General features: G+C 34.9%; 7 protein-coding genes across 9 annotated transcripts; 4 read left to right on the top strand and 3 right to left on the bottom strand.

Moving 5' to 3' along the window:
• The first annotated feature begins 4265 nt into the window (after positions 1–4265).
• LOC141537166 (uncharacterized) lies at positions 4266–7234 on the top strand. Its single transcript, XM_074258011.1, has 2 exons — positions 4266–4719; positions 4911–7234. The coding sequence occupies exons 1-2, from the start codon at positions 4266–4268 to the stop codon at positions 7232–7234; spliced, it is 2778 nt and encodes a 925-aa protein (XP_074114112.1).
• A 38761-nt stretch (positions 7235–45995) lies between these two features.
• LOC141537283 (endochitinase-like) lies at positions 45996–281372 on the bottom strand. Its single transcript, XM_074258174.1, has 9 exons — positions 280593–281372; positions 245117–245191; positions 214358–214696; positions 160835–161057; positions 47295–47418; positions 47024–47221; positions 46677–46967; positions 46391–46615; positions 45996–46318 (listed from the first exon to the last, which is right to left on the bottom strand). Exons 1-9 carry the CDS (start codon positions 280729–280731, stop codon positions 46196–46198), a joined length of 1737 nt encoding a protein of 578 aa, XP_074114275.1. The 5' UTR covers positions 280732–281372; the 3' UTR covers positions 45996–46195.
• LOC141537287 (uncharacterized) lies at positions 78493–112110 on the top strand. The gene is made up of 3 exons (XM_074258179.1): positions 78493–78831; positions 78971–79135; positions 111675–112110. Exon 3 carries the CDS (start codon positions 111675–111677, stop codon positions 111975–111977), a length of 303 nt encoding a protein of 100 aa, XP_074114280.1. The 5' UTR covers positions 78493–78831; positions 78971–79135; the 3' UTR covers positions 111978–112110.
• Positions 94039–95600, bottom strand: LOC141537285 (uncharacterized). 2 transcript variants are annotated; one of them, XR_012480901.1, is made up of 3 exons: positions 95413–95600; positions 94594–95178; positions 94039–94396 (listed from the first exon to the last, which is right to left on the bottom strand). XR_012480901.1 is itself a non-coding variant. In XM_074258177.1 (2 exons), exons 1-2 carry the CDS (start codon positions 95438–95440, stop codon positions 94658–94660), a joined length of 549 nt encoding a protein of 182 aa, XP_074114278.1. In that variant the 5' UTR covers positions 95441–95600; the 3' UTR covers positions 94039–94657. The 2 variants fall into 2 exon arrangements, 1 of the variants encoding a protein (XP_074114278.1); XM_074258177.1 differs by having other exon boundaries at positions 94039–95178.
• On the top strand, positions 126716–129322 carry LOC141537286 (uncharacterized). 2 transcript variants are annotated; one of them, XM_074258178.1, is made up of 2 exons: positions 126716–128865; positions 129218–129322. In XM_074258178.1, exon 1 carries the CDS (start codon positions 128435–128437, stop codon positions 128861–128863), a length of 429 nt encoding a protein of 142 aa, XP_074114279.1. In that variant the 5' UTR covers positions 126716–128434; the 3' UTR covers positions 128864–128865; positions 129218–129322. Both variants share the same exon structure in this region; 1 of them encodes a protein (XP_074114279.1).
• LOC141537284 (uncharacterized) lies at positions 240530–242350 on the bottom strand. Its single transcript, XM_074258176.1, has 2 exons — positions 241368–242350; positions 240530–241017 (listed from the first exon to the last, which is right to left on the bottom strand). Exon 1 carries the CDS (start codon positions 242132–242134, stop codon positions 241370–241372), a length of 765 nt encoding a protein of 254 aa, XP_074114277.1. The 5' UTR covers positions 242135–242350; the 3' UTR covers positions 240530–241017; positions 241368–241369.
• LOC141537280 (zinc finger BED domain-containing protein 4-like) lies at positions 251139–253133 on the top strand. Its single transcript, XM_074258171.1, has 2 exons — positions 251139–251851; positions 252209–253133. The coding sequence occupies exons 1-2, from the start codon at positions 251139–251141 to the stop codon at positions 253131–253133; spliced, it is 1638 nt and encodes a 545-aa protein (XP_074114272.1).
• Positions 281373–288358: the final 6986 nt, after the last annotated feature.

Raw genomic sequence — 288358 nt, 5'->3', positions numbered from 1 at the left:
CAAAAATTAAAAAATTCAGTTATTTTTTGAATAATTTTAAACAATTTCAATAGAAAATTTTAAATAATTAAAGTTTTCAATGACTATCATCTAAAAAGAGGTACATATATAACAACAAATTTTGACTCATTTTGTGAATTTAATAATTTTCTGTGTTACTTAAATGTTACATCTTTGTTAATTTGATGCTAAGTCTTACATTGCATTTCATTGCTAAATATGTGGCATGCAATAAACTGTTAAATAAATTGTACAGTACTTACCAATTTTTTTTTTTTATTTTTTTTAGCAAAGTCTACTACACAGAAAGAAAAATTTCTGGACCGGAGAAAAAAATTCTTGGCTCAAGAAAATTTTCAGGTGCCTGAAGGAAGACCGAAGTTGTGTTGGCCGAAATAAAAATTTTTCGAGTAATTTTATTCTTGATGGAAATAAATTTTTCTTAATTCAAATTATCATAAATACTTGATACAATAAATTTTTATATTTTATCAAGATTTATAAATACTTTAGAGAAGCAACGCCACCTACTTCAGCTGAGAAAAAAATTTTTTTACATTGAGAAAAAATTTTTTTTTCATTATTTGATATCCACTTTATATTATTTTAGCGTGCAATTATACATATTGAATAAAAAAAAATGATTCGATATTATTTCATCTTCCTATTTGACATATTAATCAATAAAAATATTAATGAAAATTTACTTCTATTGAGATATTTAATTTTTTGGAGCAAGAGAAAAATTTTCTCAAGACAAGAAAATTTACTTCTTGAATTATCTCAATACAACAAGATTTTCTTAATTTAAATAAATTTTCTTGGATCAAGATACGTATTTCTTAAAGCAAGAGAATTAATTTTGTTGAAATTTCTTGTGTCAAAAATAAATTTTTCTTGGCCCAAAAAAATTATTAGGAAGAAAAATATTTTCTTGGCTCAAGTGAAGCTTTTTTTCTGTGTAAATTTGTCACATTTATCGAGTCGATGGATCGAAGAATTTGGAAGTTATCTCAAAAAAAAAATTATTTAGAAATTTTTAAATAACTATCATTTTATAACACGGACGCCATTGTAGCATCTGATGAAAAAAATAATTATGAGACGAAAAGTCCTTAGCCATTTTTTAATTAACCGCGTGGATAATTAATTATGAATTAAAATAACATCCTTTTATGCGTTAGAGTGAGAGCATTAGTGTCCAGTCAAGGGCGTTCCGACGAAGAGGCTTGCACGTGTGAATGTGTAAGTAAATGTGTGTGACTACGTTAGCTATAGAAGCTAGTTAGTCATATAGTTAGTTGTGTCTTTGTTTGGCACATATTTTACTGGGCACTGGCGCTCTCTCTCTAACAAATAAAGAGACGTTATTTTTTAATAATAATTAATTATCTATGCGGTTAATTAAAAAATGGCTAAGGACTTTTCGTCTCAGAATTATTTTTTTCATCAGATGTTACAATGGCGTCCGTTACTTTTGGGACACTGTTTAAAAAAAAAAAAAATATATATATATATATATATATATATATATATATATATATATATATATATATATATATATATATATCCTACTACTATTATAAAGGCGAAAGTTTGTAAGTATGGATGTATGGATGTTTGTTACTCTTTCACGTAAAAACTACTGAATGGATTTGAATGAAACTTTACCACAATATAGCTTATACATCAGAATAACACATAGGCTACAATTTTTGAGGTTTCTAATGTGAGGTCGTAAAAAAACACATTTTTTGCGCTTACATTGCAAACGCTGACTGAATCCTACAAGATAGATCAAAACAATGTACTACAGTATTGTACAACTTAAAAAGGTCTACAAAAAAGTCCGTGATGGTATATGTTTATCTCTTACGAATAACCCACAATAACCATTTTTTATCCTTTACTTTGTACGAGAAATAATGGCTTATTTACGAAGCGATTTTAAGCAATGCAGTATTAATCCTTATCCAATTAAGTATCTAAAATACATTGTGCATTTAATAAAGATCAATATGGCTTTTTACAGCATGTAAATTAAATAAATATTTTCGAAGATATCACAGATTTAAAATGCAGAGTCATAGCAATTTCGGCGATAAATACCGTTTCGGTGATAAATACCGGCAGCGGTGCCAGGCGAACGGGGCGTGGGTGGAGCGGGGTAGGTGCGGTGCGGAAGAAGTGGTTCATCGCTGCGTGCGCGACCCGAACGCGGGCAGACGCGTGAGGGCAGACGTCGTTGACGGTTGTGTCCGTTTTGCGAATTTTCAAGGCACTAGCGATTTGATAAAAACGTATGGTCGCCTACTTTAAGTAATATAGGCCTAAGGTTAGTTATTGCCAGGTTTCTTTTAGGTTAGGAGTTACACGTACAAAAAGATACTTCATTTTTACGAATTACTTCATTGATAATTCAATTACTATATAGATAGGTTACTTACAGTTAATTATAACAAATTATATAAATAGGTTAATTATAACGAATTACTTCATTGATAATTCAATTACTATATAGATAGGTTAATTAAATAGGCAAGGATTGCATTAAAGTACAATCATAACAATAACTACCGTACTGTATTTTTTGGAAGTATAGAAATAACACGTACTTAAGAATTATGCCGCGAAAGCGTAAGTCTAATCTTTCCCAAAGCTCTAATAAAGCTCGAACTATGAAAGCAGCTAGACTTAACGAGACGTTTCCACAAGCCGAACTGCGAAGGCTTAAACAAGCAGAGCGTGAGGCAGCTCAAAGAGCTGCTGAGACACCAGAGCAGTCCCAAGATAGACGTCGACAACATGTTGAGTATCTAGCATCTCAACGGGCTGCATAGACACCCGAACAGTCTCAAGCTCGACGTCAACAGAACGCTGAATATCCGGCATCTCAACGGGCTTCTGAGACACCCGAACAGTCTCAAGCTCGGCGTCTTCAGCAAGCGACTTACATAGGGTCCCAAAGAGCTACTGAAACTGTTGAAGCTGCTGAAGCTCGCAGACGCGCTGTTGCTGAAAGGGCACAACAGCGACGATTAATATTTACAAGAAACGCGTGGGGAGTATTCGATAAAGCTGAATTTGAGTACGATGAAACTCTTGATTACAAAAGCCACAAGCTTATAAAAATAGAAGCGATGAATAAAGAATGCAGATTTTGCGGTGCTCTTAAATGGAAAGAGGAAGCTGCAGGCATGTGTTGTTCGGGAGGAAAAGTAGTTCTTCCTTCAATAGACGAGCCTGTTGAACCTCTTAAAGAACTTTTTTCAAATGAAACAGATGAGTCTCGCCGTTTTTTAAAAAACATAAGAAAATACAATACATGCTTCCATATGACATCTTTTGGAGCTGATAACATTGTGTCGATGCCAGGATTTTGCCCGACTTTTACAATCCAAGGGCAAATATACCACACAATTGGCTCTTTGCTTCCTGCTACTAATACGCAACCAAAATTTTTGCAAGTTTATTTCATGGGTGATGAGGAAGCACAAGTTGATAGGCGTTCTGAGTACGTACCAGGTGTGGAAAGAAACACAGTTCAAAAAATACAAAAAGTTCTACATGATCACAACGTTTTAGTGCATGAATTTAAAATGGCTAAAGATAGAGTGACTAGCGATAATTACAAGGTCGTGATACACCCAGATCGTGTACCACGTGGTGAACACGAAAGACGATTCAATGCCCCGACCACAAACGAAATAGCTGCCGTAGTAGTTAGTACTGAACAAACTGCGTCTCGGGACATTGTTATTCAGGCGCACGATGGCCGGCTTACTAGAGTTCCGGACACTCATAGATTTTATGATGCTCTCGAGTACCCGATAATTTTTTGGAAAGGACAAGAGGGGTACAGTTTTGATATTCCTCAGACAAACCCAGTTACAAAACAGCCTATACCGAACAAAAAAGTGTCGTGCAAAGACTTTTATGCGTATCATATGATGGTACGTCGCAACAATTTTAATTTATTGCTTCGATGTAGGCTTCTCTTTCTTCAGTTTTTGGTGGACATGTATGTCAAAGTGGAGAGTGAGCGCTTAAGGTTTATTGCTTTAAACCAAACAAAACTGCGAGCAGAAAACTATATACATTTACAAGACGCGGTCAGGAATGATGCGGATTTAGATCCAAACAATTTGGGTCAATTGGTAATACTCCCATCGTCATTTGTAAATAGCCCGAGATATCTTCATGAGTACACGTAGGATGCGTTCACATACGTGCGTAACTACGGGAGGCCTGATCTGTTTATTACAATGACATGTAATCCCGCTTGGCCAGAAATTACTAAAGAGCTCATTCCAGGTCAAAATGCAACAGACAGACATGACTTAACAGCCAGGTTATTTAAAATAAAAGTACAAAAATTGGTTGCTCTACTTACAAAAGGTAAAATATTTGGAGATATGAAGTGTTTCATGTACTCGATCGAGTGGCAAAAAAGAGGTCTGCCTTACGTGCACTTACTGCTGTGGTTGACGGAAAAATTACGCCCCAACCAAATTGATGAAGTCATAAGTGCGGAGATACCAAATCCAGAAAGTGATCGAAAACTCTACGATACTGTAACCAAAAATATGATTCACGGTCCCTGTGGTGCACTAAATCCGTCATCACCATGCATGAAAGAAGGAAAATGCACCAAAAAGTATCCAAGGGCGCTTTTAAAAGATACTCAAACTAACGACAAAGGCTATCCTTTGTACAGGCGTAGAGCACTGAAGATGACGGCCGTACGATAACTCTAAAAACCCGAGGTGGAACACAGGAAGTATTGGTTGACAATAGCTGGATTGTCCCATATTCTCCTCTTCTGTCTAAAATTTATAACTGTCACATAAATGTAGAATTCTGCAATACGGTACAGGTGATAAAATATATTTGTAAATATATAAACAAAGGCAGCGACCAGGCTATTTTTAACATTCGACAGCAAGGGAATGTTAATATTGACCCGAGAGATGAGGTGCAAACGTATCGAGCCGGTAGATATGTTAGTAGTAACGAAGCAGCGTGGCGGATCTTGGGTCTGCCTCTGCATGAAAGACACCCAACAGTCACTCACCTTGCGGTTCATCTGCCTAATGGTCAGCGGATTTACTTCACTGAAAACAATTTTAGAGAGAGAATGGCCGCACCACCTAAGACGACACTAACTGCATTTTTCCTGCTTTGCCAAAATGACGCATTTGCAAAAACATTACTTTATGTTGACGTACCCCGCTACTATACATGGAACGTGTCGTCGAAAGAATGGAAACGTCGTTTACAAGGTACACCTGTCGACGGCTGGCCAGGTGTGAAGGCAGGAGATGCTCTTGGGCGCATTTACACAGTGCATGTTAGTAACTTCGAATGTTACTGTTTGCGAATGCTGCTGAATGTAGTACAGGGCCCCACTAGCTTCTTGGATCTAAAAACAGTTGACGGCCAAGAACTTGAAACTTTTCGACAAGCGTGTGAGAAGTTGGGGTTGTTGGAAGATGACAACCACTGGGATGCCACAATGGAAGAGGCAGTGCTGTGTCGCTCTCCTTCGCAAATAAGAGAACTATTTGCAATATTGATATGCACTTGCGGTTTATCCAATCCTCTTCAACTATGGGATAAGTATAAATCTGCATTATCGGAGGATATCTTGCACAGATTTGAAAAGATGGATCAAGTCAACAATGATCTATGTTTCAATGAAGCACTGAGACATATAGAGGACAAAATAATAACGATTTCCGGTAAGAAATTGTCCGACTTCGGTATGCCTACACCAGAGCGTCGAGGAGAGTTGTCGACCGATTTGATCAAAGAGCTAAGCTACGATATTGCTTTATTAGACGCTCAGGTCAGCGAAACTGAACCACGCCTGCTACCCGAACAAAAAAACATTTATAACAAAATATTACAACGAGTTGAGCTTGACAAAGGCGGTCTTTTCTTTCTTGACGCCCCGGGCGGTACAGGTAAAATATTTTTGCTTAATTTGCTTCTAGCAAAAATTCGTAAGGACCGTAAAGTTGCATTAGCGGTGGCTTCCTCTGGGATCACTGCAACATTGCTGAGCGGTGGACGAACGGCACATTCGGTTTTTAAATTACCTCTTAATCTGGCGAGCGAAGAAACTCCAACGTGCAACATCAGTAAGAGCAGTGCCCGTGGCGCCCTCTTGCAACAATGTATGCTGATCGTGTGGGACGAGTGCACTATGTCACACAAACGCACCATTGAGGCGCTTGATCGCTGTCTACAAGATATTCACAGCAATCGAAAGTTGATGGGTGGTGTGGTAGTGTTATTGGCAGGGGATTTTAGACAGACTTTACCTGTTATCGAGAGAGGCACTGCAGCAGATGAAATTAACGCATGTCTAAAAGCCTCATATCTGTGGTCTAAAGTTGAAAAGCTTTATCTTACCACTAACATGCGAGTCCAGTTATTCAGCGATGTCGAATCAGGAGCATATGCTCAAAAACTGCTAGAAATTGGTGAAGGCCACCTAAACACCGACCAAGAAGGTATGGTTCTTTTCACACAGCAATTTTGTCATGCTGTGGAGACAGAAAACGAACTTATTGAACAAGTTTTTCCGAATCTGCAACAAAATATTCTTGACGAAAATTGGTTGTGTGAAAGAACCATATTGGCACCAAAAAATGAGACTGTTGCGAAAATAAATAAAAAAATCTTGGCCGAAATAAACAGCGAAACATCAGTGTATAATTCCATTGACACAGTTATGTCAACCGATGACACTACAAGTTATCCCGTAGAGTTCCTAAACTCTTTAGAGTTGTCCGGGGTGCCATCACACAAGTTGGAATTAAAGGTAGATGTACCCGTTTTGTTAATGCGTAACCTGGATGCGCCAAGATTATGCAACGGTACTCGGTTGCGAGTTACCGAATTAGGAAGGCATATAGTGAAGGCTACAATTTTAACTGGAGAAGCCAAGGGAGACAATGTTCTTATACCGCGCATCCCAATCATACCCAACAACTTGCCATTCAATTTTAAACGCCTGCAGTTCCCATTAAAAGTCGCATTTTCAATGACGATCAACAAATCGCAGGGTCAAACCTTGAAGGTAGCAGGCCTACATTTGGGCACGCCATGTTTTTCTCACGGTCAGCTCTATGTGGCTTGCTCACGTATTTCCAAAGCGAAGAATCTGCATGTTTATGCTGAAGGAAAAAGATCGTTAAATGTAGTTTATAGGAGCATACTGCAGTAGCTACCTATAGACCTATGATTAGGGCGCTGCAGTGCTTAGTTACCGTATTTCTTACTTATTACTAGACTAGACGGGACGAACCTGAAGTCCACGCGAACGAAGTCGCGGGCAAAAGCTAGTATATATATATATATATATATATATATATATATATATATATATATATATATATATATGGACATCCTCGTAAAAATACTCAAAATAACGTTAAATGACCTTAAAACGTAACGACCTATCGAGAATTCAATTTTTTTAAATGAGAGTGAAACCAATAACTTTTTAATTTTTAAATATAATAAAGTTTCATATCGGTACATTAAAAAAAAAAATTTAAGAAAAACTTTATCAGTAAATAGCCGTTAAAAAAACAACAAATATTATTTTTCAATTTCTCGAATTGTTTAAAATATTCGAATTTATAGAAAAATTTATCAAGCTATTAAAAATCTCAGGGTACACATTTTATTATTTTTAAACGAGTATTGATAATTTTTTTATACTCCATAAAAAAAATAAATAATTTAATCTGCAGAGAAATTTTATTAGTAATATAAATCAAATCTGTTTTGGAGTACATTTTGTTCCTTGAGGGAATAAATCAATTGGAAATGGTTGACTCCGCAAATTTTTTATAGTGTATGAATGTCACAAAGGAGGTTAATGAATGAAATAAAAATAACGCAAATTTTTTGCAAAGATATTTTATAAATACCTTGTAGTAATTTCACCATTTTCATCTGGTATCTTTTTATTCGAATGATACCTATATCCTTTATATGTGAATGGCATAATTAATTGCACATAAAAATAAAATAAAATAAAACGACACAATAAAATTAAAATTAATGAAATAAACAAGCGTTGCTAAGAGAATGGATAAGACAATTAAAAATAAAATAATATTAATCTGATGTTAGAAGCTAAAAAAAAAGACGAGCGGACAAGCGGACAAGCGGCTATATGTATATAGGTATAAATATTATTTAACATTAAATAATTTGCTAGATTTATATAATAAAGAAGATTTAACTGTCACTAAAAAAAAATTAGAAAACTTAATAGAAGGTAAGAAAATAATAAATAACATTTGAAAAAAAATTTTATTAAAAAAAATATAATGTTCACTGATAACTTAATAACTATAGTTATTTATTGAATGTGTATTATAATGCTCATTCAATAAATTGTATTGTTTCATACCGTAATTTTAATTGAATTTCGATATAATCGGTTTTATTTTGTTAAATAATCAAATAACATGGGACAAACTATAAAACATGTCGACATAAAATTTTGCATCCAATGGTACCTCGATAATAATCTTACGTGAAGTCATTGGCTGTGGTGTATTTTTTGCTCTAATTGACTAAACTACACTGATAGAAGGATTTGTTAATATTTAATAAGCTATATTAACTGTTAATAAATGATTTTTTAACATCATGGGATTTAATAAATATTTATTAACAGTTAATAAATTATTTATTGAATACAATTCATTAAATATTAATATATATTTGTTAACAGTTAACAAATATTCATGAACAGTTAATAAGTATTTATTAAGTAGAATTTATTAACTGTTAATAAATATTTATTAATAGTTAATAAATATTTGTTAACTGTTAACATATATTTATTTAGGATAAAAAGCAAAAATAGCAATTTTCTTTTGACACTTTTTATAACCCTATAACTGGAATACATGATAACAATTTAATTCACTTAATAAATTAACGTTTTTAATATTCAAAAATATAAAAGATAATTATGAGCTGCGATGGAATTTGGTAGATGAAATTATTATCTTCAAATAAATCAAATTAGTAATGGTTAATAAATCCTTTTATCAGTGTATAATAAAATAAAATACATCAATTCACTTGAACGGTTTTCCGTGATGTCAGCAACAACATAAACGAAATCAATAAATACATAAAATTAAAATAATTATAAACTTAGTTTAAAATTCAATTTTTAATACTTACTTTGAAATAATATACGTTGCTTGTATAGAAATATAATAATTGTAGTTTATATTTTTTACACATAATGAGATCATTTTTTAGATACGAAAAATAAATATCAAAATCACAATACTTTTCAGATTTTTCAAGGATGGCAGAAATGTTTGCAGTAGGCAAAAAATATAAAAGTAAATTAGAGTTGTACAAAGATTTAGACAAGTACGAGCAAAACTCGAAATTCGAATTGTTTGGATATGAGGTGAGAGAGCTGGGAGTTGTTGAAAAACGAAGAAATAAGAGATTTTTAAATGAAGGCATTATAATTTACGAAGGTCGATACCGGTGTGTCAAAGGCAAAAAAAAATAACAAAGAAAATGCATCGGACAAGTAAGTACGATATATTGCTGTATACTTACCATCTTTTCTATTTAATTTTTGAAATCTGATATCTCGAAGTTAGGTTAAACAAAAAACAATTTTAGAATTTAAAGGAAGGTTGTTTTTGTAGGCAAACCATAAAACTTTTCACTATTTACAAACTTAAAACTATCGTAAAAATATGTAGCTATACAATATTGAAGTCTTCGAGCTTGATAATCTAGTAACTTTATTGATTGAAAATTTTTTTTTGCTCGATGGGCAGAAAGCGTCAAATTTCGGCCCGCTGCGCTAAACTAAATTGCCACTTTCTGCCTTCGTCGAGCAAAAAAATAGCATACACTCCTCGGGAAGTAAATAAGAAAGCCTCAGATCACATGCTTATTGACCTCGGCTTCGTCTCAGCCAACAATTACATGTGATCTGAGACATTTCTTACTTTACTTCCCTCGGTATGTAATATACCTACTGTTTCAATTCAGAACTGTAATAGTTTAGAGAAGAATTAATTGATTATGATGTAGTGTACGACGATGTAATTACACGGAAAAAAAATTTGGGGCTGCCACATGATCTTTTCATGTGACAGCAACATGATTTTCATGTGGCAGGCAATAATAGTTAAAACAACAATAGTAATTAGATAATAATAATAATACTCTATTATTATTAAGAGAATAAGAAAAATTTTGTAGCCAGTGGATTTATATGATAAAAAAAAATGGGTTTCTATGATTAAATTTGGTATCATGAAAAAGGTGACCAGAGGGCAAAAAAAATATTAGATTGTACATAAAATTAATTTTTATCTAATAGTTAAAGTCCTTATTTATCTTCTCGTGAAGTTTAATTTATTCTTCACCGTGCAAATTTTTGAAAAAAAAATTAGAAAAACGGTAAACCCTAAAGGCCATCCGTGCAACTTCCCGCTAATTTTATATCAGGAGCTTAAAACTGCACTAATGATGTTTTTGAGCTCTCCGAGCTCAAAAATACAATTTATGTGTTGATTTAAGCTCCCTGAGCTTAGAGGGACAACTTTTCTATGCTTTTGAGCTCTTCGAACTCAAGTCTGATAAAACTTCGATAAAACACAATTTTTCAAATTTTTAAACTGCAGTAACTTTTGAATAAATGAATTGATTTTCACGCGGTTGGCAGCATTCAGCGCAATTTTTTAAGCTCTATAAAGAATCTTTAAGTTTAGTTTGATCGAACCAAGAATTTCGGAGTAATTCTGGAAAAACACTTTTTTTGGTTTTCTTTCGTCAACGATAACTCACGAATGAATGAACCGACTTTGACCGGACCGACGGCGATCGACGTGATTTTTTTATGTTAAGAGTTGATTAGTTTTTAAAATCGATCGGTCGAGCTGTTTAAAAGTTATTCAAAAAAATATCGGAGTAATGTTGAAAAAATCCTTGTATCCAAATATTTCGTCGAGGATATCTCTCGAACCAATCAACTGATTTTTACGTTCTTGGCGGCGATAGACGCAGTTTTTTAAGTTCTAAAAATTGATCTATTTCACTAAAAACGATCCTAAAAGAAATATCGAAGTTATGTGAAAAAAACACTTTTTTCGGTTTTTTTTCGTTCACGATATCTCTTGAACGAATCAACCGATTTTGACCGGATACATACATACATACAGACATAGTGACACCCTCGCGGGAATAGTCAGGGAAGCTTTCTAGGACCTCAAAACATCGAGATTTGATGAAAACTCGATTTTCGAAAAACGGGGTAAAACCAATAACTTCCCGATTTTTGAAAATTTTCAATTTTCTTAGCGGGAAGTTAAAAATTTACAAAAATGTTAGTATTTTTTCCGAGTCTTACGAGAAAGTCAGACCTTAACAACTTTCTCGAATTGTGGCATTAACCACCGATTAGATGGGGTAAAAAAGAAACTCAAAATAAAGTTTTCGAAATATTCAGGTTTCATTTTTTGTAATAAAATATATAGGTTGCCGTGGAATTTATAGAGAAATTAAAATTATAAAATCACAGAAAATTTTTAAGTAATCTACATTTAAATGACGTCAAAACATTTGGCAACGTTGCGTAGCGCGCGACTTCGGACCATTCAATAAATTCAAACTAAACTTTAATGCACTTATGTTTTTCATACATACTTATTAGTTAATTTATTGTTAACAAATTTTTATATTTCATAATTGAAAAATAAAACAATAATTAAAAAATACTAGCGTTCCTGCTATGAGACATTAGAATGTTATGGTTTTGTGATTCAACATTTTTAATTTATTTATTTATTTTTTGCCCTCTGGACGAAAAGTGGCAACTTAGGTCCTAGGAAGCTTCTCAGACTGTTTCCGCTATGATGTCCGCATATGTGTGTGTGTGTGTGTGTGTGTGCGGCCTATGTAAACCTCATAACTTTTTAACGGCTTGACCGATTACATCGTGGTTAACGGCATTTGAAAAGGCTTGACCAAATTTAGATTTTGAATACAATTTGTACCGATTGGAACCAGTAGATTCTGAGAAATCTAAAAAAAGTACGAAAAAAAATTTTTGTAAGTGGTTTTTTTTTTAATAACTTTTAAACGGCTATACCGATCAATTTTAAAGAATAATCAGCTTTTAAAATCAAAAAACCACGTCGATCGTCGCCAAGCTGGTCAAAATCAATTAATTCGTTTGAGAGATATCGTGAACAAAAGAAAACCGAAAAAAGTGTTTTATCGGAATTTCTCCGAAATTCCTAATTCTAAGCTTTTTTATAAATTTTATTTTTGTGATTTCTTAAAATCTACCGATCCCAATCGCTTATAATGACATTGATAATTTATGTGTGATAATACACTTTCGAAAAATTATGAAAGGCTCACACACACACACACACACACACACACACACACACACACACACACACACACACACACACACACACATATTTAGTACCTCCAAAATTTTTAAAAATCATTGATTGATATCTTGGTTGACTAATATTATCTTATTTTGAAATTTTTGAGAAATTTGAAACGGCCCGATTGCTAAACTAAAATCTAATTACATCTAAACATTTATGAACGCTTTTAAACACTATACCATTTGTTTCAATCAATTGATCTGGTCATGAAATTTTATAGAACGAAATTAAATTTACACATTTAAAAATAATCGTCATAGCTTCCTAAGACCTAAAACAGGATTTTAAAAATTTAGTTTTATACTTAACCATTTTTTAAAATCTTTGATTTCCACTGAGATAAGTTATAATTTTCAACAGGGATTACTGTGAAATGGAGTTAAAAGTGCGATTTGACTCGGAATCGAAAGCATTGGTCGTTAGAGAATGGAACCACAAGCATAATCACAAGCCACCAAAGGTATTATAAAAAAAAATTTGTTACATAAAAAATTATATAATCACATTAATTTTCCTAATCCTGGCCGGAAAAAAAAATTTGTTAAATAGCCTGATATGCTCATTAGTAGACATAAAAATTTCTGATAGTTCTATATACGGCCTCATGCAAACTGATATGCCTATATATAATTTAGAGATAAGACCATATGTATCCTGATAGTCACATAATTGTATCGAAACATCAACTGTAATTTTTTTTGAAATATACTTAAAATATTGTTCAGGATACCGAATAAATGAACATGTGGAAATGACAGCTCTAACTGCAATAAAACAACTTGTAACAGTTTTACCTGCTCAGGCTGGCCCCTAATCAATTTTAAATTTAACTAACAAAACTAACAACAATAAAAATTACCAGGGCGCCACCAGGATTATTAATCACGGTTCCTGGAACTGGTCCAGAGCTGAGAAATCTTAATCTTAGAGTAGAGAGAGTGGAGGAAGGTGCCGCTAAATAATAAAAATTTGATTAACAATTTGTACAGTTTTATTAACAATAAAAAAATAACAAACTTAACAAATTTAAGCGCTCACACACACACTTTAATTAACTTATAATCTAACGAAGCGGAGAACAACTGCGAACTAAACGATATTTACAAACGAACCTTCCAATTGACGATACGATGACTAGACGGGCTTTTTCGAACAAACGGTCTCCCACACCTGTCTTAAAACTAATTGGGCTTTTTCGAACAAACGGTCTCCCACACCTGTCTTAAAACTAATTGGGCTTTTTCGAACAAACGGTCTCCCACACCTGTCTTAGAACTAATTGAGCTTTTTCGAACAAACGGTCTCCCACACCTGTCTTAGAACTAAACTTAAAACTATAAGTCCACCGGACTAACACAACTAACTCCACACTTAAAATTAAGTCCACAGGACTACCGAACTTAACACTATTAACACTCTCTATCACGCATAACCCGCTCAATTCTTCACACACATAACCCACACTTCGCTTAAATAGTTTAATTAATTTTAAATGATTTTAATTTAATTACAATTTTCAAATTTATTTTACTCAATCATTGGCTATCGGTGAAACGAAAATTCTTATTTAACGATTTAATTCTGACTAACCTTTTATTCGCATTGACCTTGACGCAATATCACTGATTACTTGGGCTTAATATCCACGCCGACAATTATCAAGTGTCATTAATTTTAATTTAATTACTTTACGGACTTAATCCCCAAAATTATTTAATTTACACGTGACAAAAAAATAATTTTATAATAAAATAATTTCAATAAAATTTCTCAATATAATTTTCTTATCAATTTTCCGATCGGTATTGTTTTTAATAATAAATTTTTAATAAAATATTCTTAATAATTAATTTTCAACAAAATAATCTTAATAATTTCCCGAGCTATCTTGTTTTCAATAATAAATTCTAAATATCACAATCTTAATAATTAATTCTCAATAAAATAATCTTAATAATAATCTCTCGGTTGTCAGTTACAAAAATTCGACACGAGTCGAAACAGTCAATTTTTTATTTGCTAGAACATTCGCTGGATAAGTCTTGTTTGACCTTGGGTATTGGAATTTATGCGACACACAAAATTGACGCTTGACGGAAATTCCACGAATAAAAACCCGTCGATTATTTTCAATGACAAAAATCAATCAATTTTTCAAGTTAAATATTGTGAAAATAAATTTAACAAACCTTCAGATGTCAATTAATTAACTGAAAACTTTCAGATATTAAAACTTTCCCCCGCAAGGTCGATTAAGTGATCCTCGGGTATAAACCCCCATAAAAATCACTCAATCTAAAAACTAGCAAATGTTCCACAATTAATTTATTAAATTTTAATAAAGAAAAGAAGAGGAATGATAGACCGAGTATGAACCGCGGTCTATCTTCCACCCACGGAATGAATAATGTACCTGGGTAATCGTTTTACTCCTTTCACGAATTTATTGTGCCGTGGTGAGTCTTCCAGGTGCAGGTTGTAAATTCCCTTTTCCTTATCCTTCACTCCGGGTATGTCTTGAAATTCGGTATATTCCTGTAACAGTGCAACAATTAGAACTCCCGTCTAATAGATTGAAACGACAATCAAAAAAAACCATCGCAGCGTTCCGAAAATACGCTTGCGAAAAAATAATTACCTGTTAATTCCGTAGTGGTGACCGGTGCGGCTGACTATCAAACCTCTTCTGATTCTGTCACCCTCCAACTACCGAATACTTACCCATTCCACTCCCCTCTTAATTACTACACGGGAGACCCGGAAGATCGGGGCGCGCCAGTGCTGAGTCGACTAATTATCGATCTCAGGTGATTTATCGATTTAGGGTAATTTACCCTGTTACAAACTCTTCAGTAAGAACAATTCGATTGAAATAGATAAAAATTAATTTTAGATGTAATAAAATGAAAATGATAGATAAAAAACGGCTATATTGACGGATAATTTCACTTCAATCTTGAATAACTTTTAACCAAGCTAAATTACCGATAAATGACTAGGGACCCTTTTGTAGAACGGTCAATTCTGAACAAAAAAAAAAATTAAAAAAACGGTTGACCCTAAAGACCATCACTACAACTTCCCGATCATTCCATACCTAGGCGCTTATAATTGCACTTATGATGTTTTTGAGATCTCTGAACTCAGACATATAATTTATATGTTGTTTTGAGCTCTCCAAGCTCAAAAAGATAGCTTTTATATGCTTTTAAGCTCTTCGAGCTCAAAAGTCTGATAGAAGTTTCATAGAACACTATTTTTTGAATTTTAAAACTCCAATAACTTTCGAATGAATCAACCTACTTTCACGCGGTTGGCAGCATTCAACGCAATTTTTTCAGCCTCATTGAGAATCATCAGATATAAATTGATCAAACTAGGAATTTCGGAGTACTTTCGAAAAAACACTTTTTTCCGTTTCCTTTCATTCACGATATCAGTCGAACGAATCAACCGGGTTGGAGCTGATTGGCATGATTTATTGATGTTAAGAGCTGATTCGTTTTTGGAATCGATCGGTACAGCCATTTGAAAGTTATTCTAAAAAAAACCACATTAAAATTTTTTTTCTTAGTTTTTTTGAGATTTCTCAAAATCTACTGGTCCGAATCGGTCCAAATTGTATTCAAAATCTAGGTTTTGCCGAGCCCTTCCGAATGACACCAACTGCGATAAAATTGGTCAAATCGTTCAAAAATTATAAAGCAAGAAGTTAACAGTTATTTTTTAAATTACCGTAGACTTAGAGAAGGAGAGAAGGACTTAGAGAAGGAGAGAAAAAGAAATCAGGAATCAAAAAGATCGCGGAAAGAAGAAGATAAAGAAGAAGAAGAATATCAAAAAACTCTCGGAGAGCGATTAGTTGAAGACTATGTTGGTATAATCCGAGAAAACATACTACGAAACCCAAACACCCTTCAAGAAAAACTACGACTTCTCAGAAGTTGTAAGAATGAAATGGAAAAATTGGACGGTGAAATCCAAAAACAAGAATTTCTTCCGATAGCTTCGGAAGAAAAAAAAATAGATGAAATGGAATTAGCTGATATTGATTGTAACGGGTAATTTTTGAGGGTTTATTCTTTGGAAAAAAAGGGATAAACGCTGAACGATTATGAATGATACTGCGACATAAAACGCCCCCTTGCTCGAATCTGAAGCTCGCCGGAGTCCAGGGTAAAAGGGGGGTTGAACAACAAAATATATTTCAGAAGAAAACAAATCTCAGTTACTTAAAAATAAATAATACATAACTACGTCTTACTAAATAACTCCAAATGTCAAACAGGGTATGATAGAGAAATAAATAATCATTTATTTATCAAAATCGACTCACAAAGAGTTACGAAACAAAATAACAAATTCTCGTAATACAAAAAGGTTGAGGTTATATCCAACCTCAACAACTAAATCTACGATAATAATACAAACAAAATGTCTTCATGACGTTGGTCGCGCACGCGTATCAGGACCCGATCAAAACTGGTCTGTACAAGACAAACTCGCACACATTCTGGCTCCCGTGAGCGTCCAAATCGCGAACTACAACTCCACCAACTGGTTACCCACTCCCCAGGAGACTAGCCGTCACCCTGGGCCTAAAACTCTACCCTGAGAGCGGATGGAGAGTATCCTCTCCGCTCCCACCTACACGGTTTGTGATTACCTACCGGATTTTCGACAGAGGGTCGAAGATCCGGGGAAGTCAAATCTTGTTGAGAGTTCAAAAGGTACTTACCAGTGTTCTAGGCGAACCAAGGTAATGTCCCTCCAGCTGTTATTGGTAGAAGAATATTCCCTCAATAACACTCTGTCACAAGACTTGCTTTCCGATCGCCAATTTTCGCTTTTAACAGTTTTTCAAAAAGTCACTTGCAACGAACCAGAATAATCGTTTTTGCCCTCTACACGTTGTTTACAAACTACTAATTTAATTGGCAATTCCCTCATTCTATATCCATTCGGTTCGTCAAATTCTGAGTTTTGAAAATCAAATATCAACAGATTACATACAAATTCAACAGAATACATTCCCATACTAAAATTTGCTCGGGACTTAGAATAATTTCGTTTATAAAGATTTTTCTTTTAAATAATAATCGCCATTTCTTTCATTATATAACCATTCGCCGCTTTTCCATACTAACTCGGCTTAGGACTTAGAATAATTTATAAATTGGAAATTTACAATAATTCGTTTCCAAAATTAATTACATTAATTTTCTTTCAATAAATTTTAAAACAACAAAAAAATATAATCACCAATAATAATCATTGTAGACAAACTAATACTTTTATGATTAACTAATTATTAACTCATCTAGTTATTCAACATTGGTAACTAAACTATTAAACATTAATTGTTTTGAACAACGATATTAACTAACAACAAAAAAAATATATTTCTGAATATTTATAATCAAAACTAAATTAAATAAATAATATTTCCACACGTCGTTAGTGAATAATACTTTTCAATTAGTAATAATAATTAATATAATAATAACACGCTCGTAACAACAACTTAAATAAATAAAGATGAAATTATAATAAAGTTAAATAATAATTTAGCAGGAAAATACGCCCGTCGAAGTATCAGGAGAACATGAGAAAAGGAGAGTAGGTAGCTGTCGTTGGTCCACTCCTGGTCCCTTCTTCCGCGCCCTACTCCTCAGCTGTCTCGTACTAGCCATCGGCCCTCTCTCTCCGGCTCAGTCCCTCTTCTCTAGTCTAGACCCTTTTTCCGACATCTGGGTCACATGATGAAGAAAATAAAAACCAACAAAATAAGAATAACGAAGAAAATACTTACGAAAAAGAGGAAAATCAAGATGAAAAGGAAAAGACCAACAACAAAGGACACAAAAACAAAAAAAAAGTAAAACAACTAAAAAAAAGAGGAAAGACAAAAGAAAAACTAAAAATTGACACAAGAAACAATAGAGAAGAGATAAAAAAAAAGAAACTGAAAAAAAGAACGAAAGAAAGCTCGTACGAATCAATGGAAAACTTATAAACATGTACGATTCAGAAGATACTGATAGTTTGTACGAATCAGAATCAGAATTAGATTTGAGTAAAACTCCTTGTGCAGTTATTGATATAATTAGAAAACTGACTGGAAAAAACGTGAGTGACAAGTACGAAGAAGGTTATATAATACAAAAGGAAGATTTGCAGGAAATTACAGAGCCGTTACAGAATTATATGAAAGAAAACGCTGTATTAATTGGAGAAATGATGAAATACGTTTCAGAAGAGGTCAAAGAGATTTAAAACAATAAATTAATAGAAGGAATTATATAGATCAGTGGAAAATAGTAAACAAAATAATGATTGTAATAAAACGAAAAACTTGACTATGATTTATTTTATTAAAATACAGCATCACTAAAGAGAATTTATAGGCATTAAATCTTCTTCTTTTCATAGGCAGCAACAATATTTGACTACTCCGAAAAAGAAATATCTTGCGACAAAACCAGTCTTTACACTGAAAAAAAAGTTTTTTTCTATCAAGGAAATGTTTCCTTATGGATAAAAATTGGTATTCTTATAATTTAAATACGAAAGTTTTTTAATTATAAAGAAACAGTTTCCTCACTGTCAAAAAACTAGCCTTATAATAAAACGTGGTATTTTAAGATTAAGAATACCAGTTTTTTTAAATCAAGGAAACTCGAGTAAAAAATTTAGTATTCTAGAAGGAGAAAAAATTTTTTTTTCAGTGTAGCATTAGACATGGCTTGTTTATTCGAAGAAACAGACACTTATAATACACTAGTCACAAAAATTAAGAAATATAAAAAAAATTTCAAATTTTAGGGTAATTTTAAACAAGCTGTAACTCCGAGGAAAATGATCGTACAGCAAAAAAAAAAGTAAATTGTAACTCCAAGTGTCTAGTTTGAAGATATGACCATGAAAATTTTTTATATCACGTTTGAGTTGGAAGTAATCCTAAGAAAAGTACCGAAAAAAAAAAATTTCCAAATTTTTTCTCATCTAAAAAAAGGTCTAGGGGCTACAAAAAAATAATTTTTTTATTGTTTCTTTCAAAAACTCTTCTAGAAAATTTAATGCCCTTCAATTTGACCTAATCAAAATGCCTGTAAGATGATTTGCCGCGGAGTTCTCGTCAATCAAAGCAAAAAGGTCTTTTTGACTTAAATAATCAATAACTCTGGGAATAATGAACGTATAGGAAATCGAAAGAGGGTTTTGAAAACTATAAAATATTCTCTTTGAGATAACGTAAATGGCTTTTAACGAAAAATTTTTTTTTGAATTGAAAACTTTGACTGAAAAAAAGACAAAAATTCGTACAATTAAATATAGTTGGATAACTTGGTATAACTTTGGATACAATGGATGAACAAAGAATGTCATCGGTAATTTTCGAACCTTATAGTGTCCCCTAAAATCCCTAAAAAAATTCGAAGCACTGTGATTTTTTTTTTATAGCGCCCCGATGCTTTAAATTCTATATTTTCGTAAAAATCACCGTTATGAGCAATTTTTCGATGTTTATTCATTTTTTTAGTATAAAAAATTTTTTAACTTTTCGCTAAGAAAATCGAATATTTTAAAAATCGAGAAGTTATTGTTTTTTCTCAAAAATCTTAAATTTTTTGGTCAAAGAGATCAATTTTTTATAAAATTAAAAAAAAATTTCAATTTTCTTTAACAGTAAAGACCATACTTTTCTCGCTTTGCTCGCACGGAGTTCAACGAAGCTATCTCTGTCGCACTCCCAATAGCAGAGCAGTTGTAGTTTCGATTCGTTTCACGAAACGAATGTAAATTAAAAAAAAAAAAACGTTTTGTGGTGAAATGGTTTATTAAATTATCTATTATCTCCAAAAACGTTTTTTCAAAATTTCTATTTGTTTCGCTAAACCGATTGAAACTGCAATCACTGGGCTCGCCTATTAAGAATTTTCTCGATTTTTTTCGACGGCTGTCTTACCGAAGGAATTAACGTCACCTATAGTGTATCATGTAGAGGTTGCTCGGTTCCAATTACGCTTCTTACACGCGCGCGCGCGTGTGTGTGTATGTGTGTGTGTGTGCGTTTCTGCACACAAGTGTGTAAGAAGTATAAATTGGAACAAGCAACCTCTGCGTAATAAGCTTTGGGAAACGCTAATGCCTTTGACAAGAAAGCCGTTGAAAAAAATCGAGAAAATTTTAAAAGATTGAAATTTTTTTTTCAAATTACTTTTTTTGTTTATCACAATAGTAATTTTTGGGAAAACAAAGAATTTGAAGCTTCGAGGTGCTATGAAAAAAACATCGCAGCGCTTTGAATTTTTCAGGAATTTTAGGAGGGTAATTAAGAATTACTGACGAGATCCTTCGTTCATCTATTCTATCCAAAGTTATGCTAAGTTATCCAAATATCCTTAATTATGTGAACTTTTGTCTTTTTTTTCAGTCAATGTTTTCAATTAAAAAAAAAAATATTTCGTTAAAATCCATTCACGTTATCTCATAGAGAATATTGTATACACAGAAAAAAAAAATTAACTTGACTCAAGAGAAAAATTCTTGAACCAAGAATATAATTTTGAAGAGGGTAATTGTCTTAAATCAAGACGAAAAATTCTTGAATTAAGTAAAATTTCCTTAAATCAAGAAAAATTTTCTTAAATCAAGAACTTTTCTACTCAAACCAAGAATATTAAGCTCTTCAAAAATATATACTTGATTCAAGAACATTTTTTTTTCTGTGTAGTTTTGAGAATCCTCTTTCGATTTCCTATACAATCATTATTCCCAGAGTTATTGATTATCATATTAAAAATAATTTTTTTGCTTTGATGGACGATAATTCCGCGTCAAATTAAATGGCATTGAATTTTATGAAAAAGATTTTGAAGGAAACAATAAAAATTTTTTTTTCTTTTGGTAGTGTTCTTAGGATTACTCCACACCCAAATATGATAAAAAATTTTCATGGTCACATCTTACCACTAGACACTTGGAGCTACAATTTACTTTTTTTTTTTTTGGTGTACGATCATTTTCTTCAGAGTTAAAATTCGTTGAAGATTACCCTAAAATTTGAGATTTTTTTTTATATTCCTTGATTTTTGTGACTAGTGTAAATACCCATCTTACTCCAAGAAAAGATTTGACTATTCTGAAGGCATAAGATTCTCTCACCAAGTCAGTTAAATAATAGATTTATTTATTAGTCCAGGTTAATCTAGGTTGAGGTTAATTACAATAATAATATTTGTTTTTTGATTTAGTAGTTCAATTTAGACATTGCCCGATTTTTCGAAAAAAACGGAAACTTGTAATTAGTTCTCACCCTACCCTAAGAAAAACATTTGACTGCTTCAGAGAAAAAAAATCCTCCCATCGATCCCGGTCAATTTAGATATGCCCGTTTGTTCGGAAAGACGAACACTTATAATAGATGCCCGACCTACCCCTAAGGAAGCATTTGACCACTCTAGAGGTGTAAGACTTTATTACTACCCCAGTTGTACGCTTAGACATGGCCCGTTTTTTTTTTTGGAAAAACGGGCACGTATATTAGATGTCATGATACCCCTAGAAAAACATTTGACTAATATGAAGGTGTACGACCCTCCTACGAACGGAGTAGTATAACTGAGACATGGCCGGTTTTTTTTTTGGAAAAACGGGCACTTAAAAAAACTGCCCAAGTTACCCCTAAGAAAACATTTGACTTCTCTGGCGGTGTAAGACCCTCGTACGAACCCAGTAGTATAACTTAGACATGGCCCGTTTGTTTTCTGGAGAAACGGGCACTTATAATAGACGCCCAACCTACCCCTAGGGAAACATTTGACTACTCTCGAGGTGTAGGACCCTACTACGAACCCAGTAGTATAACTCAGACATGGCCCGTTTTTTTTTTGGAAAAACGAGAACTTAAAAAAAATGCCGAAGATACCCCTAGGACAACATTTTACTTCTCAGGCGGTGTAAGACCCTCCTGTGAACCCAGTAGTATAACTTAGACATGGCCCGTTTTTTTTTTTTTTTTGGAAAAACGCGCACTTATAAAAAATTCCCAAGATACTCTAGGGAAACATTTGACTACTCTCGAGGTATCGGACCCTACTACGAACCCAGTAGTATGACTCAGACATGGCCCGTTTTTTTGGAAAAACGGGCACTTGTAATAGACGCCCTATCTACCCCTAGGGACACATTTGACTACTCTCGAGGTGTAGGACCCTACTACGAACCCTGTAGTATGACTCAGAGATGGCCCGTTTTTTTTTTTTTGGAAAAACGAGTACTTAAAAAAATGTCCAAAATACCCCTAGGACAGCATTTGACTTCTCTGGCGGTGTAAGACCCTCGTACGAACCCAGTAGTATAACTTAGACATGACCCGTTTGTTTTCTGGAGAAACGGGCACTTATAATAGACGCCCAACCTACCCTTAGGGAAACATTTGAGTACCCTCGAGGTGTAGGACCCTACTACGAACCCAGTAGTAAAACTTAGCCATGGTCCGTTTTTTTTTTGGAAAAACGGGCAATAAAACAATGCCCAATTTGACCCTAAGAAAACATTTGACTACTCTGGAGGTGTAAGACCCTCCTACGAACCCAGCAGTATAACTGAGACATGGCCCGTTTTTTTTTTTTTAAACGGGCATTTATAAAAAATGCTCAATGTACCCTGACGAAAACATTTGACTACTTTAGCGGTGTAAGACCCTCCCATGAACCCAGTTGTTTAATTTAGACATGGCCTGTTATTTTTTGGAAAAACGGATACTTATAATAGATGCCCAACCTACCCCGATAAAAAGTTTCGGTTCCTCTAGTGAAGAAATATCCTCACTCCCTCCCAGTTGTTCAATTTACACATGACCCGTTTTTTGGGAAAAACGGGCACTCTTAATTAGTGCCTATTCTACCCCGAGAAAAAAAAATTGGCTACACTGGAGGAGACATATTCTCTTACCAACCTGTTTTTTCAATTTAAACACGGTCCGTTCACCCGTGTGAACGAACACTCATAATAGATGCCCAACCTACCCCGAGAAAAATATTCGGTTCCTCTGGTGGAGAAATATCCTCTTACCCACCTAGTTGTTCAATTTAGACATGGCCCGTTTTTGGGAAAAACGGGTACTTATAATAGTTGTCTATTCTACCCCGAGAAAGAAATTTGACTCCTTCGGTGGAGAAATATCCCCCAACTTATCTGGCTTTCCATTGTAGACATGGCCCGTTTTTCCGACAGAACGGACACATGATAATTGCCCATCCTACTTTGAGAAAAAAAATTTATTGCAACGGAGAAGAATTATCTTCCTAGCAATCTGGTCTTTCAAGTACCCGGATGTCTCCCTTAGCTGATCAATAGTCACTTACATCTTCGAGGTAATCTTAATTGGGTCTCTGACATGTTAATGTATTAAAAACATACATTTGTACCTGTAGAATTTCATCCATAGCACCTGGTTCTATTGAGGTACGATGGTTTAGGTTAAAATCAATTCGGCACCGCCCAAGGTATGATTCTAGTACACTGTGGATTATTTTGATCTTTTTTATTCCTGTAGAATAGGTGATATTTGACCTGGACATCCTGCCAGGGTGACCCGTACCTGCTGACCTTGACCCTAACTATCAGGTTAGTTTGGTCTCAATCATAGGGACATAATTTCATGTTTTATTCCTGTGGAATTTAATGTTATATACCTGGTGCGTCGAACCTGGTTGGAATCGGGGCATATACCTTAGTCCGAGACTCAGACTGGATCTCGTAGCTTAAAATCTGATTTTTCTCATTTGCAATACTCGTCACGCCATCTCTGAGAATTTTTCGAAACTGTTTTATCATTACCGACAAATAATATAACTTCTATCGGATTTTTTACAATGAGGCAGATTTATAGATGCCCCGAAAGATGAATTAATATCTAGGAGTTAATTTTGATGAACATGAAAAGTGTATATACTGTTAAAGATAAAATGTTATACATAAAAATGAAAAAAAAATTTCTTCAAACTTTCAGATTCGATCTTTGAATTTTGATATAGCCTCCAATAAAATATAGCCACTACCTTAAAGTTTCTACGTTACTTGATGTTGAGAAAAAAAAAACATGAACTGAGAAGACAATATATAAATTTCATACAAAAATGTAAAATGTGCATTTTAAATAGATAAAATTTTGAAAAGAAAAATAACAGTCATTAATTAAAGTATAATCCGCCAAAATAAATTGATTAATACAAAAGATAACAATGATAAATAAGAGTGAAATATTTTCGATTCAACAAATGGAGAATTTACGAAATGAAAAATTAATGTTGACGGAAGATATATAATGAATATTTAGTTGTTACTATTTTATTAAATAATGAGTATGCTTTTAAAGGTGAATGAAAAATTTTATTATTTTAATCACGTTCAAAGTATAACAAAAACATTTATAAATAACTTTGACATAGATTTTTAATTTGTTTTACTAAATACTAAAATAGAAATTTGATATAATGCTGTATATATTGAAATTTCATTTAAAAAAAAATAGTTAATGAAAGTATAATAATTTTAAAAAATTTAATTGCTTTCAGTTATATATCTTATCCCTGAAGTTACGCAACGATAAGACCAATATTATACTGATAAGAAAGAAAATCTTTCGCTGTAATTTATATCATTTACGTTTATTCAGAAAATCATGACGACCCTTATTAAAAAAAAAGAGATTTGAAATTATAAAAAACTATTTGGAAAAATTAAAAAATATTTTATGTGAATACTATATAGGTATACTTTTTCCATGGGGTTAATCTTTTCAAATCTCTTTTTTTAATAAGGGGAGTGCTGATCGGCAAACAACATATTCCAGTACTTGTACGACTCTACTTTACTACTAGTTTTTTACTCGTGTGCTGAAGAGATATAGAATTACAAATTTGTCGAAAATTTATTTTAATAAAATAAAAATTCTTAAATTGCAACTATCAACACATATAACAGAGATTTATTTTCCATAAGATTTTTATTTCAATGCTTTAAGAAGACAATAAAAAATAATATAAGAAAATTATCATATTTTTTTCAATATTGTTGATTTATTATATTTAAACACATATTTAGATTAAGTATTGTTATACTGAAATGATATATTTTTTACATTGATGAGTACTGTACTGTTAATGTTAAAAGTGTTTTATGAATGAATATATATTACAGTACGTGCAATTTATAGTTCAGAACACCGTTACAGGGATAGAAGTTTATCACACACTAATAAAAATCTGAATGTTACCTGGGACGGTAAAGCGGTATCATCACTTGATCTCGGTCGTACTCCTTTAAGTTAAACGCATGCACATGGTGAACAAACATTTGCGTGTGTGGAGGAAATGATCTGCCTGTGAATTTTTTGACATTAATATCCATGTCCAATCGACGCCTCTTCTTGGGAAGAGTAACATCTGATCTTATTTTTCTCATTTTTGTAAATTTCTGTATCAGAAAAAAAAAATTTCGCTCAACTATAACAAAAAAAGATATTAATTTAATGCTGAAAAGGAATACATAAAAAATTTTTCGCATAATTCGATATCGATGAATGCTTTTTCAGTTTTCATAAGTTTTAAAACAAAAATATAAAGATTATCGAAATTTGTTGGCAACTGATTAATAAATCTATAGACAATGAAAATATAATTGAAAAGCATTTTTATTTAAAAAATCTATAAAAGAGTTCAAATTATAACCGTTAGGGAAAATGAAAATTATTTAAACGTTCGGGAAGTAACAAAGAGAAATAATTAGAAAAGACGGTTGATCTTGCAGGCCATCCCTGTAATTCCCGCTAATCTCATTTCTAAGCGCTCGAAATATCGCTCATTACACTGTTTTAGAGCTCGTCAAGCTCTTAAATAGACATTTTTTATGGTTATGAGCTCTCCGAGCTCAAAATGATAGCTGTTCTGTGCTTTTGAGCTGTTCGAGTTCAAAAGTCCGATAGAAATTTAATAAAGCACTATTTATGTAGGCATTATCGAAATTTAATAAAGCACTATTTAATACAGCACTATCTAAATTCCCATTTGTTAATTTAAAAAGTAAAACATAAAATCGCAATAGCTTCAATCCCACGGGTGCAACAAGGATAGCACCGGATTCTGCATTGAGATAGGCGCGAGAAAAAATAAGGGGATCGGCTGTTCAGAAAACTTTAAATATTTCCATTGCTGGCCTGGGCTAAAAAAAGTTTCAAGGGATAAAAAAAACGAATCGAACAGTCCGAGAAAGATTTATTTAAAACTTCTATGTAGATATACTATACAGCTTATTACATCTCTAAAATCTTCACTGAGAGTATCTTACCTAACGTGTTTTTTACTAGCGTAGTAAAGCTTAAAATCCCGAGAGACAATTTAATCATTATTAGAAACAAATTTTTTTTTTTTACATACCGTTCAATCTTGTAGAATAAAGAACCAAGAAAAATAATAAAATTGATAAATAATTAATAAAATTTCCGAAGTTAAAAACGAATAAAATAAAATATGTACTTTATAAAAAGATTAATTAATACTAGATGGCCAAAAATTAAATTATTATCAAATTTTTTATAATTAATCCCGGTAAATATAGAACAAAAGAAAAAACTCGAAAAAACTTAGGACTCTCTTAATCGATTTTGCTTATTTATTATGCAATGATGAGTCAATTAAAAACGTTTCATTTACTAAGTTAAAAAGTATAGAAATCTAATATATGTAAGTACTTACCAAATTAGCAGCATTCAAAATCTATTAGTCTTTTTGATAATAAAAAAAAAAAACAGTCTAAATAAAATACTAATAAAATAGTTTAATTAACGCTAACACATATAGAATCACTTAGAAATATTAAAGCACAATTCCCGTTCTGAAGAATCCATGAAATTGAAAAATAAATATTAACACAAGCACTACACTTTTTACAGTTTTTTCCACTTCAAACAGAAGGTAATACTATATAAAAAAAATACATTAAAAAAACAAACGGCACTAATAGGTAACTAATAATAAAAAATAATGATATCGATGGATCATAAATTAAATGCTGGAGACTTCAAAAAACAATTAACGAAATAGTGCTACATACACTTGCTTGAGAGTAGACGTGAAATAAAAATCATTCGTAACAGTAGCAGTTGACAGTGACGTCCAGAACGGTTTCAGTAAAAGTGGAGAGAGAATTATCAACCGGGTGTTGTTATATTAGCAAATAATTAACGTGGAAGATGGAATATGTGACACGAGGTATATTAAATATAAGACGATAGTGTTTAACGTGAACTAGCACGTCTGCTCTATAAGGTTTATTGAGAACAACTGACGAGTAAGAAATTATAACTAAAGAATAATATACATAGTATATAGGTAGGATTAAATATAATTATAAACGTGTAAGTATATGTGTAAATAAGTAAGGGATATATATTGGATTATCGTTGTATATTCAATATTTCCCCTCAACGATAATCATCGTTTACTGATTGCCAACATCTCAATCCAATGCTATCGGTTTGTCTTTTAAGCTTTACTGATCCGAGAGGTTTTGTTAATAAATCTGCTTGATTATCTTCACTTGGACAATATTTTATTGATACTTCTTGTTTTGCTTCCAGGTCTCTTCCATAGAAATACTTTATGTCGATGTGTTTGGTGCGATTAGAAAAACCCATTTTCTTGTAGCTATTAATACAGCTCTGGTTATCCTCGAAAATTATTGTAGCTTTGTCCTGTTTTTCATCAAGGAATTTTAATATTTTCTTAATCCATACTGCTTCTCTGCATGCTTCTGATAATGCTATAATTTCAGCTTCAGTTGAGGATCCTGACACACAATCTTGTTTTCTACAAGTCCAGCTCACAGTCCCTCCAAATAATTTGAAGATGTACCCACCATTTGATTTCCTAGATGATCTGCATTCTCCCCAGCTAGCATCAGCATATCCAAAGAACGTAGGCTGTGATGTTTTCGTATCATTCAATCGTAGTTCGTAGTTTGCTGTCCCTTTCAGATATCGGCAAACTCTTTTTAACTCATTCCAGTCTACCATTTTAAGATCCTTAATATGTTGGCTCAATAGGCAAACTGGTGTAGAAATATCTGGAGGAGTATTGATGCAAATATACAATAGACTTCCAATCAGTTTTTGATAATTTGTGTTATCAATTCTTGGTGATGTGACTCTTAGTTTCTCGTATCCGGGGTCCATGGGAAAACTAGAGTTTTTAGCGTCTAATAACTCTGCATCATTTAGTACCTTCATGATGTAATCTGGTTGGCTGATATAATAAGTTCCATTTTCATCTTGTCGAACTTTTATACCCAAATAACGTTTAAGATCACCTAAATCTTTGATACAGAACTTGTTATTTAGTGCTTTCCTCACGTTTTCAATTATTTTTCTTGATTTACTGGCTACAATTATATCATCAACATATACAGCTAAATAAATTTCCATATTTTTATCAATTTTCTTATACAAACATGGGTCTGGAGTGCATTGTTCAAAGCCACATAGCAATAATGTTTCATTTAATGCCTCAAACCATGACCTTGCAGACTGTTTTAATCCGTAGATGCTTTTATTTAACTTACATGCGTAATTTTTCTTTTCTTTATTCATGTAGCCAGGAGGTTGTTTCATGTATATGTCTTTTGTTAAGGCGCCGTTTAGAAATGCTGTCTTCACATCAAAATGCCTAACAACCAATTTTCGTTTGCTAGCAATAGATAGCAAGATTCTAAACGTACTATGTCGCACGACAGGTGCAAATGTTTCATCGAAATCCGTTCCATATATTTGATAAAAACCTTGAGCGACAAGCCTGGCTTTATAGCGATCTGGTCTCCCATCTCCATGCTTCTTTATCTTGAAAACCCATCGGCACCCAATTGGAGTTTTATCAACTGGAACTGGTTGTAAACTCCAGGTTTTATTTTCATTAAGTGACTCTATCTCATCATTCATAGCTTCTCTCCAATGCTCAGCATCTGGTCCGGATAATGCTTCTTGTATGTTCATAGGTTCTCGTGTAGCTGTCAAAATTTCGGCATTTACTGCACACGCTATGATTCCTGGATCATCTTTACCTGCGTTTTTATGATTATTAGCATTAAATCTTGCTAATCTTTCAGCTAATGGCATACTATGTAATTTAGGAGATTTATTATGAGTATTTTGTGCTTCATTGTCAAAATCTCTTATAGTGTGTTATGTCGGACTCAACGTCCGACATTTTTATTTTATAACAAATAGAATTTAATTATTCATAAATAATTTTATGTTCTTACAACTAATTACATACATTTATTTTATTTTTAAAATTTTGTTATCTTCAAATTTATCAATAGCATTTTCAAAAGAAACTTATTTGAAAAATTTAGTTCTAGTTGGGCCTGACCATACTAAGGGATTTGAGCCTGAACAAATACCCTAATAGAATTTTAAACTTTGTCGAGATCCGAAATAGAAGTTTTCGATAACAAAATAAATGTATATATAAACAATAGTTTAAATGAAATAAAAGTAAATAATGATAAAAGAAAAAAATAAAAAGGAATGTTATGATAATTCTAGTATCAACAGAAAAAAATAATATATATATATATATATATATATATATATATATATATATATATATATATATATATATATATATATATATATATATATATATACATATATATATAATTTAAGGAACAAAATTTAATAACTATAATTTAAGTTTAAACAAAAAAAAATAAATAAATGTTTTCTTTTATTTTCGAATAAAATAACGACTTAAATAAAAAGAAAAATTTAGATCTAAAAAAACTAATGATAGTTTGTAATCTATGCATAAATTAATTTTTATCTAACTAATTTAATATAAAAATTTGGTCACAGTAAATAATTTAATGTAAAATAGTACACATGTATGTCTTTGTCTATGCATAAATGCGCTTACGTATACACAAACACATAGATGTATAATAGAGCATAAGAGTAAAGGAGAAGCGATATTGTACTCTGACCCAAGTAGAGGGGACTCATGCAACATTATAGAAAAATCTAAGAGAGAGGGCAAGGGCTCAAGGAAATAGAAAAATAATTGGACATTATTTCTCCCATCTAGTAAAAATAAGTAACGCCCTAAAATTCGACACCTTTACGATTTTTCAACAAAAATATCTCTCGTTGTCCTGACGTCCTAGTGTTAACATCGAAAAAGTTTTTATAAGTTTTAATGAAACCACGCGTCAGATTAAAAAAAAAAATTGTTAGTAAAGTAAATTTCAATTATGTAAAGAAACGGTAACAATGACATTTAAGTAAGTTCTTAATTGAGATTTTTATGTTTGTTTTAATAATTCAAATCTTTGTATGATAATTTTATAATATATTTATTAAATTGAATTCATTTTCTTATATTATAACTTCAACCCCTTCCCATAAAGCTTCAGATCCTTATCTATTAGCCTAACGGCTAGGATAAAAATAATTAAATTTTAGTTGCGTTTTCGACGTAACAAGTGCTTATTTTATCGTAATTATTTTCATCAATGATTGGAAAACTAACCACATCATCGTTTAACATTTCCTTTGGCAACTCTTTAACGGTGGGTTTATCTTCATCAATGCCAAAATTTACGGGCACTCTTTCTGAATCACGTTCATCTTCAACAAACTGCACATTTCTGCTGATCAATATTTTTCCAGTGCTTTTATCCAATAATCTAAATGCTTTAGATTCTGGAGAATATCCGACAAAAATGTAAGGTATGGCCTTTTTATCGAGTTTCTTACGGCATTCCTTGGGTACATAGGCAAATGTTCTGCATCCAAAAGGTCGTAAATGAACTTCATCGGGCTTGGTGCCATAGAACAGTTCATATGGAGTTAAATTTTTAGCTCTTGTTGGTAACCTGTTTTGAACATATCCAGCCATAATTGCCGCTTCACCCCAATATTTGTCCGGTAACTTCGCATCTATGAGCATTGTTCTAATAGCTTCCATTAAGTACCTGTTCTTTCTCTCGGCAACACCATTTTGTTGTGGTGAGTATGGTGCTGTCCATTGTGCTTCAATCCCTTCTTTCCTTAAAAATTCTCCCAAATCATGAGACATATATTCCCCTCCACGATCAGATCTAATAATTTTTGGCTTTTTATTAAATTGGGTTTCAGAATGTTTAATAAAATCTTTAATTACCTGACTCGCCTGGGACTTTGATTTGAGGAGAAAAACCTTTGTATGCCGACTATAATCATCAATTATTGTCATCATGTATCTTCGACCACCTGGTGTCATTGTAGGGATTGGCCCACATAAGTCCGTATGAATTAACTGAAGAGGTGCTGTAGTTTTAGATTACTTAGTCAGATTTCTTCGGAAAGGGCGTCCTTGATAACTTCCCCTGAATGCAACTCTGGCAATAAGTCTTAATATTACAACTCTCCAATTTAATTCCTGATGCTAATCCCTCGTTGGCTAGCTTCTTAATTGCTTCTGGATCACGATGACAAAATCTCTGATGCCATGTATGAATACAGTTCGTAGAATGTCCATTGCTTACAATGAGAGCACGTTGAGCTTGTCTCAACTCATACATCTCGCCATGTACGTCACCAACAGCAAGCTCAGTTTTATCTTTCAATACTAAAAGCTTTCCATTTTCGACCAGAACACTATAACCATCTTTGTCTAACATTCTAACTGATATTAATCCCGTGTCAAAATCTGGGACGTATAGGACATTCTCTAATTTTAGAATTTTTATTTCACCATTCTTATTAATACATTTTATTTCACCTGAGCCTATTCCATACACCTTGCTATACTGTTTATTTGCAACTCGTACCTGTGACACATACTTAGTATTAAGTGACTTATAAAACTTAATATCATTAGTCATATGCTTCGTTGCTGCTGAATCGAAAAGCCATACATGATTATCTTTCTTTTGTCCTACACAATATGCTGAATCCTGATAATCTACTGTCATTTTAGTTGATACTTTATTTGCAGTGTTGTTACCTCGATGTGATTTCGAATTTTTGTATTTATAACACTGAGCGATTTTATGGCCCTTCTTATGACAATAAAGACAAACTATTTGCTTCTTTTCTATTCTTTCTCTATTTACTTTTAAAGCAGCTTCGGATGACTTATTTAATTGGCCTTGACTTTGACGTCTTTGAAATTCGGCAATAAGTTTGCCTTTGACTAGATTAAGGGTGAGTTCATTACTTGGCCTTGCTTCTAGTCCTGAAATTAATCCATCATACGTATGAGGTACACTACACAACATCATGGCTAGCCGTAATTTTTCAGGTAATTCCAATCCCAGTGAAACTATCTTGGCCATTGTATCCTGCATCTTAGCCAAATGCGCCATGTCACCATGTTCACTTAACTTTATTGAGCACAATTGTTTTAACAAAAGAACAACATTAGTGAGGGTTTCTTTCTCATGATAAGCTTGAAGCGCCTGCCAAGCGTCACTGGCTGAGTTAGCATCCCTTATCAGGTTCACTTGACTAGCATCTACTAATAAGTTAATCGTGGCCCACGCTTTCGAATTTAATCTGTCCCAATGTTCTTGGTGTTGTTGATCCGTTGGCCTTGACGTACAGATAGCTTCATATATGCCATCTCGAACCAGTAATGACTTCACTTGAAATTTCCACAACTGATAATTTTCGTTATTGAGCTTCGCGATGCCAAAATTTGCGTTACCTTCCGCCATTATGAGGTGTACGAATAGTAACGTCTGTTCATCAATAAAAAAAATTTTACCAATAAAATTCAAACTTTTACTACAAAATTATTATCTCTAATTCCTCTGATACTTCACATATCTGGGCCCATAACCTGTTGTTATATTAGCAAATAATTAACGTGGAAGATGGAATATGTGACACGAGGTATATTAAATATAAGACGATAGTGTTTAACGTGAACTAGCACGTCTGCTCTATAAGGTTTATTGAGAACAACTGACGAGTAAGAAATTATAACTAAAGAATAATGTACATAGTATATAGGTAGGATTAAATATAATTATAAACGTGTAAGTATATATGTAAATAAGTAAGGGATATATATTGGATTATCGTTGTATATTCAATACCGGGTACCGAAGTAAAGCAAAGCTCCTTGTAACAGTTTTACCTGCTCAGGTTAGCCCCTAACCAATTTTATGAATAACTAAACAAAACTAACAACAATAAAAATTATCAGGGCGCCACCAGGATTATTAATCACGGTTCCTGGAACCGGTCCAGAGCTGAGAAAACTTATCTTAGGGTAGAGAGAGTGGAGAAAGGTGCTGTTGAATAATAAAAATCTAATTAACAAAATTGATCAATATTTATTAACAATAAAAAGGAAAAAAAACTTAACAGAGTTGGCTTAAAATTAGTTAACAAATTTCACTCACTCGCACACTTATAATCTAACGAAGCGGAGAATAACTGCGAACTAAACGATATTTACAAACGAACCTCCCAACGACGATACGATGACTAGACGGGCTTTTTTGAACGAACGGTCTCCGACACCTGCGTAAAACTAAATGGGCTTTTCTTAACGAACGGTCTCCCACACCTGCGTAAAACTAATGGGCTTTTTTGAACGAACGGTCTCCCACACCTGACCTAAAACTAAGCTTAAAATTACAAGTCCACCGGACTACCAAAACGAACTCACTTTACACACTTATAACTTAAAATTAAGTCCACAGGACTACCGCACTTAACACTATTAACACTCTCTATCACGCATAACCCATACAATTCTTCACACACATGACCCACACTTCGCTTAATTGAATTTTACAATTTTAATTTGAAGCTATTGATTTTAATTTAATTACAATATTATTAGTTTACATTATTCAATCATTAGTAATTAATAAAACGACAATTTTCAATTAACAATCAATTTCCAAATAGCTATTACAATTCTCACATTCCAATTGTTAATCTTCTTTGGGTTAAAATATTGAACAGCTTAAAATTCCTAAGTCATTATTTCGAACGAGAGGCTCAATACCTTGAATTAACTTTTGTTAAATAAATTAATCACAATATAAATTTTTATAATCAAGTTCAAAATTATTAACACAAGTTCAATTAACTAATTCTAACTAAGTTTTTACTGTGACAATTTTGACTCAATAACTGATTCCTTAGACTTAATGTCTACGCCGATAATTATCAAATTCAGTAATTTTAATTTAACTACTTCACGGACTTAATCCTCAAAATTACTAAATTTCCACGTGACAATATAAATTAATTTTACAATATAAAATATTCTCGTTAAATAATTCTGAATAAAATATTCTTAATAATTAATTCTTAATAAAATATTATTAATAATTTTCTACTAGTTTTACCAATTATAAAAAATTCGACACAAGTCGAAATAGTCAATTTTATTTGCTAGAACATTCGCTAGTCAAGTCTTGCTTGACCTTGGGTATTGGAATTTATGCGACACAAAACTGACGCTTGACGAAAATTCCACGAATAAAAATTTATCTATTTTTCTCAATGACAAAAGTTAATCAATTTTACTCAGTTAATTATCGAAAAATTAATTTAATGAAATTTCTTAGATGTTAGTTAATTGATTGAAAACTTTTAGATATTAAAATTTTCCCCCGCAAGGTCGATCGAGCGATCCCCGGGTATAAACCCCCATGAAAATCACTAAATCCAAAAAACTAGCAAATGTTCTACGATTTATTTATTGAATTAAATTTTCGTCGATTAACGATCCAATTGATAAATAATTAGGAGAAGTAACTGGGCATTTGATAAACCGCGGTCCACTTCCTTCCCACAGAGCAATAATTGACACCTTGACGAACAAAACGATGATCTAACTCACTCGTTGAGGATGAAGTCCTAGTTGTAGTTGGCTTCCTTCGTCTCGTCACTACTCCGGGGATCGGTCCATCTTAATTTTCGTGGCACTCAGTCTGGCGGTCACACTACTTCTCCCTTTTCCACTGCACGGCTCACCTATTTTAACCCAAACTCACTCCCTCCTATTCTCCCTTTAGGCCCGAAGATCGAGACGCGCCATTGCTATGTCGAATAATTATCGATATCCGGTGACTTATCGATTAAGGGTAATTTTACCCTGTTACATCCTATTGGTACACAAAAAGAAATTCGGCTAGCGAAGGCGTGACAGTTTATTCAGATAAAAGGAATATTTTTCGAGTGTTTTGTTTTCATAAAATCTACAAGAGTGAAAAATAATAAAGTGAGTTTAGTAAAAAATGAACAATAGAAATTATTTTTACAAAGAAATAATATTTGTGTAAAGACAATTTTTTTAAAAACCAATAAAGTAAGAGCCCCAGTACTCGCTCATGTACGAGTACCCGCTCACTCCATGTATTTGTATATCTATATTCACCAATATAGATATACAAATACATGGAGTGCGCGGGTACTGGGGCTCTTACCTTATATTAAACAATACTAATCTACTAAGTTTCAACGTCAACACAGTTACTTATAAAAATTATTATTGAAAAATACTCGGTAAGTTTTTTTTTTTATTTTTTAATAACTATGATTATTATCAATAATATTTTTACCATAATTATTATTATTATCACTGTTCTTGAATGCAATAGTCGGATGTAAAGCATATAAAAAATCGTAATAATAAATGGTTGCAATATTATGCAAAAATTCAGTAAAGAAAATCGATATTATTGAATCGATATTGTTGAATTGTAAAAAAGTTCGGTGGTGGGGGTTGGAAAACGGCAGACGCGAAGAGCGAAGACAGAGCGATCATTGCGTAGCGATCATCAGTCCGTCGAGAGAAGCGACAGTCTTCGGTTTTTGTCACGTATTCGCTTATACATAGCTGTGTGGAAATAAAAGAAAAGTTTATTTATTTAATTTGTTTCAAGATATACAAGTAAGTACATAAACAACGTAAACAAAGTGAATAAATTTTATGAAGAATATTAATTGAAATAATTATAGGAATATATTAAAGAATTCATCAAAATTTTCATAAGTTAACGAGAATAAAATAAAAATTTTTTATTTTCTGAAAATTAATAAATGCTGACCATAGATTTTGTAATTTGAATTGACAATATTTTTTTTTAATTGATTTTTTAAATTTGATATTTTTTATTAATTAAAATTTCTCGCGAGATTGTAATTTCAGACATTTTAATAATGATAAAACTGATTAAAATAATTTTTGTTAACATTAAATTTCCTATAGTAAGAGTTAAAAATTTTTCAGTGTTGCATGGCAAGAAATACTATTTTTGTTTTTTGAAATACTTCACTTCACCATATTCGTGTCGTTGAAAAGTCCTTGATAAACTATTCTTTCTTTAACCTCGTGCAGACTTGACATCGTAAATATATAAATATATGTAAGTGTCTGTGAGTGGGGGAAGGGGATGTTCAGTACTTATAAGCCGGATTGTAATAAAAAAAAAAAGACAAAAATTTATGATAACATTTTTTTTTAATTTCGTTAAAAACCGTCTACAAATAGTCTGGAAGTTATAAAAACAAAAAAAAATATTTCTGAATGTTTTCGATATTTTTAAACGTATCAGCAGATTTGTACACACATACATACGCACAAATCCGGTGAAGTACTCGGGAAAATGATCGAAATAGCTTCTTATGACTTTTAAATGTGGAGATCTGACGAAAATCCAAAGCTTACTTACCTTTAATCTGACCTATATATAAACATTAATGTTGACAACATATTTATAAATATTTCAGATATTTTGAAAATTACGCAAATCTTCAAAGTTGGGAAAGAATATCCAGCTGATCAGATTCTGTTCCATAAAGATTTGGATGTTTATGAACAGCAGTCAAATCATGAGCTCGTCTCATATGACACAACAACCGTGGCTGCTATTCAAAAAAGGAGAAAGAAAAAAATTGTGAACCCGAGCTCTGAATTGTATGAAGTAATTTACCATTGCGTGAAGGGCAAAAAAAAACATTTGCCTTGGAAAGATAATGGGTGAGTTAAACTATTGAAAATCAAAATACTTGAATACTAACTGAAATAATCATTTATTAGTTATTTAAAAAATGAAATTTTTTTCAATTTTTAAATATGAAAATATTAAATTTTAACGATTATTTCAAAATTTTAAAATTAAATATTTCTCTTCAATTTCATGTTATCGTTTGGAGTTCGAACAATTTCTGCAACTACATTTAATAATAATAACTCTTGAGATTAAATGAATACATATGTATTGTTACATCAAATTACAGCAAAAAAAATATAAGTAATATATTTTCTTTATTGCAGAGAATATTGTCCATTCAAATTAACAATTAGAATGAACCGCGAGAGAAATAAGTTCGTCGTTAAGGAGTGGAATGATGAACACAACCATCGTCCTTTACAGGTACAGTACAATTAACTTCAAAAAAATATGTACATCTTTATTTATACTTTTCTTAAAATGCAAATCATAATTCAGTCAAAACACACACACACACACACGCGCGCGCGTGCGCGTATGGATATAATATAATATACGTGCGAAAATAGATATGAGAAAGATCACGTCAAGTGGACCCCCTATTTTTCATTTCATCATGAAAATTACGTTTATGACTTGATTTCTTAAGTACTCACTGGAAAAAATTAATCTTCTTGTTGTAAAATTAAAATTAAAAAAAATCGTTAAAGGGATAAATAATTTGTAGTGAGTACTTAATAAAAAATTACACAGAACTAATTTTCATAATCAAGTTAAAAATGAGAAGTCCATTGGATGTCATCTTGCTCAAACAAGGATAATACGATATTTTCTCAAACGTATACTTATTCACACCCATATATTTCACAAAAGGTTCTGCAAAACTTACATATACATGAAAACACCGACACAGCTTTGATCAAGAGAAAGAATCACACGGAAAGAAAATTATACTAAAAATTACAATATGAGTATCGTAATTCAGGACCTGTCTTTTAATATCTTAACTTTTACAAGTTTACATTTTATAACTTACTATATCTATATATATATATATAAGAGATTCTCACGTATGTAGTCACTCATCACGATATCTCTGGAACCATGAGACCTAGAGACTTCAAATTTGGTATGCATATTCCTTTCCCCGAGTCTAGGTCAGCTAAGGACGGATTTTTCGAAATTCCACCCACAAGGGGGGTTGCGGGGGTGTTAACCTAAAAAAATTAAATTTTTCAAATATTGCTCCTACGGTCTTGAAATTTGGTATGCATATTCCTTTCCCGAAGTCCAGGTCAGCTAAGAATGGATTTTTCGAAATTCCACCCAGAAGGAGGGTTGCGGGGGTGTTAACCTAAAGAAATTAAATACACTGACATAACACGAGATCTCTGAAACTATAAGACCTAGAGACTTGAAATTTGGTATACATATTCTTTTCCCCGAGTCCAAGTCAGCTAAGAACGGATTTTTCGAAATTCGACCCACAAGCGGGGTTGCGGGGGTGTTAACCTAAAAATATTAAATTTTTCAAATATTACTCCTATGGTCTTGAAATTTGGAATGCATATTTGTTTCCTACAGTAGAGGTCAGCTAAGAACGGATTTTTCGAAATTCGACCCACAAGAGAGGTTGCGGGGGTATTTATGGAAGTGATCAGTTACGTCATCTTGGAGTTATTTTGAAAAAACAACTTTTGAAAATTTTTCTTTTCTTAGTTTTTTTAAATTTCTCAAATTCTACCGATCCAAATCGATCCAAATTTTTAGGAAATCTTATTTTGTTGAAGCTCTTTCGAATGCCACCTACTATAATCGGATCGGTAAATCCGTTCGGAAGTGATGAAAGGTTTACATACTTGCGAACACACATGTTGAATTTTTTAATTGCAATAACTTTTGAATGGATGAACCGATTTATACGTTTTTAAAGGCAATCGACGCGATGGGTGGTAACATTAAAAATTTTTAATTTCCAAGCTATAGCTTCTATAGACTCCAAATTCTCATTTCAAATTTTTTTCTTCGTGTCAATTACACTAGTCACAAAAATTAAGGGATATAAAAAAAATTCCAAATTTTTTGGTGATTTTCAGCGAGCTGTAACTCCGAGGAAAATGATCGCACAGAAAAAAAAAAAAAATTTGTAGCTCCAAGTGTCTAGTTTTTAGATATGACCATGAAAATTTTTGTCATCGTCAGGTCTGAAGAAATCCTAAGAAAACTACTGAAAAAAATTTTTCGAAATTTTTTTCGTCTTAAAAAGGTCTACGGGCTTCAAAAAATTTTTCGATTGTTTCGTTTAAAAGCTCTTTTAGTAAATTTAATACCCTTTAATTTGACGTAATCAAAAAGCCTGTACGATAATTTGCCGCGGAGTTATCGTCAATCAAAGCAAAAAAGTTTTTTTGACTTTGGAAATCAATAACTCTGGAAATAATGACCGTATAGGAAATCGAAGGAGGGTTTTGAAAACTACACAATATTCTCTATAAGAAAACGTAAACCGCTTTTGAAGAAAAAATTTTTTTGAATTGAAAACTCGGACTGAAAAAACAACAAAAATTCGCATAATTAAGGATATTTGGATAACTTGGTATAACTTTGGATAAAATGGATGAACGAAGGATATCGTTGGTAATTTTTAACTTCAAAGTGTCCCCTAAAATCCCTAAGAAATTCAAAGCGCTGCGATTTTTTGTTCATAGTGCCCAGAAGCTTCAAATTCTGTGTTTTCGCAAAAATCACCATTATGAGCAATTTTGTGATTTTTATTCATTTTTCCATTGAAAAAAATTTTTTTTTTCAAAATTCTTTATTTTTTCGATCAAAGAGATTGATTTTTCAAGAAATTTGAAAAAAAAAAAAAATTTGTTTTTTTGCATGTTTGGAACATGCTTGGGCGTCGATTGCGGCGAGACTATCCGCAACTGCACAATCATCATCAGTTGACTCAAGCGTTGTTACGTTGTTGGCAAGGAATTTCGCAACGTGATATTCGACGATGCATCAACATGCAAGAGCGTTTACGAGCTGTGATTCGGAACAGAGGTGGCAATACACGGTACTGAGCAGTTACTGCCGTGCGTACAGAGGTCATTCGGCAGCTGCAAACAGAAAACACGCAGACAAAGACACACACACACACACACACACGCGCGTGTGTGTGAGAAGCGTAAATCCGACCGAGCAACCTCCACGTGGTACGCTTTGGGTAACGCTAATGCCGGCGGTAAAACAACAGTCGAAAAAAATTGAGAAAATTTCGAAAAAAATTTTCGAAAAAAATTGAAATTTTTTTTTTTCAAATTTCTTGAAAAATCAATCTCTTTGATCGAAAAAATAAAGAATTTTGAATAAAAAAATTTTTTTCAATGGAAAAATGAATAAAAATCACAAAATTGCTCATAATGGTGATTTTTGCGAAAACACAGAATTTGAAGCTTCTGGGCACTATGAACAAAAAATCGCAGTGCTTTGAATTTCTTAGGGATTTTAGGGGACACTTTGAAGTTAAAAAATTACCAACGATATCCTTCGTTCATCCATTTTATCCAAAGTTATACCAAGTTATCCAAATATCCTTAATTATGCGAATTTTTGTCTTTTTTTCAGTCCGAGTTTTCAATTCAAAAAAAATTTTCTCTTCAAAAGCGGTTTACGTTCTCTTATAGAGAATATTGTGTCGTTTTCAAAACCCTCCTTCGATTTCCTATACGGTCATTATTTCCAGAGTTATTGATTTCCAAAGTCAAAAAAACTTTTTGCTTTGATTGACGATAACTCCGCGGCAAATTATCGTACAGGCTTTTTGATTACGTCAAATTAAAGGGTATTAAATTTACTAAAAGAGCTTTTAAACGAAACAATCGAAAAAATTTTTTTGAAGCCCGTAGACCTTTTTTATGACGAAAAAAAATTTCGAAAAATTTTTTTTCAGTAGTTTTCTTAGGATTTCTCCAGACCTGACGATGACAAAAAATTTTCATGGTCATATCTAAAAACTAGACACTTGGAGCTACAATTTGCTTTTTTTTTTTTTCTGTGCGATCATTTTCCTCGGAGTTACAGCTCGCTGAAAATCACCAAAAAATTTGGAATTTTTTTTATATCCCTTAATTTTTGTGACTAGTGTATTATTAATTTTTTAAAAAAAGCCTCGCAAACATTATAATGATTACACATTGAGAGTTACAATGAATATTAGCTGGAATAATTACATGGATAAAAGGTATATGCTAATTCGATAAAATTTGGAATTTCTGAAAGTCAAAACAATACTCTAATTAAATTTCAAATTTAGATCTAAAAATACAATTCTATAAAATGCCCAGCGAAGCGGGCGGGTAACTGCTAGTATATATATATATATATATATATATATATATATATATATATATATATATATATATATATATATACGAGACAGTATCGTAAAAATTCATATTTATATAGTAAGTTTTGAAGTGTAATCTTGTAGAAATTAAGATATTGAAAGACGTCCTAGATTAAAATACTCATATTGTAATTTTTAGTATAATTTTCTTTCCGTGTAGGAAATATTACCGTCGTGCTACATGTATACCTATAATGTGTACGGCATTCAAATCGAATTATCTCCAATCTTTTCAAAACCTTTCAAACTCCTTCTCTAAATTAATGAAACACACACAACCATAAGACACAATTTAATACACGTTATTTAAAGCTCCTAGAAAAATAAAACAATTATTAAACGGTTTCCAGGAAAGACAGAACAAGGTTTCGTGGGAAGAAAAGCGTTTGGCCAGAATAAGTGGAGAAAAGATAGTAAGAGAAGAAAACAGAAATGAAATGAAAACAGAAAAGACGATGGAGGAAAGTTCTATAGATGGTTATTTAGAAATTTTGAGAAAATATTTGATTAAAAATCCGAAAAATCTTCAAGATAAATTAAACATAATGATAGATTGTGGCAAATAAATCGCGAAATTAGATGGAAAAGAGGATGAAATAAAATTCCCGAGGATTCCTTCCTGTGAAGATGAAGAAAATAAGAAAAATAATGAGAACCATGAAAAAGATGACGACGAAAAACGAGTGAAAAAGAGGAAGCTAGATATAATAACAGCTAGGGAAAAAAACGAAAGGATGGCGAAAAGTATTAAGAGCAAAAAAATTGAACAGAACGGAGAAAAAAAAAGGAAATCCAAGAATAGGAGAAGAGGAAAAGGAACTATCGAACACGGAAATAGTTTATATGCAAAAGGCTAAGAGCGACATGAGCACATTAGAAAATCCGGTAACGGTAGAGGATATCGTACAAGAATTAGTAAAAGAAGAAGTTTGGAAAAAATATGCAGAAGGATACGAAATTAAGTTGAATGATATAAGGAGCATGCATAACTAATTGAAGGAATTTTTAAGAGAGAATGCGATAGTAGCAAGAGATTTGGAAAAAAAAAAGCGGAAGTAGAAGTAGTAGAGTTACTTAATAAGATTATCGGTAATGGCGTATTATGAAAGTGAAAACTATAATATAAACGTAAATGGAACTATGACATAAATAAATAAAAATTTAACCACAAAATTGAATTTTTATTTTATAACGGATATCTTTAATAAATTGAATAATTTATTTTATCTCGAAAAAAAAAATTGCTTTTAACAAATAATTAACTGACATTATTCGACCAATCGCCGATTTAATATTTTTTACAACACAACAGCTACAGCAGCTGGACATAAACGGGTACAAGTAAACGGGTGAATTTGATTTTGTATAAGCAGACCGCTTTAATTATTTAAATAATTTTTTTTGTAATCGAATTCTTGTCAAGATCAAATTAACTTATGATGTCTAAGCAGTCGCTAATTAAATATTTGTGTAACAAACAGAAACAGCAACTAAACGTAAACGAACGCGAGTAAACGGGTGCAAGTAAACGGGTGTATTATTATTTATTGCTGGAGTTTTAATTAATAGAAAATTTTTCTTAATTTTAAAATTGGAATTTCTTTCAGAATCAAGTATATTTATAGTACCTAAGCAATAGCTGATTTTTTTTTAGTACATGAGAGGGAAGAGCGGCTGGACATAAACGGGTGCGAGTAAACGGGTGAATTATTTTTTATTACTGGACAGCTTTGATTAATTGATAAATTTTCTTAATTTTAAAATTAGAATTTCTTCCATGATCGAATATATGTATACAATTTTAGAATTAGCTGATGTTTGTTTTAATACTTGAGAGGTAGAGCGGCTTGACATAAACGGGTGAATTATTGTTTTTTAATTGGTGGGCACTGCTAATTGATTGAATATTTCTCTTCATAGTAGAACTATTTTCGGGATTAAATATCTTTTTTTTATGCGAGCAGTCGACAATTTTTTTTTTTTTTTTTAATATAAACAGGTAAATTGGCTGACATAAACGGGTGCGACTAAACGGGTGAATTTCTTTTTATTGCTGGACAGTTTTGAAGAATGAAAAAATTTTCTTCATTGTAAAATTAAAATTCCTTCCAGGATAAACCATACTTATACTATCTGAGCATCCGCTGATTTTGTTTTAACACATGAAAGTGTAGAGCGGCTGGACATAAACGGGTGCGAGTAAACGGGTGAATTATTTTTTATTACTGGACAGCTTTGATTAATTGATAAATTTTCTTAATTTTAAAATTAGAATTTCTTCCATGATCGAATATATGTATACAATTTTAGAATTAACTGATGTTTGTTTTAATACTTGAGAGGTAGAGCGGCTTGACATAAACTGGTGAATTATTGTTTTTTAATTGGTGGGCACTGCTAATTGATTGAATATTTCTCTTCATAGTAGAACTATTTTCAGGATTGAATATTTTTTTTTATCTGAGCAGTCGACAATTTTTTTTTTTTTTTTTTTAATATAAACAGGTAAATTGGCTGACATAAACGGGTGCGACTAAACGGGTGAATTTCTTTTTATTGCTGGACAGTTTTGAAGAATTAAAAAATTTTATTCATTGTGAAATTGAAATTCCTTCCAGGATAAACCATACTTATACTATCTGAGCATCCACTGATTCTGTTTTAACACATGAAAATGTAGAGCGGCTGGACATGAACGGATGCGAGTAAACGGGCGAATTATTTTTTTTTTAATTGGTGGACTCTGCTATTCGATTGAATATTTCTCTTCATAGTAGAACTATTTTCAGGATTGAATATCTTTTTTCTATCGATGCAGTCAACCATGCTTTTTTTTTTTATTATAAACGGGTAAATTGGCTGACATAAACGGGCGCGACTAAACGGCTGAATTATTTTTTATCGCCGGACAGTTTTGATTAATTGATAAATTTTCTTAATTTTGAAATAGAAATTTCTTCCAGGATCGAATATTCTTATACTATCTACGGATTCGCTGATCTTTTTCTTAATACATGAGAGGGTAGAGGGAATGAACATAAACGGGCGCGAGTAAACGGGCGAATATTTTTGTTTCATTGCTTGACAGCTTGAAGTAACTAAAAAATTTTGAAATTCAAATTCCTCCTAGGATCCAATTTACTGATATTTCCTCAGCATTCATCGATTTTTATTTTCGGAGTGTCACGGCTGGAGATGCTTAAATAGATTTAAACAGATAAGGACCAATTGGTGTGTTTATCTCCTACAAATGATGTTACTTTGTCATCGATTCGTCATTAGACTGATTTCGGAATATCATTATCCTTAGCATTTTATTCCTGTTATTGTTGTATTTCTAATAATACTCTAGTCATATCGCATTATTTGTTATTTCAATTGGCCTTCTGGCGCCCTCTGATGTTTCATTTACTCTCAACTGTTTTATTGTGCGACTGCATCGGTAACTTGATTTCCGGGATATTATTTACCCTTCGAGAAAAAACGCCTTACGTTTCGCTGTCACTCTTTTTTACCAACAGTTTGGCCGTGATATTAGACGTAGCTCATCGGTTACCTCATTTTTCATGGAATGAGGGGAAAATCTGCGGAGTGGGAGAAAAAAACCGAACATTTCCGACGGCGACTTTCTGTCCGGGACAACTTTACATGATATGCCAAGCGATAATATTTAAATTATAGCGCCGTATATGATTGAATTATAAATAATATTCTCCTGATAATCGGAATAGTATTGAATTAATTAAGTGTCAGTCCGCACATAGTGAGTATAGAAATCTTAACTTCATTCTAGTATTGACGTTACACTAATATTATTAAATTAGTTCCTTTCAAGCATTCATTTTATATTTAACAACCTCTAAGAGCTGGAATCCATTCAAGAGTCGTCCGATACCAGCAGGTCATTTTATGAACGTGATTAATGTTCAGATGTGTTCGTTATAAGTCGGTAATGACATACCCTGAATCAATAAAATTTATGAAAAATCCAAAGATTACATGATAAAAAATATGATTTGCATTAGGGGATACTAATTTTCGTTACTTCAGTTATCAAGTGACATGCATGTGCATGTTCCATCGAGATAATCCAATAAACATGCTTAAACTTTATTCTGGAGAAAGTCGTTACAGTATGAAAGTAATTTTATGCATATTCTTTATCTCATCCCATTGTAATTTTTTATAGCGGCAATATCAAAATTTTCATTTATTCCTAATGAAATTAACTGTTTATATTAAGTGAGCAGTGGTTGTTTGACAGGCATAAAAAGTTAACCCAGACATCTTATTAATCTCTGCAGTCTACGGGGTTGACATTCATTGATTGCACGCACCTGAACGTTTTTGGATTGTAAATCAACTTATCGTGACATCGAAACTTGAGAGGTTTTCCGTAAATGCAACGATAGTACTAAAATAAAAAGCAAATGAGACAGTACAGAGCAACGTCAACTCAAAGTATAAAAAACTTAGTAGTTCTTACCGAATTACAATTTTCAGATGGTAAGTAATCATGAAAACTGTTACATTGTACATTATTTTTTTCAGACTGAGAACTTCCAATCGTTGATTCATGAATTCCATTGGGCAAGGACGTTAATTTATTATTAAAATTAGTTGGGCTTGTTAATTTATTTTCTACCGGAGATACAGGGGAAGTATTGTCTCCAATCGTAGAGGATGTACTGGGAGGTTTATCCCACTCAGGCTGGTATCAACTGTCATTTAGTCTCCATTCTTAGTAATAATAAAAAATTATAATTACTTACTCTTGGTGTAGTGTGTATGACAGGCTCGGGAACTTGAAAATTTCTTATGATAGATGAAATTTTTCTTAGTAATGCATCTTTTTCCCCACAAATTCCATGAAAATCATCCATATCAATAGCCCAAACCATAGCACCAGCATATCCTTTAGATTTGATCCAATTTACTTTTATTTCAACACTTTCGGGATCTTCATACCCCACCCATTGTGTACCTTTATGAGCATATGGTACTTTTCCATCATCATCCCATTTTTTCACCCATTTTTCTGAACCTTGAATCATGGAACAAATCTACGGAAAGAAATTAGAAATGTAATCTGACACTTGGGACTCAAATGAAAAATTACCTCATAATATGCTAAAAAACCTCTCGCCCCTGTATATTTCCCAGCAATTCCACCTCCTGCTTCTTTGTTAACATAGGTTCCCAGATCGTAATTAGTGTTACTGACACTCAGGGTATAACTACGACCATAAAAAGGAATACCAACGACCAGTTTGTTCGGAGGACATCCTGAATCAACCCATAGTTGTAAACCATCATTCTACAATATCAATATTTGTCATAAATATATATTAAATGAGATTAACAATTTAAGATCAGCATGGTTTACATACAACATTCAGCTTTTCGTAAGCATATTGATCGTGTCGACGCTTATATAATGGACTATGGACATCTGCAAATCCAACCCAATTTCCTCGTAAATCATACGTCATAGCATGAATTGCATCTAAATAACTGAAATGAATAACAGAGAAATATCAATTAATAACAAATAAACTCTTATATTACAGAAAAAAAAAATTAGGGAAACGGTTGACCCTGAAGGCCATCCTTGCAACTTCCCGCTACATTCGTAATTAAGCGCTCGAAATTGCACTCAATATGTTTATCAGCTCTTCGAACTCAAAAATCTATTTTTCGTTTAGTTTTGAGCTCTCCGACGCCAAATATCCGCTAGCTTGTAAGTTTTGACCCTGGGTCTACAGATTAACTACGACGTGAAATATCCGCTGACGCTCGATCAAGAATTAGTGAAAAGACACTTGTCAGTTTTTCTCAAGTGGAAAATAAATCAATAGTTTGTAACGGGTATTTTTCCGGTTTTTATCCAAAAATAGACTTTATTACTGTTGTGTTAAAGTCAAGGCTTACCTCTATATCTATATCCCCTAGCTCGAATGAAATCTCGCCGGAGTCCAGGATTTTTTTCAGGGATAGCTTATATTACTTATAAATGAAATTTGAGCCTGATTATAATTAGTACTCTATTTATTTAAAACAACAAACAACGAATATCGATACTTAAGTTATAAAATTTACAAACTTTATGTCAAACTTTACTATATCGCACATAACCCGTACACACCGTTTGTTTTTCTGTTTGTCGGTGCCACCTGGTGGCCAAACTCTGTCTACTACCTTTACGCAGTAGTATTCCTATTTTACCGACAGTTGCGCACGGCCCTACCTGCCCTTAATCCCGTCTGGGTGCTTGAAAAGCATCCCTTTCCGGCCCTACTTGCCCCTAGTTCCCTCTGGGTGCTTGGAAAGCAACCCTTCCCGGCCCTACTTGCCCCTAGTTCCCTCTGGGTGCTTGGAAAGCAACCCTTCCTGGCCCTACTTGCCCCTAGTTCCCTCTGGGTGCTTGGAAAGCAACCCTTCCCGGCCCTACTTGCCCCTAGTCCAATCTGGGTCCTTGGAAAGTAACCCTTCCCGTTGGCCAAATTTTCCCCCAATGGACAAGTCAGCACTTACCTGGTTCCTGGTCGGAGACAAGGTACGAGTTCCTTGGGTACTTCCTGGTGAAGGGTCTTCTACCGGAAGATTATAACCACTGGGAAACTTGGTTACTTTTTCCGTCAGTCAAAATCGCTTTTGTCATTTCCTAGACCTTTCTCCAAGAGTGAAAGATCTTGGAAAATTATCGCCATCTATCGCTCGTCATCAAACTTCAGATTTTTCCATTATTTAAATCTGATCAAATATCAAATTCAATAAATTTCAATAAATTTCATACAAAATCAATTCCATACAAATTTCATTTCTGGGACTTAGTACAAACAAGTTAATTCACAATGAAAGTAATTAATTAAATAATTATTCAGATATTTTGAATCTGTTCGAGAATTCAATTAATTCTTTCTTTCAGGTAAAATAAATTTTTGTTCTTTAAAAGAACAAAAATTATCGCCACGCAGTTTCGCTTATATTAGCTCGTCGGTTTTTACTGCAAACGAACGAGCGGCGAAATTCTTCGCCATCTTTCGCCGCGGCGGCGTACTCAAAAAAAATTTGCGCGTATTTCCAAATAATAATAAATCGCAGTCAAAATATTTAAAATTTAAATAAACTTTTCCATTAAACAAAGAAATGTAAATGAACAATTATATATAAAAAAAAACATCTTTAGTATATTAAATACACTCCGGTATTAATAATGACAAGAACGATAATAATAGTAATGATAATAATAATAGTAATAATAGTGATAATAATAATAGTAATAATAACGATAATAACAATAGTAATAATAACGATAATAACAATAGTAATAATAATGATGATACATCAAAAATAAATTCTGCTGCTCTGCCGTCTCGCTCGCACTCACTTTTTACCATCACACCCCTCCTTCCTGGGAAAGAAAAGTGGTGAACTACGTTTGCCACTTTTCTTCTTGTTTATTCTTTTCCATCAACTGCTGGACCGTCTTTCCCAGCGGCTTGATCCATGGGATTGGGGTCTTCGCTGTACGGGTAACGCGGTAGATTTTCATATCCCGGTCGTATGCGGTGAACTGTCGGCGCTTCGTTACATGTTCTTCCCGAACCTCTTCTAGCCGGGTGAGGGTGGCTAGAATCTTCTCCAGGGGTGTCTGGACCTTGGCAGGTGCCGAAAAGAGTTCTCCGGCTTGCCGTTCAAATGCGGTCGGGTACTCTTCTAGTAACGGCGCGTCGTCGTAGGTTAACCACGCTGCGTCGTCGTTAATTGGTACATCCTTCAGTTGGAGACTGTCCTTGGAGATTTCTTCAGGTGTGACTTTCAGCTGGGGACCGCTCTTTGTGAGTGGGCCCGGGTTGGAGGTCCGCTCAGGTGTGACTTCCAGCTGGGGACCGCTCTTTGTGAGTGGGCCCGGGTTGATGATCGTTTCGGCTCCTCTCCATCTTCCAATCCTTCTTTTCTTTTTGACGAAACTTGCGGCTGCTTCAGTGGGGAAGGATGGCTCGTCGGTGAGCGTGTGGGACGCTTCGGCGTCGCTAGGTCCTCTGGTGACGGTTGGATTCGGGCTTTTGTGGGCCTTAGCTGCCAAACGGGGACCACTGGTGGTAGGTGGGCCCGGTCTGGTGGCTTTTCTTATCCCCATAAGATTTTTTTTCGTAACCTCGTTTTTACTATACATATATTTTTTTCTTTTAGATAGCAGACAGAGTTTGAAGGAAAAAAAAACATATAGTGGCGGGTTACTGCCCAGATTCAAGTTCTTTGTACTAAAAAAAAAAATTTCTATAGCCCGGTTTGTTTCACCGGTTTTCAAAGAGTTTCAGGTTCAATTTTCGGGTTACTTTAAGGTAAACTTCCGGTTTTTCTCCGTTTCCGTGCCCCCTGCCCGAGACCCTACTCTTAGTTAAAAAAAAACACTCAGAATATTCCTTCTTAGACATCAAGAAAGGATTATTTGGTCATCATCGTGGCTTTCTTTTGGCCTGGGCCCGGGTTAGGTAGTGCGGTTCGGGAGGTTCGTCCGGTTTTAGATTCTCCGTATCTAGGTTTTTGGATATTAGGTTCTCAGGATCAAGGTTTTCATGGTAAGGTTTCAGGTCTTTCAGGTGCACGATAAACGTTTTCCCTCTCTTGGAGACTTCATAAACCGAGGGCCCTATGATTTTAGTGATTGTATACCCTGTGCTAAACTTCTCCGCTAATTTTGCTGCAAAATTGTCGACCGCGGACGATAAATGGTGTTCTCGCTTACATACAAGATCCCCAACGGCCGGTTGCCAAGAACCTCGCTTTTTATCGTAGTGTTTGGCTTGCTGGCCATATGCTTTGGCTAGATTTACGTTTACGCGTTCGATAGTCTCGTTCAAGGTTTGTACTGCGCGTGGCACGTCGTAGTGTTCGCGGTTTTCTGGTTCTCGCTGTGATTTTACAGATACAGGTGGTTGGATTTCGCGACCGTAGTTCAAATATGCTGGAGAGAACTCGGTGGAGTCATGCTTCGCGGTATTATAAGCAAACATTAATTCGGGTATGAGTTTGTCCCAGTGTCTCTGATTGGCACCCACGAATTGGGCAATCATTGTCCCGATGACGCGATTTGTTCGTTCGACCGGGTTACATTGTGGAGAGTATGGGGGGGGGGGGTTCGTACATGTTTAATATGGAAGTCTTCCAGCAGCGACGTGAATTCTTTACTAATGAATGGGGTTCCATTGTCAGTGATGACTGTCTCTACCCTTCCAAACCGTAACACTATATGTTCCTTAAAGACCCGAGCGATCACCGACGCTTTTTGTTGCCGGAGTGGGTGAACTTCAGTCCATTTGGTGAACTTGTCTTGGAAAACAACGAGGTAAGACATTCCATTCGACGATCGCGGCTTTGGTCCGATTATATCTGCTGAGACGACGGCCCATGGACGAGTGGCTGGAATTGTACCCATCGGCGCAGATGGCGGTTGTTGCGAGGGCTTGTAGGCTTGACACTTTATGCATCGTCGTACATATCCAGTTATTTCCGCTCTCATTCGCGGCCAATAGTAGCTTCGGGATATTCTAGCAATCGTTTTTGCTATGCCGCGGGGCCCGGCCGAAGGGGTGTCATGATTCTCTCTCATAATTTTATCAACGCCTGCCGCAGGAATACATAATTTCCACGTGTCCCCTGGGTCGGTATAGTCTAAGCTATGATACGCGTGTCGATATAATAACCCGTGTTTTATGCAATACTCTGCGTATCTCTGTGGATCATTTTCTACGCCCTTTTTTATACATTCATACCATGCGTCACCAAGCTCTAATGATTCTATCACGAGTTGACTCCTGGAACTATCAGCTTTGTCGTCGTTATTCGGGTGGCTGCGTGATAGCGCGTCTGCCACTTTATTCCATTTTCCTTTTCGGTATACTAGTCTGTAAGAACAGACTCCATCTCGCTACGCGCCCACTCGGGCTTTCCATGGTTCTGAGCCACTTCAGCGACTGGTGATCCGTAATGACTGTGAACGCATACCCTTCGAGGTATGGTCTCATTTTTTGGATCGCCTAGACCACTGCGAGGCATTCTTTCTCGGTCACGGTGTAGTTTTTCTCGGCTTTGTTCAACGATCGGCTCGCGTAAGCAATTACTTTTTCGTCACCGTCCTGTTCCTGTGTCAAGACCGCACCTATTCCCACTTTTTCAATTCCTCGAACGCGGTTTGCTCGGTCACTTCCCATTTCCATTTCTTTCTTTTCTGGAGCAGAGAAGCGAGTGGTTTGGTCCGGTCGGCACAGTTTGGAATGAATCTCCTATACCAGGAGATCATTCCGAGGAACTGGCGCAATTCTTTCAGGTTTCGCGGTGGTGCAATCTCGGTGATTGCCTTAACTTTTTCTGGGTCTGTCCTGATGCCTTGTCCATCGATGACATGGCCCAAATACACAGTGCTACTTTTTAAGAAGTGGCTTTTTTCTCGGTTTATTTTCAGGTTCGCGGCGTGGATGCGTTTCATAACCTCTCTCAGTGTTTTCATGTGCTGTTCCAGCGTTTCGCTAATGATAAGGATATCATCGAGATAAACGACCACGTATGGTTCGAGGTCAGCGCCGATTACTTCATACATCACGCGTTGGAACGTTGCTGGAGCAGAATGTAACCCAAAAGGCATGACACGGAACTGGAAAAGTCCACGACCAGGGATAGTGAACGCAGTGATTGCTTTGCTGTTCGCTTCCAGTGGTATTTGCCAGTAACCGCTCTTCAAGTCAATCGTACTAATTACTTTTGCTTTTCGCAGTTTGTCCAGTGACGCGTTTACATGGGGAATCTGAAACGCATCTTTTTCGGATACGTCGTTTACTTTTCGAAAATCAACACAGAACCGGTATTTTCTATCCTTTTTTCGAACTAACACGACAGGAGAATTTCAGGGGCTGTTAGAGGGTTCTATGATCCCATCCTCCAACATTTTGTCGACTTCGGCATTCATAATTTCTTGCATCTTCGGATTTTTCGGAAAGTAACGAGTTTTGATCGGTTCTGTTCCGGGTTTGATCTTAATCCGGTGTTCCGCGCATGTAATCGGTCCGTGAATATCTTGGTCACGTTGGAGAAGTTCGTCGATCTCCCTTAGTGCCGTTGCTTCGTCGTATTTGGTTTCTAGTTCGTAGCAAGTAAAAGATGGGTGGCATTTTAGAAGTTGGTACCCTAATACGGTGAGATTATCCACTCCTAACAGCATGTCATTCCCGTACGTGGGAATAATGTGAAACGGCAGGGCGAGAATCCGGTTGTCTTCATGGATTTTAACCCACGCAGTGCCCGTAGTGCACACTACATGCTGGCCGAGTGTTGATCTCCTCACTGGTACCGAATTGTATTTTTCGTACAAGTTGTTTTGGCGGATGAAATCCCATACTTTTTGCGATATTACCGACGCCGTGGCCCCGGTGTCCATTAATGCGTGAATTGTCACCTGGCCAACCTCTATTTTTGCAAATGGACGCTTGTCCGTTGGTTTTACGCCTTTAGGTTTGAACTGCTCGGTTGTGGTGTTGATTGGTTGGTTGGTTGGTTGAATGTCGCAGGATTGGAGGCTGCCTGAGCTTGAACCGGTCCTCACTTCGTTTCCCTATCGTGGGCACGGACAATCTCGCGATAATGTATCCATTTTCCCGCATCGCATGCAGAATTTTACCCATCGGTTTGTGCATTCAAGTTTCCGGTGCCCCTTTTGACGGCATCGCCTGCAATTCTCCCGCCAATTGTATTCGAAGAGTCCGAGAGGTGTGTTTGGTTTCGAGGAGGCCGAAGTTTTCGCGGAGGTAGTTTTATTTTCGCGGCACGAAGATGCTTTTTCCTGAACAGTGAGTTGTTCGAGCTCGCCTGCGAGTCGTAGCAATTCTGGGACGCTGGAAAACTCAGTCCGCTTCATGTGTCGTCGGTATTCCGGTCTTAGATTCTGGTAGAGACGAGTGAGACGAGCTGAGGGTGACATTTGTCCATGCCTCCTCATTAGAGTCTGGATCCGGGTGGCGTATTCGGCTGCAGTCTCTATTGGGCCTTGGACCCGATTCCGGATCTGCTCCTCCAACTCCAGTTCGAGACCTGGTGGCAGATAAAACGCTTTCAAGTCCAGTAAGAAGTCTTCCCATGAGTCCCAAACTCTCTTGTTATTACGATACCAGAGGAGAGCCTTTTCGCGGAGCAATATCGGTATGTAAGGAAGCAAGTCGTCCATCTCGTACCCGTAACTTTCAGCCAATTCTTCGAGTCGTTCCAAAAAATCTAGGACATCGCGTTCCCCTTTGAACACGACGCCCCATTTTCTCACCATGTCCCTTCTGTGGAGTTCGACGGAGTCATCCATACACCTCGATTGGTGATGATGGTCAAACCTGGGTATCCCTGGATTTGAGCCGACTGCCCTGGGTAAGTTCACAGGGTCGGTCGCTCGTCCTGATCGCCGTGTCCCATCCTCTCGTCCTGATCGCCGAATCCCATTTCCTCGTTTTGACTGTCCATTGTCTTCGCTCAACCAATGCCTTCGGTTGTCGCCACGGGAGGGTGTGCGGCCATCTCGCTCCTTCTTTCTTCGTTGCTCGGCTTCGTACCTCATTCGGGCCTCTCTTGCGTCGAGTTGGAGCTCGTACGCTCGTTGTTCCTCTCTTTCCTGCAAAAGCCGCACCCGTATTTCATGTCGTAGACGTCCGCGTAGCTCTTGTTCGGCCCGTTCGGCGGTTTCCCGGGCTAACCTTTCTTCTTGGTCCCTTTCCGCCTGATCCCTAGCTTCTCGGATTCGGCGTTCGCGTTCCTCCCGTTCTTCCGCCTCGAGTCGCTCCCGGTCTTCCGCTTCGATCTCGGCCCGCAATTTTCTTTCGTGTTGGTCCCCCCCCCTGACGTTTCGATTGCCTGATTATCATTTGTATCTTCATCTGAGAGTTGCCCGTCGTCGTGGTCGGATTCATCCTCCTCCACTACATCGTCAAGGGTTTCGAGGTTGTCTAGTTCGGCTTCTGATTGATCGAGGTCGATCAAAAGTTGGTCGTATCGACCAGCGCGACCCGCATTCGCCGCTCGTGTCTTATTCAACTCGGTTTTTAATAAAAATCGCAACTCCGCGAATGTCGCCTTCGGCTCGATGGCCACCCGGTATTTCTCTAATTCGCTAATGACCGCGTCCTTTCTTAGCGACCAAAGCCACGTGTGTGTTCCCGGTTTTTTACTCGCCATGATTTGCTAGACCGAAGAAAAAGCAAAGAGGAAAAAGAAAACTACCTTTCCATCAATCGAAAATATCCAAAAATTCCCGTTACCATGAAAACAAGAAAAATCACGGTCCGTGTTCGAGCGCCATCTTTTGTAACGGGTATTTTTCCGGTTTTTACTTAAAAAAAAAAGACTTTATTACTGTTGTGTTACAGTCAAGGCTTACCTCTATATCTATATCTCCTAGCTCGCCGGAGTCCAGGATTTTTTTCAGGGATAGCTTATATTACTTATAAATGAAATTTGAGCCTGATTATAAATAGTACTCTATTTATTTAAGACAACAAACAACGAATATCGAAACTTAAGTTATAAAATTTACAAACTTTATGTCAAACTTTACTATATCGCACATAACCCGTACACACCGTTTGTTTTTCTGTTTGTCCGTGCCACCTGGTGGCCAAACTCTGTCTACTACCTTTACGCAGTATTATTCCTATTTTACCGACAGTTGCGCACGGCCCTACCTGCCCTTAATCCCGTCTGGGTGCTTGAAACGCATCCCTTTCCGGCCCTACTTGCCCCTAATTCCCTCTGGGTGCTTGGAAAGCAACCCTTCCCGGCCCTACTTGCCCCTAGTCCAATCTGGGTCCTTGGAAAGTAACCCTTCCCGTTGGCCAAATTTTCCCCCAATGGACAAGTCAGCACTTACCTGGTTCCTGGTCGGAGACAAGGTACGAGTTCCTTGGGTACTTCCTGGTGAAGGGTCTTCTACCGGAAGATTATAACCACTGGGAAACTTGGTTACTTTTTCCGTCAGTCAAAATCGCTTTTGTCATTTCCTAGACCTTTCTCCAAGAGTGAAAGATCTTGGAAAATTATCGCCATCTATCGCTCGTCATCAAACTTCAGATTTTTCCATTATTTAAATCTGATCAAATATCAAATTCAATAAATTTCAATAAATTTCATACAAAATCAATTCCATACAAATTTCATTTCTGGGACTTAGTACAAACAAGTTAATTCACAATGAAAGTAATTAATTAAATAATTATTCAGATATTTTGAATCTGTTCGAGAATTCAATTAATTCTTTCTTTCAGGTAAAATAAATTTTTGTTCTTTAAAAGAACAAAAATTATCGCCACGCAGTTTCGCTTATATTAGCTCGTCGGTTTTTAAACAGGCTGTGCAACAATGTATGATGGCGCTCTTTACACAGCTTGCAAGTTTGAGTGTTAATAAACTTCTACAAGTTGTGTCTACCTAAGCAGTTGTAACAACCGCTCGTTCTGGACTAACTGAAGTTTTTCAGCATCAGGCTTCGCTGAGAAGTCTGGACAGAAAGCAAGGTAATGATTCTTGCCACAGTACTTGTTTACAAAACCCAAGGAAAAGCCAGCACCTCTTGCAGCCTTTTCTGAAAAGTTAACATCGCTGTCTCAGCATTCACAGACAGAAGACAAATCAACTCCACAATGACGGTGGCAGCCGTCTTCTCAGAACCCACGCCGTTATCTCAAGCCAGGAAGTCATCTCAGATCAAGAGCATCTCAAACTGATACAAGTCATCTCAAAGAGCATCTCAAACTGATACAAGTGGAATTATTTAGTGGTCTTGAAAAAGACCGTTTTGATTAAGACTAAGTGGTAGTCTTGAGATGACTTGTTAGTCACACACTCTTTAAAAAGAGGTTTGAATAGTGAGCCCTGAAAAGAGCTATTTAGATTTTAGCTCTTAAAAGAGCTGTTAGGATAGCAAAAAAACGTAGCTGCCGTTGAAACTGACTCAGTGTGTCTGATATGATCCGAGGTGACTGAATAAAGACCTTGAGTTGAGGATAGACAAGCTTTCCACGCTTGCTATCCGAAACACTGCACTGTAGATGGTAAGCCTTGCTCGCTGACTGTAGATCTTGTAGTTCTTTCTTCTTCTTCTTCGCTCGATGGTTTAAAGTGGACTGTGAGGTAGCTCTCCACGCTGCCTCTTTTAAACTGTCTGGTGATTTGAGAGGGGATTGAATTGTATGAATGTATTGGCTCGCTAGCTCCGATGGACTGAGTGGGGATATCGAAGGTAGCGGGCCAATTACAACTTAGAATACTTTCCCACTATGACTGGCTCTCTCGTCATGGTCCGTGCGTTTGTTAATACCTGATAAAGATCTTAGCTAGGATTGGCTTTCTAGTCATGATCAGTACGATTATTAGACTTAATGAAGACTTTGACTATGGCTAGCTCCTTAGTCATGATTCTTGCGATTGTTAGTACTTCATGAAGATCTTGACCATGACTAGCTCTCTAGTCATGGTCCGCGCGATTGTTGGTACCATGACTAGCTCTCTAGTCATGGTCCGTGCGATTGTTAATGCCGAATGATAGGTTAGATGGTTTTTTCAACACCTAAGGTCATAACAACCAACCTAGCGAATGTTGTAGCGTCTATTTTAAGATCGACAATTTTAGTCGATTCTTTTATTTCGATATTCTTACACGGAATTTATTGAATTAATTTTTATCATAGATAATTGTATTGCGAATTCATTTTTACGACGTGCATTGTTTCATTCATTGATTTAATTAACTGCGAATCATTTATGATAATTAACTTAGCAACTTAAAATTTACATTCTTAGAATTGATTAATAAGATTAAAATAGTTCTGCGGGATTAATTCATGGTGTCGAACTTCAAGTTCATGAAATTATTAGGTAAATTAATTTGCTATATTTAATGAGAGGTATTTATTAATTATCAGCGTTGATAGTAAGTCCAAGAATTTATAGTCAATTTCATGTCGATAAAAATTTATTAAGAATTTATTTGTAATTAGTTTTTTATTATTATATAGTTTATTGCGTGTTAAAGAATGCAATTCTCGTAGCAATTGGCTGCGGGTACAATCTGGTGTTAAATGAGTTTTTTACATTTGTCGTGATCGTCTCGAGATGACCTTGACTGGATTTCTCAAAACTTTAATCGAGCTCTTACGTGACTTGAAAGTTTTGTGGTTTTGAAAAAGACCGTTTAGTGGAGGCCTTGAAAAAGACTGATATTTTTGGTTGCATGTTTGAGTCAGCAAACTACTGAGAAGGGCCTTGAATGGCTGGTGATGACGTACAGTCACTTGCTCTCAAAGGAGATCTAGTTGGTTTGCTCTGAGAAGAACAGTAGTAAATTAGCGCTTAGAAGGGCTGTTTTGTACTTGAACTCTCAAAAGAGCTGTGTTTTAGAGACTGAGATGGTGTAGTCAGATGGAAGGCAGAACAAGCCTTGCGCGCTTGTTGCCGAGCGAGACTGATGCCGGTAAGCCTTGCGCGCTTACTGAAGACTTAACCGATGTTGAGATGACCCGTATAGTGGTCAAGGTGATGTTGAGATGATCCATATAAGCGTTGAGAAATAACAAGCTTTGCGCGCTTGTTACTTAAGGAGACAGTGTGCAAGCCTTGCGCGCTTGCTGAAGGTCGAGGAGAGCTGGTTGTAATGCTGACTTGTCACAAAAACTAATGGCTCAAGCCCAGTTGCGTTGCTCCTTATATACTGTAGTTGCAGCTCAGTGTCTTGAAAGTGGGGGAATTAAACCCCATCCAATGAGATGACTCGATCCGTGGTGGAAGTGGGAGGCGAGTCAGAGCCTACGAGATTGGTCTATCCGAAGTGGAGAGGAAACTATGGCTGGGCTGGCAAGCAAGGCGCTCTCGTCAGGGTCCGCACTTTTCCGAGTACCTAATTTTGGCTTGTTGGCCTTCAGAATAGATGTTTTTTCAACAACATTAGTATTAATAATAGTTTAAAATTTGGCTAAGTTGAGATTTATTTTAAAACATTCCCGGAAATATCCATGGATTTTCTTCAGGGTGTCTAAGTTGGAGGATTCAAGGAGTGATAAAATAACCACTTGAGGGTGCTCATGTGAGAGCCAATCTTTCAGGTACTTGTGTCTGAAGTCAGACAGTGCAGGGCAATCGTAGATGAAATGTTCAGCAGATTCAGAGTCCGGAAGGTGGCAGAATGAGCAAGTATTCGTTGGAGATAGTCTGTGTGTGTAGCCATCGATTGTTATGTGACAGGCGTATTTGCTGGCTAGTCTCAGTTGGAGCAAGATTCTCATGAAATGTAGAGGTTGGACTGTTATACGTTCAGGCGCTATCTGGGTGGTGGAATTGAACTGGCAGGCCGAAGACACCCGGTAACGGTTCAGGTCCAAGCTGCGCATGTAGATTTGAAATTTGGATAAAATGGTGTCTTTCTTTTTCTTCCAGTAGTCAGCCTTAAGTCTATTGAGCATAATGCCTTCCTGGATACGAGCTAATAAGTTCCTTAGTTGTTGAGCCTAATTCAGTTTAGATGAGTTGAAAGATGTAGCATTCAAGGCTACCAGTTTTCGAAGGCAGAGTAGAGGTAGTCTATGCGGAGGCATGCTATTTACTTTAATCACCTAGTTGATGGCTGCCTTAAATATATAGACAGCTATATGGTCGAGGCTGAGCTCGAGTCTGATGGCGTAACCAGGGGTGCACATAGGTAGTGAAAATAGACGCTTGAAAAAGTAAAGTTGTGACGTTTCCAGCTGTTCTATCCAGTCTAAGCTAAGGCAGCTAAGGTGTGCTAGGTATGTGACAGTTGACCGGGCTAGACTATTATGAAGCTTGACTGCACGTAGCCAAGAGTCCTCCGTGAGATTTTTAGTGATGTTTAGCACGGTTCCAATGGCTGTCTTTCCTTTTTTTGTTGCATGGTTTCCCTTGAGTGAAGTGCAGAACTTTATGTCTAGGTATTCGTAGTTCGGGACTACTAATAATTCTTTGCCGTTGAACATGAATTTTCTACGTTTCTTCGAGATTCTACCAGTGGATTTATAGGCTAGTACTTGGGTCTTATCAGTATTTACGGTTAAGCTGTTTGTTCGGTAGTATTCTTTGAGTATCACCAGGCTTTTGCGAAGCTTGACTTCGGTGGATGCCAGTAGGACAATGTCATCAGCATATAACAGTAGCAGCACCTCCTTCGCATCAACAAAGAGTCCCTCGGCGCCCCTTTCTTTAAAAAATTGTATTATGTCGCTGATGTAAAAAAAAAAACACGAGAGGGCTTAAAACTTCACCCTGTAGTACACTTTGAATCATGTTGATAGGCTCTGAAAGACTACCATTGCTTTTCACCCGCATCTTTAGATGCTTGTATAGTTTTATCAACAGGTTCACAGTCTTAGGGCTGAGTCCAAGGCCAATAAGTTTTTTCCAGAGCTTTAGATGCGGTACTGAGTCAAACGTTCGTTTGAAATCTATACAAAGTGCATAAGTAGTAACGTCTTTGAAACGAAGTTACATTTGAAGAAGAGCTAAAAGCGTGAAAACATAGTCTTCATAGCCTCGGCCAGGTTGGAATCCGGCTTATTCTTCGGGGATGATGTTGCAAGAATGAGCCCAAACACGGATTCTTTCATGGATAATCTGGGTGAATATTTTTTCGAGACTGTTTACGAGGGCAATGTCCCGGTAGTTGCTGGGACTCAACGGATGGCCTTTTTTGTGGAGCATGCACATCAAAATATGAGACCATTCTGTGGGCGTTGTGCCAGTGCTTAAAATTTTGTAAAAGATAGTTACTCAATATAGTTTCCAGTTGTTTGGAAGTGCTTTGTAAAACTCATTGCGTATGCCGTCAGTACCAGGCAATTAACCCATTTTCGACTTAGCTAGGTTGAGGTTTAGTTCCTCGAGTGTGATGTCCTTGTCAAGCAGAGGGTCCGAAGGGCCTTGATATAAGTAGCCAGGGGCTGGATTATGAGCGTATATGTCGCGATAGAAAGATTCCCATTGTCCGAGGGTTATTTGAGGTGGCTTCAAAACAGTTTTACGGACAGAATTCACCACAGACCAGAACTTAGTTGCGTTGCGAACATCCTTAAATTTCTTGCGTATCTGTAGATCAAAATCAGAGCGATGATCCTTTGTAACAGGGTAAAATTACCCTAAATCGATAAGTCACCGGATATCGATAACTATTCGACATAGCACTGGCGCGTCTTGATCTTCGGGCCTAAAGGGAGAATAGGAGGGGGTAGTTTTGGGTTAAAATAGATGAGCCGTGCAATAAGAGAGTTAGATCATCATTTTATTCGTTAAGGTATTGTAACAGTTTTACCTGTTCAGGTTAGCCCCTAATCAATTTTATAAATAACTAAACAAAACTAACAACAATAAAAATTATCAGGGCGCCACCAGGATTATTTATCACGGTTCCTGGAACCGGTCCAGAGCTGAGAAAACTTATCTTAGGGTAGAGAGAGTGGAGGAAGGTGCTGTTGAATAATAAAAATTTAATTAACAAAATTGATCAATATTTATTAACAATTAGAATTTAACAAACTTAACAAATTTAAGCGCTCACTCACACACTTATAATCTAACTTATTAACTAACGAAGCGGAGAATAACTGCGAAATAAACGATATTTACAAACGAACCTCCCAACGACGATACGATGACTAGACGGGCTTTTTTGAACGAACGGTCTCCCACACCTGCGTAAAACTAATGGGCTTTTTCTAACGAACGGTCTCCCACACCTGACCTAAAACTAAGCTTAAAATTACAAGTCCACCGGACTACCAAAACGAACTGACTTTACACACTTATAACTTAAAATTAAGTCCACAGGACTACCGCACTCAACACTATTAACACTCTCTATCACGCATAACCCATACAATTCTTCACACACATGACCCACACTTTGCTTAATTAATTTTTATAATCTTAAAAAAAATGATTTTAATTTAATTACAAATTATTTGAATTATTCAATCATTGGCTATTGGTAAAACGAAAATTCCAATTTAACAATTAATTTCCAAATAGCTTTGAACTAATCTCTATAGAACCAGAGGCTTAATGCCTTGAATTAACTTAGTCACAATATCAACCTTTACAATCACTTCAAATTATTAACAAAAGTTGAATTCACTAATTCTGATTAAATTTTTACTGTGACGATTTTTTAACTCGATTAACTGATTACTTGGACTTAATATCCACGCCGACAATTATCAAGTGTCATTAAGTTTAATTTAATTCCTTCACGGACCTAATCCCCAAAATTTACTTAATTCACACGTGTCAAAAAATAATTTTATAATATAATAATTTCGATAAAAATTCCTAATATAACCTTCTTAATAAATTTTTCGATCGGTATTGTTTTTCAATAATAAATTCTTACTATAATGTTCTTAACAATTAAAACGTAATAATTTTCCGATCTATCTTATTTTCAATAATAAATTCTAAATATAACAATCTTAATAATTTTCTACTCTATAATATTCTCAATTAATAATTTTCTTAATATAAAACATTCTTAGTAATTAATTCTTAATATAAAATATTATCAACAATTTTCTGATCGTTTTATCAATTATAAAAATTCGACACGAGTCGAAATAGTCAAATTTTATTTGCTAGAACATTCGCCAGTCGAGGCTTGCTTGACCTTGGGTATTGGAATTTATGCGACACAAAAACTGACGCTTGACGAAAATTCCACGAATAAAAATTTGTCTATTTTTCTCAATGACAAAAGTTAATCAATTTTACTCAGTTAATTATTGAAAAATTAATTTAATGAATATTCTTAGATGTTAGTTAATTGATTGAAAACTTTGAGATATTAAAAATTTCCCCGCAAGGTCGATCGAGCGATCCCCGGGTATAAACCCCCATGAAAATCACTCAATCCAAAAACTAGCAAATGTTCTACGATTTATTTATTGAATTAAAAAAAGGAAAAGAAGAGGAATGATAGACCGAGTACAAACCGCGGTCTATCTTTCACCCACGGAATGAATAATGTACCTGGGTAATTATTTTACTCCGTTCACGATGTCTGTCTACCGTGGTGAGTCCTCCAGGTACCGGTTGTTAGATTCTTTTTTTTCACTCCGGGGAATTGTCCTCACTCTAAATTCAGTTTTTCCTGTAACAGAACCAATGTTAGAAATTTTGTCTAAAAGATTGGAAAGACAATCTTAAAAAAATCATCGCAGCGTTCCATAAATTCACGTGCGAAAAAATAATTACCTGCTGCTCCGTTGAGTAGTGACCGGTGCGGTTGACTATCAAACCTCTTCTAATTTTGTCACTCTCCGATTCCCGAACACTTACCCATTCCACCCCCCTCTTAATTACTACATGGAAGACCCCGAAGATCGGGGCGCGCCAGTGCTGAGTCGACTAATTATCGATCTCTGGCGACTTATCGATTTAGGGTAATTTACCCTGTTACAGTATCAATTACACGACTCTACAAAAAAATTTTTCGTTCTTTGTCCTAAACTTTATACACTGATAGAAAAACAATCTTGATTCAAGAAACTTTTTTTCTTCAAAATTTGAACTCTTGAAACTAGATATAGATATATTTCTTTCAAGAATTTTTGTCTCTTGGTTCAAGATAGACGATAACATTGATTCAAGATGTTACCGACTTGTGTTAAGAATGGGTTTTCTTTGAGTCATTAATTTACTTATTTCCAAGAAATAATTTTTTTTTGGTATAACAATTAAAGCCTATTTATTTTTTGAAATATACTTTGATGAATTATTTTAAGTTTTTTTAAAGGATAATGTTATTTTGGTTGAAAAATTAAATGTATCGATAGAAGATAATATAGCTCTTAAGCCAAGAAAATCTAAATCAAGACAAGAAATTCTTAAAGCAAAATAATTATTTGTCTTCCAAAATAAATTCTTAGATCAAGAAAATATTTCTTGAGTCAACATAAATTTTCTATCAGTGTACTATTATTTTCCAGTTAGTTATGCACAAAATCGAAAAGAAAATATCTTTTTTCGGTATAAAGTTTGCTTTTGTGATAGTTATAATAATAATACACATTTTTCAATTTTTTCATAAATTTTAATTGATTTTAATATTTTTAAAAAGACCGCGGGGTGAGAGTGGGGTATTAACGTTTACACTGTGCCGCTAGATGGCACCCGAGTGATAAACAACCATCAGGTGTTATTTACAAGCCCAGAATAACTTAAAATGTCGTCACGAAAGTGCAAATACGATGCTGATGCATTTTGTTTTATATGTGGTCAATTTATTAAAGTTCGAGACGTGAAATATGAACTAAAGACATCTCACGTTCTCTGTGAAGCCTATGAAGCATATTTTGACTGTCCTGTACGGAATCAAGATAAGCCATGGTTTCCACATGTTGCTTGTAGTTATTGTAAAAGGTGTTTAGAAGGTAAGCAATTTTTATTTAATTAAGCGATGAATCCAAAATAATAGACATATTACTTTTTATTTTTATATTTTTAGGTTGGTATCGAGGTGAGAAAAGGTCTATGAAATTTGCAATACCAAGGATTTGGCGAGAACCAAAAGACCATATTACTGACTGCTACTTTTGTATGGTGAATCCGAGTAAAAGACGTAGAGGTAAAAATGCAAAACCTATTGAATATCCTGACCTCGAATCTTCTTCTGCTCCAATTGCTCACGACCTGACACGACCAGTACCTGAGCCACCAAAAAAATTATCGCAGAAAAGTAGCTCATCTTTTAGTTCTTATAAAAGTAATTCCAATAAGGAGTTTTTGCCTACACCTGAACAACCAAAACACTATCTCATTACTTCAGAAGATTTTAACGATCTAATTAGAGATTTAAATTTGCCAAAAAATAAAGCAGAGCTTCTAGGCTCTCGGTTAAAACAGTGGAATTTGCTTGATGATGTTAAGATCACGGATCAGCGGACTAGGCATGAAATGTTTGCAACGTTTTTCACGAAGGAAGATGGACTTTGTTTTTGTAATGACATTAAAGGTATGTTTGAAGCAATTGGCATACCCTGTGTCCCTAGCGAATGGCGTTTATTCATTGACAGCGCTACAAAAAGTTTAAAAGCAGTTCTATTGCACAACGGAAATAAATTTCCGTCTCTTCCAATTGCTCACTCAGTACATCTTAAAGAAAATTATGAAAGTATCAAAATTTTGCTTGAATCTGTAAAGTATTGTGAGTATAACTGGGAGCTGATTGGAGATTTTAAAATGGTGGGATTTTTAATGGGACTACAGGGTGGATATACAAAGGATCCGTGTTATTTGTGCTTGTGGGATAGCAGAGCGGATTCTAAACACTATATTCAACGGTCATGGCCTGTAAGAACAGAATTGTGTGTCGGAAAACAGAACGGCTCAAATTTGAGCCGATTGTTGTAGCGAAAAAGGTGTTAATGCCGCCTTTGCACATTAAGTTAGGGTTGATGAAACAATTTGTTAAAAAACTGGATGAAACTTCAGAAGCTTTTGGAAACGTAAAAAAATTCTTTCCGAAGTTATCGGAAGCAAAGGTTAAAGCTGGGGTTTTTGTTGGTCTGCAAATAAGACAGATTTCCACCGATGAAAAATTTCCATCGTTGCTGAATCGTACTCAAAAAGCAAGTTGGAACAGTTTCAAAGCAGTAGTTTCTGAATTTTTAGGAAATAATAAAGCTGAAAACTACGAAAAGTTGGTTGAGGATATGCTTACAAATTTTAAGGCCATGGGCTGCAGGATGTCATTAAAAGTACATATGCTGCATGCTCATTTGGATAAATTTAAAAACAATATGGGAGCCTATTCCGAAGAGAAAGGAGAACGTTTCCACCAGGACATCGTGAATTTTGAACAACGCTATCAAGGCCAATACAATGAAAACATGATGGGCGACTATATTTGGGGTTTATTGAGAGAAAGTAGCTATGAACATAAAAGAAAAAGTAAAAGTGTGCACTTTTAAGTTATTTTCCACTTTTCTGTAAGCTAATTTGATAGTAAAACTTAATAAAAATAATAAACATTTTTATTTCAATAGTTTTATTTTCAATCAAAAATTAAAATCCGAGATTTTTAAAAATTTCGTTCAATCAGTCTTCTAAGCATAAAAGCAAAGTTTTTCATGCCATATATTTTTTTTCCGTCTTATTACGACCTAAACTACCAAAATTTAATGCTTTGCAATCAAAGTCAAATTTCATGTTGACCCGTGTTATTACTCTGTGGGAAAGAAGTGGACCGCGGTTTACCTAATACCCAGTTACTTCTTCTAATTAATTATTAATTGGATCGTTTAATCGACGATTATTTCATTAATCAGAGTTAAACATTTGCTAGTTTGGATCGAGTGATTTTCCTGGGGGCTTATACCCGAGAATCACTCAATCGACCTTGCGGGAAAACATTGACAACTAGAAATTTATCAATTAATTAATTACCATCCGAAAAATTCGTTAATAAATTGTTATAATTTTTATAACAATTAACTTAAGTAAAATTGAGTAATTTTTATTACTTGAAAATAATCGATAAGATTTTACTCGTGGAATTTTTGGTCGAGCGTCAGTATATTTTGTGTCGCAGTAAATTCCAACACCTAAGGTCAAAGGCAACTAAGCTAGCGAATGTTCGAGTTAATAGAATTGAATGCTTCGACTTGTGTCGATTTTTTATAATTGTGTTATGTCGGACTCAACGTCCGACATTTTTATTTTATAACAAATAGAATTTAATTATTTATAAATAATTTTATGTTTTTACAACTAGTTATATACATTTATTTTATTTATAAAATTTTTTTCTTTAGAATCTTGGATACATTTTTTTTTTAAATAGAAATTATTTTAAAAATATTTATCGGTTTATCTGGGTCGAATAGTAAATAATAATTTTATGACCCTAGCAGATAAAAAAAAACAAAGAAAAATAGTTTTCTTATCTAACTACAACTCGGAAAATTTCCACGTTTAGTTGGGCCCGACTTTATCTAGACCCGAAACAGAAATTTTTTTTTTTTAATAAAATAAAATGCATAGAAAAAAAATAAATGACGAAAATTTAAATAATGAAACAAATAAACAAATAGAACTTGATAATTGAACAATTTAAGATAAACAAATATTGAACAATAAAATTCTAAAACGATACAACAAAATAATAAACTTACAAATGATCGAAGCAAAAATATTTCTACAATTAAATCATTGAATTCAAAATAATTAAGATATGTTTTATTGAAATACCTATTTTATTCATACGTTTAAATAAATAATTTAATATAAACATTTGGTCACAGTAAATAATTTAATGTAAAATAGTGCACATGTATGTCTTTGTCTATGCATAAATGCGCTTACGTATACACAAACACATAGATGTATAATAGAGCATAAGAGTAAAGGAGAAGCGATCTTGTACTGTGACCCAAGTAGAGGGGACTCATGCAACATTATAGAACAATCGAAGAGAGAGGGCAAGGGCTCAAGGAAATAGAAAAATAATTGGACATTATTTCTCCCACCTAGTAAAAATAAGTAACGCCCTAAAATTCGACACCTTTACGATTTTCAACAAAAATATCTCTCGTTGTCCTGACGTCCTAGTGTTAACATCGAAAAAGTTTTTATAAGTTTGTGATGGTATAGAGTGTGAGTGCGAGCGAGACAAAAACGCAGCGACTGCAGTTAATTTTATTATCATTATTATTACTGTAATTATTGTCATTATTATTACTATTATTATTATCATTATTATTACTATTATTATTGTCATTATTAATACCGGAGCGTATTTAATTTACTAAAAATGTTTTTTTTTTGTTCATTTACATTTCTTTTGTATTTTGTTTAAAAATAATTATCATTTAACTATAATGTTTATCCAACATCACGAATTATTTTTGTTTAATGAAAAAATTTATTTAGTTTTAAATACTTGACTGAGATTTATTTGAAAATGCGCGCGAATAGTTGAGTACGCCACCGCGGCAAGAGATGGCGAAGAATTTCGCCGCTCGTTCGTTTGCAGTAAAAACCGACGAGCTAATATAAGCGAAACTGCGTGGCGATAATTTTTGTTCTTTTAAAGAACAAAAATTTATTTACCTGAAAGAAAGAATTAATTGAATTCTCGAACAGATTCAAAATATCTGAATAATTAGTTAATTAATTATTTTCTTTGTGAATTAACTTGTTTGTACTAAATCCCAGAAATGAAATTAGTATGGGAAATTATTTTGGTGAAAATTATTATTTGGCAAATGTTATTTTTTCTAAGTCCCAAACGACTTTTGTATGGAATTGATTTTGTATGAAATTTATTGAAATTTATTGAAATTGATGGATGAATTTGATATTTGATCAGATTTAAATAATTGAAAAATCTGAAGTTTGACGACGAGCGATAGATGGCGATAATTTTCCAAGATCTTTCACTCTTGGAGAAAGGTCTAGGAAATGACAAAAGCGATTTTGATTGACGGAAAAAGTAACCAAGTTTCCCAGTGGTTATAATCTTCCGGTAGAAGACCCTTCACCAGGAAGTACCCAAGGAACTCGTACCTTGTCTCCGACTAGGAACCAGGTAAGTGCTGACTTGTCCATTGGGGGAAATTTGGCCACCGGGAAGGGTTGCTTTCCAAGCACCCAGAGGGAACTAGGGGCAAGTAGGGCCGGAAAGGGGTTGCTTTCCAAGCACCCAGAGGGAAGTAGGGCCGGGAAGGGTTGCTTTTCAAGCACCCAGACGGGATTAAGGGCAAGTAGGGCCGTGCGCAACTGTCGGTAAAATAGGAATACTACTGCGTAAAGGTAGTAGACAGAGTTTGGCCACCAGGTGGCACCGACAAACAGAAAAACAAACGGTGTGTACGGGTTATGTGCGATATAGTAAAGTTTGACATAAAGTTTGTAAATTTTATAACAAGTTTCGATATTTGTTGTTTGTTGTCTTAAATAAATAGAGTACTAATTATAATCAGGCTCAAATTTCATTTATAAGTAATATAAGCTATCCCTGAAAAGATCCTGGACTCCGGCGAGATTTCATTCGAGCTCGGGGATATAGATATTAGAGGTAAGCCTTGACTGTAACACAACAGTAATAAAGTCTATTTTTTTGAAGTAAAAACCGGAAAAATACCCGTTACAAGTTTCAATGAAACCACGCGTCTGATTAAAAAAAAAACAATTGTTAGTAAAGTAAATTTCAATTATGTAAAGAAACGGTAACAATGACATTTAAGTAAGTTCTTAATTGAGATTTTTATGTTTGTTTTAATAATTCAAATCTTTGTGTGATAATTTTATAATATATTTATTAAATTGAATTCATTTTCTTATATTATAACTTCAACCCCTTCCCATATAGCTTCAGATCCTTATCTATTAGCCTAACGGCTAGGATAAAAATAATTAAATTGTAGTTGCGTTTTCGACGTAACAATTGATAAAACTATTAGAAAATTATTAATAATATTCTATTAGGAATTAATTATTGAAGATAATTTATATTGTAAAATTATTTTATCACGTAGAAATTAATTTTTGGGATTAAGTCCGTAAATTAATTAAATTAAATTTTGTTCCAAATTGATAATTAATAGCGTGGACATTAAATCCAAGAAATTAGTTACTTTGAGTCAAAAAGGTCACAGGAAAAATTGGTCAGAATTAATTAACTTACAACATTAAACTTGTGTTAATAATTTTGAACTTGATTGTAAAAATTTATATCGTGCTTAAATTAATTAGCAAAAGTTAATTCAGGGTATTAATCTCTCTCGCATTAAATAGTTATTGTTATATTATTAAGACCGTGACTATAAGTTACTTAGGAATTTTAATCCAAATAATCCTTTAATTCAAAGAAAATTAACAATCGGAATTTGAAAATTGTAATAGTTAGTTTAAGGCTATTTTGGAAATAGGTTGTTCATTGAAAGTTATCGTTTTATTAAATTCTAATGATTGAATGTTTAATGGCTCAATTTTTAAGTTATAAACAAAATTAAACTATTCTTGATTATTAACTTATAAATAAAGTCAAATCAGTAGTGTTAGTGTGAGACAAGTGTGGATTATGTGTGAGCTGCAGAGTATCTAGGTCTACGTTTCGTCACTGGGCTGTTACTGCTGTAGCTGGAGCGGATTATGAGTGTGCTGCAGAACATCTAGGTCTACGTTTCGTCACTGGAATGTTGTTCTGTAGCAAAGTGTAAATAAGCTGCAGGAGTATCTAGGTCTACGTTTCGTCACTAGGCTGTTACTCCTGTGAGCCGAGTCAACGACCCCTGCATACGATTCGTCTCTGTGCGGGTGATTAAAAGTTAGTTGGGGTAGTTAAAATCTTAAACGGGTAGACGCCGAAAAGGGCCCGTCACGTGTAGACGCCGAAATGGGCACGTGTTAGAAATCGACGGGTAGACGCCGAAAGGGTCTCATCGGGAATAAGTTAGAAATCGACGAGTAGACGCCGAAAGGAGCTCGTCGAGAATAAGTTTAGAAATCGACGGGTAGACGCCGAAAGGGGCTCGTCGAGAATAAGAATATTGTTAAGTGTGGATAGTGTGTGAGTGATAGAATTTTGTTAACTTGTTTTAAGTCAAGATACTGTTAAGTTTTCCTTTTTTATTGTTAATAAATATTGGCCAATCTTGTTAATTAATTATTTATTATTCAGCAGCACCTTCCTCCACTCTCTATACCCTAAGAATAAGATTTCTCAGCTCTGGATCGGTTCCAGGAACCGTGATTAAAAATCCTGGTGGCGCGCTGATAATTATATTGTTGTTAATTTAGTTCGTTTATTTATAAAATTAATTAAGGGCCAACCTGAGCAGGTAGAACTGTTACACCTTTAATAAAGAGTAGTATTTGGCTTTGATGTCGTGATAACTTGACCAAGGTTGAAGTGCTGGTTTGCATTGAGCCAGAGAGGATTTGATAGCAGCCTTGGCAGCTGCACATTCGTTATTGTATCTGGGTTTGTGATAGACTCGCTTGGTAGTAGTAGAGACAGTATGCAGTAGTTGACATTCACTGGCAGTATCTAAAATGGCGGAGTAGAGGTTATCACACAGTATATGAGCGAGCAAAGTCACAAGTGATCAGTGGAGAACAGGCCATTTGGTGCTTGTAGTTGTTCTTCTTGTCCATCTTCCAGCAGAGTTTGTAATGTATAGTCTTGGATGTACCGTGGGCAAAACTTGACGCATCTGTATTTGTATTATACTTGGATTAAATTTCAATAGTAGTCGGAAAGTGGTCTGATTTAGAAACTAGTTCGTTAACCCACATGTCTTTGACTAGGTGAATGCTATCGTTAATTATCCAGGTCAAGTCGACCACACTTTGTCCATTTTTGTTTGAAAACGTGAAGTATCCTGGCGTGTCGCTAGGCGTACGACCATTAAGAAGAGTGAAACCGTTTGCTTCGAAAAACTCCAGAACTGTTTTGTCTCTTTGGTTGTGTATGAGGTCAAGCGAGGAGCGGTCCTTATTAAGCGGCAAGCTGGTTGGTTAGTTATTATTTATCCTCGGTGCGCCAGATTTCCATCCTGCAGAGGAGTTCGTCAAGCGATTCACAGGGTTTGGTGTGATCACCCATGTTGCTTGCTGTGTTGTGAGGTATTCGGTGTTCGGCTTCGTTCAGGGCTGCGGCTGCGGGACCCAGAGATATCACGGTCACGTCCCCTCTTATTATTGGTGTTGAGGAATAGTTCAGGAAGAGATGCTACCGAGCCTGAGTTGTATCTACTGAGCGATTCACAGTCGTTGAGTCGGCCTTTGCGAGGTTTGCTTACTGCGTCCTTGCAATTGTTAGGAGAATAAAGTTTAGTTTGTGTTTTGAAGTTAAAGACTGGCGCTATACGATTCGAATTTCCCACCAGGGTTATAGTGGGGAGCTCACGCGGTAGTAGGTGCGTTCCACTAAGCGCTCAAAATGATCGCGCTACGTGTATTTAGATAGGATTATGGTCGTTTTTAGCACTTAGTGGAACGCACCCAGTGTATTATAATTTGTGTCGCAGCCAGTACCAACTATCTCTATACGTTTGGGACTAGCTGCGGGAGATAACGCGTCAGTTTTTATAACCGTTAAGGTTAGACATAACCACAAACCGCTTGTTCACACAGAAAATTAAATAATTGCTCGAGTTAAAGACAATGAATAAAGTTTAAATTGCACTATGGGTATAAAGGACGTTTAATTTCGCGGAGGTGATACGTTGCACAATTGTTCGTAAGCACTATAATGATAAAGTGACACAATTGAAAGCACTCTTTTCAGACACGTCTTTCAATAATGGCATACCAACATGTACTCACCTATTTGTAATTAATTAGTTACTAGAGTTGAATTTCAGTTCGGAATTTTTATGGAATTGATTTGTTAATTTGAATTATTGTTGTGCAACTTAATTACTGCTTAATGACTGAATATTTTAATTGAAGTTTTTAATGTAAATTAATTCGTCAAAAATTGTTATGAAATTTTGAAACAAAAACAAAGTCAATTTAGTCATTTGTGTGAAGATTGTAAGGATCACGTATGATAGAGAGTGTTGATTGTATTAAGTATTAGTAGTCCGGTGGACTTAAGAATCAAGTTACATGTGTGTGGAAAGTTGTAGTGTTGGTAGTCCGGTGGACTTGTAGTTTTAAGATTAGTTTTAGGATAGGTGTGGGAGACCGTTTGTTAGAAAAAGCCCATCTAGTTTTAGTTAGGTTGTGGGAGACCGTCAGTTAGAACATCCCAACTAGTCATCGCATTGTCGTTAGAAAGGTATCGTTTCAAATATTGTTTGTCTTGCAGTTAATTTCTCCGGGTCGCTAGATAATAAGTTAATTGTAGTGTGAAAGAGTGAGTGATTAAATTTATGATTTTTATTGTTAATAAATATCGATAAATTGTTAATTATTTATTTATTTATTTCAACAGCACATTCATCCACTCTCTCTAACCCGAAGATAAGGTCTCTGCTCTAGACCGGTTCCAGGAACCGTGATTTCAAACCTGGTGGTGCCCTTTTATTAAATTTTGTTGTTGTTCATTTTTGTATTTTTGCAGTTTATTAATTAATTAATTAGGGGCCAACTGTGCAACATAAAAAACTGTTACAACATAGTCAAATATTTTATAAACATTTAGAAATTCCAAGTATGTACTTCTTAATTAATTTAGCTAATTCTTTACTTATTAATTTTTGTAATAATTTAAGAACAAAGGAAATTATTACACTACTTTCACTTTAAATGACGCTCGTGACTGACCAATTTGATATGAGCTAAATCACGTCAAGCTCGGAAAGCTCAAAAACATCATTAGTGCAGTTTTAAGCACTTGATATAAAATTAGCGGGAAGTTGCACGGGTGGCCTTTAGGGTCTACCGTTTTTCTAATTTTTTTAAATTCAAATTCAGCCATTTTTGGTACAACGTTTGTTAATGCTCTATTGTGACCATCTCTGTTTCAAGTCAATAGTAGTATAAGTCGGGCGAACGTTAAAAATTTTCTCGCCTAAAATACCTAATACGCCTTCACGGTGTTCAGTTCTACAGGGTGTCTCTGAAGTGGCGGGAGTAATTGTTGGGGTCGATAGAGAAAAAAATACTGAATCGAAAGTTCCTGAGCCAAAAATTTTTTTGGGCCATAGAATTTGAGTTATGAATTAAAAACGATAGCCAATCAGAAGCGCGTTATTCGAGAAATGAAAATGAGCGGGGAAGTAGAGGAGACGCGAGAGTGAGATGCTGCAATAGCAGCTTACTCGCTCACACAAAGCCGAGCATGAGAGGGGATTGTGACGCTATGAGCCGAGTACGTAAGTGTGAATGAGTGGATGTATGAGGTCGCAAGCGGACGGCTTAATGTATGAGTGTGTGTCCGTGTATCGCAGCATTATTGGAGGCGTTGTAACGCTGAATTAAAGCTAACCGGGTACTCTAAGACAGAGGAAAAATTTTAATTTTTATTTTTATTCGAAAAAATTTAATAAAAAAAAATAAAAAGGCCCAAGATTTAACCAGACCCACAGAAACGGAGAGTAAATTTTTAATTCTCATTTATTTTGCTGGGGATTATTTTCAAATACAAAAAAAAAAAAAAGCTAAGATTCAACTGGAATCCAAAAAGAGATGGATGAAAAAATTTTATTTTTTATTTTTAATCAGCAAAATTATTTTTCTTTAAAAAAGAGCCCAATCTCGACTGGAGCAAGAAAAAATGATTGAAAAATTTTATTATTAATTTTCAATCAACAAAATTATTATAAAAAAATAAATGGGCCCAAGTCTCAACCGGACCCAAACAAACGGATAAAAATTTTTATTACTTACTTAATTTGCTGGAAATTATCTTTAAAAACGAAAAAATGCCCAAGACTCGATCGGATCCAAAAAATAACAGTACAAAAATTTTTCCTTATTTTCAATCAGCAAAATTGTTTCTTTTAAAAAAGGCCCAATCTCGACTGGAGCAAAAAAATGATTAAAAAATTTTATTATTAATTTTCAATCAACAAAATTATTTAAAAAAAAATAGTCCGCAGACTCAACCGGACCCAAACAAACAGATAGATAGTTTTAATTACTTATTTATTTTGATGGGAATTATTTTAAAAACGAAGAAAATCGCCCAAGACTCGACCGGACCCAAAAAAAAAATAAATTGAAAAATTTTGTTTTCATTTTCAATCAGCCAAATTAATTTCTTTTCGAAACAAGGCCCAATCTCAAACAGACTAAGAGAAACTAATTAAAAAATTTTATTTTTATTATTAATCAAATATTATTTAAAAAAGAAAATAAGCCACAGACTTAACCGGACTTAAACAAACGGATAGAAAATTTTTATTACTTACTTAATTTGCTGGAAATTATCTTTAAAAACGAAAAAATGCCCAAGACTCCATCAGACCGAAAGGGAGATGAATAAAAAAATTTTACTATTCATTTTTAATCATCATAATTAACTTTTTTATAATAAAAGGCTCAATTTCGACCGGACCCAGAAAAAATGATCCAAAAATTTTATTTTTATTGTTGATCATCAAAACTAATTAAAAAAAAAAATGAGGCCCTAGACTCAACTGGACCCAAACAAACGGATAAATAATTTTTATTACTTATTTATTTTGCAGGAAATTATTTTTGAAAACGATAAAAATGCCCTAGACTCGACCAGACCCGAAATAAAATAAATTGAAAATCTTTGTTTTTCTATTTTTAATCAGCAAAATTATTTTCCTTTGAAAAAGGGCCTGATCTCGACTGGAGCAAGAAAAAATAATTGAAAAGTTTTATAATGAATTTTTAATCAACAAAATTTTTTAAAAAAGAAAATAGGCCCCAGACTTAACTGGACCCAAACAAACGGAAAGAAAACTTTTATTCCTGTTTTTTTGTTGGGAATTATTTTTCGAAACAAAAAAATTGCCCAAGACTCGACCGGACCCGAAAAAGATAAATCGAAAAATTTTATTTCTAAATATTAATTAACTAAATTATTAAGAAAAAAAAAAATAGACCCAAGACGCAGCAGGACCCAAATAAACGGATAGAAATTTTTATTACTTGATCACCAAGATTAATTTTCCTTGAAAAGAAAGGCCCAATCTCAAACAGACTTCGAATAACTGATTGAAAAATTTTATTATCAATTATTAATTAACAACATTATTCTTAAAAAAATTAATAGGCCCCAGACTCAATCGGACCCAAACAAACGGATCGAAAACTTTTATTTCCCATTCATTTTGCTAGGAATTATTTTTAAAAACGAAAAAATGCCCAAGACTCGACCAGAGCCAAGAATAGAAGAATGCAAAAAAATTTATTTTCTCTTTTCAATAACAAACAAAAATTTATTGAACAAAAATCAGCCTAATCTTGACAAGACGATAAAAAACTGATTGAAAAAATTTATTATCAATTATTAATTGACAAAATTATTTCAAAAAGAAAATAGGCCCCAGACTCAACCGGACCAAAACGAACAGATAGAAAATTTTTATTACTTATTTCTTATGCTCGGAATAATTTTTGAAAACAGAAGGAATTGCCCAAGACTCAACCGGACCCAACCAAACGGATGGAAAACTTTCATTTCTCATTTATTTTGCTGGGAATTATTCTGTAAAATAATTTTTCAATTAATCGTCAGGTAAAATGTCAAAAAATAAATTAAAACAAACATTGAACTCAAGTTCCAATAATTTTGATATTTTAATTAAAATTATTTTTTAATTAATTGACAGGTAAAATGTCAAATAAGGAATTGAAAAAAAAAATCGCTCTCGAGTCCTGATAATTTTGATATTTTTATTAAAATTATTTATCAGTTAATTAACAGGTAAAATGTCAACTAATAAATTAAAAAAAAAAATTGAACTCAAGTCCGAATAATTTTGATATTTTAATTGAAATTATTTATCAGTTAATTGACAGGTAAAATGTAAAAAAATATACTAAAAAAATCGCTCTCGAGTCCTGATAATTTTGATATTATTATTAAAATTATTAATCACTTAATCAACAAGCGAAATGTCAAATGATAAATTAAAAAAATTGAACTCAAGTCCGAATAATTTTGATATTTTTAATAGAATTATCTATCAGTGAATTAACAGGTAGAATGTCAAATTATAAATTAAGAAAAAAATTGAACTCAAGTCCGAATAATTTTGATATTTTTATTAGAATTATCTATCAGTGAATTAACAGGTAGAGTGTCAAATTATAAATTAAGAAAAAAATTGAACTCAAGTCCGAATAATTTTGATATTTTTATTAGAATTATCTATCGGTGAATTAACAGGTAGAATGTCAAATTATAAATTAAGAAAAAATTGAACTCAAGTCCGAACAATTTTGATATTTTTATAAAAATTATTTTTTAATTAATTGACAGGTAAATAAATAATAAATTAAAAAAAAAAATTGAACTCAGGTCCTGATAATTTTGATATTTTAATTAAAGTTGTTTATCAATCAATTGACTGTTAAAATCCTGAATAATAAATTAAAAATAAATCGCACTCATGTTCTCATAATTTTGATCTTATAATTGAAATAAATTTCTAATGAATTGACGGGTAAAATCCCAAGTATCAAATTAAGTAGTAATCGCACCCAAGCCCTGATAATTTTGATATTTTAATTTAAATTATTTATCACTTAATTGATAGGTAAAATGTCAAATGATAAATTAACAAAACATTGAATTCAAGTCCTTATAATTTTGATATTTCAATTTAAATATTCTTTTTATTCACTGACAGGTAAAATGTCGAAGAAAATATGAAAAAGAAATGGCATTCACGTTTTAGTAATTTTGATATTTTAGTTTCCCTTTTTCTTAGCAAAGAAATCATTTCAAAAACTCTACAGGTGTTTCGGCAGTTCAAGGATAACTTTACTTTAATGTTATTAGTTTGCATTCACATCATTACACTTTACTCCTTTTATTAAGCAATTAAGATTCCAGTTGAATCTTAGCCTTTTTTTTTTTTTTGTATTTGAAAATAATCCCCAGCAAAATAAATGAGAATTAAAAATTTACTCTCCGTTTCTGTGGGTCTGGTTAAATCTTGGGCCTTTTTATTTTTTTTTATTAAATTTTTTCGAATAAAAATAAAAATTAAAATTTTTTCCTCTGTCTTAGAGTACCCGGTTAGCTTTAATTCAGCGTTACAACGCCTCCAATAATGCTGCGATACACGGACACACACTCATACATTAAGCCGTCCGCTTGCGACCTCATACATCCACTCATTCACACTTACGTACTCGGCTCATAGCGTCACAATCCCCTCTCATGCTCGGCTTTGTGTGAGCGAGTAAGCTGCTATTGCAGCATCTCACTCTCGCGTCTCCTCTACTTCCCCGCTCATTTTCATTTCTCGAATAGCGCGCTTCTGATTGGCTATCGTTTTTAATTCATAACTCAAATTCTATGGCCCAAAAAAATTTTTGGCTCAGGAACTTTCGATTCAGTATTTTTTTCTCTATCGACCCCAACAATTACTCCCGCCACTTCAGAGACACCCTGTATAGGTAACTCTATACTTAGTGTGATGTTTTTGCCACCTTTCCTGTCAACGGGTATTAAATAGTTAAATATACGGATCTTTCGATAAAATGCAATTGTATCTTATTACTTATTGATGAGTCGTGCTCGTTGATAACATACTTTTTTAAAAATTTTTATTACCATATCTTCCGATCAAATTGATTATTTTTGATGGACCTTGCAGCATTCGAGCTATTTTTTTTTTTTAAACAAAAAGATTATTTATAACCTACCGAACAATTCAAAGTAAGATTTTGAAGTTAAGTCATTAAACACTTTTCTAGAATTGTTTAGAAATTAATTATCTCACGAAGGAATTGACCGATTATGAAGGAATTGGCTTCGATCAATGCAGTTTCTTAAGCATTTATAGTTATTTCATTGCATTCAACATGATTTAAAAGGTAATATAGAAGTTATTTTTCATAGATTTTCGGAAACTACAGTGAAACTCATTATTTTCTGATTTTTGAAAATCACTGATTTTATTAAATAATTCTATAGTTTAAAAACTCGAGAGTTTATCATTACATAGTTTTTCAAAAAAGTTTTTGCTTCTGTTAAGTGTCGAGATATGTTCTTTGTCACGAGGCTCCTTTATTACCTATTGAAGGCCCTTACCCTGACGATGGTTGATTATCGACGGCGCTGTGATCTGAGATGCTCGCGGAGTGAAAATTGGACAAAATAAGTTCTGGGCCCTAGAGTGGAAGTGCTCCGAGGGTGGGGATAGTTCGACACCGGGTGAGAGTGAAGCGGTTGCAACGAAAGAAAAACATTGTGAAGCCGGAGCCCGAGTACACCAGCACGAGATTTTGGAATTCCAGGTAACTATTTATTTTCCTCTGAGTTTCCTGTGGAACCTTCAGAGCGATTGTTTTAATATTTATGATAGATATTTAGTGCAAGGCATTTAGCCACCCTAAATATCCGTCAATAGTTATTCTAATTATCCTGAAATTCCAGATTTATTGTACCGCTGATCAAATCCCGACCCGCCACGCAATTAAGCAGATCCGAGTACCTGACAGAGCTGTGGAATTAGCAGAGAAAATTTGCCTTGACAGAAGGCCACAAGGACGACAACGAGAAGTGAAATAAAAGTAAAAGAAATCACCGAAAATTTCTCAGGTACAGAAAAATTTAACCTCAGTAAAATATTGCGTAGCTCCCGGAAATTCTAGGCACAGGCTAGGTTCCGTCTTCCAATCACCCCACTTGATAAATTAATTAATTACCCCGACTTAGGAAAGTAAAACAAGGAAGTCACGCCCAGGTTTTTCCGAGAGGACCTAACAGAGTCAAAGAAATAAAAAAGCCAGTCGTTTTTTGAACATTGGAAGTAAGTGTTCTACCCTCCCAGTAATAGTAGTTTCCTCTTTGTCTTCTTCTGGGAAAGTAACCTCTCGGGGAAACCATGGCGTTCAACCTCAAGTAAGTTAATTATATTCTAAAATTTTCTTTATTATTTGATCGACCTTAAATTTTTGTTTGTTCATTGTAATTGTTTTATTCAAATTAAAAAAACTGATTTTACTTAAAATGAATTCATTTTTCTTTCATTCATTTCATTGGAATACCTTTCTCCACAGTTAAGGTCCCAAACCTATTGGTTATAACTAGGGTTTAAAAATATATAATTAAATAAATAATCAGTTACTTTCGACAAAACAATTGTAAACCGGTGATGTTAGCCGAGTGGTCTAAGGCGCAAGGCCTATAGAGCACTCAAGACTGGCTCACCGACCAGGCGTGGGTTCGAATTCCAAGCTGGTCTTAGAAACCATCTTGGTTGATATTCGACCTTCACCGCTTAGATTTAAGATTTTCACAACCCAAAAAGACACCAACGTACCACTCACAAAAGTCGGCGATATGACCACAGCAGTTAAAACCGACTCTAAATAATAACCAAGTAAAAAAAAAAAAATTAATGTAAATTAGAGTCTCTAAAGTGTGTAACGTAGAATTTTAACGTGGCTTTCACGCACTATTTAAAATTAATCAAAATCTGCCCATCGACTGCCCCCTTTGTTCGGATCTAAAGTTCGCCGAAGTCCAGGGTTGAAAGGGGGGTTGACACTAACAAAACAAAATAATTACCAACCAAAACTTTAACCAAATGTAAATGGAATGGGTAATAATCGAATAAATTAATCGGATCAAATAGGTTATATTTGTAACGGGTAATTTTTGAGTGTTTCTCCTTTTTGATCGAATAAACGCTGAACGATATGAACGATACTGCGACACAAAACGCCCCCTTGCTCGAATCTGAAGCTCGCCGGAGTTCAGGGTAAAAGGGGGTCAAACCACAATATTCAATCCGAAATAAAGCCGACAGGACTCAAAATAATCATTTAATTATCAAAATCAATTCATTAGGTTAATGAAAAAGATTACAAAAAAAATAACAACACTCTCGTAGTACAATTTTAGGTTATATCAAACCTCAAAAACTAAATCTAACGACAATAATACAAAAAAATGACTTCATAACGTCGGTCAACGCACGCGTATCAAGGCCCGATCAAAACTGGTCTGTACAAGACAACCTCTCACACACTCTCACTCTCGTGAGCGTCAAAATCGCGAACTAAAACTCCAAAACTGGTTACCCGCTTCCCCAGGAGACTAGCCGTCACCCTGGGCCTAAATCTCTACTCCGTCAGCGGATGGAGAATATCCTCTCCGCTCCCACCTGCACGGCGTGTGATTACCTACCGGATTTTTGACAGAAGGTCAAAAATCCAGGGAAGTCAAATCTTGCTGAGGGTTCAAAAGGTACTTACCAGTGTTCAAGACGAACCAAGGTAATGTCCCTCCAGTTGTGATTGGTAGAAGAATATTCCCTCAATAACACTCTGTCACCAGACTCACTCTTTCGTGAAAAGTTTTTGGGCTTTATCATTTTCCCAAAAACTCACTTACAACGAACCGGAATGATCGTTTTTGCCATCTATACGGTGTTTACAAACTATCAATTTAATTGGTATTCCTTCATTCTCTATCCATTCGGTTCGTCAAATTCCGAGTTTTAATTTTCACTTTGAAAATTAAATATCAAATACATTCGATCATTTTCAATATTTCAAATATTTTCAAATATTTTTCTCTTAAATAATAATCGTCATTTTTTTCATTTTATACCCATTCGCCGCCTTCCCATACTAAATCGGCTTGGGACTTAGAATAATTTCTTTTATAAATTGGAAATTTACAATAATTTGTTTCCAAAATAATTAAATTAATTTTCTTTTAATAAATTTTAACTAAAGAAATATAATCACAATTAATAGTCGTCATAGACAAAATAATACTTTTATAACTAAACTAATTATTATTCCTTCTAGATATTCCACATTGGTAACTAAAATATTAAACATTAATTGTTTTAAACAAGCGATATTAACTAACAAAAGAATAGTTTTCGATCTTTATAATCAAATCTAAATTAAATAATAATATTTTCATAAGTTTTTAGTGAATAATACTCTCAATATCGTAAATTATCATTATTAATAATTAGAATAATAATACTGCACTCGTAAACAACAACTTAAATAAAGAAAAACGGGTTATTTACAATGTTAAATAATAATTTCTCGAGAAAATACGCCCGTCGAAGTATCAGGCGAACATGAATGACGAAGAGTAGGTAACTGCCGTCGTTTCCCTCCTCGTCCCTTCTTCGCTCCCTACTCTTCAGCTGTCCTGTACTAGCCATCGGCCCTCTCTCTCCGACTCAGTCCCTCTTCCCTACTATAGACCCTTTTTCCGATATCTGGGTCATATATTAGAATCAAAACAATTTATTCATAAATCAGTTAATTAGATAGAAATATACAGTAGAACAAAATGCACGTGGTACAATTTTAGGTTATGTTCGAAACGAAATTTAAACCCTTTTATATCAGATGTTGTCAATCAAACCAAAAATATTTAGGAAAACTAAACGATTATCCAGATAACTGATCTGGTGTCGGTAACGGCGCACGCGTACTTTCGAAGGTAAAGAGAACCCGGTCAAAACTGGTCTGTACAAAAAAAAATCACACATACTCTCTCATCCGAGTTTCTCAGAAATCGCGAACTACTTCGCAAAAACTAGTTTCCCAACTCACCGGGTAACTAGACGTCAGCCCAGGTCTTACCAATCTACCCCGAGAGCAAGTGGAGAATATCCTCCTTGCCCTCACCTATACGGCTTAAATTCGCCTACTGGATTCTGACAGAAGGCCAAAATCCAAGGAGTCCAGTCTTAGGAGTGTCAAAAGGTACTTACCGATGTTCTAGACGAACCAGGGTAATGTTCCTTCTGTTGTTGTTTTTAGAAGAGTGTTCCCTGAACAACTACACTGTCGGAAGACTTGCTTTTTTCTGATCGCAAATTTTGAATTTAACAGTTCTGAAACTGGTCACTTAAAGCGATCAAAACTGGCTAGTTCCCGCCACCTGTCGCGTGCACTCAAAACAACATTATTTTATTATTTTAATTGTCGATTTTCCATTCTCTATCCATTTTTTCGCTCAAATTCTAAGTTTTATTTTGCAAAATACTTTCTCGCAAAATAATAATCGTTATTTTCTCCATTATCTATCCATTCGTTACTTTCCCATACTAAATTTTTCTCGGGATTTAGAATATTTTTGCTCGCTAAAATTATTTTTACAAAATAATAATTGTCGTTCTTTCATTTGAAACGAGATGTCGTTTGCTCGTTGGTCACCCCTTTTATTTATTTAAGGGCGCCACTGGATTTTTGGACTCAGTATCTAGAACTGGACTAGCACATGGAGTATTGGTCAGGGTCGTGAGAGATTTGCTGAAAGGAATTAAAACTTAAGCACAGAAATTCGTTTTACAAAATTATTTATTAATCCATTTCTTTCTACAATTGAAATAAAGGCCAATATAACAATGTGTAAAAATTCACAGGATAAACACATTCACACACAACTCTCACGTCGCTGTAGTGTCCGCTGTCCACTAGACCCTCACGCTACTCTATCTACTTCGCGCTGTCCATCAAACCCTCACGCTACTCTCTATCTACTTCGCGCTGTCCATCAAACCCTCACGCTACTCTATCTTAGTTCACGCTGTCCCACGGACCCTTACGTTACCCTAAGTGATCTACTCCGAAGCCAGAGGAGTATACCATGAAACCGAGGTAGACTCTTTACGCACACACAACCACACTATTAACAATTTCCATAATAATGACAAGACAATAAATTTTCCAATTAATAAAACAATTTCATTCTTATTGTAAAGAAGACACGATTTACCCAAGTCCGCTTAGACTTGTTACTCTTATATATCTATATTATTATTATTATTATTGCTAGTGAGTTGGCGTCGGTCTACGCGCCGCTTGACGGCGCATACGACTCCTCTCCCCTTCGCTCACTATACTTTCACTTTTTATCTTGTACACTTGGCGGTACTACGTGCTACTACGTTATAATTATTCTTTTGCGTTCTATTTTGTATTATTTCAATATTATCAATTATTCAGATTACTTATTATTATTTATTAATAATTTAGAAGTTAAATAGAGATTCGTTCTGATTATTTAATATAAATATTGTGTTAAATTAATTCACTTCCTCACACTTATTTCTTAATTCCTATTTATCATTTTTCCTATTTCCTAATTACTGTTTTCCTTATTACTAAATTAATGCCGTATTCTTAACATTACAACAATAATTATTTAATTCCAAGAGTTCTTCGTATCTTGAATTATTCCTATTTTGTCGGATCCGAGATTTTATTAAATAGATTGGAATCTATTTATTTTCAGTCCAAGTTAATTTAATTTCGATAATTGAGTAACCTTAATTATTGTCTAAATTATTTTCATTTAATTCGACTATTTTATTTAATCTATTTGAACGATAAAATTTTACTAAAATTATTTCCCTTGTAAGTGTAAAATTATGACAAACGTTTATTTCCTTGTAAGCCGAGAAATTTTATTTTATTTTTGATCTTGAGAAGGTTTTATACTCAGTTTTAGCGTGTAACAAAATTTTGCGTCCTTGGCGCACAACTTTTGATGATTTCTTTTCTAATAAACGAAATTTTACAAATATTTCATTCTTCACTTTTAACTAATTAATTTAAACAAACATTTTAACAATCATTATCTGATCCTTATTGTTACTGTTTCATTTTATGCACTTCAATATTGTTCCAAATTATGTATTGATTTATTTTCTGCTTTTAATTTAATTTAAATTCTGCTGAATTTTGTTAAAACTTATTACTGGGATATTTTAATAGATTAATTTTAATGTTAATTAAATTTTGTTTTAAATAATTTTAATTTCGGTTAACTTAATTTCAATTTTTCCTGGCTTAAGCCAAATCATTAATTTAACGATTACTAACAATTATTATTTTACATACGACATAAAGATCTGAAATTAATAACCCGAAATATGTTCCTAGTATTATTAACCCAGATAGGCCTATGTGTAAAACAATTAACCTGACTAAGACAATTTATTCTTCCTAAACAAATTAATTAATAACCCGAAATAGATCCTGGTATTACTAATTAATTGTTTTATCATTTTTCTAATCTTAATTCTAAATTTAATTTTTAATTTGTAAAATTCGTGATTCCGACCGAACGCAAAATGGCGATGACCTTTAGCCGACATAGGGCCTATCTGACGCCGCGAACCCGAGAAATTAATCAGACATGATAATTGTACCTGGAGTTCTTTTGCTTTCCTTAGCTTTTTATCGCAATTCCTTTTTCGCTGCGACTCCTTGTTGAAATTCTCTGCGTACAATTATCCTCGGTGAGGTTCTCAATTTTGCAGCAAAGTCCCAGGTTCCCACGTCGCGTTCTGTTCTCCTCAGATATTAACTCCCTGTAACAGCATGTTGGCATTAGAAGTTTGTTAATTTTAATCAAATCCAAACGAGCTGGCATAATGGCCTAGCAGGCATTAAATTTGTGAAGTTTTCATCGCCTCGTTTCACTTAGATCGAGCGAATCAAAAATAATTACCTGATTCGAACATTTCACGAGGTGTTGGTTTCGACAGTTCAGTCACAATGATCTTTCCAAAATTTCTTGGTGCGTTTCTTTCTTCCTCTGCTCTTCCCACTCTCACTACACCGACACCTCCACCTTGGGGACTCGTTTACGAGTCTCGAAGTATGCCTACGAGAGCTTAAAATCACAGCGCTCTGTGATCCGTCGATAATTAGACGAGTGCGGGTAAAAGGGCTCTTAGCGGGTAACGATCACTCCGTTACACATACTCTATCTATTCGTTACTTTCCCATACTAAATTTTACTCAGGACTTAGAATAATTTCGAACACTTACATTAAATAATTTTACTAAATTATTTTCCCCACTAAATTATCAAAAAGACTTAGAAAAATTTTTAGTTTGCTTAATTAAATATTCTTTAACATTTGAAAAGACCGAAAAAATAGTGATGACTTTGAATTTAGTTGAGTAATAACTTGAGATAACGACGTCTTGAAGATGACCTTGCTGACTTCTTGAAGATGACCTTAATTTATTCCTTAATTAATAAATAACAATTAAGTCTTGACTTTTTTTATCGTATTGTAATTAGTTAACAAGATATAATTAGTTTTAACAAGAAAAATCAGGTGATACTAAAGGAGTATAGAAGGAAATAATTTTTAAAATTCAATAAAAAATATAAATACATTTTTTTTATGAAGGAAAAGTTAGTTGCTTGTATTCCATAGTGTAGAGTAAAAAAAAATTATACCTTAAAAATTTGATTGTTCATAACTAATTGTTTATTTAATAAGTAATGAAAATTGAAAAAATTCATATTTTCTTTTTTTAGCTATCAAAGAGAAACATAAATTATAATTAAAAAAAAAAAAGGTTCCTTAATATTGAATGCAAGTGTAAAAAAAATTGTTAATTAACAAACCCGTTTGTAAGCTACAAAAGGTTTTTTGAAGAAATGATTTTTAACTTACCGCTAAGAAAATCAAAGATTATATATATATATATATATATATATAGACGTGGGAAAATTTTCCCACTAAAATTTCATATTCGAGATTATTTTTTTTTAAGTAGTAATTAGTCTAGAATGTTGGCCAAGCTGACGGAATGCGGAGATTCGACGCGCCTGTGTCGCCCTACGTGGTTTGCGGTCAGAAGGCGAAGCTCGAGGTAATTAAAAAAAAAATTAAGCCGAACCGTGCCAAATTATCAAAATGAGTATGGATGGATGCGTCCGAAATAAATTTACTATGTAATTAAGAATGTGTGTGATAGAGAGAGCGAATGACAAAAGCGACCGAGCGAACCCGCAGTTCAGTTCGCAATCAACGACCGAGGAGACATCTGGAAGCGACAACGATCAACGAGGGAAACCCGAAACCGGAATGGAATCAGAATTGACCAATGACAGGACGTTGAATCGCCGGGAGCACACCAGGGCTCCACCTGAACGCCGAATGCCGAACTGAATTGAGTATCGACCAACCATCGACGATGGAAATTTATCCAACGACTGCTGATTGGACGCGCAGCTTGGTAGCTGCGCTAGCGAAAAACCACATGTTGCTGAAAAACGGAAAAGCCAGTAATTCTGGGCGAGATACCGAAACGACTGTTGAATATTGTTAATTTTGTTATCACGATCAAAAGAAAAATCGAATCGATTAGTAATTATTAATTGTGAAATTCTGATCCGGACCCCGAAAAGCCACTGTCGAACCGCTGTCAATTTATTGGCACGATCCGAAATAAAATTAAACGATTAAGTATTTTTTTTTGTACAAAATTCAGCCGCTCCTTGGTGCATTGATTGAATTGACAATTTTGTTAATTGTGTGAGTTGATCGAGTCGAAGTTAGAAATTCTCTCGGGAATTATTGTAATTGTCAACCGACAAAAGTCGAGAATTCGACACACGTTTGGTCATTTCAACAACGGAAATTCCGGGAGGCCATCGCCGAGAACCTCTGCCGCCGTCAGCAACGCCGTGACCTTCTGCCTGGATTCACACCTTCACCGAGAAGTCGATTGGACTGGGGTAAGTGCGGTCGCAGTTATTATACACCTGGGTGTCTTCACCGCGGTCCACGATTAAGTAGAGAGTTATGATTTGCAATTAATTAATTATTTTTTTATTGTATCGAAAAATCAGATAATTACGAATTTTGTAATTAAGTCAAAAGGTAGAATTTAACCGAAATTCAGCAATTGCGTTGTTGAATTTCGGCTTCGGGGTGACGTCAGCCAGGTATCCGGTGCCAAAAATATTTTAATCCGGTGTAAAGGAATGTTGTGTACAGTGTCAATTTATTTGATCAAAGTTTAAGATTGCATGCCGAATAAAATTGGCTCGAATCAAGGGCCATCTAAGAGCGTAACTAGGAACTATACCTCGAGCTTTGTCCCGTATATTGCCCGCCGGGTAACAACAGTTACCGACGGTTCACTTACCCGCCGCGGCGGATAATTGATCGATCGATTGTATCATCGAACCAGTATACGACAAATCGATGCTACTGATAAATGCGAAATTGGTTGTATGAACGAAATACGAAACAGTATAATTTTTATTGTTACATTTTTTTTTAATTTTGATTCATTATTGTTGTAACAGAAGAAACGTAAGACAAGTAACTTATTTGGTCGCAATTCAAAATTTGGCGATTTACGAAAGAAAGCTAAGACGATTAATTTTTTTTTTGCTATTGTTGTTTTGTTTAATTTTTTTTTGAGAGAACCAAAATTCGGCGGTTACAAAGAAAAGTGACGACAATTTGAGTTTTTTTTTTTGTTGTTATCATGAACCTAGAAATTTGTTGCAAGGAAAGAAGTACCAAACCGAAATTGTTTTTTTAAGGTTTTGTAAATTTAAAAATTTTTCACGACGAGAGAAAAGCTACGACAATTATATTTGTCTCTTGGAAATTCAAATTTGTGTTACGAAGGAAGTGGAGAGAATTTTTGTTGATAAGTTCGAAATTTGGTGTTACGAGACGATAAGAGAAACGATTATCTTTTGTTTTTTTTTGGTTGTTAATTTTTTTTATCTATAATTTGTTGTGACGATAATAAAGCGAAGACAATTATTTCCCTTAATTCGAAAAATTGTTGTTAAACGAATAAAGAAGAACACATTATTGTTAATTTCGATCATATTCAGATGGTTTTTTTTTTTTTTATTCAACAGTCCCTGCGCCTTACTGGTTTCTTTAAGCTGGCTCAATTTTTTTTTATTATTATCCTCTGATTGCAAGAATATTCCGCATCGATTTCGATACTCGCCGTACAAACCTTAGGATCTCTTCGACGTTGACCTGCTGCCCGACGACGATCAATTGCTGACTCCGAACCGTGGAACGTAAAGTTCCTGGCGCCCAACAATTTACGAACCAGGTAAGCCAATATTTAGGTGGAACTCTCCGGCGTTGTCGACGCCAGCACCGTGAAGAACAACCCATCATAATATATATATATATATATATATATATATATATATATATATATATATATATATATATATATATATATTAGGGTGGTCCTTATGTTAGGTTTTTTGAAATTTTTTTTCACGATAGTTCAAAATCGGTTCAAAATCTATAAAAAAAAAATCATGCCAAGTTATAGCTCTTAATTTTAATATTAACCCGCGCCCCCCGACGGTCAAAGTTTTAAAGGAAAATAACATGGGAAAAGTTATATTTTTACTTTGGAATTTTTTACGTCATAAACTAACCAACAAATCACATCAAAAAATATTTTTTCTAATGCAAAATTTAACGGTCTACAAAAAAGGTCTCATATCATTTTTTGATAATTCTAACGGTTTTGAAGTTATTCGAGGTCTAAATTGAAACTATAATCTTTTTCATAGTTTTTTCTGTTTTTTTGGTCATTTAATAGTTCATAAATCATGAACCGGTTATTCTTTATAATCTTATTGGATTTTTTTGTTTAGAAAATTTTCAAAGTAACTGTAACTTTGGAATAATAGTAACACCAATTCATTTTTTTAGCCTGAACTGTCGAACATTTTAAAGATCTTTAACTTTCTTTGGATACAAAAGAAATTCGGGACCTATTGTCTCGATTTTTATTGTTATTGGTACAAATATCAACAAACTCCAATTTCAAATTTTGATTTATGGTTAAAAACATTTCAGAAACCGATCATGCCGCCATCTATTGGATTTTACTTCAATCTCTAACACTAAAATTAATTCTCAGATTACTCATAACCTACATTTATTTCTCAGCTTGATCAAAATCGTTCAATTACTAGTACTGATGCCTTTTTGATATATAAATAAATTTTTGAGTTCATTTATCCGATATTTAAGTAATCAGTTAAATATGGAGTTATCACGTTTACGTCAAAACATTTTTTTGATTGGTGATGTTGACGTTCAAATCGTAGGTAACAAATTACCATCGAAATTGCAAGCTTTGAAAGTGTTATTTTTTTATACACGTATTTTAAATAATACTATCACAGATAGTGTTGCTGCAGTGATTGATGAAATTATTGTGTTTTGGAAGAAAGCTCGAATTCCCGTTCAAGATGTGCAAAGATGTCGCGATAAGTTGAAAAAACTGTATGATGAGTGGCGCATACTTCTTAAACATAGAAATCGGAGTGAAGTTGCTGTGAAAAAACAAAATGAATTTTCCTGTTCATTAAAAAAATTATTTGACATCGCACCGTCACATGTATTTGAAATGGTTGATGAAAATTCCAAAGAATTCTTGAATAATCAGAGATCAGATGAACGAATTGGTTTTATTGCAAATATTAAGACGAAATACGATGACGATGAAATTGGTGTTAAAAAATTAGAGAAACAATTGGATTCCGAAAAACGAAAATTGGAAAGTGAAAAAGAAAAATCATTATTTGGTAAATTATAATAATCAACTTACTCATTGATATTTTATTATTTTATAGTGAAGATATTTTTTGTCTTATCATTATCCTTTTTTGTAGACAAAAACGTTGAACTCTTATCAAGCCAAGGAAGTGCTCAATCAGTCTCCAGTGGAGAAGTATACATTCCAACTACTGCCGACCAATTTAAATCAAGAAATATAAGAGGAACTCACAATATTCTCAACGAAAGAGTTGTAGCTACTTTTGACCGTTGTAAAGTAAGCGACAGAGATGCTGTGTTTATAACTACAGCTATTTGTCAGTCGCTTATCGATTTAAAATTATTAGAAGTGGATATTAATTCCATTATTGTCAATCGATCATCTATTCGCGGATGTCGGCTTACTATGCGAGAGTCAAAATCAATAGAAATAAAAAAACATTTTCAAGACTTAAAGTTATCATCTATTGTTGTACATTGGGATGGAATATTATTACCTAATTTGTTAAATACAGAAACTGTTCATCGATTGCCTGTAATAATTAGTTCAGAAAGTAAAGAAATTATTAGTTAGTACCAACGAGTGAAGATGGAACTGGAATGGCACAAGCTTCTGTAGTTCATAAGACATTATGTGACTGGGGATTCGACATATCTGTAAAAGCAATATGCTGTGACACTACTCCGTCAAATTTAGGCCTTCGTAATGGTGCTGCTGCATTACTGGAAAAATTGTTAGAAAGAGATTTGTTGTATCTTCCATGTAGGCATCATATATTTGAAATAGTCCTAAGATATGTCTTCGAAGCTTTTTTTGCAAATATTGTTGGTCCTAATGTTCCACTTTTTATCCGATTCAAAAGCAATGGGGAGATTTAAATAAACTCAATTACAAAACAGGTTTAGATGATCCGAAAAATGATAATATCTTGACAAATGAAAAAATTGAATCTATTAGAACTTTTGCGACTGAAACTCTTGCATCTCAACTGCCTCGTGATGATTACAAAGAGTTATTAGAGCTTACTTTAGTTTTTATCGGTGTCATGCCCGAAAAATTTAGTTTTCGTAAGCCAGGAGCTTGTCACCATGCACGATGGATGGCAAAAGCTATTTATATATCGAAAATGTACATGCTTCGGGAGCAATTGTCATTGAAAAAGGTGAAGATAATAAACTACGGCAAATATGTGTTTTTGTGACAATGGTTTATGTTAAAGCTTGGTTTTCGTCGTCAAATAGTGTCAAAGCTCCGTACCATGATCTACAGTTTATAAAAGAACTCAACAACTTTAAGGCAATCAACAGTAATCTTGCTACTGTGGCAATTAGTAGATTTATGAATCACTTGTGGTATTTATCACCAGAATTAGCAATCATGGCTATTTTTGATGAGGAAGTTTCACAAGAAACAAAATTAAAAATTGTCGCTAAGCTGCGTAAAGAAGAAGAAACAATTGTGATTGATGATATTCCGGAAGAAGACTTGGATTATACTAGTGAAAAATGTAGTGTTAAACGTTTTCAAACTAAGAGCATAACTGAATTATTATATAATGATATTGACTTTTTCGTAACTGCAGAATCGATCAATTTTTTCAATAGATTCGAGTTACAAACAGAATTTTTAAAGATTCATCCTTCTGAATGGGCTCATAATGAACACTATAAAACTGCATTACGATTCGCTAAAAAACTATCGGTTGTGAATGACTGTGCTGAAAGAGTAGTTAAACAAGTGCAAGATTTTTGTAATCGTTATACTAAAGATGAAAAACAAATGCAATACGTGTTACAATTGGTTAAAGATCATCGTCAAATGTTTCCTGACGCACTTAAAAAAACTAATGTAAAAACTTTATGAAAGTATCTGTAATTAAAAATAAAAATGGTAATGTTTGTACATTTTCGATTCATTAAAATATTAATAATACACTTCTTTAATTGATTAATACTTTTCACGTAAATTATAGTTCAAAATTATATGCATAAGTAAAAAAAGTAATCTAATATGAATAATAACCTGTCTATGATTGTTGAATTATTAAATGACCAGAAAAAACTATGAAAAAGATTATAGTTTCAATTTCGACCTCGAATAACTTCAAAACCGTTAGAATTATCAAAAAATGATAAGAGACCTTTTTGTAGACCGTTAAATTTTGCATTAGAAAAAATATTTTTGATGTGATTTGTTGGTTAGTTTATGACGTAAAAAATTCCAAAGTAAAAATATAACTTTTCCCATGTTATTTTCCTTTAAAACTTTGACCGTCGGGGGCGCGGGTTAATATTAAAATTAAGAGCTATAACTCGGCATGATTTTTTTTTATAGATTTTGAACCGATTTTGAACTATCGTGAAAAAAATTTCAAAAAACCCAACATAAGGACCACCTAATATATATATATATATATATATATATATATATATATATATATATATATATATATATATATATATATATATATATATATATATATATGTATGTATGTATATATATGTATGTATGTCATGGTGGGTCAAAAAAATCAACTATTTTTTTTTTACAATTAATACGGAAAAATGGGTTACTAGGCACCTTAAAAAAATTCTCACCAAATATGAACTCTTAATTTTAATAGGAAGATCCTCCGCGTCGCAGTTTTTCATTTTTTTCTCAGTCCAATAGAAAAAAATTCATTCCTCATCATTAATTGGTCGTACAGAAAAAATTTTCTTGAGAATTTTATAGGAAATTTAATGCTCTACAAAAAAGGTATCTTATGTTTTTTCCGTAAACCTCACCATTTCACTAATATTGAAGATTTAAGATTGATTATTTTAAGTCAAATGTCACTTTTGTTTATGAATTTTATAACTCGACAAGAAATGGCTATTATTGAATGGGCAATAGAAATTTTTGTAGCAAATTAACTGCTCTATAAAAATGGTATCTTATGTTTTGGCGATTAAATTAATCGTTCAAAAGATATTCATCATCAAACTTTCATGTATATCGATTTTAAGAGTTTTTGATTAAATAATCGAAAAATTTCAATTTAATCTATCAGTTTTGAGAAAATTTACACGAAAAAAATTTTTTTTCATCAACTGAGAAACTTCAAAATGTTTTTCAAGCTTTTTTTTATGTGTAAGTATTTTTATTTACATTTAAAAAAATAAATTGTACATTATTTATCGCTTAGTTAATCATTTATCAATAAAAAAGCAAAGTTTTCATTATAAATATATTATGATTTCAGTTTTAGAGAAAAAAATGTCCAATTAGTTATAAGAAAGTTTTTTATTTCAATTTTCAACTGAGCTATTTATTTTCAAACAATTTTTTTGCAAGTAGGGTAGTTTTTTCGATGCTCTTTCACAACTTGCAATAAAAATTGAAATTGCTCTTCGTCTTTCGTTAAGCATTGGTTATATTCACTTACTAATGCGACACCTCGCTCTGCCACATCATTAACAACTTTCAATTGTGCGAAAAATTCTTTATTTTCATTATAACTCTCATCAGTAGACCATAAATCAATATTTTTGTCAAGAAAATCATACGGCAGATCAAAGATCTCAAAAAGTTTTAATGACTTCTTAGAAACAAAGTCACTTATATTTTTTGCAGAATTAAATGTAAATTTTTTCTATCAATAATAAATCTTCTTGCTTTAGAATCTGTACCTTCGCGAGTCTTAACAGCTTCGACAATATACTTCTTTATGTTTAATGGAACGGTATCATCAAAAAGTGATAAAATAGCAAGTTCATCACTTAAGTACCATAAATGGGAAGTCATTTTTTCACATGTAGCCAAGGAAATTAAAGAATTAATTTTACTGTACTCAATTAAATTTTTCATAAACTCTAAGTCGTGATTAGCAGCAGAAGTCGCAGAAGTTGATGAAAACCAAGCTTTTACATACACCATAACTATGAAAATACAAAATTGTCGAAGACCATCCAATTCTTTCTTAGAAAGGTCAAATTCATCTCTAAAAATAAACATTTTTAGGCAATAAATTGCCTTTGCCATCCATCTTGCATGATGAACTGCACTAGGACGCTTGAAGAAAACTTGCTCTCGTGGCATTTCTCCCAGAAAAATTATTGACAATTCCAATATTTCTTTATAGTCATCTCGGGGTTGCGATAACTACCAAAAGTAATCAATTATTCGTAAAAAATCAAAAATTATCCTCTACACTTAAAATTGTATTTAAATAATACCTGTAAGTATCGCTTAATAAATGAAGATAGTTTATTTTTTTCATTCGTAATAATATTAGCAACCATACTATCTTCAACACCAGATTTATACTTCGTTTTATCGAATGTGTCCCAAAATTTTTTGAATCTGCTAAATATTGGAACATTTGGTCCGGATGATACTGGCCAATAGACTTCGAATGCACTCCTTAAAATGATCTCATAAATATGATGGCGACATGGTAACCAAATTAATTCTTTTCCTAAGGCCTTTTCAATTTCTTTACATGTACCATGATGGATTCCTGTATAGTAAAAATAGATAATTACACTTTAAGTTCTGTATTTAATAAAAATTGTAACGCATATTTAAAATCTATAAATAAATAAAGAATTATAACTAATGGGCACGTGTCGAAAATTTAATTAATGTATGAAAACAATTCAACTAGAACGATGAAAATAAAATTTTCTTTTAAATATTTTATCATTGATTAGTTACCCGTATTAACCGCAGTCGTGTCAAAACACATTGCCTTGATGTAACTAATAATACCCCATTGATTTTACGTTGACAAGATGGTTGCTGTTTGATTTTCTGCCGATCCACTATTCATTTTTGGAACTCCAAGTAACTGCTCAGTACCAAAAGCAGTCAAAATAATCGGTAATCGATCCACAAATTTCGATTCAGAAATGTCATTCAGTATTTTCCCATCCCAATGCACGACATATTTATCATGAGCTTTGAAGTTATCTTTTAGTCCTATAGCAATGCCTTTTCGTAAGAGCATGCGAGTTCGTTGAATTGTTCGATAACTAAGAGTTGTATCTTCTACATTAACACCAACACTTGATAGAACTGGAGCAATAATAAACATCGCATTTCTACTACTAACATTAGCTCTGTCGAGTGCTGAGATAAGCTCTGGAGTTAGAATATTTATTTTTGCTCGTATTGTCGGTATTTGAGGCACATACTCTAAATCTGAACCGAAATTTGTAGCTTGACTTAATGTAAGGGTTGAAGTTGACTCTGATTCCTCACTTCGAACAATCTCATGGCTGGTTGAGGGTTGATTCAAATCTAAAATAAGCGTTGTTATTTAATTAATGGAAGCAAAAATATGGAACTCATTCATTTTGACATCAAATAAGGAACACAAAGAGTTTTTATTTATCATCTACGAACATATTGACATTTATGATATAATTAATTAGAAAAACAATAATATACTTTATTATTCATAATTTATAATCAATTTAATTTATTTTCAATTCTGATTAAAATTTATAATAATTAAATGTTGTAAATACTCACGACTTTCATCTACTTCCATCGTATTCATAGTACTGTTTAATTTATTTGGGTTATTTGAAAGAATTTCTTTCCGGGTATCACTTTTTTGATTTGAATATAGTTCACGAATATCATTATCAAGCAGTTTTATTGATTTATGATCTACAATATCAAATAATGCTTTGATTTCATTCTGAAATATTATTACATTTTTGTTTTGGGCTGATGATTTTTTCGCACAATAGATTTTTGCAATTTCAACCATCGGTTATGATAGCGAAGAATTTTTGTATTACATTAGTTGATCCACTAGTCGGAATCTGGTTGTTTTTCCATAGTTCAATAACTTGATCAGTTGCATTTTTAGCACTTTGTTTGATAGAACATTTTAACACTTTGAGCTGATAAAAAAACACTCATAACCTCTTTCACTGTTGGCAACTTACGTTCTGAAATTTTTTGCATGGGTTTTCCGATCAAATGAATTTCCTTATCCATATTTTCGATAAATATATAAATTTATGTAGTGACCGCAAAATTTGTAAATATTTAATCGTTTTATCACATATACAAGATCATAACTTGTGGAAACACTAGAAATGCTGTAGAAAATGTAAACAAATAAAAACAATATAACTATAAAGAAAAATGTAGGTGGCGCTAGTTCACAAGGGAAACAGAGTAAATAGAATACAAAACAAAAATTCTCTACAGAAGAAATTTTCCCAAGGACAATATACAGCTGTAGTGGAAAAATTTTTAAGACGTTTTGAAGACGTTATAAAAAAACAACATGATCGTGATTTCTAATGATGAAAAATAAAAAGTTTGGAATTATTGAATAAAAATTTTGAAAACAAAATTCAAATAATACTTACATTAAAGACAAAAATGAAATTTTCTCAAAACTGATAGATTAAATTGAAATTTTTCGATTATTTAATCAAAAACTCTTAAAATCGATATACATGAAAGTTTGATGATGAATATCTTTTGAACGATTAATTTAATCGCCAAAACATAAGATACCATTTTTATAGAGCAGTTAATTTGCTACAAAAATTTCTATTGCCCATTCAATAATAGCCATTTCTTGTCGAGTTATAAAATTCATAAACAAAAGTGACATTTGACTTAAAATAATCAATCTTAAATCTTCAATATTAGTGAAATGGTGAGGTTTACGGAAAAAACATAAGATACCTTTTTTGTAGAGCATTAAATTTCCTAAAAAATTCTTAAGAAAATTTTTTCTGTACGACCAATTAATGATGAGGAATGAATTTTTTTCTATTGGACTGAGAAAAAAATGAAAAACTGCGACGCGGAGGATCTTCCTATTAAAATTAAGAGTTCATATTTGGTGAGAATTTTTTTAAGGTGCCTAGTAACCCATTTTTCCGTATTAATTGTAAAAAAAAATAGTTGATTTTTTTGACCCACCCTAATGTATGTATGTAATGTATATAATGTATGTATGTATGTATGTTAAGACACTACAAAATGTCCCGACTTTTTCAGCCTGGCGAACTACCACCCGAAATTTCCGTTACCGACACTGGCTAAAATAATAGATAGTCCCGTGACGTCACAAGACGGCACGAGAAGGGGAAAAACGGTCACATACCCCGATACTTGAGCGGTAATCGACACTTCGATCTATCCCCCGGTATCAACCACCACGTTAGATTTATCTTAGTCAAACTTACCACTATTACCACTATACTACTATTACCACTATTAGGTGATTACTCACCAAAACTAAATAATTATTAACAACTACCAAATCTACTAATTAATTAATAAGTTTATATCATCATTATTACTACTATTTTGTGTAAAAATATCATTGTGTTATTATAAATAATTAACCATCGACAACCTAGAATATTGGTAAAATAATCATACCACAAATCTATTGTATTTCGTCACCGAATATAATAAGTATAATTCAAGTGTTTAGTTAGTGAAATAAAATTAAGTTTGTTGCAATTTTGTTATCAATCAAGTTAATTTGTCCACTACACTATTCACACTGCGTAATTCCATCCAATCAATTACAACACCAACCACGGAAGAAGAACCATCTGCACAGTAACTTTTGTAAGTAAGTAAAATAAATTTAACTGGCACACGTGGTAACTTCTGTCGCATAATCTTTCTTATCGAGCTCTCTTAAAACAAAAGACAATCATAAATACGGGAGCGGAATATCCCAGGGCAGTGGACCAAAATTATAAACGAAATCCAGGCGACTATTTCTTATCCGCGAGGTTTAGTGGCCTGGGAACTAAGAATATTCATAGAAATGAAAATTCTAATGTGTCAATGTATGTATGTAATGTACACTACTGGAAAAAATTAAGGGATCAAAAAAATATTCCAAATTTTTCGGTAGTTTTCAACAGGCCGTAACTTTGAGAGAAATGGTCGTACAGGAAATAAAAAAAAAGGAAATTGTAGCTCCAAGTGTCTAGTTTTTGGATTAGAACTTCAAAATTTTGTACGGTTTCTGAGTAATCGTAGAAAAACCAGCAACAAAAAAATTCTCGAAATTTTTTTAGTTTTTTTTTTTGGTCTACGGGCGTGGAAAAAAATTATTTAGCTTAACCACCATAAGTATCGGATACTTTGTTCATTTAGCTTTAATTTCTTTTTTTAAACACCCTGATACGTCCACTCCTCGCTGAGATATCGGTCTTCAAATGGAAAAGGATCTTTTTGTCTTTGATTATCGATATCTCAGCAACCAATGATCGCACAGAAAGTTAAAGGTGGTTTTCAAGAACTTGAATGAATTCCCCTTAACGACTGTCCATTGTTTTTTCGAAAAAAAATTTTTTCTTTCCGTCACATGAATTTGAAAATGCAACAAAAAAAGGGCTTTTAGTGGTTTTTGGAAAATCAAGCGCTGGATCGAAAATATTGAGGAAACCACTAATGTTAAGTGTGCCTTTTACAGTTCAATATGTCCACAAAAAACCTACAAAGAATCAAATTAATTAATCCAGCCGTTTTTTTGTTTCACTTGATCGAATTTTTGAAAAAATTAAAGGATCACGTTTTTTGCTCTGAAAAGCTCATAATTTTTAAAAATGAGAAAAAAATTGTTTTTTCGAGCTTTTTCCACATTTTTGTTCCAGAAAGTGCTTAAATTGAAAAAAAAAAAAATTAAAAAAAAAAATTTTTTGAAATTTTTTTCTCTTGAAAAGTTTAAGAAAACAATTACCGCCGGCATTAGTGTTATCCAAAGCGTACCACGTGGAGGTCGCGTGGTCGAATTTACGCTTCTGTGTGTGTGTGTGTGTGTGTGTGTGTGTGTGTGTGTGTGTGTGTGTGTGTGTGTGTGTGTGTGTGTGTGTGTGTGTGTGTGTGTGTGTGTGTGTGTGTGTGTGTGTGTGTGTGTGTGTGTGTGTGTGTGTGTGTGTGTGTGTGTGTGTGTGTGTGTGTGTGTGTGTGTGTGTGTGTGTGTGTGTGTGTGTGTGTGTGTGTGTGTGTGTGTGTGTGTAAGGTATTTCAGGAGAATTGAGACCCGGTGGCTCGTCAGTTCCACCGTATTTAATGACTCCAAACTCATTCTCTGAAGGTTTTTGTTGGTTCAATACCGGGTATTACCACCCCTGTTTTCAATAACGGCTCTCAAACGTTCAGCCGTGTTTATGCAGACGGTAATTTGAGGCTGCGGAATGGTATTCCAAATGTGCTGAAGCGCGCGCTCCAAAGCAGCTAAGTTCTGCAAATTTGGATACTCTCTGCGCAACCGAAGGCCCATTATGTCCCAAACGTGCTCTATGGGGTTGAGATCTGGACTCATTGCTGGGTATCGCAACAATGTGATGTCATGCCGCTCAAAGAAGCGCCGGGTAATGTTGGCTGTGTGTGGACGTGCATTACCTTGCATCAATATGAACGACCTCAGATGTTGTCGTCTGCGCAGAACAATGGGCCTTAAAATTTGGTCGATGTAACGTCTAGCTGTCAAATTTTCGCGTACAATTACCAAAGGTGTTCTCCAATTTCGTGAAACGCCGCCCCACACCATAACTGATCCACCGCCGTAGGCAACGACTGGACGGACAAAGTTCTGGCGAAAACGTTCTCCACGACGGCGTCAAACGAGAGGACGTCGATCGTTGCCATACAGATTAAAACGAGACTCATCAGTGAATAAAACATTTGGCAATTCCCTCAAGTTCCAATTTCGATGACCGTAAGCATACGCTAAACGAGCTCGACGATGTCTTGCAGTCAAAAGGGGTACACGATTAGGATGTCGTGCGTGTAACCCAGTTTCACGAAGACGGTTGATGATTGTTCGAGAGCAAATGTTTCGCACTTGATGCCGTCGTCGCTGTTGCTGTTGTTGTTGCTGTTGTCTGCGATTGGGGAAGTTTCGAGCGACAATATTCGCATTGACGAAAGGTTGTCGTCGAACTTCTCTAACAATTGTTCGATCATCGCGGGCATTAGTGACTCGATGGCGACCTTGTCCGGGGCGACGATGATATTGATTCGTCTCTTGGTATCTGGTATAAGCTCGAGATACGACAGATTGACTTACACCCTCCGGATAGCAACTGCATGTTGAGTGTAACCTTCGTCGCTAAGAGTCACTAACCGAGCGACTTCCACCTCCGATAAATGTCGTCTAACCATGATTAAGAATCAAAAGTCAGAAATTTTCAATTTTGACCAAAAAATTAAAAAAATTTTTTTAGCGCAGAGGGATTAGTTTTGAAAAAACTGTTGAATGAAGCGATTTGCTAAGGATTCACAAAAAGAAAAGAAAAAAAAACTCCGAAAAGCGTATGAAAAAATCGAAATTCGATTGGGGGTATTAACTTTTTTATTAATTTAATTAAAAGGAGATCAGTAGAATCAAGGAATGCAGCGGTGGAAAGGTGATAAAAATCATTGGGCGATGGTTTTTTGAGTTTCCTTAACTTGTTAAAAAAAAATTTTCCAAAAAAATTTTTTTAAATTTTCGAAAAAATTTTTTTTTTTGAAAAATTTTTTTTTGAATTTTTTTTTTTGAAAATTTAAGCACTTTTGGAACGAAAATGTGGAAAAAGCTCGAAAAAATAACTTTTTCTCATTTTTAAAAATTATGAGCTTTTCAGAGCAAAAAACGTGATCCTTTAATTTTTTCAAAAATTCGATCAAGTGAAACAAAAAAACGGCTGGCTGGATTAATTTGATTCTTTGTAGGGTTTTTGTGGACATATTGAACTATAAAAGGCACACTTAACATTAGTGGTTTCCTCAATATTTTCGATCCAGCGCTTGATTTTCCAAAAAACCACTAAAAGCCCTTTTTTTGTTGCATTTTCAAATTCATGTGACGGAAAGAAAAAATTATTTTTCGAAAAAACAATAGACAGTCGTTAAGTGGAATTCATTCAAGTTCTTGAAACCCACCTTTAACTTTCTGTGCGATCATTGGTTGCTGAGATATCGATAATCAAAGACCAAAAAAAAAAACTAAAAAAATTTTGAGAATTTTTTTGTTGCTGGTTTTTCTACGATTACTCAGAAACCGCGGAGGCTACAAAATTTTGAAGTTCTAATCCAAAAACTAGATACTTGGAGCTACAACTTACTTTTTTTCTATTTCCTGTACGACCATTTCTCTCAAAGTTACGGTCTGTTGAATACTACCGAAAAATTTGGAATTTTTTTTTGATCGCTTAATTTTTTCCAGTAGTGTATATAATGTATGTATGTATGTATGTATGTATGTATGTATGTATGTAATGTATGTATGTATGTATGTATGTATTGAGAGGGAAGAATTTTTCTCTATATAGAAAATTCATTTATCAATTCACCAAAACCTTGCGAATAAGAATTTAGTCAATTGATTCTCTAAATTTATTTATGTATGTATGTATGTATGTATGTATATAATTTATGTATGTATGTATTATGACCCAGATATCGGAAAAAGGTTCTAGAGTAGGGAAGAGGGAGTGGGTCGGAGAGAGAGGGCCGATGGCTAGTACAGGACAACTGAGGAGTAGGGCTTGGAAGAAGGGACGAGGAGGGAAACGACGGCAGTTACCTACTCTTCGTCATTCATGTTCGCCTGATACTTCGACGGGCGTATTTTCTCGAGAAATTATTATCTAACATTGTAAATAACCCGTTTTTCTTTATTTAACTTGTTGTTTACGAGTGCAGTATAATTATTCTAATTAAATTTGTGAAAATATTATTATTTAATTTAGATTTGATTATAAAGATCGAAAACTATTCTTTTGTCAGTTAATATCGCTTGTTTAAAACAATTAATGTTTAACATTTTAGTTACCAATGTAGAATATCTAGACGGGATAATAATTAGTTTAGTTATAAAAGTATTGTTTTGTCTATGACGATTATTAATTGTGATTATATTTCTTTAGTTAAAATTTATTCAAAGAAAATTATTTTGGAAACAAATTATTGTAAATTTCCAATTTATAAAAGAAATTATTCTAAGTCCCAGGCCGATTTAGTATGGGAAAGCGGCGAATGGATATAAAATGAAAGAAATGACGATTATTATTTAAAAGAAAAATATTTATAAAAGAAATTATTCTAAGTCCCGAGCAAGTTTTAGTATGGGAATGTATTCTGTCGAATTTGTATGTAATCTGTTGAAAATGATCGAATGTATTTGATATTTAATTTTGAAAGTGAAAAGTAAAACTCGGAATTTGACGAACTGAATGGATATAGAATGAAGGAATACCAATTAAATTGATAGTTTGTAAACACCGTATAGATGGCAAAAACGATCATTCCGGTTCGTTGTAAGTGAGTTTTTGGAAAAATGATAAACCCCAAAAACTTTTCACGAAAAAGGGAGTATTGTGATATAGTGTTATTGAGGGAATATTCTTCTACCAATAATAGCTGGAGGGACATTACCTTGGTTCGTCTTGAACACTGGTAAGTACCTTTTGAATTCTCAGCAAGATTTGACTTCCCTGGATTTTTGACCCTCTGTCAAAAATCCGGTAGGTAATCACACGCCGTGCAGGTGGGAGCGGAGAGGATACTCTCCATCCGCTCTCGGGGTAGAGATTTAGGCTCAGGGTGACAGCTAGTCTCCTGGGGAAGCGGGTAACCAGTTTTGGAGTTTTAGTTCGCGATTTTGACGTTCACGAGAGTGAGAGTGTGTGACAGGTCGTCTTGTACAGACCAGTTTTGATCGGGCCTTGATACGCGTGCGTTGACCGACGTTGTAAATTCATTTTTTTGTATTATTGTCGTTAGATTTAGTTTTGAGGTTTGATATAACCTAAAATTGTACTACGAGAGTGTTGTTATTTTTTTTTGTAACCTTATTCATTAACCTAATGAATTGATTTTGATAATTAAATGATTATTTTGATTCTCTATCAAAACCTGTCTGACATTTTGAGTTTAATCATTAGATGTAATTATTTATAGTTTATAGGTAACTGAGTCCTGTCGGTTTTATTTCTGATTGAATATTGTGGTTTGACCCCCTTTTACCCTGGACTCCGGCGAGCTTCAGATTCGAGCAAGGGGGCGTTTTGATTCGCAGTATCGTTCATATCGTTCAGCGTTTATTCGATCAAAAAGAAGAAACACTCAAAAAATTACCCGTTACAGTATGTATGTATGTATGTATGTAATTCATGTATATATATATATATATATATATATATATATATATATATATATATATATATATATATATATATGTCGGAGGAAGAGTGGTTCGGGCATCGTTAGGGTCCTTTGGATCATTATCAGCCATCTTTATTTATTTTTACAATAATCAAATATAATAAAGACTTTGATTTAAAATATAACGTACACTAACTCGTACAAATAATAAATTTAATTACAAATATTCTACTGCGATTGATATAACAGTTAAAGACGTTTTGGGAATAAGACCGAGAACGAATCCGGGGTCAGCAGGATGTATGCGATCCTTACTTGATCAATGCTCAACGAGAACTACTCTCCCAAGTACCCTAAGTACTTATTCACTCAAAAATTATTTCGACAGCCCTCATTGTCTGTCGATATTTCTAACTATATACTTTTTACTTCTATCCTGTGACCTCGGCTCCGTTTGGTGACCATTGTCACTCCGGACTTAAGCCCATCGTTATAACCATAAAAAAATATAACTAGCTTAAATCATAAATAATATCTAAATATTCTAAACAGACAAACTAAAATATTGGGAATTTCCAATCTCTGGGAAAACCCAGCTCGATATTATCTCCGACATATGTGTGTGTGTGTGTGTGTGTGTGTGTGTGTGTGTGCGTCACATACTTACGGGCGCGCGTAAGCATGTGACCGTCTTATAACTTTTGAACTGCTCGACCGATCGAAACGAGGTTGGTGACATTCGATTCTGTTCCCTCAAACTTAGATTACCTATAAATTTGAATCGGTTCAGACTGGTAGATTCCAAGAAATCTCAAAACAACTGGAAAAAAAAATTTTGTTAAAAGTTGTTTTCTTGGAATAACTTTTAAACGGCTTAACCGATCGATTTCAAAATCTAATCAGCTCTCAACCTTTAAAAACGACGTCGACCAGCGCCAACCGTTTCAAAATCGGTTCATTCGTTCGGGAAATATCCTGAACGAAAAAAATCGAGAAAATCAAAAAAATTGAATTTTAACAAAAGAAACTGTCAAATTTCTTATCTGATCAATTTTTGTTAACATACTATTCATAGTTCTTAAAAAATTGCATAGATTGCTGCATACCTCGTAAGAATCGGTTAATTTTGTAACAGGGTAAAATTACCCTAAATCGATAAGTCACCGGATATCGATAATTATTCGACATTGCACTGGCGCGTCTCGATCTTCGGGCCTAAGGGGAGAATAGGAGGGGGTAGTTTTGGGTAAAAATAGGTGAGCCGTGCAGTGGAAAAGAGAGAAGTAGTGTGACTGCCAGACATCGTGCCACGGAAATCAAGAAGGACCGATCCCCGGAGTAGTGACGAGACGAAGGAAGCCAACTACAACTAGGACTTCAACCTTAACGAGTGAGTTAGATTATCACTTTATTCATCAAGGTAATAATTATTACTCTGTGGGAAAGAAGTGGACCGCGATTTACCTAATACCCAGTTAGTTCATCTACTTAATTATTAATTGGTTCGTTTAATCGACGATTATTTCATTAATCAGAGTTAAACATTTGCTAGTTTGGATCGAGTAATTTTCATGGGGGTTTATACCCGAGAATGACTCAATCGACCTTGCGTGAAAAATTTAACTAAAAATTTATCAATTAAATAATTAAAATCCAAAAAATTCGTTAAATTTATTGTTATAATTTTTATGATAATTAACGTAAAAAAATTGAGTAATTTTGTCACTTGAAAAATAATCGACAAACTTTTATTCGTGGAATTTTGGTCGAGCGTCAGTACATTTTTGTGTCGCAGTAAATTCCAGTACCCAAGGTCAAATACAACTAAGCTAGCGAATGTTCTAGCAAATAAAATTGAATATATCGACTTGTGTCGATTATTTTTATAATTTATAAAACTATTAGAAAATTATTCAGAATATTTTATTAAGAATTAATTATTTTATTGTAAAACTATTTTATTTATGAATTATATATTAATTGATTTTGGGGATTAACTCCGTGAATTAATCAACTTAAATTGTTATTCCAAATTGACAATTATCAGCGTGGACATTAAGTCCAAGAAATTAGTTGTTCTGAGTCAAAAATATCACAGGAAAAATTAGTCAGAATTAATTAATTAAACTAGTGTTAATAATTTTGAACGTGATTGTAATAATTTATATTGTGATTAATTTAATTATCAGAAGTTAATTCTAGGTATTAAGACCTCCTGTTTTAAATAATTATTGTTATACTATTAAGACCGTGACTATAACTTACTTAGGAATTTTAAACCAAATAATCCTTTAATTCAAAGAAAGTTAACAATCGGAATTTGGAAATTGTAATAGTTAGTTAAGACTATTTTGGAAATAGGTTGTTAATTAAAAGTTATCGTTTTATTAAATTCTAATGATTGAATGTTTTAATGGCTCAATTTTTCAGTTATAAATCAAATTAAATTATTCTTAATTATTAAATTATAAATAAAGTCGAATCAGTACTGTTAGTGTGAGACAAGTGTGGATTATGTGTGAGTTGCAGAGTATCTAGCTCGACGTTTGGTCACTGGGCTGTTATTACTGTAGCTGGAGCGGGTAATGAGAGTGTGCTGCAGAACATCTAGGTCTACGTTTGGTCACTGGACTGCTGTTCTGTGGTAAAGTGTGAATAAGCTGCAGGCGTATCTAAGTCTACGTTTGGTCACTGGGCTGTTACTCCTGTTAGCCGAGTCAACGATCCCTGCATACGATTGGTCTCTGTGCGGGTGATTAAAAGTTTAGTTAGTTTGGTTGGTTAATAATATTAAACGGGTAGAGCCACAAGGGGCCCGTCACGGGTAGATGCCGAAATGGGCATGTGTTAGAAATCGACGGGTAGACGCCGAAAGGGGCTCGTCGAGAATAAGAATATTATTAAGTGTGGATAGTGTGTGAGTGATTGAATTTTGTTTACTTGTTTTAAGTCAAGATACTATTAAGTTTTCTTTTTATTGTTAATAAATATTGGCCAATCTTGTTTATTAATTATTTATTATTCAGCAGCACCTTCCTTCACTCTCTCTACCCTATGAATAAGATTTCTCAGCTCTGGATCGGTTCCAGGAACCGTGATTAAAAATCCTGGTGGCACCCTGATAATTATATTGTTTGTTAGTTTTGTTTGTTTATTTATGAAATTGATTAGGGGCCAACCTAAGCAGGTAAAACTGTTACAATTTATTCGAGTGATATCGTTGTTGAAAAATTTTGAAAAAAGTGTTTTTTCTACATAACTTCGAGATTACTTTTTGGATCGTTTTCGATGAATTAAAACAATTATTAGAGTCGACAAAACCACGTTGATCGCTGCCAAAAACGTGAAAATCGGTTGATTGCTTCGTGAGTTATCGTTGTCGTGAAAATTAGGAAAAAGTGAAGGTTTTGAGTCTCAATAACAGCACCTTGAGCACGCAACTTTTTTAAACTGCATCTCCAAAACTATTATTCGGATCGATTTGAACCTCTATCAATAATAATAATAATAATAATAATAATAATAATAATAATAATAATAATAATAATAGCGGTGCTTGTTACGTAGCCTCCTAGTGGCGCACCGCGGGAAACGCAGACCGCAACATGGTCTGTAGGCTAACAACGTAACCGGTGCAACGGGCCAACTACCCGTTGCACCGTAATATCTGAGTTCCAAAACAGTATAATCTCAGAAGTGCTCCCCACAACCGGTCCTCTTCGGATGAGGACCAGTCATCAGGTGGGAGGAGCACACCGGACCCGATGACTTATGACGACCCCGGCGCTTATAGGATAAAGTTTAAGTGGACGGAGGAGCTTCGCGCCGATCTCTTGGTGTGCTGGCAGAACAGCGAGCCGGAGGTATCAGGGTATATGGCCCGGATGCACACACTTTGGTGTGGCATGCATCCGGAGCACAGACATTTTACGCCCAAACACCTGCGTAATTACGTCTCATACCTTCGGCATAATCGACGATCGCTGCTGCCAAATAGAAGGCTGTCTAATCGGCCTTCATTTCCAGCACCGCTACACCAAGAACGGCACCGTTCCTCCGAGGACAACGACAACCTCTTTACAGGTCGACAAGTGAGCATCTCCAAAAAGATGTCTCACTCAAAACAACAGCTCGACACGGTGAACGAAGATCTCCCCACACAGCTTCAAGAGGACTCCACTCTGCTCACTGTCAACCAAGTTGTCTACGGTGCCGCGGCTTCGCTTCTGCCGATAGAGAGAAGACATTCTCTCTCCTTCAAGGCGAAGTTGAAGCTGCGCATCGCTCAACTTGGACACAAAATTGACATTTCTCGGAAACAAGTCTCCCGCATTCAGTGTGTGATAGAGTATGTAAGTACTCAAAGACCATACACGCCAAAAGTTCGTCGCCTGGCGGCAGAACTTCGAAGGCGACATCACACACTGCACAAGACTACTCTTCTTGTCATCAAAGAAGAGTCTCTTAACAGGTTGCGGGCTCTGGTGGCTTCCAAAAAGTCACTAGAGAAAAGGCTGAAACGGTTGATCGACAATTCTTTGTTTCGATCCAACCCTTCACGCTTTCTGTCACCTAAGACCGCTGTTCCCGAGAATTATCCATCATCTGAGAGAGTGGAAGCCTTTTGGAGTGAATTGTACGGAGATCAACCAAACGTGAACCCGGATACTCCAGCTCTGCACGACTTCGAGGCATTCTGTCGAGAACACCGACGACAGGATATCGCCGAAGAGAGCCCTGCAGTCAGTGTGGAAGAGGTTCGTAAAGCCCTGAATGGCAGTAAGAACTGGGCTGCCCCGGGTCCAGATGGCATAAACATCTTCTGGTGGAAGAAATTTTCTTCTACACATGCTCATCTGGCCCGGATTTTTACATCATACATTCAGGGCGATGAACCAATTCCAGACTGGCTGGTAGAAGGGCGAACCGTACTCATCCCTAAAAAGGGTGACTTGTCCGACCCGAAGAACTACAGGCCTATCACTTGCTTGAATGCGGTTTACAAGATTTTTACAAAAATCTTAAATAACCGTATCTTGCAGGTGATAGAGCCTGTGTGGCAACAGATATACGAACAACGTGGCAGTAAACAGGGCGTGTCAGGTTGCAAGATCAACTTGTTGGTAGATAGATGCGTCATTCAAGACGCAATCTACTACCAACGCAACCTGTCGATGGCCTGGATTGACTACCGTAAGGCATTTGACTCAACTTCACATGAGTTGATTCTCTATCTGCTCAGATGCCTCGGAATCAATCGCCAAACAGTGGGATGCATACAACGTACGATGCAGCTCTGGCGAACGCGTTTTCACATAGGAAGTGGAAATGCATTGCACGTAACCGGAGCTGTTCAGTACAAGAGAGGCGTCTTTCAGGGAGATTCTCTGAGCCCTCGGTTGTTTTGCATCTCACTGCTGCCAATATCTGTTGCCCTCCGACAAACTCGTGGGTACTCTGCGGGGCCGCCGAGTGATCGAGTATACTCGATCAGTCACCAACTGTTTACGGATGATCTAAAGATATACAGTGCCAACAAAGATCATCTACAAACGGCCCTCAACATCGTAACAGAGTACACACGAGATGTCGGAATGTCTTTTGGGTTGGAAAAGTGTGCGGTCGTACACCTGGCGAAGGGTAAGTGCTCTGATACGGGTGGAGATGTTGAATTAGTGGATGGGAGCGTCTTAAGAGAATTAGACGCCGGAGAGTTGTACAGATATCTAGGGATTGAAGAGCGGCGAATGCATGCCGTCTCTGAAGTCCGAACAACTCTTCGCAGCGAGTATGTTAGGAGACTCAGGAAAATCTGGCCATCAGAACTTTCCGGCAAGAACAAAGTCTCAGCTACTAACATGCTCGCTGTCCCGGTCCTACTTTACTCTTTCGGTGTCCTGAAATGGGCCCGAAAGGATTTACGAGATCTCGACATCAAAACCCGTAAGATCATTAATATGAATCGGAGCATGCACCCCAATTCATCAGTCGCCAGATTATACCTGTCCCGGTCGATCGGTGGGAGAGGTTTGCAGAGTTTGGAGCGGCTTCACGACCGTTTGGTCCTGGGTTTAACGCACGAAGTTGTCAATTTCACTGCAGACGAGGATGACTTTCTTATGCAAATTGTACATAAACATGAAAATGCGCATAAGGGGTCATTCTTGTATAAGGCAGCAATATATGCGGCAAGAACCCTTGGTCTTGGAGAAATTAACGCTCTTATGGAACTCCGAAAGGAGGAATTTAAGAGCGTCATCAGGATCGCCGAGGAAAAACTACTCCTTGGCGAACTGATGGACAAGTCCATGCACAGCGTGTTCTTTAAACACGTGCGTGATCATGGCTTGTCCATCCAGCTGACGTTTTCCTTCTTAAAGTCAGCGGGCCTGATGTCCGAGACTGAAGGGTTCATATTTGCCTGCCAAGATGGTGTCATTAACACTCATGAGTACCGTAGCAAGGTGCTCCAGGTGCAGCTTCCGGACACGTCCTGTAGGAGGTGTAGACAACATCCGGAGACGCTTATGCACCTTTTGTCGGCATGTCCAGTGCTGGCGAGAGGTGCATATATCCAGCGTCACAATGCTGCCCTGAGAGTACTGTACTACTATCTTCGTCATTGCTACGGTATTGACGTGACACCAGTGCTGCCTTATTTGCCAGGAGATATTCCCCAGGTTGTTGAGAATGACAGTTGCAAAATATATTGGAACATGCCATTTGCAAGAACCCGGCGGATAGATCACAACAAACCTGATATTGTGCACTTCGCCAAGGCCACTCGTGACATTTATGTCATTGAGTTCTCGGCCCCGGCTGAATACAACATCTCAGCCAAAGAAGAGCACAAAAGACAAATATATCAGGATCTCCTGTTTGAAATTGGCAAACTTTACCCAGGTTACCGTGTCAAGCTTGTCGTCCTGATTGTTGGCGTCCTAGGAGGGATGAAACAGTTTTTGTATCCTCACTTGCCAAAGTTCCAGCTTGCTCATCAAAAGCTGAGTTCTTGGCAGTTAGGATGCAGAAGGCTGTTTTACTTGGTTCTCTCCGTCTCTTAAGGGAAATGACTTTGGCCTGCTGTGATCACTAACCGCCTTGTTGTGCAGAGTGGTCCACCAGTAATGGATGGAGCTCAGGCTGGGCCCTCGGAGAATCGGACTCCGGGGATAACCCCCCCCCTGAGCATTTAATAGCAAAATAATAATAATAATAATAATAATAATAATAATAATAATAATAATAATAATAATAATAATAATAATAATAATAATGTTAAGAAATCAAGATTTACCCAAGTCCGCTTAAGCTTATTATTATTATATATATTTATTTCATTATTATTATCACTAGTGAGTTGGCGGAGATCTACGCGCCGATTGGCGGCGCATACGACTCCTCTCTCCTACATTCTTTTATTCTACGGTGTGCTATGTACTCTTGGCGGTGTTACGTACTACCACGTGCTATTGCGTTCTGATAGTTGTTTCTTATTGCGTTGCAATTTATATTGTTGCATATCATTAATTATAATAAACATATTATTAATATCTAGATTGTTTAGAAGTCAAATAAAGATTTATTTATATTACTAAATATAAATACTGGTGTAAATTAATTCACTTCCTCACAGGTTATTGAGGCCCAGTGCACGCTACCACAGCGTTTGTGATTTTACTTATTAAAAAATATAATAAATTTTGTGGAAGTGATTTATTATAAGGTAAGAGTATTTACAAACATTAATTTAGAAAATAAATTTAAAAATTAAGTAAGAAGATAAGACGAAATAAATAGATGAGTGAGTCATGCATGCACATAGAAGATAGAATGCAATAGATGCGTATTAACAGACGATGAATTAGACAACTTAGGAAAAACTGACAAATATTTATTTGCGTTATTAAATAAATTCATAGGTTTCTGAAAATAATTTTCAGTATATTAGAATGTGACAAGGAGATTAACATTGAGTAGATTGTCTTTTGTTTTATGATGAAAGAATCAGTGAAGCCGATAGGCGCGAAAAATTTCATGATGTCGGATAACGGCGTCATAATAATAATAATAACATATAAAAATCACGTGTATTACACCTTAGATTACGATGTTTTAAGATGGTTTAAAATAGATTTTCGATTTAATTATGAATTATAATAAATTTTGAAATTAAATAAAAATGTATTTAGACATGTCATAAATATTGATCGATATAAAATACATATCAGAAATATTTCGGTAACTTGAGATATGCGATGCTTGCGTTCGGTATCAAGTATCTTATAGTTTGTGAGGTTGTTTTGTTTGCATAATGTATCCCGAGTGTGTGCGTGATCAACCGCCTTCAACGTTGTCTCATTGCCGTGCGTGAAACTGTACGTTAGAATAGGTGTGCATACTCGAGGTGGTGCTGTGTAGATAATTAATCTTGCGTTTCAAATTGAAATGAATTGCAGTGCGTTCATTTTAATTTAGAAGCACGAAACAGAATTAATTATGAAGAGTATCTGGTATTAGACGAATAGACTTTTAGAATATTAATAATAAGAGATAGATGGAAATTATTAATTAGACGATAAATTATTAATTAAATGTATAATTAATTAAATTTAAATTCTGTTTCATAAAATCCGAAATAGATGTCAGAGTCGGAAGAAAAGGCTCAACTGGTCGACTATAACAGCGACGGAAGTTGTGAAAGAACATCATCTAGCTTGGAGAATGTTGGACAAAATCCAACATCAAAAATAAAAATTGAGAAAAATATGGATACCCTCCATAGTCTGTCACAATTCCACAAGGGATTGATTCACTTGACAGATAAAAACGATGCAGGACCATCAAATATAACTGATGAGAATAAAGAGGAACAAGAGTTACAGATTAAGATGAATAATTTCTCAACACCTGTGAAACCTGACCAGTCGACAAGTAAGTATTGACTATAGAATAATTTAGAAACTGTAAACTAAACTAGAAGATACATTCTAAGAAGTATAAAAGTATTTAAGAATAATTAGAGGAGGCCTATTTAGACATTAAGACGCTTAGATGTTAACAAAATTCCAGATACTAATTAAGATTATATGTTTACAGATAAAGATGAAGGTATTTTAAATAAAACTGAAAATGCCAAGGCTAAGATTGTCAGTTGTGAAAAGATGATGATAATTGGCAACAAAGAATTAGAAGACATGAAGATGATGATGGTCGAGTCCAACAAACAGACTCGTGAGATGGCAGCAACACTCGGTAGAGCTGCAAAACGATTAGAGGAAGTCACTCACGAACTGGTCAAAGCTCTTAAGATGACTGTAGATGGACGAATAGCAGAACTAGATCGTGAGAAGGCTAAATTAGAAGCAACTAAGGTAAAAGATTCACATATAATTCCCAATATACCAGATAGACCACAGTTAGACACTACAAATGGGAATAACAACATCACTAGAGAATTGAATTTGCTTAAAGATGCATTACTATTAAATCAAAATAAAATCAACATTAAAAGAGAATACAAGTTAACTCAAAAATCAAATTATAATATTTGGCTTGATTATTTAAAATCAGAACTAACAAATTGTGATTTATTAGATGTAATAGATGAAAATAATTGTAATAAAAATAATTTACCAAATTCAATAATTCATAAAAGAAAATGTCTGGTTAGAGATATTATTATTAATCATTTAGATGAAGATTATCATAAGAAAATTCTCGATATTCCTGAACCTATAGAAGTCTTAAAGAAAATCAAAGCTTGTAGAAAAGAACAAATAAATCTTACTTCAAGTTTTGTTAGAAAAAGACTGTATTCAATTAAGATGAAAAAGAATGAAAAGGTCAATGATTTCTGTGAAAGATTTGACCAGATCATCAGAGAGTATGAATCTTGCGGAGATGGGGAGCAACTAACTGAGCAAGAAATCAGAGCTGCATTTTATCAAGCCATAACCCCAATGAATCCTCAATTAATGTCTGCTGATTTCATCAAAAGATCTAATTCAAAAGAGATGACAATAAATGAAATGAAATCTTTTATACTGCAGTTAGAAGCTGAGAGCAAAACCAACGACGGGGAGGAGACGATCAAGGCTCAAACAGTCAAGGTGGACGGCAAGAAAAACTGTCACAGATGCGCCAAACCTGGTCATAAAATTGAAAATTGTCCCCTACCAAAAGATCTATGGTTCTGCTGCCAGGAGATAAGATCTCATAAGGGTTCAGAGTGCAAGGATGGCAGAGTTAAAAATAAGATTGTAAATAATAATAATATCAAGTTTAGAGGTAAACTAGATAGACAGGAAACTCATAGAGTTAGACATAAGGTGAACTTTAAACCATATAAGAATGATAGATGCGATAGAAAATATAATAAGAATAATCAATAATTAGTACAAAATGTATTCAAGCGGGATGGCATTAGTGCAAAAAGAATGACTGATGAAAATCAAGGTAAGAAACAATTAAATGAAGTTTTAATAGATGACATTAAATTTATTGCTGATTCAGGAGCAACAGATCATATAGTAAAGAATAGCTTAATATTAAGTAACTTTGAAAGATGTGAAAACAAAGTAATTAAGAGTGCCAATAAGAATAAATCGGCTGATATTTTAATAGATGGAAAAGGTGATCTTTTGCTTCATACGAATCAAGACAACAAGATAATCAAATTATCAAATGTTATTAGTGCTAAAGATGTATCAGATAATTTATTATCATTAAGAATATTAGTAGATAAAGGATTTAAGATTTATTTAGATGATAAATTGTTACGAGTATTCAGTAAAAATTTAGAAGAAGTAATACTAGAAGGAACATATGAAAAACCCAACTGGATATTGAACTTCAAAGTCAAGAACTACATAGGCAATGAAGATGAATCAGACTGGGGATATAACACCTATCTCTGTAAAGCTGTGATGACCCAGGACTATAACATAAATGAAGTAGAAATAGATTTGCAAAGAAGGGAGGGAGAATCAGAAAATGAAGAGTTAAAGGATTCTTCAATCAGAAGGAAGGAAGAAGATATAACATCTCCAGAAATGAAACAACACACTGAGAACTCAAAGACTGACATATTTAATTGGGATTCTTGTTTAATAACTAGAAATACAATTAAGTTAGACGATATTGAGAACATTAAGAATTTAGAAGAGTTATTTACAACAAATCCATTAGAGCAAGGAACAACAGACTCAAGTAAAATAAACGAAGCTATGTTATGGCATTTAAGACTTGGTCATGCTTCATTGAACTATCTCAAGAAATTGCAGAAAGTATATAACAAATTAGAGAAGGTTAAATTTGATGATTCTATTTTAGACTGTGAAATATGTATTATGTCAAAGATGCAAAAATTACCATTTAAAGAAACTAGACAAAGAGCACCAAGACCACTACAAATAATACATACGGACACGATGGGTCCGATAAAACCAACCTCATACCCAGGACACAAAAGATTTATTAATGTGTACATAGATGATTATTCTAGATTAGCTAGAGCATATGCAGTAAAGACTAAGGATGAATCAGGAGAAACATTAGAAAAGTTTCTCATATCTACTAGAAATCTACTTGGTAAAGATGAGAAAGTATGCTATGTTAGATCGGATCAAGGAACAGAGTTTACTGGTGGAAAATTTCTAGATGTCTTAAGAAAAGAAAAGATAGAATTGGAATTAACTCCGCCATATACTCCTGAACACAATGGAGTATCAGAACGATTCAACGTTACGCTACAAAGAAAAGTTAGAACCTATATGCTAGATTCTGGTTTACCTAAGAGTATGTGGGAGTTAGCAGTAGATGCAGCAGTACACTCATACAATCGAACACCACATAAATCCATAGATTACAACGTACCACTGATGAAGTTTAACAAAAATGAAAATTGTCATTTTGACAAAATTAAAAGATTCGGATGTATTGGATATATTAGAATCCCAAAACCAGAACACAAGTTCAGCGAGAGAGCAATCAAAGCAGTCATGGTGGGATATAGACCCACAGGATACTTATTATGGCATCCAAATACAAGGAAATTTCTAGAATCAAGACATGTTAGATTTAATGAAAAATTAGTGTACAAAGATGTATATAAGAATAAACCAATAGAAGAAACTGAAGATGAAATAAGTTGGAAGTCAAACGAAAATGTATCAAACAATTTGGAAGAGCAAATCAACGAAGAAAAGGAGAAACCAGAACAAAGAAAAAGAGGAAGAACCCGCAAAAATCCACTAGATGTTAAATACTTAAATGAAAAGAAGAATTCATCAGAAGAAATTAGACCATGTACTAGAGGTGAGATAAAAAGAAAATTAGAATCTAAAAAGGATAAAGATAGAAAATTAATTGAAGATATAAGCTTTGTAAGAAGCGTCAATACGTCAGAAGATCAATCAAAGAAGGATGAACAAGAACTGATAAATTGTCTAATCACTTCGTTAAACAAAGAACCAATCAACTATGATGAGCCAAGCAATTCAAGTGAAAGATGTCAATTGATGAGAGCTATCAAGGATGAACTGGATTCTACAACTAAAAATGACGTCTGGAAATTCGTAGATTTGGAAGAAGCAAGTAAAACTGAAAGAAAATTAAACATCATTGATTCAAGATGGGTATTTAAAAGGAAAGTAGAAGTAAATAAAGATGTACTTTATAAAGCACGACTAGTATGTCGAGGTTTCAAAGACAAGAATGACTATGACTTAAAAGATACATACTCACCAGTGTCTAGACTATCACTTATACGAGCATTAATCTCAATAGTAAATAAATATGACCTAGAAATATGTCAATATGATGTGAAAACAGCATTCCTTTATGGAAACTTAGATGAAGATATTTATATGAAGATACCCGAAGGTCTAGATGTAGATGAAAAGACAAAACAAACAAAGATACTTAAATTAAAGAAATCTTTGCATGGATTAAAGGTAAGTCCAAAGAAATGGAACATTAGATTTAATCAAGTGGTAAAAGAAATTGGTCTCGAAAACGATTTACACGAACCATGTCGGTATACTTGGAGGAAAAATGGAATCATAGTTGTGTTGCTAATTTATGTAGATGACATTTTAGCAGCTAGTAATGATAAAACAAAATTAGATGAAGTTGGAAATCACTTATGCAAGAATTTTGAGATGAAAATTCTTGGTGAACCCAGGAAGTTTCTTGGAATTGAAATAGAGAGAAATAGACAAGAGAAATACATTGTATTAAATCAAAGTAATGATATTGATAGTATTTTAGATAGATTCAAGATGACAGATTGTAATCCTCAAAATACTCCAATGATTACAAGACAGACTGAAAATAGATGCAAAAGAAGAAAACTAGAAGAATCAGGATCGTCAAAATGTGAACAATCATCAACGACTAGAAAGGTCCCATACAGAGCGGCAATTGGAAGTCTTATGTACTTAGCAAATGGAACTAGACGAGATATTGCGATTGCTGTACATTATTTAGCTAGAAAACAATTAAATGCCAGCGAGGATGACTGGAAAAATGTTAAAAGAATTCTGAGATACTTAAAGGGTACTTTAAATTCAAGCCTAAAATACGCAGGAAACTCAGATGAATTAGAAGCTTTCTCCGATGCGAGCTTTAGAGACAATGATGACTCAACTTCTTCAGGTGGATACATTATTAGACTGTTTGGTGACATAATAGCATGGAGAAGTCACAAACAAAATTACGTTACGCTTTCGACGTGTCAAGCTGAATATTTAGCAATGAGCGATGCGTGTCAAGAGATAATATCTCTGGATAAAGCGATTAGATTTATTATTGGAAAAACACTATTTCCTACGACGATTTGGTGTGATAACAAGTCAGCAAATGACTGTACCAAAAGAGATGGCAGTCATAAACTTAAGATGTTCGATAATAGTGTAAATGAAATTAAATTAGAATTACGAGAAAGAGAGAAAACAGGTAATAGAAAACACATGGCAAACACCCATGGTGATTTCATTAAACAATGCATTAATGAAAATAGAATAAGAGTTTGTTGGATATCTACGAAAGAGAACCTAGCAGATACACTTACAAAACCATTACCTGCAGAATCATTTAGATATTTAAGAGATAGACTTTTGGACTAGAATAATTAGAAGTTGATAAAATTGTTAAAATTAATTATAATTATATTTTCACTATGTTACAGAAAACTCTATTGATCGTAAGAAGTAGCGCAGTGGAAGCTGGACGTGGGAAAATGGAGGGAGTGTTAAGAAATCAAGATTTACCCAAGTCCGCTTAAGCTTATTATTATTATATATATCTATATCATTATTATTATCACTAGTGAGTTGGCGAAGATCTACGCGCCGATTGGCGGCGCATACGACTCCTCTCCCCTACATTCATTTATTCTACGGTGTGCTATGTACTCTTGGCGGTGTTACGTACTACCACGTGCCATTGCGTTCTGATAGTTGTTTCTTATTGCGTTGCAATTTATATTGTTGCATATCATTAATTATAATAAACATATTATTAATATCTAGATTGTTTAGAAGTCAAATAAAGATTTATTTATATTATTAAATATAAATACTGGTGTAAATTAATTCACTTCCTCACAAATAATAATACTAATAATAAAAATAATAATAATAATAATAATAATAATAATAATAATAATAAGCGGTGCTTGTTACGTGGCCTCCTAGTGGCGCACCGCGGGAAACGCAGACCGCAACATCTGGTCTGTAGGCTAACAACGTAACCGGAGCAACGGGCCAACTACCCGTTGCACCGTAATATCTGAGTTCCAAAACAGTATAATCTCAGAAGTGCTCCCCACAACCGGTCCTCTTCGGATGAGGACCAGTCATCAGGTGGGAGGAGAACACCGGACCCGATGACTTATGACGACCCCGGCGCTTATAGGATTAAGTTTAAGTGGACGGAGGAGCTTCGCGCCGATCTCTTGGTGTGCTGGCAGAACAGCGAGCCGGAGGTATCAGGGTATATGGCCCGGATGCATACACTTTGGTGTGGCATGCATCCGGAGCACAGACATTTTACGCCCAAACACCTGCGTAATTACGCCTCATACCTTCGGCATAATCGACGATCGCTGCTGCCAAATAGAAGGCTGTCTAATCGGCCTTCATTTCCAGCACCGCTACACCAAGAACGGCACCGTTTCTCCGAGGACAACGACAACCTCTTTACAGGTCGACAAGTGAGCATCTCCAAAAAGATGTCTCACTCAAAACAACAGCTCGACACGGTGAACGAAGATCTCCCCACACAGCTTCAAGAGGACTCCACTCTGCTCACTGTCAACCAAGTTGTCTACGGTGCCGCGGCTTCGCTTCTGCCGATAGAGAGAAGACATTCTCTCTCCTTCGAGGCGAAGTTGAAGCTGCGCATCGTTCAACTTGGACACAAAATTGACATTTCTCGGAAACAAGTCTCCCGCATTCAGTGTGTGATAGAGTATGTTAGTACTCAAAAACCGTACACGCCAAAAGTTCGTCGCCTGGCGGCAGAACTTCGAAGGCGACATCACACACTGAACAAGAGTACTCTTCTTGTCATCAAAGAAGATTCTCGTAACAGGTTGCGGGCTCTGGTGGCTTCCAAAAAGTCACTAGAGAAAAGGCTGAAGCGGTTGATCGACAACTCTTTGTTTCGATCCAACCCTTCACGCTTTCTGTCACCTAAGACCGCTGTTCCCGAGAATTATCCATCATCTGAGCGAGTGGAAGCCTTTTGGAGTGAATTGTACGGAGATCAACCAAACGTGATCCCGGATACTCGAGCTCTGCACGACTTCGAGGCATTCTGTCGAAAACACCGACGGCAGGATATCGCCGAAGAGAGCCCTGCAGTCAGTGTGCAAGAGGTTCGTAAAGCCCTGAATGGCAGCAAGAACTGGGCTGCCCCGGGTCCAGATGGCATAAACATCTTCTGGTGGAAGAAATTTTCTTCTACACATGCTCATCTGGCCCGGATTTTTACATCATACATTCAGGGCGACGAACCAATTCCAGACTGGCTGGTAGAAGGGCGAACCGTACTCATCCCTAAAAAGGGTGACTTGTCCGACCCGAAGAACTACAGGCCTATCACTTGCTTGAATGCGGTTTACAAGATTTTTACAAAAATCTTAAATAACCGTATCTTGCGGGAGATAGAGCCTGTGTGGCAACAGATATACGAACAACGTGGCAGTAAACAGGGCGTGTCAGGTTGCAAGATCAACTTGTTGGTAGATAGATGCGTCATTCAAGACGCAATCTACTACCAACGCAACCTGTCCATGGCCTGGATTGACTACCGTAAGGCATTTGACTCAACGTCACATGAGTTGATTCTCTATCTGCTCAAATGCCTCGGAATCAATCGCCAAACAGTGAGATGCATCCAACGTACGATGCAGCTCTGGCGAACGCGTTTTCACATAGGAAGTGGAAATGCATTGCACGTGATCCGAGCTGTTCAGTACAAGAGAGGCGTCTTTCAGGGAGATTCCCTGAGCCCTCTGTCGTTTTGCATCTCACTGCTGCCGATATCTGTTGCCCTCCGACAAACTCGTGGGTACTCTGCGGGGCCACCGAGCGATCGAGTATACTCGATCACTCACCAACTGTTTATGGATGATCTAAAGAAATACTGTGCCAACAAAGATCATCTACAAACGGCCCTCAACATCGTAGCAGAGTACACACGAGATGTCGGAATGTCTTTTGGGTTGGACAAGTGTGCGGTCGTACACCTGGCGAAGGGTAAGTGCTCTGATACGGGTGGAGATGTCGAATTAGTGGATGGGAGCGTCTTAAGAGAATTAGACGCCGGAGAGTTTTACAGATATCTAGGGATTGAAGAGCGGCGAATGCATGCCGTCTCTGAAGTCCGAACAACTCTTCGCAGCGAGTATGTTAGGAGACTGCGGAAGATCTGGTCATCAGAACTTTCCGGCAAGAACAAAGTCTCAGCTACTAACATGCTTGCTGTCCCGGTCCTACTTTACTCTTTTGGGGTCCTGAAATGGCCTCGAAATGAGTTGAAAGATCTCGACATCAAAACCCGTAAAGTCATCAATATGAATCAGAACATGCACCCTAACTCATCAGTCGCCAGGATGTACCTCTCCCGGAACATCGGAGGGAGAGGATTGCAGAGCTTGGAGCGGCTTCACGATCGTTTGGTTCTGGGTTTAACATACGAGGTTGCCAATTTCACAGCAGACGAGGACGACTTCCTGATGCAATTTGTTCATAGTCTTGAAAATGCGCGGAAGGGATCGTTTTTGTATAAGGCAGCAATCTACGCGGCAAATACATTAGGTCTCGGAGAAATAAACGCTCTCATTGAACTGGCGAAAAAGGAGTTCAAGAGCGTCGTCAGGATAGCCGAGGAGAAAAAACTCCTCGGTGAACACATGGACAAGTCTATGCACAGCGTGTATTTCAAACACGTTCGTGACCATGGCTTGTCCACCCAGCTGACATTCTCCTTCTTGAAGTCAGCTGGCCTGATGTCCGAGACCGAAGGGTTTATATTTGCCTGCCAAGATGGTGTTATCAACACTCTCGAATACCGTAGCAAGGTGCTCCAGGCGCAGCTTCCGGACACGTCCTGTCGGACGTGTAAACAACATCCAGAGACGCTGATGCACCTTTTGTCGGTATGTCTTGTGCTGGCAAGAGGTGCCTACATACAGCGTCACAATGCTGCCCTGAGAGTACTGTACTACTATCTTCGTCATTGCTACGGTATTGACGTGACACCAGTGCTGCCTTATCTGCCAGGAGATATTCCGCAGGTTGTTGAGAATGACAGTTCCAAAATTTATTGGAACATACCATTTGCAACAACCCGGCGGATAGATCACAACAAACCTGATATTGTGCTCTTCGACAAGGCTACTCGTGACATTTATGTCATTGAGTTTTCGGCCCCAGCCGAATACAACATCTCAGTCAAAGAAGAGCACAAAAGACAAATATATCAGGATCTCCTGTTTGAAATTGGCAAACTTTACCCAGTTTACCGTGTCAAGCTTGTCGTCCTGACTGTTGGCGTCCTAGGAGGGATGAAACAGTCTTTTGTATCCTTACTTGCCAAAGTTTCAGCTTGTTCATCAAAAGCTGAGTTCTTGGCAGTTAGGATGCAGAAGGCTGTTATACTTGGTTCTCTCCGTCTCTTAAGGGAAATGACTTTGGCCTGCTGTGATCACTAACCGCCTTGTTGTGCGGAGTGGTCCAGCAGTAACGGATAGAGCTAAGGCTGGGCCCTCGGAGAATCGGACTCCGGGGATAACCCCCCTAAGCATTTAATAGCAAAATAATAATAATAATAATAATAATAATAATAATAATAATAATAATAATAATAATAAGCGATGCTTGCTACGTGGCCTCCAAGCGGCGCATCGCGGGAAACGCAGACCATAACATCAGGTCTGTAGGCGAACGACGTAGCCCGTGCAGTGGGCCAACTACCCACTGCATGGAAATAACTGAGTTACCACAAGATACCAACTCAGAAGTGCTCCCCACAACCGGTCCTTTTCGGATGAGGACCATTCATCAGGTGGGAGGAGCACACCGGACCCGATGAATGATGACGACCCTGGCGCCTTAAGGACTTACTTTAAGTGGACGGAGGAACTGAGAGTCGATCTCTTGGTGTGCTACCAACGTAGCGAGCCGGGGGTGAGCGGCTATATGGCCCGGATGCACACTCTTTGGAGTGATATGCATCCGGAGCTAGCGCATTTTACGCCCAAACACCTGCGTAATTATGTCGCTCATCTTCGGCGAAATAGAAGATCGCTTGTGCTGGACAGAAGGCAGTCTAATAGACTTTCCTTTCCGGCGCAACTACACCAAGAGCGACGCCGTTCCTCCTTGGACAACAACAATCCCTTTGTAGGACGGCAAGTAAGTATATCTAAAAAGATAACTTACTCCCAACAACAGCTTGACGCGGTAAACGAAGATCTCCGTGCAGCCATCCTGGAGGACTCCACCCTGCTCACTGTGAGCCAGGTTGTGTATGGTGCAGCAGTTTCGGCTTTTCCGAGAGAGAGACATTGTCTCTCGATCGAGGCAAGGTTGAGACAGCGCATCTTACAACTTGGCTCCAAAATTGACAGATCCCGGAAACATGTCTCCCGCATTCAGTGTGTGATTGAGTTCGAAACAACTCAAAAAGCATACACGCCCCGAATTCGACGCATTGTTGCTGAACTTCGGTGGCGTCATCACACACTGAACAAGAGTACTCTTCTTGTCATCAAAGAAGAGTCTCTTAATAAATTGCGGGCTCTAGTGACTGCCAAAAAGTCACTAGAGAAAAGGCTGAAGCGGTTGGTCGACAACTCGTTGTTTCAATCCAGCCCTTCACGATTTCTGACAGCAAAGACCGATGTTACTGGGACTTATCCAACACCTGAGCGGGTGGAAGCTTTTTGGACTGAGTTGTATGGAGATCAACCAAACGTGAACGCCAATACTCCAGCTCTGCACGACTTCAAAGCATTCTGTCGGGAACACCGTCGGCAGAATGCTGATGAAGAGAGCCCTGCAGTCAGTGTGGATGAAGTTCGTTCAGCTCTAAATGTCAGCAAAAATTGGGCTGCCCCGGGACCAGATGGCATTAATGTCTTCTGGTGGAAGAAGTTTACTTCTACCCACCTCCATCTGGCCTGCATATTTACATCGTACATTAGAGCTGACGATCCGATTCCGAACTGGCTTGTAGAAGGGCGAACCGTACTGATACCTAAAAAAGGTGACTTGTCTGACCCTAAGAATTTCAGGCCTATCACCTGCTTGAATGCGGTTTATAAAATTTTTACGAAAATTTTAAATAACCGTATCTTGCAGCAGATAGAGCCTGTATGGCAACAGATATATGAACAACGTGGCAGTAAAAGAGGCCTGTTAGGTTGCAAGGAGAACCTGATAGTGGATCGATGCGTCTTACAAGATGCGATCTACTATCAACGCAACCTGTCAATGGCTTGGATTGACTATCGCAAGGCATTTGACTCAACTCCACATGAGTTGATTTTATATCTACTCAAATGCCTGGGAGTCAATCCCGAAATAGTGGAATGCATTCGACGTACAATGCAGCTCTGGCGAACGCGTTTTCACATTGGAAGTGGAAACGCATTGCACGTAACCGGAGTTGTAGAGTACAAACGAGGGGTCTTCCAAGGCGATTCCTTGAGCCTTCTGCTGTTTTGCATTTCACTGCTGCCTATATCTGTTGCTCTCCGTAAAACTCGTGGGTACTCTGTGGGCCTCCGGGTGATCGAAAATATTCGATCACCCATCTGCTTTACATGGATGATCTGAAGCTATATAGTGCTGATGAAGATCATCTACAAGCAGCCCTCAACATCGTAGCAGAGTACACACGAGATGTCGGAATGTCTTTTGGGTTGGACAAGTGTGCGGTCGTACATCTGGCGAGGGGTAAGTGCTCTGATACTGGTGATGATGTCGAGTTAGTAGATGGGAGTGTCTTAAGACAATTAGACGCCGGGGAGTTGTATAGATATCTAGGAATGGAAGAGCACCGCATGCATGCGGTCTCTGAAGTCTGAACAACTCTCCAGAGCGAGTATGTTAGGAGACTCCGGAAAATTTGGTCCTCCGAACTTTCCGGCAAAAACAAAGTCTCAGCTACTAACATGCTCGCTGTCCCAGTCTTACTATACTCTTTCGGTGTCCTGAAATGGACCCGAAAGGATTTACGAGATCTCGACATCAAAACCCGTATGATCATTAATATGAATCGGAGCATGCATGCCCCCAATTCATCAGTCGCCAGATTATACCTCTCCCGGTCCATCGGTGGGAGAGGTTTGCAGAGTTTGGAGCGGCTTCACGACCGTTTGGTCCTGGGTTTAACTCACGAAGTTGTCAATTTCACTGCAGACGAGGATGACTTTCTTATGCAAATTGTACATAAACATGAAAATGCGCATAAGGGGTCATTCTTGTATAAGGCAGCAACATATGCGGCAAGAACCCTTGGTCTTGGAGAAATAAACGCTCTTATGGAACACCGAAAGGAGGAATTTAAGAGCGTCATCAGGAATGCCGAGGAAAAACTACTCCTTGGCGAACTGATGGACAAGTCCATGCACAGCGTGTTCTTTAAATACGTGCGTGATCATGGCTTGTCCATCCAGCTGACGTTTTCCTTCTTAAAGTCAGCGGGCCTGATGTCCGAGACTGAAGAGTTCATATTTGCCTGCCAAGATGGTGTCATTAACACTCTTGAGTACCGTAGCAAGGTGCTCCAGGTGCAGCTTCCGGACACGTCCTGTAGGAGGTGTAGACAACATCCGGAGACGCTTATGCACCTTTTGCCGGCATGTCCAGTGCTGGCGAGAGGTGCATATATCCAGCGTCACAATGCTGCCCTGAGAGTACTGTACTACTATCTTCGTCATTGCTACGGTATTGACGTGACACCAGTGCTGCCTTATTTGCCAGGAGATATTCCCCAGGTTGTTGAGAATGACAGTTGCAAAATTTATTGGAACATCCCATTTGCAACAACCCGGCGGATAGATCACAACAAACCTGATATTGTGCTCTTCGACAAGGCCACTCGTGACATTTATGTCATTGAGTTCTCGGCCCCGGCTGAATACAACATCTCAGCCAAAGAAGAGCACAAAAGACAAATATATCAGGATCTCCTGTTTGAAATTGGCAAACTTTACCCAGGTTACCGTGTCAAGCTTGTCGTCCTGATTGTTGGCGTCCTAGGAGGGATGAAACAGTCTTTTGTATCCTCACTTGCCAAAGTTCCAGTTTGCTCATCAAAAGCTGAGTTCTTGGCAGTTAGGATGCAGAAGGCTGTTTTACTTGGTTCTCTCCGTCTCTTAAGGGAAATGACTTTGGCCTGCTGTGATCACTATCCGCCTTGTTGTGCAGAGTGGTCCAGCAGTAACGGATGGAGCTCAGGTTGGGCCCTCGGAGAATCGGACTCCGGGGATAACCCCCCTGAGCATTTAATAACAAAATAATAATAATAATAATAATAATAATAATAAAAGTAACCTCAGAAAAGAGGTTTTTTTTTAAATTTGGATTTAGAAAAAAAAATTATTCTTTTCCAAATTCAGCTTAGTTCACATATTTTCACTGCAAAAAGTTTTAAAATATTGTTATGCCTCTGTAGATTCTTTCTTATTCTTTTAATGTTATCTTTCAAAATTCCTGACGGTGATGTTCATACGCCAGCGTCTGCGCAGAACACACCATATTACCAGTTTATTCCCATGGTGTGATGATATTTAAAAACTACCATGTATGTTCTTTAATGCCTTTTTAATCAGTTACAGAATGAAACTCATAGAATAGACTACGGATTTTTATGCATTCCTAGTTAAAGAAAACCTCAAAGAATTTATTATCGAGTTGTAATTAAAGATCTTACTTTAATATTGTGTTATAAAATTTTTGGAGTTATGGTTTATAAATCATAACACAGAGTTAAAGTTAATTAGAATTTATTGAGACTTTCGTACAGTCGTAAAAATCGTTAAGACGCCTAAAAACAGATTAAGTGAGTACTCAAAAGATGCAGACTTTCTGTACCCTTAGTACTCCAGTAGGAGGGGAGAGGCTGCGCAAAGAGCGCAGTAGAGTCAAATAGCATAGGCGCTAACTGTACTGTTCCAACACTTCCTCCCGACTATGTTCTATTGCACGACTCATGATGCGAAGCATTAGAGAGTGCTTTACGATCGAAAAATTTTTTTCGCCTCATTTTGGCGGCTATTTTTATTAATTATTATTATTATTATTATATTATAGCCTTGTTAGTTCACGGAATCAAGATTATTTGCATACTATTGTCGAGATAATTTCATGGAGATTAATTCTATACTTTTTAAAAATTGATTAACTGCAATCGAATTTGAAAAAATACACCAACATAGGTCAAAAAATTTTCCTGTCCGTCATGAGTGAAACCCGGAAACACTGTAACTTGTGAAGAAATCCATTATTCGAGTTAAATTTTTTTTTTTAATTCTAATCGATGATTGTTGATCACTGAATGCAAATGACTAATTAATTCAGTGTCGTTTAATTGCAACTAATAAAAAACGAAAATTAAAAGACTGTATATCTGTATACATCCATGTAAAATTAACATGGATGGTGATATATCTATAGATATTATGTACATGTTATTCCACCAGGGCCACCTGTGCATCACTTTCCTAGTACAGCTGTTATTTTAAAAATTTTTTTTCTTTTTGTTTTGCACGACTCATGTGTTTTTTTTTTTTTTTCGTTATTTTCGTTATTTATTGACAAATAATTGGATAGCTATTTTATTTTATTAATATTTCATAATTAAATGAGCATGATGAGTCGTGCATTTTTGGATTTTCCAAGCTTTGTGAATCTAATTTTAATTAAACATATAAAAGTACATTTATGATATTTCTTAAATTTAAATCATATTATTAATCAAAAATATTTTGGTCGAAGTTTTCGATGTCTAGTCTACATCGAAGATTTTTCCTTTGGTCACCTTGTAACAGGGTAAAATTACCCTTAATCGATAAGTCGCTGGATATCGATAATTATTCGACATAGCACTGGCGCGTCTCGATCTTCGGGACCTATTTAGTAATAAGTGGGGGTGTTTTGGGGCTTACGTGCGAGCAAACATTTTTCCAACCAGCAGAAGTAGTTGAGTGATCAAGACAAGTGCCAGCAGAAAAGTCCAAAGAAGAAAAACCACTGGATCCAAGGAGTCTTCTTCTATTTCAAAAATCTTACAAGGTATTGAGACTTTTTATATATATGAGCCGCGGGGTCATATACTCGGCTCATCCAACTACTTCTCAATTTAATCAATTGACTTATTTAATTAATTAACTTTTCTCAATAATTAATAATTATAAGTCAATAATTAATTAATTGAAATTTTGATTCGCTAGTTTCGTTGAGAGTACCTCAAAGGGGCTTATACCCGAGGACTCCTCAAGGACCTTGTAGTGTTAATTGCCGTAAAATTAATTAATTGAAATAATTCCAAACATCAGAAAAATCGGTTCATTTACAACTAATTTATTTATTAAATAAAAACCGAATAATAAATTCATCGGGAAGATTCCATTGTCTTCTCACGGACCAGTGAAACATCGGTTGAATCGTACAACGTAGTTAACGTGTACTTAAGGTCAAAAAGTAACCACGCGCTAGCATAAAAATTGGCGTCTGTTTTGAGCGCGCAAATATTTTATTTAAGGGATCTACCCTCTTTAGAATTTTGAAAAAATCGAATTTTTTTTGTATTTTTTGAAAGTATACATATTTAAAAGTATCATACTGAAAATTTATAAAGATCCGAGCAGTCTAACTGTACTTTTGGACGACGTTTACGTAGCTATCTGGCCGCTAATATGCGGACCGCTCGGAGCGGTACGGCCTACCTGCCTTTGTATTCATTAGCAGCTGCAACCTTTTTCAGGTATACTGACAAATGTACAATATTATAATATACTATCTATACTGAAAATTTTCATTTATGATAGGTTATTCTCGAAGGATACCGTTCCATTAGAATTTCTCCCTATATTAGTCGTATTTGAAATTTTCAACCGTCAGTATCTGTGCTCGTGATTACCGAAATGGACAAGAAAAGTGTAAATCAAACTGCCAAGTGGAGACGTCCAGGTTCGAAGCCGAAAAAGCGGAAATTTAATGGAGTGCTTCCACATGACCACGAGGCAAATACAAGTTATGCTAGTGCATCTGCGTTGAAGTTACAACAATCGGAAGATACCAGTTTCGACGTACACGTGGATCAAACGTCGGGATACAGTATTATACAGTTTTTCCTGGTTTTCTCTATGTTGCAAGAGTATTTAAAGTGTAAAACTTGTGATAAAGATATTTCTTTTACAAAGTATGGACAGCGAGGACTCGGTTTTAAAGTTTGTGTTACATGTGAGTGTGGCGAAAGGTACATTAATTCGTGTCACATGATTTCTACTGGATACGAAATTAATCGTCGTCTAGTGTATATTATGCGTTTGATTGGTGTTCGCGGTGAAAAGTGTGTATGATGTAGTGATGCTGAAGGCTGTTAGAGAAGAGAAACTCTTGAATGCTCAGCACGGAGAACCAGAAGATATTTTAACCGTTTCGGGAGATGGTTCCTGGCAAAAAAGAGGATTTTCTTCTCTTATTGGCATAATTTCTTTGATATATAAACGCACTAAAAAATCGTGAACGTCGCTATCAGATCAAGTTACTGCAAAGCATGCGAGAAAAAGAAAGGAACTGAGAAAACGATTGAATATGCAGCGTGGTACGAAACGCACAAAAGAGGCTGTAGTGCTAATCACTCTGGTAGTGCTGGAAAAATGGAAGTTGACGGTGTATGTGAAATGTTTTTGCAATCTTTAGAAAAACAAGAACTGCTTGAAAGATGCCTCGGTGGCAACACGCAGAATAATAACGAATCTTTCAACAACTGTGTCTGGTCAATGGCTCCCAAACACATCTTTTGCGGAAAAAAAATTGTTGAAATAGCTTGTCAAACAGCTGCTTGTATTTTTAACGAGGGATTTCATCCAGTATTAAAAATCTTGGAAGTAATGGGCGTCAAAATCGGCCCGATCACCACACAGTTTGCTGCTGACTGTGACAGAACGCGCATACGAGTTGCAAATCGCCGCAGCACCGATGTCTCTAAGGAAGCCAGAACGAAACGAAGGCAGGCTATTTTGGATGAAAATGTGCACTATGAAGATGATGAAGGCATAATGTATGGTGCAGACATCGCTGATTAGACGTAAGTAAGATTTTTTCACGATTTTTCGTTACAGAAAACTTTAAACGCGTTTTTCTCGGAATGACGTTTTTGGACGGCTTGTTGATAAAATCTCCGAAACTATTCAAGCGAACCTTACCAAAATTTAACCACATGTTCTTGATGACTATAGCTATCGCGCATATCATACGATTTTTGAAATTTTGAGTTTAACTATTTACTTTTGGCAAAGAACGACGGAAAAAACGTGATTTTTCGTACTTTTTCGAAAAATGGCTGCCATTTTGTCATTTTTGAAAAAAAAAATCGTATGATATGCGCTATAGCCATTTACTGACTGAATCTAAAACTATTTTATTTTTTTTTTTTTCAGATCATCCATTCCAGATATTTCATCAACAGCGCACACTCATCTTTTTTTTGGACCAGTCTTCTCCCTCATTTTTATGTATAAAAACTGATTAAAATAAATGTAAAAAAAATTTTCTTGTGTAATCAAACAGTGTATTTTTTAGGCCTAACACTTTTTATGTCCATATTTATGACGTATACCGGTCAGAAAAATTCGTGAAAATCGCCTTATCTTTGCCCGTCTAAAGAGGGTAGACCCCTTAATGTTAACTATTGAGAATTTGTTTTATTGAATCTGGCCAAAAATTTATGATTTTAGTTAACTGAGATAAATTGTTTATCATTTAAATTTTAATTAACTAATCGGAAATCCCCCAAGGAAATTTTTATATTGAATTTAAGTTCTGGAAAAACTTATCTTGTTAATTTTATTTCGTCATCGTGAAAAAAATTCCTAAGAATTTATTGAGCAAGTGGCTTATTAAGTTCGAGATTCGTTTATTAAAATTGTTGAAAAAATCTAAAGAATTTGATTTATTTTAATGTTGAGAATTAAACTCGTGTCTAATTTAGAGAAAAATTGGAAGTCGGATTGAATTCGGATTTTAGTGAATAAATTTGTTAATTGAAAATATACAGTAAATTTTAATTGTTGGCTGATAACTAGTTAAGTTAACGTAGTAATTTTTAAAGTAAAATTTTTTAATTCCTTTATTATTGTTCAAAAATAAAATAAGGTAAATTAATGTGTGTGTGAAGAAGTGTGGGATATGTGTGTAAAGATTCGTGTGGGTAATGTGTGATAGAGAGTGTACGATCTTCTGCTTATTGATGTTTTGTTGAGCAGAGGAGTCGTAGAGAATATTACGAACTCTATTTGTTGATGTTTTGCCGAATAGAGTGATCCAAAATCTTAGAGCGTGACAGTCCGGTGGACAGCGCGATTTAGTTAGAAACCGCAATATAGACGATCCGTAAGAGAGTACTGTCGGGATTAAGAAAATTTTGTGTGTGAGTGTGAGTATGTGCACCTTGTTATCTTATTTTTGTTATAAATAAATACCGAATATATTTGTTAAATAAAAATTTATTTATTTCAGATCACGTTCCTCACTCTCTCTCCCTGTAAGATAAGCTCTCTACGCTGGACCGGTTCCAGGAACCGTGATTAAAATCCTGGTGGCGCCCTTTTGTTAATAATTTTAGTTTTCAATTTTGTTTAGTTAATTATTTAATTAAGGAGCCAATCTGAGCGGCCAAACCCATTACAACCTTTATTGTTTAGTCATTTGGAATTGGATTCTCATCTTCTGATTTGGCAACTGTAAAATATCAATAGTTAAAATCACTCGTTATATTCATGATTCGACTCGTCAGTCGTTTATGCAGTTCAAATGCAAGCGGTTTTGTGAATATGTCAGCGACTTGATCTTTAGACGATATCCAATTAATTTTAACTAAATTCCGATCTACACATTCTTTAACATAAGTTCTCTCGTCTCAGTCATGTGACGTAACTTATTACCTTCACTCGTTTGAGCACTCGCTTGTGCTGCTTTGTTATCACACCACAATTGCACAGGGTAGAATGACTTGTCCAGAATAATTTTTAACGAGTTATTCAGAGCAACCAGTTCTTGACGTGCTTCACTCATCGCAACAAATTCCGCTTGATACGTTGATAACGCAACACAATTTTGTTTGTGCGTTTTCCAAGCCACGGTATCACCGTATAGCTGAATTACAAACCCACAATGACTTGCGTCGGAACATACTTGCATATCGTCACGTTCAGCTGAGTAGGTTAAACCTAAATGTTTTATTCCTTTTAAGTATCTAAATACCCGTTTTACCATTTGCCAATCGTTTTCTGTTGGATTTATCTGATTTCTACTCAAGACGTTCACAGCGTATGAGATATCTGGTCGAGTCACTCCTGCCAGATACAGTAAATTTCCTACTGCTTCACGATATGGTATATTTTCTTTTGCTTTCGTCAGTAGTGATAACTTGTCGTCACAATCTTCCTCTCTCATTTTCCTGTCTTTATTAGCCACCTGAGTGGTTACCATCGGAGTTCTTTGAGGATGTAACTCGGTCATACCAAATTTCAACAATATTTTATCAATATACCGCTCCTGAGCAAGAGTAATAATTTGTTTTTCGCGATCTCTCTGAATAGAAATTCCCAGGAACTCTTTTGGCTCACCTAGATCAGTCATTTTGAACTCGCGCTTCAATTCGTTCTTTACTTCGTCCAATTTACGTTAATCATTTGTTATGTAAAACATTTTTTTTTATTGCTAACAAATATTCTTTTAAATTTTATTAAACATCGTCATAATTTTTCGTTCGTCTATAGAGCAGGCAATAGATAATTAGGCTTCGTGTCCCTTACTTTAGATAAGCGGTCTGAGACCTCAATGCATTTAAGGCTGTAAAACCTTAACAAACAAGTAAATGGGAGTTCTGTTGTACGAAACGAACTTGGTGTAGCTAATGGAAAGAATCATTAGAATACATTCTCCAGAATGTTCTAAGGTATGCTTAAATGTATTGTGATACCTAATGTCCGGACTGAAAAAATTTTTGTCATTATAAATCATTAAGAAAAAAATACTTTTTCTCGACTGTCTAGACAAGTAATGAAAGATAATAACTTAAGTAGAAAAAAAAAAAACATTTTTTAAATAAAACTTAACATAATTTAGGTAAAACACGTGGCAATAAATAATAATTAAGAATAAAAGGAAGTTCACTATTAAAATACACAAGTGAATAAATCGAAATTACTAACTATTAAATAAATTAATTATTAATAAGAATTGATAATTATTTATTTACATTTTTATAAATAATTAATCGATGATCGAATTGTCTTAGTAAAAATAGTTAGTTAATAAACTATCGAATCAAAGAATAGATCAAAGACTACTAACTATTAGAGATATTAATTATTAATAAGAATTGATAAATTGTTTATTCACATTTTTTTTATAAATAATTTATTGTTGATTGAATTGTCTAAGTAAAATAAGTAAGTTAATAAATGATTAGTATCTAGAAATTTCCTATAGTAAAAAAATAAGTTAACGTTAAATTTTCTATGTGTATTTGTGTATCTATAGATGCGCCTATCCATTATCACAAATATACAGTGCGTAACCTGTGACCTATACTTTATGTGAAAGTACAAGGTAGATCGACACAACTATGGTTTTCCGAAACATCCGAAGAGAGGGTACGAACCCCTAAAACTCAATCGCTGATTGGACATTGAGTCCTCCCTCCAATTAACAATTGGGGGACCGAAAGATCTATAATTTGGGAAACTTTGGTGTGTTCGATCTCTTCGTGCTCCGATCTTCCTAGTGGCAACATCGAACCAGTTTTCTTAAGTCTAAACAGACCACGTGTATTTTGTTTCACTTCAAGTAAAATATTTCGAGTAAGTCCAAGTAAACCACGTGTATTTAGATTCATTTCAAATCAAACGTTATTAACAGTAAAAGTAAATTCCTAAAGTTAAATCAACTAAAACTCATTTAAATTAACAAGAATCATCAATTAAATATCAGGTAAATTTATTTAACTTATTTCTATCAGAAACTTAATAATATTGTAATTTTTATACGAAAGAAAATATTTGAATTCAAATCACTGTGTAACATTTGTAATAGTTGTATCATTTTATAATCTGTGTGAAATTTGTAATAGTTGAATCAATTTATAATTTGTCTAAAATATTCATATTTAATTTATATAATAAATGTATTACACTTATTCAGCATCAATTTATTCAGTAAACCTATCATTCTCAATAAAATCCAACTCGGAAGTTCCCGGTCTATTAGCCTAACACGCTAGGGCCAAATACTTACACACAATAAACCTAATAAATGTAAAATTAATCAATTACTCCAAAAATTGAATAATTTTTACATTACACATTACTCGCTATTAAAATATCGTCCACGTATAAAAGTAGAATCAGAAATTTACTATTTTCTCGCCACATAAACAAACACGCTGCCAATCTACCGTTCTTTAAGCCTACCTTTAAAGTTATTTCAGTAAATCTAATATTCCAACGTTTAGGACAAATTTTTAAACCGTACAAAGCTCGTTTAAGTTTACAAACTTTACTTTCTCTATTTTTCTGAGAAACTTGAACACCACCAGGAATTTTCATGTAAATTTCTTCATCTATTTTCCCATTCAATAAAGCAGTTTTAACGTCTAATCCACACGTTATTAAATTAAATTTATTTATTATGGCAACAACAGATCGTACTAGAGGCAATCTAGAAACCGGCACGTAAGTTTCTCTCAATTCGTAAATATTTTCATTTTTAAAGCCCCTAATTACTAACCTTATGACCCAGATATCGGAAAAAGGGTCTAGAGTAGGGAAGAGGAACTGAGTCGGAGAGAGAGGGCCGATGGCTAGTACAGGACAGCTGAGGAGTAGGGCTAGGAAGAAGGAACGAGGAGGGAAACGATGGCAGTTACCTACTCTTCGTCATTCATGTTCGCCTGATACTTCGACGGGCGTATTTTTTCGAGAAAATATTATTTAACATTGTAAATAACCCGTTTTTCTTTATTTATGTTGTTGTTTACGAGTGCAGTATTATTATTCTAATTATTAATAATGATAATTTACGATATTGAGAGTATTATTCACGAAAAACTTATGAAAATATTATTATTTAATTTAGATTTGATTATAAAGATCGAAAACTATTCTTTTGTTAGTTAATATCGCTGGTTTAAAACAATTAATGTTTAATATTTTAGTTACCAATGTGAAATATCTAGACGGGATAATAATTAGTTTAGTTATAAAAGTATTATTTTGTCTATGACGACTATTAATTGTGATTATATTTCTTTAGTTAAAATTTATTAAAAGAAAATTAATTTAAGTATTTTGAAAACAAATTATGGTAAATTTCCAATTTATAAAAGAAATTATTCTAAGTCCCAAGCCGATTTAGTATGGGAAAGCGGCGAATGGATATAAAATGAAAGAAATAACGATTATTATTTAAGAGAAAAATATTTATGAAAGAAATTATTCTAAGTCCCGAGCAAGTTCTAGTATGGGAATGTATTCTATCGAATTTGTATGTAATCTGTTGAAAATGATCGAATGTATTTGATATTTAATTTTTAAAGTAAAAAGTAAAACTCGGAATTTGACGAACTGAATGGATATAGAATGAAGGAATACCAATTAAATTGATAGTTTGTAAACACCGTATAGATGGCAAAAACGATCATTCCGGTTCGTTGTAAGTGAGTTTTTGGGAAAATGATAAAGCCCAAAAACTTTTCACGAAAAAGCGAGTCTTGTGACAGAGTGTTATTGAGGGAATATTCTTCTATCAATAACAGCTGGAGGGACATTACCTTGGTTCGTCTTGAACACTGGTACGTACCTTTTGAACTCTCAGCAAGATTCGACTTCCCTGGATTTTTGACCCTCTCTCAAAAATCCGGTAGGTAATCACACACTGTGCAGGTGGGAGCGGAGAGGATACTCTCCATCCGCTCTCGGGGTAGAGATTTAGGCCCAGGGTGACGGCTAGTCTCCTGGGGAAGCGGGTAACCAGTTTTGGAGTTTTAGTTCGCGGTTTTGACGCTCACGAGAGTGAGAGTGTGTGAGAGGTTGTCTTGTCCAGACCAGTTTTGATCGGGCCTTGATACGTGTGCGTTGACCGACGTTGTAAAGTCATTTTTTTGTATTATTGTCGTTAGATTTAGTTTTTGAGGCTTGATACAACCTAAAATTGTACTACGAGAGTGTTGTTATTTTTTTTGTAACCTTTTTCATTAACCTAATGAATTGATTTTGATAATTAAATGATTATTTTGATTCTCTATTATAACCTGTCTGACATTTTGAGCTTAATTATTTATAGGTAACTGAGTCCTGTCGTTTTTTTTTTATTTCGGATTGAATATTGTGGTTTGACCCTCTTTTACCCTAGACTTCGGCGAGCTTCAGATTCGAGCAAGGGGGCGTTTTGTGTCGCAGTATCGTTCATATCGTTAATCGTTTATTCGATCAAAAAGAAGAAACACCTCAAAAATTACCCGTTACAAATTTATGGCGCTCGAATAGTGACACGGTGATTTTGTTTTATGGTAGCGGGAATTTTGGGTACTGCGATTTTCGTTTTTAGTTAGTTTTCTCCAGTTTTCATCTAGAATGAGTAAGAAAACGGGGACACAAACGTGGCTGTGGTCGCTAAGAAAAGACGCGGTCATTAGCGAGCTAGAAAACTATCAGGTGGCAATCGAACCAGGGGCGACGTTGCCAGAGTTAAGGTTTTTGTTAAAAACGGCGCTTAACAAATCACGAGCGGCGAACGCGGGTCGCGCGGGTCGATATGACCAACTGCTGATCGACCTCGACCGGTCCGAGGCGGAATTGGATAACCTGGAGAATCTGGACGACCTGCCCGAAGAAATAGATGAGCAGGAACCCGGGAATGAAGACGAGCACCCCTCAGGCGAGGACCTAGAGGGCGAGAGCACGTCACCCAAGGCACAGACTGCCCGGCAACGACGGGCGCTGGAGAAAAGATTGCGAGCCGAGATCGAGGCGGAGGAAAAGGAGCGGCTAGCTCGCGAAGCCGAAGCAGAAGCCGAAAAGGAGCTACGCGAGCGATTGCGCCGGGAAATAAGGGCGCGACTGTTGCGCGAAAGGGAGGAGCAACGAGCTTACGAACATCAGCTCGACGCGAACGAGGTACGAGGCTGAGCAACAGAGAAAGGCGGAGCGAGAGGCACGTAATAACACTCACAGTAGCAACCGACCGTGTTCCGTGCGCGGAGAATATGCGGCAAGGAGACGAAGGCGGAAACCGCCGGTCAGGACGCATAGTCGACCTCGTGAGCCCAGCCAGGGCAGGCACCCCGTTCTCAGGAACCCCCAGACACGATCAACATTATCACTCGGTGCTTGGGGATGATTCCGCTGAACTCCGCAGGAGGGATCTGGTGCGGAAGTGGAACATCGTGTTCAAGGGAGAGCGTGACGTTCAAGTCTTTTTAGAGCGGCTGGAGGCAATGGCATAAAGTTACGGGTTCGAGATGGACCATCTGCTGCCATGCGTCCCAATATTGTTGCGCGAAAAGGCTCTTCTCTGGTACCGCAACAACAAGAGAGATTGGGTCTCTTGGGAAGATTTTGTGGCGGACCTGAAATCTTTTTACCTGTCCCCGGGCATCGAACTCGAGCTGGAAGAGCAGATCCGGAACAGCGTACAGGTAGAAACCGAAACTGCGGCGGAATATGCAACAAGACTGCAAACCTTGATACGAAGACATGGCCAGATGTCGAACTCGGCCCGTCTTACCCGACTATATCAGAACATGACACCGGAATACCGACGTTACATGAAGCACACAGAGTTTGCTGACGTCCCAGGACTTTTATGGCTTGCAAGAGAGTACGAGCAACTCGTTGTTCAAGAGAAACCCCCCGCGGTCAAAGAGACCAGGCAAGCATCCCGGAAAACGGAAACTTCGTTCAATCGAAAGCCCGCGAAACCTGTCGAACCGGCATCCATAGAGATCTTCGAGTATAACTGGCGTGATTGTTGCTGACGATGCCGCCAAAAGGGGCACACCAGAGAACAATGTACGAATCGGGCGGTAAAGTTTTGTCTGCGTTGCGGAAAAATGAACGTGTATTCTCGCGAATGCTGCCCCTACCAGGGATACGCCGCGAGGACCGGTACGCGCTCCCAAAACCGGCCCGTGAACCCACAGGGAGCACCAACCCAAGTAAAGAACACTGCCCCAACCAATCCAGAGTCTCAGCCAGGCACTTCCAGCCAACAGCACTGAAGCCTGGTGAGAAACGTCCCTTCGCCGAGATAGGACTCGGTGATATAAAAATCCATGCATTGATGGATACTGAGGCAACTGCGTCTATTGTCTCCCAATGAATCTGGGACTTTATCCGCGAAAATAGACTACACATTAAACATAACCCCACTCCAATACGGGGATTGACATTAGGGAATCAAGTGATTCTATCATCTGGTACAGTTTGGGTCAATGTCCAGGAAAATAATCGCTCTTACGAGCTACCATTTCATGTCATGCCAGCGTATGCAAATGATATGCTTCTCGACGTAGATAACCTAGCGATATTAGGTTATCAGTTGCAGCGCAGTGCGGAATCCTTTAATGCGTTAGATATGGGATACGATTTGGAGACTGCTCTGCAAGAGAGAAAGACGTGGCTCAAACTAGACGAAGAAATAGTTGGCCCTACCCAGTGTGCGACGCACAAAATTAAAATTAAACCTGGAACAGAACCTGTAAAGGCGCGTTACTTTCCGAAAAACCCGAAAATGCAGCAAATCATGAACGACGAAGTTGACAAAATGCTGAAAGACGGAATCATCGAACCATCAAACAGCCCGTGGAACTCTCCTGTCATGTTGGTTAAGAAAAAGGACCGGAAATACCGGTTTTGCGTAGATTTCCGGAAAGTAAACGACGTCTCAGAGAAAGATGCATTTCCGATACCACATGTGAATGCATCACTGGACAAACTGAGGAAAGCTAAATTTATTAGTACTATCGATTTGAAAAGTGGTTACTGGCAGATACCACTAGAGGAAGAAAGCAAGCCGTTGACTGTTTTCACGATTCCTGGTCGTGGACTGTTTCAATTCCGAGTAATGCCTTTCGGTCTAAATTCAGCGCCTGCGACATTCCAGCGCGTAATGTACGAAGTATTAGGCGCGGATCTCGAAACGCACGTAGTAGTGTACCTGGACGACATAATCGTGGTTAGCGAAACCCTAAGCGAACATATGGCAATCCTGAAAAAGGGAATGACTCGACTTCGCGCAGCGAACCTGAAATTGAATCCAGAGAAATCGCATTTCTTGAAGGAAAGTACTGTGTACTTAGGTCACGTAATCGACGAGGAGGGAATTCGAACGGACCCAGATAAGGTTCGACTAATCACCGAGATTGCACCACCTCGGAATACCAAGGAACTACGACAGTTCCTAGGTATGATTTCTTGGTACCGCCGATTTATCCCCAATTGTGCTGATTTGACCAAACCTTTGTCCTCTCTTCTTCAAAAGAAGAAACGTTGGAGATGGGAAACCTCCGAACAAACCGCGTTCGATACGCTGAAAAACCATTTAAAATCGGATCCATTACTGGTCCCTCCGGATTTCTCAAAACGTTTCGTGCTACAAACTGATTGCGAGTGACGTCGGAATAGGCGCTGTATTGACACCGGAACATGATGGCGCAGAAAAGGTCGTCGCATATGCGAGCAGAGGGCTGACGAAAGCCGAACGAAACTACAGCGTAACCGAAAAGGAATGCCTCGCAGTGGTTTGGGCAATCCAGAAACTGAGACCATACCTTGAAGAGTATGAATTCACGGTTATCACGGACCACCAGTCACTAAAATGGCTCCGATCGATAGAGAGTCCAAGCGGACATGTAGCACGTTGGAACCTGTACTTGCAACAGTACAATTTCGACGTCGTGTACCGAAAAGGGAAATGGAACAAAGTCGCGGACGCCCTATCGCGAAACACCCCTGAAAATTCCGCCGAGAAAGATCCTCACGAGCCAGGAACTGATTTAATACTAGAAGCTTTAGAGCTTGGGGACACCTGGTATGAAAGAATCGTCAAAGGAGTCGAAAATGACCCCCAGCGTTATCCCGAGTACTGCCTGCAGCAAGGGCTGTTATACCGACATCGCTATCATAGTTTGGACTACACTGATCGAGGCGACGTCTGGAAATTATGTGTTCCGGTCGCAGGAGTCAGTAAAGTTCTACAGGAAAATCATGACGTTCCTTCAGCCGGACATTTAGGCATTGCCAAGACGATTGCTCGCGTTTCGAGCCAATATTATTGGCCACGTATGAGGGCAGAGATCACGTCCTATGTGCGCCAGTACGGGACATGTCAGGCATTCAAAGCCTCACAGCAACCCCCGTCGGCCCCAATGGGAACAATCCCTGCCCTGAAGCCCTGGTCAGTCGTATCTGCAGACGTAATAGGCCCCAAACCACGATCGTCGCGAGGGATGAGCTATTTGGTAGTCTTTCAAGATAAGTTCTCCAAGTGGATAGAAATCCAGCCGCTACGACGTCAAACTGCCTCCGCGATTGCGACTGCTTTCAAAGAACGAGTCTTGCTGCGTTTCGGTAGGGTAGACATGGTGATTACCGACAATGGTACCCCTTTTGTAAGCAAGTAGTTCACCTCCTTATTGCAGCAATTCGGGATAAATCACGTACGAACCCCACCATACTCGCCGCAATGCAATCCAGTCGAGAGAACAAATCGAGTCATAGGAACAATGATTGCCCAATTCGTAGGGACAAATCAACGAAACTAGGATAAACAAGTTCCAGAATTCACTTTCGCCTATAACACTGCGAAGCATGACGCGACAGAGTTTTCCCCGGCGTATTTAAATTACGGCCGCGAAATCCTACCTCCTGTGTCAATAAGAGCACGAGCCAACCGAGGGAAAGACGAGGTTTATGATCCGCATCGGGCAGCCAAGACCTTGGAAGACACCATCGAGTTGGTCAAGGTTAACCTGGCCCAAGCCTATGGGAAACAAACCAAGTATTATAATCGCAAGCGTGGTTCCTGGCAAGCAGCTCTTGGAGACCTGGTCAGCAAGAGGGAACACCCTTTGTCATCGGCGATTGACCACTTTTCGGCTAAACTTGCGGAGAAGTACGCGACGGGTTTTACAGTAACTAATATCGTCGGTCCTTCCGTATACGAGGTTAGCAAAGAGGGTAAAACGTTCACCGCGCACATAAAAGACTTGAAACCGTTTCATGAGGGAAATCCCCCGGAACCTGACCATGAAAAACCTGAACACGAACAAATTGACAGCGAGAACCATAAACCGGATGTAGATGAACACTTGGGACAGCGTCGTGTAACCCGATGGCCAAGAAGGTAAAATTAGTCTCTGCCACCGGAGAACCGGGTTGAAAGCGGAACGCCAAGTAAACTGTTAGAGTCAAGTTACATTTTTTTTTACGTATTTAGATTGGGTTTAGTTTTGAAAATTCTGTTCAAATTTTATCACCTAGTAGCCAATCACGTAATCGAAATGTCTATACAGGTTTAAAAGTCAAAATCATGTCAAAAGAAATACAAAGTTTTGTTTTTAAGTTCTAATAGTAAAATGAAGTGAAAGGCTAGTCAAAACTGGTCTCGGTAGCGCAATAAAATTGTTCTAATTAACATTATAATCTAGAAGCCACAAAATGGACGGCCATTTTACCGAAGAGGAGGAAATATGGCTACTCGAGGAGATGCTGAGGAGACCGTTGAACGTTGTCCTCACCCCCCTGCCAGAAACTGCAAGACCCGTAACCCCTAACCCCGAAAACGTCACAATACCAGAGCCCTACGATCCAGCCAATCCAGGTTTTGTGAGACCTGATCGATGTCCAGCCACGCCGACCACCCCTGGGACCACCGCAGTCGGAACCCAACCAAAAAGGATCAGCCATGGACTATTTAAACGCAAGAGACCAAAAACACTGATCAGGCCAGCCACGAACGGTTTGGTAAATCTGACCAGAAAGTTGGGAACAAGAGTAAGAAGGTTGGAGGAGCTCTTCGGGGCCAGCCCCACACGGGAAACCGCTCCAGGGAAGATCACAGGCATCGAAGACGGAAACCCCAACACCACAACCAACCCGGGCCCACGCCTCAAGCGCAGTCCCCAGTTGATCTCTGCGCCGCAGATGACGAAACCTGTGGGTGCCATTGTACCTACTGCTGAACCTGGTGTGCCGATGGAAGTCGATGAACTTGTTGAACCTACCACTGAGGATCCTGTTGTCATCGAGCCGATTGCTGAAACCGCCGTTGAACCAGTGGAACCTGTAAAGAAAAAGGACAATGTTAACCGTCCGGGCCCATGCCATCAGCACAGTCCCCAACGGAAAGGTCCGAGAATCCGGGAAACCACTGCTTTCCCGAATAACGTTCGCTGGGTAATACCATGAAAGCCACGCGAGACGAGGTCTGAACCAGAAGTCCGCTGGGTGATGCCAGAATTCCCAGGACTGGAGGACTATCTAGGGTCCTTTACAGACAAGCCAGGAGACCTGTTCACCAACACGCCGAACCCCAAGACGCCGATGCAGAAACTGAAAGAGTCCTTGGCTTGTTTGAAAACCCTACAGAGCCGGCCTTTCCTGCCAGGACAGAAAGGCAAGCGAACATTCAGCGCCTACGACAAGCAAGGACGCATCTGGAAAGTCACCCAGACGAGAAACCAGCTGAAGCCAACACTGAGGTTGACCCAACAGTGGCTAGAAGATCTGGTGAGTAAATTCGCCTAAAGAAAAGTGGCAAACGAAGTTCACCACTTTTCTTTCCAAGGAAAGAGGGGTATGACCCAGATATCGGAAAAAGGGTCTAGAGTAGGGAAGAGGGACTGAGTCGGAGAGAGAAGGCCGATGGCTAGTACAGGACAACTGAGGAGTAGGGCTTGGAAGAAGGGACGAGGAGGGAAACGACAGCAGTTACCTACTCTTCGTTATTCATGTTCGCCTGATACTTCGACGGGCGTATTTTCTCGAGAAATTATTATCTAACATTGTAAATAACCCGTTTTTCTTTATTTAAGTTGTTGTTTACGAGTGCAGTATTATTATTCTAATTATTAATAATGATAATTTACGATATTGAGAGTATTATTCACTAAAAACTTGTGAAAATATTATTATTTAATTTAGATTTGATTATAAAGATCGAAAACTATTCTGTTGTTAGTTAATATCGCTTGTTTAAAACAATTAATGTTTAATATTTTAGTTACCAATGTAGAATATCTAGACGGGATAATAATTAGTTTAGTTATAAAAGTATTATTTTGTCTATGACGATTATTAATTGTGATTATATTTCTTTAGTTAAAATTTATTAAAAGAAAATTATTTTGGAAACAAATTATTGTAAATTTCCAATTTATAAAAGAAATTATTCTAAGTCCCAAGCCGATTTAGTATGGGAAAGCGGCGAATGGATATAAAATGAAAGAAATAACGATTATTATTTAAGAGAAAAATATTTATGAAAGAAATTATTCTAAGTCCCGAGCAAGTTCTAGTATGGGAATGTATTCTATCGAATTTGTATGTAATCTGTTGAAAATGATCGAATGTATTTGATATTTAATTTTCAAAGTGAAATGTAAAACTCGGAATTTGACGAACTGAATGGATATAGAATGAAGGAATTCCAATTAAATTGATAGTTTGTAAACACCGTATAGATGGCAAAAACGATCATTCCGGTTCGTTGTAAGTGAGTTTTTGGGAAAATGATAAAGCCCAAAAACTTTTCACGAAAAAGCGAGTCTTGTGACAGAGTGTTATTGAGGGAATATTCTTCTACCAATAACAGCTGGAGGGACATTACCTTGGTTCGCCTTGAACACTGGTAAGTACCTTTTGAACTCTCAGCAAGATTTGACTTCCCTGGATTTTTGACCCTCTCTCAAAAATCCGGTAGGTAATCACACGCCGTGCAGGTGGGAGCGGAGAGGATACTCTCCATCCGCTCTCGGGGTAGAGATTGAGGTCCAGGGTGACGGCTAGTCTCCTGGGGAAGCGGGCAACCAGTTTCGGAGTTTTAGTTCGCGATTTTGACGCTCACGAGAGTGAGAGTGTGTGAGAGGTTGTCTTGTACAGACCAGTTTTGATCAGGCCTTGATACGCGTGCGTTGACTGACGTTGTGGAGTCATTTTTTTGTATCATTGTCGTTAGATTTAGTTTTTGAGGCTTGATACAACCTAAAATTGTACTACGAGAGTGTTGTTATTTTTTTTGTAACCTTTTTCATTAACCTAATGAATTGATTTTGATAATTTGTAACAGTTTTACCTGCTCAGGTTGGCCCCTAATCAATTTTTTAAATTAACTAACAAAACTAACAACAATAAAAATTATCAGGGCGCCACCAGGATTATTAATCACGGTTCCTGGAACCGGTCCAGAGCTGAGAAAATCCTATCTTAGGGTAGAGAGAGTGGAGGAAGGTTACTGTTAAATAATAGAAATTTAATTAACAAGATCGATCTATATTTATTAACAATAAAAATAAAACTTAACAGAGTTGGCTTAAAATTAGTTAACAAAATTTCATTCACACACACACTAACCACACTTAACAATATCTTAATCTCGACGAGCCCCTCCCGGCGTCTACCCGTCGATTTCTAACTTATTCTCAACGAGCCCCTCCCGGCGTCTACCCGTTGATTTCTAACTTATTCTCAACGAGCCCCTCCCGGCGTCTACCCGTTGATTTCTAACACGTGCCCCTCCCGGCGTCTACACGTGACGGGCCCCTTTCGGCGTCTACCCGATTTCTAACTACTGTCACCCGCACAGAGACGAATCATATACTAGGATCGTTAACTTGGCTCACAGGAGTAACAGCCCAGCGACGAAACATAGACCTAGATGTTCTGCAGCACACTCTCATAACCCACACTTGTATCACACTCACACTACTAACTTGACTCTACTTTATAAATTTTACTTTAATAAAAATTGACTGTAACTAATTTCAATTAAATATTCCAAATCAAATTATTCAATCATTAGTAATTTAATAAAACGATAATTTCCAATTAACAATCAATTTCTAACTAACTACGACAATTCTCAAATTCCAATTGTTAATTTTAATTCTATTAAAATATTAGATGGATTAAAACTCCTCAGTAACTTATAGTCATGGTCTTAACAATATAACAATAACTATTTAAAACAAAAGGTCTTAATACCTTGGATTAACTTTTGATAATTAAATAAATCACAATATAAAATTCTCAATCACATTCAAAATTATTAACATAAGTTTAATTAATTAATTCTGACTAAATTTTAACTGTGACAATTTTTACTCAATTAACTAATTTCTAGGACTTAATGTCCACGCCGATAATTATCAAATTAGAGTAAAATTAATTTAATTAATTCACGGACTTAATCCCAAAATTATTAAATTCATACTTGACGGAATAATTTTATAATATAATATTCTCAATAATTCTCCACTCTATATTATCCTCGATAATTAATTCTCAATATAGAATTCTTAATAATTAATTCTTGATATAAAACATTATCACTAGCGTTCTACTCGTCTTATATCTTATAAAAATTTGACACGAGTCGAAATAGTCAAATTTCAATTGCTAGAACATTCGCTAGCTGTTTTTGCTTGACCTTGGGTATTGGAATTTACTGCGACACAAAACTGACGCTTGACCAAAATTCCACGAATAAAAATTTGTCGATTTTTTTTCAATGACAAAAATTAATCAATTTTACTAAGTTAATTGTTATAAAAATTACAACAATAAAATTAACGAAATTTTCGGATGTTAATTTATTAATTGATTATTTCTAGTTATTAAAATTTCCCCGCAAGGTCGATTGAATGATCCTCGGGTATAAACCCCCATGAAAATCACTAAATCCAAAACTAGCAAATGTTTCACTATTAATCTATTAATAATCGTCGATTAAACGATCCAATTGATAAATAATTAGGAGAAGTAACTGGGCACTGGATAAACCGCGGTCCACTTCCTTCCCACAGAGCAATAATTGACACCTTGACGGACAAAACGATGATCTAACTCACTCGTTGAGGATGAAGTCCTAGTTGTAGTTGGCTTCCTTCGTCTCGTCAGTACTCTCGGGAACGGTCCTTCTTGATCTCCGTGGCACTCAGTCTGGCGGTCACACTACTTCTCCCTGTTCCACTGCACGGCTCACCTATTTTAACCCAAACTCACCCCCTCCTATTCTCCCTTTAGGCCCGAAGATCGAGACGCGCCAGTGCTATGTCGAATAATTATCGATATTCGGTGACTTATCGATTAAGGGTAATTTTACCCTGTTACAAATTAAATGATTATTTTGATTCTCTATTATAACCTGTCTGACATTTTGAGTTTAATTATTTATTGGTAACTGAGTCCTGTCATTTTTTTTTTTATTTCGGATTGAATATTGTGGTTTGACCCCTTTTTACCCTGGACTTCGGCGAGCTTCAGATTCGAGCAAGGGGGCTTTTTGTGTCGAAGTATCGTTCATATCGTTCAGCGTTTATTTGATCAAAAAGAAGAAACACCTCAAAAATTACCCGTTACAACCTAGCTTTAAATTTGATACTACCGTCTTTTTTCGTTCTTCTTTTAAACACCCAACGTGAATCTATAATATTAGCTCTTTTTCCATCCGTCGTTAATTTAGGTCTCGGAACTATTTCCCATACTTTATTTTTACTCATCGATCTCAATTCACTATCAATTGCTTCTTTCCAAGACATCATTTCGTTAGATTGCATAGCTTGTTTGTATAAGATTGGATCTTGGTTTATATCAGCTAACAGCGCGTAATACATTTCGTCTTTAAAAATTTCAATCTTATTATCATACTCATCGTTTAACTTCGTAGCAAGTAGGAGTTTACTTTTCACATCGTCATTATCAAATTTTTCACACAGTCTTAAGTTACTAGACCTTATCGGTTCATCGCTCGTTTCATTTGAATTTTTATTGTGTCAATTTTCGCGGTCGTCCACGTCGTTTTTTTAACTCTCCCTTCGTTTTTGACAATTCATTACAACTCTCATTTTCATCAACAAAAGTGACAAACTAATCATTTTGATTTACCCTTTCATTATTGACTGGCCAATCCTGGATACCATTTCGATCATACTTATCACCATAAACTAGCTTTTCATTAAATTTCACGTCTCGGCTTTCATAAACTTTTCTCTCCTCGGGTTTCAATAATTGATAACCAGTAAGAGTGTATCCAACTAAAATTACCCTTCGTTCTTCAAAACGGAATTTTGGTCCCGCCTTTCATTGAACTTTAATATAAGCCAAGCAACCAAAACGACTGAGTTGATTCATATCGTAATTGTTATGTCCACCCGCATTTTTTCTTTTAAATTTAAATCACCCGCGCAGATAGAAGACTTCGTCATGCGTGAAAGCGACAATAAAATATAAACTACGCGACTGCTGGTTGACTAGCGAGGACTTCTGCAATCTCAGCACCGCGAGTATTTAAAAAGGCGATCAACAGCCAACGCCTCGTCTTTGTTAATTAATTCGACTTCCGCGTTTAGTTGACGGGCCCGTGTCTTGTAAAAGTCCCTTATCTTAATTTGCGCTGCACTTAAGACGAGTCCAGACTCGGTTCAACCGGCAGGCCACGTATTAGTTATTAAATACAACCATAGAGAACCGGAATCTCAAAGTTCTAATTTGCTCTGCACTTAGGCGAGAATCCGATCAATAAGTTTAACTAAAATATCTCTAAAAGCTAAATTTGCGCACTTTACCCTACGGGGGACTGGAGGACGTTAGCTTAAATTACTAAAATTCGTGAATGTAATTTACGATTAAAGTTACAATTGTGAAGGTGTAAGTTTAGTGATTATAAATAAATTTAAAACGAAGAAAAAAACCAGCTACTTTTATTCTAAAAAAAATAAGAAGCCCTTAAGATAAGCAGCCCAATCCATCCTACTCCATCCGCTGCAAGAAACGATCGAAGGGCCCAATTAAAAGAAGAGGTGCTGAGAGCAGCCCCTGGAATCACGGATCCAGCGATTAGCAATAATACAACAAGTAGTAAGTACATCTATCTACATAAAAATCCGTTAGTCTCAAACGAAGGCGTGGTAAGTTCGTACCTCGAAAACGTCCCACATAAATAATTAAAATAACGGAATTAAAACCTCCGTTGCATATTCTTTAATTCGTTAGTCCAAACCTCCACCGTTTACGCTATCGCTCTAAAAACGCCCTAATACTCAATTAATAATCAAGTTAGTAATTCAAACACTTTCAAATAATAATCAAGTAATATTCAAACAATATTCAAATAATAATCGCGTTAATTATTTAAATAATACTAAAAATAATAATCCAGTGAACAACTCACATGATGTTCAAATAATAATCAAATCAAATATTTACTTAATATCCAAATAACAATCCGTTAACAATTCAAATAATAATCAATAACAAAATCGACGTATTACTCGTAGACAACATCAAAATAATATTCGTATCAATAACAACCAAAACGTACTTAAAATAATCGCTCAGCAGAATTATTATTTCTAAAATAATATTTCATTAATTCCAACTAACTAAACATGTCTCGGCGACATGACTCATCGATTAAACAATTCACAATCGGATCAAACAATTCTATCTTCGACGACGAAACAGAAGAAGCGATAATCCGCTTAAGAATGCGACGCTCAAGCGATACGAGTATAGCAACGCGAGCTCGAGAACGAAACGGAATATAAAACTCAATAACAAAACTTTCACACTACACTATTATACAGGGAAAACGGTACTCTAGGTACCTCGTGGGACGTCGTCTACGGGGTAGTGCTGGTTGTTCACCGAGCAACTCACCAACTGAACTTCTCAGTTACAAACCCAATCAACAATACTCGTGTCCCACGAGTTATCTATCCTGACGCAAGCCACTTACCCTGGTATCCCCGTCGAGGGCTGGTGGTCCAGGTCCAGGTAGTCGAACAGTCGTCGTATCGGGTCGTGTCGTGCCTCGGCGAAGGCTTGGTCAGATCGCGTCGAATAAATTTAATTATGACCAGCACGTGGTCAGCGATTATAACAATTCTTCCACAAATAATTGCGTCCACAGTTTACACAACAGTTTCAAATTTAACGAACAATTCGAAATTCAATCAAACAATCAATTAGCCATAAACAGCGTTAATACTCGGCGTATTTATTAACAAACAAATAAGCGATACAGTAAGCGAATAAGTGTTTTGAGCTAGGCTCCAAAACGCGTGCGATTCCGACCAAGGCAGTATCCCGAAGCCCCTTTTTTCAAACTAATGGTCCGCTTCTTCTTCTTCTCTTTGTCCCGTTCTTCGTTACTCTATTGACGGTCTCGGGCCCAAAGATGGCGGCAGTGACGATGCTCGACGATGCTCTCGATGATCTTCTCGAGCTCGTGGCATGCGTCAGGGACAGTTTAGACTTAAAATTAACTTACAATTAAATCTTAAATCTAAATTCAAATTGTCGCGCTCTCGAGCTGCGGAATTCTGAATACTGTTTCAGTTTCCGGCGAGGGCGACACGGTCGCGGCGAATCAACAATAACAACGAAATTTTCCAAATTAAACAAATTAAAATTAATCAAAATTAAACAAGGGGAATGAAATTCCCCATGTTACAATATATATATATATATATATATATATATATATATATATATATATATATATATATATATATATATTAGGTGGTCCTTATGTTGGGTTTTTGAAATTTTTTTTCACGATAGTTCAAAATCGGTTCAAAATCTATAAAAAAAAAATCATGCCAAGTTATAGCTCTTAATTTTAATATTAACCCGCGCCCCCCGACGGTCAAAGTTTTAAAGGAAAATAACATGGGAAAAGTTACATTTTTACTTTGGAATTTTTTACGTCATAAGCTAACCAACAAATCACATCAAAAAATATTTTTTCTAATGCAAAATTTAACGGTTTACAAAAAAGGTCTCTTATCATTTTTTGATAATTCTAACGGTTTTGAAGTTATTCGAGGTCTAAATTGAAACTATAATCTTTTTCATAGTTTTTTCTGGTCATTTAATAATTCAACAATCATAGACGGGTTATTATTCATATTAGATTACTTTTTTTTACTTATGCATATAATTTTAAACTATAATTTACGTGAAAAGTATTAATCAATTAAAGAAGTGTATTATTAATATTTTAATGAATCGAAAATGTACAAACATTACCATTTTTATTTTTAATTACAGATACTTTCATGAAGTTTTTACATTAGTTTTTTTAAGTGCATCAGGAAACATATGACTATGATCTTTAACCAATTGTAACACGTATTGCATTTGTTTTTCATCCTTAGTATAACGATTACAAAAATCTTGCATTAGTTTAACTCCTCTTTCAGCACAGTCATTCACAACCGATAGTTTTTTAGCGAATCGTAATGCAGTTTTATAGTGTTCATTATGAGCCCATTCAGAAGGATGAATCTTTAAAAATTCTGTTTGCAACTCGAATCTATTGAAAAAATTGATCGATTCTGCAGTTACGAAAAAGTCAATATCATTATATAATAATTCAGTTATGCTCTTAGTTTGAAAGCGTTTAACACTACATTTTTCACTAGTATAATCCAAGTCTTCTTCCGGAATATCATCAATCACAATTGTTTCTTCTTCTTTACGCAGCTTCGCGACAATTTTTAATTTTGTTTCGTGTGAAACTTCCTCATCAAAAATAGCCATGATTGCTAATTCTGGTGATAAATACCACAAGTGATTCATAAATCTACTAATTGCCACAGTAGCAAGATTACTGTTGATTGCCTTAAAGTTGTTGAGTTCTTTTATAAACTGTAGATCATGGTACGGAGCTTTGACACTATTTGACGACGAAAACCAAGCTTTAACATAAACCATTGTCACAAAAATACATATTTGCCGTAGTTTATTATGTTCATCTTTTTTCAATGGCAATTGCTCCCGAAGCATGTACATTTTCAATATATAAATAGCTTTTGCCATCCATCGTGCATGGTGACAAGCTCCTGGCTTACGAAAACTAAATTTTTCGGGGATAACACCGATAAAAACTAAAGTAAGCTCTAATAACTCTTTGTAATCATCACGAGGCAGTTGTGATGCAAGAGTTTCAGTCGCAAAAGTTCTAATAGATTCAATTTTTTAATTTGTCAAGATATTATCATTTTTCAGATCATCTAAACCTGTTTTGTAATTGAGTTTATTTAAATCTCCCCATTGCTTTTGGAATCAGATAAAAAGTGGAACATTAGGACCAACAATATTTGGACAAACAGCTTCGAAGACATATCTTAGGACTATTTCAAATATATGATGCCTACATGGAAGATACAACAAATCTCTTTCTAACAATTTTTCCAGTAATGCAGCAGCACCATTACGAAGGCCTAAATTTGAAGGAGTAGTGTCACAGCATATTGCTTTTACAGATATGTCGAATCCCCAGTCCCATAATGTCTTATGAACTACAGAAGCTTGTGCCATTCCAGTTCCATCTTCACTCGTTGGTACACCTAACATAATTTCTTTACTTTCTGAAGTAATTATTACAGGCAATCGATGAACAGTTTCTGTATTTAACAAATTAGCTAATAATTTTCCATCCCAATGTACAACAATAGATGATAACTTTAAGTCTTGGAAATGTTTTTTTATTTCTATTGATTTTGACTCTCACATAGTAAGCCGACATCGGCGAATAGATGATCGATTGACAATAATGGAATTAATATCCACTTCTAATAATTTTAAATCGATAAACGACTGACAAATAGCTGTTGTTATAAACACAGCATCTCTGTCGCTTACGTTACAACGGTCAAAAGTAGCTACAACTCTTTCGTTGAGAATATTGTGAGTTCCTCTTATATTTCTTGATTTAAATTGGCCGGCAGTAGTTGGAATGTACACTTCTCCACTAGAGACTGATTGAGCACTTCCTTGGCTTGATAAGAGTTCAACGTTTTTGTCTACAAAAAAGGATAATGATAAGACAAAAAATATCTTCACTATAAAATAATAAAATATCAATGAGAAAGTTGATTATTATAATTTACCAAATAATGATTTTTCTTTTTCACATTCCAATTTTCGTTTTTCGAAATCCAATTGTTTCTCTAATTTTTTAACACCAATTTCATCGTCATCGTATTTCGTCTTAATATTTGCAATAAAACCAATTCGTTCATCTGATCTCTGATTATTCAAGAATTCTTTGGAATTTTCATCAACCATTTCAAATACATTTGACGGTGCGATGTCAAATAATTTTTTAATGAACAGAAAAATTCATTTTGTTTTTTCACAGCAACTTCACTCCGATTTCTATGTTTAAGAAGTATGCGCCACTCATCATACAGTTTTTTCAACTTATCTCGACATCTTTGCACATCTTGAACGGGAATTCGAGCTTTCTTCCAAAACACAATAATTTCATCAATCACTGCAGCAACACTATCTGTGATAGTATTATTTAAAATACGTGTATAAAAAAATAACACTTTCAAAGCTTGCAATTTCGATGGTAATTTGTTACCTACGATTTGAACGTCAACATCACCAATCAAAAAAATGTTTTGACGTAAACGTGATAACTCCATATTTAACTGATTACTTAAATATCGGATAAATGAACTCAAAAAATTTATTTATATATCAAAAAGGCATCAGTACTAGTAATTGAACGATTTTGATCAAGCTGAGAAATAAATGTATGTTATGAGTAATCTGAGAATTAATTTTAGTGTTAGAGATTGAAGTAAAATCTAATAGATGGCGGCATGATCGGTTTCTAAAATGTTTTTAACCAGAAATCAAAATTTGAAATTGGAGTTTGTTGATATTTGTACCAATAACAATAAAAATCGAGACAATAGGTCCCGAATTTCGTTTGTATCCAAAAAAAGTTAAAAATCTTTAAAATGTTCGACAGTTCAGGCTAAAAAAATGAATTGGTGTTACTATTATTCCAAAGTTACAGTTACTTTGAAAATTTTCTAAACAAAAAAATCCAATGAGATTATAAAGAATAACCGGTTCATGATTTATTTACTATTAAATGACCAAAAAAACAGAAAAAACTATGAAAAAGATTATAGTTTCAATTCAGACCTTGAATAACTTCAAAACCGTTAGAATTATCAAAAAATGATAAGAGACCTTTTTTGTAGACCGTTAAATTTTGCATTAGAAAAAAGTTTTTTTGATGTGATTTGTTGGTTAGTTTATGACGTAAAAAATTCCAAAGTAAAAATATTACTTTCCCCATGTTATTTTCCTTTAAAACTTTGACCGTCGGGGGGCGCGGGTTAATATTAAAATTAAGAGCTATAACTTGGCATGATTATTTTTTTATAGATTTTGAACCGATTTTGAACTATCGTGAAAAAAAATTTCAAAAAACCCAACATAAGGACCACCTAATATATATATATATATATATATATATATATATATATATATATATATATATATATATATATATTATATCTTATCAGCTCTAATTATATAATATATGATTTCATACATTGTTATGTTTATAGATTCACATCATTGAAGTATCCTCACCGAATTAAAAACACTGCTTACTGGATTAATACCAGTTTCAGTGAAAAAATCCGTTTCGAAAATTTTTTTCAGATTTTTAGTGAAAATAACTGTCAATATGGTAGTCTGGTGAAGATATATGAAATAACACAAAATTTTTTAATTAAATTTTTTTCAGTTCCGTCATTAAGCTTTCATGAAGAAACTTGATCATGCTTCATTTAATTGTAATTAACACATTTTGATTGGCAATCACACCGCATTTTCTCAATTTAGTCGGCCATATGTTTTATTTTTTAGTCAACTCAATTTTCGCAGTGATTCCACTACAGAGTCAACGTATGCAGGCGTATTCACTTGTAAGCAAATTGTATAACCGAACAGGAGAGGGCGTTTTATTGAAATCATAAACGATGTGCGGAGAATTTAAAAATTTCAAATAAAATACGTATGCCATGTTGATTTTACCTAACTTTTGTTAAACGTATCATAAAATAATATTTCATTAATTACATTTTTGCATTTTATAGGTTGACTTACTTATAAATGTTGAAACATTAAAAGGATGTTCATGTATCCTGAAAAAATTTGGGGTACTCAATGACGCGCGCCAAGTACGATAAAAAATTTTTTTCTTAATTTTTAAATTTTCAACAAATTTTTTTCAATTTTTTCAACATTATGACGGTTTCTTGGTATTTTTTTGTATTTAACTTTTTTTTGTATAGAATGAAAATTATTGTAACGAGTCTTATTCTTTTTTGCAAAGTGCAGATGTTATTGAGATGAGTTTTATGAACGTGGACTTCGCGCAATTTTTAACAGTGAAACTGTTTTTGTTCGGATTCCCTTTACAACTCGCCACTATGGATTGTACCTAAAAAACGAGATGCATCAAATAAAATAAAATGGAGAGTTGTAACGCATTTTAGAAAACTAAATGACAAAACGATTCAGGATACATACTCGATTCCCAACATTGAAGAAATTTTGGATCAACTTGGAAATTCCAGGTACTTTTCAGCTTCTGATCTTGCACGTGGATTTCACCAAATTGCGGTAAATCTAAAGCATCGTATGAAAACAGCATTCAGCACACCTCAAGGTCATTTTGAATATTTGAAAATGCCTTTCAGCTTGAAGAATGCGCCAGCTACATTCCACCGAATGAAAAATATCGTTGTAAGGGGTCTTATCGGAAAAGTATGTTTCGTTTATCTCGATGATATCATTGTATACGGAAGAACATTGGTTGAACATAACGAAAATCTGAAAATTGTGTTCCAGCGATTAAGAGAAACTAATTTGAAGCTCCAGCCTAATAAATGTGAATATTTGAAACCCGAATTGCAATATCTAAGTCACATTATTACTGAAGATGGAGTTAAACCGAACCCAGAAAAGTATAAAAGTGTTTCAGAATTTCCAACTCCGAAAGATGTTAAACAAATAAGGCAATTTTTCGGAATGACTGGATATTACAGAAAATTTCTTAAAGATTATAGCAGAAAAGCAAAGCCCTAACTGATCCATTAAGCAAAGATAAAAAATTTCATTGGGGACAAGATCAAGAAAAATCATTTAATCTTTTAAAAAAAGAATTGTGTTCAGAACCAATATTGGCATACCCAGATTTCACTAAGGAATTAATTCTTACAACAGATGCTTCTGGTATCGCAATTGGTGGCATATTATCCCAAATTAAAAATAATCAAGAACATTCTGTCACATACACTAGTCGTGCTTTAAATAAAGTAGAGAACAATTGATCTAAAACTGAACAAGAATTGCTAGCGATCGCGTTGTATATAAAACATTTTCACCCGTATTTATATGGCAGAAAATTTTAAATTGTTACGGATCATCGACTTGTGGTCTCGTTAATGAACCATAAGAATTCTCATTCATGATTAATGAGCTCAAGAATAAGTTTAGAAGAATATGATTATGAAATTTCCTACAAAAAGGGTAAACTCAATACTAATGCTGATGCATTATCGAGAAACCCTGTTTTTGTATTTCGAAGAATGGATGCTGATACTTTGTTGAATTCAGCATCAGAAGAAGAAAAAGACTCGGAAGAGTGTTCATCAAACAACAAAAGAAGAAAGAATACATTCGATCCGAGTTCAGGAAAAAGGGTACGTACTCGAGAGAACGACCCTACAAACAATAATGAAGAACCATAAACCGTAGTCGGTAAACGAAAACGGAATTCAGTGGAAATTGATTCAGAACAAAATAAAAAACAAAGAACATTAGAAACAGAATGCAGAAAAGGTAGTGAACAAAATAATCAACCTGAAGATCACCATCAAGAAGATCATCACCAGGAAGATCATCACCAAGAGGATCATCATCAGGAAGATGTTGGAGAAAAAGAAGAAAATCAGAAAGAACAAGAAATTATTAAACTAGGGAAACAATTATATCTGACAAATTCAACGATACCCGAGGGCAGCGTTGATGTGTCATTTGTCCGAGATAATGGAGAACAAACAATAGAAGTTTATCATGAAAAAGATCATGAGGAGTATCATATTATCGTCGAAGCAAATTCACATAAATCAAAAGATAAATTTGTAATGGGTAATTTTTGAGGGTTTATTCTTTGGAAAAAAAGGGATAAACGCTGAACGATTATGAATGATACTGCGACACAAAACGCCCCCTTGCTCGAATCTGAAGCTCGCCGGAGTCCAGGGTAAAAGGGGGGTTGAACAACAAAATATATTTCAGAAGAAAACAAATCTCAGTTACTTAAAAATAAATAATACATAACTACGTCTTACTAAATAACTCCAAATGTCAAACAGGGTATGATAGAGAAATAAATAATCATTTATTTATCAAAATCGACTCACAAAGAGTTACGACACAAAATAACAAATTCTCGTAATACAAAAAAAAAGGTTGAGGTTATATCCAACCTCAACAACTAAATCTAAAATAAATAATACAAACAAAATGTCTTCATGACATTGGTCGCGCACGCGTATCAGGACCCGATCAAAACTGGTCTGTACAAGACAAACTCGCACACATTCTGACTCCCGTGAGCGTCCAAATCGCGAACTACAACTCCACCAACTGGTTACGCACTCCCCAGGACACTAGCCGTCACCCTGGGCCTAAAACTCTACCCTGAGAGCGGATGGAGAGTATCCTCTCCGCTCCCACCTACACGGTTTGTGATTACCTACCGGATTTTCGACAGAGGGTCGAAGATCCGGGGAAGTCAAATCTTGTTGAGAGTTCAAAAGGTACTTACCAGTGTTCTAGGCGAACCAAGGTAATGTCCCTCCAGCTGTTATTGGTAGAAGAATATTCCCTCAATAACACTCTGTCACAAGACTTGCTTTCCGATCGCCAATTTTCGCTTTTAACAGTTTTTCAAAAAGTCACTTGCAACGAACCAGAATAATCGTTTTTGCCCTCTACACGTTGTTTACAAACTATTAATTTAATTGGCAATTCCCTCATTCTATATCCATTCGGTTCGTCAAATTCTGAGTTTTGAAAATCAAATATCAACAGATTACATACAAATTCAAAAGAATACATTCCCATACTAAAATTTGCTCGGGACTTAGAATAATTTCGTTTATAAATATTTTTCTTTTAAATAATAATCGCCATTTCTTTCATTATATAACCATTCGCTGCTTTTCCATACTAACTCGGCTTAGGACTTAGAATAATTTATAAATTGGAAATTTACAATAATTTGTTTCCAAAATTAATTACATTAATTTTCTTTCAATAAACTAAAGAAATATAATCACAATAAATAATCGTCGTAGACAAAATAATACTTTTATAACTAACTAATTATTAACCCGTCTAGATATTCAACATGGGTAACTAAACTATTAGACCTGAATTGTTTTAAACAAACGATATTAACTAACAAAAAATAGTTTTAGATATTTATAATCAAATCTAAATTAGATAAATAATATTTTCACAAGTTTTTAGTGAATAATACTCTCAATATCGTAAATTATCATTATTAATAATTAGAATAATAATACTGCACTCGTAAACAATAACTTAACTAAAGAAAACGGATTATTTACAACGTTAAATAATAATTTAGCAGGAAAATACGCCCGTCGAAGTATCAGGAGAACATGAGAAACGGAGAGTAGGTAGCTGTCGTTGGTCCCCTCCTGGTCCCTTCTTCCGCGCCCTACTCCTCAGCTGTCTCGTACTAGCCATCGGCCCTCTCTCTCCGGCTCAGTCCCTTTTCCCTAGTCTAGACCCTTTTTCCGACATCTGGGTCACAAATTGAAAGAAATAATTAAGGAATTGATGTACTTAGCCGTGGCTGAAGAATTCAAGAAACTTCTCATCGACCACAATGAGTGTGCACGATTAACAGGATTTTCCAAGAAAGAAATTGAGAAAATTTGGAAATAAGTGTTTTGCCGAGGAAATACTACAACTTTTCTACACGATAAAGAAAGAATAGTACCCAAGAAAGAAGATATCGAGAAAATATTGAAAGAAAATCATGATAGTCTCCTTGGAGGTCATGGTGGAGTTACGAAAACATATTATAGAATTAGTGAGAATTACTTATGGAAAACTTTAAGAAGAGACGTCGAAGCTTATGTAAAGAAATGACGAATATGTCAAAGAAATAAAGTCAATAGGGATCCAACTAAAATGCCTATGATTATTACTGATACTCCGAGAAAATTCAATGATAAAATCGCCATGGATATTTGTGAACCATTGTCATTAACGGAAAGACGTAATAAGTATGTTTTAACAATTCAAGATTGTTTAACCAAATATTTTGTAGGAATACCAATCGCAGATTGCACCGCTCCCACAGTAATAAGTGAATTTTTAAAATATTACGTTGGTTACTTTGGAGTGCCAAGTAATATTCTGACAGATAAAGGAACCAATTTTACGAGCGAATTAATGAAGAATCTTCAGACAATGCTAAGTATTAAACATATTACAACTACAAGCTTTCACCCAGAAAGTAATGGAAGTCTGAAAAGAAGTAATCAAGTGTTAAAAGATTATCAACGTCACTTTTTCAACAAAAATGCTGATGACTAGGCTACGAAAATTCATTTAGCTGGATTATATTACAATACATCCAAACATGAAAGTACATGATTTACTCCTTCAGAACTAGTTTTCGGAATTAATCCAAGGAATGCATCATCATTGAAGACTACTAACCTAACATACATGGAGTATTTGGGTGATTTATTATATTACAAGCAAAAATCAATAAAACTATCGAGGAAAGTGAAAGAATAAAATCAGAAAGTAAGCAAAGGACAAAAACACGTTATGATCGACTAACAAATCCAAAAGAGTTTAAAGTAGGTGATGTGGTTTGGTTAAAGAAAGAAAGTAATGCGAATAATAAAACACAAGCTCTAAATTTTCCATTTGGAGGGCCATATAAAATAACAAATAAATTGTCAGATGTTAATTATAAGATAGAGAAACTAAATAAAAGTATGTATAATCGTGCATGCTAATAAATTAAAAACAATTAACGTTTTTCATATTTTTTGTTTTATCTAAAATTGAAATTTTTCGCCAATATTTTATATCCAAAAATTAAAATTTTTCAAAAAATTCAAAAAAAATTTCCTACTTTAGATTTACTCTGTGTGTGTGTGTGTGTGTGTGTGTGTGTAATCCTTTTATAAATTTTGAACGGCTTGACCGATTTCATCGCGCTTGGTGTCATTCGGAAGGGCTTGGCCAAACTTAGATTTTCTAAAAATTTGAACCCATTCGGAACAGTCGATTTTGAGAAATCAGCTCTCAACGTCAAAAAACTGCGTCGATCGTGGCCAGTCCGGTCAAAATTGGTTGATTTGTTCGTGAGTTATCGTGAACGAAAGAAAACCGAAAAAGTGTTTTTTCGGGGTTACTCTGAAATTTTCGGTTCGATCAATCGAAACCTGGAAATAACTTATGAGGATGATGAAACTGCGTCGAATGCCGCCAACCGCATGAAAATCGGTTGATCCATTCAAAAGTTATTGCGATTTGAAAATTCCGAAAATTGTGATTTATTAAACTCCTATCAAACTTTTGAGCTTGGAGAGCTCAAAGCTACAAGAAAATCAGATTTTTGAGCTCGAAGAGCTCAATAACATAATAAGTGCAATATCGAGTGCTTAATTACGAAAGTAGCGGGAAGTTGCAGGGATGGCCGTCAGGGTCAACCGTTTTCCTAATTTTTTTTTACTGTTGTGGACATTTCACTAAGTCAAGTTTAAACTTGTGGAAGCCGCCCAGCTTGAGTGAAATGATATAGCTGTACATATTGTGTTAGTTGTATATATCACAGAACAAAAGCGCGCTTGTCGCTTACAAGTTAGACTGTCTACGACTCTCAAATTCTAAGAATCAGATATTGATGTATATATTTTAGATGAAAAATAATATCGCTCTTAAGAAAATAAATAGAGTAATACAATTGAAGTAATTAACTTTTTCAAATAAAGTTGGTTTTGTAAGATTGATGATAATTATAATTTAAAATTATAATTATTTTGAGATGAGAAGGAAATTTTAGAAGTTTGAACTTGAAATAAATATTTACCAGAAGAAATATTTATAAACTATATCTCGACATGAAATTGAGTTATTACTTAGTCTTTTTAAAAGAATATAAATATAAATAAAAATAATAACTAATTTAATAATTGTCTCAAAGTAAAGTCTGTAGTTCAGTACTAAGCTTTGTTTTAATTTAATCGGTTGTGGCTCTGGTGTGTGATTTGTATGTTGCACGTGTATGTGCGGCCACCTCCGAACGTTTCACCGAGCTGTGCCGTTTGTCACGAGGTGGGAGGGAGCAGGTGTGTCATGTTGTTGCATGCGGGAGTTACAACTGATTTCACTTTTTATTTACAACTTGCAGTGCAGTTGTGAATGGGTGTGAAATTTCAGTCTCTCATAAGTTTGGTAAGTTTGAGATTGTTCATAATTAGAAGTTTCCAGATATTTAGAAGATATGAATAAAGAAACAATGAATGAGAAGAACAATAAACAAATGCTCGATAAGAAAGAGACTACAGATACTCCATCTGACACGTCAAAAAAAATTCAAGAACAGGTAATTTTCGTTTTTAAATTTACTTCAGAAGTGGATCCAAATTTTTAGATGATATTAATAGATGATATTTTAGAGGTTCTATAGATGTTTAGAAGTTTTATAGATGTTTAGAAGTTCTGTAGATGTTTAGAAGTTTCGTAGATATTAGCCCGCAAGATATTAACATAGAAGTAACTAAGGCTTTGAATGGTTCGATTACTGCTTTAAAAAGTACATTAGAGTCAAACAAAAAGTCTCAAAATTATCAGGTACCAAGAAAGTATATGCTTAATTCAGATAGTGACATCAACATTTGGATGGATAAACTTAAATCTGAATTATCATCAAAAGATCTGTTAGATGTCATTGACCCAACGGTCATTGGTTCTGATAACTTAGGTGTACAAGCAATTACAAAAAAAAAGCAAGCAGTAAGAGAAATCATTACTAGCCATTTAGATGATAAATATTATAAGAGGGTTCTCACTATAACAGACCCGATTATGGTAATAACAAGTCTAAAGCCTTTAACAGCAACTAGTGAATGGCACTGTTAGGTTTGTAAGGTGATTACTGATCACAATACAAATACTTGTCTAAAAAATGAAGGCAGTCAAAATTCAGGAAGGTCTGACTACAGACGTGGTCGTGGTCATGGTAGAGGTAGAGGTAGAGGTGTCAGGAAAGCTTCTTAGAACTTTAAAACGTCGAGATCTGATATACTCGACTTTCGAAAATGGGGTAAATCCAATAATCTCCCAACTTTCGAAAATTTTTTATTTTTTTAGCGGGAAGTTTCCTAATTTCTTTACGAACCGTATAAAAACTCAACTTCGTCGGTAAATGGAATTTCACCTAAAAATTAACCCTATCAGTTTCAATTCTTTCCAGTTTTTAGACGTCGTATTGAAAAAGTTTCAATTGTATGAGCTTTTAATTTAACTTTGTTCGTTGGAATAATCGCATGAAATTTCGTTAGGTTTTGTAATACAGTTAGTTATTCATAGAAAATTTAGCGAGAATTTTATAAATAATGGTATTTCATGAGAATTCGTAATTGGTAAATTGACAAATTTTATAATAACAAATTTCCACGTTCTATAATTACGCATTTACATGTCAGAAAGTAACAATCTGAATTGTCTTAAATATCGACAATCGAAAAATCCATAAAATGTCACTACTAGCAAATAATGCACTTATTTGTATTAAAACACTAGAATAGAGTTTGCAGTGTAAAAATATAATTTATCACGTCATCGTGCATTACAAATTAAGATTATTACTGATAATTCCGAGCTTACCCACATAGTTCTGGAACATGGTACCCTTCAGCAAGTCGAAATCTGGCTACTGGTACCGCCATGGTAATTTCCCAATTTTTCTGTTCCTTATTGAATGCTCGTCGGAGTTCTTCGACGAAATAGATGAAATTATTCTTATCCGAGTACTTGCCGCCTCGATCAGTTGCACCAGGGTATTCCCAATCTAAGTCGAATCCATCAAATCCATATTTATGCATGAATTCTGAAAAAATTGAAAAATTTTTGAGTTAACATCAATTCTTCTTTAACAAATAAAATGAATTAAACTAATTTATTTTAGTATCTACATTAAATCGTAAAATTCAATTTTCAATATTATATTGCAGTTATAATGTGCACGGTCTAAGATATCTCAAATAAATAAAAGTGTCTAAATAAAAAAAATGTCACTAATTATAATTTGATTGTGTAAAATTATACTTTAACATGTAATTCTTAATATATGTTCATGCGACGTTTTTTTGCAGTTTTAATTGAAGTTTCCCGGGAAAAAATAATCAGATTTGATCAGACATGAACAGGCATGAGTCTTCAGGTCTGATCAGGTATGAAAAATGACCGGGTCTGATCAGACCTGGCCAGGCATGTTCAGATCTGATCAGATCTGTTCATGTCTGACTCGATCAGGTCCAAAAAAAAAAGCGGTGCCTGTGGAGATCCGAACCGTAGACGCCGCGCTCTCCAGACTGATGCCTACCTTCTTAACCAAATGATTTATGCTTACTTGGAGATATCTTTCAAACTACTTCAAGTAATTTAAATTTTATACGTTAATTATCCTTACAGTTAACGGAGTTAACTATACCTAATTTATTAATTATTAATAATTAATTATATATCAGGGTGGTTTATTTGAAACGTATATTTCGCTCCATTAACATGTGACTCTATGCACAGTAATAAAAAAAAAATTTTCTTTCAGGTTTATTCCAGAATTATAATTTTGTTGTTTGCTTTTAATTTGAAAATTTTTTTTTATTTAAAACGTATAGATAACTAAGAATTATCTGTGTGTTCTACAATTCAACAATCGTTAATACTACTGCAATGAACCAAGGCGTAGCTTAAGATAATAACAGACACTTTGAAAGGACTTATCGCCTATCGGTTAACTGATATATTTTGGTATTTGCAGGCAATCAAACTCAAGCTTCTACTCAAAATCTTGTTTTTCGCGTATTTCCTGGAACACAGTAAAAAATTTTGTGTCATTGCATCAAAAATCATCGTTAAAAATCATCGTTTTGACATGAAAAATCAAAAACTTTTTGCTTAAGCCGATATTTTCAATGAAAGTTGTAGTATTAAAAGTAATAAGGGAATAGAAATTGATGCGTCATACGAAATAAATTAATTTTAAAAATAGAACTGCAGTCTATAGTTCTCTGAAATTTTTTTTCCAGACTGAAAATAACATTTAATTTTTAATCTTTTTCTAGCCGAAATCAGACATGATCAAGCATGGACAGGTATGATCAGGCCTGAGCATATTTAACGCTTCAGACATGAGCAAGTATGAACAGGTCTGATCAGGTATAATTTCAGACCTGATCATACACGAACAGGCTTGATCACGTTCAATTTCAGGCCTGATCATACAAGAACTGGCATGGTCAGGTCTGATCATTTTTTCCCGGGTTCAGAGATGAACAGACATGAACAGACTTGGTCAGGCATGAACAGGCATGGACAAGTCTGATCAGGCATGGACAAGCCTGAGCGTATTGAACACTTCAGATATGAACAGGCATGGATAGGCCTGATCAGGCATGATTATGTTTAATTTCAGGTCATACATGAACAGGCCTGATCAGGTCTAATTTCAGGCCTGATCATACATGAAGAGGCTTGGTCAGGTCTGATCATTTTTCCCGGGTTATCAGTATCATTAGAATTCGTCTCTTAATGCACTTTGAGTTACATAATTTTTGGATAAGCAAAACTATCGTCGAATTTTGCAATAAAAATTATATACAATGAATTACGAATGGGTTAATTGCCGTAGCGATCGCTTCAAGTATAATTTATTAAGGGAGTCATTGGAGTATTATCTCGGCCTCCAGAGCCGGTCCAGAGCCGAGAGAAATGTATCTTTAAGGTCATGAGAAAGATCGTGAGAGGTGCTGTAAATAATTTCAGACAGAATCGATCAGCAAACATTGCTAATTTATTTAACCAAGTCTCAATTTTACAATAGAACAATTTCCCTTAGAAAATGAAAATTTAAAATTAACCATGCGTTCCTGGACTTCTTCCTAGTAGACTCGAAATTTGTTCAAATCTCCCTCGCTTTCTCCCAGTCATCGCATGGATCGCGTGCGCAGCAGATCACTGCCACAGTGATATACCAAATAAACTGCTTGAGGTTTCCTCGCCGCGCCACTTGGAGGCAGGTCAGGCGCTGCTGCAGAGCTAAAGGTGCCCTCTGGCAAAAATCTGGCGCGCATGGTTTATTATCGCTTTCTAAGTCCACGCTATACTATCTAATCTTTTTATCGAACATATCTAATCTAAATTGATCTTATCAATCGTGCTCTAATTTATCTTAATAACCGTTTAATCTGTTTCAGTGCTTTATTTCATTTGTTTTGCAGTTATCAGTTGCATTATTCTGTGCTTTTTGGCTTTTTTACATCTTGTTGGAAATCTTGGCTACTTCACCGCATGGCTCATACGTGCCTAACCAAGCTTTATGTAATTTCTACCGCTTCTGTTACTAAACAATTGTCATTCTAGCTTCGAATAAATAATAAAAAACCGTAATTGTGACAATTAAATTTGTGAGAAAACTAGTTAGTGATACAAATAATATTTAATAAACATAATTAATAACAACGAAGTTGTTAGACTGATTTTGAACACTCGAAGTAATCCAAGTCCCAGCATTTCTATCCCTTTCTGCCTTGAACTTTCGAATAAAATTAATATTTTGCACTTCATATTCCACACACATAGATTTCACATTCCATAAAAAACCCCCTAAAAAAGATAAATAACTGCAATTACAGCGATGATAAAATTTTTGTGGACCTGGATGAAGTATGAGTTTCATGTATTTCAATCTACTAAACCTGAATCTGGACTTTAATTAGCCCGTTGTGTTGTCAAATTTGAAAAAATTGCGATAAACTAAAAAAATGTAAAAAATCATAAAAAACCAAAACTATTTAAATTAAAAGAATTTTGTGGATTCAGATTGAGTATGATATTCTTGTATTTTGTTTCACTGAATTTGGTGTTACGATCTCGATTTTTGGAGTTATTTTTATTACACCCTTTAATTATCAGTGGCGAAATTAACACTAAGAACTAAGAATAAATTCAGGTTTGACATCATTGGGTGATCTACTGACCCTCGGCGTGCCGTCACAGATGAGCTTACTTTATTTTTAATTAATTTTATGGACTCACCATTATAGGCCTCATAAATCGGCCCAGATAACTCCCCTGGTTTCTAGCTGTTTCGCTTCAGAGGGCGGGTGGGTAACGTACCCTGTCTTACGGAAATACTCCTCGAAGTAGTAGCCGTATCTGGGGTCGTCGATCAGGATGACGCCTCCGGGAGGGTGAACCTTAGGAACCTCTACTGGGACTAATTTCCAGCTTTAGTTGATGTGCGTCTAGTAGGCAGGCCGATAGTTATTCACGATGAGGGACTGACCTTCTGGACCCTGGTACGACGGAGAAGGTGATTTTGGAGAGTCCCCCTCGATGTTTCTCACTACTCGCACCCGTTGTTCTAGGAGGATTTCGTCATCGACAACGTGCACCGGCGGTTTAGCCACCTGCACTACTTTCACTCGTGGTTCAATAAGTATTTCGTCGTCGATAACGTGCAATGACGGTTTGGTCACTTGCACTACTTCTGCCCGTGATTCTGCGAATATATTGAACGGTTGGGCTAAGCGACGGCGACCCTTTTGGACCGAGCGGCCTGATCGGCGTGAACGTCCTCCTCGAGACAAAAATCGACGGAAGTAATTTGGTTTTGGCGGTACGCTGGCTAGCGCTCTCGCTGAAGAATTAGGAACCTGGGGAACGCTGTAAAGCGCTTGTCCTGAAGAAAGGTTAGGCTGGCGGAACGCTGGCTAGCGCTCTCGTCGACGGGTTTTCTGAGTGGAACGGCTGTTAACCGCTCGCACTCATAATCAATGTTAAGGACGATATTTTCAGTATCGTTGGATTTATTTGTGTATAGGATCTGGAGAGATTCAAATCGGGAGACGGAGCTCTCTGCACAAGAGAGTCTTAAGATCTACTGATTTGAATTAGTTCCAGATTAGTTTTTATAAACAGTTTTTGAGCCATGTTTGCAGCTCAGGTTACTCCCTGAGAGAGTCATCGAGGCTCAGGTCCCATGCTGACATACGGTGTTTGGACTATCCGCGGCCACGGCGACTCTTTGCTGATGCCTTATCGCGAGATTTCTGTTACTTAGCTGCTGATCGACAACAAAAAGAATCGACAACAAAAATTTTTTAGATAAAAAATTTCGGAGTAGTTCCGAAAAAACATTCTTTTCGGTTTTCTCTCCTGCACGATATCTCTCGAACGAATGAAACATTTTTGACCGGATTAGCGGCGATCGATGTGGTTTTTCAAGTTCAAGAGCTGATAAGTTTTTGGAATTTAGATTTTGTTTATTTAATGCCAAATGGCAATTTAAATTACATAGTAAATACAGTTTTTACAAGAAAGCAATTTCTGTGAGTACCTAATATAATATAACATAATATAATATAATATTGCACCATAATTGATTCAATTTATTTATAAATAAATAAGGTAATAAGAAAGTCATATTGAACTTGGAACTTAAAGTATAAAAACAATAATTTGAAAATATAGAATTTTAATGTCATCAGATCAGATGATAACTCAGCATAATAATTTTACGAATAGCAATTTCTTCATCCTTACTTTAATCTTTGATTTTCAATGAATTAATTTAAATTTGTTATTTATTAGAATTTGTTTAATTATCAAGATTTAATAAATAATTAAATACTTCTTTTTTTGAAGACTTGTAAGCTACTCGAATTTACAATTTCGCGTGGCAGTTCTTCCCAAAGCTTTATAACAGTTACCAAAAAAGATTTCTCCAAGTAGCTTGTAGTAAAAAGAGGTAGTTTGAAGGAGGTGTGCTTTTTTGCAGCCAATCGATTTAAACGTCGAACATCAGCTTTCTCAACGAATAAATCGTACAAGTACTCCGGTTTTCCATTCTTGAGTAATTTTTATAAGTAGCAAATCGCATAATACAATCTACGATATTTGATTGTAAGCCACCCTAGCTCTTTGCAGTGAGGGCTAATATGCTCATCTTTTTTGATATTGAAAATAAATCTGATGGAAGAATTTACTGCTCGCTGAAGTTTTAGATCATTTTCAGCAGTAGAGTCAATGAGCACAATAGAGCAGTAATTACTTTATTGATTATAATCAATGAGTGGTAGGATGGTAGCAGTAATTAGAAGCTTTCTTATCTCAGTAGAATATATGTTTTTCCGGACCGTGAGACTATGGAGTGTGAAATTTACTTTTCTGGTTATCTGTAAAATGTGGCTATTCCAGGATAAGTTTTGATCAATAATAGGTCCCAAACACTTTGTAGAATTTACGTAGGGGATTACTGTATTATTAACTAGAATAGGAGGTATGTCCACGGACTGAAGTTGTTTCAATTTGCCATTTGATCCCAAGATCATCGCTGTAGTCTTAGTCAAGTTAATCATGAAGCCGTGAGACCTAGCCCAGTCTGCAATTGCTTGTGAGTCAGCAGTAACTTGCTGAACTGCGTCATGAAGCTGGTAAGCAAGACAATGATGGTAGATGTACATGTCGTCAGCAAGTAGACCATATTTGCAAATGATTATCCACCTGGCCACAGAGTTGATGACAATTAAAAACAATATTGGCCCAAGTACAGAGCCTTGAGGAACACCCGACGAGGTTTTTAGTAACTCAATTGGAATTTCATGCTCATTTAGAATGGATTGAGAACGGTTTGATAGATAGGAGAAGAACCAACTTATTACTTCTGATGAGAATCCCAACTCATGCAAAGAGATTAAAATAACTTTGGGATCCACGTAATCAAAGGCTTTGCTCAGATCAAATAGCACTAGAATGGTAAATTGATTTTTGTCCATTACTGCTCTGACGTCGTCAGTACGTTTTAGCAATGCTGATTGCGTACTACGATGCTTCCGAAATCCCGATTGAAACCTATCAAGCAAAAGATTATCTTCTAAGTAAGTTACCATCTGGTTTGCAACTATTCTCTCAAAAACTTTCGCTAAGTGAGACAGGTTTGCAATTGGTCTTGTATCAGATGGTGATCTGGGTAAGGCTATCTTGTTCATTGGTATAATATAAATCGTTTTCCAAATCTCAGGAAAGATGCCAGTGTCAAGAGATCTGTTGAAAAGGGCTGTAAGAAACAGTGATATCTGAGGAAGATGATCTTTTAGCCACCGCAAATCTAAACCATCCGGGCTATTTCCTTTAGATTTTGACAGAGTTAGTACAAGAGCCTTTGTGACATCAACGATGTCAATCTTCTGCCACTGAAATGAACAGTCCACTTGGCGTTGAAAAATGGTTGGTAAACTATCTAAGAACTTAATATTTGCAGCTGGATGTTTCCTGACTATACTTACATAGTACTCATTTAATTCCAGTGCATCAAAGAAATTTAGGGTGACGAAGTATTTGATTTGGTGAGTCCTAGATGTTTAGGTTTACTCCAAACAGAAGAACCCTGAGGTAAGTTGGATAGAGTGGTCTTCAAGTACGATTCTCGCGTTCGAGCTAATTCGGTCTTAAAAAGTTTGCGTTGGATTTTGTACAGCGAAAGTAAGGTTGGATCACGGTTTCTTTAAGCTCGTTTGTAATGTTCATCACGTTCTTTGCATTTATTTTTTAGTTCTTTGGTGAACCAAGGATTACTGCATCGAGAGATCGTTCTTGTGAGGATTTGTGTATGTAGGTGCAAGGAAGAAAGCATATTTGATTTAAAGATCGATAAAAGTTCATTTGGGTCTGAGTTTTCCAATATAGCATTATCAATCTTTAGAGAGTTGAACAAACAATCTGACAGTGAATTATGATCACAGCTTTTTAAGTTTCTGAAAGTAACTTTCTTACTCATCTGTTGCGGTTGCTCTACTTTATATTGACATTGCAAATAGTCATGGCCATCAACGAACGGGGAGTCAGATTTTGTGAAAGAGATCCCACTTTTATGGAATGTAGGGCCAAAAGGCACGCAGGATAGAGAGGACTCAGTTATGAACTCTCTCAAGTGATTTGTAATATAAGAGCTCTCAAGAAGGTTGCAGTTCAAGTCCCCTGCTATGATGATATTATTGAAGCTAGGCGCAAGCTTAGAGTATACAGGGTGATTCAAAATAACCTTCACAGCGGTAAACTGTAGATAGAGGAGACGATTTTAAGAATAAAGTTCCTTAGTCGCTTTTCGATATTCTCAATAGTTTTTGAGTTATTCAAAATGTAAATTGACCAATCACAGACAAGCTTTAGGAATTAAAAAAAATAAAAAAGAATAATAAATAAGTTTAGCAACACTGCCACAGCAGACTTCAAGTAAAACAATATTTATTTAATTTGAACAGTTCGATTTCTCACAGAAAAAAAACAAAACATGCAATTACAACCTAGAATTTATTTGTTTATTTTTTTTATCTTTTCCTTTTCACAGAAAACATTATCGACTTAAGATGATGCCATTATTAAAAATATAATTTCCGGAGAATTGACAAAATAAATTATGTATTTTTAAATATATAAACTTCAATCAAGAATGAAAAAAAATTTTTAAACTAGTAAAATTGTCTTACTGAAATAATAGCAATTTCAAACAGACAAAAATATAGATATAGACAATACATAAAATGATTATTGAAAAATCTCTGATTTTGCTTGCTCGGTTTCGCTCAGGACTTCGCTAAGCGCTTGATGTACGTCATAGCATATTTGCGAGAATCTATTGAAAAAATTGATCGATTCTGCAGTTACGAAAAAGTCAATATCATTATATAATAATTCAGTTATGCTCTTAGTTTGAAAGCGTTTAACACTACATTTTTCACTAGTATAATCCAAGTCTTCTTCCGGAATATCATCAATCACAATTGTTTCTTCGCCATGATTGCTAATTCTGGTGATAAATACCACAAGTGATTCATAAATCTACTAATTGCCACAGTAGCAAGATTACTGTTGATTGCCTTAAAGTTGTTGAGTTCTTTTATAAACTGTAGATCATGGTACGGAGCTTTGACACTATTTGACGACGAAAACCAAGCTTTAACATAAACCATTGTCACAAAAACACATATTTGCCGTAGTTTATTATCTTCACCTTTTTTCAATGACAATTGCTCCCGAAGCATGTACATTTTCGATATATAAATAGCTTTTGCCATCCATCGTGCATGGTGACAAGCTCCTGGCTTACGAAAACTAAATTTTTCGGGCATGACACCGATAAAAACTAAAGTAAGCTCTAATAACTCTTTGTAATCATCACGAGGCAGTTGAGATGCAAGAGTTTCAGTCGCAAAAGTTCTAATAGATTCAATTTTTTCATTTGTCAAGATATTATCATTTTTCGGATCATCTAAACCTGTTTTGTAATTGAGTTTATTTAAATCTCCCCATTGCTTTTGAATCGGATAAAAAGTGGAACATTAGGACCAACAATATTTGCAAAAAAAAGCTTCGAAGACATATCTTAGGACTATTTCAAATATATGATGCCTACATGGAAGATACAACAAATCTCTTTCTAACAATTTTTCCAGTAATGCAGCAGCACCATTACGAAGGCCTAAATTTGACGGAGTAGTGTCACAGCATATTGCTTTTACAGATATGTCGAATCCCCAGTCACATAATGTCTTATGAACTACAGAAGCTTGTGCCATTCCAGTTCCATCTTCACTCGTTGGTACACCTAACATAATTTCTTTACTTTCTGAACTAATTATTACAGGCAATCGATGAACAGTTTCTGTATTTAACAAATTAGGTAATAATATTCCATCCCAATGTACAACAATAGATGATAACTTTAAGTCTTGAAAATGTTTTTTTATTTCTATTGATTTTGACTCTCGCATAGTAAGCCGACATCCGCGAATAGATGATCGATTGACAATAATGGAATTAATATCCACTTCTAATAATTTTAAATCGATAAGCGACTGACAAATAGCTGTAGTTATAAACACAGCATCTCTGTCGCTTACTTTACAACGGTCAAAAGTAGCTACAACTCTTTCGTTGAGAATATTGTGAGTTCCTCTTATATTTCTTGATTTAAATTGGTCGGCAGTAGTTGGAATGTATACTTCTCCAATGGAGACTGATTGAGCACTTCCTTGGCTTGATAAGAGTTCAACGTTTTTGTCTACAAAAAAGGATAATGATAAGACAAAAAATATCTTCACTATAAAATAATAAAATATCAATGAGTAAGTTGATTATTATAATTTACCAAATAATGATTTTTCTTTTTCACTTTCCAATTTTCGTTTTTCGGAATCCAATTGTTTCTCTAATTTTTTAACACCAATTTCATCGTCATCGTATTTCGTCTTAATATTTGCAATAAAACCAATTCGTTCATCTGATCTCTGATTATTCAAGAATTCTTTGGAATTTTCATCAACCATTTCAAATACATGTGACGGTGCGATGTCAAATAATTTTTTTAATGAACAGGAAAATTCATTTTGTTTTTTCACAGCAACTTCACTCCGATTTCTATGTTTAAGAAGTATGCGCCACTCATCATACAGTTTTTTCAACTTATCGCGACATCTTTGCACATCTTGAACGGGAATTCGAGCTTTCTTCCAAAACACAATAATTTCATCAATCACTGCAGCAACACTATCTGTGATAGTATTATTTAAAATACGTGTATAAAAAAATAACACTTTCAAAGCTTGCAATTTCGATGGTAATTTGTTACCTACGATTTGAACGTCAACATCACCAATCAAAAAAATGTTTTGACGTAAACGTGATAACTCCATATTTAACTGATTACTTAAATATCGGATAAATGAACTCAAAAAATTTATTTATATATCAAAAAGGCATCAGTACTAGTAATTGAACGATTTTGATCAAGCTGAGAAATAAATGTAGGTTATGAGTAATCTGAGAATTAATTTTAGTGTTAGAGATTGAAGTAAAATCCAATAGATGGCGGCATGATCGGTTTCTGAAATGTTTTTAACCATAAATCAAAATTTGAAATTGGAGTTTGTTGATATTTGTACCAATAACAATAAAAATCGAGACAATAGGTCCCGAATTTCTTTTGTATCCAAAGAAAGTTAAAGATCTTTAAAATGTTCGACAGTTCAGGCTAAAAAAATGAATTGGTGTTACTATTATTCCAAAGTTACAGTTACTTTGAAAATTTTCTAAACAAAAAAATCCAATAAGATTATAAAGAATAACCGGTTCATGATTTATGAACTATTAAATGACCAAAAAAACAGAAAAAACTATGAAAAAGATTATAGTTTCAATTTAGACCTCGAATAACTTCAAAACCGTTAGAATTATCAAAAAATGATATGAGACCTTTTTTGTAGACCGTTAAATTTTGCATTAGAAAAAATATTTTTTGATGTGATTTGTTGGTTAGTTTATGACGTAAAAAATTCCAAAGTAAAAATATAACTTTTCCCATGTTATTTTCCTTTAAAACTTTGACCGTCGGGGGCGCGGGGTTAATATTAAAATTAAGAGCTATAACTTGGCATGATTTTTTTTTTATAGATTTTAAACCGATTTTGAACTATCGTGAAAAAAAATTTCAAAAAACCCAACATAAGGACCACCCTAATTTATATATATACATATATATATATATATATATATATATATATATATATATATATATATATATATATATATATATATATATATATATATATATATATATATATGTTGGAGATCTAGTAATACACACACACACACATGCATTGTACTCGCGCATACTCGCCGCGCATGACCAGCTGTTGCCTCACACATAACTAATAGCACACTGTAATTCATAGCAAAATAAATTTCACTCAATTAATTTAACACATTTCATATTAATTATTTCCAAACCCTGCCAAACTCCTACAGGTTATGGGCCTAGTAGTGAGTTAAAAGTGAAATAAAATAAAAGTTGAAATTGTGAATTAGCGAAAGCAAAAATTTAATTGTGAGCACGTGGCGAAACATAACCCACAAAAATGTACTCTGACGTATCATCACGCTTCGAGATGTTTAATAAGACAAATTACGACGTCTGGCAGGTGTGGATGCAATCACTCCTGGTGAAACACGATCGATGGGGATATGTCAGTGGAGAAATTGAAGCTCCAATTGTCGTACCTGGAAATGAGTCGACCGTACGAGAACTATCCAAGTGGAAGTCAAACGACGCCAAGGCCAAAGCAGACATTGTATTGTCGATGGGACGCGCCGAATTAAAAAGCATATCAAAGTGCGAGACGGCGAGGGAAGTTTGGCTGAAAATAGAGTCAATACACGCGTCAAGAGGACCAGTACGAAAAATTGAGCTGCTCACGGACATTACATCGTTCAAAATCGAACAAGATGATGACTTCAGAGAAAAATTGGACAAATTTGCCAACGCCGTTGAACAACTAGAAGGTATGGACATAAAAGTTCCCAGTGATATGTTAGTTGTTCTCATTCTGAAGGGCCTGCCGCCAAGTTATGAAAACTTTCGTTGTGCTATCCGATCCAAGGACGATTTACCGGATATAGACACACTCATAGGCAAAATCTCGGATGAAAGTCGAAGTCGACGTATCACTGATAGCGACGGTGGCAACGACGCACTGTATGCCAATCGCCGGTACAACAAGGACCGACAGCAAAACAGGCTAAAGAAAAAGGGAAAACTCAAATGTTTTACATGCGGTAACACTGACCACCTTGCGGCCAAATGTCCAAGGAAGCAATATGACTCAGCAAAAAATGTCCAAAGGAATCCGGAGAATTACTACGTAGAAATCACCAGTATGGAAGAGGTGAATACTGCATCGTCGACGTCAAGATGGTGTCTTGATAGCGGTTGTACCGCGCACATGTGTGCAAGCAAGGAGCTGATGACAGATGTAAAAAAGTGTTCATCAACGCTCAACATGGCGAACTCGACATCGACGATATCGAGGTCAAAGGGCAGCGTACAACTGATGGCATCGACGGACGACAAAGTAAAAAGACAGGTAAATTTACATAATACTTTATTCGTTAAAGACCTGCGTACTAACTTGATTTCCGTCTCCAAAATCACCGACTGTGATCGGGAGGTTATATTCAGGAAAAATGAAGCGGTTATTCAGGACAAGGATAGAAATGTCACGTTGATCGCAGACAGAGTTGGAGACCTATACTATCTACGTGAAGATGGGGAACAAGTGAAGATGACGACAAAAGAGAGAACACTTGCGGACTCAACGAACGAAAATTCTCCAGCCAAAGAAGCAAGGATCTGGCATGCAAGACTAGGACATCTGCATATGAACGCCGTGGTAGACCTGTCATGAGGACAGGCTGCAGGAATGAAGCGACTGTCAGGATGTGCGACATCGTGTGACGTGTGCCACCTGGGGTAAATGACAGCAAAACCATTCGCCGTACGTACAGAAATAAAAAGCCAAGGTATATTGGAGATAGTACACTCGGACTTGTGTCAACCTTCCAAAACTAGATCAGAAGGTGGAAACAAGTATTTTGTATCCTTCATAGACGATTTCAGCGGTTAGTGTATGATATACATGCTGAAGAGCAAAGACCAAGTCTTTGAAACGTTCAAATCATACAAAACCTACGTTGAGAAGCAGACTGGAGCAAAAATTAAGGCATTGCAATCAGACAATGGCCGAGAATACCGCAATAGGCAATTCGACGACTATCTAAATCAAGAAGGCATTAAAAGGCGCTTAACCGTACCCTACACGCCGCAACAAAATGTTGTTGCAGAGAGATTCAATAGGACGATCGTCGACATGGCCAGATGCCTACTAATACAATCAGGATTACCAACAATGTATTGGGGAGAGGCTATCAGCACTGCTAATTATCTGAGGAACCGTTGCCCCAGCAGAAGACATGGTGGAAAAACGCCGTATGAGTTATGGCATAATAAAATACCAAACCTAAGCCACCTACGAGTATTTGGAGCCAAAGCATTTATCCTGAAGAAAGGACCAGGACATAACAAGCTCGACGAGAAATCTGTAGAAGGCAGATTTGTGGGATACTCCGAGACTGCGAAGGCATATCGAGTTCGACGAAATGATACTGGAAAAGTCGAAACGACGCGAGATGTTCGCATTATAGAAGAATATGAGACAAGAGAACTGGAGAAGACGAGAGTCGATATCGACTACTTCAACTTCAAGGAAGATAATGCCGACCTAGTAGGACCGAGCATAAACGAGAGAGTCCAGCGACATCGTGAAGAAAGTCCGAAGGCAACGAGAGCGCGAGGAAGACCACGAAAGGCAAAAACCGGGAATCGAGGACGACCGAAGAAGGTGTATCGATACCTGAGTGTTTCGAGCCGTGCATCGAGCAGAGGAAATCTATCTCAAGACGAAGATTTAGCAGAAGAGCACGAGGAGCTCGAAGATAACAAGGACGACGTGTTTGAACCAGAAAATAATGAAGGCCGAGGCGAAAAGAGACCACTCGACACTTCATTGGTACCAGTGGACAAACGCGTGCGAAGTGAAAGGGACACATCCAACTCCGCAGAATCGCCGGAAGACACTAAAGAAGACATCGACGAGGAGATCATGGAGTCAAACCTCGTAGAAAATTTCGCCCTAACAGCCGACATAAATCTGGAAGAAGCTGTTCATGGAATCGACGCACCAGAGTGGAACCGTGCAATTGCCAGCGAAGTGATGTCTCATCTAGAATACGGAACGTGGAAACTCGTGAAACGCCCAGAGCGAGGGAGAGTAATAGGCTCCCGGGTAATCCTGAAAAATAAAATGTCAGCAAGCGGTGAAATCGAGCGCAGGAAGGCGCGAATAGTGGCCAGAGGTTTTACACAGAGGCCAGGATTCGATTTTGATGAGACGTTTGCACCAGTAGCCAGACTGGAATCCATCAGGCTACTGGCAACGCTATCGACGGAGATGGGAGTAAAAATACAACAAATGGACGTCGAGACAGCATATCTGAACGGTGAAATCGACGAAAACCTATACATGGAGACTCCAGACGTATTAAAAGAAGCGTTAGAATTCATTATACGCACCGAACGACGGGATTCGCATATACACATGAGAGCGACCAGAATGCTGCAAAGCATCAATTCCGGGAACCAAGTTTGCCTATTAAAGAAGGCAATTTACGGATTGAAACAATCCGGGAGGAAATGGTACGAGAGACTGAGCGCGACGCTGAAGAAATTGGGATTGGAACCGACGATATCGGATCCATGTTTATTCCAAGCGAGAGAGGGTACCAAGATTGTCATGGTGGCAGTCTACGTCGACGATTTGCTGATGGCCTCAAACGACGAAGATTCAATGGGAAAATTGAAGAACGGGTTAAAGAAGGCATTCAAGATCAAGGACCTAGGAGAATCCAATTACTGCCTAGGCATCGAGATAAAACAAGAAGAAGGCAGAATCATCTTGAACCAGCGGAGGTACGTCCAGGAATTGTTGAACAAGTTCAACATGAGTGACTGCAACCCATAGAACACTCCAGCTAGCCCAACGACGAAACTGAGACCAGGAAAAGATCCCGAGATACAAGTCAAAAATCCAGAATATCGAGAACTTGTTGGATCTTTGATGTACTTGTCAGTTGCTACCCGGCCAGACATTGCACACACCGTCAGTGTATTGAGCCAATTTAACGAGAGGCCCAACGAAGAACACTGGGGTGCCGCCAAGAGGGTACTAAGATACCTAAAAGGTACAACGAACTTGTCACTAGTGTACAACCGACCTGTGGACAAAATCACAGGATACGCCGACGCCAACTGGGGAAACGACCCAGCAGACTCCAAATCGTACACAGGATATGTATTCTTGTTGGCAGGAGCAGCTATCAGCTGGAAGTCAAGAAAGCAAAGGACTGTTGCCTTATCGACGACAGAAGATGAATTCAAGGCGCTCACCGAGGCCACCAAGGAGTCCATGTATCTGCGAGGACTTGTGCAAGAATTAAAAATCCCACAAGTGTCAGATGGGTTAATTTACTGCGATAACCAGGGTGCAGTACAATTGACGACAGCAACGAAATTCCACGATAGGACGAAGCACATCAGAATTCAGTTCAACTTCGTCAGAGAAGCCGTGAAAAACCAGTTAATCCACGTAGTACATACGCCAACTGAGAGGATGATCGCCGATATCCTGACTAAATCATTACCAAATGCAACCCACGTGGGGTTAACCCGGACCTTAGGACTCCAAAACGTTCAATAGGCTTGCATATATACACTAGTCACAAAAATTAAGGGATATAAAAAAAATTCCAAATTTTTTGGTGATTTTCAGCGAGCTGTAACTCCGAGGAAAATGATCGCACAGAAAAAAAAAAAAAAAGCAAATTGTAGCTCCAAGTGTCTAGTTTTTAGATATGACCATGAAAATTTTTGTCATCGTCAGGTCTGGAGAAATCCTAAGAAAACTACTGAAAAAAATTTTTCGAAATTTTTTTCGTCTTAAAAGGTCTACGGGCTTCAAAAAAATTTTTCGATTGTTTCGTTTAAAAGCTCTTTTAGTAAATTTAATACCCTTTAATTTGACGTAGCCAAAAGCCTGTACGATAATTTGCCGCGGAGTTATCGTCAATCAAAGCAAAAAAGTTTTTTTGACTTTGGAAATCAATAACTCTGGAAATAATGACCGTATAGGAAATCGAAGGAGGGTTTTGAAAACTACACAATATTCTCTATAAGAAAACGTAAACCGCTTTTGAAGAAAAATTTTTTTGAATTGAAAACTCGGACTGAAAAAAGACAAAAATTCGCATAATTAAGGATATTTGGATAACGTGGTATAACTTTGGATAAAATGGATGAACGAAGGATATCGTTGGTAATTTTTTAACTTCAAAGTGTCCCCTAAAATCCCTAAGAAATTCAAAGCGCTGCGATTTTTTGTTCATAGTGCCCAGAAGCTTCAAATTCTGTGTTTTCGCAAAAATCACCATTATGAGCAATTTTGTGATTTTTATTCATTTTTCCATTGAAAAAAATTTTTTTTTTCAAAATTCTTTATTTTTTCGATCAAAGAGATTGATTTTTTAAGAAATTTGAAAAAAACAAAATTTCAATTTTTTCGAAAATTTTTTTCGAAATTTTTTTTATCAAAAATTTTTTTTTAATTTTTTTTTTTATCGTCTTCAGAATGCTTCACTATTGTCAAAAAAAATTAACTCAATTTTTTCTGTCCGCTACAACTGCCTTAGTTTTAAATCTCATTTTAAAAATTCAATAAAAACAAATTGATATACCCCCGCGGAGTTGGGCTTTTCCTCACACAAAACTTGAATTTTACGTTTTCTTTTTAGCCTAAATTCCTTACGTGAATTTTATGTAAGCTTTTCTTTGATAAGCACCTTTTGATATGCCTCGTCGACATTTAGCTGCCACAGATGTGGCTCGCATTGTTACCCTCCTTCAAGAGGGCTACAGTCAGGTGGAAGTAGCAGCTTCTATGGGAGTGAGCCAGTCCGTTATCAGTCGGGCCTATGCCCGATTTAACGCGACACAAAGTTACGATCGTCGTCCGGGTCAAGGTAGACTACGAATCACTACCGAGCGTGATGATCGAGCTATCATTCGAGAAGCTCGTCGAAACCCTACTGCGCATGCCCACACGATCGCTCATCAATTTCGCAATCGTCGACAACGTCCTCCCCAACAACACATATCGGCATCGACGGTTCGAAATCGCTTTCGAGAGCAAGGACTACGCGCTAGACGCGCAAATCGCGTGCCTATGCTCACTCCACGACATCGCCGAGCCCGATTGGCCTATGCTCATGATCATCACCATTGGGGTCGTAGACAGTGGACCAGTGTATTATGGACTGACGAATCTCGATTTTGTCTTCATGGCAGCGATAGACGATCTCTTTGGCGCCGTCGTGGAGAACGAGATCGGGATGGTTTTACGAGACCAGTTACAGCTTTCAATGGTGGATCAGTCATGGTGTGGGCAGGCGTGTCCTTCAATACCAGAACCCCGTTGGTCATCGTTCGTGGGACGTTGACTGCCGATAGGTACGTCGACGAAATTCTGGAGCCACACGTCCTGCCTATGCGCACACGCATGGGGGCAAGACGGTTCATTTTGATGCAGGATAATGCTCGTCCTCACACTGCAGTTCGTACGCGAACTTTTCTCCGCGCCAACAACGTAACAACGCTTAATCATCCAGCGATGAGTCCTGATTTGAACCCAATTGAGCATGTTTGGGACATGCTTGGGCGTCGATTGCGGCGAGACTATCCGCAACTGCACAATCTTCATCAGTTGACTCAAGCGTTGTTACGTTGTTGGCAAGGAATTTCGCAACGTGATATTCGACGATGCATCAACATGCAAGAGCGTTTACGAGCTGTGATTCGGAACAGAGGTGGCAATACACGGTACTGAGCAGTTACTGCCGTGCGTACAGAGGTCATTCGGCAGCTGCAAACAGACAAACACGCAGACAAAGACACACACACACACACACGCGCGTGTGTGTGTGTGTGTGTGAGAAGCGTAAATCCGACCGAGCAACCTCCACGTGGTACGCTTTGGGTAACGCTAATGCCGGCGGTAAAACAACAGTCGAAAAAAATTGAGAAAATTTCGAAAAAAATTGAAATTTTGTTTTTTTCAAATTTCTTAAAAAATCAATCTCTTTGATCGAAAAAATAAAGAATTTTGAAAAAAAAAATTTTTTTCAATGGAAAAATGAATAAAAATCACAAAATTGCTCATAATGGTGATTTTTGCGAAAACACAGAATTTGAAGCTTCTGGGCACTATGAACAAAAAATCGCAGCGCTTTGAATTTCTTAGGGATTTTAGGGGACACTTTGAAGTTAAAAATTACCAACGATATCCTTCGTTCATCCATTTTATCCAAAGTTATACCACGTTATCCAAATATCCTTAATTATGCGAATTTTTGTCTTTTTTTCAGTCCGAGTTTTCAATTCAAAAAAATTTTTTCTTCAAAAGCGGTTTACGTTTTCTTATAGAGAATATTGTGTAGTTTTCAAAACCCTCCTTCGATTTCCTATACGGTCATTATTTCCAGAGTTATTGATTTCCAAAGTCAAAAAAACTTTTTGCTTTGATTGACGATAACTCCGCGGCAAATTATCGTACAGGCTTTTGGCTACGTCAAATTAAAGGGTATTAAATTTACTAAAAGAGCTTTTAAACGAAACAATCGAAAAAATTTTTTTGAAGCCCGTAGACCTTTTTAAGACGAAAAAAATTTCGAAAAATTTTTTTCAGTAGTTTTCTTAGGATTTCTCCAGACCTGACGATGACAAAAAATTTTCATGGTCATATCTAAAAACTAGACACTTGGAGCTACAATTTGCTTTTTTTTTTTTTTTTCTGTGCGATCATTTTCCTCGGAGTTACAGCTCGCTGAAAATCACCAAAAAATTTGGAATTTTTTTTATATCCCTCAATTTTTGTGACTAGTGTATATGACATGTATGTGGCTGCATTAAGGGAGAGTATTGGAGATCTAGTAATACACACACACACATGCATTGTACTCCCGCATACTCGCCGCGCATGACCAGCTGTTGCCTCACAAATAACTAATAGCACGCTGTAATTCATAGCAAAATAAATTTCACTCAATTAATTTAACACATTTCATATTAATTATTTCCAAACCCTGCCAAACTCCTACATATATATATATATATATATATATATATATATATATATATATATATATTAATATGAATCTATCATTATTTGTTCATTCCATATAAAAATCGTCCACTGGAAGCTAACTTAAATCAAAATTTTACTTATTCCTAGATTTCTCCTAATTACTATGCAACTGAATTCCCGGACTATTACACTGTCATAATTCACAAAATTTAACGTCTAGCATTCATTCAATACAAAATTCCGATTTACTAATTTAATTCATTACATCTATTCAAGTTTCAAAGGGTTAACGAGTTTAAAAAATTAAGCTGCGATTTCAAGATATCGAAATACAGTATAAACTCTATATAACGACACTGAAGGGACTGTGTGTTTTATAACCTTATAGAGAGTTGTCGAGAAATGGAAGGAAGAAAAATTGGAATTAGAAAAAAAAAGTTTTCTTTAGACTATATTTTTATTTTTGTTGTGTACATAAAAAGCAATTTCATTTATTCACAACGCTATCAGTTGTTATTAGTTGTTATTAGTTGTTTCAGTTGTATTAGTTGATCTTCGTTTGTTTTTTATAAATAAAGAAATAAAATAAATATATTCGTTAATCTTCAAATTAAAATAAACTAAAATAACGTCAACACAAATAAATAACCCTCTTACAAATTGTCGTAAAAATTTCTACGCGACGAAGACTCTAGCCGTATTTGGAGGGAAAAATGCCAACTCTATGTTTTCAAGGTTTGATATATGCCGGTGGGCGGGTTTAAAGTTTGAATGTTTGTGAACAACTAAGAACATGATAATGATAAGGTATAGATAATCCATGAGTCCTACCTATTAGTTATAGTCAACAACAGTGTAACAAGGTAAATTTACCCCGCATCGATAAGTCGCCGGAGATCGATAATTATTCGACTCAGCACTGGTACCTCGATCTTCGGGACCCTTTTAAGTAACTAAGAGGAGGGTGAATTAGGTAAGTGAACAGGAGCCGGCTAGTGTGACAACCAGAAAAGGCTGGCCAACCGATACCACCGGTCGCAGAATTCAGCACAGAAAAGGTAATTATTGTTTCGCACGTTTTTGTTGGAACGCGGCAATAAAAATTTATCAACGTTTCTTTATTATTAACTAGTAAAGAAAAATACTTACTTGTACTGTCATTATAGGAAAAAAAATTAAGGAACTGACTGGAACCGGATCCCCGGAGAAAATTTAACACCAGGAGCTCGAGCTGGATTTCCCGAAAAAAATTCCGGACTAAAAGTAAGGAATCTTCATCGAGCTATAAATTAAGGTGCCGAAATTTACTTCGGTTTGTACTAGGTCTACTTTACCTATTTTTAATTTTATAAATATTTCTTTTAATTAATTAATTAGCAATAGAACCTTATGTTAGTTTGGATTGAGTAGTTTTCATGGGGATTTATATCCGAGAGTCAGTCAACCGTCCTTGAGGAATAATTCTTTTAACATTCTTCGCGAGAAATTTTAATTAACGGAAATTAATACATGTAATTGATTCACATCTGAAAATCCGTTTATTACCTGTTATAATTTTACAAACAATTTATTCAAAAAACCGAGTAATTAATTTTGAGGCTTGGAAAATAATCAGCAAATATTTTCTCGTGGAATTTTGGTCAAGCGTCGATATATTTTTGCGTCGCAGTAAATTACAAATACCCAAGGTCAATAACAACCAAACTAGCGAATGTTCTAACATCAAAATTTGAGTGAGTCGACTTCTGTCGATTTTTGTAATTTATAATTTTATCTGGAATTTTTCATCGAAAATTATATTAAGAATTAATAATCGAATTAATTTATATTGCGGAATATTTTATCACGTGTTAGTTAATTGATTTGAGCTTAAGTACATGGATTTTAGTCGAATTAAAATTACATTAATTTCTGAAAATTGATAATTAACAGCGTGGACATTAAGTCCAAGAATTTAGTTATTTTATGTTGAAAAATTTCACTAATTATTTTGGTTACAATTAATTCATTTGTGTCGTTAATTTTAAATTAATAATTTCTGAATTTATTTGAAAAAATTATTATTGTGATTAAATTAATTGTCAAAATAATGTCAGTCGGAACTATTACTATGTCGGCAGATTATTAAGACCTCTGTCTACATATTTTAATCTATTAATTCAAGATATTAAGACCTCTTGTAAATAAATATTTATTGTTGTATTATTAAGACCACGGCAATAAATTAGTTAGGGATTTTAATCTGATCTAATATATTAATTCAAAAATAAATTAGCAATCGGAAATTGGAAATTGGAATAGTTAGTTCTTTGTTGTTTGTCAAGATTTGAATCCTAAGATTAAATTACATCTATGAAAATGAATCCAAGTCATTAACAATCGTGTTTAATAGATTGTTTATCGTATTTATGAATGCAATTTTCCCAATTTTTTTTTTAATTTTTTAAGACTTCTTTTCAATTTTAAAGCATTAATGAAAAAAAAAATTAGGATAACGGTTGACCCTGAAGGCCATCTCTGCAACTTCCTGCTACTTTCGTAATTAAGCGCTCGAAATTGCACTTATGTTTTTGAGCTTGAAGCTACTGTTATGTAAAACATTTTTTTTTATAACTTTTATCTTTTCTATATAATATTAAAGACCGTCATAATTTTTCGTTGTCCGTAGACCAGATAAGAAAATAACTAGAGTTCATGTCCCTTACTTAGATGCTCAGTCTGAGACCTCAATGCATTTAAGATTATAAAACCGGAACAAACAAATAAATGGAGTTTAAACATTAGGAAAAATATCCAGAGAGTTCAAAGGTATTTCTTAAATACATTGTGGCACTCGAACTTAAACTGGGAAATTTTTATCATTATATTCTCATTACTGTCCAAATATTAGGCATAGAAGATAAAATAGTATGAGTCAAAAAAAATAATAATTTTATGATAATAAACAAAAATTTTTAACAATGTTTTACAATAAATTTAGTTAGATAATGTCTTGAGAATAATAAATAATTCAAGGTAAAAATAATAAATTAAAATTTCAAATTGAACAATTAGTAAATGTTAAAAACCAAAAGTAAATAAATTAAAAGTTACAAATTAATTATTAAAAAGAATTGACTAATTGTTTATTAAAATTTTTATCGATCACAAAAAAAAATCATCCGATTATTGATAAAATCGTTCGAAGAAATTGTTTAAATATTAAATTAATTTAAGAAATGTTAATATTTAAAAATTTTCATATGTTAAACAACAAGTAACATTAAGATCTCTGTGTGCATTTGTGTGTGTATAGATGCGCCTATACATTAACATAAGTGTATCCTTGTACAATGTGTAGGAGGTAAAGCATACAAGTAAAATAGTTAACTTGTGATCTATACTTGTACATCAATATACGGGGAAACCGCCACCGCAGCATTTTTCCGACACATCCGAAGAGAGGGTAAGAGCCCCCGAGCCTCCGGTGATAATTGGTTTTTCAATTCTTCCTCCAATTGACAACGGAGGGCCCGTAAAAATCTCGGACCCGGGAAACTGCTGGGTGTTCGCTCTCTTCGTGCTTTGACCTATCTAGTGTTAACATCATATGGTTTAAACCTCAATAGACTACGAATAATTCTCTTTTTTTAAATACAACCAATTGTAAAATAAAGTCAAGTTGTGAAGTGAATTAAATTAACAAAAAGTGAAAGAACAAGATTCACCAATTGTACCAGGTAAAATTTAAAATTATTAAAATTTGTAAATTTTAACATTTTGAAACTGCATTGTATGAAAGAAAATATTAGATTTCGCCTTTTGTATTATTTGTAATGAATTTGTAATTTAACCAATTTTTAGTTTAAATAATACAGGGTGTCTCTGAAGTGGCGGGAGTAATTGTTGGGGTCGATAGAGAAAAAAATACTGAATCGAAAGTTCCTGAGCCAAAAATTTTTTTGGGCCATAGAATTTGAGTTATGAATTAAAAACGATAGCCAATCAGAAGCGCGCTATTCGAGAAATGAAAATGAGCGGGGAAGTAGAGGAGACGCGAGAGTGAGATGCTGCAATAGCAGCTTACTCGCTCACACAAAGCCGAGCATGAGAGGGGATTGTGACGCTATGAGCCGAGTACGTAAGTGTGAATGAGTGGATGTATGAGGTCGCAAGCGGACGGCTTAATGTATGAGTGTGTGTCCGTGTATCGCAGCATTATTGGAGGCGTTGTAACGCTGAATTAAAGCTAACCGGGTACTCTAAGACAGAGAAAAATTTTAATTTTTATTTTTATTCGAAAAAATTTAATAAAAAAAAATAAAAAGGCCCAAGATTTAACCAGACCCACAGAAACGGAGAGTAAATTTTTAATTCTCATTTATTTTGCTGGGGATTATTTTCAAATACAAAAAAAAAAAAAAGGCTAAGATTCAACTGGAATCCAAAAAGAGATGGATGAAAAAATTTTATTTTTATTTTTAATCAGCAAAATTATTTTTCTTTAAAAAAGAGCCCAATCTCGACTGGAGCAAGAAAAAATGATTGAAAAATTTTATTATTAATTTTCAATCAACAAAATTATTATAAAAAAATAAATGGGCCCAAGTCTCAATCGGACCCAAACAAACGGATAAAAATTTTTATTACTTACTTAATTTGCTGGAAATTATCTTTAAAAACGAAAAAATGCCCAAGACTCGATCGGATCCAAAAAAATAACAGTACAAAAATTTTTCCTTATTTTCAATCAGCAAAATTGTTTCTTTTAAAAAAGGCCCAATCTCGACTGGAGCAAAAAAATGATTAAAAAATTTTATTATTAATTTTCAATCAACAAAATTATTTAAAAAAAAAAAATAGTCCGCAGACTCAACCGGACCCAAACAAACAGATAGATAGTTTTAATTACTTATTTATTTTGATGGGAATTATTTTAAAAACGAAGAAAATCGCCCAAGACTCGACCGGACCCAAAAAAAAAAATAAATTGAAAAATTTTGTTTTCATTTTCAATCAGCCAAATTAATTTCTTTTCGAAACAAGGCCCAATCTCAAACAGACTAAGAGAAACTAATTAAAAAATTTTATTTTTTATTATTAATCAAATATTATTTAAAAAAGAAAATAAGCCACAGACTTAACCGGACTTAAACAAACGGATAGAAAATTTTTATTACTTACTTAATTTGCTGGAAATTATCTTTAAAAACGAAAAAATGCCCAAGACTCCATCAGACCGAAAGGGAGATGAATAAAAAAATTTTACTATTCATTTTTAATCATCATAATTAACTTTTTTATAATAAAAGGCTCAATTTCGACCGGACCCAGAAAAAATGATCCAAAAATTTTATTTTTTTATTGTTGATCATCAAAACTAATTAAAAAAACAAATGAGGCCCTAGACTCAACTGGACCCAAACAAACGGATAAATAATTTTTATTACTTATTTATTTTGCAGGAAATTATTTTTGAAAACGATAAAAATGCCCTAGACTCGACCAGACCCGAAATAAAATAAATTGAAAATCTTTGTTTTTCTATTTTTAATCAGCAAAATTATTTTCCTTTGAAAAAGGGCCTGATCTCGACTGGAGCAAGAAAAATAATTGAAAAGTTTTATAATGAATTTTTAATCAACAAAATTTTTTAAAAAAGAAAATAGGCCCCAGACTTAACTGGACCCAAACAAACGGAAAGAAAACTTTTATTCCTGTTTTTTTGTTGGGAATTATTTTCGAAACAAAAAAATTGCCCAAGACTCGACCGGACCCGAAAAAGATAAATCGAAAAATTTTATTTCTAAATATTAATTAACTAAATTATTAAGAAAAAAAAATAGACCCAAGACGCAGCAGGACCCAAATAAACGGATAGAAATTTTTTATTACTTGATCACCAAGATTAATCTTCCTTGAAAAGAAAGGCCCAATCTCAAACAGACTTCGAATAACTGATTGAAAAATTTTATTATCAATTATTAATTAACAACATTATTCTTAAAAAAAAATTAATAGGCCCCAGACTCAATCGGACCCAAACAAACGGATCGAAAACTTTTATTTCCCATTCATTTTGCTAGGAATTATTTTTAAAAACGAAAAAAATGCCCAAGACTCGACCAGAGCCAAGAATAGAAGAATGCAAAAAAATTTATTTTCTCTTTTCAATAACAAACAAAAATTTATTGAACAAAAATCAGCCTAATCTTGACAAGACGATATAAAAACTGATTGAAAAAATTTATTATCAATTATTAATTGACAAAATTATTTCAAAAAAGAAAATAGGCCCCAGACTCAACCGGACCAAAACGAACAGATAGAAAATTTTTATTACTTATTTCTTATGCTCGGAATAATTTTTGAAAACAGAAGGAATTGCCCAAGACTCAACCGGACCCAACCAAACGGATGGAAAACTTTCATTTCTCATTTATTTTGCTGGGAATTATTCTGTAAAATAATTTTTCAATTAATCGTCAGGTAAAATGTCAAAAAATAAATTAAAACAAACATTGAACTCAAGTCCCAATAATTTTGATATTTTAATTAAAATTATTTTTTAATTAATTGACAGGTAAAATGTCAAATAAGGAATTGAAAAAAAAATCGCTCTCGAGTCCTGATAATTTTGATATTTTTATTAAAATTATTTATCAGTTAATTAACAGGTAAAATGTCAACTAATAAATTAAAAAAAAAAAATTGAACTCAAGTCCGAATAATTTTGATATTTTAATTGAAATTATTTATCAGTTAATTGACAGGTAAAATGTAAAAAAATATACTAAAAAAAAATCGCTCTCGAGTCCTGATAATTTTGATATTATTATTAAAATTATTAATCACTTAATCAACAAGCGAAATGTCAAATGATAAATTAAAAAAAAAAATTGAACTCAAGTCCGAATAATTTTGATATTTTTAATAGAATTATCTATCAGTGAATTAACAGGTAGAATGTCAAATTATAAATTAAGAAAAAAATTGAACTCAAGTCCGAATAATTTTGATATTTTTATTAGAATTATCTATCAGTGAATTAACAGGTAGAGTGTCAAATTATAAATTAAGAAAAAAATTGAACTCAAGTCCGAATAATTTTGATATTTTTATTAGAATTATCTATCGGTGAATTAACAGGTAGAATGTCAAATTATAAATTAAGAAAAAAATTGAACTCAAGTCCGAACAATTTTGATATTTTTATAAAAATTATTATTTTTAATTAATTGACAGGTAAATAAATAATAAATTAAAAAAAAAAATTGAACTCAGGTCCTGATAATTTTGATATTTTAATTAAAGTTGTTTATCAATCAATTGACTGTTAAAATCCTGAATAATAAATTAAAAATAAATCGCACTCATGTTCTCATAATTTTGATCTTATAATTGAAATAAATTTCTAATGAATTGACGGGTAAAATCCCAAGTATCAAATTAAGTAGTAATCGCACCCAAGCCCTGATAATTTTGATATTTTAATTTAAATTATTTATCACTTAATTGATAGGTAAAATGTCAAATGATAAATTAACAAAACATTGAATTCAAGTCCTTATAATTTTGATATTTCAATTTAAATATTCTTTTTATTCACTGACAGGTAAAATGTCGAAGAAAATATGAAAAAGAAATGGCATTCACGTTTTAGTAATTTTGATATTTTAGTTTCCCTTTTTCTTAGCAAAGAAATCATTTCAAAAAAATCTACAGGTGTTTCGGCAGTTCAAGGATAACTTTACTTTAATGTTATTAGTTTGCATTCACATCATTACACTTTACTCCTTTTATTAAGCAATTAAGATTCCAGTTGAATCTTAGCCTTTTTTTTTTTTTTGTATTTGAAAATAATCCCCAGCAAAATAAATGAGAATTAAAAATTTACTCTCCGTTTCTGTGGGTCTGGTTAAATCTTGGGCCTTTTTATTTTTTTATTAAATTTTTTCGAATAAAAATAAAAATTAAAATTTTTCCTCTGTCTTAGAGTACCCGGTTAGCTTTAATTCAGCGTTACAACGCCTCCAATAATGCTGCGATACACGGACACACACTCATACATTAAGCCGTCCGCTTGCGACCTCATACATCCACTCATTCACACTTACGTACTCGGCTCATAGCGTCACAATCCCCTCTCATGCTCGGCTTTGTGTGAGCGAGTAAGCTGCTATTGCAGCATCTCACTCTCGCGTCTCCTCTACTTCCCCGCTCATTTTCATTTCTCGAATAGCGCGCTTCTGATTGGCTATCGTTTTTAATTCATAACTCAAATTCTATGGCCCAAAAAAATTTTTGGCTCAGGAACTTTCGATTCAGTATTTTTTTCTCTATCGACCCCAACAATTACTCCCGCCACTTCAGAGACACCCTGTATACTTATTAAATTTATCTAATGAACTATTTATTCAATCAAACCTATCATTCTCAATAAATTAAAACTCGGAAGTTCCCGGTCTATTAGCCTAATACGCTAGGACCAAATATTAAAACTTTTAATTATTTCAAATGTAAAATTAATTAATTATCATAAATTAAATAATTTTTACATAACACTACACTAAAAATAAAGAATAGTGATTGAGGAAAGACTTACGAAAAAAAAAATAGGAAAACAGTTGACCTTGACAAGGCCATCCCTGCAATTTCCCGCTAAATCCGTACCTAGGCGCTTTAAATTGCACTGATGTTGTTTATGAGCTCTTTAAGCTCAAAAATAGAATTTATGTATTATTTGAGCTCTTCAAGCTCAAAGAAATAGCTTTCCTATGTTTTTGAGCTCTTCGAGATGATAGAAGTTTCAAAGAACACTATTTTTTGAATTTTTTAACCGCAATAACTTTTGGATGAATCAACCGATTTTCACGTGGTTGGCGGCATTGAAAGCAATTTTTTCGGTCTCATAACAAATCTTTAAGTTTGAATTGATCGAACTTGGAATTTCAGAGTTACTCCTAAGAAACAACTTTTTCGGTTTTCTTTTGTTCGTGTTATCTCTCGTACAAATTGACCGATTTTGACCAACTTGGCGTCGATTGACGTGATTTTTTGATGTTAAAAGCTGATTAGTTTCTCGAACCAGACAATCAATTCTCACATTCTTGGCGGCGATCGTCACGGTTTTTTAATCTCTAATGATTGTTCAATTTCATAAAAAATGATCCGGAAAGAAATGTTGAAGTTATGTACGAACTGCACTTTTTTCGGTTTTCTTATGTTCATGATATCTTTCAAACGAATCCACCAATTTTGACCAGATTAGATGCGATGGAAGTGGTTTTCCAAGATAAAAGGTAGATTAGTTTTTGGAATTGATCAATATAGCCGTTTAAAAGTTGTTTCAAAAAAATTTATGTTCTCATTATTTTTGAGATATCTTAAAATTTCTTAAAATCTATCTGTCCGAATCGATTCAAATTTACAGGAAATCTGAGTTAGAGGCACCTCTTTAGAACGCTGTTTAGTAAGTTCTAATCGGTGTAGTCGTTCGAAAGTTATATTGGCACATAGTCACATAGATGATTGATCTCTGATACCAATTTTATCGAGTATAGTATAACTATTTCCAATATGTATAACCCGCAGGCCTTATTATCCTACCGTAGTAAAATAAGGCCAATTCGCAAAGTTTTCGAGAAAATCTAATTGAAGATGATGTCACGGGGCTCCCTCATTACCCGTTGAAAGCCCTCACCCTAGCCGCGGTCAGTTATCGACAGATCACAGGGCGCTGTGGTCTAGGATGCTCGCGCAGTCACTATAAAATTAACATAAGTTCTGGGGCTTAGAGAATAAGTGTTCCGAGGGTGGGGATACTTTCACACCAAGGGCAAGTGAAGATGGCCCACCGAAAAGAAACATTGTGAAGCAGGAGCCCGAGTACACCAGCACGAGATTCCGGAATTCTAGGTAACTATTTATTTTCCTCTGAGTTTCCTGTGGAACCTTCAGAGCGATTATTTTAACATTAATTATAGATATTTATTGCTAGGCATTTAGCAAGCCTAAATATCTGACGATAGTTATTCTAATTATCCTGAAATTCCAGATTTATCGTACCGCTGATCAAATCCCGAGCCGCAACGCAATTAAGCAGATCTGAGTATCTGATTAAAGCAGTGGAATTGTCGGAGAAAATTTGCCTATACACAAGGCCACAAGGGATGACAACGAGAGTTAATAAAAGTCGCCGAAAAAAATCTCAGGTACAGAAAAATTTAACCTCGGTAAAGTATTGCGTTGCTCCCGGAAATTCTAGGCGCAGGCCAGGTTCCGTCTTCCAATCACCCTACTTGATTACTATTGACTTTGTCAAATGAATTTAAAATAAAATTTATGAAATCAGAAAATTTGGTACCAATAAATTTGAGTTAAATTGCATCATTCATAAAGAGGAAAATTCTGTCGATTAAATTTAGTATAATTTAGAAATTGAAAATAAAACGACATAAAAATTCATTCAAGTTAGATTAAAATTAATAAATCTACGTCTAAATTGATTTCAAAATTTAAAATAATAATCAATCATTAAAATTAACCTTTGGAAAACTATCAAAATTTTGAAAAAATAAAAATTATAATTGAAATAAATTTCTTTGATTTAGAAAATTAAAATTGTCAATTAGTAAATTTAATTATAAAAACTACAAGAGTAAAATTATCAGTAGATTAAAATTATTCAAAATTTCAATAAATAAATTTGTCAAATTCCAGTGGAAAATTTCAGAGGTAATCAACATAAAATTTTGGCCTTGGAAAAATTTAGTAAAGTCAACAACTAAGTCTCAAATCCTTACTGGAATTCGAAAATAGATATAAGCCGATTATTCAGGCAGTTTGAATTCTAGTAAATTTTAATTAATCGAAAATTTTGGTTGAAAATAAAGCTGCTATGATATTAATTATTAAGCAACCAAAATTAAATTAAATGATTTATCGTAGTTGTTAGGGACCGGGAAATTTGGTTCCAAGGAAGTCATGTTATAAAGAGTATTGCTGAATTTAAAATGATTGTAAATAATAGTCAAGTGTGTTAATAGGATGAAATTGTTTTATTAAATTGTGTGTGTGTGTGTGTGTGTGGAAATAAATTTACATTATATACTCCTCGTTCACGGGCTGTCAAGGAGGTTAGGATTACCAAAGTGTTGACTAGTGTCATGGTATCCTCCTCTGTCCTAGTCGACTTCAGGTTCATTAGTCCCGTAGTGAGAGTCCGGGCGACAGCGAAAGGGCTAAGGACAGTTTGAACCTTGAGCAGGGGTCCGGGCGACCACCCAGGGTCAAATCTAGAGTCTTAGAGCGTGAAGGTCCTGTGACCAGCGCGATTGGGGTAGAAACTGCGGTATAGACGCTTCTTATGAAGGTACAGTCAGGAATAAGCAACTGTGATAGAAACTACGATATAGAAGCTCCATATGAGGGTATCGTTAGGAATAGAGAGATTTTGATAGAAACTACAGTATAAACGCTCCTTCAGAGGGTACTGTTAGAAATAAGCAAACTTTTATGGTATGTGAGTGTGTGTGAGGATTAAAATGAAGTCAAATTGTGTAAAATTAAGAAAATAAATTGATAATTCGTGTTAAATTTAATTGTTATCATTTGTGTCATCCCGATTATAATTTCTCTCAACCCTGTGATGTCTCTCTTGCTTGGACCGGTTCTGAAAACCGTGATAAAAATTCCAGTGGCACCCCTAAATTTTAAATTTAAATAAAAGGGTAATCGAGAAACGGAATCAACCTGTTATCAACCCGTTACAAAGAAAATATAATTATTAAGAAAGAAAAATATTTAAATCTGTTGACCTTTTCGAGGCCATCCTGTAATTTCCTGTTTCTCTTGAGATTCTATCGAATGCAATATTTGTAGGAACTGTATTCAAAGAATATGGGGGAGTAGTTTCGTAAAATTCCATTCAAGATGATTTTTACCTTATAAATAAAAAGTTCCAACAAAACTTCAAGTCCAATAGAAACTATTGTTTGGAAATAAGAAATTTTCATTGTTCACGCCCCCCGCAAAATTTGCAGCTTTTTGGAGCTATGTTTTGAAAATTAAGATTTTTGGAACGAAGTTCCTTACGGCAGGCTTGGAGGATATCGGGATTTTTCTGCGCGACCGAACCGAAAAAAATTAGGAAAACAGTTGACCCTGAAGGCCATCCCTGCAACTTCCCGCTACTTTCGTAATTGAGCGCTCAAAATTGTGTGTGTTTGTGTCTCTCTCTCTCTCTCTCTCTCTCTCTCTCTCTCTCTCTCTCTCTCTCTCTCTCTCTCTCTCTCTCTCTCTCTCTCTCTCTCTCTCTCTCTCTCTCTCTCTCTCTCTCTCTCTCTCTCTCTCTCTCTCTCTCTCTCTCTCTCTCTCTCTCTCTCTCTCTCTCTCTCTCTCTCTCTCTCTCTCTCTCTCTCTCTCTCTCTCTCTCTCTCTCTCTCTCTCTCTCTCTCTCTCTCTCTCTCTCTCTCTCTCTCTCTCTCTCTCTCTCTCTCTCTCTCTCTCTCTCTCTCTCTCTCTCTCTCTCTCTCTCTCTCTCTCTCTCTCTCTCTCTCTCTCTCTCTCTCTCTCTCTCTCTCTCTCTCTCTCTCTCTCTCTCTCTCTCTCTCTCTCTCTCTCTCTCTCTGTGTGTGTGTGTGTGTGTGTGTGTGTGTGTGTGTGTGTGTGTGTGTGTGTGTGTGTGTGTGTGTGTGTGTGTGTGTGTGTGTGTGTGTGTGTGTGTGTGTGCGTGTGTGTGTGTGTGTGTGTGTGTGTGTGTGTGTGTGTGTGTGTGTGTGTGTGTGTGTGTGTGTGTGTGTGTGTGTGTGTGTGTGTGTGTGTGTGTGTGTGTGTGTGTGTGTGTGTGTGTGTGTGTGTGTGTGTGTGTGTGTGTGTGTGTGTGAACTGCTTATAACTTTTAAACGGCTCGACCGATCTTATCGCGAATGGTGCCATTCGAAAGGACTTGACTGAAATTAGATTTTGAATACAATTTGGACCGATGTAGACTCGTAGATTGTGTGAAACCTAAAAAAAAACTACAAAAAACTAGTTACTGCTTTCTTCGCATCTAAGTAAAGTATTTGAACGAGTAGTAGCTAATCAAGTGATGAAATATCTTGAGGATAATGAATTACTCGATAATTATCAATCTGGCTTTAGAAAACATCAGGTACATAGCCTGCTTTGTTGAAACTTGTAGATGACATCAGCAAAGCCATGGATAATAATAAACTGACGCTCTTAGTCTTGTTTGATCTAACCAAGGTTTTTGATTATGGAGACCATAAAGTGATCTTGAGTACCTTAGTTAAATTAGGCTTCTCAATTGAAACAATTACCTGGTTCTTTTCATATCTGACCAACAGGAGTCTATGGTAGACGAATAAGGGATTCCGGTGGGTTTTGCGGAAACCACTTCTGGTGTTCCTCAGGGCCCGGTCCTTGGACATATACTTTCTTAATAGTCATGATCCTGGTAACTAAACGACTGGCATACTGTCGATATGGTTTATTTGCCGATGATACATACATCTACTTACACTTCTATTCGTATCAGCTCCATGAAGCAATAAGGCTGATAAATATTGATGCCCAAGCTGTTGTTGATTGGGCCAGAGAAAATGGCTTAGAAGTAAACCTTCTTAAGACAAAAGCCATGCTGTTAGGATCGAATAATAGAGTGAAATCTCTGATACGTGAAGGCTTATCCCCTATCATCATTGATGGTGTGGCACTCCCGTTTACGGAGTCAGCAAAGTGTCTTGGACTCCATTTATCGAGTGATTTATCTTGGAATGTTCATGTTGCAAAAACAGTGAGCAAAATAAACTCTGCATTGTATAGTTTGAAATTACGTAAAAATATTTACACGGTTAATATAAGAAAACTTTTAGTCTCAGCAACTATATTACCCCTAATTGACAATTGTATCATTGTTTTGACAAATTTAACATATGAAAATGATCGTAAACTTCAACGTGCGTTAAACTCAGCTATTCGCTTGATTTTTCACTTGAAGCGTGACGAACATATCACGTCTGACAGATGTGAACTTGGTTGGCTATCTGTTAAAAGTCGTCGCATTTATTATGTTGCTTGTTATTTTTATAAACTTCTAGACATAGAAAAACCCTGTTACTTGCGAGAACTATTCTGCGAAGGCCTCACTGTTAGACGACCTGAAAGATTAGCAGCAAAGAAAAGCAGTACTAGTTTTAAAATGCCGAACTATGCTACGACTCATTTTGAACATTCTTTCGTTGTAACGGTCATTCGTTTTTGGGATGAACTTCCAGTAGACATTGTTAATTCATCTAGCCTAGAAGTCTTTGAAAATAAACTGTTCGATTATTTTTTTAATTTGGATATTTAGTTGATCCATACTGTTCTACTGTCTCATCTACTATGTTGGTTAAATCGTTTTTATATTTTTTATATACAAATGTCATAGTTAAACTTCGCTATTTTTTAACACTATTAGTTAATATATGTTGTATAAATTTCAATAGTTATAATTTGTAACAGGGTAAATTACCCTAAATCGATAATTCACCTGAGATCGATAATAAGTCGACTCAGCACTGGCGCGCCCCGATCTTCGGGTCTTCCGTATAGTAATTAAGAGGGGAGTGGAATGGGTAAGTATTCGGTAGTTGGAGAGTGACAGAATCAGAAGAGGTTTGGTAGTCAGCTGCACCGGTCACCACTACGGAATAGCAGGTAATTATTTTTTTCGCAAGCGTATTTTCGGAACGCTGCGATGTTGTTTTAAGATTCTCGTTTCAATCTCTTAGGCGAGGAGTCTAATTGTTGCACTGTTACAGGAATATACCGAATTTCAAGTCAAGACATACCCGGAGTGGAGAATAAGAAAAAGGGAATTTACAACCTGCACCTAGAAGACTCACCACGGCAGATAGTATTCGTGAAAGGAGTAAAACGACTACCCAGGTACATTATTCATTCCGTGGGCGGAGGATGGACCGCGGTTTATACTCGGTCTATCATTCCTCTTCTTTTCCTTTTTTAATTTAATAAATTACTTATAGGACATTTGCTAGTTTTGGATTTAGTGATTTTCATGGGGGTTTATACCCGAGGATCACTTAATCGACCTTGCGGGGAAATTTTAATGTCAAAAAAAAAATTTATCAAGTAATTAATTAACATCTGAAAAATCGTTAAATTAATTTTATAATAATTATCTTAGTAAAATTGATTAATTTTTGTCATTGGAAATAATCGACAGATTTTGTTCCTGGAATTTTCGCCAAGCGTCAGTTGCGTGTCGCATAAATTCCAATACCCAAGGTCAAGCAAGACTTACCTAGCGAATGTTCTAGCAAATAAAAATTTACTGTTTCGACTCGTGTCGAATTTTATAACTGACAAATGAGTAGATAATTATTAAGATTATTTTATATTGAGAATTAATTCTTAAGATTATTATATTTAGAATTTATTACTGAAAATAAGATAGATCGGAAAATTATTTAAGAATTAAATATTAAGAATATTTTATTAGGAGTTTTTATTGAAATTATTGTATTATAAATTATTCTAATAACTATAAATTAAGTAAATTTTGGGGATTAAGTCCGTAAAGTAATTAAATTAAAATAAATGACACTTGATAATTGTCAGCATTTTTGTGTCATGTTGAACTCTTCCAGCTCAAAAGTCTGATAGAAGTTTAAGAAAACACAATTTTTAAAATTTTGAAACCGCAATAACTTTTAAATGAATAAACCGATTTTCACGTGGTTGACGGCATTCGAGACAGTTTTTCAAGTCTCATGAGGAATCTTTAAGTTCAAATTGATCAAACTCGGAATTTCGAAGCTATTCCGAAGAAACACTTTTCTCGGTTTTTTTTTCGACAACGATAACTCACGAACGAATTAACCGATTTTAACTGGGCTGATGGCGATCGACGTGGTTTTTTGATGTTAAGAGCTGATTAGATTTTGAAATCGATCGATCCAGCCGTTTGAAAGTAATTCCAAAAAAACTACATTTAAAAAAAATTTTTTTTGTAGTTTTTTTGAGCTTTCTCAAAATTTACCGGTCCGAATCGGTTCGAAGTGTATTCAAAATCTAAGTTTGGTCAAGCCCTTTTGAATGGCACCAACCGCGATAAAATCTGTCGAGCCGTTCAAAAGTTATAAAAGGGTTACACACACACACACACACACACACACACACACACACACACACACACACACACACCCGTGTCGGGCTTGCTGGGTCCCGCATCGGGCGCCTCCCCAGGTGGCGGATAGGAGGATACTCGTCATACCTGCGCGCCAGATACGTCGGGTACCGAGGAAATAAAATACTCGGGGTGGACCAAAACCTAGAAAAAAGATGATATGAAATGTCAGAAAACATTCAAACATCGTCTGCGGTGCAGAGTCAACACTAACACGTACCGAGGGAGGATCAACTCTCTACCGACTATCACCGGCCAACAATCGCCAATGGAACGGCTCGGCAGCAAGATCGAAGCGTTGACCGAGTTCATAAAGGACAAGAGAAATCTCCATCATGAACTCAGAAAATTAGTAGCGTCCATTGCCACGGCATATAAGTTGGCCAACAAACCAGCATCGATGTCGGCGACAACCACGCAAACATCTCCAGAGACGACCACAAAACCACGAGCGTTTTTGGTCACTCCTGAGAAACCACAGCAAGAAAAAGAGAACAAAAAGAAGAGGCTGCTGTCTACACCCAGCTCTTCCTCTGCAATCGACAAGCCAGCACAGAAAAATACAGCCCGAGATAATGCCTGGATCGAGGTGACACGGCAAAAGAAAAAGAAGGAAAGAGAACAGGAGCCAGGGGCAAAAACTACTGAAGCCCAAATCAGCCAAGTAAGGGTGGCTCAAAAAAACCGAGAAGGAAAAAGACAAGAACAAAGGATGTGCTTGTCCAACCAGCTGAAGGGCGAACGTACACCGATCTCCTCAAGGAAATCAAGGCCAAGGTTAGCCCAACAGAGACTGGAGTAGACATAAGGTCTATTAAAAGGACGAGGCACGGAGGCGTTCTCCTTGAAATGGCTCGAAAGACCGAGGACAGCAAGGCTTTCACCGATGCAGTAAGGTCAGCCACTGCAAACATCGGCACGTTCAAAACGCTAACACCAATAACAACGATTGAGATCCTCGACTTGGATGAAATCTCTACCGAGAGCAAAGTCTGCGAAGCACTTAAACGTGAATTCAAAGACAGCCTAGAGATCAAACGGGTGAATTTGACAAAACCCACACTACGAGGTAATCGGGCAGCCTTCTGCGAGATCGACCAAGCCAATGCGACTAAAGCCCTCAACAAGGCCCGTATAAAGATTGGCTGGGTTAACTGCCGCATACGCCCAGTTGCGAAAGTAACCCGATGCTTTAAATGCCAAGGGTTCGGTCACCGAACAGAGAATTGTACGGGCCCTGACAGAAGCAAATGCTGCTATAAATGTGGCGGAGATAACCACAAATCTACAAACTGCGTAGAAAAGCCAAAGTGCTTCCTTTGTACGGCAGACAAAGACGTTCAGGATGGCTTAGGTTATATACCCGATTCCGGAGCGTGTAAGACATTTCGCACCGCACTTGCTGCAGCCACGAAAGAACAAAAATGACGCTCTTATTACAGGGTAACCTGAATAGGTGCGCCTTAGCGCAAAATCTTCTGCGCCAGCGTATCTTTGAAGACAAGATCGACATCTGCCTTATCTGCGAGAAATATTTAAATATTCAGGGTAATACATGGTTCGCAGATAAATCTGGAACAGCAGCAATCTGGATCATAAACTCAAAAAAGGCCACCGTGAATGACAGCGGAGGCGGAGAAGGCTTCGTCTGGATCAAAACCCCCAAGACTTACTTTGTAAGCGTCTACCTTTCACCCAATGAAGGGATTAGTGTGTTTCGACAGAAAATTGCAAACATAGAGGATACTATCGGCAAGTTCGATGGGGAAGTCATCGTAGCTGGTGATTTCAACGCAAAATCAGCTGAATGGGGCGCTGAACCCTCCGACACCAGAGGAAACGAAATAGCGGACTTCGCAGCAAGGACGGACCTCATAGTGCTGAACACCGGAAGTACTACCACCTTTAGAAGACCAGGATACCGGGAATCTATACTCGACATTACGTTGGCGACTCCAAAGATTGCGATTATGATTGAAGGCTGGACCGTATCCGAAGAATATAGTGGCAGAGACCATTAGTATGTGACATTCAGCATTCAAACTGCTTCCGTTCCGATAACACGACACGATTATCAACCGCGGAAGTGGAATGTCAGGAAGCTCGATTTAGAGAAGCTGCGAACTTCTCTGATACGAAGTTCGTCTACTTTTCAGGACAGCCCGACTCCGAATAGCCGTAATGAAACGACAAATTTAGTGTCAAGAGTGATGGGACTGATCGCCGCCTCATGCGATGCTTCCATGCCACGGATGAAAAGGCGAGGCTACTATAGGCCGGTGTATTGGTGGACTGAAGACATAGCAGATCTTCGGAAAAAATGCCTTGGACTACGTAGGAGAGTAACGAGAGCAGCAAAACGTTCCCCTGACCAAGACATATACTCGATGGAGTACAAACAGGCCAAGAAGGCTTTGAATAAAGCCATCAAAGCAAGTAAAGTGGTGTTGTGGAAAGACATCAGCAACGACCTAAACAATGACCTCTGGGGTAAAGCCTACCAAATTGTTACTAAACGACTTGATAAGGCGTCTCCAGAAGCGCTGAAGTCTCCTGCTTCAATGAACAGCATCGTGGCGGAGTTGTTTCCCGAGCACCCACCGCGAGAAAAGAGACGATATGCAAAAACCAGCGAAATAACACCCTTCACTATAAAGGAATTGCAAGACGCAGCAAAAACCATCAAGATTAGGAAAGCACCAGGCCCCGATGGCATCTCAGCCTCGGTGATCAAGATTGGAGCCCTGGAATATCCGCACATACTTATGAGTGCCTACAATGCGTGTTTGGCAACCGGCACGTTTCCTACGGTCTGGAAGCGGCCGAGATTGGTCCTGTTAGACAAAGGGAAGGGAACCCTTATAATGCCATCGTCGTTTAGACCACTTTGCATGCTAGGCATTGCCGGAAAACTGTTTGAAAATCTTATACAAAGCAGACTTCGCAATGATATTGATCGAGCTGGAGGACTTGCCACCAACCAATATGGCTTTCGAAAAGGTCGATTGACAATCGGCGCGATTCAAAAAGTCACAGAAACGGTACGGGAAGCATGGACTGGTAGCCTCATAGCTCGCCAAGTGTGCCTTCTCCTCACGTTTGACGTTAAAAACGCCTTCAATAGCGCGAATTGGGAGGATATTCTAGATGCTCTGGAGCACAAGTTTAAAGTGAAACCAGAAAATTTGACAATAATCGACGACTACCTCGATGAGAGAAGGCTGATTGTGGAAACGACGGAAAGCTGACAGGAACACGACGTATCTGCTGGCGTTCCTCAAGGCTCGGTTATGGGGGCCGATTTATGGAATGCTGACTACGATGAGCTTCTGAGAATTCCTCTACCAAAGCAGGTTGAACTCATGGGCTTTGCAGACGATGTAGCAGCTACAATTGTAGTGGACAGTGCCGAGGAGGTGGAAGTATTTGTTCGAAAAACCATTGATACCGCGGAAAATTGGCTTAAGAAACACCACCTGAAACTCGCCAAGCAAAAAACTGAGATGGTCGTCCTGATCCGATAAAAGTGGTTCCCAAAACCTTTTGTCGTTGACACGGGCGAAACAACATTGACATCTACACGAGCATTGCGTTATCTGGGAGTGGTAATTGACGAGAAGCTCTCTTTCCGAGAACACCTCGACAATGCATGCACCAGGGCCAACAAGACGGTATCCAGTTTTTCAAGAATCATGACGAATACAACAGAACCACGGACCAAAAAGAGAAGGGTCCTCTTGGAAACAGTCCACTCAGTATTGCTCTACGGAGCTGAGATATGGGCGAATATTCTAAAGCAAAAGACCTCCCGGCGTAAGATGGCAGCGGTTCAGCGTCGAGGGGCTCTCAGGATTACCTGCGCATACCGCACCGTCTCTGTAGCGGCAGTACTGGTCATTGCGGGAGCTACACCTGTCGACTTATTAGCGTTTGAAAGAGCCAAGCTCTATGACGCTAACAGAAATGGTGACAACTCTAAGGAGACAAAGACGAGAATAAAAAAGGAAACGCGACAGGAGTGGCAAGACCGATGGACGTCAGGGGAGACGGGCAGATGAACGGCGCGCCTGATTCCGGACATAAACTTCTAGCTCTCTCGACAACACGGGGACACGGAATTTTTTCTGACCCAGCTCTTGACAGGCCATGGCCAATTCAATAACTATCTCTTCAGGATGAAACTACAGGACAAACCGACATGCAAATATTGCCCGGACCAAATTGACAACGCCGAACACATATTTTTCGAGTGTCCTCGGTGGAAAGACTACAGAAGTAACACCGAAGAGATCATAGGCGCCAGGCTCTCCCCCTCCAGCTTGGTGACTTATATGATCGAAAAAGAGGAAAACTGGTTAGCTGTTGCAGTTTACGGGCGGCGCCTTCTGAATGAAAAAATCGCAGAAAGGGACCAGTAGCCAGGAGTAGCCGTCGTGAGACGCACCACGGACTGGATTGAAGTAATGCTAACGCGGTTCCAATCCAGTCCTCCCTGTACCATCTATGGGGAGAGGGGAAGAGGAATGTTTTTTTTTAGTGGGTAAAAATCTCCACACTACCGACCATCGATATCTGCCATAAGATGGGCAGCAGAGTTAACGATAGCGGTGTCTTTTGAAGATCTTTTCTTCGTACCTCTTTGGAAAAAAAAAAAAAACACACACACACAGACATACGGACATCATCGCGGAAACATTCAGGGAAGCTTCCGGAGACCTCAAAACCTCAAAATCTGATGAGAACTCGATTTTCGAAAAACGGGGTGAAACCAATAACTTTCCGATTTTTGAAAATTTTCAATTTCCTTAGCGGGAAGTTACCAATGTGATAGTAAAACCGTCAGAAAAAGTCCGTGGAATAAAACCGTTAATAGAGACGTGCGCATGCGCGACAGTCGTATACACAAGCGAGTAGTGTATAATACTTTTCTCTTTCTCCCTCTTTCTTTTCGTTCTTTCATCCCTTCTCTCTCTATTACCACTCCACCCCGCCAATGCATGGTATATCGCGTGCTTGAAAGTAAAGTAGCTTATAGCTAAGGGTTGTAACAGGCCGCTTTTAGCGTCACCTGTTAATAAGTTGTTTCCTTATTTATCTTTAATTTTATTTTAAATAAAGAAATTTTCCAGTTGTGAGGAAGGTCATTAGTTGGATTCGCCGCGACCGAGTCGCCCTCGCGCGGGTAAAATTGATCGAAGCTCAACTGCGCGCGAAATAAATTTAAATTGCGGTTAATCATTTAAGTAAGATAATAAGTTAGTCTTAAGATAAGAAGTATTGTTCGGTACGATAGACGACGGCCATTTTACCTGAGAAGAGGATCATCGACCAGCGTCATTGACGTGGGATAACCCCAAGAGAATCACCGACGACGGAAAGCTGACCTGAGGATCAAACGACGGACTGGTCAGTCTACGGGGCTGAACGAGTAGCGCAGGCGCGGAGTTGTTGAGCTGGCTGTTGAGCGAGCCAATGCTCCAGCCAATATATCAAATAAGTCGATATTGGAAAATTAGACAGGCAGAGCCATCTCTGGAGCGTCAAGAGAATCAAGGGCCCAGAGAGAGGGGAGTGCAGCCAGGCGGGCAACAACCAAGCCATGTTTCCTTCTTCCACGTGTTCCCGTGACAATAAACGGACGCTGATTTTTTGAGGTTGCTTTTACACTGCGATTTTTCTTGGATGGTTTTGTCAGTTGCTGTACACTTTTTTTTTTTTTGTTACTTATTGATTGAAAGTAATTATTACGACGACGTGAATAATAATTAAGTATCCTTGCGACGGATTATCGATAATTTTGAGCAATAACCTACGACGTGAGAGTTGATGTGACAACTATTGTGACCGACGCAATTTCCATTGTTGGAAATTTCCTTTCTTTCTTGTACATCACATCGTGTTGTGACTCGGAGGTCAATTCGACGTGGAAGCCGAGGACGACGGAGCCGTGCGACCCAGCCAGGACGATAGCTATCTGCTGTATTTTTCATTGCTGTAATTTTTTTTTTGGGAGAACGACGCCTTCTACCAGGGTAAGTGGTGTCGTCTCTGAAAAATCTCGTGGGATTCACCTACTCGGACGAGGAGGGCGAGTGACTTAATTTTTTTTTGTTGTTAATTTTTTTTTATTTTAATTTTGTTTTGGTGCATTTATTCTGGAGATTATCCCACGAGGTATTTCTGGTACCAATACTAATTGTTGTAGTGATTATTCACATTCCTATGTGTGACTGTCATAATCCCGATTATTGAGCTTCGGTCGTGCGGGTAATGCGTCGGTTAAGAATTTTGTGTTGACAAAATCAATTTAATTAATTAAAAAAAAAATTCGACGCTAAATTTGTTGGGAGTATTTCATACGTATTTTGGATAACTACATTTATTGCGAAGGTGTCTGAGGTATCAAGGATACTTTATTTGTTTAACTTAATTAATTAAAATTGATTAAATATTTTTGGCGACGATTAATTTATCCAATTTAATTAAGTATTCGTAATTAAACAATTTTGTGACGAATAATGTGTTGGATTTACTGAATTATTATTACTGAAGAATAGTTATTTAATTTAATCACGATTATTGACTAATAATTGTGCGACGATTAATTTGCCTAATTTAATTAATTATTGTCAATTAGATTTCTTTTGTTCTTGCGATAAAATAAAACTGTTGGTTAATTACAAATTACTAAATGCACAATTTAGCAACGACTAATTTGTTGACTTAATTAATAATTAACAATTAAAGTATTTGCGACGAGACTTATAGTCAATTTAAATAATTACTAGTAAGTATACCATTATGCGACAATTAATTGTGTAACTCAACTAATTACTGGGAGTTAAAGTTTGCGACGGTTATTTTTTTTTGGACTTATTTAATTATGATTGAAATTAAATGCGACGTTGATTTTAGTTCTTGCAAAAATTTAATTACGATCTAGTAAATTAATCGCAGCATTCGATTTTGGTTTATTTTTGGGAATTTTATTGTTAATGGATGAATTGTGATTTTGATATTGAGGTTCCTTGGACAGTTATTTTTGTTAATTAAATTCTTGCGGCTTGTTCTTCAATGAAGTTAATTATTAATAATTGAATTAATTGCGGCGTGCGAAATTTGATCCATTGATTATTGTGATTTTGTTATTCCGGCGACCACTTATTTTATTTTGTCAATAAATTAGAATTAATAATAAGATTTCGGCGAATTATTAGTACCCGGACGATCGTTCCTAGTTCCTCTTTAATTTAGGTTGCACCTTTTACCCGCCACCCTGACGAAAAGTCTCGGTCTGAGTAAGCTGGACACGACGTGAGTGGAGCCTAGCTCCTGGCGCCCAACAATAATAAAGCAGGTAGGCCAAATTTATTTATCTCGGACTTCGGCCTCGCTAACGCACGAGGTCGAAAAACCCGTTATAGGGTTAATAGGGATTTGTGGTGACAGGGCGTATGAAAAAAATTTTTTTTGCCATTCGTTTTAAAATTGTCTGAAACGTAAAAATCTGTGAAAAGAAAAAAGTCGGTAACATTCAATCATTTGGAAATTTGCCGCTTTTCTTTAAACATTGTAATATTTTAAAATTATAACATTTGAATATTTTAAAATTTCCTAGTTTTCTTCAAACATTATAATTTCATGATAATTGTTCATGTTTTTTGTTTATTGTTTTTTGGATATATTTTCTTTCGTAACTTTCAAAAATTGTACAGTTGAGGTTTTACGCCGATACTACCACAGAAAGTTTTTTTTCACATTTTTAATCTACGAATATGTCCTTTTGTAAACTGGGTCGAAAAAAAATTATACGCCCTTTCACCGTTAGATCATCAAAATTTTGAATTCTCAAAAGTAAAAGAGCTTATAATTGAAAACATACGCCCTTTCACTTTTCAAATTTTTTTTTCAATTTTAAGTGTAGAATGTGTCTACTACTTAATTGGCAATAAAAAAAAATATGCGCCCTTTTACCTTTGCAAAGGTAAAAGGGCGCATAAATTGTAATAAGCCTTTTTACCTTTAGGCACGCGATATACTCATGAATTCATGATGTCATGAATACATGAATACATATTTCTATGTAATTTTATCTTGTCAAACAAAAATAAAGAGACATATTTTGTTATTTTAGTTGATAATTTGAATTACGATTTTTTTTTATTTTACTTAATTTATTATTTCCTAAAATACTGAATTTCCTAAATACTTTTCTGTACTTAAATAAAAACTAATCAGCAAAATTTAAGAGAAAAAAATGAAGAAAACCTACATAAAATTTAGCACGATTTTTTTTTCGCAAATTGTGTCGATTCTACATTAACCGAAGGAACTTCGTTCCTACCTGGTGTCCCACGACACCACATCTTTTTTTTTTATTGTTAACACCCATCCCCGCGATCTTTATTGGAGGTAATTTGGTGTATAATCCGTTCTTAGATCATTTCCATATCACATGTAGACAACTACTATCAAATTTAGAGTCTATAGCCAGGACTTATATTCAAATGAGTACAAGCATGCCAAAAAGACGCCAAACCGAGCCATCAAAGCAAGTAAAGCAAGGTTGTGGAAAGAGATCTGTAACGATCTAGACAAGAACATCTGTGGTAATGCCTACCAGATTGTCGCCAAACGATTTGGAAAGGCTTCACGAGAAGCGCCGAAGTTACCTGCCGTAATGGACAGCATTGTAGCGAAGCTTTCCCCCAAACACCCGCCGCGGGAGGAGAAACACCACGTTTAAAACGGCAAAGCAACACCCTTTACAATCAAGGAACTACAAAACGCAGGTAAGCCTCTCAAGACAGGAAAGGCACCTAGCCCTAATGGCATCGCAGTATCGGTGATCAAGACTGTAGCCCTGGAATACCCAGACATACTCTTGAACACCTACTATGCATGCTTGTCAACTGGCACGTTTTCCGCGGTCTGGTTCTTCTAGACAATAGTAAGGGAACCCCCGTAACGCCTCCGTCGTTTAGACAACTCTGCTTGCTGGATATTGCTGGAAAACTGCTTAAAAAGCTTATACAAGAAAGACTCCGTAATGACATCGAACGTGCCGGAGGCTTTGTCACCAACCAACATGGCTTCCGGAAAGGCCGTTCTATATTGAAGCTTTAACAGGGTAAAATTACCCTAAATCGATAAGTCACCGGATACCGATAATTATCCGACATAGCACTGGCAAGTCTCGATCTTCGGGCCTAAGGGAAGAATAGAAGGGGGTAGTTTTGGGTTAAAATAGGTGAGCCGTGCAGTGGAAAAGGAAGAAGTAGTGTGACCGCCAGACTGAATGCCACGGAAATCGAGAAGGACCGATCCCCGGAGTAGTGACGAGACGAAGGAAGCCAACTACAACCAGGACTTCATCCTCAATAAGAGAGCTAGATCATCATTTTATTCGTCAAGGTATTAATTATTACTCTGTGGGAAAGAAGTGGATCGCGGTTTACCTAATACCTAGTTACTTCTCCTAATTATTTATCAATTGGATCGTTTAATCGACGATTATTTCTATAAATAATAGTTGAACAGTTGCTAGTTTGGATTTAGTGATTTTCATGGGGGCTTATATCCTAGAATCACTCAATCGACCTTGCGGGAAAATTTTAACAACTAGAAATTTATCAATTAATCAATTAACATCCGAAAATTTCGTTAATTTTATTGTTGTAGTTTTTATAACAATTAACTTAGTAAAATTGCTTAATTTTTGTTACTTGAAAATTATCGACAAACTTTTGTTCGTGGAATTTTGGTCGAGCATCAATACATTTTTGTGTCGCAATAAATTCCAATACCCAAGGTCAAGTAAAACTTAGCTAGCGAATGTTCTAGCAAATAAATTTGAATATTTCAACTTGTTTCAAATTTTTTTATGATTGATAAAACGATTAGAAAATTATTAAGAATTTTATATTAACAATTATTTACTGAAAATATTTTATATTGTAAAATTATTTTGTCACGTGTAAATTTATTAATTTCGGGGATGAAGTCCGTGAAGTAATTAAATTAAAAGTTACTAAAAATTGATAATTATCGGCGTGGACATTAAGTCCAAGAAATCAGTTATTTTGAGTCAAGAATATCACAGGAAAGATTTAGTCAGAATTAATTAATTAAACTTGTGTCAAAAATTTTGAATGCGATTGTAAAAATTTTATCGTGATTGATTTAATTAGCAAAAGTTAATTCAGGGTATTAAGACTTTTTGTTCGAAATAATTATTGTTATATTATTAAGACCATGACAATAGGAATTTTAATCTATCTAATATTTTAATACAGAGTTAAAATTTACAATCGAGTGTTCGTTAAGCCTTATGGAATTTTATTGTTAATTTGGAATTATCGTCTTACTAATAACTAATGATTGAATAATTAAGTTTACAATATTTAACTAAAATTAAGTACAGTCAATTTTGTTAAAATAAAATTTATACAATAAAATCATACAAGTGTGGGTTATGTCTGTGAAGATTAGTGTGGGTCATGCGTGATAGAGAGTATTAATAGTGTTAAGTTGGTCCTGGTTAGCCGTTAGTTAGGCTAGACGGTATCTGTCGCACTGCAGTCTTTGCGCAGAGAGACTCGTTGGTCCTGGTTAGCCGTTAGTTAGGCTATAGTTTATAAGTTTTAGTCAATTGTAGTGTGAGTGTGTGAGTGAAATTTAGTTAATTTTTTATAAGCGCTTAAGTTGTTAATTTTTATTGTTAATAAATATTGATCAATCTTGTTAATTAATTATTTATTATTCAACAGCACCTTCCTCCACTCTCTCTCTACCCTAAGAAAAGATTTCTCAGCTCTGAACCGGTTCCAGGAACCGTGATTAAAAATCCTGGTGGCGCCCTAATAATTATATTGTTTGTTAGTTTTGTTAGTTTATTTATAAAATTGATTAAGGGCCAACCTGAGCAGGTAAAAATGTTACAAAGCAATCGAAAAATTCATAAAGATAGGAAAGCAAGCATGGTCTAGTCGCCTCAAAGTTCGTAAAGTATGTCTTCTTCTCACAGTAGACGTTAAAAACGCCCTCAACAGCGCAAATTGGGGAGATATTTTAGACGCACTGGAGCACAAATTTGATGCGAAGCTAGAGAATCTATCATAAGTCGACAGCTACCTTAATGAAAGAAAGCTGATAGCGAAAACTACGGAAGGTCACAAGAATACACCATAACAGCTGGCGTACCGTAAGGCTCAATAATAGGGCCCGATCTATGGAACGCGGACTATGACGAGCTCCTAGAAATTCCGCTGCCAAAGCAAGTAGAACTAACGGGCTTTGCAGACGACGTTGCGGCCACGATAGTAGTAGACAGTATAGAAGAAGCTGAACTACTTGTTAGGAAAACCATTGACGCCGTCGAGATTGCTTGACAAACACCACCTGAAACTCGCCGAGCACAAAACCGAGATGGTCGTTCTGACACGTCAAAAATGGTTCCCAAAACCATTTGCTGTGGACACAAGAGAAACAACATTGACGTCAACAAGGGCGCTACGCTGTCTAGGGGTAATGATGAACGAGAAACTATCTTTTCGCGAACACCTAGACAATACATGCAGGAAAGCCAGTAAGACAGTATCTAGCCTAGCAAGAATGATAGCCAACACTATGGGATCAAGAGCCAAAAAAAAGAGTCCTTCTGGAAGCAGTCCATTCGGTACTGCTCTATGGGCCGGAGATATGGGTGGACATATTAAAACAGAAGACCTACCGGCAGCAGCACAACGGCGAGGCGCTCTCAGGTTTGAGCGTGTACGATAGAAGGACTACAGAAACAGCACCGGAGAAATTATAGGCACCACATTCTCCCCCGAGAGCTTAATAGCCTGCATACTCAGAGAAGAAAACTGGTCAGCTGTTGCAGCCTACGCACAGCGCCTTCTAAAAGAAAAAAACGCAAAAAGAGACCAGTAACCAGGAGTAAGCGTCTTGAGACGCATTATGGACTGGATTGAAGTAGTGCTAACGCGGTTGAAATCCAGTCATCTCCGTACTATCCCCTCACAAACGGAAAAGAAGAGAGGAGTTTTTTTTAATGAGTAAGAATCCCACACTACCGACCATCATCTTTCAATGATGACGGTGCTATTGTAAGATTTTTTTCGCTTCTCTATAAAACACATATACACACACACTTTTTAATTAATTAAAGTTTACTTAATAAAATGATTCAATCATTAACTTCAATTAAACAATAATTTTCAATTAACAACCAAATTTCTTGTAACCTTGAATTTATATAACCTTGAACTAATTATTCTAATTTCCCAGTTTCCGACTGCTAATTTAATTTTTGATTAAATACATTAAATTAGATTGAGATTCCCAACTAATTTATTGCCGTGATCTTAATAATACAACAATAAATATTTAATTACAAGAGGTCTTAATATCTTGTTTTAATTGATTAAAAATATGACGATAAAGGTCTCAATAATCTACCGACATAAAAATTGTTCTAGCCGAGAATTATTTTTGATACTTAATTTAATCTCAATTAATAATTAATAATCAAATTCAAAAATTATTCGAAACTCGACGACGAAAATTGATTAATTATAACCAAAATTATTAGTGCAATTCTTCAACATAAAATAACTAAATTCTTGGACTTAATGTCCACGCTGTTAACTATTAATTTTCAGTTATGTTAATTCGTCTTAATCTACGGACTTAAGCCCAAAATTAATTAATTTGCACGTAATAAAATATTCTGCAATGTAAATTATTTTTATTAATTAATTAATTAATACTTCTTAATACCATTTTCGAAAAAATTTCATGCACAAATTTTCGTTCACAAAATCATCTAAAGTCGACACACTCAATGTTAATTTTAAAACATTCGCTAGTTTGATAGTTATTGACCTTGGATCTTTGGAATTACTGTGATGCAAAATATATCGACGCTCGACCAAAATTCCACGAGAAAATGCTTGTCGATAATTTTTCAAGCATCAAATTAATCACTCGTTCCTAAATTAATTGTTTATAAAATTATAACGATTGAATAAAAGTAGCACTCTCTTTGGCGGTCACACGACTTCTCCCTTTTTCACTGCACTGCTCACCTAAAATAACCCAAAACTACCCCCTCCTATTCTTCCTTTAGGCCCTAAGATCGAGACGCGCCAGTGCTATGTCGAATAATTATCGATATCCGGCGACTTGTTGATTTAGGGTAATTTTACACTGTTACAATAGATAGCAAAAATATTTTGTGAATTCTGATTGTTGGTCTAAAATAAGTGATGCGATTTTGTAATCCCCGCAAATTTGCCATGGGTGTTCTGAATACTATATCTTATCCAATATAATTCCCAAATATTTATAGCTCTCTTTAAGCTTCGTCGAATGGGCTATTGGAATTGGCGCTAACATGTTTCCAATGTGAAGCAAGACAACTTTTCGACTTCTCGTTGATGAATTTATAAAGAGTCTCCACTCATCGTCTTTATAGATATTAGGCTTCAATTCATTAACCAAGCCTTTAACATTGGAACAGTACACCACTGAGTTCTCATCGTCCTTTGTGAAAAATATCCGGAACTCCTCTTCTTTATTCTGATAAAAGTAAGCCATTACCTTTTTAGCTAACAAACTTTTATTTTTCAGTCTTGATGCCAGTAATTCAGCTCCATCCTTAGGAAAATTAAAATCTCGTATGAGATCATTTAGTTCTTCTCGACTAAATGTTTCAGAGTCTTGTTTTCTCATCTGGCATGAAATCTTTATCTTTGGGATTTTCATTTTCAGAAATTTCTTCTTTCTCTTCTTTTTCCATTGGAACTTCTTCTTTTTCTACTTCCATCTCTTCAAGAGCTTTGGTTTCATCAACAATTACTGTTTTCTGTGGCTTAACAGCTGATAAAACATTAGCGTACTGTATTTTACTTCTATTTAACGAAGTAAAACCGGCAATTTCAGTCATACAGAAGTAACAGTCATGCGAACTAGTTGGTGAAGCCCAGAATATTGGAATTGTAAATTTCAAGTGTTCTCTGTTTTTGGTTTTTTTCCATCATGTCAGCAAAATATTACATCGACTAGAAACAAAGTGTGGGGCCCAGGCAGAATCCAAATTTGTAATTTCAATGCATAAGCATTCTTTATAATTTTGTTTTAATCTATCTGAAAACGCTCTGCGGTTTTTTAGCGGCTCAAACTCCCTACAAACGTAACAAATAGATCAGGACTCTTAATGCATAGATGGAAATTGCTTCTTGTAATAGTATACTCTCCAGTCGCCAAGTTTCCCACTACTGAAGAGCTGCAATTGCTGGATGACGATGCCTGCGGGCCTGCTATCTCACTCTGACCAGACGCCGATGCTGGGTTTCTGAATTCCTGCATTGTAAATTACTCATTACTTGTACCTGCAATGACAGCACACATGCTGTTAACCCAGGGACTTTGCCAGATGGTTCGGTTGCCCATCGTCACCCCGAGGAGGTGCCCTGGTTACAAGTATAATGCGATCAGGCACTGAAATGAAGTCTGCACATCGAAAAAGTTAAAATCTCAACACGATGGCAAATTTTTACTAAATACAGGAAAAGGTGGAAGAAGCGGTTTCCACGTCGGAGATCATTTGGGAATAAAACAGTAAAATACCCTCGAAAAACCGTTGAAAATCCAATTTGTGTACATTCTTAGATCTTAATCATGTATTTTAGAAATAAAAAATACAAGAAGTTCATTTGATTGTATTTAAAAGATTTTTTTCCATTTTTCAGCAGCAATTTTCTGTTATTTTATCGGTTTTTTTGGAGTTTTATCAATGTTTGAGGGGACTATGTGCCAAAATTATTGCAGAATCAGATCAAGCAGATTAAATTACATAAAAATCTTCGTCAATCCGGGTCCACAAAATTTTTTGTACCAAAATAATCACAATTTTTTGAATTTTTGAGGATATTCGATAATTTTTTTAGAATTAAATAAGTTTATGATTAAAGTACGATCGAAATTAGCATTGAACATATCAAAATACATAAAAATTATGCTTGCTTAAGATCTCAAAATTTTTTTTCTTGCCAAAACATTGAATTTTTGCTATTTTTGGGGATTTTTGGCAATTTGCTCGAAATTGAAGGCTGGACGGCTGAAACTGACTTGAAATTCGTATCCAGCGGGTCGATAAACATGCCCGTAGATAGGTGGCGCCCGTTGTACGGACACTTTATTTTGTGCCGGTATTTTTCATCACTTACATAAAATTCCTACAAAATTTGGAGTCTGTAGAAGTAATAGCTTGAAAATTTAAAATTTTGATTGTTAATACCCACCTCCGCAACTTCTGTGAGGTGAGATATTGTGAAATTTGGTCAGAGATTATTGATACATCTCTTGCAGAAGATTTCTACTAAATTTCGAGTTGATAGAAGCTACAGTTTAAGAACGGAAATTCTTAATTGTTAACGCCTCCGCGACCCCCTGTGTAAATGGAATTTCATAAAATCCGTTTTTAGCTGAACCCTACTTGGCGAAAGGAATTTACCTGCCAAATTTCAAGTCTCTTGGTCTTATAGTTTCAGAGATATCGTGTTGAGTGACTATATCTATAGAAAGTCTCCTTTATATATTCAGTAGATCATATTTTTTTATTTATAAGTCTGTTATTTTAATGATTAATAATATTTTAATAGATAGTATTTTGCAGATGAAATGATAGAAACTGTATTGACTTATAAAAAAATTAAATTCCACAAAAATTAATAGTTTTGTCAAGTTAAAAATTGTCACCCAGGCTTTCCAGTAATATATATTTCCATATACTAAGTAAATAATGATTCCATTAAAATTTCAGCTCGTAATTCTGACTTTTCCTCTATTATTTTCTTAATTGTGAAATAATTATTAACTATAAAGCAATTGAGCTCCTTATAAATTCCGTAGAATCATTCTTGCGATTTTATGTATTCATAGACAATTTTATAAATCTACATACACTACTGGAAAAAATTAAGAAATCAAAAAATAAAAATTCCAAATTTTTGTGCAATTTTTAACATGCCGTAACTTTGAGAGTAATGGTCGTACAGAAAATCAAGAAAAATAAATTATAGCTTTAAGTGTCTAGTTTTTCGATTAGACCTTAAAAATTTTGTATCCACCGCGGTTTTTGAGAAGTCTTAGAAAAACCAGCACCAAAAAATTTTTGAAATTAAAAAAATGTTTTTTCCGGTCTACGGATGTGGAAAAAATTTTCTTTGCTTAACCACTATAAGGATCTAATACTTTGTTTATTATGCTTCAATTTCTTTTTCCTCTCACCTTTATAGGTCCACATCTCCCCGAGATATCGGTCTTCAAATGGAAAAGGATCTTTTTGTCTTTGATTATCGATATCTCAGCATCCAACTGTGATGATAAAGAGTGAGTGCGAGCGAGATAGCGGAGCAGCAGAATTTATTCTCTATGTATTATTATTATCATAATTATTACTATTATTATTAACATTGTTATTACTATTATGATCATTATTAATACCGGAGTGTATTTAATATACTAAAGATGTTTTTTTGTTGTTTTTTTTGTATTTTGTTTGAAAATAATTATCATTTATTATAATGTTTATTCAACATCACGAATTATTTTTGGTTTAATGAAAAGGTTTATTTAGTTTTAAATATTTGACTGAGATTTATTATTATTTGAAAATGTGCGCGAATTTTTGAGTACGCCACCGCGGCGAGAGGTGGCGAAGAATTTCGCCGCTTATTCGTTTGCAGTAAAAACCGACGAGCTAATATAAGCGAAACTGCGTGGCGATAATTTTTGTTCTTTTAAAGAACAAAAATTTATTTTACCTGAAAGAAAGATTTAATTAAAATCTACGAACAGATTCAAAATATCTGAATAATTATTTTGTTATTTATTTTCATTGTGGAATTAACTTTTTACTAAGTCCCAGAAATGAAATTAGTATGGGAAATTATTTTGGTAAAAATTATTATTTGGCAAATGTTATTTCTTTCTAAGTCCCGAACGACTTTCGTATGGAATTGATTTTGTGTGAAATTTATTGTAATCTGTTGAAATTGATGGATGAATTTGATATTTGATCAGATTTAAATAGTTGAAAAATCTGAAGTTTGACGACGAGCGATAGATTGCGATAATTTTCCAAGATCTTTCACTCGTAGAGAAAGGTCTAGGAAATGACAAAAGCGATTTTGATTGACGGAAAAATTAACCAAGTTTCCCAGTGGTTATAACCTTCCTAGTAGAAGACCATTTACCAGGAAGGAACCAAAGAACTCCTACCTCGTCTCCGACCAGGAACCAGTTTCTGACTTGTCCATTGGGGGAAATTTGGCCACCTCGTAGGGCCGGAAAGGGTTGCTTTCCAAGCACCCAGACGGGACTAGGGGCAAGTAGGGCCGGGGAGGGTTGCTTTACAAACACCCAAACAGGACTAAGCGAAAATAGGGCCGTAATTTAGGGTGTACTTCTTTATAAAGGTAGTAGACAGAGTTTGGCCACCAGGTGGCACCAAAATACGAAAAACAAGCGGTGTGTGCGGGTTATGTTCGAATAATGTTTAATTTTGTCATAAAGTTTGTATGTATTATCATCTTAAGTTTTGATATTTGTTGTTTTCAATAAAAGTAAATAGTATATCAATTATATTCAGGCTCAAATTTCATCTATAAATTATATAAACCATCTCCGAAAAGGCCCTGGACTCCGGCGAGATTTCATTCGAGCTAGGGGATATAGATATTTGGGTAAGTCTTGACCAAATCACCAACGGTTAAGATTCACTCCTTTTGGAAACCGGAAAAATACCCGTTACACAACAATCGCCTAGAAAGTTAAAGATAAATTCCAAGAACTTCGAAAAATTCTCTTTAACGACTAGTCATTGCTTTTTCGAAAAAAAATGGTTCCTTTTTGTTACATGAATATGAAAATGCCACAAAAAAGGGTTTTTAGTGATTTTTTGGAAAATCAAGTGTTGGATCGAAATTATTGAGTAAACCACTAATGTTAAGTGTGACTTTTACAGTTAAATATATCCACAAAAACCTTACAAAGAACGGAATTAATCTAGCCAGCCGTTTTTTTGTTTCACTCGATCGAATTCTTGAAAAAATCAAGGGATTACGTTTTTTGCTCTGAAAAGCTCATAGATTTTCGAAATGAGAAAAAAAATATTTTCCTGGGCATTTTTCAAATAGTTGTTCCAAACAGTGCTTAAATTTTCGGAAAAAAATTATTTTCAGGAATAAGAAATTTTCTTCGAAAAAAAAAAATTGGCGATAAACCATATCTTGTTAATAGTGGACATTAATTCTTTGCTTTCAAGAAAGTTCTATTAGGAATTGGATACAGACTCACCGATTATACTTCGAATAAATACGTCACGTCGCTCTTTACTACTAACAAGGGCACTGTATTTCCTCCCTCCTTCACCCCATCCACCAATGGCGATCTCTGTTTGCAAGCCAGGGAACTTTTTCTTTAAATCGACAAAATTAAAAAATCCATTTTGTTTCACGTCAATGTCAGGATCTAAGATGAAATATTCCCAAGTGACGTTACTTATACCGATGAATGAATAAATTACATGAGTACAGAGATCACCGCGGATATTAGCGATTCCGTAACTACCAAGTCCAGGTCTATGAATTGCCCAATTGCTAAAATAGCAAACGATTCTAGCTGTCTGTTGTAATACTGAAATCAAACAAAAATTATAAGTTAATTATTTTATTGATGGTAAGAAATACATGATATATTCAGCTACGTTCGTGAGATCATAGATTCTCTGTTATAAAGTTAGATTTTTATGCCAATACCGTTTGTCTAGTAATATTTTGTTTTAGTGGAGAAAACAAAAATTTTTCATGTTTATTATTTAATTGAGATTTTTGTTTCTAAATAATTGGCTTCATGCAATCTCAAATGTACATTACACGAATTTTCGTAAGCTGGGAATTTCACGCACCTATTGAAGTTTCAAATCAGACATACATTGGAAATTCATTATCAGTCAAGAATGGCTTTGGAAAAGTATAGATGTTCGAAAACACCGTAATTTTAAACTATGTCTCTCTGTTTACATGGATATTAATACAAAAGAGACAGTATAGATCATAGATTAGTTGGTTCTACGTCATATAATCCTAGGTTATTATATCCGTGACAATAAATCCGCAACAATATCTCCGCGCGACAATATATCCGCGACGTAATATCCTTAAGCAAAAAATCTGCGACGTTATATCCACAAATTATCGAATGCAGATATAATGTCGCGGATTATTATTATTATTATTATTATTATTATGTTATTAAATGCTCAGGGGGGTTATCCCCGGAGTCCGATTCTCCGAGGGCCCAGCCTGAGCTCCATCCGTTACTGCTGGACCACTCCGCACAACAAGGCGGTTAGTGATCACAGCAGGCCAAAGTCATTTCCCTTAAGAGACGGAGAGAACCAAGTAAAACAGCCTTCTGCATCCTAACGGCCAAGAACTCAGCTTTTGATGAGCAAGCTGGAACTTTGGCAAGTGAGGAAACAAAAGACTGTTTCATCCCTCCTAGGACGCCAACAATCAGGACGACAAGCTTGATAGGTAACCTGGGTAAAGTTTGCCAATTTCAAACAGGAGATCCTGATATATTTGTCTTTTGTGCTCTTCTTTGGCTGAGATGTTGTATTCAGCCGGGGCCGAGAACTCAATGACATAAATGTCACGAGTGGCCTTGTCGAAGAGCACAATATCAGGTTTGTTGTGATCTATCCGCCGGGTTTTATTATTATTATTATTATTATTATTATTATTATTATTATTATTATTATTATTATTATTATTATTTTGTTATTAAATGCTCAGGGGGGTTATCCCCGGAGTCCGATTCTCCGAGGGCCCAGCCTGAGCTCCATCCGTTACTGCTGGACCACTCCGCACAACAAGGCGGTTAGTGATCACAGCAGGCCAAAGTCATTTCCCTTAAGAGACGGAGAGAACCAAGTAAAACAGCCTTCTGCATCCTAACTGCCAAGAACTCAGCTTTTGATGAGCAAGCTGGAACTTTGGCAAGTGAGGATACAAAAGACTGTTTCATCCCTCCTAGGACGCCAACAATCAGGACGACAAGCTTGACACGGTAACCTGGGTAAAGTTTGCCAATTTCAAACAGGAGATCCTGATATATTTGTCTTTTGTGCTCTTCTTTGGCTGAGATGTTGTATTCAGCCGGGGCCGAGAACTCAATGACATAAATGTCACGAGTGGCCTTGTCGAAGAGCACAATATCAGGTTTGTTGTGATCTATCCGCCGGGTTGTTGCAAATGGCATGTTCCAATAAATTTTGCAACTGTCATTCTCAACAACCTGGGGAATATCTCCTGGCAAATAAGGCAGCACTGGTGTCACGTCAATACCGTAGCAATGACGAAGATAGTAGTACAGTACTCTCAGGGCAGCATTGTGACGCTGGATATATGCACCTCTCGCCAGCACTGGACATGCCGACAAAAGGTGCATAAGCGTCTCCGGATGTTGTCTACACCTCCTACAGGACGTGTCCGGAAGCTGCACCTGGAGCACCTTGCTACGGTACTCAAGAGTGTTAATGACACCATCTTGGCAGGCAAATATGAACCCTTCAGTCTCGGACATCAGGCCCGCTGACTTTAAGAAGGAAAACGTCAGCTGGATGGACAAGCCATGATCACGCACGTGTTTAAAGAACACGCTGTGCATGGACTTGTCCATCAGTTCGCCAAGGAGTAGTTTTTCCTCGGCGTTCCTGATGACGCTCTTAAATTCCTCCTTTCGGAGTTCCATAAGAGCGTTTATTTCTCCAAGACCAAGGGTTCTTGCCGCATATATTGCTGCCTTATACAAGAATGACCCCTTATGCGCATTTTCATGTTTATGTACAATTTGCATAAGAAAGTCATCCTCGTCTGCAGTGAAATTGACAACTTCGTGTGTTAAACCATGGACCAAACGGTCGTGAAGCCGCTCCAAACTCTGCAAACCTCTCCCACCGATGGACCGGGAGAGGTATAATCTGGCGACTGATGAATTGGGGTGCATGCTCCGATTCTTATTAATGATCTTACGGGTTTTGATGTCGAGATCTCGTAAATCCTTTCGGGTCCATTTCAGGACACCGAAAGAGTATAGTAAGACTGGGACAGCGAGCATGTTAGTAGCTGAGACTTTGTTTTTGCCGGAAAGTTCGGAGGACCAAATTTTCCGGAGTCTCCTAACATACTCGCTCTGGAGAGTTGTTCGGACTTCAGAGACCGCATGCATGCGGTGCTCTTCCATTCCTAGATATCTATACAACTCCCCGGCGTCTAATTGGCTTAAGACGCTCCCATCCACTAATTCGACATCATCACCAGTATCAGAGCACTTACCCCTCGCCAGATGTACGACCGCACACTTGTCCAACCCAAAAGACATTCCGACATCTCGTGTGTACTCTGCTACGATGTTGAGGGCCGCTTGTAGATGATCTTTATCAGCGCTATACAGTTTCAGATCATCCATGTAAAGCAGATGGGTAATCGAATAGTTTCGATCACCCGGAGGCCCCACAGAGTACCCATGAGTTTTACGGAGAACAACAGATATAGGCAGCAGTGAAATGCAAAACAGCAGAGGGCTCAAGGAATCGCCTTGGAAGACCCCTCGTTTGTACTCTACAACTCCGGTTACGTGCAATGCGTTTCCACTTCCAATGTGAAATCGCGTTCGCCAGAGCTGCATTGTACGCCGAATACATTCCACTATTTCGGGATTGACTCCCAGGCATTTGAGTAGATATAAAATCAACTCATGTGGAGTTGAGTCAAATGCCTTGCGATAGTCAATCCAAGCCATTGACAGGTTGCGTTGATAGTAGATCGCATCTTGTAAGACGCATCGATCCACTATCAGGTTCTCCTTGCAACCTGACAGGCCTCTTTACTGCCACGTTGTTCATATATCTGTTGCCATACAGGCTCTATCTGCTGCAAGATACGGTTATTTAAAATTTTTGTAAAAATTTTATAAACCGCATTCAAGCAGGTGATAGGCCTGAAATTCTTAGGGTCAGACAAGTCACCTTTTTTAGGTATCAGTACGGTTCGCCCTTCTACAAGCCAGTCCGGAATCGGATCGTCAGCTCTAATGTATGATGTAAATATGCGGGCCAGATGGAGGTGGGTAGAAGTAAACTTCTTCCACCAAAAGACATTAATGCCGTCTGGTCCCGGGGCAGCCCAATTTTTGCTGCCATTTAGAGCTGAACGAACTTCATCCACACTGACTGCAGGGCTCTCTTCATCAGCATTCTGTCGACGGTGTTCCCGACAGAATACTTTGAAGTCGTGCAGAGCTGGAGTGTTGGCGTTCACGTTTGGTTGATCTCCATACAACTCAGTCCAAAAGCTTCCACCCGCTCAGGTGTTGGATAATTCCCGGTAACATCGGTCTTTGGTGTCAGAAACCGTGAAGGGCTGGATCGAAACAACGAGTTGTCGACCAACCGCTTCAGCCTTTTCTCTAATGACTTTTTAGCAGCCACTAGAGCCCGCAATTTATTAAGAGACTCTTCCTTGATGACATGAAGAGTACTCTTGTTCAGTGTGTGATGACGCCACCGAAGTTCAGCAGCAATGCGCCGAATTCGGGGCGTGTATGTTGTTTGAGTTGTGTCGTACTCAATCACACACTGAATGCGGGAGACCTGTTTCCGGGACATGTCAATTTTCAAGCCAAGTTGTGAGATGCGCTGTTTCAACCTTGCCTCGATCGAGAGACATTGTCTCTCTCTCGGAAAAGCCGAAACTGCTGCACCATACACAACCTGGCTCACAGTGAGCAGGGTGGAATCCTCCAGGATGTTTGCACGGAGATCTTCGTTTACCGCGTCAAGCTGTTGTTGGGAGTAAGTTATCTTTTTAGATATACTTACTTGCCGTCCTACAAAGGGATTGTTGTTGTCCAAGGAGGAACGGCGTCGCTCTTGGTGTAGTTGCGCCGGAAAGGAAAGTCTATTAGACTGCCTTCTGTCCGGCACAAGCGATCATCATCATCGATTCTTGATCGAGCGTCAATAGATATTTTACTTTGTAGTCAATCTGAGCACTCAAGGTCAAAACAACGGACTGGCAAATGTCCCTTTAAAGAACGCAACCTTTTTCGATTTTTATGTTTAGATATTTTACAACCGAATTTATTGAAATTGATATTGGAATTATTTTACTTGAGTTAATTTATGTTATAAAGTATTAAGTTGCCAATTTTTCTTACAACGCGTTATATTAATTGATTGATTTAATCAACAGTAAATTAATTATTATAAATTAATTTAGACAATGATTTAAAATTGAGTTCTTAAACTTAATTATTGAGATTAATATAGTTCTGAAAATTAAAGCTTACGCTGCTGATGATTTTGTTAGTCAATTATTTTGAGAAAATTCAGCAAGAACTTATTGCCAATTAATTAAACGTCGAAATAGAATTGAATATTAAGCTGTTGTATCCGGTGTTGCTTGATATAAGCTAGGGTCTCCTTGTTCACGCTGCAAAGTGCAGTGCTTGCAAAATTTAGAACTGCTTCACTCATTACATATGCTACGCGGTTTAAACGCCGCCACGTCTTACTAAAATTTACCTTCCTGACCAATCAGAAAATCAGACTCCCTTTCGGAGTCGCGATTTACCAAGTCTTTCAGAACCCGGAGAAACAGCGGACCAAGTTCAGTTCAGTTCAAATTATTGAAGCAAGAAGCAGTTATTATTGTTGAACCCTAGTAGATCCGATGACTCGATACGTATCGGCTTTAAATATCAATTTTCTGCCGATTACCCCTTTTGATCTCCTAAATTTATATTTTCTCCTTATGCGTCAGAGTGCCCTTGCGTTTGTATCAAGAACCCTGTTGTATTGAGTGGTACTGTTCCTTATCAAAATTTAATGTTATATTTTAACGGCGAGCATAGTGATTGTTTGCCGGAATCGCTACTCCGGTTCCGAACTCTTTATTTTGTTAGGACTAGAACTAAGTGAAATTGTTTATTTAGTACAATGTAATAGTGAAATCCCGAATTATTGACTGTTTTAGTTTTATTCGTGTGTGCCCAATTTCCTTTCAAAATCATTGGTGTGTGTCCAATCCCTTTTAAATTTACATTATATGTCCTTTCAACAATGCAAGAGCCCATCCGGGTTGTGTTCGCGAATTCACAAAATTAATAAATACCTTGCAGATTTCTGTAAGGAAAAATCAGCGTGTTGTGTTCGAGCTTTTTTATCTCTCGGGACTGCGCTATATATATTAATAAACATTGTCACGCGAATTTCATTCTTGTGTGCGTCCCTCTCTGCGTCTAGTGTTGGCAATAGATCCACACTCGGTTTGTCTCCAAAATTTGACTATTTTGTATTAAGTTGACTAACTTATTATTGTATTTCAGTTATTATTATTTATATTTGAGAATTTATATATTATTGATATAAGTTCTAAAGTATTAATTTGACATTTGTTCCAGGAAATTGTATTGGACTATTCGTAATTTTATTATTTCATTGTTTATATAGTTACTGCCGTAGGTCTTTGCCTCAGGTATTTAACCATATTATGAGCTTGTTTCAGTGTTTATCGCCAAGGTCCAACAACGGGTATCGGGACAGGTAACAAAGGAAACGCAAAAGCATAATATTGATTATTGGTAATAGATCATAGCCCTTACTCGCATGGGTGGTACCCTGTAATATCGGTCGTGAGTAGGACTAGTAAATTTTAGTAAACGGCTTGAGAGGCCCTCGTGATCGGACACGAGGCCTGATGGTTTTGGGTAAAAATAAAATCGGGAGACACACGGGAGCCCGCATAGTGTGAGGAGTGTAGATCTAGCGCCTTGGTTTGAGTCCCTTTTTGGTGAGTACTCACAAGTTGAGCTATATTATTATCCGCACGTCGCGTTGTCTCTTGGCTCGGATAAATTGTTATTAAAAGTTATTATTAATTGTCGAGTCGATCCCGTCGTTAGTAAGGGGGGTTGTAGTGAAATACCTGTCCCGGAAGCCACGCATTTGAGTCCTCGAATTTACCAGTATTGATTAAAATTTATAATTGTATTTTTGAGATAACCCGACTGAGGAATTCGGGTATATCTAAGTTTATTATTGTTAGATAAAATTTATATTTCACAGCCCAATATTATTATTTAGATAAAATTTCTATTTATCAATTAACGTGGTAGTAAAATAATCAAATAGTTTATTGAAAATCTAGACCAATTATTAATAATTATACGTGACATTATTATTATTATTTTGATTATACAGTCCATCCGGCTAAGGAACTCGGCTCTGGACTTAATTTTAAGTAATTTGTTTGAATAAATATTTGTTTATATCGTTGTTAATTTTTCGTGAGATATAAATTACTTTTTTTCCTTTTCTTTCCTAACACCTTTATATTATTTATTTTCCCCTGAATAACTACAGATCGGCCCTGAAAATAAAGAGTTTGTTATTTTACCCTGTTTGAACATTATGCTAGTTCATCACGTCTACAGGAAAATTAATTAAATATACTATTACACCAAGAAGATGCAATAACGGTAGACTAAACCGGGAGAAATGAAACAATTCAAATAAATGATATATATACAACAAAAGAAGAAAAAATGTGGAATTTGGATAAAAATCAAAGAAAAACATTCATCGAAACATATCAAGCGTATAAGAAAGCTCGCGATGAAAATAGAAGTAGGTGTTATCATTTGGCTGAATGTTTAGAATGGATGGAAGACACAGTAATAAAAGAAAAAAATTTAGTATCTCGCATTCAAACCATCGAGTGAATGCCGTTAGTCCAAAAGCAAAGATTTATAGAAGCGTTACAAGAAGAACTAAATTTACCAGAAAATGAAATAGGACACTGGGGAAACCCAATCACAGACTACATCGCCAGAGGAATACAACTGTTTGACAATTCAACATACCAGGAGGGACCAGAAAATCCAAGAAACAGAAGATCACGAATGTAAGACGATGTGATTGAAATTAATGAACTACGAAATGAAAGAGTTCAAAAATCATATTATCAGCTACCGAGGCATCAATATCAGTATTCGGAATGTCAAAACAGAGAGCAATGTGAAGGACATCAAGGTCAATATTTGTACGATTACGACACATATCAAATGCATGAACATCTACCAAGACAAGATACATGTGCAGATCAGTATAGAAATTCTGGATATTTACCAACACAACATGGTGCATACCAAGATCAATATCAAAATCCAAGATATCTCACAATACAGCAAAGTTTTTACTCAATAAATCAATCAAATATTAACAGAAACAACTTGAAAGTGATAGCAGATAAGATAAAATCAATGGAAACGCGGATTCGTGCAAAGGAACTCAAATACGAAGGAAACACAAGTCCGAGACAGTGGATACAAAACCTGACTGCAAAAGAAAAAATAACCAAGTACAAGAAAAAGAGGTAAGCGTTGTAATTGATGGTGTTAATAATAAGAAAGATTACAATTACAGAGAAAGCGCGATGTCAACAGAACGAGACAAAAGATCTGGATCAACCAGTTCACGGGATAGTAGAAAGTTGGTGAAGGATAACTACACGTGCTTAAACTGTGGAGTGAAAGGAGACCATTATATCAGGAATGGTACCGGTAAACGGGTTGATATCTGCGTACATTGATTCAGAGTCGACGTAACAGTAGATACGTGCGACTGTATTACACCAAAAAACTAGAAAAACGAGCGCAATGCATACAGGATGTTGTGCTCGTCCCACTCAAAGCTCTTGTGTACCAAGCACCAGTGCTTTGGTGGAGGGGAGGGTCATCCTGCCACCTTAACACAGATACAGAGAATAAGCTCATTATCACAGACGACACGAAATATCGTGTGAGTCGGAAGCCGGTGCAAGTAAGACAAAAAATAAAAATATTATTAACCAGGATTTGGAAAGAGTTAAACGTGTCAGCATGGAAAATATGTTTAACTTGAGTTTGAATAATTACGCTGAATCAGTGGAACAAGCACTCGTACCACGAGCAGCAAACAAAGTGAGTCAAAGTGAGTCAAACAAACATCACCAATAAATAATAATACCTAAGTAGGAACTCAGATGACCCCTTCACGACCAAGGTGAATATGGCATGTATGACAAATAACAGTATTGTAAGTAAACATTTTGTATGCATGGTCAAAATTAACAGTCAATCCTATAGAGCATTATTCGACTCAGGGGCCAGTAGGGTTACCAACTCAAAATTTTTTAAATCCAGAGACTGTTCCGCCCAGGGATAACTCTTCAACAAATATGTAGATTAAAAAAAAAAAAAAAGGTAATTTGTTCTGGATGGCTAAAAAATAACACATCAAAGTAATTAGATTATTAAATAAATAATTTAAACGTATAATAAATAAAAAATTTTGGAGTTTAACATTTTTTTTATTTGTTTGATGTCATATATCGATAGTTAAAGAATGTTATTGGTCAATATTGTTGTCAATTTATGGTAATATTAAAATTAAATTAGTTTTTTTTAATAAAATCATACTTAAAGCTTTTTTGAGTTGCTTCTAGCAACGATTACTGTTCAGGTTTACATATAAAGTCAAAAAATTCATCCCAGTTCATACTAACATTAATTTTTATACATAGCTCAGCTTTAACCATGTCAACACTCAAGTTATTACGCTCGTCAGTCCATAAATTGTTCATCAACGAAAATATTCTTTCTACAAATGCATTACTAATGGATATTGATAAAACTTTACTGACAATTTTAAACAATTCAGTTATTTCGGTGCACTGAAATAATTCTACCCATTTTTTATCTATAGATTTATCGTTATTAATAACTTTTTCACGGACTTGATTCACAGCACTGACTTCGTCATATAAACTATCTTCATTTACATTAATTAATAGGTTTTGAGACAATTCTAAGATTTTATTATAGATTAAATCCTGTTTTAAATCTAAAATACTAAAATATCGATACGGACTACCTTCATAAACAAAATATTTATCCAGATAATCTATAGTTCTTTGGTAAACTTGATCAGCTTCCGCATCGAATTTTTTTTGTCGAGAATCGGTTGAATATTTTAAAGCTTGTTTTACTTTTGCACCATAGAAACTATCATTTAATCGAGTCTGTAATTTATTCTTCAAGTTTTCCATTGTATTATGAAAATCTATACTAGTCAGACTTTTAGTTTCGAGTATTAAAATTGACTAATTTAAAATATTCATATACTGATGTACAAAATTAATATAAATTTCAGGAAGTGGTAGTTCAGCTGTCAAATTTTCAGTACTCTCATCTTCATTATCAATAAACACCCAAATTACAGCTTCACACTCAGTTTTTCCTATCGAAATGAAATATGCTTTGATAGCAGGCCAATCTATAACTAATTGATCGATGCATTTAAATAAAGATGACCATCTTGTTGATATGTGACGCATTACTTTTCGATATTCCAAATCGAATTCCTCAAAAAACGTTTTTAAATGATCATCTTTCTTAGCACTGCAAGCGCATTGAGCGTGAATTTTTCAAACCAAAGTTTCAACATCGTATGACAATACTTTGCAAGCATTACACCCAGTATTATGTTTTACCTGGCAGCAGCAGTTGGCTTTCATAATACCTGGAGATGCTCCTAATAACTTTTGATACACGGAATTATGTACACCATAATTGACATTAGTATTATCTGAACATGCGGAAACAAGCAAAATGTCCAAATCGTATTATCCAAGCAGCTTCGGATATTAGTGTAAATATCGCAAGATTCTTGTTTAACATCTTCAAAGAAATCTAATAATTTATTTTGTCCGCCACTTTTTCTTGTGAAGTATTGAATAGCAATGGGAAACAGTTTTTGATTTTCATTGTTCGAAACATCACTTGCAATTGAAAAATATAAGGGATCTTGATTAAGAGGCTTGATATCGTTTATCACAATTTCAATTGACTTTGGAGATAACACGTTTTTAATGATAGCTTCAGCCTTAGTTCTACCATAACGAATCTCTTGGCTAACCATTGAATCATTAAACATTTTTGAATTCAGCTTAATTCCACAATCAGTACTTGCCCGTGTAAAAAACAATTGTCATAAAGTTGTCATAAAAGAGTCATAAGCTTATGATCCTAAACGTGACACAATTCAGGACACTTTTATGACAACTATATGACACCAAGCCGAAATAAAATTTGGATATTCGACAAATATTGTTGCACTTACTAAAAAAAAAAATGTAAAAAGTACGTTTATGACAATTTTAGGAAATTTTAATGAGAATTTTAGGACGTCTTCATGAATTTTATGAGAATTATTGGACATTTTTATGAATTTCACGATACTTTTATGACAACTTTAGGACAATTTTATGAGACTTTTATGACAACTTTAGGACTACTTTATGACACTTTTATGCCAACTATAGGACAATTTGATGACTCTTTTATGAAAATTTTAGGAAACTTCTATGAATATTAAGATAATTTTATGACTGTATTATGATAATTTTATGACTGTATTATGATAATTTTATGACCACTTTATGAAAATTTTATGACAATTTTATGACTACCTTATGACACTTCTATGACAACTCTAGGACAATTTTATGACTACTTTATAAAAGTTTTTTAGAATTGTTATGACAGTGTCATAATATTGTCCTAGAGTTGTCATAAAAGTGTCATAAGGTAGTCATAAAGTAGTCATTAAATTATTAATATAGTTACGTACATTTTTTTGTGACAGAAAAACAAAACTGTATTTTTTCATAAAAGTAAAAAAATCCGGAGATTATTTTTGTAAACTTGAGTCCGGAGAAAACAGTATTTTTCTGGAGTCTCCGGACTAAAACTGGAGAGTTGGTAACCCTAGGGGCCAGTAGAAACTTTATAACACTGAAAATTGCAGATTCAGTACCGACTGAAATTAAAAAATTAAAATTTAACCGAGGTAAAAATTCTTTTATTTTAGCAGATAATTCTTCAATTGAAAGTCTAGCTACGGTATATATTAAATTTGACATTGACAAGATAGAGGTGAGCTCGTGATTCGGAGTATTCAACCAAATGCCGGACGACATTATATTTGGGATGAATTTAAGACCAGGGGATAATCCAGGCCAGCAATAGCAAGTGGAGTTCCACCAGTGATGGAACGGAAGAAACTGTTTCCAAGACAAGATCCACTGATATTAAAACGTGGAGGATGTGTATAGACTATAGACCGTTAAATAAAATCATGAAAATGGTTAATTACCCGATGAGAAGAATCAACACTTCGCTGGAGGTAATTAGAAGAGGTACTTAACGCAGTATCATTGACTGTACGAACGCGTATTACCAGATTCCTATCGAGCCAGAATACCGTCAATATACGGCTTTTGCTGTAGAAGAGATGGGTTTATTTGAATTTATCAGGATGCCTTTTGGACTATCAACAGCTCCAGGGACATTTCAGCGAAAGATGGATCTGTTAATACAAATCATGAAAAGAACATTACGCTAGCGCAATTTACCAGGACATTGGATTAATTTTGTACATCCATAAATGGATGTACAAAACACTTAGTGTTTTTGAGCTTATACCGGAGCTTTCCGTCAACTTGGGAGAGAAGTCTTACGTAAATTAAGTTGATGGGGTCTTGAGAAAGACCGTTTGTTTGAGAAGTCCTGAGAAGAACTGATTATTGAATGGCCTTGAAAAAAACCGTGGTAGTTTTCTAGTGTGGCTGAGTGAGCCTAGGATGACTTGTAAGTCACTCGTGCTCAACTAAGAGTTGAGAAGTCGTTTGAGACAGCAAACTACTGAGGTTAGGCAAGGTAAGCCGGAGATGACTTGTGAGCCACTCTTATAGTTCTGAAAAGAACTGTTGAGATTAGAGCTCTGAGAAGAGCTGTTTAGACTTTAGCTCTTAAAAGAGCTATTAGGATAGTACTCGATCGTAGTTGTCGTTGAGACTGACTTAGCGTAGCCGATATGGTCCGAGTTGGCCAGGTACTTGAGTCGAGGATAGACAAGCCTTGCACGCTTGCTATCCGAAGTACTGCACTATAGGTGGTAAGCCTTGCTCGCTTACTGTAGATTCTTAAGTTGTTTCTTCTTCTTCTTCTTTCTCGCTCGGTGGTTTGAAGTGGACTGTGTGTTCAGCTCTCCTCTCTGCCTTTTTTAAACGGTCTGGTGATTTGAGAGGGGATTGAATTGTATGACTGCATTGGCTCGCTAGCTCCGATGGATTGAGTGGGGGGATCGAAGGTAGCGGCTCAATTACAACGTAGAATTTTTTCCCCACTATAACTGGCTCTCTCGTCATGGTCCGTGCGATTGTTAGTATCTAATGAATATCTTGAGGGTTTTTTCAACAGAACGTGATTGTAAAAGTAGTATTGTGATTGATTTAATTATCAAAAGTTAATCCAAGGTATTAAGACCTTTTGTTTTAAATAGTTATTGTTATATTATTAAGACCGTGACTATAACTTACTGAGGAATTTTAATCCATCTAATATTTTAATAGAATTAAAATTAGCAATCGGAATTTGAGAATTGTAATAGTTAGTTCAAGGTTATTTAGAAATTCATTATAAATTTGGAATTATCGTTTTACTAATTACTAATGATTGAAGAATTAATTTAGAATATTTAATTAAAATTAATTACTGTCAATTTTGTTAAAAATAAAATTTATAAAATAAAAATCAAATAAAGTAAAATCAGTAGTGTTAGTGTGAGACAAGTGTGGGTTATGTGTGAGTTTCAGAGTATCTAGGTCTACGTTTGGTCACTGGGCTGTTACTGCTGTAGCTGGAGCGGGTTATGAGAGTGTGTTGTAGAACATCTAGGTCTACGTTTGGTCACTGGGCTGTTTTCTGTAGTAAAGTGTGTATAAGCTGCAGGAGTATCTAGGTCTACGTTTGGTCACTGGGCTGTAACTCCTGTGAGCCGAGTCAACGATCCCGGTATATGATTGGTCTCTGTGCGGGTGATTATAGGTTTAGTTAAACGGGTAGACGCCGAAAGGGGCCCATCACGTGTAGACGCCGAAAGGGGCTCGTCGAGAATAAGTTAGAAATCGACGGGTAGACGCAGAAAGGGGCTCGTCGAGAATAAGAAAATTGTTAAGTGTGGTTAGTGTGTGAGTGAATGAATTTTGATAACTTGTTTTAAGTCAAAACACTGTAAAGTTTTCTTTTTATTGTTAATAAATATCGATCGATCTTGTTAATTAAATATTTATTATTCAGCAGCACCTTCCACCACTCTCTCTACCCTAAGATAAGATTTCTCAGCTCTGGACCGTACCAGGAACCGTGATTAAAAATCCTGGTGGCGCCCTAATAATTATATTGGTTGTTAGTTTTGTTTAATTATTTATAAAATTGATTAGGGGCCAACCTGAGCAGGTAAAATTATTACAACTAGAACCCAATATTGACTTATTAATTGGTACGGAGGTATTTATTAAAAATAAACAATTAAGCAGATAGGCTGATGGGTTTCCTAGTAAGCTTGTTCGAGCCAGGAGGGGGCTATATTTCATTCACAGTTTTTATTCAAACAGTTAAATCAGATTAGCTGACGAAGGTAATAACATTATAGGCATTTACAGTATTTCAGACCTTAAAATACCAAGGAGATCCATGAGACAAGTAGGTTCAACTGGTGACAGTCAATAATTAATTATCAAACTGATTGTTAATGTTAATATTTAAAAAAAAAAACCAACACTAATGCATGGGCTAATAATTGAAATATCTTTACAGTATGAACCAGCTGAGAGCCTATTCTCATCACCAGCGACATATTTAGGTTTTGAGATACCAGTAACGCCTGAAATTCAGCTATTATCAGGCTTTCATCGAGCAGCTTCAATGTCCAACGTGCTAATATACTAGAAGCCCAGTTCAGTGATTATTGTACCAGAAGTATCAGTGGAAATCATAGTATAACTCCCATCAACCAGTGTATCATCAGAACTGATAAAATGTCAACAAGTCACTGGAAAAAGTGTTCGGATAACTGACACCAATTTACGAGATGTAATATCCAACGACGAATGGCGAGAAGCGATGGAAGAAGCTGCAATGAGTCTATCACCCAGGAGTCAGCATACAGTTGCAACGCTGACACCTGGGTGACACCGATGCCAGAGCCAGGGTGCCAGAAATGTAAAGCAAGTGACCACAGCTACACTTGCTGCCCAAATGAGCTGAAAGAAACCTGTTATTGTATCAACTACAGGCGTTTGGGCCACACAATTAACACGTACCCATATCAATGTTGGAATACTGAGAGATACCAAGCCATGAGGGGTTATTGCAAACGCTGCTCCACCCAATTTCGATTTATCGATGATTCTCGCAAGGAATGCTGCAGACGAGGAGAGTGGATCAAGGAGGCAAAACCTAATCCTTCAACTATAAATGAGGATGAATCAGCATTGGAAATGTGATAGTTTAACCAACGTGCTTATTATCGATAGTTGCGTTAAATTATTACTAAGTTTCTCAAAGAAGTTTTTTTATTTTTTCATTTTTAACTTTCCGCTAAAAATCTCAGATTTTCAGAAATCGGAAAGTTATTGTTCTCACCCCGTTTTTCAAAAATCGAGTTTTCATCAGATCTCGACGTTTGAAGGTCACAGGAAGCTTCCCTGACTACCCCCGCGATGTTGTCACTATGTCACTGTGTGTGTGTGTGTGTGTGTGTGTGTGTGTGTGTGTGTGTGTGTGTGTGTGTGTGTGTGTGTGTGTGTGTGTGTGTGTGTGTGTGTGTGTGTGTGTGTGTGTGTGTGTGTGTGTGTGTGTGTGTGTGTGTGTGTGTGTGTGTGTGTGTGTGTGTGTGTGTGTGTGTGTGTGTGTGTGTGTGTGTGTGTGTGACTATGTAAATCGTTTATAACTTTTAAACGACTAAACCGATCGGAACGAACTAAACGGTGTTCTAAAGAGTTCCCTCGAACTTAGATTTCCTGAGAATATGAACTGATTCGGACCGATAGATTTTAAGAAATCTTGAAAAATCTCAAAAAAAATAAGAAAAAAATCATTTTTGAAAGTGGTTTTTTTGAAATATCTTTTGAATGGCTCTATCGATCAACTTGAAAAACTAATCCGCCCTTACGCTTGAAAAACCCCGCCAATCGCCGCTAATTCGGTCAAAATCGGTTGATTCGTTCGAGAGATATCGTGAACGAAAGAAAATCGAAAAAAGTGTTTTTTTGACGTAACTTCGTTATTTCTTCTTGGATTGTTTTTGACGATATGAATTTATTTTTAGAGCTTAAAAAATCACGTCGATCGCTGCCAAAAACGTAGGAATCGGTTGATTAGTTCGAATGATATCGTCAATCAAAGATTTGAAAACAAGTGTTTTTTTAAAATCACTCCGACATTTTTTGGAATAACTGTAAAACGGCTGCAAGGGTCAAGCCGGTCAAAATTGGTCAATTCGTTCAAGAAATATCATGAACAAAAAAAACCAAAAAAAGTGTTTTTTTGGAATTACTCCAAATTTCCTAGTTTTATCAATTCAAACTTGAAGATTCATCATGAAACTAAAAAAATTGCGTCAAATTTTACCACCCGCAAGAAAATCGGTTGATTTATTGATAAGTTAGTGCGGTTTGAAAATTTAAAGAATATTGTTCTATGATACTTCTATCAGTCTTTTAAGCTCGAAGAGCTCAAAATAATAGAAATTGTATTTTTGAGCTCGACGAGCTCAAAAACATCAGTAGTGCAGTTTTATGCACCTAGGAATGGAATTAGCGGGAAGTTGCACGGATGGCCTTCAGGGTCTACCGTATTCCTAATTTATTTTTTCTTAATTATATCGAAAATCTTGTTGGAAATGGTGAAAAAAAATACTGTGAAAGTTAGAGCTCTTAATATTAATATTAAAAGGTGCCGCAACGTAAATTTCAATTTCCCATTTAAATAACATGGGAGCGATGTACTTTTGAATTTTGGAATTTTTTAACTCTCGCTAGAAATAATAATTCAAATAGACCAATACAGTTTTTTGTAGAAAATTTAACGCTCTACAGAAAAAGGATTCTTACAATTTTTTGATATATTCATTTTTTCAGAAGTTATTCAACGTTAAAGTTGGATTAGTTCAAAATTTATACATTTTTCTTATTTTCCGACGCAACCATCAACTTTATAGGAAAATTTCATATGACATTTTTTGTAGAAAATTCAATTTCCTATAATTTATTCCTTGACAAGTTTTTGATATTTCTTATCGATCGTACGTTACCTGCAAAAAACTAAAAATTTTTCTAAATAAATGCCATTTTACTGCTTGAAATTAAATATTTGATTTAAATAAATAGATTTTTAACCTAAAAATGTATTATTTATAAAAATTCAATTAATCTTTGAGTAAAAGTTTCTTTTTTTTTTTTACAAACAATACTGATTTATATAATTTGACTCTTGGAAATCATTTCAAGGTCAAGACAACCAATTCTCGAACGCAAACAAAGACATTTTTTGTATATATTTAATATGACTCTACTTTCCATATCAATTACATATCCTTTTGTTCGCCCCCCTCTACCTATATTTTATAAGATTCAATGCTGGTGTTTTTCCAAGAATTAGCTAATTGGCGAGCTTTTTTGATTAGAGTAATACTTTTTTATTGTTAAGCATTCAATGTTGCGAGTGACGTGTACTAGTGAAGACGTATTCACAGTTTTTGGACGTGTTTTTTCAATTATTCTTTTTCACTATTTTTTTTTTTCACTTTCTTATAAATATATTATTATTACATTTTGTGAATTATTTATTCTAAGACCAGTTTTGTATTATCTTTTACTTGTATTACGCGTTAAGTTACTTTTGGTTTATGTTATTTGTTCTTTATTATATGTTTTGTGTTATTGTTAACAATTTTCCAATTAGATTCGATATCTTATTCATTTATTTGATATCAACAATGGATAAAGAAATTTATTTAATTGGATTTCTCACAGATAGTATTGTTGGGCGTAAACTTCCAAATTTTAAGGAAGCTTTGTCTTTGTTTGTTTACTATCACAAAGTTTTACAGTGTGATATTGAAAAAAGTGCTTTCTCGACAGAAAACAAAGTTGAAGAACAATGGAAGAAATTCGGAATCCCAGTTTGTGTTACTCAAAATTCCTTCAATAAGCTTTTAGGAATGTTTAAAAAATGGAAAAATTTACAACGTAGTTTCCGTCGCAAAAAAACTCCTACTCAAATTAAAAATGAAGATGCTTTCAAAATTAAGCTGATAGAGATTTTTGACATGCTCACAAGCATGCACTAAAAAATATTAGTGAAAATCAGAGGGAATTGTTGAAAGCACAAAGATCGCCAGATCGACGGGGTTTTTTCGATGAAAATCCTTAAAACTTAAATGAAAGTTGTGATGAAATGATGGAACTAGGCGATGAAAGTATGTATTAAATTTAAATATAAGATAACAAATTTATATTGACGAACTTTTCGAGTTTTGAATTAAATTTTTCATTATTTTGATGATTTATTAATTAGATATTAATCATTAACAAATAGAGTTAAACGACTGCCCAATATCAAAACGCAGTGACAGATTAATTTTCTGACCCGTCTTTTGCTGGGATTGTTGCAATTTTGACTGTTCCACATTGAAAATTTCATGGTTTCTTCATACAAATTTTATCATGTATACATCACCTCTGTATGAATCCAATTTTCATTGATTTGTAATGTAAATTTCTTTTTTCTAATGAAAATTTTCAGAAATCTTAGAAGTGTTAGTTACTGTGTTTTCAAATTGAGCAGTCGTAAATATTGAAAATTTTTTTTAGTCCAGATAAAACTTATTTCTTAGTGAATTTTTTCATACATTAATGCAATTACTTTTTATAAATTTAGATCCATTTCTTAGAAAAATTAAAAGGTCAAAGTCTAATTTCAAATTTTTTTAACAAGTTTTCAAAATGATTTTATGAAATGATTTATCGAAATCATCCAAAGCTATTGTCATTGTTTTATGTTAATTCTCGGCAAATGTTGAAAGTTTCTCGATAATTACTATTTTTAATTAATTTTTCCTTCTTTTTATAAAAAACATCGACATTTTTTATGTATTCTTAAATTATTCAAAAGAAAGTTTCTCTTCGATTTTGCATCTTTTTTAAAATTTGAATAACAAATTTTTTTAAGTTGAGCTTATTTTGCAAACCTACGTTTCGAAAAATGTTGAAGATTTTGGTTGAACCCCAAAATTGAAAATAAAACTACACCATCGATATAATAAAATTTGCAATGTTATGATAAATTCCAGATTCTGAAGTGCTTTCAGGTACTTGTGCCGTTACACCAGCAAGTCAAGGTCTACCGTTTTCGCAATCAACGATAAGTCATACGATAAGTCATACGGCAGCTATTTCTGATTTTGAAACTGAACTTTTATTGTCAGTAGAAACTTCAAAAATTAATATTATCCCTTGTGGAAATAATTCTCTGAAAAAACTTTTGAAAAGTCTTTATAACTCTGAATAAGACTTTTCAATAGTCTTCACATCCCTAACTAAGTAAAGGAAAGACTTAATAAGTCTTCAAAACTCTGCAAAACTCTTAAAAAGTTAAATTTTCCCTGCAATTTCGGACTTTCTCAAAGAGTTATTAAGACTTGATAAGACTTACCACACGCCACCTATTAGAATCTAAGAACACTCAAAAGTTCTAACTGTAAATTCGTTAACTAAAATATGTTTAGTATCAATTAATTCCAGCAGACAGCGTGTGGATAGAAAATTCTTTCCTACCTCGAAAATTGACTTAAATATTTGATAGTCCAAATTAAATACCGATTGGAGATTTACTCTTTTAGTAGTATCTGTTTCCAACATCGAGTGCACTACATTTGCTGTTGATGTTTTAACTTACTCAACTGTGACTGATTCGATGACTATCAAAGTATTTTCGTGATGAAAATATTACTTAAAAAAAATTTTTTTTTAAACATGCATTAATTCTTTCTTTATAGTTTTATTTTCAATTTTCTCTAATTCTGATAAGTAATTTTTTTGAAAAGAAATATTCTCTTCTTTTCCTGTAAAACTAAATAAGTCTTATCAAGTCTTAATAACTCTCTGAGAAAGTCCAAAATTGCAGGAAAAATTTAACTTTTTAAGAATTTTTCAGAGTTTTGAAGACTTATTAAGTCTTTCCTTTACTTAGTTAGGGATGTGAAGACTTTCGGAAAGTCTTATTCAGAGTTATAAAGACTTTTCAAGAGTTTTTTCAGAGATTTATTTCCACAAGGGATGACACCTGAACTTGTCGCTGCGTTAGATCGCGCAAATATAAGTAGCAGAAACGCTACTTATATCTTAGCTGCGGCTTTGAAGGATGTTGGAGTTGATCTTGAAAATATTAATTTGAGCTATAGCACTATACATCGAAAGCGGATATTATTAAGAGAAGATATTGCTAAAGAATTAAAAGAAAATTTGAAATTAAACGATAACTACGTTGTTCATTGGGATGGTAAAATCCTCAGTGACATTGTTGGATCTGATTCCGTCGATAGACTACCCGTTGTTCTTACATCATCAGGTGAAGAACCATTGCTTGGAGTTCCAAAAATGATTTTTGGAACTGGAATCGATCAAGCATCGGCTGTTTATTCAACACTTAACGATTGGGGTGTTAGTCGTTATGTAAAAGCAATGTGCTTTGACACCGCCGCTACAAATATAGGTAAATCTTTCTAATAATCTTAAAATATCAATTCCTTAAATTGATCCTTTTCAGATTCAAATGAAACTCCTTTGAAATAGAAACAAATCTTAGTAAATTTTAAAGTACATTTTTTTAATTTTTTAGAATTTTTTCAAATTTATTTTCACTCTAAAAAATTTTTGTATAATGCTATTTGTTATTTTTTCAAAACGATTTTATCTTGCTGATATTTAATTTGTTGGCTTATAAAAATGTTATGTCCGTAGGCGTTAAAAATGCGGTAGCGAAGTTACGGTGGAGGATCGGACTAACTTTTAAGAATACACAACGAGGGGTTTTAATTCTCGTTGTTAAATTATTTGTTGTCGGAGCTTTCGAGAGATGAAATACCACGCCTTTTGAAGAGACTGAGAATTTTTGTAGAGATTTGATTTTCTTAGATTTAATAGATTATTTTTCACTTACCTTTAGATGGCTTGTTCCTTACTGATCCGGGCCTTGAAGGGCAGCTGGAAGCGCTCTCGAGTCTGGATGTTGAATTTGAGGGCCAGGAATGGATGATTAAGGGTTGCTTTCTCAGTAAAGAACGACTCGAGATTCGTGTAGTTTATTTTTATTAGAACAGCAGCAATCGGGATGTTACATTTTCACGATAATTTTATTTAGCACTTATGAACTAATTATTTAAATTTTACGCTTTAATTTTCGGTTAACGTCTTTCCAGTTTCCCGCAGGAAAAAGTGCGTAACTGACCGAATAATAATGAAACTTAATGGATTCAAACCGATGTAAATGCGGAGCAAATTAAACGGTTAATCCCTTATATTAACGAACTTATCTATTTTACATCTGCCGGATGACCGAGACCCGCTTGAACTAAGTGCGGCGCAAATTAGAACAAAAGCCCTTACAGACGGCGGCCCGCTTTAACTAAGTGCAGTGCAAATTAATTAAAAGACCTGAATTTAATTTTATCACGTTCGCCGTATTAACGGGGACCCGCTTGATCTAAGTACCGTGCAAATTAAACCAAAAGCCTCTACGAACGTGGGCCAGTTAACAAAGATACTTGAATTGAATTAGTTAAAAGACGTTGGGCGGTGGTTGCCGCCTGTTTTAAAAGTTCCCGCTGCTTAGCTTGCAGAAATCCCCATCGGTCAGTCGGCAGTCGCAACGATATTAATTTTAAGGGGGTTTTCGCGCATAGGTGGGTCTTATATCTAAAGCGGGAATTTTAAATAAAAAGAAAAATTTTCGGGCGGACATAAAAAATAAATCAGAAATAGCAATTTTTTCAAAAACAAAAAATTTATGGTTTCTTCAACAATTGCTTATAATATTATTCTCATACTCACATCTGCCTTTTTTATACTGCTTTGCAATAAAAAAATATCTTTTAGACGAAAGGATGATCTTGCTGCAGAGAATTAATTTTTCAAAATTTTTCTTTACTAATGCGGAAGAAAATTTTTTCTAAAAAAAAACTAACAAGTTTTCAACTCGAAATTTGAATTTCTGGTGAAACGGTTCATTTTTACGAAAACCTTTTTTTACATTGAGAAGGTTTTGTTTTATAAAAGGATCACTCTCAAAAAAAATATTAATTTTTTCAGCTATGAATTCAAATCGTTAAGAATTTTCAAACAGTCAATTTCTTGAAACAAGATTGTTCTTGTTTCTCAAAGTAATTTTTTTTACATTGTATTAAATGAGATATTAAATCAAATTTCAGTACAATCTCACAAAAAATTGCTTAAGCAGTGCCCATTTTTGAAAATTTCGATTGAACCCAAATTGCCGTCTTCCATTTTTATTGTGGTATCTGTAAAAATAGATCATCACAGAAGGCTTACTTACACAGAAAGAAAAATTTTTAGGGTGAAGAATCGAATTTGATTGGCCCAATAAAATATTTACAAAAGCTATAATTAAAATATCCTGGGTGAAATAAAAATTTCTTGAGCCATGAAAATTTTATTGTTTCAAGAAAATTTTTCCATCGCTTCAAAAAATTTAAGTCTTAAAACAACTTTTTTGCTTCAATTTAACTTTTTTTTCTGTGTATTAAGAAATAAGAATTCTGAATGATGTTTCTGTTGTTTAATTAAATTTTTTTCAAAAAGTTTAAAATTAAAAAATTAGTTTATTTCACAACTCATTATGCGAAGCATGAGAGTGAACTTTTCGTTTAAAAAATTTTTGTCTCTCTAATTTTGGTTTTATGACATAATTTTTTTATAGGTGTTTATCATGGTGCTGGTGTTGAATTAGAGAAGGCTTTAGGCCGTGAGTTAATTTGGCTACCATGTCGTCACCATATATTCGAAATCATTTTGAAGAGTGTTTTCGAAGTATATTGGCCCATTCAATCAGGTCCAGATGTGCAATTCTTTAATAGATTTAAAGTTTCTTGGGATGCAATTAACAAACTGAACTACAAGAGTGGTATAGAAGATAATATACTTGCTACCGTTTTGATGGATTAAACTAATGATTTATTAGTTTTTATAGAAAATTACATGCAGGTATGGTTTAAGCTCATTTCAATACTTCTCTAAAGGTAGTTCAACCATCGACTTTTTCAGCTTAGCGACATCAGCAATTTAAATATTCTGCTTGTTCTTCATACGTTTGAATTATCGTTCAGTTAAAATATCGTGATTGATAAGTCTGCTGTTTAATTGTCGCGGCATCATAAATCTCTACTTAACAAAACGATTAAAACGAATCAAGTTTTAAAATTGATAGAATTCTTTTAAATCATTTAAATTTTTCAAAATACTTTCTTTTGTAGGCATTTCGAATGTTCAAAATCAATTTTAATAATTTTTTTATTCTGAGAAACTTATAAAATTAACTATGGGTTACTCTTCTTATCCGTTCATTTTCATAGCATTCCGTTTGAAAACATACGACAATTTTCTTTATAAATTCTTCTAAGAATTCATCACCTTTAATCAAGTTATGGTATGAAATCTAATTTTTTTTTTTTTCAGAAATATCACCCAAGAAATGATTATAGAGAATTTTTGGAGCTCTCATTAATTTTTCTGGGAATAACTACCAAAGAAAATCTGTCGTTCAAGCGCCCAGGACCTATGAGTCACGCTCGTTGGATGGCTAAGGCCATTTATTGTCTGAAAATATTTATTTTCAGAGACGCGTTCAAGCTCAGTGCTCGTGAAAAAAATGGTCTTCGAAAAGTTTGCTTATTTATTATTACGAATTATATAAAAGCGTGGTTTTCTTCGCCTTTTGCTATTCTGGCTCCAAATCCCGACCTTACTTTTTTGCAAAAATTCATTCAATATGAAACCGTTAATTCTAAAATTTCAAAAGCTGCTACTGCAAAAATGATAAATCATCTGTGATATTTAACAGATAAGCTAGCTATAATTTCCTTGTTCGACGATGAAGTAGAAGTTGAAGTGAAGAAAAAAAATGGTTGTAAATATGAAGTATCGAAAAGAAAAGAAAGTTAAGGCAAGGAAATTCGAAGTTGAAAACGATGATTTGAATGCACTCTTAGACAAAGATATAAGCGACTTTGTGTCGGTAGATTCTGTGTCTATCTTCAAAGCTTTCGATTTACCTTCCGACTTCGTTGATAAAGATATAAATTCTTGGGCTAGTGATGAAAGTTTTAAAGAATGTGCGCAATTTTTTACGAAATTAATGGCAGTCAATGATGTTGCGGAGCGTGGTGCAGCGTTGATTGAACAATACAATAAGTTTTTCACGAAAAATGAAGACCAATTACAATACTTATTGCTAGTTATAAGTGAATACAGAAAAAAACTGCCCAATTGTAGTAAAAATATTTTAGTCTAACGATATATATTACTGTCATTATAATAAATAATACATTTTTAGGTTAAAAATCTATTTATTTAAATGAAATATTTAATTTCAAGCAGTAAAATGGCATTTATTTAGAAAAATTTTTAGTTTTTTGTAGGTAACGTACGATCGATAAGAAATATCAAAAACTTGTCAAGCAAAAAATTATAGGAAATTGAATTTTCTACAAAAAATGTCTTATGAAATTTTCCTATAAAGTTGATGGTTGCATCTGAAAATAAGAAAAATGTATAAATTTTGAACTAATCCAACTTTAACGTTGAATAACTTCTGAAAAAATGAATATATCAAAAAATTGTAAGAATCCTTTTCTGTAGAGCGTTAAATTTCCTACAAAAAACTGTATTGGTCTATTTGAATTATTATTTCTAGCGAGAGTTAAAAAATTCCAAAATTCAAAAGTACATCGTTCCCATGTTATTTAAATGGGAAATTGAAATTTACGTTGCGGCACCTTTTGATATTAATATTAAGAGCTCTAACTTTCGCAGTATTTTTTTTCACCATTTCCAACAAGATTTTCGATATAATTAAGAAAAAAAAAAATTCATCGATTTTTTTGAAACAGTCTAATATAGACTATTCAATCCAGATCGTTCTATAGAAGATGAAGTTTTGCATATAAACAACGAGATTTGAATAGAATATTATATACAGCAACTTACTGCTGGATCTATTACTCATTACGTCTCAAACATCCAATCTAGCTCATTGTCGCGAACAAATTTACTTTGATGTTGAAATAGGAGTAGGTTGCTCTGGAAATTTCGATATCTTCCCAAATTATAAGCTGTTTTTAAAGCGATTTGCAATATTGAACTCAGTTCTTGAAGTTGAAAAAAATTATTTTTAATTTTTGAAGTTATTATTGAAGTTATTATTATTAGAGAAGAGATTTTTGAGATGATTTTCAACACAAAAATTCTTCGGTACAATTATCATCTGAAAGAATAGCAAAAACATTTATAAAGCAATTCAAAAATCGTTAACAAGAATATCTTTTTGAAAGTACGTGAGTATTGAAATTCTTCGAGATCTATCGGAATGAATCGTTCTGAATTCTCTCAGTCTAACTTTGGGTTCATCCTTTAGAATGCCGCAAACCACGTTTTAATCGGTCTAACTATTTTAAAAGTATAAGAGCTACACACATACTCGAACATAAATACATACATACAACCATAGTGACATTATCGTCAAATAATCTAAACAGTTTCTTAGAGCCTCAAAACATGAAAATATGATGTAAATTCGATCTTAACGGTAGCGTTGAATGCAAACAGTTTTTGACATTCGATGTAATCCTGCAAATAATGGATTTAGGTATATGTCTGAACTGATGCAATCAAATCGATTTAGAAATGTCATAGAAATAAAATTTTCACAAATGAAAATATTTTCAATTTTTTTTAACTGCTCAATCAATTAATAACAAAACTTAATCAGTTTTTAAGCCCTCGAGATAACGTCAATGACTGCGATGAACATTAAGATCGAGTCATTTGTTTGAATAAGATTGTTAACGAAAAATTTCGAAGAAAGAGATTGCTTTCTGCAGGCCTTTTATATTTCCCGTCAAAACTATTTCTGGTACTTAAACTTTTCCTTTATTCTCAAAAAAGGCCTGAAGCACTGTAAATTTCATCAAAATTAAAAATTTTTTAACTTCTGGCTAAGATAATTGAAATTTTTTAGAAGTTGTGCCACGAACAGAGTGAGTGATGGGCATAAGAACTTATGGAATAGAAATCTCAAATATCCAAACTCTGTCACGTTGTCCGTTCGGGAACTAAATTAAAAATTGCATTGAAGTGTAGAGTGGTACACAAGCTCGAACGTTATCTCTAAGTGTTAACTTAGAGAGAGTAAGGATGATGGATCCTTGCTGACTACGGTCAAGAATTACCTATTCTACTGTTTGATAGTCAATCTATTTGTAATGAAGATCTTATAGTATTTTGTGATATAATCAAATTCAAAGTAAAAAGAATATTATTCTGTTCATTTGAATTTATTAAGAAAAAACAGTTAGTGAGTTACAAATACAAAATTTGAATAAAAAAAGTCATAAGAATGGACATAAATGTTTGAAATAATAGATAAGTTGCTACAATAATGTTTGTACGCTTATCCTGGAAGTCTGCTCTTAAGGGGCACACCTAGTGTAACGGCCTAAAAAAAACGTGATTTTCGGGAATTTTTATTAAAAAAAATACTTTATCAATTATTTTAAAATTTTAAGAATATATTTATACATGTTTTAAGAATACATAATGAAATTTTTGAAGAAAAAAATTAAATATTTTTTAAGTTATCGTCGATCTCTAACGGCGCGAAAAAAAAAGGTCCTTCACTGCTGCAGTGATTCCGGCCTTCTCCGTGGATGAAATCTAAAAAAATATCTCGTTAAACTAGATAATATTGACTGTACAATGACCTACGATAAAAAAAAATCAAAAATTGACAATATGGCGGCGTTTTAAAAAAAATAGTCGAATTTTACCTAAAATTTTGGTCGTTTGTGGCCTGCGAAAATTCGATTTTTGATCAGATCAAAAAATCGATAGGTCATTGTACGGAGAACTATATATAGAACATGTAAAAAAAATTCGATAGTGATCGAATCATTTGTTTTTGAGGAATCACTGCAGCAAATTCGGAAAATGCTGTTTCGAGAAAAACGCGTTTAAAGATAAAATGATCGTTTCCACTGTTATAAGTGGTTTAAAATCATATTTACAGCTAATCTCCTATTCCAGGGCCATATAATACACCTTCCTCTTCTTCGAAAAGGGCTTGTTCAGCTGAAGAAGCTTTTCTTCGAGATGATCGACCTTCTTTTGAAGAAGCCCTTTGGCGATAATCAGCGATTCGTATTCTCGTGTCGTCCTTAAGAGCCGCAAAATCTCTTGCTGCAGGTCCAATTATCACTCCCATTACATTGAATATCTTCAAAATTGACGAATAACCGTCATTAAATATTGCAGTTGCAAAATTATTTGACAATTCAATAGTTTTGAAGCCATTATGAAGATGCTTGGGTGAAAAGTGCCAAAGTAAACCGTTGTAGCTTTCATTGTTGTTTTGAGTATTGTTACCTTTACATCTATCAAGCAATTCATATCGAGATAAGTCTTCATAAATAGGTTTTATAGCTTCTTGTACTTCTGGATCCAGTGGGAGGTAATCGTGTTTAAATGTACTAGTGATTCCTTCAGCTTCCGCGCGGCGATAAGCGCACCAACTTTCAGCGCCTTCTGGACAATTTTTATGATTTCGGTTTTTGTCAGTTGAACAGAAATGATAAAATGTTGCCCAGATTGCTTTATACATTTCATCTACATTATCTTGATTCCTCATAATTGCTAAACCATAATATTTTTGGAGTTTGTTTATAAAATTTACAGTTAACTTTTGTGATGTTTTACTTTTTCCTCCTAATTTCTTATTAATGTTCTTTACACTTCGGCAACGTGTTCCCATTCTTTTTTCACATGTAGATAGCATTCCAATTTAGCAACAGGAATATCATAAGGATTCAAATCTATAAGTCCTTTGTGGGTAGCGCTATCACCATCACCAATATAGCGGGTATATTTTACACCATATTTACTAATGGAACGACCAAACATGTCTTTTACACTATCCACTTCCATTTTTGAGGCAGATCCTTTATGATTGGCATCACATTCTTCATCGTGTAATGATAGCCATTCCTCATAATCTTCAGGTTCGGTATCTTTTTTTTTTCTTCCAAAAACACAACTCTGACAATATGTAGATTTTACGCATGAATCAAGAATTTTCTTGCTGTATTTTCCTGCCAGCGTAACTACTCCAAAACGGGAAGTATGGCCACGTTTTTTCCAGGTACCATCGCCGCTAACAGTCAAATTTGTCTCCGAATTTTCTTTCTTTAATGTAAGCTCTTTTTCTTCATTTATAGCTTGCTGCATACTGAGCTTACAAACAGTTTCGGCTGCAATCTGTAAATTTGTAAAACATCCCGCAAAAGTTTGGTCGTAAAATTTGCATGCTAAATCCATTAATCCACAGAAAAGATTTATCCCATTTATTCCGATGCCCAATAGACGCATCACAGCAACAATACGTTTATTTATTTCAAATGCGTTATTAATCATTGGTCCAGAATTAATATACGAATTGCCACATTCACAAATAATAGCAATTTTGAACCCTAGGCCTCTTGAACTTGCTTGATTGAAAGTAACTTTTTTTTGACAGGTTTTACACACCACTAAATTACTAATTGCACTAAAAACTAATAAAAATTGCAAAATACAATATCCATGAGATGGGTCAATCACAACATTATTGTCATTATTTTGTAATAACTTATCTGCGGACGTACTGGTATTCGCAGTAGATTGCTCAAATGTAAATCTATTTCCGGTAAACTTGTGTTTTTTCGCAATTGATCGATGCTTAGGAACATTGTGAGTTCCTTTTTTATTTGAATATGAAGATTGATCACTCATTTTCAAGAAAATAGCACGTGTAAAATTATGATGCGCTCGATACAACGATCACAATGAGACTAAATGTGTCTGGCTCCGAAAATAATTTACGTGGCAGTAAACGAAAAATTTCTAGAAATTTCTAGAAATTATTATAATGATATATTTTTGTATACCTGAGAGCCAACAATAGAAACTGGAATCGTGTTATAGGGGCTGGAAGAGACAGTAGACTCTGAACAATACTTCAGGTACGTCTCGCAGCTAATGACACTCTAGCTGCCGAGCGGCTGCTCTTTAAAATGTTATAACTCAAAAACTATTTGAGATATCGATTTGAAATTTTAATATGTCATTTTTAAAGGTGTAATCTACCGAAATATGAAAAAAAAATCGATTTTTTCGAAATTTCACACTAGGTGTGCCCCTTAAATAAGTAGCTCAAGTTTTATGAGACTTTCACGTTCTATGGGAATTGTTCATTTGCAAATCACCGTATCTCGTATATTCTGGAGCAATTAAGTAATTGAGATAATAAATTTAAAATATAATCGACGCTTTAGCAGAAATAATTAAATAATGAGTCTTTGCAACTATACACGGTTAGATACTAATAATTAATCAATGCTCTTCGGTGGAAAATACACTTTGCGATTCACACAAGAAAATCAACGTTCTCTTGGCGGAAAATAATACACTTCGTGATTTACGCTGAAAAAGTCAACGCTCAGCCGCGAAAAAATAATAAATTGAAACAAAAGAAATTAAATTAAATTAAATTATGCCAAATCTCAAATTGTCGGATGAATTTATCTCGTTAGTGCTACCAAGTGTAGTCTAACCACGAGCAAGGCACTGAATCGTATATTATGTAGTCTTTTGTTCTTTCGAAGAATTATTTGCTCAGAGCCGATCGACGCGGAGCTAACCAGTCATATCCTGGCTGTAATATAACTGCCTAAAAATAATTTTCAGTCGGTTTATGTAGGGTTAATAACATCGGCGATTGTATTGGAATCATAGGTAAACGAAAACAAAAAAATTAGAAAAACAGTAGACCCTGAAGGCCATCCGTGCAACTTCCCGCGAATTTCATACCTAGGTGCATAAAACTACACTAATGGCGTTTTTGAGCTCTTCGAGCTCAAAAGACTTATCAAAGTTCGATGAAATACAATTTTTATAATTTTCAAACTGTTATGATTTTCGAATGAATCAACCGATCTTTTCGCGGTTGGTAGCGATCGATGTAGTTTTTTGAGCTCTATAAAAATTTAGAACAAAAAAAAAGTGATCTGATGAAAAATTTCAAAGTTATTACAAAAAAACACTTTTTTCAATTTTTTTTGACAACGATATCTCACGAACGCATTAACCGATTCTGACGTTTTCGGTGGCGATCGATTGGAGTTTTCAAGGTTAAGAGCAGATTAGTTTTTGAGACCGATAGGTTCAGTTCATTCGGAGATATTTATAAAAAATAAAAAAAAAAACAACGTTTTTTTTTCACTTTTTTTGAATTTTCTCAAAATCTATCGATCCGAATTGGTTCCAACTCACAGAAAATATAAGTTTGGCGAAGCCCTTTCGAATGCCACCAATCGCGATGGAATCGGTCAAGTTGTTCAAAAGTTACGAGAGGTTCACACACACACACACACACACACACACACACACACACACACACACACACACACACACACAGTGACATAGTGACAACATCGCGGGGGTAGTCAGGGAAGCTTCCTGTGACCTTCAAACGTCGAGATCTGATGAAAACTCGATTTTTGAAAAACAGGGTGAGAACAATAACTTTCCGATTTCTGAAAATCTGAGATTTTTAGCGGGAAGTTAAAAATTCATCGATTTTTTTTAAACAGTCTAGTCTATATCTACTCTTCCACAAACTTATGTATTCATTGTGGTCGAAGATTAAACTATTTGAGGGTAATAAAGGTTTTTTAGCTTGTCTTAATTACAAAGAATAAAAACAACTTACATAATGACTTACAATGATTAGGCTGAACTAATGTTAAAATGATCAGTAATCCACAGGATGGCCTACTAAGTTGCAACATAGTTAATTCTGAAAGCAAAAAAAATTGTTAATGTTACAATTATTTGATTCGCTGTGATGTAAAGTCAATAATTAAAAAAAAAAAAAATTTCAATCGCAATGTGATGTTATTCAACAGTTATCTCCTTGATTGCACAAAGGTGAAATGCTTTTTAACACGCCTCGTAAAACGTCATCGATGTATTAACTAAAACACCCTTCTTTAACGAGATCAGGAAAGGTTCCTGTGACCTTCAAATGTCGAAGTCTGATAAAAACTAGATTTCAGCAAAACGTGGAAAAACCAAAAACTTTTCGATTTTTGAAAATCTTCAACTTCCTTGGTGAGAAGTTACAAATGTGCAATGTAACAAAGTAGGTAAACAAGGGCCGCAAATCGGTCGGTAAGAGAGATTTGTGGGTTCATATCTGTGCTAAGTTGCCGACCGTAGAAATTGGCGACCGGTTTTACCGACAGTCGATGTTACCAAATGTACATAGTGATGACATGTCTTTACCGATGTGGTTATGGACGAGGTTTTTATCGATTTGGTGGAGGTTTTTATAGGTGGCGTTGGTGGTGAATTCTGCCGCTATTTTAAAATCTTAATGTCCGCCATTTTCCTGGAATTGTGAATCCGCCATTTTGAATCTGCTATCTGAAATCCGCCATCTGGTGGCTGCTATCTGAGTCTAAAATCTGTCATTTTGAATCTGATTTCCGCCATTTATAGCATGATATATCCATGTTTTATATATCCGAACAAAAACAGTTTCACTGTTAAAAATTGCGCCAAGTCCACGTTTATGAAACTCATCTCAATAACATCTGCACTTTGCAAAAAAAATATGACTCGTTACAATAATTTATATTTTATACAAAAAGAAGTTAAATACAAAAAAATACCAAGAAACCGTCATAATGTTGAAAAAATTGAAAAAAATTTGTTGATAATTTAAAAATTAAGAAAAAAATTTTTTATCGTACTTGGCGCGCGTCATTGAGTACCCCAAATTTTTTCAGGATACATGAACATCCTTTTAATGTTTCAACAACTTAATGACGGAACTGAAAAAAATTGAATTAAAAAATTTTGTGTTATTTCAGATATCTTCACCAGACTACCATATTGACAGTTATTTTCACTAAAAATCTGAAAAAAATTTTCGAAACGGATTTTTTTACTGAAACTGATATTAATCCAGTAAGCAGTGTTTTTAATTCGTTGAGTATACTTCACTGATGTGAATCTATAAACATAACAATGTATGAAACCATATATTATATAATTAGAGCTGATAAGATATATATATATATATATATATATATATATATATATATATATATATATATATATATATATATATATATATATATATATATAATATACATATTATACATTACATAAATTCAAGCGAAATCGATTTTTCTCGGGTTGAAATTCGTCCGAAAAAATTTGGGGTACTCAATGACGCGCGCCAAGTACGATAAAAAATTTTTTCTTAATTTTTAAATTTTCAACAAATTTTTTTCAATTTTTTCAGCATTATGACGGTTTCTTGGTATTTTTTTTGTATAGAATGAAAATTATTGTAACGAGTCTTATTCTTTTTTGCAAAGTGCAGATGTTATTGAGATGAGTTTTATGAACGTGGACTTCGCGCAATTTTAACAGTGAAACTGTTTTTGTTCGGATTTCATATCTTTTTGTTAAGTGTAATTTTTTGCTCGCCTTTTAATACATTCTTAATTCTAAAATTGAACTTTTCCCGCGCAAAATTAGAAATATGTAAATAAATTAATTAATGCAGGTAAAGCTATTATCATATAAAAGGTTATTTGTTCGTTAATTTTGAAAATCAAATCCTAACAAAAAAATTAAAATTCTGTTTCTCTCATAGTAGCTAGTAGCATTAAAAAACTTAACGTGACTGACCCGTGTAAACTCTTCGGTTTCAATCAATTAACTAGCTTATCAATGGGGATTTAAAATTTTTTATGTATATATAGTTAAAGTTTAACATTTTTTTGAATTAAAAATGTTGTTAATCTAGATTTAATGTTCTACTACACATTAATTTAACAATAACAATAATTATTTTGGTAATGATATACAATGATAATGATACTTTTAACATCAATTTATCATTACCGATATAATAAATTTCATTTTTATAATGATTATCATTGTTATTGTTACAATGACATTATTGTTAATAAAGGGGACAATGCATCATACTCATAATTGTAATACCTATGGCCTAAAAATTACAATTATTTGAAATCCGCTCGATTGAATAACAATGCCACCTACAAGCAACGACTACAAAGTCGTAGAATGTGTACACTATCCAATGAGAATTGCCTAAATCTTGAATTGCTGGCCTGAAGGAAGAAAGTAAAACTCAAACAATCTTTAGCCTGTTGTGTATTTAGTGTAGTTAATAAATGAAATTCAATAGAAAGAATAGGTTTGAATACCATCCACATATGAAGTTGTTTGATAGTTTGTTCTAGAAATTTTGTATTTATAAAGTATTTTAACATTCTTACTTTCAAAATTAAATTTTTCCCGCGCAAAATTGAAAATTCATAAATGAATAAATTAATGCAGGCAAAGCTATTCTAATATGATAGGTTGTTTATTCGTTAATTTTGATAATCAAATCCTAATAAAAAAATTGAAATTCTGTTTCTCTCATAGTAGCGAGTAGCATTAAAAAACTTAACGTGACTGATCCGCGTAAACTCCGCGGTTAAAAGCGATTAACTATCTTATTAATAGGGATTTTACATTTTTAATTCTATACAGTAAAAATTTTAACATTTTTTTGAATTAAAAAAGTTGTTGGTTTGGATTTAATACTCTAATACATATTAATTTAATAATAACAATAATTCATTCAGTAATAATAATGATAATGATATTTTTAACCTCAATTTGGTATTACCGATGTAATTAATTTCAGTCTCATAATTTTTATTATTAGTGTTATTGTTATTATGACATTATACTAAGTAAATGACACAATATACCATGCGCATAATTGTAAGACTTTTCACCTAAAAATTACAATTATTTGAAATCCACTTGATTGGATAACAATGCAACCTATCGGCAATGACCACAAAATCATAGAATGGTACACTATCCAATGGGAATAACCTCTGATTATGATTGTTCATGTACAAAAAACCTTTGTTCCAACTTCAAATTGTTTATTTCTTGTTTAATTAACATTTTTAATAAGCTGAATATTTGTATTCTAAATATTTGCACTGCGCATGCGTCAACTTTACGTTTAGACTTTCAGCGCGGACTTTTGAAAATTATATTGACCAGCACAGTCATTAGAGTAAGTGTATTTTTCTTATAATTTCAATTATAGAGGTTACAGGACAAAAGGGCAACGTGTAGTTTTTAATAATTTTATAATAAGTTTTATTTTAATAAAGTATTGAAATTTTCTGTTAATTATTATGGATTTCTTTTTTTTTTTTTTTTTTTTAATAGTTCGTAGTATTCATGAAAATAGAATTGATAAAAATAAAAAAAAAATGTACATGCTTTGATTAACAATTCTCTCGATATTTTTAAATAATTTAGAATGAAATGAATATTTATTAGTTATTTATTTATTTACTTAATGACATTGATATTGGCTGACGTCTAACAATTTTTTTTAATTATTTGAATTAATTAAATAGTAATTCCTAAAAAATTACACTCGTAAATTTTTTTAATTTTTTACACATGAGATGTGCTTGTTACTATAATTTTCAAAAGACCGCGCTAAAAGTCTATATACGTAAAGTTGACGCATGCGCAGTGCAAATATTTAGAATGCATACATACAGCTAATTAAAAATGTTAATTAAACAACAAATAAAAAATGTGAAGTAGGAACAAATGTTAAATATACATGAACAATCAAAAATAGAGGCTTGATGACCCAAATTGCTACCAAAATATTAAAAAATGCGACAGGGGGGCTAACTTAAAGGTACATTATTAATAAATTCTTTTTAAAATAAATAAATGGAGAATGATCAAATGTTGAGAGTGAATAATATAGAACAAACGAAAAGCTGAAAACGTGATAGAAAAAAAAATCAAAAATTAAAAGAAAAACATTTGGGGTTCTAACTTCAGTGAGCTATCCCGTTGAATCTACAGTTTATGTAGAAATAATTCCAGTGCACTCTGGTGGTTGTAGATGCAAGCTGTGAATTAACTTTTTTCAGTGTAGTTGCGTATCTATAGTAAGATTACTATACATTTTTATTTTATCTAGTCTGAGGCGGTGACTTTTCTCCATGAAAAAAAAGTCAGGATCGAAATTTCTGGGCTTACTATAGTTTGTGCTGATAAAATTTAATAATTTTAAGTGAATTAAATGTTATAATTGATTATAATTAATTAATATCAGTAAAATAGAGTATGACTTACTTCTATGATATATCATATTGGAAAAAGGAGTACCATATAATTAAATGAAATTTTGCAACCTCGAAATACCATTCTGCTTACAGTAAACACAGTCGGTAGTCTGGCGCTCCGTTTACAACGGAATTTTTGAACGGAACTTGGCGCCAGATTCTACCGACTCTGTGGATTTAAAATGTGTAAGATAATTGTCTTAACATTAAATATTTATTTGCCGGGACTAGGTGTTAAAAGATGGAGGAGACACATTCGTGGTTATAATAGTATTTATTCTAAAATTAATCACAGGCGTAGTTTTGGTTGTACAGAGTTTGAGTAGTTCACAAATATTGAGCACTTTGAACACTTATTATGATCTTGAATCATTACATTAATTCATGAGTACGCGTTGTTGAGTTTAATTGAGTTGTATTAATTAATGCATATTAATTAGACTGAGCATGAGTTGTAGAAATTTGATCTTCAATTAAACTGTTAATTAGTTTACAATATAATTAACACTAGCAATTATGAGCGATAAATATGAGTAATGTTTAGTTGGGTGAGCTGTATAATTTGGAGTCACTGGATCATTATTCAATTAACAATATAATTAACTTTCACAGTGTGAGCGAATGAGCCTTAACAATAATGAGCTTAATTGATTACGTGGGTCTCAGGATGCGAGATGGAGCCCAGGTTGTTGAACACAGACTGGCCGACAGGCCCAAGAGCAGGTAGCAGTCACCCTAGGAGTGCACGATATATATCGATATTTCAAAAAATATCGATATATGTACGCGATATATCGCTTCAACCCGATATTATCGAATCATCTAGTATCGACTGGAATATCGATATATTTCATGCGATATACCAAATATCGTGTCGGATTCCATTTCTTTCCTTTATAGGTACTGATTCCATTTGATATGCTTTAAATTCAACATTGTCAATTTGATTGAAAATAAAATGTAAAACCGCGAACTATTGAAAAACTAGCCTTTGCAATAACGAAACGCAGACATGAAATATTACTCTTCGAGAGGGCAGCACTAGTAGCAAAGCTTTTGTAATCTGCATCTTCGGTTACTTGTCTTGGTCAGTCTTGGTCATTGGCTTCGTTTTCAGCAATATGGCTAGATAGCTTTCTTGGTTTTCAGTACAAAATAACCTATAAATAATAGTTGTCTGTTTTGTTTAGTACAGTGTACGATTTATACGGTAAGTAACGTAACGTGTTTTAAATGAAAGTACTATCAATGTTTACAGTTTAATAGTATAAAACAATAAATAATGAAATGCCTTAGTATTTATGTCGGCCAAATGCACACTCATTGGTATTTGTATCAAATTCTCCAATATGTAGTTTTAATTAACTTGTCAATTGGCTATTTCGTTTTTGTTTTCAAGAGTTTAGATGGGATGGGACATGGTCGATTAAATTTTTTTCGATAGATTTATGTTTTTATTTCATTAATTTTTCAGACCGTTTCTCTTTGCTTTCTCATACAGTTCTCTTTTTTTCAGAAATCAGGAATGCTTTGAACATGGCACCTACTAAAAAAAGTATTGTTTGGCAATATTACGAAAAAAATGATGAGAAAACTGCCAGATGCAAGTTATGTCAAAAAAATGTTAAAACGGCTGGCAATACCTCTAATGCGATGGCACATATCAAAAATATTCACAAGGCTGTCTACTTGGAAGTTTTCAAAAGTAAAAATACTGCTGCTGCTGTTGGAAAAGAGTTAAATTCGGATTTATCGAACCAAATCCGGAGTACCTCGAAACACGATAGTATCACGACATCGAAATCTACCGTAAACGAACATCAACTGTTGCCTTCAACTTCTACGTCGTTGCCTATGGATTCTACGTCGTCGCCAATGGATGGTAGTGAGACAAGTACGAAGAATTCACAAACTGATCAAAGTATGGATTATGACAGAGAATTGCCTTTTGAACGCCAGAAGTCAATAGAAAGTAGTTTTGGAGAAATATCTGCGTATACCTCTACTGGTGACAAAGCTAAAAGAATTAACAATGCGATAATGTTCATGATCTGTAAAGACAACCATTCTTTTTCATTAGTTGAAAATGAAGGTTTCAAGAATCTTCTGAAAGTAACGGCACCGCATTATAAGATTCCTAGCAGAACCTCAGTGACACGCTGGTTAGATGAAAAGTATGATGCACTATCAACAGTTATGAAAAATAAATTATGCTGTGTAGAAGATCTTACTTTAACAAGTGATATTTGGTCAGATCTACAAATGAGAAGTTACCTAGGTGTAACTGCTCATTTTGGCATCGGAATTGAATTTCATTCCATAACTTTGGGTGTGTACCACTTAGATGACAGACACACTTCCGAATACATTGCACAAATGCTCACTAAAACATGTGAAAAGGGGGGACTTAATTCTTATAAAGTCACAGCAGTAGTAACCGACAATGCTGCAAATATGGTGAAGGCTGTCGAAATTGCATTTGGAAAAAAAAGCATATCCCTTGCTTTGCGCATACACTCAATTTAGTTGCTCAACATACGCTGGGAATTTCAGAGTTACAGCAAATATTAACGAAAGTAAAAATGTTGTTACTTTTTTAAACAAAGTTGTGTGGCAAGTGACGAGTTGCGTAAATCAGTTAAAGCTGACACAAAATTGATTCAGGATGTCCCTACACGTTGGAACAGCACGTTCTATATGATCGCACGTTTCCTTGATTTACGAAATCCTGTGAGTGAAATTTTGATTCGTCATAAAACAGCACCGCCGATGTTAACTGGTATGGAATTGACGATATTAACATCGCTTCTTAACATACTACGCCCACTAGAAGCAGCGACTAAGGAAATATCTAGCGATAAATATTGTTCAAGTAGCAAAGTCATTCCGTTAGTGCACTGCATGATATCAAAACTGAAAAACCTAGTAATTGAAGAATCTTTAATCAAGGAGGTACAAAAACGCATTCTTAACGAAATTAATAGACGAATGGGCGCTATTGAACAGGTATCATCATTAGCTATTGCTACAATATTGGACCCAAGATTCAAAAAACTTCATTTCGAAGATCCATTGGCCTGTGCAAATGCTGTTAGCAAAATTAAAGATATGTTAAAAAAAAATCAGTACGATGAAACATGTTCGACTGTGGAATCTGACTCTGACAGTTCAGACAAAATTAGTCTATCATCGGATCTCTGGAGTGATCACCATAAACTGGTCCAGCGGAATTGGAAAACAAATAAAACAGATGAAAGTCTTTCAGATGAGCTATCGCTTTACTTGAGGGCTCCAGTTAGTAGATTCAATGACAACCCGTTAGAAGTGTGGGCAGATTACAAAATACAGTTCCCAATGTTATACAATGTGGCATTTAAATATTTAACTATGGTGGCTAGCTCTGTTCCATCTGAAAGACTTTTCTCAAAAGCTGCACAGGTTCTTACACAGCAGAGAAGCAGACTGCAAGCCAAAAGAGTAAATAAAATTTTATTTTTGCAAGGTCTAGAGAAAAAATACTGGGATTTATAAATCTTTCATACTGGTATGGTAGAAAAAAAAACTATTATTCTTTCCACGCATATGATGTTTAGTCCGTAAGCGATAAAAACGTTGCCTTAATATGTACGTTTTATAAATAAATATAGTTGATTTGTTTCTTCTCTCTAAATGTTTTGACTCATATTAACCTTATCCCCATTTAAAATTTAATATTTTGCACTGGTTAAATACAAGTAATTACTTACGATATTTAAAAAATATCGATATGTTTTTTACATGAACATCCCTAAGTCACCCCCAATCCCCACCAAGCAACATTTGCAATGCGGCATTTGATTTTGCCGCAGGATGACGAATTTCTATTAACAATTGTAACAATTGTAACGTGATTGTTGCTAGGTGGAAAGTGTAGGTGGTTGCTATACATATGTATGAGAAAGAGCGACACATGGGTAGCCATGTGACAATGAGTAAGAGAGAGAGGGAACATGAGAGTATAGGTTGTGATAAAGTGATCTCAGATGATTTACAATAAATACTTAATTGTACCTGAGTTGCCAATGATTGCTGGTTAATAAAGATGAGTAGCGATGCTGTAGTTGGCTTCAGTAAAGTTGAGTTAATGAGCTTGATGATTTTGTAAATACACAAAGGAATGCGCCGGTCACGGTAAATGCGTGTGTACACTAGGGTGGGTCAAAAAAATCGAATAATTTATTTTTGACTTTATACTCTGAAAAATAGGTTCCTAGACACCTAAAAAGAATTCTCTCCAAGTATAAGCTCTTAATTATAACGGGAAGGTTCTCCGCTTTGCGGGTTTCTATTTTTTTCGAATAATCAGATAAAAAAATTTATATCTCGCTTCCAACTGCTTGGAAAAATATTCCGTGGCATAGATTTTGTGAGAAATTGAATGCTTTACAAAAAGGTCTCTTATGACTTTTTCAAAAACTCAACCGATTAAAAGATATTCATAGTTGAAGTTTGGCTATTTTAAGGAAAATATTCGTTTTTATTATGAATTTTATAAGTCGATGAAAAAAATTATTTCGGATTGCGGAACTCATGATTTTGTAGGAAATTTACTGCTCTACAAAAATGGTCTCTTATGATTTTTTGATTAAGTGAAGCCGTTACGAGATATTCATCGTCAAACATTAACGAATATCAATATTTCCAGTTTTTGATCAATAATTCGATAAATTTTAATTTAAACTATGAGTTTCAGGAAAATTTACATAAATTTGAGTTTTGATCGATAAAGAAATGTTATAATAAGTTAGATAAAGAATTATTGGAATTATCATTGATTTTCCTTGGAGAAATGCCTCAAGAAAAGATTTCTTTCAAACGTCCTGGTGCTGTTCATCATGCTAGATGGATGGCTAAGGCCATTTATAGTTTGAAAATGTATCTATTCAGAGATGAATTCAAACTCTCTCAGAAAGAATTGCATGGTCGTCGTCATTTTTGTATTTTTATAGTCACATTGTATTTAAAAGCTTGGTTTTCATCAACTTCTGCAACAACTGCTGCTTATCATGACTTGCAGTTTATGAAAAATTTATTGGAGTACAAACATATCAATCCTTTGATTTCTTCAGCTACGTGTGAAAAAATGATTTCGCACTTATGGTATTTGAGCGATGAACTTGCCATTTTATCACTGTTTGACGATGGCGTTCCATTAGAAGTAAAAAAGTATTGTTGAAGCTGTTAATACTCGTGAAGGTATAGATTCTAAAGCTAAAAGATTTGTAATTGCTAAAAAGATTTGAAATCATTGGCGCAGAGAACTCTGAGTGACTTTGTGTCTAAAAAGTCATTAAATCTTTTCAAAATCTTCGATCTACCGTATGACTTTCTTGATATCGATGTTGAATTATGGCCTACTAATGAGAGTTATCTCGAAAATAAAGAATACTTTCAACAACTAAAAGTTGTCAATGATTCAGCAGAGCGAGCTGTTGCATTAGTCAGTGAATATAATCAATGCTTGACAAAAATGAAGAACAATTCCAGTACTTATTGCAAGTTGTCAAAGAACATCAAAAACATTCCCAAATTGTAATAAAAGAAATTATTTATAGTAATAGCGTACTGTTATGTTAAAAATATAGACAATTATATTGCAATTGATAATTCAATAAAAAATTTATCTATAAAAAAGTTAAATACTGGTTGTTTCTCACTTGATTCAATACTTTTCATATTAAATTTGACAAAGAAATATGTCATTCACTTTAAATTAAACTAATCATTGGCTATATGTCGAAAAAATGCTCTAATTTCTTGTTTTAATGCAATCAAACAAGCTCAAGACTGAAAACAATATTAAAAAAATTGTTTATAACATTTCTTTATCGATCGAAACTCAAATTTATGTAAATTTTCCTGAAACTCATAGTTTAAATTAAAATTTATCGAATTATTGATCAAAAACTGGAAATATTGATATTCGTTAATGTTTGACGATGAATATCTCGTAACGGCTTCACTTAATCAAAAAATCATAAAAGACCATTTTTGTAGAGCAGTAAATTTCCTACAAAATCATGAGTTCCGCAATCCGAAATAATTTTTTTCATCGACTTATAAAATTCATAATAAAAACGAATATTTTCCTTAAAATAGCCAAACTTCAACTATGAATATCTTTTAATCGGTTGAGTTTTTGAAAAAGTCATAAGAGACCTTTTTTGTAAAGCATTCAATTTCTCACAAAATCTATGCCACGGAATATTTTTCCAAGCAGTTGGAAGCGAGATATAAATTTTTTTATCTGATTATTCGAAAAAAATAGAAACCCGCAAAGCGGAGGACCTTCCCGTTATAATTAAGAGCTTATACTTGGAGAGAATTCTTTTTAGGTGTCTACGAACCTATTTTTCAGAGTATAAAATCAAAAATAAATTATTCGATTTTTTTGACCCACCCTAATAGTCCTCTACCTACAGCTATTTCCTCCATCTTCAAGTTGTGTCGTTTCTTTTCAGCTAGTTGATTTTTAACTGCGCTTGCATCGTTTACAGCTTTTGCAACACCTGCGGCTCCACCTGTCAGAGTACCAACCGCTGATAACCCTGCAAACAGGGGAATCAAGAATGGAAGTACTCCACCAATCTTTGATGGAACTGGTAGAATACGAGGCAATCGAATGTTTTTCTTTCCACCAGCTTTCTTGACAGCCTTGTGGGCACCTTCAAGAGCTGTTTTAACTGGATCTCCACCAGGTTGCATAGACTTTTTAGCTCCGTCAACAATCTGTCTTAGAGCAACATCCATTTTCTTGGAAGTCTTTCTTTTGACTACTTTGCGTTTATTTATCTGACGCTTTATTATTTTTCGTTTGGTTGTCTTTCTTTTAACATCTGTCTTACGCTTCATTGTTTTTCTTTTAATTGTCTTACGCTTAGGAATAGGTTTTTCTTTTTTAAGACCCATACCGAAACGTCTTTTTAACTTCATGATTTTATTTACACTCCAAGCAGCAGCTTTTTCACGAATAGTAGCGTCCCTCACTTGAAATCGTTGCCACGCTTTCTCAACAAGAATTTTATCAGCCTCGTGACGGGCTTCCAAATTTTCGCGATTTTTAGAATAAGCTATATCGTGTTCCTTACAAGCAGCATCCAAAGGATTTATACCTGAATCACCTCGAGCTAACCTCTTAGCTAACTTTGTACCTGGACCACAGTACTGATAACCTGGTATGTGAAGTTCAAGTGGGAGCTTATTGATTATGTTGTTGAACAAACCTTCATCACGTCTGCTCTCAGACATGTCACATCAAAGACTGACTTGCTAATCTATATAAGCCGGTATATATACCCCTTGAGCTCAGAATGTAATCAGCAGTCATGGACAGCAAACCAAGAGCTCAGTTGCCTGTTATCAATTTTGATCAAATTGTTCAAAGGTCCGGTGTGAAACTCAAACGACACGGTGCTTTACTTCCCAACAGTATCCGTGCAGTGTTTTGCGGACCATCAAACTGTGGAAAGACAAATGCTCTGCTGTCTCTTATTGTACATCCAAACGGTTTGAGATTTGAGAATATATATCTTTACTCAAAGTCTCTTAACCAACCAAAGTATCAGTTTCTGGAGACACTGCTTAAACAGATTGATGGTATTGGATTCTTCACATTCAGCGAACATGAGGCTGTAATCAAGCCTGAAGCTGCTAAGCCTAACTCCCTGATGATATTTGATGATGTTGCTTGTGAAAAACAGGATCATATCAAGGCTTTTTTCTGCATGGGTCGACATAAAGATATTGATAGCTTTTATCTCTGTCAAACTTATACACGAATACCGAAGCATCTGATTAGAGATAATGCAAACTTTCTCGTTTTGTTTCGTCAGGATGAAATGAATCTGAAGCATATTTATAATGGTCATGTCAATACAGACATGTCATACAACTCGTTCAGAGAATTATGCTCGGCATGTTGGAATAAATATGGATTTGTGGTAATAGATAAAGACAGTGAATTGAACAGTGGTAGGTATCGGAAAGGATTCGACTGCTTCATTAGTATAAATTGAGGTACTTTAGAGCGTGATAGTCATACATGCTGCAGACTTTAACCGATCAACATGAAGCCTGAAGTAATTTCAAAGCAGAAGGATATTCTACATCAGATATCTCAAGCCAGCAATGCTATCTGACGAAAGCATAGGATGTTGAAGTTGGGTATGGATACAGCTGAGAAAGCTATGGAGGAAATGTTCAAACCTGTTGTCACACCACTTCAGAGTATAGTTGAAAGTTCAAAGCCGAAAGAAGAAAATATTAAAAAAGAAGAAAGAGCCAACACGTTGAAAAACAAGAAGTTGAAAAATCTTTATACGTTGATCCTGATGAGTACAACAGTGTAATATCTGATGATGAAAGTTCATTTGACAATACGGCACTTACTATTGCCTCACCACCATCAACAAGTACTCCAGCTCGTAAAAACCCTCTTCTCACTAATCATTTATAACGTTTAAATAATAAACATAAAGATAATGATATGAGATATGCTGTACGTAGAAAACATGGTGAAATGTATATGGGTGATTCACCTATTTCATTTGCAAATGATACAATAACTGTCAAGGTAGAAATTATCCAATAACTCCTGGGATGATCCAAATGAACTAGTTGATCGTTTGCGACTACTTATGGCATCTCAAGCTGCTGGAAATCCAAGTCACACGAATGAAATCATGTCAATTATTGAAGAGCTTAGGGAGGCTGGAGTTATATATTAAAAGCTTCTGGAAAATTAAATCATTCACACGCTGACAGTCAAAGTGTTCACAACCATGAGCATCGATATATTTGGACGTCCACTGGACAATAACTTAGGTCAACGAGGACCAGCTGGTAGAGGTTTCAATGTAACTTCTGATGGAAACTATAACATTGAGAATAAAAGGTTGTGCAATCTCGGTAATCCTTCAAATGAACATGATGCGGCGACAGTGCAGTTTGTACTGAGACAGATGTCTGAACTGAATAAAACTATAGACAGTGAACAGAAAGAGATTATTTCACATTTACACTCTGAAATAGTAATACTGAAAGCTGCTGTGGGAAATTTGCAGACGACTATTGAGGAAGTTAAAGCAGTACTTTCCTCTCACCAAAATAATATCAAATATCTCACTGAGAAACTCAATGAACGACAAAAAGACAGTGATAGCTGAAGAGCTTCACAAACCAGCTCGCAGGAACTATAAACGTCGTCATGTTGACATCCGAGGTCTCGATGAGACTTCGCAAGCTGACTTGGTTGAGATGATTCCATATGCGACAGTCAATAAAGGATACAAGTATCTGCTTACAATCATAGACATATTTTCTAAATATGCCTGGGCAGTTCCAATTAAATCAAAAAGTGGTGTAGATGTCACTAGTGCTATGAAGTCTGTACTCCAGCAAGGTCGTGTACCTAAGAATCTCCATGTTGATCAGGGTAAAGAGTTTTACAACAAAGAATTCAAAGATCTGATGAAGCAGCACAAGATAAATCTTTACTCAACATTCAGCAATCTCAAAGCATCCATATGTGAACGTTTCAATAGAACACTTAAGACTAAAATGTGGCGAGAGTTTACAGCTCATGGCAGCTACAAGTGGACCGATATACTTGATGACTTGGTGAATACTTACAACAACACCATACACAATACCATCAAAATGAAACCTGTCGATGTTACCGCTGCTCAGGAGAAATAACTGTTAAAAATATATATCAACCACTGATAACCAAATCGAAGCAGAAGTTCAAAGTTGGAAACAAAGTCCGAATCAGCAAGTACAAGCATGTTATTGACAAAGAATACACGCCAAACTGGACAACAGAAATCTTCACAATCAAATCGGTGCAGAATACGATTCCAACGACGTACAAGCTCGTGGACTATCAGGATCAACCAATTGAAGGCGGATTTTACAACGAAGAACTCAGCAAAGTCAAATATCCAGATGTATATCTTGTTGAAAAAGTAATTAGAAAACGTGGAAATAAATACTATGTTAAATGGTTAGGTTTTGATACTAAACATAATAGTTGGATCAATAAATCAGATATGTAAAACACAAATTATATTTACATTGTTTTTATTTACAAAACCTTAATACATAAATCCTTAAAAATATATTTACATTATTTTTACTATTACAAAACTTTTTGTCTCTTATTATTATTTTCATCATCTACAAGTTTTCGTTTCTTAAAATCTAAGGAGCCTTTATAACCCCAAGGCACAGTATCAGTGCTTGCCTCACTGAGTTGACGTTTGTCATCAGCCCAACTGAGAGCAAGTTTCTCCTGTTTTATTGTGTGCACTTGATGTTTTTTGCTTTTGATCATATACTGTTCTTTCTTTAACAGCACATTTTCAAAAGGCATCTTTTGAAGTCATCAAACGTGATAGTCTTCAAGGCTGATCCTCCGATACCCTTTGCCCGTTTCTTAATCCTATCCTTTTCCTTCTTAGGATCATGGATTTCGAAGGCATACAATTTGGCTCTGAGACCCACGAACTCGGACATGATTTTTCCATTGTTCTCATCCTTCATGAGTCCCAGAACCTTTTTGTTAGCAAGGGGCATGTTGAAGATATTGTTAGGTGGGTAATCGGAAGTATCAAACCTTGAAATATCACGTTTGATGTCTTTATAGATGTTGGGTACATTGAATTGGTAAATTAAACTGTCTGTATCGGTGTACAATAATTTAGATGTTTTTGCATAATTTTCAAGCACATAATTGTAATGAAAGTCATAAATAAAAGTCTTGGATAAATCTAATATGCTAAAGCCTACATATTAGGGTGGGTCAAAAAAAATCGAATAATTTATTTTTGACTTTATACTCTGAAAAATAGGTTCGTAGACACCTAAAAAGAATTCTCTCCAAGTATAAGCTCTTAATTATAACGGGAAGGTCCTCCGCTTTGCGGGTTTCTATTTTTTTCGAATAATCAGATAAAAAAATTTATATCTCGCTTCCAACTGCTTGGAAAAATATTCCGTGGCATAGATTTTGTGAGAAATTGAATGCTTTACAAAAAAGGTCTCTTATGACTTTTTCAAAAACTCAACCGATTAAAAGATATTCATAGTTGAAGTTTGGCTATTTTAAGGAAAATATTCGTTTTTATTATGAATTTTATAAGTCGATGAAAAAAAATTATTTCGGATTGCGGAACTCATGATTTTGTAGGAAATTTACTGCTCTACAAAAATGGTCTCTTATGATTTTTTGATTAAGTGAAGCCGTTACGAGATATTCATCGTCAAACATTAACGAATATCAATATTTCCAGTTTTTGATCAATAATTCGATAAATTTTAATTTAAACTATGAGTTTCAGGAAAATTTACATAAATTTAAATTTCTATCATAAAAGTCACTCCTACAGGAGTTATTTGTTCAAAAATTCACTAAGAAGTTTTTGTTCTAATGATATTTTTTGTAAGCTTTATTTGTAATAATTTAAAATGTCAATTGCATTGGCATTTCATATTATTACGGTTGTTTAGTATGTATTTTCAAATTTTATTCTACCAATTATACATAAATTTTTTTGTGAGAGAGGCTTTTGTTCTGAATTACATTACTTCTTCTGTTGGTACTCTAACGCTAGCGCCACCTATGTTGTTTTTCTTAACTATCTTCGTTGTCTACTTTTTTATCAGTACATTTTCAGTGCTCCAAAAACTCATCATTTCGTATACATGATAATAACAATTTTTTCGAAATGAGTCATTTTCTCATTATATAAATTCATTTATTATCAATAATTCTACAATGAATAAAGAAATACGTTTAATCGGTATACCTGTGCAAAAACTCACTGACCGTAAGTTACCAAAAGTGAAAGAGGTTATGAGAGTGTTTTTCTATCAACTTAAAGTTTTAAAGTTTTCAATCAAACAAAGTGCAAAAATTCAGCTGACAAGGTTATTGAATTGTGGAAAATAAATCAGATCCCTACGAGTGAAGCTCCTAATGTAGTCAAAAAAATTCTCCGTTTTCATAGTGAGTGGTTGAAATTACAAAAAGATTTTAATAAGAAAAGTGATAAGGTAAAGGAAAAGGAGTTTCAGACTGATCTTGAACAATTATTCGACATTGTAAGTAAAAATTTCCTAAAAGGGGTGGATGATAACATTAGGAAGTTGTATTTGGATCAAAAATTCTGTACACACAAAGAGATTCTTTCGAATATTGTACCTGCGTCAAACTCAACTACAGATATGATGGAAATCGATGAAAGCAGTAAGTATCTGAGATAAATAATTGTTATAAATTCAGGTAGGAGTGTAAAACTTCCTTTATATTTATTATAAACAATGAGAATATCATTTTTCTACTTTACTTGCATTATATAAATATCAGTATTCCTACGTATGACATTTGACTCGACGGTTTCTGGTACTCATGTTTAATTGCTTCTCATCATAATGAATAAGTGTTGGAAATTTTGTCTGTTTAATTTAAAAATGAACTCTTATTACAGACTTGAATCAGCCGTCTACCAGTCATGGGATTGTTTTAAGTGGAAAATCAGAATCATTCTCGACGCATACATTAAGTGGAACTACAAATTCTGGATCTGATTTGGAGTATGAACCCCCAATTCCGACAAAACGAGCAAAAATAAATGTCTTAACTCCTGAAGTCGTTTCTGCACTTGACAGAGCTAATGTCAGCAGTAGAAACGCGATGTTCATTATTGCTCCGGTTTTATCAGCTGTTGGTATAAAAATTGAAGATACAACGCTCAGCTATAGGTCCATCCAACGAGCTCGTATGGTTCAAAGAAAAGACATTGCTCAAGGATTAAAAGACAATTTTAAAACACACGATAAATACGTAGTGCATTGGGATGGTAAAATGCTAAATGATCTAATTGAATCCAAATCTGTGGAACGACTACCGGTTCTTTTAACTGCGTATGGTACTGAACAATTACTTGGAGTTCCAATAATGAATTCTGGGACGGCAGTTAATCAAACATCCGCCATTTTATCAACATTGAGTGAATGGGGTATTATTAAGTATGTCAAGGCGATGTGTTTTGACACTACGGCTGTTAATACAGGTAATCAATCAATTACAAAAATATTTTATTGTTGTCATTCTAGTTTAATTTCTATTTCTTACTGAATTTTACTATCAAAATGTATTAATCGTTTACTCGTTTGGATTTGAAATATAACCATTGATTTTTCTTAAATACTAAATTTAACGATAGTCATTTATTATTGTTCTACAGGAATTCACAACGGTACATGTAAGGAAATTGAAAAGATTTTGGGAAGAGAGTTGATCTGGTTATCATGTCGTCATCACATTTTTGAGATCGTATTAAGGGGCGCATTTGAAGTATTTTGGCCTGTGTCATCTGGGCCAAATGTACAGATGTTTGGAAGGTTTAAAAAATTTTGGGATGATATAGATATAACCAATTATAAATCTGGTGTTGAAGATGCTGTTGTTGCTGATATCATTTCGAATAAAATTGATGAAATCTCTAGTTTTATTACGAAATCTTTACAGGTATGATTTAACTGTGATTTAAATTATAAAAATTTCGTTATTTTTGACAAATTTTTTATTTTTGATAGTTACTACAACCCCGAGATGATTATAAAGAATTATTGGAATTATCATTGATTTTCCTTGGAGAAATGCCTCAAGAAAAGATTTCTTTCAAACGTCCTGGTGCTGTTCATCATGCTAGATGGATGGCTAAGGCCATTTATAGTTTGAAAATGTATCTATTCAGAGATGAATTCAAACTCTCTCAGAAAGAATTGCATGGTCTTCGTCATTTCTGTATTTTTATAGTCACATTGTATTTAAAAGCTTGGTTTTCATCAACTTCTGCAACAACTGCTGCTTATCATGACTTGCAGTTTATGAAAAATTTATTGGAGTACAAAAATATCAATCCTTTGATTTCTTCAGCTACGTGTGAAAAAATGATTTCGCACTTATGGTATTTGAGCGATGAACTTGCCATTTTATCACTGTTTGACGATGGCGTTCCATTAGAAGTAAAAAAGTATTGTTGAAGCTGTTAATACTCGTGAAGGTACAGATTCTAAAGCTAAAAGATTTGTAATTGCTAAAAAGATTTGAATTCATTGGCGCAGAGAACTCTGAGTGACTTTGTGTCTAAAAAGTCATTAAATCTTTTCAAAATCTTCGATCTACCGTATGACTTTCTTGATGTCGATGTTGAATTATGGCCTACTAATGAGAGTTATCTCGAAAATAAAGAATACTTTCAACAACTAAAAGTTGTCAATGATTCAGCAGAGCGAGCTGTTGCATTAGTCAGTGAATATAATCAATGCTTGACAAAAAATGAAGAACAATTCCAGTACTTATTGCAAGTTGTCAAAGAACATCAAAAACATTCCCAAATTGTAATAAAAGAAATTATTTATAGTAATAGCGTACTGTTATGTTAAAAATATAGACAATTATATTGCAATTGATAATTCAATAAAAAATTTATCTATAAGAAAGTTAAATACTGGTTGTTTCTCACTTGATTCAATACTTTTCATATTAAATTTGACAAAGAAATATGTCATTCACTTCAAATTAAACTAATCATTGGCTATATGTCGAAAAAAATGCTCTAATTTCTTGTTTTAATGCAATCAAACAAGCTCAAGACTGAAAACAATATTAAAAAATTGTTTATAACATTTCTTTATCGATCGAAACTCAAATTTATGTAAATTTTCCTGAAACTCATAGTTTAAATTAAAATTTATCGAATTATTGATCAAAAACTGGAAATATTGATATTCGTTAATGTTTGACGATGAATATCTCGTAACGGCTTCACTTAATCAAAAAATCATAAGAGACCATTTTTGTAGAGCAGTAAATTTCCTACAAAATCATGAGTTCCGCAATCCGAAATAATTTTTTTTCATCGACTTATAAAATTCATAATAAAAACGAATATTTTCCTTAAAATAGCCAAACTTCAACTATGAATATCTTTTAATCGGTTGAGTTTTTGAAAAAGTCATAAGAGACCTTTTTTGTAAAGCATTCAATTTCTCACAAAATCTATGCCACGGAATATTTTTCCAAGCAGTTGGAAGCGAGATATAAATTTTTTTATCTGATTATTCGAAAAAAATAGAAACCCGCAAAGCGGAGGACCTTCCCGTTATAATTAAGAGCTTATACTTGGAGAGAATTCTTTTTAGGTGTCTACGAACCTATTTTTCAGAGTATAAAGTCAAAAATAAATTATTCGATTTTTTTGACCCACCCTACTACATATGTTGGCTTGTTGAAGCAGACTCTAGTTTTTTTAAGTTCTACTATAACCATATTTTCATCAAAAATAGTAAGACTGTGGAAGTTGGGTCTACATACAAGATCGGATACATTGTATCGACCTTGCCACTTCGTTCTCAAATATACATCTTTGTATTTGCGAACATTTTCCATTGCCTTTCCATAAACTGCGTTATTCATTAATTTATAAAAGTTTTTTTCAAACTCATTTTTTGCGATCTTTCTACATTCAGTATTTTTATCAATATATGATTTGAGCCAGTCTGATTGCTCAAACTTCAAGACTCGATGTATTTTCTTAAGAACTAAACCTAAATCTAAGCATTGTTTCAAATTCTCATAATGAATAACATAATTGTTTTTATCATACAGAGTTTTAGTGAGTTTTTGTTGCTTGCTACCAGGTGGTGCAAAATGTTCTGGACATAAAGGTAGATCTTTGTGTAGATCATGTAATTTCTCAGGATAGCGTAGATCTACTTCAAGGATGTAGCCTACACTTTCATCATCATTGAAAAACTGATCTACATTGTCTACATTTTCAACCCATTAAAAATTACCCTTGGGCAAAGACATACTCATTGCTGCTCCATACAAATCATTTACATCATAATACATAAGGTATGTTTCAGGGTTGTTTGAATCAAAATCTTTACCCATGTACCGGTTGTTAGCTTCAGCGTGTCTATTAGCACACATCGATACCCCACCACGAACACCCTTTTCAATGAAAAGAAGCATCTCAGGATCAGTTAGCAGTTCAAGTTCTATTTCAGTATGCTTTAACATTGCAGAGTTCGAAAGACCTGGTGCTGTATAAAAATGTAGGGCACCTAAATTGTATGTTTTAAAGTAACTGCGCCTAAAATTCTCAAAAACATCAGCCAAGAGAAGTACATCAGTCTTCAAGTACAAGTCTGAGTACTCACCTAACGTATTGATACCGAATTCATTCCAAACTACTTGGGCAAAAGCATAATCATCATCAGAAATAGTTGAGTTTGTTAACTTTGAAAAAAATGAATCCTGGTCAGGTAACTGTGTCTCGTCTAGTCTGTCAATACTGTCAATGTACTCATACGGGAATACACCCTTACGTATTGCTAACTTAAATTTGTGAGGGTCAGGGTAGTGTAGTCGCGTAATCTGTTTGTCTTTGTTATCAAGGTATGAAACTAATTTATCTAAACTGGAAGCTATAAATCTAAAAGAATCAATAAATCTTAGAAAGACTGAAGTATTTTTAACTGATTTTGTGAAAGAAATGTAACGCTCTTTATTGATTGGTAATAATATTATTTCACCCTCAAATACTGTAGCTAAGGATTTAATTATAAAGTGTGAGTCATAGCCGGATAAATTATGAAAGACAACAGGGATAATTGTAGATTTTTGATAATTAACGTTACATGATTTATGAGCTGCGTTTCTATAGTTATCTGTGAAGTGACAGTGATCATAAACTTTATCTGTAGGAGATGTTATAGGCTTTTCACAGATGTGACACACAGTTGCCTGGTTGTGTCTATCTTGTTGCTCTTTGGTTAAGGGTTTCATTTTAATAGGATTCTTTAGAATTTTTTCAAAGTCTAGAGCTAATGACTCTAATTGTTTAACAAACCAGTTGATGCAATCAGGAGAACGGTTCAATTCGAATTTGGAGAGGGTGTTATCATAGCTGCAATGTACATAGTAAGCAATACTGTGTGGAACATGTTTATGAACTGTCTTCTCATCATCTCCCGAGGGTTCGAGTGTGCATTCTAGATCCGCGTAAATTACAAACGGCACAGTATCTTTAGATTTGAAATCATTGAATTTCAAAATTTTATTTTTTTCACTAGGAAATTCCATGCGGACTTTGTTAGTTTTAAAACAATCTGCTCGGTGTTCTAAATAACATTTTTCTAATTTGAAATGATTCAAACAACGATCACAAAAGTACAATTTATGTCTACCTAGAGTTATTTGACTTTTAATTAGTCCAGAAAGATTATGTATCAATGCAAAGTGATAGACTGACTCAATATTATCTAAATTATCAGTATAATTTACACTTTTTTTAATCATTAATAAATGAATTGTCGGTATTTCTGACTCGAAGTTACTTAAATATAATGGGACTTTTTTCAGGCTTTTTACCCGTGAATTCTGAATTTATGCCGTATACGTTAATGCTAAGATCATTCATTTTTTCAAATTTTGGCACATCATCAAGTTTAATTGGAAATTGAATACCTTCATAGTTTAATCTGACGCTGAAGTGACGGTAACTTGTAGGGTCGCCTGGAACCAATACTGATGGATGCAAGGCGGCGTTGACACACCACAAGAAGCAGAACTCATCATTATTTTGGATGTTTGTAACCGCATTCTTCTTGACAATATCCTTTGGCAATCTGACGAAGGTAGAGTTTCCAATTTGAGTTGGTGTGAATCGTGACATGGTCACCATCATGCTGTTCGGTCCAAGCAGACACCATCCGGAACCCTCATGTTCAAAACCTTCAATTCTTTGAAGTAATTTGTCGTATACATGTTCACTGTACCAATCCTGGAGAGATGTGGCAGGGAGAATCTCACGGCTTTTGGTGATGAAAGACTTTCGCTCTTCTACATCTTCTTGCTGTGTCCGAAATGTGCAAAAGAGTTCAACATTCACTTTCAACCCTGCCAGATCTCTCAAGACACTCTGCACTTTGTTGATGATGATATGCCGTGAGGCCTGGAGAAATGATGCTGGATCTTTGTGATGTTGGTTGACAACACATCCAGTCTGGATGTTACCAGCGAAAGCATTTTCCAAGTCCCGCCATTTGACTCCTTGGTTGAGATCTCCACCGACTACTTGGTTACCGAGTCTGGTGAACTGATCGGCAAACCAGTTAAGTTGGTTGATGTGTGCTTGAACACTTCGCCTCACTTGGATTGATATTCCAGGATCCAATAATATTGTGTTGAAGTACTTAATGGTCTCGTCACACACTCGTGAACACCTTTGACGATGTTCATCATCAATAAGCTGTGCTCCCAACAGATCAGCATATGAGGTTGCAATAGTATCTACCAAGTTTTTTAAAGCCTCAATGAGGTTAGGTTGAGCCATCGTTGAAAGACACGTACTTCACTATTGTCTATTTACACAATTTTGTAGGTTATGTACACAGTTTATAGGTTATGTACACAGTTTATAGGTTATGTACACAGTTTATAGGTTATATACACTGTTTGTAGGTTATATAAACACTGAATTTACACGAGAATATACACTGGACTACAGTTTATGCACTAGTTTTTGCACACTGGATTACAGTTTATACACTAGTTTATGCACACTGGACTATACTCGCGTACTTCACAGCACTGAACTTCACTATATTTGTAACACTGTATACTTTTTAATCACGAGAGAAGTGTACTTCGTTTTTGAGAAGTACGCTCTCAGCAAGCTGCTTATATAGGCAGAAACTACTGCGCAGTTACCCCCACTCCTCTACCTCAAAACCGGTTTGATAACGTCATCTACTGCACAGTTAGAAAATTCTAGAACAGAATGAGTCATCTACTGCGCAGTTATATGACCTTGAACAGGTTTAAGCCTGTCTGATGACGTCATCTACTACGCAGTAGAAATAGAACAAAGAGAACTACGGAGTTACGCGACCTTGAACAGGTTCAGACCTGTCTGATGACGTCATCGACTACACAGTTAGAAAATTCTAGAACAGAATGAGTCATCTACTGCGCAGTTAGAAGTAATGCAAGCTGTCACCAGATGGCGTTGCGTGAAATCCGTCTCGCAAGTAGTTGACATAACTTCATTTTAAATATATAGAACATGGGTATACCATACTACAAATGCGTAATCCTGAACTATTGATCTGTTATGGCTGAGTCGAAGGCAGGTTAATAGTTGAGGATGCTTTCTTAACCTCAAAATGTTGAACTCAAATTCAAAATGGCGGAAGTCAGACTGAAAATTTCAGACACTAGATGGCGGATTCAAAATGGCGGATAAAAAGATTGAAAAAATGTCGGGAAAATGGCGGATAGCAAAATTTAAAAAATGGCGGAAGAATTAACCACCAGCGCAACCATATCCACAAAATGTCGGTAAAACAGAGCTGTCAACGCCATTAAGACACAACAGACTCACCATAACAGATGCCGGTAAGGTAGATCCCAGCTTAACATTGATATTAACCCGCGAATCTGTTTTATCGAGTGAGTAGCGCCCTTCCGGTTATTTTTAATCACGGTTCCTGGAACCGGTCCAGAGCAGAGAGCTTATCGTACAGGAAGAGAGAGTGAGGAAGGTGATCTGAAATAAATAAATTTTTATTTAACAAAATTAACCGGTATTTATTTATAACAAATTAACTTAACAATTGGTGCACTCGCACCTACTCTACTCACTTACAACTACCTTAACCCTATCACTTACAACTACCTGAGGATTTCGGGCTAAAACCGGCGACTCCGACTTAGTGCTAGTCGTCTACTCGAGAAACCATCAACAAGCAGAAAAACATCGCACCAAGATTTGGTTACCCTACTCGGCAAACCATTAACAAATAGAGTCCGTTTTACACTCTTTATCACACATTACCCACACAATCTTCACACACATATCCCACACTTCTTCACACGCACACTGATTTACTTTATTTTATTTTTTTGAATATTAAAAGAAATTGACAAAAATTTACTTTTGCAAATTATTACATTGACTCAACTATTCAGTCATTAGCTAATAATTAAAATTACCGAATATTTTTCAATTAATGAATTCTTTTCAATTAACAATTTAATCACTACAATCCGAATTTAATCCGACTTATAATTTTGACTCAAAAATTAGTCACGAGTTTAATTCTCAATATTAAAGTAATTCCATTTTCTTGTAGATTTTTTTTTCCAATTTTAATTTAACGAATCTCGAACTTATAATCCCCGTTGCTAACTAAATTCTTAAGAATTTTACACAATGACGAAATTACCAAGATAATTTTTTCCGGAACTTCATTTCAACATAAAATTTCCTCGTGGCAGTTTTCCGATTAGTTAATTAAACTTAATTAAGTAATAAACAATTTTCTCAGTTGAATAAAATCATAAATGTTAGCAGGTTCAATAAAACAATTTCTCAATAATTAACATTTGATAAATTATTTGCGCGCTCAAAACAGACGCCAATTTTTATGCTAGCGCGTGGTGAATTTTTTTTGACCTTGATTACACATTAACTGCGGTGCACGTTTTAAGAATTTCTATTCGATGTTATTTTATTAAATAAAACAGTTGTACGTGAATCAATTTTTTTCGATTTCCGGAATTAATTATAACTAATCAATTAATAAAATTTTATAACAATTAACACCACAAGGTCCTTGAGGAGTCCTCGGGTATAAACCCCCTTGAGGTACTCTCAACGAAACTAGCGAATAAAAAAAATTTAATTAATTAACTACGGAAGTATAAATGTTAATTATTGAGAAAAGTTAATTATTAGATTAAAATGAGGAGTGGTTTATATAAGCCGAGTATATGTCCCCGCGGCTCATATATAATAAAAGTCTCAATACCTTATTAAATTTTGGATAGAGAAGACTCCTTGAATCCAGTGGCTTCTTCCTTGGACTTTTGGCTGGCATTCCTTTCGAACACTCAACCACTTCTGCCGGTTGGAAAAATGTTCGTTCGCACGTGAACCCCTAAATACCTTCACTTAATTGCTAAATAGGTCCCGAAGATCGAGACGCGCCAGTGCTGCGTCATTACCGATATCTGGTGATTTATCGATACAGGGTAAATTTACCCTGTTACAGACGAACAATGCTTCACAAAGAAGTGCAAGTCGTCCACTTCATAAAGACTACAATTTTAATGAAAATTGTCAATTTTATTGAAAACTCATCTGAGTGCCGATTGTATGTAGATGATTTATATGACAATATGGAAGGTAAGTGCTCAACAAAAAAGTACTTTTATACTCTTCTAGAATTTTATTTTGGTAATAGCATTCGTTTATCAAAGTATGTCAGGATGAAGTACGTTAACATTCACCGAAAAAGTTGCTAAAATATTGATGCGTCATTTGAAATTATCTGAAAGTTCAAATACCACAGAACAACGACTTGCTATAATTAAAGCTGTAGCAATAATTGTCAGAAAAGATATCCGAAAGCAGACTCTTGAAACGGATATCTATCCTTCTTCACATCAATTTTTAAGTAATGCGAAAAATGACATACCACTAGCATTACAACATTTTCTTGATATCTTGACCACTATTCCTAATAAAACTAAGTTTAAAAATAATGAAAACGATTCCGACATCATCAATAGTCTAGTTAATAAATGAGTATTTTGCGAAAAATCGATCCGAGCTTTTTAAAACTATGGCGATTGGTGCATTGGATTCAGAATTCAATTCTAAGAAATAGGGATTTGGTAATTCATCCGCCATTATAAATTCCATTCGTTATAAACAAAAAACGAAGAAAAAAAAGGGAGTCTCCATTTTGTAGTTATAACTTCGAAATTATTAAAGATATCTTAAATTTAAAAAAAAAGATCCGAAAAGAGGAGAAAATTTCAGCAAGATAAATCTAATTAATGTTAGAGATTAATCTAATCACATTAAATTTAATTAATGAAGTTAATGAATTTAATGTAGATAGTTTATTTAAGAAATTTAATTAATGAAGTTGGTTAGTGAATCTGGTCAAGGAATTTAGTTAAGAAAAATTGGGTAATGAATTTGGTTAAAAAGAATTGGTCAATAAATTGAGTTAGGAAATTTGATTAATAAATTTAGCAATGAATTAAATTAGTGTATCGGTATTTTTGTATCGGATAAATTTTAGGCATTAAATTTTGTGAATTAAGAGAGTGTGAAAATCCGGGAATTTAGTTGACAAGTAATTTAGAGAAATTTAGTGTTACGTTCTCGATTTTTTAAAGTTGATTTTCGTACACCCTTAAATTATCAGTGGCGGAATTAACATTAAGAACTGAGAATAAATTCAGGTTTGACATCATTAAATGATCTACTGACCCCCGACGTGCCGTCTCAGATGAGCTTACTTTATTTTTAGTTAGTTTTATAGGCTCACCATTATGGGCCCTATAAATCGGCCCAGAGAACGCCTCCGGGAGGGTGAACCTCCGGAACCTCTACGGGGACTAACTTCCAGCTCCGGGTGATGTCCGTCTAGAAGGCAGGCCGATTGTTATTCACGATGATGGACTGACCCTCTTGACCCTAGTACGACGGGGAAGGTGATTTTGGAGAGTCCCTCTCGGTGTTTCTCACTACTCGCACCCGTGGTTCTAGGAGGATTTCGTCGTCGACAACGTGCAACGGCGGTTTAGTCATCCGCACTACTACTACCCGTGATTGTACATATATATTGGACGGCTGAGTGTCTCGAGATCTACTGATTTGAATTAGCTCCAGATCAGTTTTTACAGACAGTTTATCAGCCATGTTTGCAGCTCAGGTTACTCTCTGAGAGAGTAATCGAGGCTCGGGTCCCATGCTGACGTAAGGTGTTTGGAGTATCCGTGGCCACGACGACTCTCTGCTGATGCCTTATCGCGAGATCTCCGTTACTTAGCTGTTGATAAAACCACCAGCTAAGCAACGGATATCTTTTAATGTGTATTCGGAGAATTAAATTTACATTAAATATAATATTTAGAAAGAATAAAGAAACAATTTTGGGTGAAATTCCAGGAACGTAAGATTAGTAATTAGAGACTTTTGTGAATTAAGTTAGCATCCGGAGGACGATTTTATATGCAACTGAGTGTGTGAGTGTGAGTACAGTGCTAAGTATTCACGATATCCTCCTCTGTTTCCGAGGCAGTCGCTTAGAAACCGTTGTATAGACGCCCGAGTCGGGAGTACAATAGGTATAAGGTTTTAATTGTAGTTGAGATGTTATATGGTAATCCTTCAGGATAAAAAGGTGAAATTTATGGTAATATATGGTAGTCCGTTAGATTAACGAGGTAAATTATAGTATTTTATGCGACATTTAGTTGTAAGATTATATAGCAAGTGCCTGCGTAGGTGACAGATTTTCACGAGTAAGTTGATTTTTGAAGATTTGTTAAATTCATTATTGAATTTGAATATATAATTTGATTGTTTTTAATAAATTTTCCCAGTATTATTTACAGCCTTCTCGAACTTTTCACTACCTGACCTTGCCCCTCTCATGCTTTCCCGGTTTAGGGAACACCTTGCTTAAAATCCCAGTGGCACTCTTTTCAAGGAGGAAAGAGGTGACCCATTGGACTGGGCTAAGCATCCCGGTTACAGTGTCTATAAATTTTTTTTCTTCTGAGAGCTCTTGTTATATAAATAATGAACAAGACCGCGTAGTAAAAATTTTTTCATTTGTTTAGAATGATTTTTTAAAGTTATCGAAAATAAAAATATCGGGCTAATGTTATAAAAAAATTTCTTTTTCCTAAATTTTTTATGTTGATTATTTTTGTATTAATATATAGCGTTTAATAACTTGGATAAAAAGTTCTCAACATTAATTGTTTAACAACTTTTTATAATCAAATAGCCAAATTTAATATTCTTGACAAATTTTTTTTGTAATTTTGTTATCTTAGAGAAATAATGATTTAAAAAAAAATTTTTATTTATTTTTTAATTATTTATAATTGTTTTTTTTTTTAGTTATCCATCATTTAAATTATTTATTAAGAAATCATTTTTTTTTAATCATCATTTGCAAATCTTAATATAATAATGAAAAAAAATTTTTTTTTATTATAATATTTTAATTTTTTTATTTCATAAACAATTTGTTATTAATGAATTTACATTTTCGTGTTATTTTTTTTTCCGGTGCTTTAAAGAATTACAAATTCAGCCATGTGCATGAAAGTTGTAAAAAATTTTTAATTCCCCACTAAGAAAATCCAAGATTTTCAAAAATCGGGAAGTTATTGGTTTTACCCCGTTTTGAAAAAATCGAGTTTACATCAGATCTCGACGTTTTGAGGTCCTAGGAAGCTTCCCTGAATAATCCCGCGATGTTGTCACTGTGTGTGTGTGTGTGTGTATGTATATATATATATATATATATATATATATATATATATATATATATATATATATATATATATATATATATATATATATATATATATATATATATATATATATATATATATATATATATATATATATATATATATATATATATATATATATATATATGTGTGTGTGTGTGTGTGTGTGTGTGTGTGTGTGTGTGTGTGTGTGTGTGTGTGTGTGTGTGTGTGTGTGTGTGTGTGTGTGTGTGTGTGTGTGTGTGTGTGTGTGTGTGTGTGTGTGTGTGTGTGTGTGTGTGTGTGTGTGTGTGTGTGTGTGTGTGTGTGTGTGTGTGTGTGTGTGTGTGTGTGTGTGTGTGTGTGTGTGTGTGTGTGTGTGTGTGTGTGTGTGTGTGTGTGTGTGTGTGTGTGTGTGTGTGTGTAACCCGCTTATAACATTTGAACGACTGAACCGATCGGAATGAACTAAACGGCGTTCTAAAGAGTTCCCCCAAACTTAGATTTCCTGAGAATTTGAACCGATTCAGACCGATAGATTTGAAGGAATCTTGAAAAATCTCAAAAAAAAGTAAGAAAAAAACCATTTTTGAAAGTGGTTTTTTTGGAATATCTTTTAAACGGCTACATCGATCAACGTCAGAAACTAAGCTGCCCTTAAGCTTGAAAAACTACGCCGATCGTCGCCAATCCGGTCAAAATCGGTTCATTCGTTCGAGAGATATCGTGAACGAAAGAAAATCGAAAAAAGTGTTTTTTTGACATAACTTCGTCATTTTTTCTCTGATCGTTTTTATTAATGTAGAATAATTTTAGAGCTTGAAAAATCGCGTTGATCGCCGCCAAAAACGGGAAAATCGGTTGATTGGTTCGAGAGATATCCTCAATAAAATATTTGGAAACAAGTGTTTTGTTAACATAACTCCGACATTTTTTGGAATAACTTTTAAACGGCTGCACTGATTGATTTCAAAAACTAATCAGCTATTAGCATGAAAAAATTACGTCGATCGCCGTCAAGCCGGTCAAAATTGGTCGATTCGTTCAAGAAATATCATGAACAAAAAAAACCAGAAAGTGTTTTTTTGGAATTACTCCAAATTTCCTGGTTTTATCAATTCAAACTTGAAGGTTCATCATGAAACTAAAAAAATTACGTCAAATTCTGCTAACCGCCTGAAAATCGGTTGATTTATTGATATGTTAGTGCGGTTTGAAAATTCAAAGAATATTGTTCTATAATACTTCTATCAGACTTTTAAGCTCGAAGAGCTCAAAAACACCATTAGTGCAGTTTTATGCACCTAGGCATGGAATTAGCGGGAAGTTGCACGGATGGCCTTCAGGGTTTACCGTATTCCTAATTTTTTTCTCTATTTTTTATTAAATATTAAAATACTTGACCCTATCAAAGTTGAAGCGGTCAACTATTGTATCAACTTATAAATTTTTATGATATCTAAACTATTGGTGGTATGATCTTTGACATTCGAGACAATTTTTTAGACAACTTGTATAATTGTAAACATTCATAACTTGTAAACATTCGTTTACAGAAAAATGCATTCCTTGAATCCTTCAAATGACTATGTTTTGTAAACTATTGAAATTACGGCTTTTATGATTCAGGACAGTTTTATAGAGTAATTATTATACTACTCAATAATAATTGTTTGATATTTTTGTTAATAATAAATACCTAAGAAAAACACTAACTTATGTACTCTTTTAAATTCTTAAATACCAAATTTCTCTGAAATTTTTAGTTTTTAATTTAAAAATTTGTGTCAAGAATTATAGATTCAGGAAATGTACCTTTAACCGTGTGATAATTAGAATAAACAAAAAAAACTGATAAACAAATGGAATTAAAAATCTAGTCGTGTTTATTATTTTTATAACAAGATCTTCCAAAAAAAAATTTATACTCATTTTTTGAACTTTAATAAGAAATTTTATGAAAACTCAAGATGACAAAAAATTAGTTAATTAACTATTTAATAACGTAAACAAACATCAAGGTAAAAATTTTGTTTACTTTTCGACTAGACTACAATATCTAACAAAGAAGCTGAGGCACATAAAGAAGTTGACTAAATGGATGAAGAAAAAGAAAAAATTAATTCAGAGGTCTCTCAAGAAAAAAAAAATCTTAAAAACGGTTGACCCTGAAGGCCATCTCTGCAACTTCTCGCTAATTCCATATCTAAGCGTTTAAAATTGCAGTTTGAGGACGCCTTCGACCTCAAAAATATAATTTATATGTTATTTCGAGCTCTCTGGGCTTTCGAGCTCAAAAGTCTGACAGATGTTTAACAAAACAGTAATTTTTTAATTTTCAGACCGCAATAACTTCTGAATGAATCAACCAATTTTCACACAAATGGCAGCATTCCACGCAGTTTTTCAAATTCTATTATATACTTTTGAACACAAACTGATCAAATTGAAAATTTTGGAGAAATTTGAAAAATTCATTTTTTCCAAATTTTTCAACAACGATATCTCCTGAACCAATCAACCTATCTCTACGTTTTTTGAAAATTTTATTCCCGAGATTTCTAAAAATCTAGTGTTACGTTCTCGTAAATTTGAAATTTATTTGAAATTTTATAAATCTATCTTAAAAATTGTGAAATAATTATTTAAATCATCTAATTATTATCCGAGGTATTTCGTAACGGAAATACCTCGAGATAACAGATTTCTAGAACGTCAATGAAGCCTAGTAGACTAAACAGTCTACGTTGTGGGATTTGAACTGCGTTGATGTTCTCATAGGGTAACCTGAGATGCAACGTTGCTGAAGATCATTATAAAAACTTATTGTAATTATTATAACACACACATTCTGTCTCCGGACTTCCAATGGAACAGTCAGTCCGAGGACTTAGCAGAGGAGCAATCTCTGCTGGTCCGAGGCTGAACCTGCCAATTCCTTTCTAATAAACCTATTTAATTGTTAATAAATTAAAATGGATACTTATTAAAACCTTCACCCAGGGTTGAGACCGCTTATCAGCGTTCCACCCTGGTTCCTTTACCTAGAGCGCTAGCCAGCGTTCGGGTATTCTATCCAAAAAATATCCTAGTTATTACCCTCAGAGTGAGAGCGCTTATTAGCTGTTCTCACCCTGGTGAAATCGCCCAGAGCGCTAGCCAGCGTTCAGGCACTCTACCCATTGCCTACCTGTAGGCAGGTAAATTAAAAAGTTAAAATATTGAAATATATATTTTATTTAATAAATTAAAAATGTGAATTATTAAATTATATAAAATAAAGTACTTCGCGAAGGAATCAGTGACATGACCCACCTGGAGTCTATAGACATCCTAATGAGGTCAAAATCTGGACATAAATAAATTTTTCAAATTTGAATTAATTACACCCAAAATTTGGGAACGTAACACTAGCAAATTGAATTAATTCAAATTTTTACAAACTTTAATAACAATGATACTTTTTGGATCACCATCTATTTCGATCAGATCCGGTCAAGCAGTTCAAAAGTTATAAGAGGCTTACACACACACACACACACACACACACACACACACACACACACACACACACACACACACACACACACACACACACACACACACACACACACACACACACACACACACACACACACACACACACACACACACACACACACACACACACACACATATATATATATATATATATATATATATATATATATATATATATATATATATATATATATATATATATATATATATATATATATATATATATATATATATATATATATATATATATATATATATATATATATATATATATATATATATATATATATATATATATATACATACATACATACATACATACATACATACATACATACATACATACATACATACATACATACATACATACATACATACATACATACATACACAATAATCCTGATTATTGAGCTTTGGTCGTGCGAGTACTGCGCCGGTTGAGAATTTTGTGTTGACAAAATCAATCTAATTAATTAAAAGAATTTGACGCTAAATTTGTTTGTAATATATCCATACGTATTTTTGGATAACTACATTTATTGCGACGGTTTCTGAGGTATCAAGGATACGTTATTTGTCTAATTTAAGTAATGAATATTGATTAAACTTTTTGCGACGATTAATTTATCCAATTTAATTAAGTATGCGTAATTAAACAATTTTGGGACGAATAATGTGTTGGATTTAATGAATTATTATTAATGAAGAATTTTTATTTAATTTAATCATGATTATTAACTAATAAATGTGCGACGATTAATTTGCCTAATATAAATAATTATTGTCAACTAGATTTCTTTTGTTCTTGCGAAAAGAAAATAAACTGTTGGTTAATTACAAATTACTAATTGCACAATTTAGCAACGAGTAATTTGTTGACTTAATTAATAATTAACAATTAAAGTATTTGCGACGAGACTAAGAGTCAATTTAAATAATTACTAGTAAGTAAACAATTGTGCGATAATTAATTGTGTAACTCAAATAATTACTGTGATTTAAAGTTTGCGACGGTTATTTTTTTTGGATTTATTTAATTATGATTGAAATTAAATGCGACGTTGATTTTAGTTCTTGCAAAAATTTAATTACGATCTATTAAATTAATTGCTGCATACGATTTTGGTTTATTTTTGGGAATTTTATTGTTAATGGATGAATTGTGATTTTGATATTGAGGTTCTTTAGAAATTTTTTTTTGTTAATTAAATTCTTGCTGCTTGTTCTTCAATGAAGTTACTTATTAATAATTTAATTAATTGCGGCGTGCGAAATTTGATCCATTGATTATTGTGATTTTGTTATTCCGGCGACCATTTATTTTATTTTGTTAATAAATTAGAATTAATAACAAGATTTCGGCAAATTATTAGTACCCGGACGATCGTTCTTGGTTCCTCTTTAATTTAGGTTGCACCTTTTACCCGCCGCCCCGACGAAGAGTCTCGGTTCGAGTAAGCCGAACACGACGTGAGTAGAGCCTAGCTCCTGGCGCCCAACAATAATAAAGCAGGTAGGCCAAATTTATTTATCTCGGACTTCGGTCTCGCTAACGCACGAGGTCGAAAAAACCCGTTATAATACATACATACATACATACATACATACATACATACATACATACATTGATACATGGATACATACATAGATGCATACATACATACATACATACATACATACATACATACATACATACATACATACATACATACATACATACATACATACATACATACATACATACATACATACATACATACATACATACATACATACATACATACATACATACATACATACATACATACATACATACATACATACATACATACATACATACATACATACATACATACATACATACATACATACATACATACATACATACATTGATACATACATACATACATACGTACATACATACATACATACATACATACATACATACATACATACATACATACATACATACATATTTTTGCAAAATGGGGTAAAACCAAAAACTTCTCGATTCCTGAAAATCTCCCATTTTCTTAGCAGGAAGTTAAAAAAAATTTTTTTTATGTGGTTTTTCTGTAATAAATTCTAAACAGATTAAAAATTCATTATGAGGCTTAAAAAACTGTATCGAATGCTGCCAACTACGTGAAAATCGGTTCATTAATTCAAATGTTATTACAGTTTGATAATTCAAACAATAGTACTTACTTTCAGTAAGCCTCTCAAACTTTCGCACATTATTTCAAACGTCATCAAGCAGTTTAACAAAAAAAAATTCGTTTCTAAATCAATTTTTTATTTCTTGGTCTCCAACGTGTCAGACTAAGAGTATTTTTGTTGTCTTATCCAGCATCGACCTTTTTTTTTTATTTCCTCTTATTAATCTATTTTAGAGTAGCTAATTTTACAAGTTAAAGTGGTTCAACGCAAATTTTAAATGTGTTATTTACGATGTTAATATGAAAATTCACTTTCATTAAAAGAAATACATCAAACATACTAATTATAATTATTTCAACTGACAAAAACTATTTACTTGAATATTCTATTTATTATCAGTAATTTGCGAACTCAAATAATAATCTTTAGCCTCAGCAAACATTAACAACCAATGACGTCTTAACCTGATTAATTATGACTTTATTTCGTCAATGTTCATTGGAAAATTAGAAAAAGAGCGTCATCTACGTTGAAAAGTTATTATTCAGAATAACTAAGCTACAACCAAATTTGAGTAGCTACACTTTGATCTGTTCTCTTGTTACATTATGTTCCAACTGATAATATTGCTCATGATATAAATCCGATAACATTACTAATGGAATATGATGAGTGTTATTGTTCCCAACCACATTTTTTAGTCTGTTCTTTCTGTCAAAGTATCAAGTGAAGAAAACAACGATTATGATCATTACCTTTGTAGAAAAAAACTTAGTCAGTATGTTTTGAATGCATGGAGCAATAATATTTATTTGAAAAACAATAACGGTCGTATAAATAAATGTAAATATTTTCAATATACTTACTTGTTTTAAATCGTATGTAAAAAATACAACACGTAGCCACTAATATCAAAAGAGAAAGCAGACTTGCCTCGATAGTATAGTAATCGCCAGAAAGTAGTCGAGGAGTTTTAGAGTCGGAGTATATATAAGCTGTCTTCATCGGGCTTTAGCCTTCAAAGACAAGTTCACATCACGTTTGCCATTGACTGGTTTGTTGACCTTTTAATTCTTTCATTTAAACGAGCTTCATAAAATTATAAGGATCCAGCTAAAAAAATAATTTTGACTTAAAAATATACTTATGAAAGTAATGAATCGTTATAACAATTAAGTTGTTAAAAAAATAAGAGCTGATATATAAAAATTTATAAAAACAGGATAAAACCCGAACGTTGTAGTTAGTTTTGGTAAAAAAATCTGGAAAACGGTTGAGCCTAAAGGTCATTTCGGCAACTTTCCGCTCATTCCATATCTAAGCGTTTAAAATTGCACTTTTAGGACGTTTTTGAGCTCTTTGAGCTCAAAAATATAACCAATATGTTATTTCGAGCTCTCCGAACTTAAAGAGTTAACTGCTCTGAGCTTTTAAACTCTTCGAGCTCAAAAGTCTGATAGAAGTTTAATGAAATAGTCTTTGTTTAATTTTCAAACCGCAATAACTTCTGAATGAATAAACCGATTTCCACACGACTAGCAGCATTTCGAGCAGTTTTTTAAATTAAATGATATACTTTTAGACATAAATTGATCAAACCGAAATTTTTGAGGAAATTTGAAAAATTCGCTTTTTCTGATTTTTTCGACAACGACAACTTACAAACCAATTAACCGATTTTCACGTTCTTGGCGGCGATCGACTTAATTTTTTAGGCTCTACTAATTTTTATGTCTCATAAAAAACGATCTGGAAAGAAATGTCGACGTTATGTAAGGAAAACAATTTTTTTTTAATTTTTCGTTTTCGATAACTCCCGAACAAATCAACCGATTTTGATTGATCTAACGGCAATCGACGAAGTTTTTCAAGGTTAGGTGCTGGCTAGTTTTTGGAAGTGATTAGTAAAGCAATTAAATAGATATTTTCAAAAAACATTTTTTTTTAAATGTTTTGTTTTTGATATCTCACGAACGAATCAACTGATTTTGACCAGTTTAACGGTTATCGACAAATTTTTTTAAGGTTAAGAGCTGATTAGTTTCTGAAATCGATTGGTGAAGTCGTTTAAAGTTAATTCAAAAAAACAATTTTTCAAAAATTTTGGTGGTGAGATTGGTCAAAATCTAGCGAAAGGAATTGGTTCAAATTTTCAGGAAAGTTAAGGGCTTTAATACCCTTTGGCTCGCCATGAAGCTACACACACACACACACACACACACACACACGCACGCGCGCGCGCGCATGTGTGTGTGTGTGTGTGTGTGTACTAGCAGCCACTCGCCCGCTTCGCTGGGCACACTAGTAATTTTAATCTCTATTTCTTATATTAACTAAAATATGTATATTTTCTTATCGATAAATGAAGTGAATTTTTAAAATTTTTAGTCAGGAAAAATAGTACCAGTCAATGCATTTGTCATACACAGATTTCCGCATCACCCATGAGGTACTGTGTATTATGATGCGTCCCTGTTATTTAACGTAGAAAAAATGATAAAAAAATTTTCATGAAGACTTACTTGAATTCAAAACAATAAAAAAAATATAATTGACATATACTCAATTGAAGTAACCATAATAAAGAATGGATATCTTAATTATTTAAATTAGCGTCGAATACGTATAAATACCAAAATTTTTGAAATTATGAAAATTTTTCTTTGTAAATATCGTGATAGCGATTTATTTTTGACATTTATTCATTTATTCTCTCAAGCATATCATGATATAATTCATTTATCTAAAGCCAACTTCAATATCATTATAATTATAATTCATTTTCGATTACTAATAATTATTAGTAATTGCAAATGAATTAGTTACAATAAATTGCGTCAAATACCATTTTATGATTATTAATAATCTCAGATTCATTAACTTATAGAAAGTGTGTTTGAAATAAATAAAATTGAATAATTATTATTATTTGATATACTCGTTCCGATCTCTAATAGTTTTATTATCGTTTTATGTTCAAGTTTTCAATTCAAAGTTAATCGCGTACTTCACACATCATTTTTAACATCCCGCTGAAAAATCGGGAAGTTATTAATTTTACTCCGTTTTTCAAAAATCGAGTTTTTAACGGATGTTGACGTTTTGACGTCCTAGGAAGTCTCCCTGAATGTTTCCGCGGTGATGTCCGTATATCTCTCTCTCTCTCTCTCTCTCTCTCTCTCTGTGTGTGTGTGTGTGTGTGTGTGTGTGTGTGTGTGTGTGTGTGTGTGTGTGTGTGTGTGTGTGTGTGTGTGTGTGTGTGTGTGTGTGTGTGTGTGTGTGTGTGTGTGTGTGTGTGTGTGTGTGTGTGTGTGTGTGTGTGTGTGTGTGTGTGTGTGTGTGTGTGTGTGTGTGTGTGGCCGTAAGTAAACCTCTTATAACTTTTGAACGGCTCGACCGATTTGATCGCGGTTCATGCCATCCGAAAGGGCTTGACCAAACTTAGATTCTAAATACTAGATTTTAAATACATCATATCCACGAGGCGGCGTTCAAGTAACAGTTAACTGTTTTTAGTGCTCTATTTTACATTAACTTTTAATAATTATTAATCAACAAATATCAAAAATAATTTTTCTTTTTTTATTATATTAAAATTGGACTTTTTTGTAATATTAATTACTTTCATAAGTCTATTTTCTTTTCACATTTTTCTTACCTTGACTGAGTGGCACGTGGCCACGTGGCCGGGTGGTTATGGTCTAGCAATTACCTATACCTAGTAAATTTATTCGTTTTTTTTTTTTTTTTTTTTGTATGTATTATTATCTATCCAATAACTTTTTTAATTGCCTAAATTTCGGTCAATAAAACTGTGTTTTCCTTGTGCTGTGAGCTAATATATATTTTTAGTAAAATATTACTCTCTGTGGATGTGTTTTCTGCTGAGTATCACGTGTCTCGAACACTCTCGCTAACAGTACCAGCTTTTGTCTATGATTACTTTATTGTGTCATAAAATTTACATAAACAACCTACACAGAATCAGTAAATATTGTTTTTTTTTTTAAATTTATGACTTAAATTGGCGAGTTACACATGGCTGTTACGCTTGGTCTGGTGCTAACCTATAAAGTTTCAAATACATCTATTTCAAAGTAGCGGCTATTATTTTTATACTATCATTGTCATCGCAAGTACCTAAAATGCCTCCACCAAATCAACAGGAGAAGTGTAGAGTATGTGCTAGCAGGGTTGCCAGAGATGTTGTTACCTGTACTGGATGTCAAGCGATTTTTCACCCTAGCTGTGCTAGGCAAGCTAGACCTATCTCTGGTGGTACGTTTCAAAGATGTTGTGGGCGTCGGGGTTCAGTTACCATAGATGATATAAGTGAACTTCTATCAAAAGAGTTGGATAAGCTAAGTGTTGATGTCAAAACTCAATTTACTGCACTAACCGACAGTGTTACAGAGCTCAAAAATAAAGTTGATAAGAACACTAAAACTTTCAACGAGAAAATCACTAAGATCGAAAATGAAAACACAAACATCAAAAAACGGCTTGGTGAAATCGAATCTCGGATTCATAAATTTGATGAGAAAAACACTAATGTAAATAAAGAAAATTTAAGCTCTAATATATTACGTGAAATTGAAGATAGGAAATCAAGGAGAAACAACGCAATTTTCTTTGGTGTTGATGAAGCAGCATCATCTTCTGCCGCTGAACGCCGGAAAATTGACCAAGATACTGTGCAAAACATTTGTAAATAAATTGCTGATAATATTACTATCACTGGATCCACTCGTATTGGTAACTACTCTACGGTCTCACTTCAACCTCGTCCACTTAGAGTATTCTTTTCTTCTAATCTGTATGTTGATCAGATCATATCTGGACTTCTACGCCTGAAGAGGTTAAAAAATCCTCCGCAATCAATACGCTCTCTAACGATTGTCAAAGATCGAACCAAGATGCAACAGATGGAGCAAAAAGCAATTCACCGGGAACTCAAGGACAGGATATCAGCGGGAGAACAGGGTCTTCGTATTATTCAACGAGTTGGTACTCCGATCATCACAACGACTCATCGTCCTACGTCAGCGTCGACCCCGAAAAATTCTCAATAATGAACAACAATTTTTCCTTGCTTTTAATTTACTATCAAAATATCAGGAGTATAAATACTAAGCTTAACGATATATTTTATAAAACTTATTTAGCAGAATTTGATTTATATATATTTACTGAAACCTGGTTTCAACCAGGTGTTTTAGATTCTAAAATTTTTGTATTATTATTATGATATTTTACGACTTCTAATTGTTATTTCCTTATTCCAATTATTATTTAATTTTTTATATGATATGGTATAATTATAAATATAATGTTTACAGATTACATTACTAATAAAATTGTATATCAGTTTATTATTTATCTTATAAGATCAATCTTATAATAATGTAATAATATTTTCATTCGCTGTGCCTTCTGTTCAAAACTTTAGTTCATAATCTACATATATTTAAAATTTATAACTGTAAAATTTCTTATTGTACTTCGCTTTTAGTTCATAACTTATACGAAGTTCATTAAACTTTGTATACAGGGTGATTCAGAATTAGTGTACGACCAAGAAAACTTGGATAGAAGAGGCGATTTTAAGCACAATTGCAAGAATAAAATTTTTCGAAATTCTCAATATTTTGGGAGTTATTGAGGATTGAAATAGACCAATCAGAGAGCTCGTTACAATTTTAAAGAAAGAAAAAAAGTACAATAAAATTTACCAAGCCAACTTCATAACGAATGATATTATTGACTTATTTATTTTAAAAATAATATAAGATGTTATTTCTTTTGTTTCGAATAAATAAAAACTTTAATATTTTTATTAGAGAAAATAAAATTATTTCGCGCATTTCCTCGGGCTTACTCGAGTAATACAATTATGGTCTTAAAATTAGTATTGCTGGTTCTCCTGCCTATTGTCATGCAAGTTGTCTTGATGATTGTCCTACGGAGTGTTATGTAGAAAATCTTACTAAGTGTTCTGACGTTCAACAAGTATCTTAATTTCATCTAGTAAATCGGTGGGATTTATGGGAAAAATTATTCTCTACAAAAAAGTGATAACATCATTTTACCGTATCATTAGCCCAAAAAAAAGTTCGAGCTGCGTCTCGGTTGAAAATTGCTATTCACTCCAAAAATTAAGTTTCCATTTATGAAATTCCACAAGTATCTCACTTTTATTAAATGAATAGGTAGGAATTATAGGAAAAATTATTCTCTACAAAAAAGTATTAAGATCATTTCACTGTATCTTTAGCCCAAAAAAAGTTGGAGCTGCATCTCAGTTGAAAATTGCTAGTCACTTCAAAAATTAAGTTTTCATTTCTGAAATTCCACAAGTATCTCACTTACGTTTTATGAATAGGTAGGAATTATAGAAAAAATTAACCTCTACAAAAAAGTATTGAGATTGATTTACTGTATCTTTAGCCCAAAACAAGTTGGAGCTGCATCTCAGTTGAAAATTGCTAGTCACTTCAAAAATTAAGTTTCCATTTCTGAAATTCCACAAGTATCTCACTTTTATTAAATGAATAGGTAGGAATTATAGGAAAAATTATTCCTATCATCACTTATGAGGTACTTGTGAAATTTCATAAATGAAAACTTAATTTTTGAAGTGAATAGCAATTTTCGACCGAGATGCAGCTCCAACTTTTTTTGGGCTAAAGATACAGTAAATCAATCTCAATACTTTTTTGTAGAGGTTAATTTTTTCTATAATTCCTACCTATTCATAAAACGTAAGTGAGATACTTGTGGAATTTCAGAAATGGAAACTTAATTTTTGAAGTGAATAGCAATTTTCGACCGAGATGCAGCTCCAACTTTTTTTGGGCTAAAGATACAGTGAAATGATCTTAATACTTTTTTGTAGAGAATAATTTTTTCTATAATTCCTACCTATTCATTTAATAAAAGTGAGATACTTGTGGAATTTCATAAATGGAAACTTAATTTTTGGAGTGAATAGCAATTTTCAACCGAGACGCAGCTCGAACTTTTTTTTGGGCTAATGATACGGTAAAATGATGTTATTACTTTTTTGTAGAGAATAATTTTTCCCATAAATCCCACCGATTTACTAGATGAAATTAAGATACTTGTTGAACGTCAGAACACTTAGTAAGATTTTCTACATAACACTCCGTAGGACAATCATCAAGACAACTTGCATGACAATAGGCAGGAGAACCAGCAATACTAATTTTAAGACCATAATTGTATTACTCGAGTAAGTCCGAGGAAATGCGCGAAATAATTTTATTTTCTCTAATAAAAATATTAAAGTTTTTATTTATTCGAAACAAAAGAAATAACATCTTATATTATTTTTAAAATAAATAAGTCAATAATATCATTCGTTATGAAGTTGGCTTGGTAAATTTTATTGTACTTTTTTTCTTTCTTTAAATTTGTAACGAGCTCTCTGATTGGTCTATTTCAATCCTCAATAACTCCCAAAATATTGAGAATTTCGAAAAATTTTATTCTTGCAATTGTGCTTAAAATCGCCTCTTCTATCCAAGTTTTCTTGGTCGTACACTAATTCTGAATCACCCTGTATATTGTATTATGACCCTGTTATTGGCCTTCCAGCTGTTGGGTCTATTATTATTAAATAAATAAATAAATAAATACAATTTAGACCGATTCGAACCGGTATATTTTGAGAAATCTCAAAAATACTACAAAAAAGGTTTTTTAAATGTGGTTTTTAAAGAATTACTTTTAAACGACTACTGATCAATTCCAAAAACTAATCAGCTCTCAGCATCAAGAAACCACGTCGATCGCCACTAGCCCAGTTACAATTGATTCATTCGTTTGTGAGTTATCGTTGTCGAAAAAAAAAAAAAAAAAAACAGAAAAAAAGGTTTTTTCGGAATCACATCGAAATTCCTACTTCGATCGATTAAAACTCAAAAACTCTTCATGAGGCCTGAAAAACTGCGTCGAATGCCACCAACCGCGTAAAAATCGGTTAATTCATTCAAAAGTATTTTGGTTTTAGAATTAAAAAAATAATGTTATATCAAACTTTTACCCGATTTTTGAGCTCGGAGTAAGTACAATTTTGAGCGCTTAAATATAAAATTAACGGGAAGTTGCAGGGATGGCCTTTAGGGCCAACCGTTTTTCTATTTTTTTTCCTTTATAATATTACATTGTTAAACCATTTTAGAATCTTACAATTATGGGTTAATTTTGACCTATAATTTTCAGAAGAAAAATGATTATCTAACCAATAGTTTAGACTGAATCGACCTGGTAGAAAATTTAAAATCAAAATATATTTGCCTAACATTATATAGAATATACTGTAGATGATTTATAGAATATTAGTATTTAATAACTTTCTACTTTTATTCTAATAATTCCTCTGAATTTAATTAACAACTGAATTTGTTATTACAATTTATTCATTTTGACAGTTATTATAGCAACGGTTACCATGGTAATGGTAACCATAGTCACGGTAACCATAGTAACGGTAATCATGGTAACGGTAACCATGGTAAGGGTAACCATGTTAACGGTAACCATGGTAACAGTAACCATGGTAACGGTAACCATGGTAACAGTAACCATGGTAACAGTAACCATGGTAACC

Source organism: Cotesia typhae, unplaced genomic scaffold (assembly GCF_013202065.1).
Source record: "Cotesia typhae breed Kobodo isofemale line unplaced genomic scaffold, CoteBio_Ctyphae scaffold_70, whole genome shotgun sequence".
Classification (NCBI taxonomy): domain Eukaryota; kingdom Metazoa; phylum Arthropoda; class Insecta; order Hymenoptera; family Braconidae; genus Cotesia; species Cotesia typhae.
Note: the sequence above shows the minus strand (reverse complement) of the source record. Positions and strands in the feature narration are given on the sequence as shown.

Coding starts and splice junctions, on each gene's coding strand:
- LOC141537286 (XM_074258178.1), top strand. CDS start 128,435: ATGGAAGTTGACGGTGTATGTGAAATGTTTTTGCAATCTTTAGAAAAA.
- LOC141537280 (XM_074258171.1), top strand. CDS start 251,139: ATGGCACCTACTAAAAAAAGTATTGTTTGGCAATATTACGAAAAAAAT. Junction 251,852..252,208: donor ACTTTAACAAGTGATATTTG/GTCAGATCTACA, acceptor TTTTAAACAAAG/TTGTGTGGCAAGTGACGAGT.
- LOC141537284 (XM_074258176.1), bottom strand. CDS start 242,134: ATGCTATCTACATGTGAAAAAAGAATGGGAACACGTTGCCGAAGTGTA.
- LOC141537287 (XM_074258179.1), top strand. CDS start 111,675: ATGTCAGAGTCGGAAGAAAAGGCTCAACTGGTCGACTATAACAGCGAC.
- LOC141537285 (XM_074258177.1), bottom strand. CDS start 95,440: ATGAATACGATGGAAGTAGATGAAAGTC. Junction 95,179..95,412: donor GATGGAAGTAGATGAAAGTC/GTGAGTATTTAC, acceptor CGCTTATTTTAG/ATTTGAATCAACCCTCAACC.
- LOC141537283 (XM_074258174.1), bottom strand. CDS start 280,731: ATGAAGACAGCTTATATATACTCCGACTCTAAAACTCCTCGACTACTT. Junction 47,222..47,294: donor CTTACGAAAAGCTGAATGTT/GTATGTAAACCA, acceptor TTGATATTGTAG/AATGATGGTTTACAACTATG. Junction 46,616..46,676: donor TCATACACACTACACCAAGA/GTAAGTAATTAT, acceptor AGTTGATACCAG/CCTGAGTGGGATAAACCTCC.
- LOC141537166 (XM_074258011.1), top strand. CDS start 4,266: ATGACATGTAATCCCGCTTGGCCAGAAATTACTAAAGAGCTCATTCCA. Junction 4,720..4,910: donor AGGCTATCCTTTGTACAGGC/GTAGAGCACTGA, acceptor ATATAAACAAAG/GCAGCGACCAGGCTATTTTT.